The sequence below is a fragment of the Elgaria multicarinata genome, chromosome 11, assembly GCF_023053635.1.
Source record: "Elgaria multicarinata webbii isolate HBS135686 ecotype San Diego chromosome 11, rElgMul1.1.pri, whole genome shotgun sequence".
Classification (NCBI taxonomy): domain Eukaryota; kingdom Metazoa; phylum Chordata; class Lepidosauria; order Squamata; family Anguidae; genus Elgaria; species Elgaria multicarinata.
In genome coordinates this window covers 1401313-1655676 of record NC_086181.1, presented here as the reverse complement: position 1 = coordinate 1655676, position 254364 = coordinate 1401313, and the positions used below count along the sequence as shown (strand labels likewise).

The 254364-nt window shown below is 43.6% G+C and overlaps 2 protein-coding genes across 3 annotated transcripts; one reads left to right on the top strand and one right to left on the bottom strand.

Moving 5' to 3' along the window:
- Positions 1–4567: 4567 nt before the first annotated feature.
- Positions 4568–29945, bottom strand: PSMD11 (proteasome 26S subunit, non-ATPase 11). Its single transcript, XM_063138707.1, has 14 exons — positions 29799–29945; positions 26964–27065; positions 23833–23957; positions 23045–23116; positions 22144–22201; positions 15873–16067; positions 14511–14655; positions 10856–10916; positions 10242–10304; positions 8798–8923; positions 7887–7922; positions 7278–7329; positions 6780–6922; positions 4568–6675 (listed from the first exon to the last, which is right to left on the bottom strand). Exons 1-13 carry the CDS (start codon positions 29887–29889, stop codon positions 6780–6782), a joined length of 1269 nt encoding a protein of 422 aa, XP_062994777.1. The 5' UTR covers positions 29890–29945; the 3' UTR covers positions 4568–6675.
- A 24156-nt stretch (positions 29946–54101) lies between these two features.
- On the top strand, positions 54102–250942 carry NSF (N-ethylmaleimide sensitive factor, vesicle fusing ATPase). Of its 2 annotated transcripts, none has more exons than XM_063138459.1 (21): positions 54102–54160; positions 84945–85030; positions 101969–102068; positions 121512–121551; positions 133981–134147; positions 134579–134686; positions 135366–135441; positions 148161–148316; positions 168125–168324; positions 179356–179521; positions 186566–186640; positions 192878–193065; positions 200633–200728; positions 202091–202247; positions 211638–211771; positions 212853–212919; positions 213569–213648; positions 225417–225551; positions 235433–235546; positions 246693–246748; positions 248754–250942. In XM_063138459.1, the coding sequence occupies exons 1-21, from the start codon at positions 54149–54151 to the stop codon at positions 248764–248766; spliced, it is 2226 nt and encodes a 741-aa protein (XP_062994529.1). In that variant the 5' UTR covers positions 54102–54148; the 3' UTR covers positions 248767–250942. The 2 variants fall into 2 exon arrangements, with proteins under 2 accessions (XP_062994529.1, XP_062994528.1); XM_063138458.1 differs by having other exon boundaries at positions 248751–250942.
- The last annotated feature ends 3422 nt before the right edge of the window (positions 250943–254364 follow it).

Genomic DNA, 254364 nt, shown 5'->3' with positions numbered 1-254364 from the left:
GGGGGTGCTCTTGGATCCAGAACTGTCACTTGAGGCACAGGTGAACTCAGTGGCAAAGAGCACCTTTTATCAGCTCAGGCTGATATACCAGCTGTGCCCTTATCTGGACAGAGATAGCTTAGCTACAGTTATCCATGCTCTGATAACCTCTCGTTTGGATTACTGCAATGCGTTATACGTGGGGCTGCCTTTGAAAACGGTCCAGAAACTTCAACTGGTGCAAAACAGGGCAGCACGCTTACTAACAGGGACTGGCTGACGAGACCACATTACGCCAGTCCTTTTCCACCTTCATTGGCTGCCAGTCCAGGTCCGGGCCTGATTCAAAGTGCTGGTATTAACATTTAAAGCCCTAAATGGCTTAGGGCCAGGTTATCTGAAGGAAGCCTCCTCCCATATGTACCTGCCCGGACCCGAAGGTCATCCTCAGGGGTCCTTCTCCGTGAGCCCCTGCCAAAGGAAGTGAGGCAGGTGGCTACCAGGAGGAGGGCCTTCTCTGCTGTGGCACCCCGGCTGTGGAATGAGCTCCCTAAGGAGGTTCGCTTGGCACCTACATTATATGCTTTTAGACGCCTTTTTATTCTCCCAACATTTTAACAATCTATAAATTTTAAATAACATGGTTTTAAATTTGTAATTTTGCATTGCTGCTGTTTTTTTCTGGTTGAGCTTTTATATTGTATTTGAAATTATGGTTTTATACTGTTGTTTTATACTTTGAATGTTTTTAATTTTTGTGAACCGCCCAGAGAGCTCCGGCTATTGGGCGGTGTAGAAATGCAATAAATAAATAAATAAATAAATAAAAGACAATTATGAAGTGAATTGGTTAACCAGTAATATCTTCTGCACTCACATTCAAAGCAGTAAGATAGGGTGGAGAACCTTAGGCCTCCTGGAGGCTGAATCTGGCCTTCCTAGGGTTTCCAAAAAGGGGGCCCCCTCCTAGGGTTTCCCTTCTGCTGGCCCCACAACCTTTCTTCCAACCACCAAACACTTGGTGGTTCCCCAGCATTTGTGTAACCCCCCCCCCACCGTTCTAGAACTTTGAAATACCTCTCCTAAGGCTTAGTTACTGGCTAGAAGAGCTTTAAACTACAATATGCTGGTATCTTTATTTTTGCTCTCCATTGGAATGCAAAACTGAATTCAGCCCTTGGACTGAAATAGGTCCCCACCTTCTGCACTCTTTTAAAGTAGGAAACAAAGAAAAAATTAAGTTTTCAGAAAAGCGTTGAAAACCCACACAATGTTGTAGCTCGGCTGAGTGTTGTTATGTGTAGAATTCAGCTTCCAACAATCTGTGATTATTGATTTTTAAAGAGCATATGTCTAGCCATTATGATATACAGATATATTTGAAACTGCATGATGCAGTGCCTTTGGACATTTCAGAAGCCAGAGGGTTTACTGAACATGATGGCATCACCACCCTGCATAGCTCCCTATTCTGACTTGCTGCAGCTCGGCTGTTGTCTGGAGCTGCCCCTTTCCAGCATGGAACTCCTCTGCTGAGGGAACTGCACTGGCTGCCTATTCGCTACCAGGCCAGGTTGAAGGTTCTTGTACTTGTGTACAAAGCCCTAAACAACTTGGGACCAGGATACCTGAGAGAGCGCCTTCTCTCTTACCGACCTGCCCGGTCCCTGAGGTCATCCGAGGGCCTGCTCCTGGTGGTTCCACCTAGATCCATCCTCCGATTGGAATCCACCAGGGGAAAAGCCTTCAGCGTGGTGGCGCCCCTCCTGTGGAACTCCCTGCCTCTGGAGGTCAGGCAGGCGCCAACCTTGTACTCCTTTCGGCGCTTCCTGAAAACATCTTCATTCCAAGAAGCCTTTCTTTAACATGCAGCCTTGGATTACTGTAATTGCTTCTTTTTAAATTTTGTTTTAACTGTTTTATTCTGTTTTTATTTTCATATTACCTTTTAAACCGCTCCGAAATTTTTCAATGGAGAGCGGTATATAAATATTATAAATAAATAAATAAATAATACAAAAAAATAGATGTATTTGCTTAATTTAATACTAGTTGCAAAGTGAACTTTTCTCAACCCGGAAGTCAGATGTCCTTGGTGTAGGATTTCAATTCATTTTTAACACAGTCCTAATCTACTGGAATGGCAAAGTAAGGAATAGAGGTAGCATGAAAGCCTGATGAACTTTCAGTACAGCCATGTGAGGTCTATGTGGTTTTGAGTTCGGTTCAGGCTGATAGGGCAGGGGGAGTCCTTTGCTGGTTGTGTCTGATACTGAGCTAGCTCTGGTGCAGCACTAATCAATTGAAATTAATATTGTGATTCATTACTTTCTGGCTTGTAAAATTCCTTGCAGTTAACATTGTGTCAGATCAATCTTAGTGCACCCTCACAGCTGCAGAACGATACTATCTTGTTTTAAAATGTTTTACCGCTTGTAAATGTTACATATAATTACTCCAGCAGGTACAAGTCAATAAAATACTCATCCCGTGATGGCAATTATAAATTGAGCTGTGGCAATTATACACAGCGGACCACAAACATGAAAAAATGATTCCCCACATCTCACATGGAAACCATAGGTTACTATCCAAGAGAAAGCTGCACCCCATGTTTCTCAGGAATAACATCAAGCCAAGGGGGAGTTTAACCTGGCCCTATCCATCAGCCAGACAAGGAGCAGGTGCAAGGAGACGTCTTCCCCCTCCGTGCTAGGCAGAACGCACAGCGCCAACTGGCAGTTGCTCTGTGACTGCAGAAGGACTGGGAAAGAATGCTGTGGCCCCGCCCACTGGCCTAAGGAACAGAATAAATCTTATTCAAGCAACAACACCAGCAAGCTCAGCCAGGCCCGAAGTGCATGTAATTGCCCACTCTTAAGATCACCACCTTCTTGTTTTGAAAAAGTGACCTCCCTCCTCTTCCTTTTCCCTCCACACTTTCCCTTTTGTGTCTTGTCATTTTACTTTGCAAGCCAGATGGCAGGGCCTGTGCCTTTTTTTGTTGACATGAGCTACTTTAGGAGACAATTAGCTGAAAAGTAGGATTAAAACTGTATTTATTGTAACATTTATATCTCACCTTTTCCCTCTTACATGGAACTCGAGGCAGCTTACATGGTCCCCCTCCTCTCCATTTTATCCCAACAACACTGTGAGACAGGTTGAACTGAGTCAATGATTGGCTCAAAGCCACCCGGGGAGTTTTATAGCCAGTGTAGACTCAAACCCAAATCTCCTGAGTCGTAGTCCAACACTTTAACAACTTCATCAAAATGGCTCTGCAGTAAATAAATATTTACCTGTAACCAAGACAAAGTCCTGCAGCACCTTAGACTAAAAAACCAAAATATTGCATGTTAGGAAAAGGGGTAAAGGCCCTTCAGAAGTTGTTAGATCACCTTCCATCAGTCAAACCAGTATGGCTAATGGGCAGGGAAGATGGAAGCTGTAGTCCAACATCTGGAGGGTCACAGATTCCCCCCCCCCTGCCAGACTACTTTCAGCAGGTACATCCAAATTTATTCATACAAGATGGCAACACCAATGAGGCCAACTATAGATTATGAAAGATTATTTTTGATAGATTATTTATGATAGATTATTTTTATCGCAAAATAAAAAGGGTATTTAAGGTGTTACAAGATGTTGTTCCTGTGAAGCTTGCCTCTGAGATAGCTGTGTGGTAGGTAGACAAGATTTTCAGGTAAGGTTAGACAGCTAAGAGCCTCGAAATGGGAGCCCAACATCAGCCAGGTTTAGAAAGAATCCTTAGACTAAGAAAGGAGGAGTTTCCACTTCTTATATCCCTAGTTCAGTCCTGCCCCTTGACCATACACAAAGACTACCCTCTTGGTATCTTTTTATGATCAGCTGACTAGGCCATGCAAGGCTCCAGCACCATCTTTTTTGCTACTGTTCTGGAATAACGTTCAAGTGTTCCGAGTCCTTCTTCATATACACTCTCTCAATAATGCTAACAAGTCTTATAACGGTACCCACTCTATATTGCAGACAGGAGCGTATGGCTTGAAGGATAACAATTTTGTCTAAGGCCATCTAGTAATTTTAATGTAGTTTTGTTGTTGATTTTTGTTGTTACTGCTTTATTTGATTTGCTGTATACCACCTTAGTAGAAAGGCAGTAAGAACAGTATTATAGATTAATAATTATGGCATAGCTGGGATTAAAAGTAGACTCCTTTCACACTCTTAGCTACTATACTAGCAGTGTTACCTGTTACCATAGCTACTAGAGTGTTTCACATCCACTCAGCCCAGATGGAAAGAATCTTAAAATACCCAAAGACAATCAGGTTTTTGGCAGGTTCCCTGCAGAAGACTGCCCCACTGTTGCTGAGCTTCAACTAAACACTTCCACTTGTTATCTGAACACACAAAGTCGGATGGAGTTAGAGCTGCTTGATTGACCTTAGAGATCACCAACTGCAAGGAAGGAGATAGAACAGCAACTTAGCTTAGTGACACTGAGGAAATTAGCTTTCGGGGGTTAGCCAGCAAGTCACATCAAGCCACTGATAGCCCCAGAGGCATATGTTGTGCCTCTGCAGCGGAAAACAATACACAGTTTTTTTGAAAAAGATTTTTTTATTTGTATGCCATCTGAACATCAGATATACCTGGTGTGTGTTAGCGTGAACCATTTGTACATTTGAAATTCATGGTGCCAAAACCCCTCCCCCAAGATCAAAAAATTCACCTCCCTAGAACACCTGGACTGGCTGAATCAGAGAGGAAGTTAAAGAATGTTACAGTGCAGGGAGGATAAAATAAAGGGGAGAAAGCAGTATGAAAAAAATAGGAAGACTCGTCCAGTTAAGATAGTTCATGCAAATGCAAACATATGCTGTGGTATAGGAGAATCATTTGACAAAACAAGTGTGAAAAAGCATAGAAAGGAAATGGAAGATGAGTGCAATGACGCAGAAGGTTACACTACTCAGATGTCAGCAACACCTTAACTATAACTTCATCATTCAATGACATAATGCCAGGGTCAACAGTGCCCTGACTCTCACAGAACAACACCCTAATTTCCCCCCAGATTTGAACCAAGTAATCTTAAGAGGCAAACACTTTACACCTGTCACAGGGAAACCACTGAAAATGGTGTTGAAGTGGCAAGTTCTTCCCTCCCTGCTGAAATGTCTATGGTCAGTAACTAGCTTTAATGGAAGGTCATTTTGAGAAAGTAATGGAGGTGTGGACCAGGATCCCTCACCAATACCACCCCTGAAAGTGGACTGCCAGAAAATTTCACAGCCACTGCTACTCACAAACACACCTCTCTTCCCTCTGCGTTGACAACTTTGGAAGGCCAGATTTGGCATTGGTGGCACCAGCTGCTAATTTAGTGTAATTTATGTAATCTTCCCTGCCCCAATGCACACCACGGCCAGTTAGTGGGAAAACTCAGGGTTTTAACAATGGATCACATGGCAAATCCTCCTAGATGTCACCACAAGGATGGGGGAAGAATTCGCACAGGAATGCAGTTTTTGATGGCTTTCCCATGGCTGGTGTAATGCGCAACCTTGGCCTCACCGTAGAACGGCTCATCCACCTCATTTTGGATGTTCAAGTGGTGGCAAAGAAGTTTTTAAAAAAGCCTCTGGGTGGCACAAAAATAGCCAGCTGGAAATATCCATCTCCAGTCCTGTTTGGGGAACGGAAGCTCAATTGTTCTTCCAACAGCATATCTTGTGAAGTTAAAAAGCAGGTACATACTACCTTTTTTAAAAAAAAGAAGAAGAAGAAGAAGAAACAGCATGCAGTACAGAATCAGAAAGGTTTCACAATCACTGTTCAAAAATGAAAGCTTGTCCTTTTATTATAATGGAAAAATGTATTCAAGCTGGCTCCTATATTAAGGCTTCAGATTTCAACAGGGACTGTTTAAGGTTGAAGAAGGCCTATAATATTTTTAACTGACTCTTTAGTAGTATAAAGATTGCTGTGGGTTAGCAAACATCTCATTTTGGCATCCTGAAGTCTTAGAATTCTGAATACAAGGTTAATATCACTCATGAATTCTAATTGGCCACTTAACAGATGACAAAATTCCTACATGGAATGCAATATTATGGAGGGAATTCCTTTTTAGCTGTGTGTTTATGCTGAGAAGTTGCAGTCAGCCATTACTTCCCAGTGCCTGTACATCTGTGTACGAACAAGTTATGGTGTAATATACATGAGAAATGCCTTCCGTGTAGGAATTTTATTGATTTATGGAGCAGCCTTTGGTGGCTAGATTCCTAATAGTTACAAAAAAAACTAAGCTCACCCCTCTGCCACCCTCAAGAAAATGGGAAGCATGCTTGTTTTTAGATGTAGCGTAAGCCTCTCTCCTTTTATTTAGGCTACTGCCACTCCTTCTTTCCCCCCACCCCCACCCACCAAAGAAACTTTTTAAGCATTATTATTTCCCTATCCCAGTACAAAGTTCAGCAAGTAAAAGGTTACATGGAAACTGGAACACACAATCGTATAGACAAGATGGATCAGATATGGAGGTGTTAAAACTTTCCAAGTGAGAAGTAGAGCAAAAGGGGTGGGGGTGGGGAACAATCCCCCAACCAGTCTTCTAGCCTTTTGTCTTGCCTCCCACCCACCCCCAGACACACACAAAGGTTTCACGCACCAACTCTCCAAAGCAACAGCCAACAGTTCTCAACTCTGCAAGAAAAAACAAAGAGATGGAACCATGTCATTCAACTGAACATGGAGGGGCAAGAAAAAACCCTGTTGTAGTCCTCACTGTGGACTGTAAGACACCTCACCTATGTTAGCTTCTTGGCTTTGTTGTATAATGAATCCACTACTTTACTCATATTCTGAATGGTCTCCAGAGCGGCTTCATATGTTTTGTCTACAGGTGGTTCATCAAAAATAATCAAGACTCCTTCACCTTGGTCAAGGATCCCTAACAAAAGAGAAAAGTTCTAATTAAGCCTCCTGAGTAGCTAGTTCCTCTAACACAAACTGTTCCACCCCTAAAGCAGATGAGTGCTCCTTTCTGAGAATGCAGCACAAATAGACTGACATGGATGTGCCAAGGCTCACTCAGTACAGCTGCCAAACATGGTTTTAAGATGAGGATAAAGGAGAATCCCAAAGGTTGCGGGAGCGCATCAGGTCTAATACAAACCATTTTTGTTGTTTGCTCCCTGAACCTCAACCCTTTGTAATGTTTGCAAAACACACCATGAGAAACGGGCATAAGCCAACTCCTTCACTTTGGGGAATATGCCTAAGAAAGAAAAGGAAAGAGCGCTCACCATGGAATTTCTTGTCCAGGATCATCTGAGAGAGTTTCCTTTCCACATCCGCCTGAAATTAAACCAGGAGATGATCTATTTCCTAGAGCCAACCATGGGCCAGCTGATTTTGCTATTCTGAACCTTGACGTAACCTCTAAATCTTTACGGTTTAGGCACATATGTTCCAGTGAAAGCAAAAGGTATTGCCATTTTTTTCTTTAAAAAAAGCAATGCTCTAGCCATACTTTTTTCCTGGCTGAACTGGTTTCTATTACACTATACAGACTTTTATATTTCAACACAGGAATATTTCTGCACATAGCAGCATCACTGGCAATATGAAGGGATGCCACATTCTCAAACAAGCAATTGCTGAAGTTTAATAAAAACCATAATGCAGTTTAACTTTTGTTCTGATCCCTCCACTCTTAATGCTACAAAACCAGAATTATATACTTCTCTTTAAAAGAACATCAAGACCTCATATTCCTAAACTTGTTTGTTTTTGTAAACTTTTAACAGAGTGGGACCCTTCTTCATAACTTCTCTTATCTAAAGACTATGACAGATCTATAAAACTGTTGATGTAAACAGAGCTTACACAACCTGCTGCACCCAAGCTCTTACCTTTGACAGTTTGATAAGGCTAGATATGTGTTCAATCTGCAAAAGAAATTCAGACAGGGGTGCCAATAAGGCTGGAAATGAGAAAATACAAGTGTTAAACGTTCCACCCACCCACCCCACCTGCCAATATGTTAACTGGCTTATTGAACAGGAAGTCAGCATGCAGACCACTACATTTTTTTAGGTTCACGTCTGTCAGCAGCGAATTCTGCTTATTTTAACTTTAACGCACAAAGTAGGTCTCTCCCTTGTTTTTCTCCCATACACACTTTACTGAATTTTATGTTCTCCATAAGGCAGCACAGGACATCCTCAGTCCAGTACAAGCCAGGCAGATCATCACAGTAATACTTTTTAAAAAAAACAAATAAAAACGTAACAGTATATTCATACCAAAAAATACCAATCAAGATCCCCAACCCACCACACCTCCCTAAAATTACCCTTCCTGCCCCTTCAACAAAAAAACCTGTCTACAACAATAAACATCTATAACTTATAATTCAACCACAATTCAATTCTCAAGATTTAGAGATGTGAGGATTCGCCTCTCACCTCTAATCACAAATGACACTGCAGAATTCAGAAGCAATGTAAGAAATCCAAGGAGCCAGCAACTATCAACCAACAGCTCATGTAACATTCCAAACCACTGTTCTCCATTTATAACCTTCCTAACCACACTACCACTTAACCAATTGTATAAGAGAACATCTTCAGGGCAATGCGGAGAAGTACAAGTGGTAGATTCTCTCACAATATTTTTAACAGTTCACTGTCAATGTCCACAGTTTTGATGAGACAGGAGATTGCTTGCTTTAAAACATTTTTTGGGGGGGGGGGGAATCCAAGTAGATGACAATTAACGGAGGAAGAAAGATGGGATGGAAAGCTCTAGAAGAACGTCTTACCTGGACTCTGGAGAAAGGTTCAATTACCCTGATTAGGTTTTGTTCCAATAAGTTATCATAGAGTTTGCCCAGATGTGTGTTGATGATGGGGTCATCCCTGAGTTCCACCTTATAATCTTTCAGAGCCTGTGGAAAATTCGGTTAAGTCAGGAATGAATGCAGAGTATCAAGTTCTTGAGCCAAGAGAACAACTGTTCTCAGGCCAAAGGAGCAAAGATTGCCTGGGGTCAACCCCAAACCATTCCTATCAGTTATGCAGTGCTGTGTATATGCTGCATTTAATAAAATCAAAAATTCTGTTCAAAGGACAGCAGGATTGTGTTGGTTTGTATGTATTTAAATTATGTATTATATATATTCCATGTTCACTAATCTTAGGGAAACACAGAAAAAGTTATGCAGGGGCCTGAAACTCCTATCCTTGACCATTCACTCTCTCCACTCGCATTAAAAAAAAAATATTGGTTCCCATTTGTGTAGTGCAACTGTAGAATCTATTCAAACATAGTGTCTTCTAAGCCAGTAAGAGAAGCACATTTGTCTGATAACACATTCATAGGGTAAGAGGAAAGGAAACCTTCACAGAACCTATGCTGCAAAACAGGAAAGAATATTTTGTTGCATTGTGTCTAATGACTTTGGTGGAATCTGAACTTTCATTTAACAAAGGCCAGGGGTACAGGTCTCAGGATCAGAGACATCAATGTCCTGAAAATAAGCTATAAATTAACATCTTTCAAGTGAGTAAGAGCAAGAAAATCCGAAGAACAGTGTTCTCTCTCTAGCTGTTTTCCTTCTTCTTTTCCTAACGGTTCCTCCCATCCTCAAAGTGAAACTTAATTCTGTAGGTAAGCCCCAAATTAACTTAAATAATTAGGTATGCAAATTTAGATAACAGTTCATTCCAATAGAAGCATGTAATTTTTTCCATGGGTGGGTGGATTTCAGTATGGCACTTCCCTTCCCCACAGGAAAGGTTGTAGCCTCCCTCCTATCCTGATGTTCTACTGTGGATTTTCAGATTTGCACAGAGAGCCTGCAGATGTCTTTCAGATGGAGCATCTTCAATATTTGTTATAAATGTCACTACCCTGGATACCTCCAGTTTTTAAAAAAGAACCTTAGTAGAATCATAAGCAGAAAATGTTGCAATCCCAAGTACATTTCCTGGGAATGAGGACCCATTGAACTCACTGGGACTAACCACTGAGAAATTGTGATTGGAATGGCACTCTTTTGATTAGATCAAACCCATCTAGTCCGACGCTGTCACCAGCCAACCAGTTCTCCCCAGGAAGCTCACAAACATGGCATTATGTAGATATCCTTTCCCCCAGGTGTTCAGAGATATACTGCCCCTCAATGTGGAAGTTCCTTTTTTAGGCCTAAGAATGCATCTCTAGTCCAAAGAAAATCAGTCTGTTTCCCCATTATGTTTGCTCACCTTTTTGAAGTCATCCAGTGATCGATTCTTACTGGCCTGTGCCACACATTTTAATGCTTCAGTCTACAAAAGAGAAGAGAGCCAGTAGTGTCATTCTTCTGGTTGTGCTTCTGATTGTGCTTGTGGCATATACAATTGAGACAAATGCTTCAGTGCAAGAGTGGGCAGAAGGTAAACCTCCAGATGTTTTGGACTTCAACTCTCAGAAGCTTCTGCCAGCATGGCCAATGATCAGGAATGCTGGGAGTTGAAGTCCAACCCCTCCCCCCCTTAAGATCTACTTTCTGCCAGAAGAAAATTCAGGAAGGATTCTTGACAAGAATGCTAAGAGTCTGCTTTAATTCCACCTGCATTCACTTAAACAAAAAGAGCTGTTAGATCACAAAAGGAAACATTAAGCAGCTAAACAAAATAAGCCATTAAGACAAATATACTTCAACTTGGACAACAGAGAACTATCAAATTGCAATTATGAGGCATCTCAAGGTGTCCAAGCATTCCCTGCTGCAGAGACCCATCTCTGCAAGGCAGCCAGACTCACTGAGAAACCAATAGCGGTAGCTAGGATTTCAAGACCTTTCAAGGACAGAAAAGGTAGCTTGGCATTTCTGTACCTGTCTGCCTGCATACCGTAGTGCAAGCTTCCCGCTCACCAATGCCTGCACGTCCTCAGGCCTGGAAAGACAGAACACAAAACAAAGAGATTTGATTCATCATGACCCTAAACACAGGCCATCAGAAGAGCTCACTATATAGAGAGAGCTTCGGCTATTGGGCGGTATAAAAATGTAATAAATAAATAAATAAAATAAACCTTGCCTTCTGCAAAGCTCCACATTCCACTAGTGAAAAGTGTTTTTAAAAGCTTTATGGAAATATCAACTCAAATATGAGAGAAGCTGGGGACATCTAAGAAAGGGAAGCAACACAAGTCCTAACACCCCCCTACTTGTAGCTCACTTGGAGGCACACATACACAGTAACCTTGCAGAACCCAGTCATAAAGAGGGGGAGAAATCCACAAAGCAAAACTTCTTCTGCCACGCTCTAAGGCCAAGGACAGAATAATGATGCTTATAAATGCCATTGAATTGAAAATACTCAGACTACTTCCCTTTCCAATCACCTGTTGTTCCTGGAGTAAGGAAACAGTAAAAATCTTTTGCTCTCCCTCAGATGTCTGAGCCTAGAATTAAATAGCTTTGCAACAAAGTAGGCCAATCTCAAGTAGAGGTGTGCTCTGCTCCGATTAGAATTGGAGAATCAGAAGTGAATTGGCCTGCTCCACCTTGCCCATAGGTGGAGTAGAAGCGGACCGCGACCCTTAGAAGCACGGCGAAGAGAAGCGCCCATAGGCGGAGTGCTTCTCTTTTCGCGGAGCACTCCGATCACCATTTTGGAAAATTTCGCCCATAGGATTGCATTGCGGAAAAGAATAGGGGATAACTGTGTTGTTTTTTAATCTATCTTTCTGAAACTTCTTGGGCTTAGAGAGTCATGGCTGGGGGTCATTTTGAGCCTACTCTCAGCTCTCTGCGTGGTGCGGTTCGCTTGCTAGAATTTTTTGAAAAATCGGGTAAAAAAAGCGGGAGAGGTACCTTTTTGAAGTGCTGAGAGGCAGAGTCATGATCACATGATCCCAAAGTTGGAGGAGGGGATAGGCAAAACGGGATACTAGTAACTTGGGATACTGGGAAACTTCTCTTTCTTAGTCTGAACGGACTTTTCCCAGTGTTTTTTAAAACAGTAGCCCCACCTAATGTACAAACACAACCTGAAATCATATACTAAGCAAATAAATAACAGATAGGAAACACAGCACTGCTACCCACCCTAACCTTGGTGAACAACTGAATAGATGTGGTGCAAGGGGATGTGGTCCCCTAGGGCATGTGGACATGCCCAGTGCACACACACACTGTGTCCTGCCCTGGAGGGTCATCAGAGCCCTCCAAAGGTTAACCAGTGGAGCAAGCTAATGCCTATCATGAGTTGAAGGGTTAGTTTGCTTCTTAAAGAATGGTCCCTAGACAGGGCCAGTCAAATTGGCACAGTTCCCGCTCCCCCTGGGCACGTCCACTTCCCTCTTACTGGTAAAAGACAGATATAGCCTTTTTAAAAAAATTCTTCCTGTTGTTTATTCAGCAACACTGCTACCCCTCCTTTGTTTGTTTATTTATTTATTTATTCCATTTTGTATTTACACCCCATAGCCCAAGCTCCCCTGGCTTTTCCTCTTCAGTGAAGTCAGGCAGGCTTTCATTGTGGTTCAACTCCTTATTGTTGTTGTTGTTATTGTTGCTATTAATATTAATCAGTACTGCTATTAACATTATTATTTTGTTGTTTAGTAATGGCTGTGATCACAGTGCAGTCAATCAACTCTGAAGCAAGGATCACAAAGCTTTACTCTTATCCTCCTAGCCGCCTAGTTATGGGATGCAAAAGAAAAGGCATCTCTCTGTGCTGCTCCCACCTCACAGGGATGGTTTGGTTTGCATTACTGGCTTTGAAACTATCCTTGGCTCACTTCCTTATGCCCCCAGAAAGGTCTGCTGCCTGCCTGCCTTCCCTCCCTCCTCCCCTGCCCGCCTCGCAGGGATGGTTTGTGTGTGTCTTGCTTTGACTCAGGGGATAAGTCCTTCCTGCGCTCACTTAGACTTTTTGAAGTTCCAAATCAATTTTTCAAGTGTGGAAGAAGATTCATATAGGTTTATCTCTACTACCCAATTCATGGCATGTTGGGATTTCCTTTGAAATGGCCCCATTGAGCTGTCTGCAGCTTTAAATCCCTGAAATACTGGGGTGTCCGATTTTCATAAATTCCCCAAAAATCAGGGGACGATGGGATTGGCTTGAGTCTTGGCATGCATGTGTATCCATGGATAATCTATCATGGTGCCAAGTTTGAGGTTTCTAACGTGAAAATTAACAGAGATATCGAAAGGGGAGTGAATTGGGGTTATCGGTGGTGTGTTAGAGGTTAAAGCCCCACCAAAAATCAGGGGATGATGGGATTTGCTTGAAACTCGGCATGATTGTGGATCTAGATGGCATCTGTGAGGGTACCCACTTCAAAAAAATTTATCTGTCAAAATGTCGGGGAACAGTCCATGTCTGAAAATGGGGTGTCCGATTTTCATAAATTCCCCAAAAATCAGGGGACGCTTGGATTGGCTTGAGGCTTGGCAAGCATGTATGGATAAGCTATCATGGTGCTGAGTTTGAGTTTTTACTTTCTAACGTAAAAATTGATGTAGATATAGAAAAGGGGTGCTTGAATTGCAGTTAGGGGTGCTGCGTTGGAGGTTAAAGCCCCCCGCCCCCAATCACGGGATGATGGAATCTGCTTGAAACTTGCCATGAATGTGGATGTGCCTGCTTCCAAGTTTTTTTATCTGTCAAAATGTCGGGGAACAGTCCATGTCTAAAAATGGGGTGTCCGATTTTCATAAATTCCCCAAAAATCAGGGGATGATGGGATTGGCTTGTGGCTTGGCATGCATGTGTATATGTCCATGAGGTGTCATGGTGCTAAACTTGAGGTTTCTAATTTTAACAGAAAAAAAGTTGTAGACTTTTTTGGATTTCAATGCAAGCCTATGGCGGAGCGGAGTGGACTATAGGCGGAGCAGGGCGGAGCGAAGTGGCCCGATCCGCAAATTGCAGATCTGGAAGAGAAGCGGATCGGGGGGTCTGTGCACACCCCTAATCTCAAGGGGTCTATTCCTACCCGAACAGCTACAATTGCCTCCTTGAAGAGACCAAAATCCTACTTGGAGGAAGCTAGGAGGGTGAATAGACACCTCAATCAGTTAGAAAACAGGGAGCCCAGAATCCAGTGGCTTTTTCACACTCAAAAGGATTTGCTTCCTTTCAAATAAAAGGAATCATAGGCTAGCCTTCATGAAGTCACAGAAGAGTTCAAGAGGAACCCAGGATACTATTTCATTCTAATGATAACAAAATTTCCATATACAAGTGAGGTCTGAATGGTTCTTGCATCAATCTTAGGAAAAGGGAAGTATTCTGCCCATCTTTGCCCTCTCTCTGACCCCTAATCCTTCTTCCTTTCTTTGCATTGCCCCTAGGATCTGTGTCTCTTCAATAGCCACCAAAGTTTGCAACACAAACGAGTAACACAAGAATCATCACACTTCATCTCTTATTGAAGCATGTGTCCTGACCTGAGTGTGGATACAAAAAAGAGGAAGAAACAAGGGGCTATTGCAATGTAATTAGCATTTTGCGATATAATTAGCCACATACGAGTTCAACATGATCTTGCACAGCAGCATATACTTTAACGCCGTGATGGCTTTGGGGCTGTCAATGGAATCGTAACCCTCAAATGCCTCATAAAAATAAGAATATGCCGTCTTCCAGTCCTTTTCTTCTGCTGCATGAATGATGCCTATTAAAAGGGAAGGCAAACACAAAGAACAGTCTCAAGTTAGAGCACCACAGTTTTACCTGGAAGACAACAGGTGGGGAAACATGGCTACAAAGTCCTACTCATCAGTTCACACAGGGTGAGGCTCCTCTGCCCCTTTTGTGGCAAAGAACCCAATTCTATTAAGATCACTGAATCAGTTCAGCCAGTCCCACAAAACCCTCACTCTGCACTAAAGCAAGCTAATCGGCATCCATTTCCCTATGCATAATTTTACACTGATAATTGAGGTTTTCACTGAATTTTTTAGTTGTAGAATGAAGGAGAAAGAAGAGGTACAGCCTTGCCAACCACAAGAACTGGCTGAGGTAATGGGGAAGAGAGACCCCCCAAGTTTATACCTCAGGAGAAGCTCTAACAAAAAGCTTTGTCTAATAGTTCTGATCACTTTTGAATCTACAAGTTCATTACTTCAAAAAAGCCCATCACTTCTCCTTTAGCTAATTTTCCAAGTTCTGGTCATGTTTGCTTTCATCTTGCATGATGTGTATCAGAGAACAATTAGGCAAGAACTCAACAGCTTGTTTTGCAAAATTTCCACGTATTTATACTTTGGGTTTCATTAGTAAGAATCAGAGTTGCAAGAGATTCAGAAATTAGTTAGCTCGCCTGCCTCAAGACATACCCTGTGCCTGCAACATTCTTGATAAGCACCTATCCAAGCATCTTTCAAAAATCTACAAGGAACTAGATTCTCTTTAGGCAGCTATCCCTTACAGGCATTTGTTACGGTTTTTTCTTCTAAGGTTTGTAATTTGTTCTACAAGGGGGCATAAGTCTTGTTTCCCTCTATTGTGAGTTACCAATTGTTGGGCCACAACTCAAGGCATCCCTGACCATTATCATGGTGCTTGGGGATGATGGAAATTGCTGTCCAACAACATCTCGGGATCCAAAGGTGGGGAAGGCTGCTTCACGACCAAGCAAGCCCAGAAGTACTCTCGTGTTTTTCTGAGTACACACTACTAGTGTTTATTAGATTGTAAGCCTATGCGGCAGGGTCTTGCTATTTACTGTTTTACTCTGTACAGCACCATGTACATTGATGGTGCTATATAAATAAATAATAATAATAATAATAATAATACTGCAATGTTTGCCATAAAAGGAGCCATCTAAAAACAATGTTGTCAGTCACGGAATGCATGCATGGCACACCTACAATCAGCATGACTTACCTGACTGCATATCCAGAGCTGCCTGCAACTTCGGTGGGCAATAGATCGCATTGGCTGTAGTTCGGGCAGAGGTTAATGCTGCTCTTGCTTTTGGCAGGTTGCTCAAGGCATGGTAGGTCTTGCTCTCCAACAGCTGCACTTCCACTAACAGGGCCTTATCATCCATTTTCTTCAACTCCCGCAAAAGTTGTGAGCCTGACAAAAGCCATACAATAGGGGAAAAAACCTTATTACCCAATCAAAACCTTCCTCTAGCATTTCAAATATTAATTCTGATTTTGGCTCTTCAACAGAATGTGTGGAATCAAGGTGGGTAAAACCAGCATGGTATAATGCTTAGTTTTGATGGGGAAAACTAGATTCAAATCCCCAATGCAGCTATGAACTTCACTCAGCAAATCAATACCATGTGATACAATAAGAGACTAAAGCACTGGTCTAGGAGACGCAGAAGAAGAGTTGGTACATACCAAAGATGTGAAGGGCTGGGGAGGGGGAGGAATGGAAAAGTTGAACCCCACTGCCAAATTGAACAGTTATAGATTATGAAATATTTTCATGTAGAATTTAAGACAAAGTATTTATATATTGCTTTTTGTTGTGTTTCTCAGAAAACTCCTGCTTCGATGGGAGGCAAATGACAAGGCTTGCTAAGTAATCTACAAAGCTTTTATTAAGCAACAAATGTCTCTTCTATGTGAAGATAGCCTAACCTCTTGGAAACGTCCCCCTAGGGAAAACTATGCAAACTAAGCAAGACAATTGTCCGCTCAAGAAGAATAGGAAGCCACTTCCCAAACGCCCATAACTTCAGAGACCCTGGTGCAGAGGCAGATTCTGGCGTAATCAAACTGACTTTCTCACACCTTCCTTCCGCCCCGCACGTTCGAGCTTCCGGTGGACCCTAGCATTAGCTAGCTTGTCAAGACGCTCACCTCTGGAAGAAAGCTCACTTCCCACTGAGTGTGTAGGATTTGGCCTTGAGGAGTTAAGCTCTGGAGAGGGTGGACTCCCAGCTAGGGAATCACCCATGAGAGCTTCCTCCTCCACTGGTACAGGCTGGCTGGTGTCTGGTGCTGCGTCTTCTAGTTCTGAACTTATTCTGATTGATTACCTGAAACATCTTCTCCCAAAACAGGGGCAGTAGGGTTAGACATGACACTTTTACTCCCCCCAAAATGGTTTCTAAAAAATATGTAATAAGAACACTTCTATAGAATAAAGATGTAAAATGTCTGGAAATAATGAAGCCATGGGGATGGGGGGGAGGGGGATTTTTTAAAATCCTCTCTGCAAGATTGCCAGCATAGTTAGTTCTTCCATTCCTTATTAAAATTATTGATCTAAAATATCAAACAAAAACAAACAAGTTTTTGCCTGCTTCCAAAAGCACATCAAGGAGGGAGCAAGTCTAGCTTCCCCGGGAAGAGAGTTCCAGAGCACTGGAGCAACTACCGAGAAGGCCCTCTCCCATGTTCCCACCAAGCGCGCCTGTGAAGTTGGTGGGACTGAAAGAAAGGCTTCTCCAGAAGATCTCAAAGCACGGGCAGGCTCATAAGGGAGAATACGGTCTTTCAGATAACCTGGACCCAAGCAATAGGGCTTTATAGGTCATAACCAGCACTTTGAATTGTGCCCGGAAACAGACTGGAAGCCAGTGGAGCTGTTTTAACAGGGGAGTTGTGTGCTCCCTGTAACCAACCCCGGTCAACAATCTGGCTGCATCTCTTTGAACCACCTGGAATTTCCGAACTCTCTTTAAAGGCAGCCTCACGTAGAGCGTGTTACAGTAATCCAATCAGGATGTAACGAAGGCATGTGTCACCGTGCCCAGGTCTGACATCTCTAAGAACAGGCACAGCTAGCGCACTAGCTTTAACTGTGCAAATGCACTCGTGGCCACCGCTGAAACCTGGGCATTCAGGCTCAGGGCTGAATCCAGAAGTACACCCAAGCTGTGGACCTGTGTCATCAGGAGGAGTGTAACACCATCCAGCACAAGCTGAATCCCTATTCCCTGATCTGCCTTTTGACTGACCAGGAGCACCTCTGTCTTATCTGGATTAAGCTTCAATTTGTTAGCCTTCATTCAATCCATTACTGCCAACAGACACCGGTTTAGTGCAGAAACTGCTTCCTTGGAATTCGGTGAAAAGGAGTAGTAGAGTTGGGTGTCATCAGCATACTGGTGAAACCGCACCCCACAACCCCGGATAACCTTCCCAACTGTTTCATGTATACATTTCATTCATTCATTCGTTCGGTTATTGTGCTAGCTGAAGGCCATGACAAATACATCTATAGAAGAACATACAACTATAGAAGTACACAATAGTTTTGAATAACCAAGAGAACCATGCAGACAACCTTAAATTTGCTATGACTAAAGCTCTCATTTCGCTCAGCACTCTGAGTCTCCATGGCAGTTTATAGCAATTTTATCTAGTTCTCTCTTCCTAATCTTTTTCACTGCCAGTGCAAACAGGGCCACTTTATGAGTGATATAACTGTTGGTATCGCTAAGGAGGAAGAAAACTGTTTCTGCTTGGGCATTCCTGCCTCCATATGTCAGCAGCGGTTTCAAGAGTCTCTCTCTTGGGTCCCTATACAGAGGACCCAAGAGTGCTATATCTTCCACTTGTTGTTGACCACAGATGCATAATCTCGATTCGAATAGTACCTTGTGGTAGCTTCCGTCCAGCACTGCAGTTGGCATCACCTGAAACCTCAGTTCAATGAAAGCATTTCTCAAGGGCAGTGGCCTCAATTTGGACAGATAACATGGTCTATAGTGTTCCGTTTTTAGAAGAGGGAACCACTGAGAGCATATGTATTAAATAGCATGGGGGACAAAACAGAGCCCTGAGGGACTCCACAGGCCAACGGCCTGGGAGTCAAACAGGAGTCCCCCAGTACCACCTTCTGGGTCCGCCCATCCAGGAAGAAATGGAGTCACTGTAAAACAGTGCCTCCAAGTCCTATCCCAGCAAGGTGGCCCAGAAGGATACCATGGTCGATGGTATCGAATGCCGCTGAGATACCATCATCCACCAAGGCAACCAAAGCTGTTTCTGTCCCATAACCAGGCCTAAAGTCAGATTGAAATGGATCTAGATAATCCGTCTCATCCAGGAATCCCTGGAGTTGGGAGGCCACCACACACTTCAATACCTTGTCCAAAAATGGATTGTTGGAGACTGGACAGTAGTTATCTAATACAGTGGGGGCCAAGGAGGGCTTTTTCAATGTGGGCCTTACCACTGCCTGCTTCAAGCAGGCTGGCATCCTACCTTGGCAAAGGGAGGCATTGATAACTCCATTGATAACTAGAGGACTCCACTAGGCCAGTCCTCCTCTGGCTGCTTTTATAAGCCAGGAAGGGCAATGATCTAGTATACACGTGGTGGCTCTCACCAATCCAAGGATCCTGTCCACATCATCAGACTGTGAAAATTGAAAGGTTTCCAATAATACTGGACAAGCAGGTGCCAGAGTTACATCCACTGGGTCTGTATCAACTATAGCATCCAAGTCAGAGCAGATCTGAGTGATTTTGTCTGCAAAGTGCTGGGCAAATTGGTCACAGCGGGCTGTTGAAAGGTCTGAAATCTCTTCTTGGGGGCTAGTGGGTAAAAGGCCCTTGACCACCCAAAACAGCTCCGCTGGACAGCTCTTTGCAGATGCAATAGTGGCAGAGAGAAAAAGTTGTTTTTGCTGCCCATATTGCCATAGAATAGGCCTTCAAATAGGCTCTAGCCCGTGTTCGGTCAGATTCATTCCGAATTTTCCGCCAACGTCACTCTAGTCTCCCTCTCACTTGTTTCATCGCCGCCAGCAGGGGGCTGGTGTAGATCCACTCTGTGAGAGAGGACACTCAGGAGCAATTGTGTCCACCGCCCTGGCCATTTCTCCATTCCAGAGATCAACCAGGGCTTCGACAGAATCACCTGCAGAGGCAACAGGAAAATCCCCAAGAGCCATCAGGAAACAATTCGGATCCATCAGCCTCCTGGGGCGGACCATCTTAATCGGTCCTCCACCCCTGCAGAGGTTCTGAGTGCCAGCAAGTCTAAACCCCACCAGGTATTGATCTGTCCATGACAACGGAACTATAGAAAGTATAGCAGGCGTTTAATGTAGTTCTCATCTATTCAGACAATAATTACAAATTTACTGAGTTTACTTTTAAAAGTTTTAAAATATAATGATAATTTCATGAGCAAACTAAATTATACATAAACTTTAGGAACAGAAAGGCTGCTTTATGTTCCTAAAGTAGACCTCCCCAATCTGGTGTCCTCCAGATATTTTGGACTACAGTATCCAGCATTCCTGACCATTGGCCATGCTGGCTGAGACAGATGAGAGCTGAAATCCAAAATATCTAGAGGGCACCAGATTGGGAAGACTGTCTTAAAGCAACGAAGTGACTTTAGATCCGTAAAGAGCACTAAAGAAATAAGTATTGTTTATTTTCCAATTTTTCCAAAAAATATTTTTTTCTCCCAAGCCCTCTCATCCCCAGAACTCCCCCCTTTTTTCCCTCATGGCCTCAAAATTTCTAGAAATGTTTACATCTCCAGCACATAAAAGGTGAATACATTAAGTATAAACACAAACCCTCCTCCTTTCTTTCACAGACAAACACACAGGATCAGGCCATCGATGGCGAAGGGTCTGTCTGGTGAAGGAGCTCCTTCAGAAATTGTTTATTTTTAATTAGCTAATTATATTTCTATACCATGCAATAGCCAAAGCTCTCTGGGCAGTTCACAAAACAAAACTTAAAACAATAAAATGCAATAACCCACCCACCCACCTACCCTTAAGCTTAAAATAGAATAAACCAATGTAAAAAAAAAGTGAGCAGTGCAAAGATCTAAAAATGTAGTAATTCAATTTTTTAAATGCACTGCTGCAATTGTTTAATCCTGAAGGACTAAAAGTCTGGGAAAATAAAAAAGTTTTCACCTGGTGCCAAAAATACAACAACGTAAGTACCAGGTAAGCCTCTCTGGGTAGGGCATTCCTACCCAGAAGAAAAAATGGAATATGGAATGTTTTATTTTAGCATGATGAATAAGATGTTTAAGATAAGGTGTTCAGACATTTACTTCTCCAAATGATTTCTAAAAACTATGTACAGTATCAGATTATTACAATTTCTGTGCACCGAGAACAGGCAAGCCCTAGGTTGCAAACTGAGACTACAAACTCTCAAATGCAAGAGCAAGATGCATTTCTGCCTCTAGGGGGCAGCACTGCCATGGAAGCAGAGACTGAAATTTCATTCGTATTCATTGAAACTTGGTGTCCCCCCTCTTTTTTGCTCAGTTCTTTTAATGGGAATGTGTGCTTTATGTCTGCTTGACACTGTGGAGGACTAGCAGAGATATATAAAAAAATCTTTGTTACTAATGTTGATGGTTTCTTCTGTTGTTGTTTTTTAAATTGTTTTTTGCCTGCTCCTCATAAACTGGCAAAACCAAAGAGGTTTCTTACAGTTCAGGAGCTTCTCTTCTGCTGCTCCCAGACTGTGGAATGGCCTGGCGGAGGAGACTCGTCAACTTGACAGTCTATTAGCATTCAAGAAAGCCATCAAGACTGATCACTTCTGGCAGGCCTATCCAGTGGAATTTTAGGATGTTTTTAGAATGTTTTTAGGATGTTTTAACAATGTATATTATGTTTTAATTCAGTTTTATGTATTTTATATTCAATCAAAATGGAGAGGCAGGTAAGAAATAAATTTATTATTATTATAGCTCCATTTGTTACAAAGAAGGTAAATAAATTTAAAAAAGTAAATTCAATTTGTAATAATTGTTTTAATACACTGTACTTTTAATATACCAAATGTGAAAACTTTATGCCAAACCAACTTGTACATAATTACATTTTATGTTCCTAAAGTAACAAAGTGACTTTCAATCTGTAAAAACCGCTAATACTGCATTTTTTCCAATTTTTCTGAAAATTTCCATTTCCCCCCCAGTAAAAAAAAACCCTTTTCCATGGCTTCAAAATTTCTGGAAATTTTTCATCTCTAGAGGGACAGAGTCATATGCTTGTCACCTTACCTCAGGGGTCATAATTTTAGGGGGCATGCCTAGGGGTGTCAATGGGCATAAGTGAAGAGACACAATGTGTCCAACACTGACAGCTTTGTAAGTCTGCTTAAGGACTATTCCAACCTGTGTGAAGCCAGGTCAATTAGCTACTCATCAATACAGAAAACAAGTTGTTATGTAACAGCTAGTGGTTAACTTACCCAACTGCAATGCTTCTTGATACCTTTTAGTGTCAAAGTACAAAGAAACCAGCCTTGCCTAGAAGAGGAAAAGACAGGAAATGAATGTCAAGAAAAACTGAATTCTAGATTTTTACAAACGCACCAGAATGCAGGAGACACAGAAAAGACTAGGCCCATGGTGGGAAATAATCACACTTTCAGATAGGTAGGACAATGCAGATGAAAGACACTAGAGAAAGAATACATGGTGATGTAGGAGGTGCTCTGCATAAGTAATAGTAAATTTGAAGGAGAAACTGTTTCCAAATCAGGAAGTAGCAGTCAGAGAAGAAATATGAGTCAAAAGCGTAAAGGGAATGACTGCACATCATCTTGTAGGGAGCCAAGTCAGCAAAAAGTAGAAATCAACAAGACACACTTATGCCACACACACTTGACTGAAGTTTTCTACATTAATTCGCTTGGACTATCTCCCATCCCCTATAGTGAATGCAGGTAGAACCAAGACTTCACTAATAAACATATTTAAAGGGAGGGAAGGAACCAGTGTTTTTAGAAGTCTTATAGTGGAAAAATGCCTATCTTTTTCCACCCTTTTAATATATACTCATTAGTGGTTGGTATATAATTTATACCAACCACAATTGGATAAGGGTGTTAAGAGAAAGAGACTGGCGGAGATGCAATAAAATCTGAAGAGTCAGTATGAAAGCGTCTCATACAAAACCACCATTTGAGAAACTTGAGAAGATGTCAGCAATAACCCAGAGATGCAATGCAGGTGAACCTGAAGAGGTGTGTGTTTGGGTGTAGAGCACAGGCAGATAGGATGGCAGGTTTCCAGACCCATTTATCATGTGAGAGACTAGCGTACCCAACTTAAGTACACAAAAGCACACAGACACATGCCACACCCTACCTCCAGAGCTTGGCGCAGGAACGTCCTCTTCTCTGATTTGGCCCATTCGATACATTCAAGACACAGGTCAACCTAAAAGAAATATATATATATATATATATATATATATATGTATTCAGTCTTTCTTCTAGTACCTGCACTACCACTGCTGTCTGGAGATCATCTGTCTGGTGATCATCTTCTACACAAGCATCTGACTGCCTCCCTCTGGATATCTCCAGCTAGGAAAGGACACTTGAAACGCTCAGCAGACACTCTGGCCATGGCTAGACGAGGGGATAGGAGGGCGACGATCTCGCAATTTTATGATTGCGAGATCCTCGCCCTGGTCTGCATGCGACATCGCAGCCGCCATTTGGGGTTTTTTTAAAGGAAAACGAGTGCAGGAGCGCTTGAATGCAAGCTAAGGTTTTGTGGGTTTTTTAAAAAAACACTTGCCTTCTCCCCACCCCACCCCACCCCACCCTTGATGGGCACAGAGCTTGTGAGGAGCTTGCGAGCTTGCCTGGATCCCAGTTCCTCACATTTACTCACGAGGAGCTGAGACAACCCGGGACGCCTGGCCACACATTCCACAGTCTCGGGATCACCCTGAGACTGCGGAAAAAGTGGGCTAAAAGAGTAGGGTGAAATCCCGGGCCAAGGGAGGGATCATCCCTCCCTGCTCCCGGGATCCCTTGTGTGTCATGTGGACATACAGGGATGATCCCAGGACGATCCTGGGATATAGGCCTGGTCAATCCACGGCCTCTGTGTTTTGTATGTGGCAGGAATTTCAGTTGTCCCACCTCTTGTCCTGTTGCTGCCTCCATATCTAGGAACAGATCTAGAAGGGACCGAACCAGGCGGGCTGCCTTTGCCTTGCTGATGGAGTTCAAGAAAGGACGCACATACTTCAGAAGTCCTCCAAGCTCTGCATTAAAAACAAAACAGTCAAGTACCAGCATAGAATGCACTATGGAAGCATAAGGTCACATTCCAGAGATGGCAATGACCACACAATTCTAAAACTTAGTGGACCATTCCTTGGACACACAACATTCACACATACTGACTCCAGTTCTATCATAGTTTTCAGAATGGGTTTTGCATCGTCTGTAGCCAAGACAGTTTTCAATTTCCTCCAGACAGTTTTTTTTTTACTGCCCTACCACCAGCAATGTCCAAGATCATGTAAAACAATTTGGTACAAGAGGCTTATAAATAATCACTCCCCTAGTAGCCCACAGTGAGTAAGAATGTTTTCAGGCAGATTAGGTTTTATAAACTGGAAGAAAGCTGTTTTTGTGTGCTATTTTAATTCTTTCAGGCCACTAATGTGGCCAAAATTACTATCAGATATCTGTAGGGAGAGGGGAGAGACTTTTTGCAGAGCAATAAATTTCACTGATTAGGAAGCATGTAAAGAACCCATAAAAGGCAACCATCTCTAGTGATATAATGCTGCTACTTAGTGAACCTTCTTGGAGAGAACAAATTCTCCAGTGGTAATGTCGTACCAGAAAAAGTCATGCTCCAAACAGTTGTTGTTCTAGCCTTGTGTATGTGACATTTGGAAAAGTATTTCAACTGATCAAATCTCAACAAGAGGTGCTTATTTGGGAAGTGAATAATAATAATAATAATAATAATAATAATAATAATAATAATAATAATAATAATACATTTATTTATTTCCCGCCTCCCCCTCTGGATTGAGGCAGGGAACAACACTAAATAAAATGTAATACATAAGATTAGTTAAAAGGGCATATAAAACCAATGCAATATTAAAATAACAATCACAGTATCTTAAAATTCTTAGGCTTAAAATTCATCGGGGTAGGCCTGCTGGAAGAGACTAGTCTTTACAGCTGTCTTAAACTCAGAGAGAGCATTAAGCTGACGAATCTTCTCCGACAGGCCGTTCCACAGTCTGGGAGCGGCAGAAGAAAAGGTCCTCTGGGTAACAGCTGCCAGCCTAGTTGTGGCTGACTGGAGTAAACCCTTCCCAGAGGACCTGAGTGTGCGGGGTGCATTGTATGGGAGAAGGCGATGCCGCAGGTAACCTGGACCCAAACCATGTAGGGATTTAAAGGTAATAACCAACACTTTATACTTCGCCCAGAAACTTATTGGTAGCGAGTGAAGTGGTTTTAAAACTGGTGTAAGACGGTCACCCCTAGGTGTACCGGTGACCAACCTGGCTGCCATACTAGTTGAAGTTTCTGGACTAGGCACAAAGGTAGCCCTATGTAGAGAGCATTGCAGAAGTCTAGCCCTTAAGTTACCAGCGCGTGCACTACCGTCTTTAGGTCTTCCGACTCTAGGAAGGAGTGCAGCTGGTGTATCAGCCAAAACTGATAGTAGGCACTCCTGGCTAAGGATCCACCTGGCGCCTACACTGTACTCCTTTCGTCGCCAGCTGAAGACCTTTTTATTCTCTCAGTATTTTAACACTTAATTTTAACTTAAATTTAAATTTTACTGTTCTAACTCTGTATTTTAATCTTATATCAATTTTGCTGCGTGGTTTTATCCTGGTTGTGCTTTTTATACTGTATTTTGTATTTGTGCTTTTAACCTGTTGGTTGTTTTATTATGGTTTTAATTTTTGTGAACTGCCCAGAGAGCTTCGGCTATTGGGCGGTATAAAAATGAAATAAATAAATAAATAGATATGTTAATCACATGACTGGCCTTTACATGCTGCTTCCCCTCCTTTTTTTGTTTTGTTTTACTAAATAGCAGCTGGGTAGAGCAGGGAGAGGAGATCCAGATCAGTACCACACAAAGTGTTAAGCTCCCTCTCCCATGGCTGTTATTTAGTAAAGAAAACACAAGTATGCAAAGGCCAATGGTGTGATCTAGCTTGGCCCTAAAATCTGATGGGCCTTGGCAACTTAAAGGCTTTGAAAGCTGCAATCCCACAGAAAGCACATGGCAGTAATTGATCCGCAAGGTTATCAGAATATGGAAAGCAGGTGTATGGCCATACTGTCAACTGCATCTGCCAAGGGGAAAGTAATCCTCTTCATAATCCAGGGGTGGGCAACTTGTGGCCCTTCAGATGTTTTGTCCTACAGCTCTCATCAGCCTTAGCCAGCATAGTCAATGGCGAGGGATTATGGGAACTGTAAACCAAAACATCTGGAGGGTCACAAGTTAACCACCCCTGTCATAATGGGTAAAATCACCTTTCCTAGACCACTACTTTGTAAGGTCATCTACACCTGACAAAGCAATGTTGTGGCTCCTTGAGTCAGCATCCAAATTGCGACACTATGTTAGATTCTATTACAGCCTTCTTTTTCTGGCCGTAATCCCCACTTCAAAACTTCATGCATTTATCTTTTTTGACTTTGTTCACCATTTCTCTCCTTATAGACAATTGTACCTTTGATACAGTGCAATTCTGTACTCAACTGAGCCCCTAGAATAGGGAGGACTACGAAGCTAAAGAAAGCCCGTTTCTCACTCATGAACACAAGATCAACACAGCTGCCTTCCAACCAAGGCTTCAGGCTACTCATCAAACTTTATGGGAGTGCAGACAGAAACAGAAGTGTGGAAGGAATTAAATCCTTCCTTCCTAAAGTCAATCAATACAACCCAGACCACCATATAGGTCCAAGTCAGTCAACCAAGCTAGATGTTCTACTTCTTCTGCAATGCATGTGCTTGTGGTAGCTGATACGTGAGTGAGCGGTGGCTGGGTGGATGGATTGAGGGCATGGTTTGGGGGCAAGGTGGCAGGAGAGAGAAAAGGGTTTGAACTAGACTACTTTTTGGTCAAGACCAACTTGAAATTGGTGGTGGTGAGAATATTCTGCACTGAGAACGGACAGCACAGTAAAACATTACATTTTTGATCCTTTGTTTTAGAAAAAAAACTGCTGGAGATGCAGTCTTATTAAATTGCTTTAAACATGGGATTTACCTTCCGCCTGCCCTGTCTTGGCCAAGAGACTCCCCAGTTCCAGGATGCTCTGTTCTTTGACTTGCACTGCCTCTTCATCATTCTCCTGGACATCACGCTTCACTAGGAGGACAACGGTTTTGACCGGAGAAAAAAGCCTCTATCAAATCAAGGACTGTTTATATCGACTCCACTCCTCAATTCTAAAATTAATTTACTATTGACCCACAAGAAGCAACTGCCTGACAGATTATAATCCAAGGCTCTCTGACATGAAGCAAAAAATATCCAGTGCCATGAGGCACCTCAGGAAAGGAATATTACATTTATTAGATGTTTAATATCATTCAGCCTATTTGACATAATACTATCACATTAGCAGCATTGACGTAGTTGCAGCTGTGAAATGAAATCTCCTTTACTCTCTGACATGTCATCAGATACTGTAAATAAGACATTCAAAGCTTCCCAGTGCTAAAGAGAGTAGGTATGCCACTCACTTTAGTGTAGTTGCATGAAAGGACAAGCACAAGAACCACTGGAACTCAGTCATGCCATCAAGCCTGTTTATTAACTGCACTGTACAGAAGCCAATATTTAGGATGCTAAGAAAATAAAAACTACAAACTATCTTTCAAGCATGAAGGACTGGCTTCCACAGTACAGAGGGCTTGTTCCACACAATCATTATGCAGCAACTACCCACCTCCTCATTGCAACCTCTCATTTTATTTACATGCTCAAAAGTCACATAGGAACCACTGATTTTGCCAGTTTCATCTCTCTTCTTTCCTGGGACAAGTGATAATGGAAACCATAGCAGAACTGTCACCTGTGATGGATTGCACTTGAAATCATAGGGCTAGAGATAAATACAGTGATGTGTGAATGACCTGAAACAGTCTTACTAGCTCTAGAGATTGTTCTAGGCAAAACAGAGCAGTAGTAGCCACATCAACAACTTCCTCCTTCCCAAAATACCAGGCACCTCTCAGACGTTGCTAGTTTGGTTCATGGGGGGAAAGTAGCTGTCAAACACACACACAAGATGCACAGGAATTTCTTCCTGGAGTCAGCCGTTTGTGTGTGTGTGGGGTGGTGGGTGGGTTTAAAAGAAGCTCCTTGTTCCTTTTATAGTTAAGGCTTTGGAATATTCCAACCTCCTTGAATTTCAGCCATTCTTAGTTCTCTCCTAATGCTATTCCTAACTTTGCCCTTTGTGTAAAGTGTGCTGAAGGAAGATGGGCAAATCTCAGTTGCTAACAGAATGTGCAACTTACTGCAAACCTAAATGAGGAAAACTTCAAACTATTTGGCAGCAGCTGAGTTTTATCTGTTACTCCCTGATCTGGAAACATGCCTTCCTGATATGTGTTTAAACATGCTAAATCATACAACTTATTTACCCGAAGCAACTATCATAAAAGAATGATTTAAGAAAAGCCCTGCTGGATCAGGCTAATGCTCTATCTAGTCCACCACTCTGTTTCCTAAAATGTCCAAACAGATGCCTCCAGGAAGCTTTATAAGCAAGACATGACGGAACAGCATTATCATGATGTTACTCTAAGCAGCTGGCATTCAGTAACATATTGCTTCTGAACTCAGAGAGTGCATATATTTAGTAGGCATGGATTTGCTGAATTACTTTTGAAGGCCACCGAAGCTAGAGCCATCATCAACTTGGATACGTGTACCTCACTCCCACATTTCATATCCAGTTGCTGTGGGAAGGAGGAGGCACGTGCAAGTTCATCAATACCAGCGTTTGCCAACATTCCTAACAAACACCAAGCAGCAACCACCTCACAAGCTGAAAGATTAATGGCACATTCCACAGGCGGCTTGCCAACATCTTCACTGCAAAACTCATTCTGCTTCTCCATGTACCTCCATGTCCACTCTCTCTATCACCACCTCTTCTTCAGAGCCATCACTCCAGCTTCTCAAACCAGATTTCACTGAGACTTGCCCTTTCCTGCTTCCAACTCCTATTCCACAGCAAACCTCCACCATGTTACCTCAAAAATTACTCCTTCCCCACTTCCTTTTCACGAAGTGACAGCACCTGTCAGTGAAGCTGCTAATCGGCCAGACCTTTTGTTGTTACTAACAGAATCTTGATCTCCAACAACCAGGAAGTGAAACTTCACGGCACACAGATAAACTTCATTTGCTAGTATCTGCATATTTGGCTGCTAAAGCATAAGTGGAGGGCCAGTAACACCAGCGATAAGCTTATAAACAAATCAGCCCCTACCTGCACGCAGAAAATTGGACTAAATAGAAAAGGAAGCCCTCTTATTCCTGATTCACCCCACCAACAGCACACGCGGAGACAAACTGCTCAAAATCTCCTTACATATCAGTCCAGTTATCTTCCGTGACAGTCTCTCCTCTTCCCTCACTTGCTTCTAGTTTTCACCGACAACCCCTTTTACGCAAGTGGGTGGGATGAGAAGAGTAAGCTCCCATCCCTTCTACGTCTCCTACCACCACCCAAGACTCCCAAAGCACCCTTCCTGCTTGACAGGGCCTGCGGAGGCTCCGAGGCCGTCTCAGTGCAGTCCCCGACGTCTTCCTCGTCACCTCCCAAGCCAGTCCTGCCTTCTTCCCCACTGCGAAGACGCGACGACCAGGACAAGGCCTCCCTCTGGCCGTCCCACCCCCACCGCCACCGCCACCGCCACTCCCTTCCCCGCTGGCTCCCGCTTCCCTTCGGAGCGGCTCGCAGTGAGTCAGCAGCGGCTGCAGCCCGGCCCGGCCCTTCGCCAACCCGCTTCCCATCTCCCACGGCCGGGCTCGCTCTGCCCGCCTGGCGTCCGTCTACCTCCGGCGGACCGCCGCCCCCCTCACCTATGGAGTGCAAGATGCCGATGGAGGCCTCCCGGTCGGTGCTCAGCAAAGACTGGGCGCGCTGGAACTCCAAGCCCGCCGCAGCCGCCATCTTACACAAGCCAAACTCGCCCACTCACGCCGGCCGGATCCACACGGCCCCGCTTCCCCCGGAAGCCGCGCTGCCCGCTTCCGGCTCTTCGCCCGCTTCGCCGGCCTGCAGCGGCGCTCGCTCGCTCGCTCGCTCTCCCTGGCGCCCCGCGCTCCTCCCCTCCTCCCCTCCTCCTGCGAAATGTAGACTGTTGAACACACAACAGCAGTGATGCGGGTGGGATGCTGTTGCTAGGAGACCGGAGCAGGCGCGCGCCACTGACTCAACGCCATCGAACTACGGTGGCCGCCTAGACAAGGAAAGGAAATGCATCACACGCACCCCAAAAGACAAAAGAGGACACCAGTTTGTATATCATTTGCATATGCATTTTCATTGTTGTTGTCATACTTCTCATTTGAAACAAATCCCGAAGTGGTTTACAAAAGAATAAACAAAAACAAAACAAACAAAAAGACCACACACACACAATAGTAACATGAGGTGGATAGAAGGAATAGCTCATAGCCAGCCCAGGAAAAACCCAATGTAAACAGAATTTACATAAATCATAGAATAGCAGAGTTGGAAGGGGCCTACAAGGCCATCGAGTCCAACCCCCTGCTCAATGCAGGAATCCACCCTAAAGCATACTTGACAGATAGTTGTCCAGCTGCCTCTTGAAGGCCTCTACTGTGGGAGAGCCCACAACCTCCCTAGGTAACTGGTTCCATTGTCGTACTGCTCTAAGACTCAGGAAGCTTTTCCTGATGTCCAGCTGGAATCTGGCTACCTTTAACTTGAGCCCATTATTCCGTGTCCTGCACTCTGGGAGGATCAAGAAGAGATCCTGGCCCTCCTCTGTGTGACAACCTTTTAAGTCTTTGAAGAGTGCTCTCATGTCTCCCCTCCATCTTCTCTTCTCCAGGCTAAACATGCCCAGTTCTGTCAGTCTCTCTTCATAGGGCTTTGTTTCCAGACCCCTGATCATCCTGCTTGCCCTCCTCTGAACACACTCTAGCTTGTCTGCATCCTTCTTGAATTGTGGAGCCCAGAACTGGACGCAATACTCTAGATGAGGCCTAACCAGGGCCGAATAGAGAGGAACCAGTACCTCACGTGATTTGGAAGCTATACTTCTATTAATGCAGCCCAAAACAGCATTTGCCTTTCTTGCAGCCATATCGCACTGTTGGCTCATATTCAGCTTGTTGTCTACAATTCCAAGATCCTTCTCGTTTGTAGTATTGCTGAGCCAAGTATCCCCCATCTTGTAACGGTGCATTTGGTTTCTATTTCCTAGATGTAGAACTTGGCATTTATCCCTATTAAATTTCATTCTGTTGTTTTCAGCCCAGCACTCCAGCCTATCAAGATCACTTTGAAGTTTGTTTCTGTCTTCCAGGGTATTACCTATCCCACCCAATTTTGTGTCATCTGCAAATTTGATCAGCGTTCCCTCCACCTCCTCGTCCAAATCATTAAAAAAAATGTTGAAGAGCACTGGGCCCAGGGCTGAGCCCTGCGGTAACTCGTTGCCTCTCCCCAGTTTGAGAAGGTTCCATTGATAAGTACTCTTGAGTCTGATTCTTTAGCCAACTGTGGATCCACCTAATCATTACTCCATGTAGCCCACTTTTAGCTAGAATGTCATGTGGTACTTTGTCAAAAGCTTTGCTGAAGTCAAGATATATTATATCCACAGCATTCCCACAATTCACAAGGGAGGTTACCCAATCAAAATACGAAATCAGATTAATATGGCAGGATTTGTTCTTGACAAATCCATGCTGGCTTCTAGTATTCACTGCATTGTTTTCAAGGTGCTTACAGATCGACTTCTTTATAATATGCTCCAAAACTTTTCCACTGATTGATATCAGACTGACTGGTCTGCAGTTCCCAGGTTCCTCCTTTTTGCCCTTTTTGAAGATAGGGACAACGTTAGCCCTCCTTCAATCGTCCAACACTTCACCCGTTCTGCCAGCTCCCAGTAATACTCTGGGATGCAGTTCATCGGGCCCTGGAGTTTTGAAGTCATTCAAAGAAATTAGGTGTTCCTCAACCATTTGTTTATCAATCCCAAGCCAGGGTTGCGTCCTTTTTTGTTTTCAGGTCATCTTAAGCTTTTTGTGAAGCTGATGCCTGCTTACCTCCATATCATAGGAACGGTACTAAGGGCATCTAAGATACAAGTCAGAAATTTCCTGCTTATACATCTGTATATTAGTGGTCACTGCCTATGCATATTCCAAGTATCTATTATTTCTGATAGCATGCTGAAGGTAACGCACCACTGAAAATAAGAACGCAGCATTTGCAGCTACTCTTAGAATGCTGGTTTCCATAGTGATGTTTTCTTGCTTCCACTGTATTGTCTAATTTCACTCAGCATATTCTCTATATGCTATTGTAAAACTATCCCATTTCGTTAGTATTTTTCATGACCTACGATGCTGGGGAAAATACTAAAAAGGAAAAGTCTGTATTTTAAAATAGGTTGTTTAAATGCACACACACACACACTCTCTCTCTCTCTGTCTCACACACACACAGAGTGCACAAACTATATGTACTTCTGTGCAGCACAGCAAATTCCTTTCACATTTTCTAATACCAATAGACCAAATACTGCATTATGACCATTGCAGACTGCAGTAGGTTGAATCTTTGTTGTGAGGTATAACAGTGGAACACAGAGCTCCATCACACCTACTTTTTAAATCCAGTTTTCATCCTCGGTTCCCCCCCCCCCCCCCGCGTTTCCTTAGCCGTTCGATTGCTGGGCACTTTCACGTCTTTTTCCTAAAGCTTTTAAAACTTGATTTTTTTCTGACTTATACTGCCTGTTTGGTGCATTCTCTTCCCCTCCTTATTGCTTTATTATGATTTTATTAGAATGTAAGCCTATGCGGCAGGGTCTTGCTATTTATTGTTTTACTCTGTACAGCACCATGTACATTAATGGTGCTATATAAATAAATAATAATAATAATGTGCATTGTTGCGCTCTTTCAACTCATTGAATAATAGAATAGTAGAGTTGGAAGGGCCCTGGATAAGGCCATCGAGTCCAACCCCTTGCTCAATGCAGGAATCCACCTTAAAGCATCCCTGACAGATGGTTGTCCAGCTGCCTCTTGATTCTTCTTTAAGTGTGGTGCCCAGAACTGGACACAAAACTCTTGATGAGGCCTAACCAGGGCTGAATAAAGGAGAACCAGTACCTCGCGTGATTTCGAAGCTATACTTGTATTAATGCAACCCAAAATAGAATCTGCTTTTTTTGCAGCCACATGACACTGTTGGCTCATATTAAGTTTGTGATCTACAACAATTCCAAGATCCTTCTCGCTTGTAGTATTGCTGAGCCAAATATCCCTCATCTTGTAACTGTTCATTTGGGCCATAGCTAGACCTAAGGTTTATCCCTGGATCATCCAGGGGTAAACCTGTTCATCTAGGTGACACACAGGGGATCCAGTGCTCAGGCATGGGTGAACCCTGGATGATCCCAGGATAAACCTTAGGTCTAGCTGTGGCCTTGGTTTCTTTTTCCTAGGAGTAGAACTTGGCATTCATCTCTATTAAATTTCATTCTGTTGTTTTCAGCACACCACTCCAGCCTATCAAGATCACTTTGAAGTTTGTTTCTGTCTTCCGGGGTATTAGCTATCCCACCCAATTTTGTGTCATCTGCAGATTTGATAAGCGTTCCCTGCACCTCCTCTTCCAAATCATTAATAAAAATGTTGAAGAGCACTGGGCCCAGGACTGAGCCCTGCGGTACCCCACTCGTTGCCTCTCCCCAGTTTGAGAAGATACCGTTGATAGGCACTCTCCGATTCTGTAGCCAACTATGTATGCACCTAAAAGTTTTTCCATCTAGCCCAGTTTTCATGGGGCACTTTGTCAAAAGCTTTGCTGAAATCAAGATATATTATGTCTACAGCATTCCGACAGTCCACAAGGGAGGTTACCCAATCAAAAAATGAGGTTAGATTAGTCTGACAGGATTTGTTCTTGACAAACCCATGTTGGCTTCTAGTAATCACTGCATTGATTTCAAGGTGTTTACAGATTGACTTCTTTATAATCTGCTCCAGAATTTTCCTCCTTTTTGCCCTTTTTGAAGATAGGGTCAACATTAGCTCTCCTCCAGTTGTCCGGCACCTCACCTTTCATCCATGATTTCATAAAGATAATAGACAGTAGTTTCTCTTCTCATGTATCATTTTACTAGTGAAATCTCAAACCCCACCCCTTGGGAAAGGTTTACAGGGGAGGAGCAAATGTTTGTTTTGCTGATTTCAAAGGGTGGGCAAATGAACAATCATTTTAATTTCTTTTGTAAGGGTGGTCAGGTCCCCTCCTTTGCTCCAAGGTAACCAAAATACTTACATCTGCATTAGTTTTAAAGATAAAGAGATCCAAATGGGCACAGTGATAGCTCTTAAGGAGGGCTTTCAGCATGCCAAGTTTGAATCAGATTGGTTTATCCCTTGATTTTTTTAGGCATTTTTTACTTCCCCCCCAAACCCATTTTTGTGGTAGTCCACAAGTGCGAAGGATCGATTGATCTTCCATTCCTCTGATCATACGAAGCTGTGCATCTTCAAGTTCAACTAAAGATCTGCTGTTCCCTTACTCAAGAGTAAATCCCATTGAGTTCAACTGCATTTACAACCAAGTCATACTAAAATCAGATGCATGCTTACCTTTGAGTAAACCCCATTGAACAGATAGAAACTTCTGAGTAAACACATATAGAACTGACTTTTAATAGTGTGGTCACAGAAGCTTTTTTTTTTTTTTTAAGAAGTCTAAAACAGGAAACTGGGAAGAAGTGTTCTGCAACCCTATGCTTACTTCTGAGGTCTTACTTCTGTTTACTCAGAAGTAAGTCTCTCTCTGTTCATTGGGGTTTGCTGTCAAGATACGTCCCTGTAACCAAGGGCTCATCTACACCAAGCAAGATATTCCACTATGAAAGCGGTATATAAAAAGCAGGAGCTTTATATCAGTACTGCTATATAGCAGTATTTATAGCAGCACTGAAGTGCACTGTAGGATTTATACTACTTGTTTATAGTGGTGCTGAAGTGCACTGACAACTGTTGGGGCCCATGTCACATCTACACCAAGCAGGTCATAGCACTATGAAAGTGGTATGAAAGTGATTTATGGTATGTATCATGGGCTCCAACAGTTGTCAGTGTACTTCAGCACCACTATAAAGCAGTAGTGTGGCTCCTGCCTTTTATATCTCGCTTTCATAGTGCAATATCCTGCTTGGTGTAGATGAGCCCCATTTCTGTTTAGCAGCCTGGCAGCTGTATTTTGAACTAACTGAGTTTTGAGAAGTTTGAAAAGGCAGCCTCAACTGCAACATATTTTAATAATCCAATCTAGAGGTTATGAGAGCATCTATAACTTTGGCTACACTGTCTCTGCCCAGAAGGGTCACAACTAGCCTTATTTATTTATTTATTTATATATTTATTTATTTATTTATTACATTTCTATACCACCCAATAGCTGGAGCTCTCTGGGCGGTTCACAAACGTGTGGACCTTAGCAAACGAAACGCATCGTGTGTCCTGTCTTGGGGAAGGCAGAGCCCACAGATGGATAGGAAGGCAGGCTAACCAGTTAGCAGCCTGAAATACGGTAATCAGAATCCAAAAGGCAGACAATGCAATATGGAATGATCTATATCAGGATTGCTAGTGTGCGTGTGCATGCATTCCCTGACGCCCGAGCTGGTATCACATGTGGCCCTTCGGGCCAAAAATGTTGTGCAGTCTTGTTGTATATGAACTGATTTATTCCCTATTGGAATTTATATAAGTGTATATTACTGACAAAGTAATTCTCAACATATTAAATGCATACATTTTTCATACTTCTATATCCAATACAGCGACCCTCTTTTGAAATAGAACCTGTGTAATATTGGAACAGATCTGTCAGGACACACTACTGCCAAGGTTAAAAGATCCCTTATATGTGTGTTTCTCGGAATGTGTGCATGCATACAGATGTGTCTTGAGAGGACATTCATTAACAAACATCTGTCTTGTCTGAAGTGAGCATAAGTTTATTGGCTTCTATCTAGATCATTACTGATAATACGCTCAGCACTTCACCAATTCACTTGCATTTAATGAAAAGGAGAAACCACTGATTGGTATTGGTGTACTGATAGCATCTCACCCAGTTGTTTAATGAAAGCATTTAAATTTGAGATGCAAAATGGAGACCTGCAGAACCCATGTAAAAGCTGTGGAGTGGACAATAGTCTCCCAGCACCATCTTCTAAAACTGCCCATCCAAATTGGAGAACCACTGAAATATAGTGCTCTGAATCCAAAAGGATCCCATAGTCAATGGGACCGAAAGCTATCAATAGGGCATGAGAATTACAGAGTCACAATCACCGCAAGGCCTTCTGGCTAAGGTCATCCATCAAGGCAGTGCCAAAACCTAGCCTGAAATGGATCCAGATAATCAGTTTCATGCAAGAGTATATGGAATTTATCTTGCCTGATAATTACAAACAGCATATAGTTGCTGTAATACTTGGGTTTCAAAGCAGGTTTGTTTAGGAATAGTTCCACAACTATCTTCTTTGAGTCACTAGAGAGCACTCTCTCTTGTAGGAAGCCATTAACTACTTCCTGGATCCTGCCAGGTAACTCCTTCCTACTAGATGTTATAAACTGTGAAGGACAAGGTTGGGCAAAAAAGTAGTTGGCTGCGCTCCACCAAGCAGCTTGTTCACATCTTCGTATTGCAACAACTAAAAATTATTCCGCAAAATAAAACCATATGGTGCACTGGGACTGTACTGCAAAATTCAAATTCAAAGAACTCTAATTCAAAGTGTTGTTGTTTATTCGTTCAGTCGTTTCCGACTCTTCGTGACTTCATGGACCAGCCCACGCCAGAGCTTTCTGTCGGCTGTCGCCACCCCCAGCTCCCCCAAGGTCAAGTCTGTCACCTCCAGAATATCATCCATCCATCTTGCCCTTGGTCGGCCCCTCTTCCTTTTGCCTTCCACTTTCCCTAGCATCAGCCTCTTCTCCAGGGTATCCTGTCTTCTCATTATGTGGCCCAAGTACTTCAGTTTTGCCTTTAATACCATTCCCTCAAGTGAGCAGTCTGGCTTTATTTCCTGGAGTATGGACTGGTTTGATCTTCTTTCAGTCCAAGGCACTCTCAGAATTTTCCTCCAACACCACAGTTCAAAAGCATCTATCTTCCTTCGCTCAGCTTTCCTTATGGTCCAGCTCTCGCAGCCATAGGTTACTACGGGGAATACCATTGCTTTAACTATGCGGACCTTTGTTGTCAGTGTGGTGTCTCTGCTCTTAACTATTTTATGAAGATTTGTCATTGTTCTCCTCCCAAGAAGTAAACGTCTTCTGATTTCCTGGCTGCAGTCAGCATCTGCAGTAATCTTTGCGCCCAGAAATACAAAGTCTGTCACTGCCTCCACGTTTTCTCCCTGTATTTGCTAGTTATCAATCAAGCTGGTTGCCATAATCTTGGTTTTTTTGAGATTTAACTGCAACCCAGCTTTTGCACTTTCTTTTTTCACCTCTGTCTGTGGGGACACAGTTCACTGTTGTTCCGTCTCTGGCACACATTCAGTATTGGAAGGCCATACTGAATGTGCTGGAACAAAGACAACAGTGATAAGATAGCACCTTAGGCCTTGCTAAGGAACTTCTTGATACTGGCTAACCATGTCAAGTATGCGCTGATGCAAGAGCCACAGAGAACAATACAGTACAGAGGGCACTATAAACACACGTTTCCTTAAATCTTTATATGGTATATTCATGCTGTATACACACTAACAAACACCTTATGCGCACGAGGTAGCCAGCAACTAACATGATGTCACCAACAACCAATCATAGCTTGTGAACAAGGAATGTAACCAAGTAGCTCTTAATAAAACCAGGACGAGGTAACCTGAGAGGGATGCCTCCCCTTCATACAGTTTGGACTCCTTGCTCGTTATTTACCACATCTGGTGACCCCGACGTGATCGGATCCAAGAAGCCCCCTGCTCATCGGCTGGAATAGCCTTGGTGCACCTCAGCGTTACGACGCTCCCTTATCGTGAGTATGGGGGGGGGGGGAATTGTCAGCTCCGCAGAAGCTTCATGCACAAGAGTTACATAAAATTTTAAAACAGCAAGGTTGTACAACTGTATCCCTCAGTCATGTTGGAGACTTAGTGAATGAAATAGGGTTGCAATGCCCGTGGTATCCCGAGGCAGGGACACTCCAGCTCACAGATTAGATAAAAATAGGTACACACCTATATACCGAACCACAAGCTCCCATACAGCACTTGCTCCTATGGCAGCGATGTAAAGATGCGCTGGAGAAGGTAGTAACCGAGGCATCCTCCAGCTCTTTATCTTTTATCGCTCCCATTTCTCAAACATCACTCCCATATCCCCAGTTATTGCCTCCTGCTCCTTCACCTTCACAGCTGAGAGGAGGAGAAGCAAATAGTAAAGTGTTGCCAAAACTTAGTAAAGTCCGTGAGGCTTTTGAAGAAGAAAAGAGGAAGGGAACACTAACCTCTGATGAGTTATTTGAAGGTCTTGATAACTTCCCTTCTGCTTATCCTATAACCTCACATCAAAATGACCAAGGACAGGTAGTCGTCAATTGGACATCATTGCCCTATTCAGTGCTTAGAGAATTGAATAAAGCTATTAAAGAGACGGGCATACGCTCTACTTATGCTCAAGGCATGGTGGAAAGTATTGGCAATGGATACACTATGCTTCCTCAAGATTGGAAAGATTTATTTTGCATGATCCTGAATCCAGCCCAATATGTAGTTTGGGACAGTGAATATAGAAAAGAAGCACTCCATATAGCCCTTAGCTCCAATGGAGTAAAAACAGCAGAGCAGTTGTATGGCAGTGGGCAGTTTGCAGAAATAGAAGCGCAGGCGCAACTGCCTATGCCTACCTTTCAGGCCATTAACTGCTGCATCCTGAAAGCGTTTCAAAGGGTGCCAGTGTCTGGAAAACCCTCAAAATCCTTTACTATCACACGCCAAGGACCTAGTGAGCCTTACCATCAATTTATAGACAGGTTAAAGAAAGCCTTACAGAGGCAAATTGACAATGAGGAAGCAAAAGCAGAACTAATGAAGAAATTAGCCTATGAAAACGCCAATGCTGATTGCTGTAAAGTTTTGCAGTCCGTTATTACTCGGCAAACTTATGAGTTGGCCGACATGATCCAGGCTTGCACAGATGTTGGGACTCAGATACACCAAATGGCCATGTTGGCCGGGGCCCTCCAGCAAGGCAATAAGCCGCGTGGCAACTGCTTTAATTGTAAAAAGCCAGGTCATTTTAAGAACCAATGTCGCGCTCCTGGAGGAGGTGCTCATAAAAAGGGAGGGGGAGACAAAAAGAAGCCATCTAAACCCTGCCCTAAATGTGGAAAAGGGTATCACTGGGCAAACCAGTGTAGAAGTGCAGAGAACCAAGAAGCGGGAAACTAATTAACGGGCCTGCACCTAGCCCGGGAAATAAGGGTGCTTCATCATCCACGCCTGCAACTGCCTTTAAAACACCCACTGCTACCAGCAGAAATGCAGGCATAGATTTAAGTAACACTGAAGATAAAGAAATTACCTTACCTGGGGAAGTCATTCTTATGCCCTCTCAACTCCAGGGCCCCTTACCTAATCAAACTATTGGGCTCATTCTACCTCGGTCCTCTGCCAGTAAACAAGGTATCCAAATTGTGCCAGGGGTTATTGATTCAGACTATCAAGGCATAATCTATGTTCAAATATGGAGCCATCTCCCTATGAAGTTACGAATTGGAGATGCATGGGCACAACTCATCTTAATCCCTTATGTATTGCCAGCGGGAGGGGAAAATTGTCAACACACTGAAGGATTTGGATCTACTGTCCAAATCCACCCTCAAATAGCAGCAGTACTACAACACATTCAGACTGAAAAACCCAAGTGGTGGTACCAGTTAAATGGTAGATCATTTGAGGGAATCCTAGACTCAGGTGCCGATGTTTCTGTCATTTCAGAGCATCTTTGGCCTACAGAGTGGCCTACGGAACCAGCCCCTGCAGTCTGGGGCGTGGGCGGACCCCAAGTTTCCAGGCAAAGTACACACTGGATTAATGTGACTGCACCTGGAAGTCCTCGCACAGCTCAAATCAGACCGGTAATTTTAGAAGTACATGTCAATTTGTGGGGTCGTGACCTACTTTCACAATTCAACGCCACTTTGCAGATAAATGACTAACCATACTGCTCTACCCCTCGTCTGGAAGCAGGCAGAACCCGTATGGGTGGAACAATGGCCATTGCCCAAAGAAACATTGTTAGCTTTAAAAGAGCTAGTGAAGATTCAATTATGTGAACAGCATATTGAACCTTCTACCAGTCCGTATAATACCCGTGTTTGTAATTAAGAAAAAATCAGGCAAATGGAGGCTTTTGCACGACCTCAGGGCCATAAATAAAATAATTGAACCAATGGGTCCACTACAATGTAGAATGCCAAATCCCAATCTAATCCCATTTGATTATCAAATGATGGTGATTGATTTAAAAGATTGTTTCTTCACAATTCCTTTGCAACCTCAAGATAGAAAATATTTTGCCTTTACTGTTCCAGTAGAAAATAACTCTGAACCCACTGATCGATACCAGTGGAAAGTTCTTCCTCAAAGAATGCTCAATAGCCCGACCTTGTGTCAATATTATGTAGCACAGGCCTTAAAACCTTTCTGGGATAAACATCCCCAAGCTATTGTATACCATTACATGGATGATATTCTTTTAGCAAGAATAACGCTCCCAGAAGAATGGGAAAGAGATTTGATAATAGCTCTTAATCATTATGGCTTGCAGATAGCTCCTGAAAAGGTGCAAAAGCATGAGCCCTTTAACTATTTAGGACATAAAATGATGCAAACTTATTCCACGCCAGTAATTCCCAAGCTCCATTTACCAGAATCCCCTTCTTATATACAACTTCAGCAAATATTAGGAGCTATTAATTGGCTCAGACCTTACTGCAAGCTCACAACTGATGAACTTTCACCTTTGTTTGCCACTCTAAAACAAGGCAAACACCCGGCTGATAAAATTTCTTTAACCACCAATCAACTGCACGTTTTGTCCTTAGTAAATGAACGTTTAAAAGAAATTTGGGTAGATCGCCAGGTGTTAGATCAACCATGTCAAGTTCTTATACTTATAGGGTTAAGCCAACCATACGCAGTTATTACACAGACACGAATTGAAACCTGTGACATGTAGACTCAAGTCAGGATTAGACCTTGCAATATTAAGACCTGCAATCGTCACACACACATACTTGAATGGCTGTATCTCAGTCATAGCCCTGACAATCTCTACAAAACCAGTTATGTACGCCAATTTGATTATTAAAGCTCGAGAGCTCACAAGAGCGCTTTTAGCCCAAGATCCAGAAACTTTAATAGTTCCCATGCCTCTTCATATGTGGGAACGATCAGTGTCATTTTCTGAAGAATTGCAAGCTGCCTTAGCAGGCTTTGTAGGACAAGTTGCATATCATATTCCTGCTGATCCTCAACTGCAATGTTTAAGTCAATTGTCTGTTAAAATCAGGCCTTTACAGACTGACTTCCCTATTAAAGAAGCCCTTACTGTTTACACTGACGGAAGCCCAAAGAGAGTAGTAGTAGCATGGAAACAAGAAGATCAGTGGAGAACCATGTTCACACTGCCCCAAAAATCACCTCAACGAGCTGAACTAGCTGCAGTTATTTTGGCCTTTCGCACATTTCCTCAAGCTATTAACCTAATTACAGACAGCTTATATGTTAACAATGTAGTACGTGGTCTTCCAGGGAGTTATGTAACCCCGGTCATAGATAAGAACCTTTTAGGTCTCTTTTTAACCTTGCAGACTCTGTTGGCTCATCGCACCAATGAATATTTTATTGCTCACATCCGTAGTCACCAACCCTCCCCCGAGGAGATCTCCACTGGTAATCAAGTGGCTGATCAATCCCTTCGGGCTCTAGCTGTGCAAAAACTGACTCCATAGGAAAGTCATGCGTTTCATCATCAAAATGCTAAAGCTTTAGCAAAACAATTTCAATTGCCACTAGATCAAGCTCGTGCAATTGTTCAACAATGTCCACAATGTACAAAAGTGCACTCAGCCCCTGATATAGGTGTTAATCCTCGCGGCACAGTAGCCAATGAGCTATGGCAAATAGATGTTACTCATTTTAGTCCCTTCACTCCTTGGAAATACCTTCATGTGTCAGTTGACACTCACTCAGGATATATTTGGGCCACATGTCAAAAAGGAGAGAAAACAAAACATGTTATTAATCATTGCACTAGAAGTTTCTCAGTAATGGGAATTCCTACTGCCTTAAAAACAGATAATGGACCTGCTTATTGCAGCACTTCTTTTGCAGTTTTGTGAAACCTGGCAGATTACACATACTTTTGGCATTCCATATAATTCTATTAGTCAAGCTATTGTTGAACGCACCAACCGTACCTTGAAAGAGCATTTATATAAACAAAAACAGAAAGCAGGGATCACCATTGGTTTGGGCTCACACCAGGAATGGCTGGCGAAAGTATTGTTCACTATTAACCATTTGAATGTTCTCATATCAACAAATACTATTCGATTGCAACAACAACTCCAAGAGGATCCCCTGAAAGCACGTGGCAGGGCGCGAGTTCAAAAACATAAACCAACATGGGGAGAGATGAAGGCGTTATCTCTCCAAGCTCAACAGTTATTGGAGCAACAGAATGTCGATCCAATCCCAGAGAATTTTCTAGTTGCTGCATTTGCTTGCTTAAATGCTAATTCTTTGCTGACAATAATTATGCTATTTAGCTGTATAACTTGTCCAGTTATAAGCACTTCACTACATAACTTAACTTTCTTTATTGCGATCTATAGATCCATAAAAAGAAAAGAAACAAACAACAAACAACCAAACACAAGAATCAGACATGAAATCATACAGTTAGAGCTATTATCAACTTTAGTCTAATACACAAAGAGCTCTAATCTTGGCCGCCACTGTAAGAAATTTAGCAACAGCCAAAGTTACACTTGAGGACTTATCTTCCAACAGAAACTTAACATAAAATTTGCCTGAAGTTCTGGACAGTTTGCTCAACAATGGGGTAATCATAAGATGGCGGGCCTGATTATAAAAGCTACAGGACAGAAGGATATGCTCCATCGTCTCCACTTCCGTATTCCTACAGGGGCACCGTCGTTCTTGATAAGGGATACCAGCATATCTGCCCTGAAGTAATTCAATAGAATAAACATTGCATCTGGCCTTGGAGAAGGCAATACGATATTTAGCCACCGACAAGTTCTTTAGATAGTCAGCCAGCTGAAGAGGCCCAATGTAATGAACGTACAATGCACTGGGAGAGCAAGAAACATGAGAGCGAGCGCTTAAATCGCAGAAGGCTATATCCCACAGTCTTTGTTTGATAGCTTTAAAAGCAAAATTCAAGCCCAGATTAAGGAGGAGGGAAGAGGAGAGACCTATTGAAGCTGCCTTCCTGGCAAGAAGCTTGGACCAGCTGTTCACGTAGTTGTCCTGAGCCAGACAGGGAAGCAGACCTGAGCCCCTCCCAAAAAGACTAACTTCCATCCAAAATTTTAAGGCAGACCACCAAGCCCTAAGCGAAAGAGAGCTTTCCCTGGTTTCCAACAAAAGTACCGAATTAGGGACACACTTTGGGAGTTGAAGAAGGGTCCTCAAAAACCTTGTCTGCAGCCTATCTATCTCAGATGTTAACCCCCCTATCCAGATGTTGGAGGCATATAAAAGCTGGGCTGCAGACTTGGCATTAAACACTTTGATGGCAGACGGTATAAACATTCCCCCTTTAGTAAAGAAAAAGTGTGTTATTACAGCTGAACTGACTGAAGCTTTATTAAGGGTGGCCGATCTATGGGCACTCCAGGACAGGGTATGATGGAATAGCAGCCCCAGGTAAGAGAAAATTTTCACCTGTTCCAGGATATGCCCATCAAGGGACCACCGACGTTGAGAAAATCTATTTTCAAAGACCATGACTTTAGATTTCTCAAAATTAATTTTCAGATCGTTGGTCAAACAAAAGTTGGAGAATTTCATTAAAAGATGTTTCAAACCAGGTCTAGAGCGGGAGAGAATAACAGCATCGTCTGCGTAAAGTAAAATAGGAATTTTCCTTGCGCCAAGTTTGGGCAAGTGTCCTTCATGGTCAGACAGGGCCTCCTCAATATCATTTATGTATAAGTTAAATAGTGTAGGTGCGAGGATACAGCCCTGTCTTACTCCTCTAGACATAGGAATTTCATTTGAAAGCTGTCCCTATGTGCCACATCTAACTTGCATCCTGCTGTCGCTGTATAGAACCATTATAAGATTAAGAAGTCTTTTGTCCACCAGGATTTTATCTAATTTCTCCCATAGTTTAGTTCTAGGGATGGAGTCAAAAGCGGACTTCAGATCCATGAAGGCGACAAACAGTTTGCTACGTAGAAACTTAAGATGTTTCTCGGCTAAGTGAAAAAGAATCAGACCATGATCAGAAGTGGAGTGATTCTTTCTAAAGGCAGCTTGGGCTTCCGTGACAACATTATTGGCCTCGAGGATGTCAGTTAGTCTATTAGATAGAAATTGAGGATAGAGCTTGCCTATTATTGAGAGGAGGCTGATAGTTCTAAAATTCCCAGGATCCTTTGGATGTCCCTTTTTGTATATCGGAACCACAATTGCGTGTCTCCAACTGCCAGGGATTTTGCCAGATTGATTTATAACGGTAAAAAGAGCGGCTAACAAAGGGGCCCACCAATCCTGATTGATTTTAATAAATTCAGCAGGGATAAAATCTATGCCGGGTGCCTTACCCCCTTTAAGTTGTTGGATTAATTCAATCACTTCCTCCTTAGAGACTGAATTCCAGGGGGGGAGGGAAGAGAAAGTGACATCCTGCATATCAACCTGAGCTGATTGTATAGTGTCTGGGTCGGTAAAAATGGCTCTGAAATGATCCTCCCAGACCTGAGCTGGAATTGTACAACTGGGTGCTTGGCAGTTGGATCGTAAGGCGCCTGACACAATCTGCCAAAACATTTTTGAATCATTATTCAAGGAGGCATTTAACAGCAGGGACCAGGAGTTTCGTTCAGCTTGGCGTCTTTTTTGGGCTATGAGGGACTTATATTGCTTTTTTAGCTGAAAATAGGTCGAAGGGAGATAATTGTAGCCCAATTTTCTGTAGGTTATATAAGACTCCCTTAACTCATTTTTCTTCAGGTAACATTCTCTATCAAACCAAGTAGGGCCCTTATAGATCATAGGGGCAGTATTGTCTGGGGCTGACCTGCCTGCATGAGTTAAAGCATCTTGGAAGGAGTCGATTAAATCATCATATGCTTTTATAGAGGATGCAGCCGATTCCTTCCACAAAATTGCTGATCTTAATCGAATTATTGAATCGGAGTTTAATCTTTCCTCTAGAAGACTGCTTAATTTAGCAGACCATTTTACCCTTATTCTGTGTGGGCACTCAAACAGGACATCAGTTAAATGGGTATGGGGTAGTCTTAAATTAGGAGTTGGGGCACATAAAGTAAGGGTTAAAGGCTGGTGATCGCTACAGGTTCTTGTACCTATATAAAAATGATAAACTAACTGGAAGGCATTTCTAGACGCCAGCCCATAATCTATTGTGCTTGAACCAAATAAATTTGAGAAGGTAAATTCACCTGAGCCTTCCCAAAGGTCCACCCCATTTAAAATAATTAAATCTAGACTGAGCTGAAGTTGAGCCAGGCAAAAGCCAGCGTAATTCAGAAACTGATCTTTTGAGTTTCTGTGTGGAAAATTTCGATTTTTCCTAAGTTCACTCAAGATAGGGTATCTTGCTTCTAGATCGTTGTTATTGGAGCCAATCCTGGCATTAAAGTCACCCAGAATATATAAATATGCATCAGGGAACCTAATAATTTGAGTGGATAAATAGCTCTCTACTTTATGCCAGAGTTTCTTGATCTGCTCATTGGATTTAGCAGGAGGGATATAAACATTCACAAAAATAAAATGACTAGCATTAATTTCCAAGCAAATTCCAAACACCAGTTGTTCACCGTTTTCTAATTCAGTAACCTTAGCTATCAGTGAAGAGGACACCAGAATGGCAAAGCCACCCCTTGGACGGCCTTTCTTTTTTACCCGGTGAGCATTCAAAGAGTAGGAGGAAAATCCATTAACAACAACAGTGTCCATGGCCCAAGTTTCCTGAAGCAAGATCACATCAAAGCAAGAGATATATTGACAAAAGCAGCTATCCCAACGTTTGTTCGCCCAGCCTGCAATATTCCAGGATATGATCCTGAGGTAGGAATCACCCTGGGGCCATTGGCATCAATCCAGTGGGGTAATCCCGATCAGTGATCCATCCATGTCCCTCTGAATGCAGCCATTCCTTTTTGCTGTCATGTGGTTCGATGGAAGCTGTGGGTCGGAATCGATGATACTGGGCAATATTAACTCTGATGTCGGCCCTACTTGATTAGCATTAGGCAGCCCTCCAGACAGCTGTGGCAGTTGGCAGGATGGGATGGATGACGTCTTGCTCCCCACCGATGTATGCAGCACTCCTGGATAGAGGCACGACGTCGGACGAACATTGTCAACTTTCACAGGAGTGTCTTGACCAAAACTTATCAGATCTTGCAAGGTAGAGATGGTATGTTGCCCTTCGACCAAGGGCTGAGCACAAAAGAAATCGACCTCCACCCCCGAATGAAGTGAATCAGGAGACAGTTCCTGTTCCAAGATAAGGGAGTCGGAGGGCCTGCTCGGAGATTGCTGAATGCTTTGAGGCTGGTCTTCACACAGTAGGCAGGAGGATGGTATAAAGCTTTTGTGTGGTAAATCTACTTCTTCAGTCACCGCAGTTGAAAAAGCCATGGATTTGCTGCTACTCAGTTTGGGGGCATTACACTGCAGCTGGAGGATAGAATTAGAGCGGCTTTTGATGGATATTAATGGTTTAACCTGGAGATCTTTAAAAAGCCGTGATGGGTAGATCCCCACAGTGTGCAGAAAAAGTTTTTCCTTCATTAGTAAATTTGGGATGGTAGGTTTAGTAAACTTCAATAGGTACCTCTTATAAACAGGGGAAGAGAAAAGTAGTTCCACAGCCAACAAATATGATGGCTGAATATTTAGCAGCCATTTGAGGTTTAAGTTAGCACTTTGAACCAATGCCCAGAATGGGTGTTGGCCTCCATGGGGATGTACATCTATAACCATCGAGCAGGGCTGAAGAACTAGGCCACCATTTTTTCGCTCTATTATTCCAATATCTGGTCCACTATTGGGGGCTGTAGATAAACAGCCTCCATTATTGCAGTGAGGTTCGAAGACCAGATCTAAGCGGGGAGGGCGTGGTGGAGGTTGAGCCTGGATGCCTTGGCAGAGAAGCTTTTCTGGGAGCCACGTCAACAGTTTATTTAAAGAGCTAAGAACAGTTTCTAAGTTAGAACTAATCGATTGGAGTGTCCTCGCTGTTAGAAAACATTGCTCAGCCAGTAATTCAAAGGAAGAAGCTTCACTTTGGGAGTTTTCCATGGATTTGCCAGTTGGCTGGTTTGTTTGAGAAACGCCAGCGTCTCCTAAGATAGACTCACCAGTAACTTCGCCTCCCTCGGCCAGAGGAGCATATCTGTTAGACAAAGTGATTTCATCTCTCGGAGAAGCAGCAGAGACGGCATGAGGAGGCTGCCGAGCAATAAAACTGTCAAGCCTGCACTGTTTGGCGCGGGGCGCGTTACTTGCATTTTGTGGAGATGATAAAACTCGTTTCCTTCTCATGGTCAGCCAAATGACCAAGAGGTAAGCAAGCTAAAAAAGTCCACCCTACAAAAAGTTTAAAACCCCTTTCAGGAAGTGGCAACTAATACTCGAAAGCTGCCAAGTGTTAATTAAATTCTTGGTAAAAAGCAGTTTGCAGTTCAAAGAAGGAGGCAGCATGTCAAGAGCTGCAAGACTGCAAGCTGGAAATGCAGAGGCAGTAAGAGCAATTAAAAACAAGTGAAAGAGTAAAACAATAAAACAATAAAACTGCTTAAAATAGGTCACTAAAACAGTAAAACTTCTAAACTAAATTCTATTGAGTCGCGGAGACTCACACAGCACTGCAGCCTCCAACGCCATTTTCCCGGAAGTCACCTGGCACAAATGATCCACTTCACTACATGACAGATTGCAGTACAATGTATGGATAAAATTAGCCAAAATAGTAAACACCACTGATTTCTGTCTTTCTGATGCCCCAGATATGCATGGATTACTTAGTACATGTCTCATTCCCATATGCAAAGCTCCTGGTTCTCTAGGTAACGTTACTGGGTTGAGTAAATTTCTGAACTTTAGTGAAATTCATTATCATACCATGGCCAAATGGGGAATTGCTACATACCAATTGCCCCAAAATGCGGTACAGTTATACACCCCATATGTTGTAAACCACAAGAATAACACATGAGCTAGAATGGTAAATTGCTCCATTCACCGTCCACTAAAAGGCTGCTTGTCCCCATGGCCTTCCCTGTGGAATTGTTCAAAAATTGAAAATGTAACAAGTAACTATGGACACATTATATTGCCAATTAGATGGTTTTTCACATGTGAGTCCCGTACCTATAATTATGTACCAGCTAATATAACCTTAACACAATGTTGTCTTAGTCGCTTGACAGTGATTCTACCATCCTGGCCTACTAAGAGCACTCGACAGCAAAGAGAGACTGAGACTATGAATGCAGTTTGTGATGGCAATGTTACTGTCATGAGTCCAGCAGAGTACCTCTCCCTGGCTATGAGTCTTGTCGGAGTCCCTAGATTGGCTGTAGGAAATGCCAAACAAATTGGGCATCTGGCATGTTTACTAGCAAAGACAATTAACAGTACTTCCATTGCTATTGGACTTTTGATTCAAGAACAACAGGACTTAAGACATGCTATACTGGACAATCGAGCTGCAATAGACTTTCTGTTGTTACAAAGACATCTTGGCTGCGAAGCTGTGAAAGACATGTGCTGTTTCAATCTCACAGACAATAGTAACCGAATTCAACACCAACTGGACTTCCTTAAAACATATGCACATGCAATTAAACAAGATATTGCACCTGAGTGGTGGAAGTTTTTATGGTCCTGGTTTCCAACAGGATGGTTCAAAACTATATTTCAATATGCTGTATTGATTGTATTTTTATTAATCACCTTCTGCTGTTTCTTGCAATGTATCCCAGGATTAATGTCATGGTGTGTTCCCTTTTGCCGTCCTAGAGATCCAAAACCAAGCAAACGTCAAATTTATTATGCTTACAAAGCTTTGCAATTAAAAGAATAAAAAGGGGGAGATGTGGGGACACAGTTCACTGTTGCTCCGTCTCTGGCACACATTCAGTATTGGCAGGCCATACTGAATGTGCTGGAACAAAGACAACAGTGATAAGATAGCACCTTAGGCCTTGCTAAGGAACTTCTTGATAATGGCTAACCATGTCAAGTATGCGCTGACGCAAGAGCCACAGAGAACAATACAGTACAGAGGGCACCATAAACACGCGTTTCCTTAAATCCTTATATGGTATATTCATGCTGTATACACACTAACAAACACCTTATGCGCACGAGGTAGCCAGCAACTAACATGATGTCACCAACAACCAATCATAGCTTGTGAACAAGGAATGTAACCAAGTAGCTCTTAATAAAACCAGGACGAGGTAACCTGAGAGGGATGCCTCCTCTTCATACAGTTTAGACTCCTTGCTCGTTATTTACCACATTTGTCATAAGGCTCCTCAGCTCCTCCTCGCTTTCAGCCATCAAAGTGGTGTCATCTGCATATCTGAGATTGTTAATGTTTCTTCCTGCAATTTTAACTCCAGCCTTGGATTCGTCAAGCCCAGCACGTCGCATGATGTGTTCTGCTTACAAGTTGAATAAATACGGTGAGAGTATACAACCCTGCCGTACTCCTTTCCCAATCTTAAACCAGTCCGTTGTTCGTGGTCTGTTCTTATCGTTGCTACTTGTTCGTTATACAGATTCCTCAGGAGGCAGACAAGATGACTTGGTATCCCCATACCACCAAGAACTTGCCACAGTTTGTTATGATCCACACAGTCAAAGGCTTTAGAATAGTCAATAAAACAGAAATAGATGTTTTTCTGGAACTCCCTGGCTTTCTCCATTATCCAGCGGATATTGGCAATTTGGTCTCTAGTTCCTCTGCCTTTTCTAAACCCAGCTTGTACATCTGGCAATTCTCGCTCCATGAATTGCTGGAGTCTACCTTGCAGGATCTTGAGCATTACCTTGCTGGCATGTGAAATAAGTGCCACTGTCTGATAGTTTGAACATTCTTTAGTGTTTCCCTTTTTTGGTATGGGGATATAAGTTGATTTTTTCCAGTCTGATGGCCATTCTTGTGTTTTCCAAATTTGCTGGCATATGGCATGCATCACCTTGACAGCATCATCTCACAATATTTTAAACAGTTCAGCTGGGATACCGTCGTCTCCTGCTGCCTTGTTATTAGCAATGCTTCTTAAGGCCCATTCAACCTCACTCTTCAGGATGTCTGGCTCTAACTCATTGACCACACCGTCTGAGCTATCCCCGATATTATTATCCTTCCTATACAGATCTTCCGTATATTCTTGCCACCTTTTCTTGATCTCTTCTGTTTCTGTTAGGTCCTTGCCATCTTTGTTTTTGATCATACCCATTTTTGCCTGGAATTTACCTCCAACGTTTCTAATTTTCTGGAAGAGGTCTCTTGTCCTTCCTATTCTATTGTCTTCTTCCACTTCCGCACATTGCTTGTTTAAAAATAATTCCTTATCTCTTCTGGCTAACCTCTGGAATTTTGCATTTAATTGGGCATATCTCCCCTATCACTGTTGCCTTTTGCTTTTCTTCTTTCTTGGGCTACTTCCAGTGTCTCAGCAGACAGCCATCTTGCCTTCTTGGTTTTCTTTTTCTTTGGGATGTTTTTTGTTGCCACCTCTTGGACAATGTTGCGAACTTCTGTCCATAGTTCTTCTGGGACCCTATCTAATAAATCTAGTCCCTTAAATCTATTCTTCACTTCCACTGCATATTCATTAGGAATATTAGTGAGCTCATATCTAACTGATCTGTGGGTCTTCCCTATTCTCTTTAGTTTGATTCTAAATTGTGCAATAAGAAGTTCGTGATCTGAACTACAGTCAGCTCCAGGTCTTGTTTTTACTGTCTGTATAGATGTCTGCCACCTTTGGCTGCAAAGGATGTAATCAATCTGATTTCGGTGTCGGCCATCTGGTGAAGTCCATGTATAAAGCTGTCCTTTTGGTTGTTGGAAGAGAGTGTTTGTTATGCACAGTGAGTTGTCCTGGCAGAATTCTATCAGCCCATGTTCCGCTTCATTTTGTTCTCCTAGACCATGCTTACCTGTAATTCCAGATGTCATTTGACTGCCCACCTTAGCGTTCCAGTCTCCTGTAATGAAAATAACATCTTTTTGTGTATTATCCAGTAGGTGCTGCAGATCCTCATAGAACTGATCTACTTCTGCTTCTTCAGCATCTGTGGTTGGGGCATATATTTGGATCACTGTGATGTTAAATGGCTTACCCTGAATTTGAATTGAGATCATTCTATTGTTTTTTGAATTCAAAGTGGGCATGAGCAAATAAGTCACAATCAAAGGTTCCTTCAAATCACTCTGAGGACCGAGTTAGGACTCAAATCATGCAGAAAAGCTCTGCTAGGTAGCATTGCGAAAATACAATGGCTGCAGAGAAGTATTTTCTTTGTCACCATCACTGCAACAGCTTAAACTCAATAATGAGCTCTCAGCTGTGTTCACTCATTATACATCTTCTGAGCTCTATTCTTAACAAAAGTGCTCATGGGAGCAATCGTATCACCACCCTGAGTCATCTAGGTGAGCCATAGAGTGCCCAGGGCTGGGATAGGAACACCAGCTATGCCAGCAAGAAACTTGCTGAGGGCTCTCAGATCCATCAGCATCCAAGGTCATGGGAAATGGACACTGTAAGTCTAAACCTTACCAGAAAATGATCTGATCATGAGAAGGGAGTCAATAAGAAACCTCCCATTATTGGAGCACTATCTTCCTGCCCAGTCAAGAACGCCCGATTTGAAGTGCAACCTGCAACAAATATTGGGATGATTACATGTTGGGGCAGTGTCATATATCATGGCAGTCATGAAGTCCACCTTCAACAGCAGCTAGATGGTAAAATAGCTTTGGTGTGTGTGTGGGGGGCAGGGGGGAAGTGTTCAATCACAGCTACATTTAAATCTTGCATTTTACTGTTGATGCCTATGGGTAGTTCTCCCTTCCGCCCCAGAGGACATTTAAAACGGCTTCTTAAAACTAAACAAGGAAATAGCTTTCACAATGAAAGGCCTCTCTCTAACATGTTATCTCTGAATAAAAAGGCAACGATAGTTATGGTGGTACATGAGGGGGAAAGTCCAAAATCCACAGCTGGGCACTATCTTTATTAGGATGAATCAAAATTTCACAAAAATGTGTATGCTTTTGAATTCTCCAGAACTCCTCATCAGGCTTGAGGGTGACACTTAAGCTGAGAGACCCCTCCCTCCTGCTGTCCCCTGTAACTGCTGAACTTTCCAACTAAGATTGTAGTGCCTGAATTTGCTTTCCTTTTCCCCCTCCTCCTCCTCCCTCCCAATCCCCTTTCCTTTTGTGTCATGTCTTTTAGATTGTAAGCCTGTGGGCAGGGACTGTCAAGAAATACTTTTGTAAGCCGCCGTGAGAGCCTTTTTTGGCTGAATGGCGGCATAAAAATACTTAAATAAATAAATAAATAAAATTCAGATTGGCAGGGTTTCAATGGGCCTGGGGGAGGAGATGAAGTAAGAGACCTGGCAGCAAGAACAAGGAGTGATGAAGGGGTGGTGCCAATGGGGAGATAAGGCCTGATGTTTTGTGCAGACATAAAAATATTTTCAATTTTTGGTAGACTACATCTTCTAATTCCCCCCCCCCCCCCCGCGACTTGAGCAACAGGTGTCCCTGAAACTTGAGGGGTGTTACACACTGGGGATTTGGGCTAGAAAACCAAACTTTCCTCAGCCCTACCTGCGATATTAATAAGGACTACATTGCAGGGCGTCCATAAGCTACTTTCTTACAGCACAGCTCCCCACTTACAATAGTAGAATAACAACAGTTGTCTATAATGCAGGGTTGTTGCACGCTACTTTCTGCAGTCTAATGCTGCAGGGATGCTGTATGCTACTTCCTCAGCTCAGCCGGCAACAGGGATAGGCCACTGGACTACACGGCAGAATTGTTGCAAACCACGCTTAGTTTCACCCCGACCTCTAACTTGCAAAATTTAGGGTAAACCACACCGCAGGATTCTTCTAAGTCATAGTCTACCAGCCAAGCTCCCTCCAACTTGCAATATGGGGATAACGGACTCCATTTGTACTGGAAATTGCAATGGCGAGGATATTCTTAAAATGTTGAAAAACTCAAACAATATATTTTTAAACGAAGTACGGTCTAGGTTGACGTTAACACAACCGCCTCTCTCGCTGCTTTTGGTGCGTGGGGCTGTGCGTGCGCACGTGGGCGCCCGACCTTGGGCCCTTAGCAATCTTGGGATCGCTCCCTCGAGGCCTGTGAGCAGCTCCGGCTTCCCCCGCGGGAAAACGGCTTCTGCGACCGGAACCCGGAAATAACGTACAGCGATAACGAGGTTGACATTTTTGCTTTTCTGCCTGCGTGATCGAGCAATAGAGCGCGCGCGCAAGAGGCGGCCCAGGTGCGCGACGCGCCTTCCCGGCCTCAATGGGAACCAGGGAGCGGGAGCGGGAGCGGGACCCCACCCCTGCCCGCCCGCCCCCCGCGTGGGCTGTGCGTGGCCCATACACACTCGCGCCACGGGACCCCCGGTTCCCCCGACCCCCCTTCCTCTGCGAGGGCAGATAAACGAGGAGTCCAGGCGTAAGAAGAAGAAGCGGAAGTGGGCGGAGCAAAGACTGGCCCCGCCCCTTGCGCTCTGCGTGCGCCCTCTCCCTCCCCCCCCCCCGGCCGCCGCCTTCGCCTCCGCGGCTCTGCGGCTCTTGCAGTCGCTTCTGCGTTCGCGGCGGGTCAAGATGGCGGCCAGGGTGAGTGAGTGAGTGAGCGGATGAATGATTGCGGGGAAGCTGTCGGCGGCTTCTTCCCAACTCTTACTTCTTTTGTTATTATGGCTACATTTAGCTCAATAACCGCCCGCCCCCTTGATAAGGTCTCTGTATCCTCCTCCCGTAGGGGGTGGAAGAGCGTTGGATTTGGACTAGGGAGACCTGAGTTCGAATCCCCTGCTCCTCAGCCGCAAAAGCTTTCTTAGGTGTTTTGTGGGTGGTGGCAATCACTATCACCCAAGTTAAGTAACCTCACGAGGTTCTGGTGAAGAGCCTGAATGTTTGGAGGAGAGCACAGCACAGATAACTAACTATTCATTATCTTTCTATCGTTATTTATTATTTATTTATCTATCAGAAATACGTTTATACTGGCCTTTTCCTTCTGATTCTAGGGCAGTATACAATTTACTAGTGAATTTACCTGTTAAAAATATTTGAGCTATCCTTCTTGATAGAATACCAGCAACTACTGAATGAATTCCTATTTATTTATCTGCTACGTTTTTGTACCACTCAAAAGCCGAAGGATATTGCACGATTCGGAAAACAGAATCCTATTATAGTCACCAGCCTTTTGCGAGTACCTGGCCTCCGCCCCCATTTTCAACCTTCAGATTACTGCAAACCAGTGTACTTACAATAAGGACACCGGAGGAAAGGGATGACAGCTAATTTCCATGTTTCTGAAATAGATGGCATTTTCTCAGCGATTGCTTGGAAAAAAATATGTGGTCTGACTGTTTAATATTGAAATGTTTCTCTCAGTGTTAAATACTTGTGGTGACCTGTGGGTAATAATCTGTTGTCATTGTGTTGCTATCTCCATTTGGAGTTAAAAGTGGGTTAAAAAATGGGAGGGTCAAGATATGTATGCAGGGAGTGTCTTTGCTGCAATGTACTTGGTTGGCAAGCAGAGGAATCTATCTTCAGGTTGCTTCTTTGGTGATGCTCTTGGTTACAATGATGTCACATTACCACTGCAATGGCACTTGGTGTCTCCTAGAATGAAAGGTGCATCAGAGGTGGGTTAGTGGTGGAATAATTGGTAATGAAGTCTAAAGAAAAGTCTTAATGTATGAGAGGTTTGTTTACACCCTTAAGTATCTGGGTTTTTAAAGATATTGTTAAGACTTATAGACCTTTGCCACAAAGAGTATCCATTTGGTAAGGAGGGAGGGAGGTGTTGATTGAGGTTCCTAGTGGAATAACAATCTCACTCTATGGATTGTAGCAGGTTAGGGAAGCTTCAGGAGGGATGATAGGGGAGTAAACCTGTATGAAACACAAAATGTCAAACACAAAATTGCTGTGTATTTAATTGTATGTGGGGAAAGTAGTTTGAAATTTTGAAGCATAATGATAATTGTGTGCCAAAAGGCCATCTAGAAATTGTGCTGCAGTAGGTTTGATTATTCCACTGATTTGGGGTAATAGTTAAATGAAAAGCCTTTTTCCTGGGTTGTGAGAGTAGATGGGGGAGAACAACACAAATGCTGTTGATCACACCCACTGATTTTTGTCCACTAGGTCACCCCAACAGAAGTATTTCTCAACAAGAGTAAAGAGTGAGTGCAGAAATTTTGCCAAATCTCACAATGCTAGTAATCCTTGTGATAACTTTAGAAAACTATGTAGCTGAAAAGCAGCTTTATGAAATGTTTTCTTATGATACACTCCAATATCAATGCTGTATTTGTTTCTGGTCAGAAGAAACTGGAGTGATGCATTAAAAGATTGACCGGGCCATTTTCTGTGTATACTGGTACGCAGTCATACTGGAAAGGAGTTCCAAAGGATGCACAGCCCAATCTCCCAATTAGCTGGGCTAGTTTTGCTTAATCGTTTCTAGCAGAGATGTTGAATTAAACTTTCTCTTAAAAGCGTATGTTTCATTGGTCATTGAGCATGTATTTTTTATTTATTTATTTTTATTTATCATACTTATACCCCGCTCTTCAGCCAAAAAAGGCTCTCGGAGCGGCTTACACTTAGCAAAAAAGACAGTCCCTGCCCTCAGGCTTTCAATCTAATAAAGACATGACACACAAGGAAAAGGAGTCAAGGAGGGACGGAGGGAGGAGAGAGAAAGAGAGAGAGAGAGAGAGAGAGAGAGTCCAGCAGGAGCAGGCCCCGATGTTACTTCTGCCTGCTCCTGTCCCCTCGGTCCTTCTTCTTCCCCACAGGGCCAAGATGGCAGTTTGCCCTGTGGGGGGGGGGGGAAGAGTCCAGCAGGAGCAGGCCCCGATGTTACTTTTGCCTGCTCCTGTCCCCTCGGTCCTTCTTCTTCCCCACAGGGCCAAGATGGCAGTTTGCCCTGTGTGGGGGGGAAGAGTCCAGCAGGAGCAGGCCCCGATGCCACCTCTGCCTGCTCCTATCCCCTCGGTCCTTCTTCTTCCCCACAGGGCCAAGATGGCAGTTTGCCCTGTGGGGGTGGGGGAAGAGTCCAAGAGGAGCAGGCCCCGATGTTACTTTTGCCTGCTCCTGTCCCCTCGGTCCTTCTTCTTCCCCACAGGGCCAAGATGGCAGTTTGCCCTGTGTGGGGGGGAAGAGTCCAGCAGGAGCAGGCCCCGATGCCACCTCTGCCTGCTCCTATCCCCTCGGTCCTTCTTCTTCCCCACAGGGCCAAGATGGCAGTTTGCCCTGTGGGGGTGGGGGAAGAGTCCAAGAGGAGCAGGCCCCGATGTTACTTCTGCCTGCTCCTGTCCCCTCGGTCCTTCTTCTTCCCCACAGGGCCAAGATGGCAGTTTGCCCTGTGGGGCGGGGAAGAGTCCAGCAGGAGCAGGCCCCGATGCCACCTCTGCCTGCTCCTGTCCCCTCGGTCCTTCTTCTTCCCCACAGGGCCAAGATGGCAGTTTGCCCTGTGGGGGGGGGGAAGAGTCCAGCAGGAGCAGGCCCCGATGTTACTTCTGCCTGCTCCTGTCCCCTCGGTCCTTCTTCTTCCCCACAGGGCCAAGATGGCAGTTTGCCCTGTGGGGGGGGGAAGAGTCCAGCAGGAGCAGGCCCCGATGTTACTTCTGCCTGCTCCTGTCCCCTCGGTCCTTCTTCTTCCCCACAGGGCCAAGATGGCAGTTTGCCCTGTGGGGGGGGGGGAAGAGTCCAGCAGGAGCAGGCCCCGATGTTACTTCTGCCTGCTCCTGTCCCCTCGGTCCTTCTTCTTCCCCACAGGGCCAAGATGGCAGTTTGCCCTGTGGGGGGGGGGAAGAGTCCAGCAGGAGCAGGCCCCGATGTTACTTCTGCCTGCTCCTGTCCCCTCGGTCCTTCTTCTTCCCCACAGGGCCAAGATGGCAGTATGTGCTAGAGATGCAAGTCAGTGATCGTATGAGTGATCTTATTTTTTGCATGTCTGAAGATTTGTATGAAGGGAAAAGTAATGCAAGAAAGCACCCTAAAGTGTCTGCTGAAATGTGAAAATGGGTCAGATATGATTATGAAGGGTGGATGGGACAGAAATGGCTTACATATATCTAATGAGAATCCTGAATGTTCACATCTAACCAGCTTGCAAATCTTCCCATCCTCAGCATGGTGTTGCTCTCTGTTCTGAACGGTTATCTCAAATACTTGTCTCGTACCAGCTACATGTGCAGGTTTCTTTGCTTAGTCTGGTATGAAACAGAGCTGTGTTACAGAGGCTTCCTCTTTCAGGCTTAGAAGAGAACCACCAGAGCCAGCACTGCAGAGTGTTCATTTTTATCTCTGTGACAGTTCTTACATGTTTGTCTGGAAGCAGGCTTTAATTTCCATTCGTGATCAACTAAGCCTGAAGTTATGACTAGTCCCTGAGTGGTCTAGCTACAACATGCAAATATGAGTCCCTTTGTGTAATTTATCTTGAAGTCTCGTCAAAAACTTAGGGTAAATGAGCCCTAACAGATATCTGTTGCCCTTAGCAGATGTTTGGCCTTGCTGGTTGCAGAAATTCTACTGTCTCTTAGAGAGTGGTCTAGTTCATGTGTTGTTTAAATGGATACTGTTGTTTTATACTGTTGTTTTTATATTTTTGATGGTTTTAAATTTTGTATTAAATTTTTCATGTTCACTGTTTTTAACATTTGTAAACTGCCCAGAGAGCTTCGGCTATGGGGTGGTATATAAATTTAATGAATAATAAATAAATAAATGATCGTGGTGGCTGAAACAAGCTGTTGTGCATGCTGGCCAAATTCCCCTAATTACCCACACCGGCGCAGCTTGTCAGGTCATCAGAATCCAGGTAGCATGGCTTGTTTGTGATGGACAGTAACCCTCAAATAACCTATGGGCAGTTGTTGGGCTATTTGAGGGTTGCTGCCCACCCCAAACAAGCCATGCTGCCCAAGTTTGAATGACACAGCAAGCTGCTGTGGTGTGGATAATTAAGGAAATCCAGCTGGCACATACAGTAGCTGCAACAAGCCACAGCGACTTGTTTCACCCACTGTGATCCTGCGAACTGGGTCAATGTGTGTGTCTAACTGGTTAGCTCTCATCTTTATAGAATCATAGAATAGCAGAGTTGGAAGGGGCCTACAAGGCCATCGAGTCCAACCCCCTGCTCAATGCAGGAATCCACCCTAAAGCATCCCTGACAGATGCTTGTCCAGCTGCCTCTTGAAGGCCTCTAGTGTGGGAGAGCCCACATCCTCCCTAGGTAATACATTGAACTAGGTAATACATTGAACTAATACAACCTCCCTAGGTTATACATTGAACAACAATCTACACAGCAAGAAGTAGATTCTTCAGTTAAAATTTCTGGGGAATTTAAATTGGTAAATGCTCATATTCTGACATCAACATTTATTTATTTTGTTTAAAATTATTTTTAGGCTGCCTTTAAGGATGGCATCCTCTCAAGACAGGGTACAAGATAAAAGACGTATAAAACAGATAAAATAGAAGTTCAGTACATACGTATTCAATAAAAGTTCCATAAACACAGTGATTACCAGTTTTAAAAATCAATAAACAGATATTACCAATAAAAACTAGCAGCCCAAGTGATTATAGAAATGCCTACAAAAGCAGGTGAGTCTTAAGTGCTTTCCTTAAGACCTGTAAAAAGGGGCCTGATTGGAAGCTGATTTGAAAGGTGCAGGGCCACCACTGTAAAGGCATGCTCTATTACTCACCAGCCTAACTGCTGGGGAGGCCTCTCTTAATGACCTCAAATAGCATGGGGAATGAAATGGAACCCCGAAGTACACCACAGGCCAATGGCTACAGCGTGGAACAGGAAACACCCCTCCCCCAGCACCATTTTTTGAAATTGCCCCTCCAGGAAGGATCAGAGCCAACTTATAACAGTACCTACCAGTCTCATTTCATACAGATGCCTCAGAAGGATACCATGGACAATGGTATCTAAAGCCACCGAGAGGTCCAGCAGAACCAACACGAACACATTCCCCTGTCTATTTCCTGGTATATATTGTCTGCCAAGGTGACCAAATCAATCCTGGTCTCATAAAGCATCAGGGATGCTTTAGGGTGGATTCCTGCATTGAGCAGGGGGTTGGACTCGATGGCCTTGTAGGCCCCTTCCAACTCTGCTATTCTATGATTCTATGAAGTCAAATTGTAGCAAGGTTTTTTTAAACCGATCTTATCACCGCTGCTTTTCGGAAGATGGAATTGCACCTTGCTGTAAAGAGGCGTTCACCATTACCTTTATCCACTCAGCCAGTTCCCCCCACTGTGGAAAGGCAAAGCACACAAGTCATGATTTATAGGCCACACCTCTCCAAGGATCCTGTCCATATTCTTGCACTGTACAAATTGAAAAATATCCATTATATCTGGATAAATAGGGTTATATCCATTGAACCTTTGCCAAATATGGCCAAGTTCGTACGGCTACAAGCTGGCACAGATACTAATCTGTGTTCAATCAAACTCATTTTGAATTTTCCGGCAATACCACTGGAGTTGTTGCCTACAGCTCCCTGGAAAACCAGACAGCTTGCTCAGAGAGCATGCTCAGGAGCAATGCTCAGGAGCAATCATGTCAACAGTCTGGACCATTTCCCCATTCCAGAGATCAACCAGAATTTCAACAATCGCCTGCTGAGGTGACAGGAAAATCCCCATGAGTCTGGTCCCCATGAGATAGTCCCCATGGACTATCACAATTTGCCCACGCTCTTGCAGAGGCTTTGTGTTCCAGTACATCTAACCCCTGTCAGGTAGTGATCCATCCATGATAATGGAACTATAAAAGTGTGCTCTATCTTCTGATCACCATTACCCCCCTTAACAGAAAACCAAATCCAAAGTGTGCTCTGCCAAGTAATCAGATACTAATTCAGGAAGACCCAGGGAGGCCATGAAGCCACTTCTGACAAGGCAGCCTCTGCATGTATGTTGAAGTCCCCCAGCACAACAAGCCGAGGCGATTCCAGCGCCACCCCTGAGGTAACCCCAGCTAGCTCAGTCAGGGAGACTGTTGGACAGGGCAGTGGGCTATACACCAAGTGAATCCCTATTCTGTCCTAAACACCCACATACTAAAAAATGGAAGACTGCAAGATGGGACTTAGGGACAGGAGGATAAAATCACTGCGACTGCATCTCTCCAACCCCTAGATCTTGCCAGCTGTAACATGGATAACTCAGGTGGGAAAAGCTGGGAGAGATTTACTCTCCCAGTCTCATCCAACCAGGTCAATTTGGCACACTCATCCAGGGTTCAAGTTACTGTTTTCTGGGACCTGTTCTAAGAAGGCCCTTCATCACCTGAAAGAGCTCTGCTAGGTGACATTGAGCACATGCAATGGTGACAGAAAAGTACAATTTCTTTGCTGCTATCAATTTATTTATTATTTTTTAATTTATCATACTTATACCCCGCTCCTCAGCCAAAAAAGGCTCTCGGAGCGGCTTACACTAAGCAAAAAAGACAGTCCCTGCCCTCAGGCTTACAATCTAATAAAGACATGACACACAAGGAAAAGGAGTCAAGGAGGGAGGGAGGGAGGAGAGAGAAAGAGAGAGAGAGAGAGAGAGTCCAGCAGGAGCAGGCCCCGATGTTACTTCTGCCTGCTCCTGTCCCCTCGGTCCTTCTTCCCCACAGGGCCAAGATGGCAGTTTGCCCTGTGGGGGGGGGGGAAGAGTCCAGCAGGAGCAGGCCCCGATGTTACTTCTGCCTGCTCCTGTCCCCTCGGTCCTTCTTCTTCCCCACAGGGCCAAGATGGCAGTTTGCCCTGTGGGGGGGGGGAAGAGTCCAGCAGGAGCAGGCCCCGATGTTACTTCTGCCTGCTCCTGTCCCCTCGTTCCTTCTTCTTCCCCACAGGGCCAAGATGGCAGTTTGCCCTGTGGGGGGGGGGAAGAGTCCAGCAGGAGCAGGCCCCGATGTCAACACCACAGAATCATATTTAAGATATATTCTTAACTGTGTTTAGTCATACAAATCTTTTGGCATTGCCCTCTAGCTGTCGGTCTTGTTGCTTTATTGGCCTCAACTCCCCAGAATACCAAGGTGCTGTTGTAGTAACTACAGAAAGGGTCAACGATGGTTGGGAGTGATTGCCTATAGAGCATGGCTCATCTGCTCATTCCAGGTGGAGATCAGGGCCTTGGCAGAACTGCCAGCTAAACCTGCAGGCAAATCTCCAAGAGGTGTCCGAAAACCCTGCGGTGTCATCCGTCTCTTGCGGCAGATGTAGTCCATTACCCCTGTGCAGTTACTGGCAGCAATTCAAAGGCCAAAACTGATCCATGCTAACAGTCATTCCTGGCTCCTGCCCCCAGATCATTATCCCCTAGTCCTATACAGAAAACCAAATTTTACATATTTGCTGCTGTATGCATTTGATCAGATATTAACTGAGACGAGCCTATGGATGTTATGAAGACCATGAAATCCTGGGCTGCTCTTGTCAAGGCAGCCTCGGCATGAATATCAAAGTTCCCCCAAGGCCAACAACCCTGGGGTCCTCAGCACCACATACAAGACCTTTCTGTCAGCTCAGGCAGGAAGACTGTTAGACAGTGGAGTGTTTGATACACCAACAGAATCCCAATCCAATTTTGAGTTCCCAATGTTAGGTACAACCAAAGCGTGCTGATTGCTAGACATCCTAGTGATTAATGAAAAATATGCCACTGTAGTCGCTGCTTATAAGTTTTTCAGGGAATAATTTCTGGTTAGTTCATATTGGAATTCTCAAAGATTGAATTCTTCAAGCACTTCTACTCAGAATTGTGCTAAAACTATTCAAATATAACTTAATTCTTATTTAATATAATTGAGAACTCTGTTATTTTTTTTAGGAGACAATTGAAGCCCAAATTAGATGTAAATTTTTTGCCATTAGAATGAAATAACCATTGCTAAAAAAACAAAAAAAAAGTCCATTGTAAAATGCCACATAAATGAGGAATTGAGTGTTCTTATGCTTTCTTGGTATAGCAGGACAAAGTACTGTCTTTTAGCTTGGAGGCTAGGAACATTTGAAAATATGATAGCGCAGGAGCCATATGCCATTTATTCCAGACTAGCAAATAAGCCCACAAAAGTAAAAATGTACCTGTGATGCAGTTTTTCGTTTGCAGGCTTATTGAGGGAGATAACAATACATTTGTTTAAAAATAAATAATTTTTAAAGTATTTTTTTAAAAAAACACTACATGAGAAAACAAATTTGTCTCACTTAAAAGAACATAGTTACAATTAAATCTCACCAGAAACATACTAAACCTACGCTTACAATCTCATAAAAATGTAGTTGTCTTGTAATCAAGGATTTAAAGCCCTAAATGGTTTGGGGCCAGGTTATTTGAAGGAATGCCTCCTCCCATATGTACCTGCCCGGACCTTAAGATCATCTACAGGGGCCCTTCTCCGTGAGCCCCTGCCAAAGGAAGTGAGGCAGGTGGCTACTAGGAGGAGGGCTTTCTCTGCTGTGGCACCCCGGTTGTGGAATGAGCTCCCCAGAGAGGTCCGCCTGGCGCTTACACTGTACTCCTTTCGTCGCCAGCTGAAGACCTCCTTTTTATTCTCTCAGTATTTTAACACTTAATTTTAACTTAAATTTAAATTTTACTGTTTTAACTCTGTATTTTAATCTTATATCAATTTTGCTGCGTGGTTTTATCCTGGTTGTGCTTTTTATACTGTATTTTGTATTTGTGCTTTTAACTTGTTGGTTGTTTTATTATGGTTTTAATTTTTGTGAACTGCCCAGAGAGCTTCGGCTATTGGGCGGTATAAAAATGTAATAAATAAATAAATCAAACATGGGCATTCATTTTACTTGCTGCTTTAAATTATGATTTAAATAATCGATATAAATTGCCTTGATTTAATCAATCCACTCTGATTGCTTAATCCCAGTCAAGTCCTACTGTGTTCAGTGGGGTTTATTCTCAAATAAGTGTGCCTAGGATTGTAGCTTAGTTCTTTTTCGTGGTCTTTGTGCGTCAGACTATGGGCTCTGCGCTGGCGCTGAGCTTTGCCTCAGAAAAAACTTCTCTAGCTGAGAAACGTTAATTTTGGCGGGACATGTCTGTGCGTGTTCCCGCCTTCCCCTCAGTTCCTTTGCGACCGCCTTAGCTGGTGCCTCGTAGAGAATTCTTCTCCTCATTCTAAAAGATTGAGTAGCTGAGTTACCTTTTTTCGTTATTCCATCTTCTTCTTCTTCTCTTTTCTTCTTCCTTCCTATTCTAAATAAAAATTTTAAAAAATAATTTTTTTTATATATATATACACTCCTTTCTTCTCTGACTTGTATGGCCCTCAAGGCACCGTTCCGCAAGTGCGTCCACTGTGGCAACAAACTTCCTGCAGCGGACGGACACTCACTCTGCCTACTGTGCCTCGGTGAGTCACACGTAGTTGAAACGTGTCACCATTGCCAATCTTTTTCTAGGCAAATGAGACACAGGGCAGATCAGCTTAAGGCCGAACTTTGGAAGCAGACACTACAATGAGTCGATAGACCAAAAACCATGGCTACTACTTTGACCGCACCTCCACAATCTTTGATATCGATAGACCCCTCGGCATCGACATCACGCACCGAGCCTTCGACATCGACTCGTTCTTTGACGGTATCGACAGCAAAAAAATTAGCAAAAAAGGCCAAAAAGGTTAAGTCTCCTCCCGCCACTCAGGATAAGATGAAGAAAAAGAGACCAAAACCTGCAAAACCTGGCCTACTTCTGCCACGCCCAGCGGTCATAACAGTTCCAACCCAGCAGAATTCCCGGCTGTTGAACTACTCTCAACGATTTCGGAGGGTGAAATTCGAGAACCCCCGACTCCGACACAACTATCAGGCATATCCTTAACCCAAAGAGACACTGCCAATACCGATAATGTAGATCACGGTCGACCTACCCCTCCACCTCAACCTGCATCTAGAATAGGCTCAAGGGAGCGCAGCATGCCTCATTCAAGAGGCGAACACTACGAGCGGGAGAGACGTTTCTCTAGATCGCGATCTCGACACCGATTGCCTTCTGTCTATAGCGACCACTATGCTAACAGACATCATCGCTACTACCACAGCAGATCTAGGTCTCCGTACCATCAGCACGATCGATACTCTGAATATTCTTACCCACCACCAACAAGGTGCTATGAATACTACTATGATAGGAGACCATCTTACCGTGAAGAGCGAAATCCACAACGCTCCAGACAATTGCAACCTCAAATACAAATCCCTTCGACATTGACAAATACAGACACACGTTTAATACCTACTCAGGCAACCTGTCATGATGAACCACGTACCTCCAGCCCCCCAAGGTCTCCTATTCCTGTTGAAGACTATGAGTCTGACTCATCATCGACATCGGCAGCACCACCATCCTTGCCCTCCCTGGACGAGAACCTCGGCCCCAAGGAAAGAGGATCCCCTTCCGAGGAAATGGTTTATTTTGCGGAACAGATACTCCGTATGGCTCATGCCCTGGGCATTGATGCACAGCAACAACAAGAGCAAATCCAAGACCCCATTTTCGAGCCAATATTTACCGAAGCATCAGCTCCAGTAGAGATACCCTTCACACCTACATTACTTCATGCCGTGAAACAGACATGGACTTCCCCCTCTTTAATGACACCAACATCTCGTCGTCTGGAATCCATGTACAGAGTACAGAAAAAGGACGTAGAATTTTTGTTCTCTCACCCACGGCCCAGTTCCATAATAGTTGAGTCCTCTCACTCAAGATCCCAGAAACACCACTCCTCCCCAGTGGACAAGGAGGGTCGAAGATTAGATTTCCTGGGCCGAAGATCGTACTCCTCATCCGCCCTAGGTCTACGGGTCACAAACTATCAGGCCCTCATGTCCTGTTATCAATTATTTCTTTGGGACAAAATTGGCTCCCTATGTGATTATTTGCCTGAAGACCATAGGGAACTAGCTTGAGTATTTCAATCTGAAGCCTCACGTTCGTCAAAACTTCAAATCAACACTACTCGACATCAGACAGACTGTTATGCTAAACTAATGATGGGCGCAGTAGCTCTTAGACGCCATGCTTGGCTCAGATCAGCAGGAATGGCCCCAGAGGCACGCTCACAAATAGAAGAACTACCCTTTCATGGTGATGGACTATTCAATGCCTCCACAGACGAAAAAATGGACACTGTCCAGAAAGCTAGAAATAACGCTAAGAAAATGGGACTAGGCTAGAAAAACCAACAGTTTCAACCCCAGAAAAGCCGAAAGTGGTTTCGTCAATACCAGACATACCCTCAAAAGTCAGCAGATAAAACACCAAGATTCCAATCAACACAACCCTTTCAATGAAAGCCATATGCCCCAGGCAACTGCTTCCGTCCTCAGTAGAAACCAGACAACTCACATAAACGTCGTCTTTTTCTTCTATCACCAAAACAACCAATACCTTGCATTCAGCAATCGTCTATCCAATTTTTACCACGCCTGGGAAGCCATCACTACAGACTCTTGGGTCCTGGATATAATTCTTCGCGGCTACAAGATCGAGTTTGAGACCCTCCCTTCTCTTAGTACTATGAAGATCACAACACCCTCTACTGCGCTCACTCAGGAAACTACCCTCCTCCTTTCCAAAGGGGCTATCGAACGTGTTCCACCAAAATTCAACCACGAAGGGTTTTTCTCCAGATACTTCACGGTACCAAAGAAGGACGGGGGTCTCCGACCCATCCTAGACCTCAGAGACCTGAATGACTTTATCTGCCCCAAGAAGTTCAAAATGACGACGCTGCATATCATCCTACAACTTTTAAGAAAGAATGCTTGGTTTGCGGTTGTAGACCTAAAAGACGCTTATTTTCATATTTCCATCGCCGAGACACACCGCCATTTCCTTCGATTAGCCATCGGAGAAGAGGTTTATCAGTTCTGCGTACTGCCATTCAGACTCACCACAGCTCCTCGAGTCTTTACCAAGTGTATGGCTGTGGTCTGTGCCCATCTTCGCCTGTCAAACGTCGAGATATATCCATACCTCGACGATTGGCTACTGACATCAGATTCAAAAGACACCCTGTACCACAATATCTCCCTGACATTGGACCTCTTGGACAGACTCGGACTCTATTTAAACCAACTCAGTCCATAAAATTTATAGGAGCAAGACTGGATTCGACCACGGGAAAAGCATACTTACCTCGAGATCGGGCGTATCATCTTGTCCGCAAAACCAAAATTCTGATTGCAAGACCTCACACATTGGCCCACAAGATACAACGCCTCCTCGGATATATCGCTTCGACCGTTGCAGTTGTGCAATGGCCAGATTTCATATGCGCCCACTACAACTCTGGTTCCTCCAACATTACGACAAGGATCGCAATCCCAAATGCCATTTCCTCACCATCCCACCCGAAGTTACCAGCAGTCTTCGATGGTGGGCAAACACACATCACCTCTTAAAAGGAGTTCCCTTCCAGCAACCACCTCCATCCAGGATACTCACAACAGATGCGTCGACAGCAGGTTGGGGAGCCCACTGCGGAACACTACAGATCCAAGGCCAGTGGTCAACCCACGAGTCCATGAACCACATCAACTTCCTGGAACTAGAGGCCGTCAGGAAAGCCCTCAAATCATTCGAACCCTACCTCCGAAATCACCATGTACAGATACTTACCGACAACACTACGGTGTTATGGCACATCAACAAACAAGGGGCCACAAGGTCCCCAAAACTAGTCGACCTCACACTTCGGATCCTTAATTGGACTATCCCCAGAAGGATATACCTGACAGCTCTCCACATCGCGGAGAACGACAACGTCCTTGCGGACTCTCTCAGCCGCACTCTGATTCTCCATCATGAATGGCAACTCTCACGGAAGATACTCCACCAGATCTTCCACACCTGTGGTCAAGCAACAGTGGACCTATTCACCACATCGGAGAACAGAACGTGCATGATGTTCTGCTCCAGAGCAGGCATAGGACACGGATCCATGGGAGATGCATTCATCCACACTTGGACGAACGCCCTATTCTACATATTCACACCTTTTCCTCTACTAAACAAAGTAGTAACAAAAATCATACAGGACAAAACGGACTATATCTTAATTGCCCCATGGTGGCCCAGGCAGACATGGTTTTCACCACTAGCGCGCCTCGCCAAGGGCCACATTTATCGCCTACCTCTAACCTCATCTCTACTCTCGTGCAACCATGGACAAATCCTCCACCCTGATCTCCACAGACTGAAACTAACGGTGTGGAGGATTTACCACGACCACACTTAGATAACAATACATCTATAGAACCATCTTGTCTACCACCAGAAGTACAATACGTTTTATCAGCATCCATAAAAGACTCCACTAGGACATCTTATGCAACAAAATGGAAATGTTTTTGCACCTTTGCAACCGGATCGCTGTTCTACAACCAACGTCTTGACATTCCTGCACCACCTATATGAGAAGGGTCTTCAATATTCTTCTATTTGGGTGTACCTAGCGGCTATATCCGCACATCGTGGAGAAATCCAACACAGATCACTTTTCTCCACACCAATAATAAAGAAATTTTTGTGGGGCCTCAAGATTTTAGTACCACCAGTAAGACCTATTGCCCCCAGCTGGAGTCTCTCAGTTATTTTAAATGCACTAACTGCAAAACCATTTGAACCCCTTGCTACCACTCCCATACACCTCCTGTCATGGAAAGTGGCATTCCTAGTGGCAATAACATCTGGGAGAAGAGCAAGCGAATTGTCGGCACTACGCATCGACCCCCCCCCCCCCGTTCACTATCTTTCACAAGGATAAGGTTGTCTTGAGACCAGACATTACCTTTTTACCTAAAATAGTGTCAGACTTTCATATTAATCAGCATATCATACCGACGTTCTTCCCATCCCCGTCTACAGACCTCGAGAAAAGACTACAATGTCTAGACGTGAGGAGAGCCTTGGCTTTTTACAAAGACAGGACACAGACATTTCGTAAGTCTCAAAGCCTCTTTATTTGTTACGGTGGCAAACAGAAGGGACACACGCTCTCCACCCAAAGGCTTGCTGCATGGATAGTACACACTATCAAGCTAGCCTACCATCTAGCTAAGCTACACCTTCCTCAAGGAATACGGGCACATTCGACCAGGAGCCTAGCCACTTCCACGGCCTTTGCTAAAGGAATTTCTTTAGAGGAATCTGCAAAGCAGCAACATGGTCACGTCCTCTGACTTTCGTTAAACATTACAGCATTGACACTCGCTCCCGGAAAGACTCCTCCTTTTGGCAGAGCAGTGTTATCAGTTGTACTCCAATGACACCGACCCTCCCCCGGTGAGTGTTAGCTTGGTAATCGCCCATAGTGTGATGCACAGAGACCACGAAAAAGAAATGCAGGTTACTTACCTGTAACTGTGGTTCTTTGAGTGGTCATCTGTGCAGTCACACAACCCTCCCACCGTCCCCTCTTCGGTGTCACATACTGAAGGCGTATCCCCTCGGTACCGAGATCGTATAGTCGGTCACAAAGTAACTGAGGGGAAGGTGGGAACACGCACAGACATGTGCAGTAGACGGTGGGGGAGGGTTCCCGCCAAAATTGTTTCTGAGCTAGAGAAGTTTTTTCCGAGGCAAAGCTCAGCGCCAGCGCAGAGCCCATAGTGTGACTGCACAGATGACCACTCAAAGAACTACAGTTACAGGTAAGCAACCTGCATTTGTTTTTCCCCATTAAGAAGGCAGCAAATGAAAAAACCAACAAACTTTTAGAACACTTCCTTAGCTGATCTGCTGGAGGTAATTATTACTAGTCATAGGTGTGTGTTTTTTGCTTTGAATTTCACTGCATCTAGTTTGGAAGCACAAGCGCCCAATTAAAAACTAGAATTCTGAAGCCCCCAAATTGGCTGGTTGGTTCAAACCGATATGGAAAATTCATCATCATGCTCCCATTCCTTGGCATTTGCTGTCTGCTTAGACTTGCCAGGTCATAATGCTGCAGTGATGGTAGATGCTACTCCTGGCAGAATTTATTTCCTTTGAAGTTCTTAAAGGTACAGAAAGACTGTCAGGGTGTAAACCTCACAACTGTAAGCCACTTCAGCTCTCTTGCCTTCCAAAGTCTCCTCAACTTAGCAGGATACTTTCCAATCAATATTGTGCAAACCCTCTTCTTAACTAACATGATGTTTTGATCTAGATCAGTGGTTCCCAATCAGCTAAGTACTGCGGACCCCTTGTTTTTCAAATGCCAAGCCATGGACCCACTACTTTTGAAAATTTTGTTATCTCTATGGTAGTTTACCTGTGCGAAGCAATTTTTTGCAGAAAGTAAGGGATAGCCTTTAATAAGCAAAGGATTTTAGGGATAGTAAAACACAGGCCATAAAATTTGTGATATTACCATGCAAAAATGACAACAATTTAGTTAGGAATATAAAGACGAATTTAATTTTACTAATGTCTAGTTTACAGTTGAACAAATTATGACCTGTGTAGCAGCTACTAAAGCTAAATGTGATGTCTCTTTTTGTCTTGAACAATCCCTTCCACATCCGGTTCAATATTTCCTACTTTTAATCTCAAATCTGGATCAACATTGAGCCGATTTCTATGCTTGTTCTTTATATAACAAAATGTTGAAAATGTTTGTTCACAAAGATATGTGAAACAAAAGGGAACTAGATGTTTCAAAGCTTTTTCACCTAACTACTTATAATCAGGAAAAACCGTCACTTAGAATTGGTCCAGTCTATATTCTTTGAAAAATGATTTCAATGAACCATCACAAGTCACGTCAACAAGTGCATCTTGCTCTTCCGCAGAGAGAGTTGTTGTACATCACCACATTCAAAAGCATTCCTTATCCATGAGTTTTCAGGATTAGGTGCAGGGAAGTAATCTCTGAAGCTAGTTGCTAAATCACGCAGGTGCTCAGTGATGTTATATTTTACTTCTGGTAGGAATTCGTCATCAGTGGACTCCAGAAATGTCTCCAGTGTTCGGATGTTAGTGAGGCTACCTACCACCTTGTACTCGTCTTGCCCATAGCCGTAATTTTTTAATCACTGCCTCAATCTTACCTTCAACGTAAAAAAAATTCACATCACTACCTTGAAGGCTTGTGTTGAGAGTGTTCAAGTACGCGAAAACATCTGCTAAGTAGGCTACCATACACAACCATGCCAAGTTGTTCAACTGACCACATGGAAATTTTGAAACTGTCAGGAAAAGTTGTACTTCATTGCGTAACTCAAAGAATCGCTTTAATATTTTCCCCCTTGACAGCCAACACACTTCTGTTTGAAAAAGTAACTGCGTATGTTGGCTTCCCATTTCTTTACACAATTTTGAGAAGATCCTAGAATTCAAAGCTTGAGATTTGATAAAATTAATAATCTTGACAACTTCTTCAGGTACCTTTTTAAATGAGTCCGGCATCTTCTTTGTAGCCAAAGCTTCTTGATGAATGCAACAATGGGTCCATTTCATTAAAGGTGCTACAGTCTCCACCCGAGCAACAAATTCAGTGATTTCCCCTGACATAGCACTAGCATCATCTGTTGTCAGGCCCACACATTTCTTCCATGAAATGTGGTTCTCAGCAAAACATTTTTTTCAAGGATTTAAATATGCACTCTGCAGTAATGCGTACAAGTTCACATGAAAATAAAAAATCCTCCATAATTTCTTCTTCCCATACATAGTGTGCAAAGACTAGCATGATAGCTTTGTAATATCAGTGGTTTCATCTGCAATGAAAAGAAGTTGCAAGTCTGGACCCTTAAAATGAGAGTCTGTTTTATATCATCAGACATATCACATAATCTTTGTTTCAGTGTTGTTCGAAAGAGGTACTGTGTTGATTTCCCTAGCCGCTGACTCACCAAGTGCTCATTTGCACAAGCAAGGAGAATCATTTCCTCGCCTATAGTATGAGCCTTTCCTGCTTTGGCAATGATTTTTGCCACGTCATAAGAAGCTAAGCTTGCATTCTCCTGAGCACTCACACCTGAAGTTTTTTCTGTTTTTTCCCCCCTTCTTCAACTGCGCAAGTTTGATCTTGAAAAAATTTAATGATTTATTTTTGTAGTGCGTGTGTTTTGTCTCCAAATGGCGTCGAAGATTAGTAAGCTACAAAGATTCATTAGCCAGAATTTCATGACATAAAACACACATGGGCTTTGGCTCCAAATCAGATCCTTTAGCTTGAGTAAATCCATACTGAAGATAGTCATTGTACTTATGGGTGTGTGCCCCCCCCCCCGGGTGATTGAGATATACCCGTATTTCTTCGATTCTAAGACGCCATCGATTCTAAGACGCAGTCCATTTTTAGAGCTGTTTATTTAGGGAAAAAAGTGCGTCTTAGAATCGAAGAAATACGGTAACACTAGTAGACGCACTGACACTAGGCCTGGGAGAACTAGCTTCAGAATTAACAGTACCAGCGGATGACACCACCTGAGAGTCTTCTGTTTCCTGGTCTATATCACTTCTTGGTCTTTTCAGAGATCCCGTCTGTAACCACGCTTTTTTACTGGCATGCAACATGAAACATTAAGGTTATGAAACAAGTCTATCTCCAGTGTTTTGCTACAAAGTCACTGTGCAGGGTTGACGCCTACACAGGCTAGTTTTGTTTAAGCCTGAAGGCCTAAAAATCTCCTGAAGGGGAGGGGGTAGGCCTAAGTTTCATTTCCCTCCTTATAGTTAAGTCACCAGATTAGATGGTTCGGTTCTGTGGGAGTATAGATAAAGGGGTGGAGTTAATTGTAGAGATTGAGTGGAAAACTACAGGAGAAAGCTAGAGAGAGAGAGGAAAAGAGTGGGGAAAAGTTTACATAGAAAGAGCGGGAGACAGTTACTGAGAGATTAACTACTGTCGGCAGGCCTGGAGGCGTAGCAAAGCCATGTTTAGCTGAAGGGGGAGGGGGAGGGGGAGCTTGCCCAGGATGCGCAGTAGCTGCTCCATTTATTGTTTTCACGCATGACGTCACCGTCGATGCAAAAGGAGCGCGGGAGACGGCGTATTTTCTTTTATTAAAATGCGGACCTTGGAGAGCTAATATGTGAATGGTGCCAAAGACCCCCTTGGTGGGTTACGCAGACCCCCAATTGGGAAACACTGATCTAGATCTATTGTCGTCCTTTCTTCAATTCTATGTTTTTAATCTCCTATTCTTCCCCAGATACTTCCTTTTCATTATTTTAGCCTTTGTCCCATGTCAACTCTCTATAGAATGCTTGTCTTCTCATATAATACAGTCTCTCCACCTACCATTTTCTTAGGTTTCTTTTTCTCAGTTTAGTTTGCCCATTTCCTGAAGCTATCTTGTCTCCTGCTGTTTCCTTTCCTCCTGGGCGTTACTCCCTGTTTTCAACCTACCCCATAAAGCTACGCTTGTTCCTATGGATTGAGGCTGTAATTCCTGTTGAACAGGCAACTTTTTCAGTCTGCAAGCTCCCTGACAATTTTGTTCCTTGAGCAGATAGAGAATGTATGTGAACAACATTCCATGCCATTATGTTGCCCCTCAACCAGGGATTTAAAAGCCCGCTTCCCCGGCGCATTAGTAGCCAATCAAACACACGAGGCTGGAGAATACACGTAATCCATTTACTTCCGATAATGCAGTATGGGGGTGCTCCCCAGTTCCACAAAATGGAGGCACCAAGAACAAGGGAACCTCACAGTATATATAGGCTCTGACTACAAAAGGGTGTTAGTCTCTTTCTAACCTTTCCATTGGTCAGTTCTGGATTAGCAAGTTATGTTACATTCAATTTTCAAGTTAAGGTGCACAATCTCAATGAGTCATAGGTTACATTTGATGCTCTATTGGTTGAAAGTTTTTGGCAAATGGTCCGAGCATTTGATTGCCTGGTCCAGAGAGAGGCTACTGCTACAGAGGCAGAATAGTCACTTAATTCAATATATGCTCAGCCCTGTAAATGTAATCTTAGAAGTAAGAGCCATTAAAAACAATGGGGTTAATAGAATCATAGAATAGTAGAGCTGGAAGGGCCATCAAGTCCAATCTCCTGCTCAGTGCAGGAATTCACCTTAAGACAGATGGTTGTCCAACTGCATCTTGAATGCCTCTAGTGCGGGAGAGCCCATGACCTCCCTAGGTAATTGGTTCCATTGTTGTACTGCTCTTACAGTCAGGATTTTTTTCCTGATGTCCAGCTGGAATCTGGCTTCCTGTAACTCAAGAAGAGATCCTGGCCCTCCTCTGTATGACAACCTTTCAAGTACTTGAAGAGTGCTATCATGTCTCCCCTCAGTCTTCTCTTCTTCACGCTAAACATGCCCAGTTCTTTCCGTCTCTCCTCATAGGGCTTTGTTTCTAGACCCGTGATCATCCTTGTTGCCCTCCTCTGAACGTGCTCTAGCTTGTCTGCATCCTTGATGTGTGGTGCCCAGAACTGGACACGATACTCAAGATGAGGTCTAACCAGTGCCGAATACAGGGAAACCAGTACCTCACGTGATTTGGAAGCTATACTTCTGCATCCCAAAATAGCATTTGCTTTTTTTGCAGCCACATTTTTTTTACGAGCCACACTGTTAGCTCGTATTGAGCTTGTGATCTACAACAATTCCAAGATCCTTTTTGCTTGTAGTATTTTTGAGCCAAGTATCCCCCCTCTTGTAATTATGCATTTGGTTTCTTTTTCCTAGGTGTAGAACTTGGCAATTATCCCTATTAAATTTCATCCTGTTGTTTTCAGCTTTGAAGTTTGTTTCTGTCTTCCAGGGTGTTAGCTATCCCACACAATTTATTTCTGGGAAAATATCGACCGTATTGGGTGGTGAGCACAACTAACTCTTAATAGGACACTCTCTGTGTATGTCCCAAGTAAGCATTCTTGATTAAGAATGAAATAAGTGGTTGCAGGATCTGATCAAGATTCATGTAGTCTAGCAGTCTTTGCAAGAATCCCAGGAACTAAGCAGCTGCACTGGAACTGCACAGTAAACCATGATCTACTTTCTGGCCACCTCTATTCTAGAGGGAGGAGCCAACAACTGAAGTTTAGAAACAAATCTTATTTGACTAGATATTATTTGACAAATCCCTATTTGACCAGTTCTTTGGGATCTAGTCACTACACACCTGAATTTCATTTGTGAGATTTTAATCTTTGTAAACTGCCCAGAGAGCTTCAGCTATTGAGCGGTATATGATGTAATAAATAAAATAAATAAAATATGTAAATTGCAGTCAAGCTTGAGTCCTGAAATGAGATTTGCCTTGCCTAAATGCTATCTGCTGCATTTTATGAGTAATTGCTTGAGTATATGGATGTGCTATCAATCTGAAGATGAATTGGTACAAACAATCTATTTTAGGCTTGCAAATGAGGCTGATTCCTGATTTCTAGAGAGATGAGAATGAAATGAAAGGCTGAACATCGTCTTATATAGAGTTATTTTGTCTCCCCTTTCAGAAATTGCTAGTTCTCTATTATTTAGCTGATTCTGTTTGTTGTATGTGATGTTAGAGATGCCCTTCATGTGACATAGGAAAAGCTTAAGTCACTAATCTCTGCAGAGCAGGTTATAAAATAGTATTTAAATCTCCAGGAGATTTTGTGTCCCACTGTACATAATGTGGTTGGGTGTAAGGCAACAGAGTGGGTGACTTGAAGGCTTTACACAGTTTTAAATAATGGGATGCTGATGATTTCTTATTTGTTTTCTGTTCTTCATCAGGGTTATATTTGTCATATGTTTCACACAAACTGGCTTCAGAGCCTGCTGTGCTGATACCCCCTCCAATTACACACCTCCACACATTTCAGGGTAGCCTGCCCAAGTCCATTTCTTTCAGAGAAGCATTGCAGTCTGGCTTGAGGAAGTTTCTTTGCACTTTTACTAGTTGAGAAAAGAATGCATATGAAGCAGTTGCAGTGCAAATCCAAAACATAGCCTGAGTAGACCTCAACATCAAACTAGTACAGAGCTGTCCCACTCCGCATCCTGTGGTGCTTTTCTCTACCTCTGCTTTGAGCACTCAAGGCAGCCATTAAGAAACCTGAACCACTTCCAATTTTTTAGGGGATCTACAGATAATGTGTCTGATTTTCTAGAAGTTCTATGGCTCATTGTGGGAATTGATCAGAAAATCTTCAGGACGTGGTACAACAGGTACCTCACCAAGGATGGTGTCTTATGGCTGTGACAGTTCTGTGGACAATGGCATCTGGTTTTCTGCATGATAGCGAGTACATCTAACAGATTCCTCAGAATATCAGCTTTGTTTTCTCTCTCTCAGCAGATATTCTGGTTAAATGCTGAGAGATTACACGAGGCCAAGGAAAGCTACTTTACCTCTGGAAACGTCCTTGGTCCTCCCCATGTACTTAGGTCCTTGTAATATGATCTGTGTAACTTCAAAATAACCGAATTTTTACAGTGATTCATTGGAAATAATTATCTGTACTTTACTAAAAATTATTTAAATTCTTTATTTTTAATGCCTTTCTGTAAAACCACCAAGGAGATATACAATGAATAAAAAACAATAAAAACATTATTATAAGAACAAAACGATCATTAAAAACGTTACAAGTGTAGTAACCCTACATTTGTACACCCAACCGTTATCAATATAAGTCAATATGAGAGAGGCTCAATAACACCAGACGTTTGAGGTCACATAAGAAAGGAGTCCACGCTGCATTGCTCCAGTTCTCCAGAGGGGGTGATGCTGCCCTGGAAAAGATCAGGAGGGTGAAGAAAGTAGCTATCTAGAATAATGGCATATAAAGGTGTGTATGTAGTCTTTAGTAAACATGATGGGGTGTACATACACTTAAAAGGGGAGGTCTTGTACTCAAATTGTATGCAGTAAGAGTAAAATTTCTCAGAACAAGGCTTCCAAAGACACCAGCAGGCCCCACCTCCCCCAAAACACCTTATTAACACTTTATTAGGCCCAAACAGTGTTGCATTATAGTGAAGAAAGCAGATTTACGCCCTCCTTTTTGATTGTATTAGGAAATGCTTCGACATTGGGAGGGATGTGCCACTGAACTCTATTCTTTGAGTCCTTTGAAAACCATGATGAATCTAACATGAGCCATTTACATTGTTCTTATTTGTATTTCCTGCAGCACTTCTGAAGAAATTCAGGTCTTTTTCTTATTTTGAAATTAAACTTGAGACATTCCATGTCTTCAATTGCATAAAGGATTTTTATATTATTTTGGGATCATCCAATTTGCTCCCTGTCGGGCTGCAGCTGACTCATACATAATTTCTGCTTCTGGCAGATCAGTGCTCAAGTTAATCTTGTCTTCTCTGGGTTGCAGAAATGAACTCCATGATTTTGCATGAGTGATATCTATCAGGATGTGATGCTCTCCTGAGTTGCACTTCGAGGCCTTTTTTAGATTATACTCTGCTTAAAGAGCAGTGAATTGTCTATTTTTCTTATGCAGCTCCATTAGGCACCCATGAGGGACTTATCACATTGGATATCTCAGGAGCCTATTCTATTTCCCATGCTTTTTAATATGGATATTGAATAGTTGGGTGAAGTTGTTCAGGGTTTTAGAGTGAGGTGTCAGCAGTGTGCTAAGGACACTAGGCTCTTTCTCTTATTCTCATTAAAACTAGGTGGGGCTGTTAGGCCTTTGAATGATATCCGAAGTCTGTAATGGACTGGTTAAAAGTGAATAAACTGACACTTAGTCCAGATGAGCCAAAGTTGCTTACAGTGGTTGGTTTGGAGACCACAGAGGTAGTGGAGATGACTATTCTGAAATTGTGGAGAATACTCCCTCTGAACAAATAGGGTCAATGTTTGAGAATGCTCCTGGATCTGGGTTTGTTCCTGGATTCTCACATGTTGGCTTTGACCAGAAGTGCATTCTTACCAGCTATGGCTGATGTGCCTTACTGGATAATGAAGATCAAGCTACTGTTTTTATGCCATGATAACCTCTCAATGATTACTGTAATGCACTTTGCACAAGATTGCCCTTGAAGACAATTTGGAAACTTCAGCTAGTCCAGAATGCTGCAGCTTGGCTCTTGTGCAGGACTGCCCACATGGAGTGAGAATATTGTACTGCTTTGAAAGATATTCACTATGTACTAGTCTGTTTCGTAAATTCAAGCTGCTAGTGTTGACCTTTAAATCACTTTATGGCCTGAGTCTAGAGATGTAAATTTCCAGAAATTTTGAAGCCATGGGAAAATCCATTTTGCCTGTATTTTTAAAAAAAGAAATTTGGAGGGAAATGGAAAACTATGCAATACTCTTTCTTTTTTTAACCACTCTTTACAGATCTAAAGTTACTTGGTTACTTTAGGAACATAAAATTTGTTCTGTATAACTTGTTTGTTCATAAAAAATATTGTTAAAATTAAAAACATTTAAAAGTAAACTTGGTTAGTAAACTTGTAATGATTTCCTTAATAAATGACACTTTTAAATTTAATATACCAAACATGATAACTTTGTGAGCAAACTACGGTAAGTTATAAATATTACATTTCCGGTTCTTATTTTATGTCTGACCACAGAGAATTCAAGAAGTAGTTTCTGAAACATCTACGTCATTGTAGAAGCCAGATGAAGCAGGAAGACCTGGAGGCACAGAAAGTGTGGTGTATAGCATCTGTTCCTGTTTGTCAGGAATAGGTTGGGGTGGAATTTAGGGTAATTTGGTTTCGAGGAAAAGATATCAGATAGCTGGGGAAGACACTTTCCTATTAGGAATGAACCAAATATTTAAGTACTTTTAAGCAATGTCGTGCTATTATTTAAAGAGTGACATTTTTATTCTCTTATGCAAAAACAATCCCTTAATAAAACACTTCTTATAAATCTTCCCTAGAACAAAATGCAAATTGTGAAAAATGAACGTTTACTTATATTATGATAAGGGGACTCTAGTCACATGTTGGGAAATGGACATGGATTGGAGCATCCCTACATGCCAATCAGTAAAAGATAAGGAAATAAGGAATGGAGGAAAAACTGTGCTTACATTATAAAACAATTTTTGCCTGTGTCTTCAGAAATTCCAGAAATATTACATCTCTAGTCTTCATTATGTAGATTTTAGAAATCATGTTGTAGCAATAAAGGTGAGATAGCAATATATGAGCACTTTGCCTTAAGCATTTTATTCATTCATCATTTTAAAATAAAATATTTTATAATCCAAAATTGTTATTTCCCCCCCAATTTCTCAGAAAAAAACAAAAGAGGTCCTGGGCCGAGTGGAAGGAAAACTCTCTGGGTTTTTCCTTAATTTTCCTGGATTTTTTCCTCTGCCCTTTTTCATCACCACCTGGGTCCAGGAAATCTTTGCCCACAAGAGCAGAAAATAAGGCTGTTAAAGTACTGCCTCTTTCTGAAGTAAAGTCAATGGCTACTGGGATAAGGGCTGCTTTATTGGTGGAGCCTTGCCTATAGAACTCTCTCCCAAAGGAGAACCATACTATAGTCCCTTTTTTAGGTGGGCACAGATTTTTTTAAATTTCATCAGGCCTTCTAGTCTTGGGCCATTGGGTTTCAGATTTTGCCTCCTGTGTTCATGATTATTCTTGATGCTGTGGTCTTATTATTGTATTTTATATTTTGTTTTGCTGTTAGCTGCTTTTTGAGGGCTTTTTGTAGAAAGACAGGATACAAATTTAATAAAGAAAACACCCCATATCTGTTGAAAGCTAACACACAGGGAGACAGCTTCACTGTAGATTCCTCCTCCTTAGGTTCACAGTGTTGGAAGTGAGGGGGAATTCAGCTCCACTTCTTAAAAGGCAGGTAGGGGGAAGAGCAACACTAATCTTCCTACCCGTCTTTTAAGAAGAATTGAATTCTGGCAGAAGAAGAAGCTGAGCAGGGTAGCAATATAGTCTGGACTTACTGGGGAAGACCCTTCTCTGCTCTTACAATGAGAGCCTGATAAAGCACTATCCCTCGTGCAAAACGGCTGTCTACTTATATCCCGCAGTTCAACATATTTTCCCAGGCTGAGAAGAAAGCCTCTCTTAAAAAGAGCCCTAGGAAGCCCAAGGGTACATGGGAAGCTTGCCTTCATGATCCTGGCCTCAGACCCACAATGACACAACCCCCACCCCCCTGTGCCTGTTTCTGCAGGAGCCATATTCTTTTGGCTCGGGCCTAGTTCTCCCTCAGATGAGTTCTAGGCTATACCACTTCACACTGCTGCTATGGGAGCTCAGTACAAAAATTTCCTGGCCAATACAATATGGTCATGCCAGGAAGAAGATTAGGTTTGAAATTTCTCTTGATATGTTGGCTTTCTGCGTGTAGGGATTTATTTTGTATGAGGGTGGATAAAAATCAAAGACTTTTATAATTTTTTTTTTAAAAAACTGTTTTTTTAACTTTAAATCAATTTTTAAAATTAAAAATATATAAAATTATAAACTCTCTCATTGAAAGAATTCTATAGTTACAGCTACAATTAAGGGAGCAGTTACAACACTGTCTAGAGGGCTATAGGATTGTTCGGTTTCTGGGAATGGAGGTCTCAGAACGGAGGTCAGAACCAGGGCTCTGACCTCAGAGCCCAGAATTCGTTCTCCCCAGCCCCTCCCCTTCTTATTGCACCACGCTTAGAAATAGAGCATGGATTGGACAAAAGGGGGGTGATCCTGGAGAAGTGGAGGAGACCCTGGAAGCTGCATTACGCAGCTTCATGTGCTGTGTGCCCCCCTGCCTGTCTAGCCAAAAATGCAGCGTGTCCTAATGCAGTTGCTCTGCATTGGATAGTCGTACTTCTTTATGGCCATCCTCAATTTGAAAGGAATGACCAGCCACGAAAATTTTAAAAAAATTAAAAGAGGCAAAGATATTTAGATTATTACAAAAATGCACAACCTCTTCCACAAGTTTTGCGGAGAGACAAACAAAGGCATGCAGGTATAACCTGGCTTCTCGAGTATCAGATTATCATGTTGATAAGAAAACCAATAATATTACAACAGGGAATCAGAAATCTAACAGTTTGAAACAGTATTGATAAACATGGATGAAAAAGAAAAGGGTCTGATATTGAGACGATGGCCTTAGCTAGACTGGGCTTTATCATGGGGTGAACCCTGGGATCCTCCCGGGATCCCGGGATCATAGAATCATAGAATAGCAGAGTTGGAAGGGGCCTACAAGGCCATCGAGTCCAACCCCCTGCTCAATGCAGGAATCCACCCTAAAGCATCCCCGACAGATGGTTGTCCAGCTGCCTCTTGAAGGCCTCTAGTGTGGGAGAGCCCACAATCTCCCTAGGTAACTGATTCCATTGTCGCACTGCTCTAACAGTCAGGAAGTTTTTCCTGATGTCCAGCTGGAACATGGCTTCCTTTAACTTGAGTCCATTATTCCGTGTCCTGCACTTTGGGAGGATCGAGAAGAGATCCTGGCCCTCCTCTATGTGACAACCTTTTTTAGTATTGGAAGAGTGCTATCATGTCTCCCCTCAATCTTCTCTTCTGCAGGCTAAACATGCCCAGTTCTTTCAGTCTCTCTTCATAGGGCTTTGTTTCCAGACCCCTGATCATCCTGGTTGCCCTCCTCTGAACACGCTCCAGCTTGTCTGCGTCCTTCTTGAACTGTGGAGCCCAGAACTGGACGCAATACTCTAGATGAGGCCTAACCAGGGCCGAATAGAGAGGAACCAGTACCTCACGTGATTTGGAAGCTATACTTCTATTAATGCAGCCCAAAATAGCATTGACCTTTCTTGCAGCCCTATCGCACTGTTGGCTCATATTCAGCTTGTGATCTACAACAATTCCAAGATCCTTCTCGTTTGTAGTATTGCTGAGCCAAGTATCCCCCATCTTGTAATGTGCCTTTGGTTTCTATTTCCTAAATGTAGAACTTGGCATTTATCCCTATTAAATTTCATCCTGTTGTTTTCAGCCCAGCACTCCAGCCTATCAAGATCACTTTGAAGTTTGTTTCTGTCTTCCAGGGTATTAGCTCTCCCACCCAATCAGGGAGGGATGACCCCTCCCTTGCCCCAGGATAGAGCCCTCCCCTTTGGGCCTGCTTTTTCCGCGGTCCCGGACTGAGCCCGAGACCGTGGAATGTGTGGCCTGTTGCCACGGTTTGACCTAGCTCCGCGCACAGGGTGCAGCACTCCTCATGAGCGCTGTGCCCATCGGGGTTAGTGTGGGGGGAGCGGGAAAAGTAAAATAAAAAACCCTTACCTTTAGCGCACAAGCGTTCGTGCGCTCCTTCCTCTCTAAGAAAAAAATGGCTGGTGCGATGCCTCTCCTCCTGAGGTTGTCGCGCCTCACGTGTAAATGGAGGAGGGATCTCGCATTAAACACAACGAAAGATTTTCCCTTCTCTGTCCTGGATTAAAATGGAGGTCTAGCTAAGGCCGATATTCACTATTAAAGTCAAAAGATATGGGATCACACCAAAGAATGTAAGTTTTGGGAAACAGATTGGAATTTGCAAATAGAAGAAGCACAATGGTCTGCTATTTGGGGTAAATTTCCATATAAGGCCTCCTCAGCACACTGTAAAGTGACATCCATCAAATTAATACAAAAATGGTATCTAATTCTAGTATAGCTAGCCTGCATAAATAAGAGCTCATCACCACTCTGTTGGCAAAAGTTTGGATTGGTTGGTTCATTTCAACATCTGTTAGGAATGTGCAGGAGTTGCTAACTTCTAGAAACAGGTCTTGCATGAAATTTCTACTGTAATTGGAGCAGAAGTTAATGTGACCCCGGAATTAGACCTTTTGCACATATTCAAAGATATCAATGTACATTTGCTAAGAAAGACTTCAATAGGATTTTTGCTGATAGCAGCCAGATTTTTAAAAATCAGATGATGGAAAAATGCAACAGGATTGGCAATGCAAAAATGGTACAATAGAGTATAGGAGCTTTCATTATCAGAAAAAACTTAACTCAAAAAATAAGATTGTCGAGGAGAGAGAAAAAAAGAGAAACATTCACTTCTAATTGGTGGGACTTTATTACATACACAAATCAAGATGATGCAACAATACAGGTGCCAGATCCCTTTTTAAAACTTGTTTTTACAATGAATAAAGGGAAGAAAAGTATATTGGTAACAAATTGAAATTATCTGCATGAGCTAAAAAAATATTATTTTTTAATATATTTTTCTATCTTCCTTGCTGAAGTGGAAGAACATAACAAAATGTATTTTATTATGTATGGTTTGGTATACTTGCCCATGAAGTTGTGTTAAAATTGTTTGTAAAGTTGTTTTAATATTGAAAATCAATAATAAATGAATCATAGAATATAAGGCCGAGTCCAACCCCCTGCTGGATGCAGGGAATCCACCCTAAAGCATCCCCAACAGATGGTTGTCCAGCTGCCTCTTGAAGGCCTCTAGTGTGGGAGAGCCCACAACCTCCCTAGGTAACTGGTTCCATTGTCGTACTGCTCTAACAGTCAGGAAGTTTTTCCTGATGTCCAGCTGGAATCTGGCTTCCTTTAACTTGAGCCTGTTATTTCGTGTCCTGCACTCTGGGAGGATCGAGAAGAGATCCTGGCCCTCCTCTGTGTGACAACCTTTTAAGTATTTGAAGCATGCTATCATGTCTCCCCTCAATCTTCTCTTCTCCAAGCTAAACATGCCCAGTTCTTTCAATCTCTCTTCATAGGGCTTTGTTTTCAGACCCCTGATCCCTAGAGTTCTTCTGCCAGGTCCTTTATTACTCTAGGATGCAGTTCATCGGGCCCTGGAGATTTGGACTCATTCAAGGAAATTAGGTGTTCCTTGACCATCTGTTTATCAATCTCAAACTGCGATCCTTCCTCTTCAGCTTGTACTTCACTTTTTCCAGGGGGGTCATAGACCCACTTTTGGGAGAAGACTGAGCCGAAGTAGGAATTGAGCACTTCTGCAATTTTTTTGTCATCTGTTATAATTTTGCCATCCTCCTTGAGTAGTTGAACTACCATTTCTTTCCTCCATTTTTTACTGTGCACATACATGAAGAATGGTTTTTTTGGTTTCTTTTAGCGTCCCTCGCTAGCCTCAGCTCATTCTCAGCTTCAGCCTTCCTGACGCCATTCCAGCACTTCTGTGCTACCTGTTTGTACTTTTCCTGTTGTAGTCTGGCCTTCCCTCCACTTTGTCTATGTGTCCTTTTTTGTTTTCACGTCATCTCTAAGCTTTTTGTGAAGCGACATTGGCTTCTTCTGTTGTTGTTTTACCTTTTTTCCTTGTTGAAAAAGATTTTCACCTTGAACCACTAGAAATGATTCAACCCAAACTGGATGCTTCCCTATTCCTGTTGGCTTTCCTACACTTATTCTCATAAAAATAAATCAAAGGCTGTGCTGCACTCATACACAATGACTGTATTTGGACAATCAGCAGGATAGACAACGCAGCATGGGTTGTTTTCCCCAGCCCCGCACGTACGACTTGTGTGACTGGTACCTCCCTAATTACCTGCGCCACAGGTTGCTGTGTAATCCAAACCAGGTGTCATGGGGTGGCTTCTCACCCGTGCCACAACCTCTAATGTGACTCAGGTAATTAGGGAGATGCTGGTTGTGTGACCGGCGCATATGGGGGCACGGGAACCAACCTAGATTGCATTGTTTCCCCTACTAATAGTCTGAACTCAGTCACTGAATTGCTACTAATCCAACATTTTAATTTTTCATCTTGTGAAAATGGTTTTGTCTAGGAGAATGTTTTCAAGGCATTCCCTCTAAGTAAAAAAGAAAAGAAAAGCAAGCAAGCAAAACACATACAGTTTTTATATATGTTTAAAATATAACACACACATATTTTAAAATGTTTAAAATGCACATAAAATGTTTAAAGTGTTTGTAAGAATGAAACAGTGTAAACATTACTCTAGTTGTAATTGTTTAGTGGTCAGATTTGCACCAGTTTGGAACTACATTAACATGTTTCAGTGAGAAACTTGTTTTAAATCACCGGTTTTTGTTAACTACCTACAGAGTTTCGGCTACTGAAGTGGTATAGAAATGTAATAAATAATTTTTTTAAATTTACACCTACTTTTTTTCTTGTACAGCCCATACACTGCATTACTGCTTTTGTCTACGTTGTCCTCCATCCTCAACTCGACCAGGTTCCCACCTCTTATATATGAATGCTCAACCAGCTTGCTACTTAGAGATACGTCACAGGTGGTGTGAGGTATCTCTGAGTATTGGTATTCTCAAACACCTGAACCCTTATCAAATGGTAAACCGCACGTTCACCTTGCCCATTTTCTTGGCTAAATTCAAAGGTGGGCTTTCGAGAACAATGCAATCTTATATGTATGTCCTTTGGTTTGTCATTGCTGAACTTTTCTTTCTTCCTCTCTGATTCCATCACAGACTATGCAAGCTGCTAGATGTCCCACGGATGAACTCTCCTTAAGCAACTGTGCTGTGGTCAATGAAAAGGACTTTCAGTCTGGCTTGTAAGTCTTAGTTATCTTATCATTCTCTATTGAAGAGGATACTTTTTATAGAGGAGGCTGGAGAAGGGGAATTACTTGAATCAACCGTTTCTTGGTGTCTTATATAGTGTATTCAGAGTATTGGAGGACAGCATATGGGTAGGGTGGGCAGTGTGCTAGCCCCAAATTCTGGCACAGGAGGAACTGAACTCCCACCCCTTCTTCAAAGGGCTGTGTGTTTGTGAAAGAGGAAAGTGAGAGGTTCTGGGAAGGAGGCATAGCACGTGGAGTTTCTGTGTCCCAAACCTTGTCTGTATGAGGGGAAAGCCCTGGATTGGCTCCATCCCAGGGCTTTCCCCTGAAGCTCCAAATTAAAAAACACTCAGGGGCTTACCCTGATTGTTTTCTGTGGAGCAAGGCGATGTCAGTTCATCTGAGTCTGTCGCTTTGCTCCGAAGTTGCAGCGGAGGCGTGGCCGGGCCATGGCGACCCCTGATTGGTCTCCATGGGCCCAGACGGGGGGAGGGGAGGGCCAGAAAGCTGAACGGCCGCTGGAATGCCTCCTCGCTTCTCCGGCAGGGGCAGAAAGACACCCATGCCAGAGAAGTGCATAAAGGTAAAAAAGGTTTTTAAAAAAAGATTGTTAAAACACTGGCGAGGGCTTGCCTGTATGGAATATGCTGTGTTCATTGTTATGGGCTGTTGGCTTCGCTCTGGTCAGCAGAAACTGGGATTAAAAAAGGTTAAAAAAAAATAAAAAAACCCATGAGGGATGTGTGGCAGTGGAGGTGGCTCCTTCAGCTACAAACCCCACACTTGCTCCTTAGCATAGGGATAACCCACAGGAGCGCAAGCGCAGGGTTTTGGTGGCTCGCGGTGCTAATGTGCCATCGTCAAGACAGCCCCCCAGAGTCTTTGGTGTTGTTGCAGAGGACTCAGCACAATTTTCTGTCTGTGTAGGGGAGCCATCTGAGTTTGAAGTGGCATATATCACCGTTTAGTTTGGAATGCTCCTACTTTGCAAAGGGCACTGGCATAAGACAGGAAATAAACAGCTTGTGAGAGTCATGTACTACTTCTGACTCTGCTTGCCTGCCTGAGAGAAGTGAGAATGTGATCTGAAGGCAAGGAGGATGTTGGAATGCATTGCATCTTCATGTGTCTCGCCCACTCCCAGCTGCCTCGATTCCTACTGCCTATCAGGTGGTGGTGATAGCTGTGAGATGAGCAGTACAGCGAGAGAGCAGAGGGAAGGAGACCTGAAACTAGCCTTCTTTCTCCTCTCCTCCATGCCTAAAATAGCCTGTGGCTACAGTAACTTGTCAGTTGGGGCTTTATAATATTAATGATTTTCCTACAGTGGAGGAAGGTGTCCTTGCCTGGGTTGTGCCTCCCATTCACTCTGGTAGGCAGGGCCATATTTATCAGACTTGCAGGTATATGACCTCATCCTAGTCCCAGTCCTGCCTAGCTCTGGCGAGTAGAGCATCAGCGGAGCCTTTTATATCTGCTCCATCTTCACCCACCATTCCTACCATTGAAGCCTTTTTCTGCTTCCCTCTCTTCGAGCTCCATCACACCTACACGTTTGCCCTCAAATTATCCGCCCTCATTTCCATAGCATGTGAAAACCTGATCACTTACACCTTTGCACTTTTATGTTTCATTCATCTTCTCACCTCTCCTCTCCTGCGCACCAGCGTATCGCTGTTGTTCCATTGAGATGCACTCTCCTTTGTACCTCCCCCTACAGTTCATTGGTGGGTGGTAGCCGGACACTTCGCCCTGGAGAGGGTTGCCAGGTTGTGTAAATCCCATTGATTTCAACTGCATTTACATGCAATTCATACTAAAATCCCATGCATGCTTACCTTTGAGTAAACCCCATTGAACAGAGACAGACTTGGGGTTTACTCAAAGGTAAGCATGCATGGGATTTTAGTATGAATTAGATGTAAATGCAGTTGAAATCAGTGGGATTTACTTTTGAGTAAGGGAACCAGCAGATATGTAGTTTATGAACTTGAAGATGTGCAGTTTCAGAGAAATGGAAGATCAATCCTTCGCACTTGAGAACTACCAGGAAAATGGGTTAAAGGGGGGAAATGAAAAAATTCATTAAAAATCAAGGAATGAACCAATATGACTCAAACTTGGCATGCTGAAAGCTCTCCTTAAGGGCTATCACTGTACCAATTTTGATCTATTTATCTTTAAAACTTAAGGAAACGTAAGCATTTTTAAAAATTTCCATTTAAAAACTTCCTTAAAATCAAGGGATGACCCAATCTGATTCAAACTTGGGGTGACTAAAGCTCTCCTTAAGAGCTATCACTGTGCCAATTTTGATCACTTCATCTTTAAAAATGAGAGCTGCAGGTAAGGCGGGGGCATCCACATTTCTTTTAAGGTAAAAATGTACGCCTGGTCATGGCTACTCACCCCTCTCTTTTTGCAGGGAGGAGGGGAGATGAATCCCCCAGGAAATACTTTAACAGTTTTTTTTCCACAGGGAGAATTTCCCAGTCCTCCTGAACACAGCAACAAAGATCTTAAGTTACTCTCCTGAGGCAAGGAAGAGAAATACCAGCCTACCCCTACTGGTGTTTGCTAAAGCTACAGGATTAAAAGCAGTAGTTCCATTCCAAGATACTTTTAATTAAGTTTACTCACAGGACAGGAAATTGAGAGATATGGGTAGGCTGGAGGCAGGACTGGATGGGCGGGAGGGGTTGATGGAAGGGTCTGGAATGGTGGGATGACTCTCACGACTGGAATATAGCAATTGAAGGATATAACTTGTTCAAAAAGAACAGAAGAAATAGAAAGGGAAGTGGAGTTGCACTATATGTTAAAAATACCTATCCCTGCACAGAAATACAGGCAGATCAGAATGGAAGTCCCATTGAGAGCGTCTGGATTAAAATAAATGGGGCAAGGAATGAAAAGAACATGATAATCGGAGTCTACTACCGACCACCCAATCAAGGAGAAGACGAGGATGAAACTTTTGAGAAACAAATTGCCAGTGTTTCAAGGAAGTGTGATGTAGTAGTGATGGGGGACTTCAATTACCCTGATATCTGTTGGGAGGCAAATACTGCCAAAAGCGTCCCTTCCAAGAAATTCCTGACATGTGTGGGTGATAACTTTCTCCTACAGAAAGTGGAAGAAGAAACTAGAGGATCGGTAATCCTTGACTTGATATTGACCAACAGGGATGACTTAGTGGATAAAGTGGCAGTTACGGGAACTCTGGGATAAAGTGACTACGTCATACTTGAATTCTTGATTATGAAGGAGACAAAACTTGAGTGTATCCATACACGTACCCTGGATTTTAGGAAAGCTGATTTTAATAAACTCAGAACTATGGTAAGTAAGGTCCCATGGCAAGTGAGCCTAATGAGAAAAGGAGTGCAGGATGGGTGGGAGTATTTAAAAAAGGAAATTTTAAAGGCACAGTTACAAACAATTCCAACAAGGAGAAAAGATAGAAGACAACAGAGGAAAGCAATGTTGGTCCACAAAAAGCTTAGAGATGACCTGAAAACAAAAAAGGATACATATAGGAAGTGGAAGGAAGGCCAGGCTACAAAAGAAGAGTACAGACAAGTGACGCAGAAGTGCCGGAATGGCGTCAGGAAGGCTAAAGCTGTGAATGAGCGGAGATTAGCGAGGGATGCTAAAAGCAATAAAAAGGCTTTCTTCAGATACGTGAGTAGTAAAAGACAGAGGAAAGAAATGGTAGTTCAACTGCTTAATGAGGAAGGCAAATTGATAACAGATGACAAAGAAAAGGCTGAAGTGCTCAATTCCTACTTTGTCTCAGTCTTCTCCCAAAAGCGGGTCTATGACCCCCCTGGAAAAAGTGAAGCAGAAGTTGAGGGGGCAGGATTGCAATTTGAGATCGATAAAGAAATGGTCAAAGAACACCTAATTTCCTTGAATAAGTTCAAATCTCCAGGGCCTGATGAACTGCATCCTAGAGTAATGAAGGAGCTAGCAGAAGACCTTTGTCTATTATCTTTGCAAAATCACGGGTGAGGTGCCGGATGACTGGAGGAGGGCTAACGTTGTCCCTATCTTCAAAAAGGATAAAATGGAGGAACCTAGGAACTACAGACCAGTCAGTCTGACATCAATTGCTGTGAAAATTCTGGAGCAGATTATAAAGAAGTCAATCTGTAAACACCTTGAAATCATTGCAGTGATTATAAGAAGCCAACATGGATTTGTCAGGAACAAATCCTGTCAGACTAATTTAATCTCATTTTTTGATCGGGTAACCTCCCTTGTGGACTGTGGGAATGCTGTGGATGTCATATACCTTGACTTCAGTAAAGCTTTTGACAAAGTACCACATGACATTCTGATTAACTAATCAGCTAAAAGGCTAATCAGCTAATCTAGCTAAAAGTGGGCTAGATGGAACAACTATTAGGTGGATTCACAGTTGGGCTACAGAATTGGTCTCAAAGAGTACTTATCAATGGAACCTTCTCAAACTGGGGAGAGGCAACGAGTGGGGTACCGCAGGGCTCAATCCTGGGCCCAGTGCTCTTCAACATTTTTGTTAATGATTTGGATGAGGAGGTGCAAGGAATGCTTATCAAATCTGCAGATGACACAAAATTGGGTGGGATAGCTAATACCCTGGAAGACAGAAACAGAACTTCAAAGTGATCTTGATAGGCTGGAGTGCTGGGCTGAAAACAACAGAATGAAATTTAATAGGGATAAATGCCAAGTCATACATCTAGGAAATAGAAACCAAATGCACAGTTACAAGGAAAAAAAAGAGGGGGGAAAAACAAAGAAAAACATAAAGAGAAACCCCCCCACAAAACAACCACCACCAAAAAAAAAAAAAAAAAACCCAACCAAAAAAATCTTACTTTCCCTTAAGACATACTCATATAGTTTTGTACCTTCAGAGAGGACAGGACAAAGCAAAGGCAATTCCACTATAATCAGAAAGGAAAAAACAAAGAAGAAATAGACAATATGGATGGAAAGGAGTCCCTAGAGGTGGTGACCTGCAAAGGGTGTGCAATGTTCGTGTTTCTGCCTGAGCTCAACATGGCGTATACCTGCAACAAGTGCAAGCTGGTGGCACTTTTGGAAGAAAAAGTGAGAGGACTTGAGCGGCGAGTGTCCACCCTCCAAGGAATAAGAGAAGATGAGGAGTTCTTACACCGAACGGTGGAACTGCAACAGCAACAAGAAGTTCATGAGATTGAAGAGCAACAGCCAGCTGAAGCAGAAGTGGAGTATGCTGAGGGGAGGAAAGCCAGTGAAGAGGAAACTCTCTGGAAAAGAGTGACAGTTAGGAGCAGAAGAACTAGAAGGCATTCTGCACCGGTGGAACCATTAGAGTTAAGCTTTCAGCTTCTGGAGGATGAGACTGAAGGACAGTTTGCAGAGGAAGAAGTACAGGAGACACCATGCAACAGTGACCAAGAGGCAGTAGGTAGGTCAACCAAGAAGAAGAGAAGCGTTGTTGTTGTGGGAGACTCCCTGCTGCGTGGGATTGAAACCCAAGTATGTCGTGAAGACCCATGGACTCGCCAGGTGTGCTGTCTCCCTGGAGCACAGATTAGAGATGTGACTGAAGGGTTACCGAAGCTCATAAAGCCCACGGACACATACCCCTTTCTTCTCATCCATGTGGGAACAAATGATGTCGCCAAGCAGAGCTACGAAGAAATCATTTCAGACTATGAAGCTCTGGGAAGGAAACTGAAGAACTTTGGGGCCCAGGTAGTTTTCTCATCCATCCTCCCGGTTCTTGGAAGAGGATTAGAAATTGAAAGAAAAATACTCTGGATGAACGACTGGCTACGAAGGTGGTGCCGACGTGAGAGTTTTGGATTCTGGGACCACAGGCTACGCTACTTGGAAGATGGACTGCTGGCAAGGGATGGGTTGTACCTCACAAGGGCTGGAAAGAATGTGTTCGGCCACAGCATGAAGAACTTGGAGGGCTTTAAACTGAATCTTACAGGGGCGGGAGACGTAAACTTCGAGGCAACAATGGCTGATGGCCAATGCACCACAGTATAGAGAACAGCTCCAATAGTACCCCAAAATAGTGTCCGCAACAGTGTAGGAACAAAGCCAGACTATAAAACACATGGTCTTCGATGTCTATATACTAATGCCCAGAGCATGGGAAACAAACAGAATGAACTTGAACTCTTATTACATGAAGGCAAATATGACTTGATAGGTATAACTGAAACTTGGTGGGTTGACTCCCATGATTGGAATATAGCAATTGAAGGATATAACTTGTTCAAAAAGAACAGAAGAAATAGAAAGGGAGGTGGAGTTGTGCTATATGTTAAAAATACCTATCCCTGCACATAAATACAAGCGGATGAGACTGGGAGCCCCACCGAGAGCATCTGGATTAAAATAAATGGGGCAAGGAATGAAAAGAACATGATAATCGGAGTCTACTACCGACCACCCAATCAAGGAGAAGACGAGGACGAAACCTTTGAGAAACAAATTGTCAGTGTTTCAAGGAAGTGTGATGTAGTAGTGATGGGGGACTTCAATTACCCTGATATCTGTTGGGAGGCAAATACTGCCAAAAGCGTCCCTTCCAAGAAATTCCTGACACGTGTGGGTGATAACTTTCTCCTACAGAAAGTGGAGGAAGGAACTAGAGGATCGGCAATCCTTGCCTTGATATTGACCAACAGGGATGACTTAGTGGATAAAGTGGCAGTTACGGGAACTCTGGGATAAAGTGACTACGTCATACTTGAATTCTTGATTATGAAGGAGACAAAACTTGAGTGTAGCCATACATGTACTCTGGATTTTAGGAAAGGTGATTTTAATAAACTCAGAACTATAATAAGTAAGGTCCCGTAGCAAGTGAGCTTAATGAGAAAAGGAGTGCAGGATGGGTGGGCATATTTATAAAAGGAAATTTTAAAGGCACAGTTACAAACAATTCCAACAAGGAGAAAAGATAGAAGACAACAGAGGAAAGCAATGTGGCTCCACAAAAAGCTTAGAGATGACTTGAAAACAAAAAAGGATACATATAGGAAGTGGAAGGAAGGCCAGGCTACAAAAGAAGAGTGCAGACGGGTGGCGCAGAAGTGCCGAAATGGCGTCAGGAAGGCTAAAGCTCAGAATGAGCTGAGGTTAGTGAGGGATGTTAAAAGCAATAAAAAGGTTTTCGTCAGATACGTGAGTAGTAAAAGACAGAGGAAAGAAATGGTGGTTCAACTGCTTAATGAGGATGGCAAATTGATAACAGATGACAAAGAAAAGGCTGAAGTGCTCAATTCCTACTTTGCCTCAGTCTTCTCCGAAAAGCTTGTCTATGACCCCCCTGGAGAAAGTGAAGCAGAAGTTGAGGGGGCAGGATTGCAATTTGAGATCGATAAAGAAATGGTCAAAGAACACCTAATTTCCTTGAATAAGTTCAAATCTCCAGGGACCGATGAACTGCATCCTAGAGTAATGAAGGAGCTAGCGGAAGAACTCTCAGAACCTTTGTCTATTATCTTTGTAAAATCATGGAAGAAGGGTGAGGTGCCGGATGACTGGAGGAGGGCTAACGTTGTCCCTATTTATTTATTTATTTATTTATTACATTTTTATACTGCCCAATAGCCGAAGCTCTATGGGCGGTTCAAAAAGGGCAAAAACGAGGAACCTGGGAACTACAGACCAGTCAGTCTGACATCCATCCCTGGGAAAATTCTGGAGCAGATTATAAAGAAGTCAATCTGTAAACACATTGAAATCAATGCGGTGATCACTAGAAGCCAACATGGATTTGTCAGGAACAAATCCTGTCAGACTAAATTGATCTCATTTTTTGATTGGGTAATCTCCCTTGTGGACTGTGGGAATGCTGTGGATGTCATATATCTTGACTTCAGCAAAGCTTTTGACAAACCGCCCCATGATATTCTGATTAACTAGCTAAAAGTGGGCTAGATGGAACAACTATTAGGTGGATTCACAGTTGGCTACAGAATCAGACTCAAAGAGTACTTATCAATGGAACCTTCTCAAACTGGGGGGAGGCAAAGAGTGGGGTACCGCAGGGCTGAGTCCTGGGCCCAGTGCTCTTCAACATTTTTATTAATGATTTGAACGAGGAGGTGCAGGGAACGCTGATCAAATTTGCAGATGACACCAAATTGGGTGGGATAGCTAATACCCTGGAAGACAGAAACAAACTTCAAAGTGATCTTGATAGGCTTGAGTGCTGGGCTGAAAACAACAGAATGAAATTTAATAGGGATAAATGCCAAGTTCTACATTTAGGAAATAGAAACCAAAGGCACAGTTACAAGATGGGGGATACTTGGCTCAGCAATACTACAAACGAGAAGGATCTTGGAATTGTTGTAGATCGCAAGCTGAATATGAGCCAACAGTGCGATATGGCTGCAAGAAAGGCCAATGCTATTTTGGGCTGCATTAATTGAAGTATAACTTCAAAATTGTGTGAGGTACTGGTTTCTTTATACTTGGCCCTGGTTAGGCCTCATCTAGAGTATTGTGTCCAGTTCTGGGCATGTTCAGTTGGAGCGTGTTCAGAGGAGGGCAACGAGGATGATCAGAGGTCTGGAAACAATGCCTTATGAAGAGAGACTGAAAGAACTGGGCAAGTTTAGCCTGGAGAAGAGAAGACTGAGGGGAGACATGATAGCACTCTTCAAATACTTGAAAGATTGTCACATTGACAAGATCTCTTCGCCATCATCCCAGAGTGTAGGAGACAGAATAATTGGCTCAAGATACAGGAAGCCAGATTCTAGCTGGACATCAGGAAATCTTCCTGACTGTTAGAACAGTACAAAAATGGAACCAATTACCTAGGGAAGTTGTGAGCTCTCCCATACTATAGAACAGCAATCTGTCACATATGCCCCTTCCAACTCTACTATTTTATGATTCTGTGATTTTAAGTTCGAAGAAATCAGACAGACAGGCTTCAGGTTGAATTGTGGAAAAGAGCTTTGGAGTTAGTGGATTAGCCAAAACATAAACTGGCTTAAGTCCAGCCGTTTGGGGCATCTGCGCCCCCTACATCTCAGAGCTGCACACAACGGGACAACTGCCTCTCCAGCCTGTTCCAGTCAGGCTCCACACGCTGATCCACTAACGCTGGGTAGATCTCTAGGCCTATCAGCAGCAAAGAAGCTGATAAAAAAGGCAAAACCATGAAAACTTTCGTTGGATGCCCAGGCAAAGAAAAGAACCTGCCTGCATCTGACTTTGACACAGGCAAAGCAATGGCACACCTTAGGTGTAAGGCAGGTGATCAAGCACATAAAAGGGGTTTGCCAGACACACTATCTTCGTGTCTTTCCAGCCAAATACCATGGGGAGGAGAGTCTCAAAAAGGGCTCTATCCAGATGGGTAAAGCTTTACATCTCCACATTATAATACTTCAAAATAAAGCCAGACTGCTCACTTGAGGGAATGGTATTAAAGGCAAAACGGAAGTACTTGGGCCACATAATGAGAAGACAGGATACCCTGGAGAAGAGGCCGATGCTAGGGAAAGTGGAAGGCAAAAGGAAGAGGGGCCGACCAAGGGCAAGATGGATGGATGATATTCTGGAGGTGACAGACTTGACCTTGGGGGAGCTGGGGGTGGTGACAGCCGACAGAAAGCTCTGGCGTGGGCTGGTCCATGAAGTCACGAAGAGTCGGAAACGACTGAACGAATAAACAACAAACAACTGCTGTTCCTGGGGGGATAGTGGCTGCGTTTGGCACCAACACCCCCCCCCAGACGTCTGTAGGGCCGCCATAGGGTAATCATGATTGTCATTTGTATGTCACTACGAGTTGAACACCTTCACATTTGTCAACACAGCCTTCGGCAGAAGGATGCTTCCACAAGTAATGACCAAGTAAAGGAAGGCACAGCAAAAGACCCACCTTGGAATGAAAATCACTTCTGGACATCCCATGCAAGGGTACCTTCCTTCTCTTCAAGGAAGCAGAAACTTGGACTTAATGATATAAGTTCATTTTGTACTGCAGAAGGTATCCTTAACTCCCCCCACCCCCACCCCCGGTAAACAATTTTGCTACTTGGCAGGATCCCTTCACCTTTTTCTTTACTGTCCATACTCATTCCAAAAGAGAAAACAGACCAAAAAGAGAATTCAGAGAAGACTACACAGCTTTTACGCACATCAAAACTCAGAAGGGCTTCCTCTCTACAAGAAGTATACTTACCAATCCAATTAATGTGGCCCTGCCTACCAGAGTGAGTGGGAGGAGCAAATCACAAAAGGATACTTTCTATCCACTCTAGAAAATGAACTTATTATGGAAAGTCCAACAACATTTTCTAATATTACTATGTTTATTGTATTATTAAAACATCAACATTGGTAAATACATATTGGGCTGGAGGGCTGCTGCAGAGCCTGAGAGTGTTTGTTTGTCCCACCCACTCCAACAGGTACTAAAGGGACCAGGGTGCTGGAGGCGCGAGCCGAAGGCCTGAAGCTCTCAGCCGTGGGCAAGAAGCCACTGGAGGAGTTCTGCCACCTTGCTTGAAGAACGGAGGCTGAGGAGAGCTTCACCTGACAAAAACTGGCCCTCACTCAGCTACTCTGATACTCTGCTGGCAACTTTCCTAGATTAAAAAACGGAAGCTAGGAATTATAACTTTGGGAAGTACAGTACTTCACTGTTTTAATCTGCTCTTTCCTTTACTTTGTGATAACCGGTGGCAATCTTTAAATGGGAAACAAAAAACGTGCGAGAACAAGCCCAGGGACAGCTAAACACAACAAAGCACCTAAACAACTTAAAATTGACGAATTATTTGCCTTTGAGGAAATCGTGAGTATCCCAGACTCAAACTTAGTGTTTTCAATTCCTACTGCTAATAGTTTTTCAGCTTTGGAATGAGCTTTTACCTGAGTCTGCAGAAAACTCTGGCAATAATTTGTTTGTGTATTAGGAAGGAGTGTCCTTGGAATCAAATGGGGTTGATAAGTCGTCTTCCGAGAAATTGCTCATTACAGAGAAGATACAGCATACCCCCCTCCTCCTCCCTCCCAATCCCCTTTCCTTTTGTGTCATGTCTTTTAGATTGTAAGCCTGTGGGCAGGGACTGTCAAGAAATACTTTTGTAAGCCGCCGTGAGAGCCTTTTTTGGCTGAATGGCGGCATAAAAATCCTTAAATAAATAAAAATAAAAATAAAATAAACATACTGAACAGCAATTATATCCCTCAGACTTTGTGACAAAACAGTGCCTTTTAACAGCTCACACTGTTATTTCAATATAGGAACACCTAGAAAAAATTGCCAGACAACTTGAGGTTCTTAAACTCTCCTTTGATACTTTTACACAAAAGCAATGCAGTTCAACTTAACAGTACAGAATCTAGAAAGGAGGAAAAACCGGGAAGCAAAAAGACCACCTCCAATGATTCTAGTGCCAGTTTACTAGTAAGTTCAAAGGAGCTGGAAAAAGGAAATTGCAACAGGATTTTACAAGCAAATCAAGTTATGCTGCAAATTGCCAACAATAGAATAAACAATGGTAGATGGAGGTCGCATGGCACTATCAGGTTTTCTTTGAGCCAACTTCTACTTATACATGCACATAGTATTGATATGAGGGCTGTAGAGTGGCTTCCTAGTGTACCAGCATACAAGAGAGTTATGGTAACATTCAAACAGTCTACAATTCCTCTCATGCTGATGAAAATGAAGCATGTTTTGTCCAATTTCCAAATAACCCCAAAGAGAGTTTTTCAAAATCTCGTTATCACCCCCTTAATTACCCCTAAGTATTGCAGTGGGATGATTACAGAGGAAAGGAATACCTGCTCGTTAATCTCAAAAGAAACTCCTAGCACGACTATACTGCATCCTAACCCAGCCAAAACTTCAAGCACCGCAAGAGAGAAGCAGTCTTCGAGCCTGAGTGAACAAATTATTGATGAAGGAAAAAAAGACATTGCCACTAGACTGGAAGATGTAAAGAACATAATGCCAGCTATTAATGACTTGGCTGAACCACTGGTGAATCTAGAATCTATGGGGGATGTTCCTCATGCCGACAGGAATATGGATGGGGGCTCTATAGATGCCCTATTAACAACGAATGAGAATGGTTGTGAAACTACAATTCTAGTTCAACCGTTGGAGCCAAAGAGAGTTAATAATATATACCCTCTCCGCATGAGTTGTCTCCCAAACAAAAAACCACTGCTCAGACAGAATCGTTGGAGATATGTGACATTACAGACTTGACTACGCCAGTTTGACAAGTAAATTTAATATCTTGGAACATTATGGGGTGGGCAAATAAGTTTCATGATGCAAATTTTGCAATTTACTTACAAAAATTTAAAATTCTTTGTTTATAAGAGACACGGGCCCCTGAAACTAATTTACCATCTCTCCACAGATTTCAATCTTTTTCTCTCACAGCTATCAAGACACGTCTTAGAGGCCGTGGTAGCGGAGGCCTTACTATATTTATCTCAGTTGATTTGCATGTAGATATACAAATATTGACTACTTGTTGTCCACAATATATACAGGCCCTACTTATTAAGAGTAAGCATTTTGGCTCTCTTATTTGTATAAATGTTTATTTCCCACCTAGCTTGTCAAAAAATGTAGGCCCTAATAGTATTTGGAATAGTCTATCTGAAACTCTTACCATCTTGGAGTGTCAATATCCTTCCACAAGGCCCATCCTGTGTGGAGATTTTAACGCTAGAATTGGGGCTGGTTCGAAACAAGTAGAGGGCACTAATTTTGGACAAGATGTCCAAGTTTCACCTGTTGCTAGGGTCTCCCAAGATACTAGTATAAACAAGCCAGGGCTAAGATTTCTAGAGGTTCTCTCTTTGTATCAATTGCAATGTCTTAATGGAACCCACCAGGATATAACGCTGGGTACCTATACCTATGTCACCAACAGGGGAGCTAGCACAATAGATTATATAGCAGTTTCTGCCAATTTGCTCCCAGACATCCATAGATTTGAAGTTAACAACAGGGTTGAAAGCGATCATTTCCCTTTGTCGCTGCTGTTTAATTTTGAAATGCTCCACCTCCCATGTCCCTCTCAAAATTTAAATGGAATTCACGTGGGAGAACAGAGAATAAGGTGGTCAACCAATCTGGGCACTTCCATTTTTCAGATATTTGAGAGTCCAACTTTTAAATCCCTTTATCAAGAAATCTTACATTCTAATTCAGATATCTTAATTGTTTATCAAACCATTATTCAAAATCTTTGACCTAAATTAGTCTGTGACAAACAATTTAAACCCAATAGAGTAGTGGGCAACAGACGGTTTGATCTTGAATGTAGAGATGCCCGGAAAGCATTAATGCATTATTCACGACAGGTATTTAGAAATAATGGTACTACCTCTCCTGACATTCTAGCTTCTATGAGGTTATCTTATAAGGCACTCTTAAAACAAAAGAAAGACACATATGTTAGGACACAATGGAAACAATTAGCCCTAGCTGTGACGGAAAAGAATGAGAAGCAGTTCTGGGATATAATTTCTACTGGTATGCATACAGTTAGACCGGTAATCATAGGGCACATTTCTTCTCAGCAGTGGCATACTCATTTTAGCAGATTTTATGGAGCTACATCCCCAGGGAACCACCCTTCTAATGTTTCTGAAACTGCTTGTCTGCCTTATTGGCCCTCTGTGTCAGTGTCGGAGAGTTGATTGCAGCTCTTGCCCTGCGCAAGGCTTCAGGAGAAAATATGATGCCTCCAGAAATATTTAAATATTTTCCTGAGTGGTGGGCCCCAATAGTAGCCAACGTGTTTACTCATATTAATAATACAGGTATAATCCCAATGGGCTGGAAACAGAGTGTTGTTGTTCCTATTTACAAGAAGGGTGATAAGCAAGACCCAAACAATTATCGACCTGTTAGTCTTCTAGATATTGACTCCAAACTATACAGTAAACACCTACTAAAAAAACTGGAGGACTGGGAATTTACCAACCATATTATCCACCCTGAACTGGCTGGCTTTAGGAAAGGGCAGAGCACTATAGACCATTGTTTGACTCTTTATTTTTTAGCCCAACAAGGAATTGCTGGTCCTACCAAATATTTATTTGTCGCCTTTGTTGACTTAGCAGCAGCTTTTGATTCGATCGATATCAACTTGTTGTGGAATAAACTGGCCAACACTAATATAGACAAGCGCCTATTGTTTCTAATTAAGGAACTCTACTCCAATACAACTGCTAGAATTAGAGTTGGTATTTCTGGCTCATTAACTGATTCTATCTCCACAAACAAAGGAGTAAAACAAGGATGTCTACTGGCACCATTACTCTTTAATTTATATTTGAATGACATAATTCCAGCATTGTCTGGCCCAGAATTTTTTCCGCCTTCAGTTGGGTCAAAGAAGATTTCTATTCTTTTATATGCTGATGATATGGTTCTAATTTCACTTACCCGTATAGGTTTGAAAAGGCTGCTCTCTAAGCTCAGTGTATTTTGTACTAAAGAAAAACTGAGCATTAATTATGGTGATGGTGTTTGGGAAAAGACATTCTCATTTCCAATGGTCTATCAATGGTCATCAGATTGAACAATGCTGGGAATTGAAGTACCTTGGCATTCACTTTGCAGAGAACCTCTCCTGGAAGCCACATATAGAAGCTATTAGAGCAGTGGCTTTGAGATCTATTGGAGCAATCCTTAGATTTTATTACACTACAGGAGGACACTTGGTTGTTCCAGCTCTGAAAATATTTCAAAGTAAAGTCATTGCCCAGATCCTGTATGGTGCTGCTGTCTGGGGCTGGGATGACTCTCAAATGGTTAAACTGGAGGCACTTCAGAACACATTTCTTAAAAAACTGTTAAGACTTCCTCCAGGCACTCCTGCAACATTGGTCCAGACAGAAGTAGATCTCTCCTCTATTAGATCTTGCATTCATTTTATTTTATTTAACTATTGGAGAATTGTACAGGATTCCTCAGTTAGGATTTTCCCCAAGGTATGTTTTGAACAGCTATCAAACTGCAAAAGCTGGAGTTCAAGATATTACAAGTTGCTTGAATTGTTTCCTGCTCTTTTTGACAACTTTTCTGTCTTGAACTCAAAGGAGAAACTTTGGGAATATATTTTTAACTATGGTTCTCAGCTGGACAGACAAGCTATTAACAATTCCAAATTTTCAAAATGCTATAGGCTTTATAAATTTGACTATCAAAGGGCTGTTTACCTGGTAAAGCTTACATCCCCAAAGCTTAGGCAAGCATTTACAGCCCTCTGTTTTCAAACTATGCCTACAGCTGTGACAGATGGCAGATATCAGCGCACCCCTTTGGCCCTCCGTCTGTGTATTTGTGGGGGCCCAGAAATTGAGGATCTGCCTCATTACTTGCACTTCTGTTCTTTATACTCTGAACCAAATTTTTAGAATCTATTCTGTATCAACTACACTTCAATACCACTTCAGAAAAGATTTTCTATCTCCTGTCTGACACTGACTCTAGGGTGACGCACAAAGTATCTCTTTTTGCCCTGGCAGCAATGAAAATTCGGGCAAGATTTATTACTGAGATTGCAGTTGACTGTGCTGGAGATGGGTACTCATTTTACCGACCTTGGGAGGATGGAAGGCTGAGTCGACCCGAGCCGGCTGCCTGAAACCAGCTTCCGCTGGGATCAAACTCAGGCCTTGGGGAGAGTTTCAGCTGTAGAAACTGCTGCTTTACTGCTCTGCGCCACACAAGGCTCTCTTATTTAACTACAAATTTTATATTCAAATTATGCTTTTAATTGTACTGAATTTTATTCTTTTATTATGTATCTGTTTGTGATTATATGTAGTATTTTTATATTGTTGTTTCTTCGTAGTGTATCTATTCTGTATGTGAATGGCCTATGGCCTAAGCATTAATGAATTACTACATATTGTGCCCAATAGTATTATCTTTTGTAAGGACTTCTTGGATGGGTTTGTTTATCCTTGATGCCTAATTGTCATATTTAGGATTAGAAAAGTTCTTGTGAGGAGGGAGGAAGAAATGAGGATGTTCTAATGATAACCAATGTAATGGATGGACATTTCTGCTTTTTGGTGAGAGAATATGACTTTTTAGAACTTCTTACTTGTGTCTCAGTTGAAGTGCATGTTTAGGTATATACAAAATTGTGGTTCTCTTGGTATATTTCATGTTGCCACATTTTTATTTGCAGCAATGAAGAATAAAGTTAAAATTCTATTTATGGTGCAGACAAAGGCAGGGAAAATCCTTGAAACTGATATCTTATCTGCTAAAAGGTCTCTGTCTGGGCATATAAACTAAGGCCCAGACTATGGGTTAGATCAAAATTTAAGTTAGTCATACTTAGTTAAGTTAGTTATGACTAACTTTTCACATTGATCTCAATAAAATCTATGTGCACCTAACTTAATTTGGATCCCTAAAAGTTATATGGAGTTTCCTCATTCTTTCCTGTGTACAATTTTTTAATTTAATTAGTCTAAGGCAATGGGATTTGAGTGGAAGGAGAGCAGGCTGGAAAAGTCTGCCTTTCCTTCTGGTCCTTTTCCAGTTTAAAAGTGTCCTTTGTAAACCAGCCTTCTCACCTGCAGGCTTGAGGGACATGTAGGGTCCTGTATTTTCTCTATTTTTAACCCCTCATGGGTAAAGAAGCTTGTGGAGGGCAATTTTGGGTTGAAAAAAAATTGTAAAGGGAAAGGGTTAAGCAACCCATCTCTGCATGCCCTTCTGCTCAATTGTAGCCTTCTCATGAACTGTTTTGGGGTTTAAAACAAACAAACAGAGGTAACAACTTTGTGTGAATAGTGTAGTTTTGAGCTTTTGTCTTGATACATCTTTTCACAGAAATGGAAGCTGTTAAGGATGGTTCAGATTATGAAATATTCTCTTTTCTTCCCTTCCCTCCCCCCTCTCAGGCATGTAGTTGTGAAGACCTCACCAAATCACAAATACATTTTTACACTAAGAAGTCATTCCTCAGTTGTTCCGGGAAGCATCGCCTTCAGTTTACCACAGGTATGTTTCTTACTTTATTTCCTTGTTAGGCGAAAAGTGAGATGGACGTTGATTCAGCAAACGTGCAAAATCAGTGCACTTCTCTGGGGCATCTGGCCATTGGAGATTGAGCACTGGACTAAAAGCACTTGTTGGTCTTATCTGGCAAGGCAATTCTTATATATAATGTATGCAGAAAATGGAATTGCTTGGGACCAGAGAACTGTGAAGAATCTCTTCTCTCATTCCTCAGAAGGACAAATGTTGATATGTGATAAGTCCCATCAGCACCATGTACATTGATGGTGCTATATAAATAAATAATAATAATAATAAGGTAATTGTGCTACAACTGCACCAGTGATTGTGTTGGTCTGCTACTTGGATCCCCTGCCCTGGCTTCAGCCCAATCCATTACACGAAGCAGTTAACATGGGAACAGCATTCTTACCTGCTTTGTAAAGCTGTTACTGATTGTATTGTCCAATATTACTCAATGACCTCTTTATAAGGACTCATGTGAAAAATAATGTGTCTGAGTTTAGCTTCAGGAAGGATTTTGTTACACCTAGTGAATTTGTATGTTTGATAATGAAAATTATGTTCTTCATCGTGGTCTCTATGCATCACACATATGGGCTTTGCGCCTGCGCAGAGACCAGACCGGAATCTCCAATAGCTTAGGGAAACGTTTTTGGGCGGGAACCCCTCCCCCACGCTACCGCGCATGTCCACGGGGTTCCCGCCCTTCCCTCAGTTCTTCGTTGTCCGCCATTGTGCACAGACCTAGAAACCGTATTCTCCAGTTTCTCTTTTATTCTAATACTTACTGCTGACCTTTTTCTTCGTAATCTTCTCCCTTTTCTCTTCTTTGCCTATAAAAAAAAAAAAGTTATTCTTCTGCCTTTCCCTCTTTTCTGGCGATTGTTTGATCGCGCTGGCGCCTCAGGCGCATGGCCGTTAGGGCCCCATTTAGAAAGTGCGTCAAATGTGGCTCTAAATTGCCACCTAAAGACGGTCACTCGCTCTGTGTGCTTTGTCTGGGCGAGGGACATAAAGTTCAGCAGTGCCATCATTGTATGGCGTTCACCAAACAAACACGAAAGAACAGAGCGGATAGACTCCGGTCTATACTTTGGGAAAAAGCTCTACGAGCTACTGAACCTACGCCTCAAAAGCGTAAGGAAAAATCCTCCTCAAGGGCAATGGAGAAAACTCATAGCCCTGAAATTCAATCGATTGTCATCGATGAGGAGATGATGGCGGATAACAGGGCCATACCCCTGACGCCAGGCCGATCCCTAGCGGTTTCCGCGGCTAAAAAGATTTCAAAGAAGGCCCGGACCTCTAAATCGGTGGAGCACTTAAAAAAGAAGAAGAAAAAGAGAAAGGACGCTGAAAAATGCTCCACCTCGAGGGTCGATACCGTATCCACGGTACCCGCCAAGCCTACCCTGCCGGCGGCGACCTCGATACCGACGCAATCGTCGATGCCAACTCCGCTACCGACTGCAAGAAGTTTGATGTCGGAGGGCGAGATTCGTGATTCCACGTCGGCTATCTCACCACCGTATCCTACGGTACCGTGCACTGCTGCTCCACAGGAGCCAACCAGGCTCTCTGTTCCTACTTCACATCGACAAGGGCAGTCTCCTAGACCCAACTTCGACCGCGTCTCGCAGTACTCGGGATACCACAGAGAATACTCTTATGACTGGGAATACTATCGTCCCCAAGAGTTTTATCCAGCAGAACGGAGACATTATGACCACTATGCTCAGCCTCCTCCGAATGCAAGGGTCATCCAAGTCCCTCCGGCTCTTCAATCTCACACTCCTCGCAGCCAACACAGCAGAATCGATCGTACAGAGCAGTGTTCGATACCGACGGCGACAGTGGTGGTTTCTTCACCTTGCCAAAATCAGGCCTTGCAGCCAGTACGTCAAACACTGCAACCTAGCCAAGACTCTCCTGATGAAGATTATAGATCTGATTCAGACTCTGTGGTGTCGGTAGCTCCATCCATGCCGTCCCCCGACGACATTGTGAACACACAGGAGCCTGTTTCCACCTCGGAGGACATGGGAAATTTTACCGACCATGTACGACGGATAGCACAAACTTTGGGTCTCGATGTCGATCAACCTATGATGTTATGCGGACGGAAGCTAGCTCGACTATCGCTATTCCGTTCTCTCCTACCTTGCGGAGAACAGCACAAACTTCCTGGAAGACTCCTTGTGCAGCTCAACCAACATCTAAAAGACTGGAGTCGATGTATAAAGTTAAGGAATCCGATGCGGACTTCCTTTTTCAACACCCTAAGCCTAATTCGATCATTGTTGAATCTGCCCAGGGCAGATCTCAAAGAGTGCATTCAGCCCCTACTGATAGAGAGGGCAGGAAATTGGACTATCTTGGCAGAAGGGTGTATGCGTCTTTGTCTTTAGGAATAAGAACTGCGGTGTACGAGGCTACCATGGCCAGGTACCAGATATTCCTATTAGATAAGTTAAACTCCCTCTGCGATCATCTACCCGAGGAGAAAAAAGAATTGGCAAAAATCTTTCAGACCGAAGCTACGGCAGTAGCCCGTCTCCAACTGAATTCTGCAAAACACCAGACGGATTCCCATTCAAAATCAATGATGGGATCCATAGCCCTTCGCCGTCATGCTTGGTTAAGATCAGCCAACCTGACAAACGAAACAAAAACCAGAATTGAAAGTCTTCCATTTGACGGAGAGGGACTATTTAACAATAAGACTGACGAGTCCTTAGATTCAATATATAAGGCTCGCACGACTGCCAAGAAGATGGGTTTCTCACAACCCCAACCGCAATTTAAGCAAAGGTGCTGGACTAGACAACCGTACCAACAGATGCAACAGTGCCCTCAATATGATAAACAACCTCCAAAACAACAACAACAGTTACAAAGAAAGAGACCTTATCAGGGCCGATTCCAGCAGAGTAGACATCAGCCTGATTTCTCTAAAAGACAGCGTCTTTGACTTCTCTGTCCCAGGCCTACTACCATTTACCGACCGTCTAGCACCCAAATACCATCAATGGGAGTCCATAACATCCGACTCCTGGGTTCTCACTATCATCAAGACGGGTTACGCCATCGAATTCGATACCCTTCCTCCCTCTTCGGGAGTGAAAGTAACAGCGCCATCTCCTCCTCTGCTGCTTGAGGTACAAACCCTACTAGCGAAAGGAGCCATCTCGCCTGTACCCGCAGAGGAGACCAACCAGGGGTTCTTTTCGCGCTATTTCACGGTCCCGAAGAAGGATGGAGGGCTTCGACCGATTATGGACTTAAGACGATTATGGACTTAAGACATCTGAACAAGTACATCACCCCGAGGAAGTTTCGTATGACAACGATTACATCGATTCTCCAGCTGTTGCATACGGGGGTTTGGTTTGCGGTAGTAGACCTGAAGGATGCATACTTCCATATCTCCATCAGGAAGTCGCATCGAACTTACCTATGCTTCTCCATCGGCGCCAAGCAGTTCCAGTTCACCGTGCTCCCCTTTGGCCTCGCGACGGCACCGAGGGTCTTCACGAAAGTGATGGCTGTTGTATGCGCCCATCTACGACAGAAAGAAATCCACATTTACCCTTACATAGACGACTGGCTCCTGGTGGCGGAGGACAGTTACACGCTCCAGGAGAATATAATCACGACTCTTGAGCTCTTAGACTCCCTAGGCCTGTGGGTCAACCAGGAAAAATCTATACTGACTCCTCAGAGCACGATAGACTTCATAGGAGTGACTCTGTCGTCTCGGGATGGAAGAGCTTACCTCCCGATAGCAAGGGCAAAGACACTTCGAGACTTGATTCTCGACATCGAAACCCAAGCAAGACCCTCAGCATGGACAATCCAAAGGTTGCTGGGTTTGATGGCGGCGACTACTGCTGTCATCAGATTCGCCAGATTGCGAATGAGGATCCTTCAAGGGTGGTTTTTAAAGACCTTCGACCTTCGACGCAACGCTCGCAAAACCTACCTTTTGATACCGAGACAGGTTCGAGCGTCGCTGAAATGGTGGCTCTCGATGGGAAACCTCTTGGAGGGAATTCCGTTTCAGCAAAGAGCACCATCGGTTACCATCACAACAGATGCTTCCCTCAGTGGATGGGGAGCTCACTGCAACTCGCTCACCGCCCAAGGTCGATGGCCTCCTCGACAGAAAGAGGAACATATCAATCATCTAGAACTCCTGGCGGCGGAAAATGCCTTAAAAGCCTTTGCTCAGATTGCAACAGACAACACCACCGTTGTCTGTTACATAAACAGGCAAGGGGGAACGAGGTCATACCCCTTAACCCGCTCTGCACTCAGGATTTGGAACTGGTGCATAAAGAGACAGACTTACCTGACTGTGATCCACGTAGCGGGGAAGGAGAACATCGTAGCGGACTCCCTAAGCAGGTCCTTCCATGTCGACCACGAATGGGAGCTCGATACCGAAGTAAGAAACGACCTCTTTCGGTATTGGGGCCATCCTGCTGTCGATGTCTTTGCCACTGCAGAAAACGCAGTCTGTACCAACTTCTGCAGCAGAGCAGGAGGCGGAAGGAACTCGCTAGGAGACGCCTTCACAAGAACGTGGACAGGGGGGTTACTCTACATCTTTCCTCCGTTCCCACTCCTGACAAAAGTCGTGGCCAAGATAAGAACAGACAGCACGAACTGTATTCTGATCGCGCCGTGGTGGCCTCGGCAGCCGTGGTTCCCTCATGTTCTTCGACTATCGAGAGGAGATTACATCAAACTACCATCGATACCGAACCTTCTGTCTCGACACCAAGGCAGGGTTCGACACCCAGACCTCTTGACACTCAAGATGACAGCATGGAGGATGATACCACAACCTCTGGTATCGTACAATTGACAGTACAGAGCATTCTTACTGCATCACGAAAACCTTGGACAAGGAAGTCGTATGCGGCTAAGTGGCAAAGGTTTTCTAAATTTGCACTACAAATGGATCACACGGCTAAGACTTGCCCCATCTCGGTGATTCTAGAATACCTGCTCTCACTGTACCGGGGAGGATTAGGACTTTCGTCGATCAAAGTCCATTTGGCTGCCATCACTGCTTTTCATGAAGGTGTGGAAGGGTTCTCACCCTTCACCCACCCTACATCTAAAGATTTTTTAAAAGGTTTAAAAAACACTATACCAACAACTAGAAACATCGTACCGTCGTGGAGCTTGTCGGTTGTGCTCCATGCATTGATAAGAAAACCTTTTGAGCCCATGGCTACAACGGATTTAAGACTCTTGACTCTCAAGACTGTGTTCCTGGTTGCCATAACCTCGGCAAGGCGCGCAAGTGAGCTTAGAGCTCTAAGAATAGATGCGCCCTATACAGTTTTTCATAATGACAGGGTTGTCTTACGAACAGACCCGTTCTTTTTGCTTAAGGTGGTGACACCTTTTCACTTGGCTCAGGACATTATTTTGCCAGCCTTCTTTCCTAACCCTACAACGCCTGCGGACACTGCTCTCCACATGCTGGACGTTAGACGGGCTCTCTCCTTTTATAGAGCTAGAACCGAGGGATTTAGGAAATCCAAGCAACTGTTTTTATGTTATGGTGAGCCTTATAAGGGACTCCCAGTGTCATGCCAGCGATTGTCACGCTGGATAGTAGAGACAATTGAATTTGCCTACTCTATCTCTAAACTAGAGATACAGTGCCCTGTGACAGCTCATTCAACCAGGACAATGTCAACATCGGTGGCTTTCAACAGGGGTGTTCCACTTCAGGATGTTTGCAAGGCTGCGACCTGGTCCACCCCTTCCACATTTGTCAAGCGTTACAGCTTAGACACTCGATCCAGACATGACTGTTCATTTGGAAGGGCGGTGCTCTCGGAAGTGTTGAAATAATACACCAACCCACCTCCAAGGTTTGTGAGCTTGCTACTCGCCCATATGTGTGATGCATAGAGACCACGATGAAGAAATGCAGGTTGCTTACCTGTAACTGTAGTTCTTCGAGTAGTCATCTATGCATTCACACAACCCACCCACCATCCCTTCTTGGTGGTGTGATATTTAATAAGGACATAATTGACTATAGATTTATTTTATCTTCTTTATTGAATACACTCATGTTTATGGGGGCACAATGTCGGACTCCTGTAAACTGAGGGAAGGGCGGGAACCCCGTGGACATGCGCGGTAGCGTGGGGGAGGGGTTCCCGCCAAAAACGTTTCCCTAAGCTATTGGAGATTCCGGTCTGGTCTCTGCGCAGGCGCAAAGCCCATATGTGTGAATGCATAGATGACCACTCGAAGAACTACACTTACAGGTAAGCAACCTGCATTTACCTTGCATGTTTTCTTATTTGTGCTCACAGCCAAGAAATTTAAGAACTAAACTTGTTGCTCTGCTCTGAATGTTCCTTCTGTTTTGTTATGACTTGTAGTTAAACAATAGAATTATTTCTACTGCAATCAGACATATGCAGTGTGGAGGAGAAGAATGTAGCTGTCCTGGGAAAGCAGTATCGCTATTAAGTAGGCCCTTTTGTACAGTATCTAAGGCTCAAGTTGTTAATAAGAAGGAATGTAAATGAAGCATGGCATAGCTTGATGAGTGAATTGCTTGATGGGAATCATCCCCCCTCAACAACGTCTATAGCTGAGGGAAATTTGGCAGGAACCCTCCCCCACTGTCCCACTGCACATATTACAAGGGGTTCATGCCCATTCCCTCAGTTGTTCTTCGACCACCATTGTGGCTTCTTGCACGATGGGATTACGTTCACCTGAAGGTGTACATCCATGAAGGCCCCTTTCAAAAAGTGTGTGCGCTGTGGGATCTGCTTGAGTGAGGGGCATATCATGAAAACTTGTCACCATTGTATGTCCTTTTTCAAGCAAACCTGTCAACATCGCGCCGACAGTCTGTTTTTGTAGGGAAAAGTACTGTTCTAAGGGTCACTGCTTCATGTAAATGACAACCTGAAATCTACTGGGGTATTGCATTTGTCCCTGCTGACCACCATTGCTACACCCAACAAGGACAAAGCCCAACCATTGGGTTCGCCCCCTTTATCAGCCAGCTCTAGCCATGGGCCTCTCTGATCCTCCAACCCTGGTAGTTCTTTTGCAGTTACTTTGTCCAAGAGGATTTCTAAAGAGGTCAAATTGTTAAAGCCTACTGATTTGCAATGCAAGAAGATGAAAAGAAAGGACTCCAAGAACATTGAGGGATCTCCTGCAAAGGTTTTAGATGAATATGAATCCACTCACTCCTACCTTGGTACTGATAGCTTTGGTCTCAGAGGGAGGAATCAGAGATTCCACTCCAATGTGGGATCATGAGTTGATACGGACTTGGAGAAACGTGATAGGCAAGGACTTTCACCAAGATTGGAGTTGACCTGTTGATACCATCCTAAGGAGGCTGTGCCTGCCCCTTGCCCCAGGCAATTTAGAGCCACATCCAGATTTCCACACGCCGACTGGCACAATGTCATGCCTCCCTTGGATTCTTCCGAGGGCGAAGAAGAATGGCAGGTTGCAGACCCAGGTGAAGGGACTAGCACAGAAGCAGCTTGAGAGTCCTCACTATCTGATAAGGATTAATGCCCTGCTGCAGCCCCTTTGTTGGATTCAGAGGAAAAAGTTCCATTGACCCCAGCAGAGTGAAGGAGGCTGCATGTAAAAGATCAATGAATGTTTGTCCGATTGAGACGGAAAGCCTGCCTGAAGACAGAGGACGAATTGCCAGCAGCTGCTCCAGGACATCTTGAAAGCAGCCAGAATGCACAGGACAATCACTGAAGATACATCATATCTATTTGCTGGATCTCAGCAGCCTGGTCCAAGACCCTGAGCCTTGCCCTCATCTTTATTTAATTATTTATTACATTTATATACCACCCCATAGCCAAAGCTCTCTGGGCGGTTTACAAAAGTTAAAAACAGTACAAAAGTTCTGCCCCCATTTTATCATACAATCCTTTAGTTGTTCTTCCTCCATCTCGAACTTCAACAAAAACTTACATATTTTTGCAATCGTTTGTACATAATGCCCTTTCAAAGTCAGACTTTGTATTTTCAAAATCACAAGTTTTTTTTATCTAATTTAAACCTTTCCAAAATTTGTAGATATGAGGACCATTGACATCTATAACCTTCTTTTATCAACCCTTTTTCTTGATTTTAATTTGTATTCACCTTGCAACAATTCTAATGTATCACAGTATGTCAACCAATTATACATACTTGTCATTTCTCTTCTATGGTGAGCCTCCTGTGCTGATAACCACAAAAGTATTTTCTGACAAAGTCTGGGTTTGTATTTATTCTATATTCTCAAACTGGCACGTCGCACATAATGATTATTAAATTCTACATTAACTTTAGCTTTATCATACCACAAATAACCATGCCACCCATATCTCAATTCATATCCCTCTAATTCTAATAATCTTCTATTTTTTAACAACATCCATTCTTTCATCCGTACCAAACAACAGGCAGAAAAATATAATTTCAAGTCTGGTAAACCCAGACCTCCTCTTTCCTTTGCATCCTGTAGTATTTTATATTTAATTCCTGGGTCTTTTGCTTGCCATATAAATCTCAATATATCTTTCTGCCATTGCTTAATCGATAACTCAGATGTCACAGTAGTTATTGTATGAAACAAAAGCAAGATTCTTGGTAAAACATTCATCTTAATTGTAGCAATTCTCCCCAGAAGTGACAATTGAACCTTATCTGATCTTATTAAATCTTTTTTGATTTCGCTCCACACCTTAACATAGTTATTATGAAATAACATACAATTCATATTTGACAAGGTAATACCCAAATATTTTACTTTTTTTTCGATCTTAAAACCTGTTTTTTCTATCAGCTTTGTTGCTCTTGGGGTTTCATATTCTTTGTTAACATCTTTGTCTTCTATTCATTCACCCTAAAACCCACTACTTCACCAAATTCTTTCAGTTTATTCATCAAAATCTCAATTCCCTTTAAAGGATCTTCCAGAGTAAACACCAAATTATCTGCAAAAGCTCTCAACTTATATGACTCTTTTTTAATCTTTACTCCTCCAATTCTTTCATCTTACTTTATAACTCTATTCAATATTTCCAACACCAGGATAAACAAAAAAGGTGACAATGGACAACCTTGTCTTGTTCCTCTTAGTATTTCACATGGCTTTGACAAATATCCATTGATAATTATTTGTGCATTCTGTGAAGTATAAATTGATTTGACCCATTTTATAAAATTTCCCCTAAAACTCATTTCTTCCAAGATCTTTAATAAAAAATTCCAATTAAGGTTATCAAACGCCTTCTCTGCATCAAGGAAGATCCGTGTAGCTTGTTTTTCGGGATTTTTTCCCAAATACTCCAAGACATTTAAAACAGTTCTAACATTGTCTCTCATCTGTCTTTTAGGTAAAAAAAAAACCCGTTTCGATCCTCATGAATGAATTTTTGCAGGATTTTTTTTAAAGTCTTTCTGCCAATATCACTGTAAACAACTTATAGTCATTATTATATTGGTCTATAATTTTTTGTCAAAGTCAAATCTTGTCCCTCTTTCGGTATTAGAGTTATATATGCCAACTTCCATGTCTCAGGTATCTTCCCACTGTTCAAGATAGGATGCTTTTAGGATGCTTTTGGTATGTTTTAGTATGTTTTTAGGAAGTTTTAAATATTGTGTTTTGATTAATATTGTATGTATTTTATACTTGTTGTTGTTCCCCGCCTCGATCAGGATGGAGAGGCGGGTTAGAAATAAATTTATTATTATTATTGTAGAGGTTGTAAAAGTTTCTTTTCGAAACTCTAAAAATATGAACCTGGAAGTCCATCTGGTCCAGGTGTTTTCCCAGGTTTAATCTTCCTTATTGCCTCCATAATTTCTCTTATTGTTATAGATCCATTCAAAATCTGTTTCTGTTCCTCGATGATTTTGGGTAATTTTTGTTTTTTAATATATTCATCCATTTTTCCTAGTGTAACATCATGTCTTTTATATCAATTCATGTAGTATTGATGAAAACTTCTTGGTATAGCCATGTTGTCCTTTAGTTCTGCCTTATCTTCAAAGGATTTATTGCAGCCATCGCATTTCAGCTTCTGTCAGATCAGCAAAGCCTGACACAGGGAGTCTGAATGGTCTTTACCATTGCAACACTTCCATGATTGGGATGGATGGAGGTACAGAGAGAATATCAGTATGCTCCTTAGGATTACCAGGCGTCGCAAGAGTTACCATAGATCCCTGCTGTCAGCATCCTTATCTCAGTCGCTGCCAATGGAAGCTTATATGCCTCCACCTCCACCTCTGGTGAGGAGTGAATCGCCTCCCGCCTCAGCTGTCGTTACTGGCAGTCCTTGTCCGTCCCTCGTGGCAACTGCAGCAGGTACTTCATGATCCTCCTCATGCCCGATGACTGGAACCGCAACCAACATCACCTCTTGCCTCCCCGCAGTGAGACGAGATAGATTGCCAAAGGGGGTTGGTGGGTTTGGCTACTGATGATTATCAGTCAGATCTTGCGTCCATTTCTTCCATTGCACCCTCAACTCCCTCTCCAGATGGTGCAGTGGGTTCATTCGAGCCTCCTTCCCCCTCAGAGGATATGGGCCTTGTGATGCCCACCCTCCACTGAGTTTACTTCTGGATCACTTTACTTCTTTTGTGACTCCAAAGGACCCAGCTCAGGTGCACTCGTCAGGGCTAGAGATGCCAACTCTGTCCCTGTGGCGCGCCTACTTCTGCTGAGGCCCCCACAGCGGCACAGATCAGCACCCTTGACCCAATCTTCTCCCTTCCGCTGCCACCATATGATTACCTGTACCCTTCCCCAGGTACTCCAATGTCCACACCAGGTTTAAATGAATGTTATGTCTTCTTTATTGATACATTGTAAGCCGCTCCGAGAGCCTTTTGGCTGAGGTGCGGGATAAAAACACTCTAAATAAAATAAATAAATAATAAATAAATATGCAGGTTCAAAGCTTATTGGTTTCTCTCAGTGACAAGCGTATGGTTTCAGAACACAAAGCATAATGGTTTCATAGGTTACTTCACTTTAATGTTTCACAATATATAACTTCTCCTACCTTCTCTACCCCTTTCTAAACTACACTGTTCTTATTCCCACCCTCTAATCCAAAACAACAAACACGCAGACCCTTCCTATCTCTGATCCAAATCATTCCATACCTTCTCTCCTCAGAAGCAGCCTATATATTCTCCACAGTCCTCCGACTCCTCCCCTTCTCACAACCAATCCAAACGCTCTGCACAAACATCCAATCAGCACTTTCCTTCCATCCAGCACTCATTCTCCTCTCTATGGTTCATACTTACCAATCTGCAAAACCATATAGTGAGTACTTACTTAAAACTCTGCAAACCTTAATAAATTCTTATACTTTATACTTAATTACATAGGCACAAGCAGTAAAACATCACAGGCCACTTTTCAGAATAAGTCTCTCGGATGGCTCAATATCTCGGGTTAGAGACCCAACAGCTGGTAGAGAGTGTGAAAGACACGGGTTTTGATGCCATCCATATGGAGATGACCACTCCAGTTGCAATCCCATTTTTCCTAACCCTGCTTCAGGTGGTGCAGCAGTGTGGAAGGCACCGTTGTCCATGACACCATCATCAAAGTCCCTGGAGGATATGTATAGGGTACAAGAGAAGGACATGGAACTCCTGTTCTCTGCTGAATTCACTGATAGTTGAATCATTGCAGGGTAAATACCATAAGATCCGCTCTTCTCCTGTAGGTATGGTGGGTAGATCTCTTTGGTCGGCGGATCTACTCTTCTGCCTCCCTAGGATTAAAACTAATGAAATACAAAGTGGCAACTCTTTTAATGGGAGAAGATTGGATCGTTGTGCGATGGTCTTCCAGATGACCAGTGAGAACTCGCCAGGGTGTTTAAATTCAATTAAACTAGCCAGACAGCAGATAAACATGGCCTGCCATGGTGGGGGCTGAAGTTCTTTGGAGGAATTCATGGCTGCAGTCAGAGGGCATCTTGCAGGAGTTTTGATCACGCATAGAAGATCTACCCTTTGATGGGGAGGGATTGTTCAGTTCCAAAACCAATGAGGTTATGGACACAGTCCAGAAAACCAAAACCATGGCATGTAATACAGTATGGGCTTGACCCAGTCCCAACAACCCTTTGAACAGTGTCGTTGGTACTATCAACATCCAACAATCACCTTTCCAACAGTATCAGTCACAGATTGCCAGCTACATCAGCATTATGCATTGTGGTAAAAGTTCTCTTTGAGTCAAAATGCTCATTTCTAATCGTCTCGCCGGAGAACTGACCTGTCAAAGAAGCACGACTTTGACTCGCTCTTTTTGGTCACACAACCACTTTCTAGCTTCGGCACCTTTTGGTAACCGCCAGCATACCTTTCTTCTAGCACAGGAAGCAATAACAACAGCCTCCTGGTTGCTAGTTGTTGTACGCCAGGGATACAGAATACAATTCGATACACTCCCTCCCTTTTCAGGCATCCAGGTCACGGCATTGTCCCTAGTGCTGCTATCGGAGGTCAATATGCTCCTAGAGAAAGGAGTGATCCAGCTTATACATATCGAAGAGATACATGAGGGTTTTTACTCTTGATATTTCACATCCAAAAAGAGATGAAGGATTATGTCCAATCCCAGTGAATTTACCTATGCTGATACTGTCCATTTTCAATTCAGCTTGGAAACACTAGAGGCATTCTAGAGGCACCCTAAAGCATCTGTCAGGGATGCTTTAGGGTGGATTCCTGCATTGAGCAGGGGGTTGGACTCGATGGCCTTGTAGGCCCCTTCCAACTCTGCTATTCTATGATTCTATGAAACCGGCCACATGAAAGTCTTATGTAAGTAAGTGGGTGACTTTTGCAGTCTTTGCTACTAAGGACAGTTTTGACCTAGTTAATTGTACAATTTCATCTGTCCTTCAGTTCTCATTTGATTTCATGACAAGATGTATCAATCCTTCCAGCTCTGGCCATGAGCTTTCAGGTTCTTTCAGAGTCTCCAAGGAGACAAAGTAGTCAGACTCACAGGTTTGCTTACAAGGAGACTTGTAAGCAAACTTATTGCCATAATTTTCAGCATATTCAGGCATATCCCAATAAAAGTGTGCCAATCTGCGAAAGCTTCCTGCACAGAAGACCCCTCAAGCAGTCTTGACCCTCACCCGGGGCACAAGAACAATTATAGCATAACTGAATTTGGCATTGCTGCCAAGTTAAGCAAGTGATGGATTGAATAGGTATTAATAACAAAGCAGTTCCTCTTATCATAAGAATCCATAGCATAAGTCTACATTGTTGTTGATAAACAAGGCATTACTTGGCATTTCTTTGTCACACAAGTGTCTCTCCTTCACCCAGGTGCACTTACTAATTGGATGGATGGGCTGTTATGACATGGCCCCTCGATGGGGCAACACTGGATAAGACACCTGATGTTCTCATGAGATCACTATAATTGTGCTTTTGACCCATCTTTCCCATAACACAAAGGAATGTTGCTGACTGGTACAGAAGGAAATAACAGTTTGCTAGCTTAGAAGCAGCCATTCACCCAGAAGCCTTTGCGGGCAGCCATTGTTTGCCAGCTTCCAGGCCATATACAAGGGCTTACAATACTCCTCTATTAGGGTGCACTTAGCTGCCATTTCTAGTTTTCATGAACAAGTTAATTTATCATCAGGTTTTTTTCACCTTTTGGTGAAACGTTTTCTTCAAGGCTTGAGAAATTTAGCACTTTCAGGGAACCATCCTGGAGCCTATCTGTGGTCCTTCATGCTCTCATAAAGAAGCCATTTGAACTCCTTGCTACCATTGACTGCTTTCCTTTAAGGTTGCATTCCTTGTAGAAATCACCTCAGCAAGATGTACTGGAGAACTATGTGCTGTAAGGGTAGATTCTCCTTACTTAGTGTACCATATGACAAAGTGGTGCTTCATCCCGATACCACTTTTCTGCGTAAGGTGATCTCGGAGTTTCATCTGGGCCAAAACATAGGCTTGCTGCACTTTTCCCCATCTCCATCCACACCAAGAGAGACTTTGCTGCACACTCTCAACATTTGTGGGGCACTTTCCTTCTACAAAGCCAGAACAGAGACAACCTGCAATTCTTTTCAGTGATTTGTATGCTATGGGGGCCCAAGAAAGGCTCCCCTGTTTCTGCCAAAAGTCTCGATTTTTTGGGTGGTGCAAACAATCATGTTTGCCTATAAGTTAGCAGGACTGCAGTTGTTGGGATGGCTCCATTCTCAGTTGACTAGGGCAGTAGCTACTTTGGTAGCTTTCAGATGGGGACTACCATTACTGGACTTATGTGAGGCTGCAACATTGTCAAGTCCATCTACATTAATCAACCACTACTGCATTGATGTCAGTGCCACTAAAGACTGTTCCTTTGGACGTGCAGTTTTATCTACTGTTCTGCAGTGAGACATCAACCCACTCCCGGGTGAGTAAGGTTGTTAATCACCCATATGTGTCATGCACAGAGACCACAAAGATGAAAGTCAGGCAGCTTTACCTGTAACTGAAGTTCTTCCGGTGGTCATCTGTGCATTCATACAACCCCCCATCTCTCCCCATTTTGGTGTCAATGTCAACTGACATTTGGTGTTGATACCAAGAGTCTCTCGGTCAGTAGAGGGCCACAATGGCAGTTGACAAAGAACTGAGGGAATAGGCAGGAACTCCTTGGAATATGTTTAGTGGGACGGTGGGGAGGGTTCTCACAAAAAATCCTCAGCTATAGAAGTTTCTCAAAGGGAGTTCCGTGTGAGCAGAGAGTCCATATGTGTGATACATATGTGTGAATGCACAGATGGTCTCTTAAAGAATTTCAGTTACAGATAAGCAATCAGTATTTATTGCCTGCAGGGCTACGATATAAATTGCAAAATAGGAATTTCTCTCCTTTTTTGTGTGTATGCTTAAAAGAACAAGCTGGTGTATGCTTGGGAGACCTGTCTTGAAGTCTTGGACTCATTCAGAGATCTTGTGGAACTCTAACTCAAGAATAATACATATGGCATATGGCAACCATAAAGAATAAAAAGATTATGTTGCTTATCCTGAGCCCTGGATGAGTCAAGCTATAGGAATATAAATTTATTAATTTATTAAATTTATATACCGCCCCATAGCCGAAGCTCTATGGGGCAGTATATAATTAATTATTATTACAATTCTGATATAGCCAGACATTTTACAAAAAAGTTAAAATAAATGAGATCTTGCTAATAATCTAAAATCAAAACAATAAATGGAGAGGAAGATAAAACTTGAGGAAGAGACTAAAAGTGGAATGTTCTAACTGAAACAAATGAATTTTGATACACCTTCTTAAAGTGAGAGGGATTGAGCAGCCTAGATCATACAATTTCAGATGTAGTGAACTATCAGAGAAAATGTACAAAATTGAGGCAGATAAGTAGAAATTTGTGGTTTAGAAAGCAAGAAAAGGAATGCAGAGTTCGAGGGGAGAATAGGTTGAAAGATAAGGAGCAAAGAAACAAGTTGACTACAAATTGATAACAGTACTTGAAAAAAATACAGTATCAGTAGCCAATGTGATAAAGGAGTAATATGATCAAAGTTATAGTCATGAATATAAGGGCCAGGCTGCCAGGGGCAGCGCCTCTGCGTCGCGCAAAGTGTGACGCTAAGTGCACAGCAGCAGAGGAAAGAAGACACCAGTACTGCTACCTTCGGTTAACAACCAGATTAACAGCAGCAAGTTGTGGCGTTTTATCTCTTTTTATTTTATTTTACTATTTGTATTTTTAAATATGTGCCTGGGGAGTTCAGGGGGGCAAGGGGGTGCTCACGTAGCTGTGGTCATGGGTAAGGGGAGGTATGGCGATGGGGGAATAACAGGCCAGATGAGGAGAAGAGGGGCTAGATTTCTTACAGCTATCCCCTCTTCTGGTTTTTCCCCCAACCAAATGGTTCCTGGCAGCCTTACCAGCTTGCCCTCGGGTTTGGTTGTGCTTCTGCTGAACGCCAGGTCAGTCCAAAATAAAACCTCCCTCATCTATGATTTGATTTTGGATGAGGAGGCTGACCTGGCATGTATCACGGAGACCTGGGTGGGTGAACTGGGAGGGGTTACTCTCACCCAGCTTTGCCCTCCTGGGTATTTGGTGCAGCACCAGCACCGGCTTGAGGGCCGGGGAGGGGGGGTTGCCGTAGTCTATAGGAATACAATCTCCCTCTCTAGGCTTCCTGTTCAGTCGAGTGCTGGTCTGGAGTGTTTGTACTGTGTGTTGGGTACTTGAGACAGATTAGGGATTCTGCTGGTGTTCAGTCTCCCTGCTTGAGTTGACGGAGGTTGTCTCGGACCTGGTGTTGAGGACCCCCAGGATGGTGGTTCTGGGGGATCTCAACTTCCACGCCAAGGCTGCTGTATCCGGAGCGGCTCAGGACTTCATGGCTGCCATGGGGCTGTCTCAACATGTCATCGGCCCAACACATGCAAAGGGACACACGCTTGACTTGGTTTTCTCGACTGGGCAGGAGGATGGTGATCTGAAAGTGGGGGAATTAACATCTACCCCCTTGTCATGGTCAGATCACTTCCTACTGAGATTTAGACTCTCGGCGGCCTTTCCCCTCTGCAAGGGTGGGGGGCCTATTAAAATGGTCCGCCCCCGGAGGCTAATGGACTCCGATGGATTCCAGAGGGCTCTGGGGGATTTTCCTGCTGGTATGGCCGGTGCTCCTGTCGAAGCCCAGGTTGCTCTGTGGAATGCAGAGATGACTCGGGCGGTTGACACGATCGCGCCCAAGCGCCCTCTCCCTCTGAGCAGAGCCCGATCAGCTCCTTGGTATACACCTGAGCTGAGGGTGATGAAGCAAGAGGGGAGACGGCTAGAACGCAGGTGGAGGAAAACTCGTGCTGAGTCTGATCGAACATGGGCTAGAGCTCACTATCGAGCCTACTCTGTGGCGGTGAGGGTGGCAAAGAGGCAGTTCTTTTCCACCAGCATTGCATCTTCTCAGTGTCGTCCGGCGGAGCTTTTCCGTGTGGTTCGTGGCCTGTTACACTCTGGGCCAGGGCGAGAGATGGTGGAACCCTCGGTAGCACGCTTTGACGAGTTTGCACAGCACTTTGAAGATAAAGTCGCTCAGATTCGTCATGAATTGGACACCACACTTAACGCAGTTCCACTAGTAGAGGTGTTCGGAGCGCCGTCCGGCTCAGTTTTATTGGATGAGTTTCAGTTATTGAGGCCCGAGGATGTGGACAAGGTGCTTGGCCAAGTCCGGTCGACCACCTGTGTGCTTGCCCCTTGCCCCTCTTGGCTCATTACATCAAATAAGGAGAGGATCGCCGGCTGGGTCCAGGAGGTTGTAAATGCCTCCTTGAGAGAGGGAGTGGTGCCGGCCTCTTTAAAAGAGGCGGCAATTAGACCACTCCTGAAGAAGCCTAATCTGGACCCGGAGGATGTTAACAACTACAGGCCGGTGGCTAATATCCCTTTCCTGGGCAAGGTGCTTGAGCGGGTGGTTGCAGGACAACTCCAGGCACTCTTGAATGAAACGGATGATTTAGATCCATTTCAATCGGGTTTCAGGCCTGGTTTTGGAACAGAAACTGCCTTGGTCGCCCTGTGGGATGACCTCTGTCGGGAGAGAGACAGGGGGAGTGCGACCCTGTTGGTTCTCCTGGACCTCTCAGCGGCCTTCGATACCATCGACCATGGTATCCTTCTGGATAGGTTGTCTGAGCTGGGAGTTGGAGGTACTGCGTTGCAGTGGTTCCGCTCCTACTTGGATGGCCGATTCCAGAAGGTGGTGCTGGGGGATTATTGCTCTGTGCCGTGGCTCCTAAGCTATGGGGTTCCACAGGGCTCTATCTTATCCCCTATGCTGTTTAACATATACATGAAGCCGCTGGGGGAGGTTATCCGGAGATGTGGACTGAGGTGTCATCAATATGTGGATGATACCCAGCTCTACCTTTCCTTTTCATCAAACCCAGGTGAGGCAGTGACTGTTCTGAACCAGTGCCTGGGCACGGTAATGGACTGGATGAGGGCTAACAAACTGAGACTCAATCCAGACAAGACGGAGGTACTGTTAGCGGGTGGTTCATTTGTCCGGCGAGGTGATGTTTGCCCTGTCCTGGACGGGGTTGCACTCTCCCTAAAGGATCGGGTCGGTAGTTTGGGGGTGCTCTTGGATCCAGAACTGTCACTTGAGGCACAGGTGAACTCAGTGGCAAAGAGCACCTTTTATCAGCTCAGGCTGATATACCAGCTGCGCCCTTATCTGGACAGAGATAGCTTAGCTACAGTTATCCATGCTCTGATAACCTCTCGTTTGGATTACTGCAATGCGTTATACGTGGGGCTGCCTTTGAAAACAGTCCGGAAACTTCAACTGGTGCAAAACGCTTACTAACAGGGACTGGCCGACGAGACCACATCACACCACTCCTTTTCCAGCTTCATTGGCTGCCAGTCCAGGTCCGGGCCCGATTCAAAGTGCTGGTATTAACATTTAAAGCCCTAAACGGCTTGTGGCCAGGTTATCTGAAGGAACGCCTCCTCCCATATGTACCTGCCCGGACCCTAAGGTCATCCTCAGGGATCCTTCTCCGTGAGCCCCTGCCAAAGGAAGTGAGGCAGGTGGCTACCAGGAGGAGGGCCTTCTCTGCTGTGGCACCCTGGCTGTGGAATGAGCTCCCTAAGGAGGTTCGCTTGGCACCTACATTATATGCTTTCAGATGCCAGGTGAAGACCTTTTTATTCCCCCTACATTTTAACAATCTATAAATACACTTTAACATGGTGTTTTAAATTTGTAATTTTGCATTGCTGCTGTTTTTATCTGGTTAAGCTTTTATATTGTATTTTATATTATGGTTTTATACTGTTGTTGTTTATACTGTTGTTTATACTATGAATGGTTTTAATTTTTGTGAAACGCCCAGAGAGCTCCGGCTATTGGGCGGTATAGAAATGTAATAAATAAATAAATAAATGAATGAATGTGCAAGCCCAATTGAACAGGTGTGCCTACTTGCCTGCCTGCCCTGCTAGTGTTGCAGTGCTCCCCGTTATATTGCTGTTGTGATCCCCACAATGACCCTGTAAGGCAGTAAGGTGGTGGTATTTCCATGTAACACGTGAGGTGAGGCATTTTGGTGCTAAGAGATAGCACAGGCAAGTATCGAACCACTAATTTCTTGATAGTAGCTCAGTCACCCACTGCACAATGCCATTTTTTTATGGTGCATGCTGGAGTGACATGAACTCTTACTGTGGATATGACCTGAGGCATGGCTGCCAAAAAGGTGGCATGTTGGCCCCCATTAATGTAGATAGCCATTGGTGAACAAGTTTTTTCCTTAGGAAGTTTTTCTTATTTTTTTTCTTTCAGAGAAAATGGGCTGGACTTTCTATTGGACAAGACATAGATGGTAAGTTTTCACTGTAAATTTGTTCATTGTTTGGTTTATGGACTGGCTGACCTGAAAGAAACTCTCTTCTCACAAAGCCTTTTACATTAGAGAATGAGGCTGTGTTCAGACAACACAATAGTCCATGGTGGGTTAATATTAAACTGCATGGTTGATTATTGAGGGGTACAATATGATTATAATCAACAGTGGTGTGGATTAAGGCCAGCGTCAAGTTGATTATTAGTCAACGCTGTGTTTGATTGACACATGCCCCGCCCTCTCTCCCGCCCTCCGTCCTTCCGCTGGAACCCCATCTGCCATCGCGAGTTCTGCTGGCTGGACTAGAGCAGCAGCCGCCACTTGGTCTGCCCTTGCCACGGGACTCTACAGTTGCCAGAAGTTGCCAACTGTGTGTGATTAAATAGTCAACGGTGCCTGTCACATGACACAACAACCAGCAATTGTTCAAATAGTCAGCTCTGCACAGCATTGGTTACGTTTGTTATTTTGGCCGAATAACCAATCATGGTATGAAAAAGTCCTGACAGACGACACAATAATCAACTGTTGACTATTTAACCCACCATTGGTTATTGCGTCATCCGAACCCAGTTTGAATCTCCTTAGCCTGTGATTACTTAAATACCCTCCTCCTTCTCTCCCATCTCCTTTCCTTCCTTTTCTCCCATGTGTCTGATGCTAAATAAGATGGTGAATGGGTATGGATACTGATGGAAGCAAAAGCCAACCAGCACCTCACTGCTTTATAGGTTTAAAGTTTGGACCACTTCATGCCTCAGGCTTTGCTGCATTAATAAGTTAATAGTAGTGATAATATATTAATGAGAGATTGTAAATTAAAGAGTTTGAATATAATTGAATTAAACAGAAAAGAAGGGGGAAATAGAATAAGAGAGAAATAATATAATGAGAAAAATTCCAGCAGGAATAATACATCTTTTGGGATTTAAAAAAAGAGTGAAAGACAGCAGTCAAAATCCCAGGTAGTGGTACTTTTCAAGAGTAGAGAGCAGATAAGAAAAATTATATAATCAGGTTAAAGTAGAAGAAATCTGTGATTTAACACCCACCCACCCTGCGAGAAAAGGAAGGGAAATGAAATTAAGCAAGAAAAATCTAAGAGCCAATGAATTAAACACTATTAAACATTTAAATATTATTAATAAGGCTGCAATTGTATATTCATTTGCTTGGGAGTAAGACCCATTGAATGAAATGGACCTTATTTTTGAGTATAGATTCATAAGGATTATGCTGACAATGTTAAACTGAATTTTAAGTGTAGGGCAATTGGTAAAGAGAAATAGATAAAGGGTTGAAGAACTGAAATAAAAGATTGATGGTGATAAACCATCCTCCCCCAACATGGTGCCCTCCAGATATTTTGGATCACAACGGCCAGCATTCCTCACCATTGGCCATGCTTGCTGGGGCTGAAGGGAGTCCAAAACATCTGGAGGGCATCAGGTTGAGCAAAGAAACCTGTAAAGAATTTGTAATCCAGCAAGTAAAGAAGAACAATAACCCAGGTGGAGAGAATCTAGATATGAACTAAAAATGACAGAAATGAATAGAAAGAAAAGTGGTTTTTTTAGACTAAGCAGTTGAGAGCAACGGACATTAGCTATAGAGGATATATGAAAAGACAGAGAATTGGGAGGAAAAATTTAAGAAGCCGTTTAAGCTAAGTTTAAGTGGGCTAACAATCAAGAAGAGAGGCAGCACATGAGCAGAGAAATCAGAAAAGGGAAACAATTATCAGAATTGGAAAAATATAACTGAATATTGTTGTCAGCATAAAGATAATACTAAAGGAACAAATAAGAGGACCAATAAGACAAAAGGACCCCCATCATGTTAAAGGAGAAGAAATATGTGATTAATCACTGCCCCTCCAAGGGAGGGAAATTAAATGAAAGCAAGGAAGAAAAATAGAAGAACCAATTAATTACTACCTTTAAAATCCCTCTACAGAAATATTTTCCATGCAGTTCTGTAGCTGATGATTTAATAAGCATGACATTTTTACCCAGAGCATAAATGCACCTTATTCAATAAGCATACGCTTTGGTGTACTATTGTGAAGCCATGGCCTGGCCTATTGGGGGTCCCCTATGCATGTCTGTGCAGTGAAATATAGGTATGTTTATTTATTTATTTATTTATTTAAGGATTTTTATGCCGCCATTCAGCCAAAAAAGGCTCTCACGGCGGCTTACAAAAGTATTCCTTGACAGTCCCTGCCCACAGGCTTACAATCTAAAAGACATGACACAAAAGGAAAGGGGATTGGGAGGGAGGAGGAGGGGGGGGAAAGGAAAGGAAATTCAGGCACTACAATCAAAGTTCAGCAGTTACAGTTGACAGCCGGAGGGAGGGGGCTCTCAGCTGGAGCTGGACCCAGGCACGGTGGAGAGGTGTATGTTCTTTGTACATGATGATCTGTACATAGGTGTCATGCGTATTCCTACCACACTTAGAGTACTGTTTAAAGTTCTAGTCACCACACCTAAAAAAAGATATTATAGAGCTGGAAAAAGTGCAGAAAAAGGCAACTAAAATGATTAAGGGGCTGGAGCATCTCCCCTACGAGGGAAAGTTACATCAACTGGGAATGTTTAGCTTGGAAAAGAGGAGGCAAAGGGGAGTCATGATAGAGAATTAATCCCATTCCCATGGAGAATGTGGAAAGGAAGACATGTTTCTCCGTCTCTCAAAATACTAGAACCCGGGGTCATCCCATGAAACTGATTGGTGGGAGATTCAGGACAAATAAAAGGAAATACTTCTTCACACAGCACATAGTTAAATTATGGAACTCACTACCACAAGATGTAGTGATGGCCACCAATCTGGACGGCTTTAAAAGGAGGTTGGATAAATTCCTGGAGGCAAAAGCTATCAATGGCTCCTAGCCCTGATGGTTGTGAGCTATCTCCAGTATTCAAGGCAATAAGCCTGTGTGCACCAGTTGCTGGAGAACACGGGTGGGAGGGTGCTGTTGCATCATGTCCTGCTTGTTCATCCCTGGCCAATGGCTGTTTGGGCACTGTGCGGACAGAGTGCTGGACTAGATGGACCCTTGGTCTGATCCAGCATGACACTTCTTATGTTCTTATATTCTTATGAAATGTCTCTCCTGTTTTACTAAGGCAGTGTTTGTGCTTGAGACTTCATAGGCTGCGGTTCATATAATTCTGGGAGAAACTATAAACGTTGTGCAGAAGAAGCAGGGGATTGCCTTGCGCTCTGTTAAAAGTTGATTTGGATTTTGCTCAGCAATGTGAGACTGAGGAACTAGCAGGTCTCCAGTTGTTTTTAAATTCTGTACTGGTGATTTAGACAAAGCAGTTTCTGCAGCTGAAACTCTCCCCACGGCCTGAGTTCGATCCCAGCAGAAGCTGGTTCTCAGGCAGCCGGCTCAGGTCGACTCAGCCTTCCATCCTCCCGAGGTCGGTAAAATGAGTACCCAGGTAGCTGGGGGAAAGCTTGGGGAAAGCAACGGCAAACCACCCCGCTATAAGGCCTGCCAAGAAAACGTCAGCGAAAGCTGGCGTCCCTCCAAGAGTCAGCAATGACTCAGTGCTTGCACGAGAGGTTCCTTTCCTTTCCTGTTAGTAATGCTATAAAGCAGTGGTTCCCAATTGGGGGTCCGTGGACTCCAGGGGGTCCGCGTAACCCACCCAGGGGGTCTGTGGCACCATTGACATATTCACCATTCATTTCTGGAGTCCACTGGCAACAAATTCCTACCAGAAGTAAAATATAACATCACTGAGCACCTGCAACTAGCTTCAGAGATTACTTCCCTGCACCTAATCCTGAAAGTTCATGGAGAAGGAATCCTTTTGAATGTGGTGATGTACAACTAACAATCCTATCTGTGGAAAAGCAAGACGCACTTGTTGATGTGACTTGTGATGGTTCATTGAAATCATTTTTCAAAGAATATAGACTGGACCAATTCTGAGTGACGTTTTTTCCTGATTATAAGAAGTTAGGTGAAAAAGCTTTGAAACATCTAGTTCCCTTTTGTTCCACATATCTTGGTGAACAAACATTTTCGACGTTTTGTTTTATGAATAACAAGCATAGAAATCGGCTCAATGCTGATCCAGATTTGAGATTAAAAGTAGGAAATATTGAACCGGATGTGGAAGGGATTGTTCAAGACAAAAAGAGTCATGATTTCTCCCATCACATTTAGGTTTAGTAGCTGCTAGACAAGTCATAATTTGTTCAATTGTAAACTAGCCGTTAGTAAAATTAAATTAGTCTTTATATTCCTAACTAAATCATTGTCATTTTTGCGTGGTAATATCACAAATTTCACAAATTTTATGGTCTGTTTTTTAGTATACCTAAAATTCTTTGCTTATTAGGGGCTACCCCTTATTTTCTCCCAAAAATTGCTTTGCACAGGTAACTACCACAGAGAGAACAATTTTTTCAAAAGTAGGGGGTCCATGGCTTGGCATTTGAAAATCAAAGGGTCTGCAGTACTTAGCTAATTGGGAACCACTGCTATAAAGCATTAATTGCATAAAATGCATTTTGATGTGCTATTTAATTCTTAATCTCTTTCAAAACGAGAATTTTAAAAACCCAATTGGCACTGTGATGCATTTCTAATAATTGGAACTTGCCAAGGAAAGAAAACAGAGCTCTAATTTGTAATGTGAATTTCTGGCTAAGAGCAGGAGGCCTGCAGGGTAGGGGAGAGGAACACTATCCACACAGTCATAATGCCTGCATTGACTTTCCACTGTAAGGTGTTATTTCGGGGGGCGGGGGGTTGTCCGGAAGCATGGAAACCTTTCCCCTTACAAAACAGATGCTTACAAAACATACATGAAGGAGTCAAGGAGGTGGCATTATTCTCACATGTACTTAAGCTAGGAGGCTGTTTCTGAAGGTTAACATGCATACAAAGTAGATGCACACAGACATACATGTATGCATGTGAAATTCTGGTTCTTCTTCGTGGTTTCTATGCATCACACATATGGGCTTTGCGCCTGCGCAGAGACCGAACCAGAACCTACTATAGCTGAGTAGAACGTTTTTGGCGGGAACCCCTCCCCCACACTACCGCGCATGTCCACGGGGTTCTCGCCCTTACCTCAGTTCTTCGTCGTCCGCCATTGTGCTTAGACATAGAACCAAAACCTCTTAGCGTTTTTTCTCTAGAAATCCTTCTTTTGCTTCAAATCTTCAAATCTTCATCTTTTCCCTCATTCTTCACTCTTTCTCTTCTATTCTGCCTAAAAAATAATAATTTTTTTTAAATTGTTATAGCTAGATTCTCCTCAGCGACTTCGGTCGCGGTGCCTATCGCATGGCAGTAAAGGCCCCATTTCGCAAGTGTGTGAAATGCGGAGCTAAGCTCCCTCCAACTGACGGGCACTCTCTGTGTGTTTTGTGCCTAGGTGAAGGCCATAAAGTAGAGGCTTGCCATCATTGCACCAAACAAACAAACTAGGAAAAATAGAGCTGACCGTCTTCGCTCTATTCTTTGGGAAAAAGCCCTCAGGGCCACGGACAAGGCCTCTAACACCACAAGGATGGACAAAACGGCAACCAGTAAGTCCGTTGATGACCGTTGCACTGAGGTGCACGAGCAATCCGAGCGACTAATAGGGCTCAGATACCCCTAACTCCTGGACGGTCACTGGCGAGTTCCGCGGCAAAGAAAATCTCCAAAAAGGCCCGGACTCCCAAATCTTCTTCGGAAATGGAGAAGAAGAAGAAGAAGAAGAAGAAGAGAGATGCGGAGAAACCCTCTTTAGGGTATTCCGAAACGTCTGAGCCGCCTAGGAGTCAGTCTACTCCTCCCACGGTACCGAGCACTTCGATGCCGAGGCCTCCCTCGGTATCGAGATCTCAGTCGCTACCGACGGCTACGCTACCGACGCACCCTCCCAGCTTATCGGAGGGCGAGCTGCGTGATTCGGCTTCAGCAGCTTCTTTTCGAGAGCCTGCCAGGCCTCAAGAGCTCCAGGGATTAATCCCTTTACCACCCTCGCCAAGACGCACACCAAGGCGTGAATGGGACAGAGTATCTCAATACTCTGATCCCCAATCAAGATATGGATACTATGAGTGGGATCGCTACCGACCACAACAATATTTCCAGGGAGACCAAGGTCATTACCCGCATGAAGAGTACTATGCGCACCCTCCACCAACATCGAGGGTATGCCATTTACCATTGCCTCCTCCTTCCGCCCACCAAATCTCTACGGTGTCGACTCCTCGACACCGTACACAGCCTGCAGTGCCAGCCGCTACGACTACAATGGTACCGATGCAGGAAGAACACCATGACCTGCAAGTGGTTACCTTATCCTCACCGGAGGATAACTATCCCTCCAACTCCGAGTCTGGACAGTCGGTTACTCCGTCGGCACCATCACCGGACGATGCCGTCCATGACAAAGACCCTTCTTCACCTTCAGATGATATTGTTAGATTCTCTGACCATATGCTCAGGATGGCCCAGGCATTAGGACTGGACATCCAGCAGACAGATGAATCGGTTGTCGACCCAATTTATGAAGTTTTCCAGTCCACAACCAACCAACGACTGGCCATTCCTATTCCGCACGCTTTGAAACAAACGGCACAACGCAAGCGACATCGAAGAGGTTAGAGACCCTCTATCGGGTTAGAGAAGAGGATGCACAGTTCTTGGCACAGCACCCAAAGCCAAATTCCATAGTGGTAGAGTCAGCGCAAGGACAATCCCAGAAAACCCATTCTGCACCTGTGGACAGAGAGGGCAGGAAGTTAGACCATACGGGCAGGAGAATCTACTCATCAACTTCCCTCGGTATCAGGGCCTCAGCTTATCAGGCTACCATGGCCCGATACCAGCTTTTCCTCTGGGAGAAGATTGGATCACTATGTGAACATCTCCCAGAGGACAAGAAAGAGCTGGCTCGGGTCTTTCAAAATGAAGCCTCAGCCATAGCCAAGCAACAGTTATCCACAGCACGGCACCAGGTCGATTGCCACTCAAAGAGCATGATGGGGGCCATATCTTTGAGAAGACATGCTTGGCTAAGATCGGCCAATTTAGCTCATGACACCAAAGCCAGGATCGAAAACATGCCTTTCGATGGCGAGGGACTGTTTAATAGCAAGACGGACGAGTCCTTGGATTCCATCTACAAGGCTCGTACAACAGCCAAGAAAATGGGTTTCTCTGCTCCTCCTCTTCAGTACAAGCCAAGACGATGGACAAGACCGCCTGCTCAACAACAGCAGCAGCGACCTTACTACCAAGGCCAACAAAGACAGCAACAGCAACAACTCCAGAGGAAGCGGCCTTACCAAGGCCGATTCCAGCAGGACAAGCGTCAACCCGACTTCAGTAAAAAACAGCGGGTTTGTCTTTTCTGTCTCAGATCCACCCCCCTTTGCGAACCGCCTAGCACCATATTACCATCAATGGGAGTCAATAACATCAGACTCCTGGGTGCTCACTATCATCAACTTGGGGTATGCCATCGAGCTCGATGTCCTTCCTCCTTCTTCGGGGGTGAAAGTAACAGCGCCATCCCCTCCTCTGCTTCTCGAGGTACAGACCCTGCTATCGAAGGGAGCCATCTCTCCCGTACCTGCAGAGGAACTCAACCAGGGGTTTTTCTCGCGCTATTTCACGGTCCCGAAGAAAGATGGAGGTCTTCGACCGATCATGGACTTAAGGCAATTAAACAAATTCATCACCCCGAGGAAGTTCCGTATGACAATGGTTACTTCTATTCTGCAGCTCCTACACAGAGGAGTCTGGTTCGCTGTGGTGGATCTGAAGGATGCGTACTTCCACATCTCCATCAGGAAGTCGCATCAAGCTTACCTACGATTTTCAATTGGTGTGTCCCAGTTCCAATTCACCGTTCTTCCCTTCGGCTTGGCCACGGCACCGAGAGTCTTCACGAAGGTGATGGCGGTGGTGTGCGCCCATCTAAGACAGAAAGGGATTTACATATATCCATACCTGGACGATTGGCTTCTGGTAGCAGACAACACCGACACGCTCCAGAAGGACATTTCAACCACCCTTGACCTGTTGGACTCGTTGGGGCTATGGGTCAACGAGGAGAAATCCATCTTGACCCCACAGCAGAGACTGGACTTTATAGGGGTAACCCTATCGTCTTGAGAGGGCAGGGCATACCTGCCTTTGACCAGAGCGAGCACTCTTCAAGATCTAGCCATCGCTACCGAAAGCCTTCGAAAGGTCTCGGCGTGGACGATCCAAAGGTTATTAGGTTTGATGGCAGCAACTACGGCAGTCATCAGGTTCGCAAGACTCAGGATGAGGATCTTGCAGGCCTGGTTTCTAAGAACATTCGACCTTCGACACGATGCTCGACGAACTTACCTGTCAATCCCGAAGCAAGTAAGAGCATCCCTGAAATGGTGGTTTTCGATGGCGACGCTCCTGGAAGGAGTTCCCTTCCAGCAAGAAACTCCTTCGGTAACGATCACGACGGATGCTTCGTTGATCGGATGGGGAGCACACTGCGACTTCCTCACTGCTCAGGGCCACTGGCCTCCTTCTCAAAGGGAGTATCACATCAACCACTTAGAACTTTTAGCGGTGGAGAATGCGATAAAGACCTTCGGACAGATCATAGAAGGTCGAAACATCTTGATCGCGACGGACAATACCACTGTAGTGGCATACATCAACAGACAGGGTGGAACGAGGTCACACACCCTGAACCGATCGGCACTCAGAATTTGGAACTGGTGCATAAAAAGGAATACTTACCTGACGGCGATCCATGTAGCGGGCAAGGAGAACATCATCGCGGACGCCCTCAGCAGGTCTTTCCATGCCGACCACGAATGGGAGCTCGATACCAAAGTCAGGAACGATCTCTTTCGGTATTGGGGCCGCCCTGCTGTCGATGTCTTCGCTACCGAAGAAAAAGCAACTTGTTCCAGGTTCTGCAGCAGAGCAGGAAGAGGAAAGCACTCTCTAGGAGACGCTTTCACCAGAACATGGAAAGGAGATCTTCTTTACATCTTCCCACCTTTTCCACTGTTAACCAAGGTACTGGCCAAGATCCAGACGGACAGGTCGGATTGCATCCTCATCACACCGTGGTGGCCTCGACAGACGTGGTTCTCCCATGCCCTTCGACTGTCGAACGGGGATTACATCAGACTCCCGTCGATACCGACGCTACTGTCTCGACACCAGGGCAGGGTTCGACACGCAGATCTGTTGACCCTCAAGATGACAGCGTGGAGGATAACAACCACTCTTCCTCCCGAATCAACAATTTGACTGTACACGAGATATTGTTCGCCTCCCTAAAACCTTCAACAAGAAAGTCTTACATGACGAAGTGGCAAAGATTCCAGAAGTTTGCCTTAGACAGTAATCAACCATCGGAATCTTGCCCTTTATCATTGATTCTTCAATACTTATTGACTCTTTATCAGCAAGGACTCAAACTCACCTCAATTAGAGTTCACTTAGCTGCTATTACTGCTTATCATCGTGGCATGGATGGTTTTTCACCTTTCACACATCCAACAGTCAGAAAGTTTCTAAAGGGACTTAAGAATACAATACCGACAGTAAAGGATATCGTTCCACCATGGAGCCTGTCAGTTGTGTTAGAAGCACTGACAAGGAAGCCCTTCGAGCCCATGGCCTCATCTGACCTTAGGCTTCTGACATTCAAGACTGTCTTTTTAGTAGCCATCACTTCTGCTAGACGTGCAAGTGAGCTTAGAGCTCTCAGGATAGATGCTCCTTACACTATTTTTCACAAGGATAAGGTTGTGTTACGCACAGACCCTGCCTTCTTGCCTAAGGTAGTGTCAACTTTTCATCTGTCCCAACACATCACTCTACCAGCTTTCTTTCCGAATCCTACAACACCTGTTGAGTCTTCTTTACATACACTTGATGTTAGGAGAGCTCTTGCCTTTTACAAGGCTAGAACAGAGAATTTTAGAAAAACAAAGCAATTGTTTATTTGTTATGGTGAGTCTTCTAAGGGACTCCCTGTTTCATGCCAGCAACTGTCACACTGGATTGTAGAGACAATTGAACTTGCTTACTCTATCTCTAAACTAGAGCTTGTGAAACCTGTGACAGCTCATTCTACCAGAGCTGTCGCAACATCTGTTGCCTTCAGCAGAGGTGTTCCCTTGACAGAAGTCTGTAGAGCTGCAACGTGGTCCACTCCGTCCACGTTTGTCAAGCACTACAGTTTGGACACCCGTGCTAGGCACGACTGCTCGTTTGGAAGGACAGTGCTCTCGGAGATCTTCAGATGATGCACCAACCCACCTCCAAAGATATGTCAGCTTGCTACTCGCCCATATGTGTGATGCATAGAGACCACGAAGAAGAAATGCAGGTTGCTTACCTGTAACTGTAGTTCTTTGAGTGGTCATCTATGCATTCACACAACCCACCCACCATCCCCTCTTGGTGGTGTGAATCTTACATATGACACAGTTTTATGTGGAATGTTTCTTTATTTATTTTATACTCATGTTTATGGGGGCACAATGTCGGACTCCTGTAAACTGAGGTAAGGGCGGGAACCCCGTGGACATGCGCGGTAGCGTGGGGGAGGGGTTCCCGCCAAAAACGTTCCACTCAGCTATAGTAGGTTCCGGTTCGGTCTCTGCGCAGGCGCAAAGCCCATATGTGTGAATGCATAGACGACCACTCGAAGAACTACAGTTACAGGTAAGCAACCTGCATTTTCTGTCACACTTCGCTTTTCCAAGGATTCAAACCAAAGGTTGGGCTATGCAGATAGGTGCAATCTGAATTCTCAGAGGCTTCCATTGAGTTCTGTGCAATAAAGTAACATTGACTGAAATCTAGGGAGTCTGTTGAGGGGAGAAGCCTGCCTTTCATTCCAGACGATGAGGTCATTGGACCAAGTTTTCTTCCTCAGGAGTTGTGCCCACAAGTACACCTCTTTATCCCTTGAAATTGGATGGCTGTCAAGTCAAGTCAATCAACTGCAAGTGGGAACACTGTGGCATTTAGGACAAACCGTTTCTCCATCTCTGGCATGAATGACCTGGCTTCGTGACAAAGGATATTGTGTGTGCACTTGTGCATGCGCACATACTGCACACGAGGAAACATGCCCATCTAGGGGTCTGAAATATACATGCCCTCCCTTTACTTCCATTCTCCCTATGCTAGTATGGGCATTTGCTAGTATAAAATAAAACCCAGCAAGAGTTAGAAGCAGAAGTCACTTATAACATGATATAAGATGATATTATTGTTGCACTAACTAGCTTCGGCAAATCGTTTTTCTCATCACCATCTCCACATAATGCATAATGCTCCTTGGCTTAACATACTGGCTGTCTATAAAACAAAAGGCAGTTTTGCCAAAAACATATTGATTAGTTTTTTATTTAATTTCAAGGGTACACAAGACTTTTTACACTCCAAGAAATGAACCTCTTTATTCATCACTAGACCTTCTTTCCAATATGCACCCATTTGAACAGCAAGAGCAACCGAGGGACTAGCTGGACCAATTAGTTCAACAAACTCTGTAGTTTCTTAATAGTACTGTGGGTTGACAGTATGGCACAGTGAGCAGCCCCAAGCATGGCCTCTTGAGCTTTAAAAGCAAAGATTGGATGGTATTTAATCAAATGTCAAAGGCTTGATAAGTTCCCCAACTTACCTACCAGCTCTAAATAGGTAAAAATGTGATGTCGCATGGAAGAAAGAGTGGCCTAAGCAGCAAAGCTTCTGACTGACTGCAAATCATGGATTTGTATCTTCTGCCAGTAGGCTTCTTCTTGCTCACACTATTTTATATGAAGGCCTGATCAATATCATTGGGGAAGTCAAAAGAATGGTTTAGACACAAACCATAGCTTTGCCTCCAATATGGTGTTGTTGATTTTAATTTGTGAACATAGTTAAATGCGATTGGTGACATGGGAAAGCTATTTTTGAACAATAACCCTGGTGGAAATCCAGCTGTTTACATTATTTCAGCCAGGTAATGTTAGACCCTGGGTTTAATTGTCTTTGATCCCCTCTCTTTAGATGGTAATGTGTCTTGCTTCGCTCATTTCAAAATGTGGTAAATCAGCTTTGTTGCTTTGGGGGCTTTCCTTCCTCAATCTGCTGTATGGGGCCCTAAAGTCGTGTCCTGACAGCACCACTGGCTATTTAAATTTAATGGTCTGGTGGAGGCATGTTTGCCTGTTCTTTTGAACTGTGTTGACCTTGAAGATATGCATTGTCGAACATTGGTTGCCAATTTATTTGTTATAGAAAAAAATAATGTGAGTTTCCTAGGGTTATATTAGAAAATGGTACAGAAGTTTGGTAAGAGCATAGCTAGAAATGATTTAAAGATTCTACAGCACTCTACTGCAATGTGTTCTTTTCCCACACAGTTTCTGTATATAACTTTGATAAGACCAAACAGTGCATTGGCACTATGACTATTGAAATCGACTTCCTGCAGAAGAAGAGTGTTGACTCTAACCCTTATGACTCAGACAAGATGGCAGCGGAGTTCATCCAGCAGTTCAACAACCAGTCATTCACAGTTGGGCAGCAGGTTTGTGTTTGTGCATAGCAGTACAACCATTTATGTCGTGTGAAGATTGGTTTATTCCAGTCCTGCAAATAATCAACCTCCTGGATCACTGTTGGGAGTAAGATTTGCCACCAGGAATTAAATATTTGCAAAAGTTTGCATGTTCTTTCTTTTAGACAGCAAATGACAACAGTGTTGACAAGTTGGCCAATACAGCTCCTCTGTAGCTCTTGGGATCTAAACAAGTTGTGCCCAGTCCTGAATTGGAGGTTTGGTTTTCTGTCTTCCTGCCATTCTAACAGCAAAAATACTTTAAAGTATTTATTTTATTTATTTATTTATTTATTTATTTATTACATTTTTATACCGCCCAATAGCCGAAGCTCTAAAATTATTAGAGCTAAAATTATTAAAATTATTTTAATAATTATTTTTTCACTTTGTTTCCATAGCTTGTATTTAGCTTTAATGACAAGCTTTTTGGCCTCTTGGTCAAGGACATTGAAGCTATGGATCCCAGCATCCTTAAAGGAGAGCCTGCCACAGGCAAAAAACAGAAGGTAAGGGCTATATTTGTGTATCTATCCTCCATGCATTTACAGCACTTGATGACTGGCAGTTGAATATGTGAAAACTACTGATTTTGAGGCAAGGCTCTGTTTGTGGACTTCATGGAGGTATCTGGTTGGGCTGGAGAAATGTATGTAAATGTCTGACTTAGCTAGGATCATCTTCAGTAAGGTGATACAGAAGTGCTGATCTCATTCCCACATTCATGTAATTGCTAGATGTTTGAGTTTATAAGAGAGGAACAAGTATGTTCTTTTATTAATTGTTGAATGAACATTTTCTTATGATGCAAAATATATCTGACTTTGAGTTGGACTAAACTTACACTGGATCAATTGTACTGATGGAAGTGGAATTCTCTGTGCCCTCCTTCCCATGGCAGCCCCTCCAATTCCCTTAAAATACTACATAGAGTCAGGAGACCCTGCTGAATGGGGTGATGTGTGAGGGAGGAATCCTCAAAAATTGGGTGGAGGGACTTCCCTCTTGTGAAAAGCAGATCCTGCATCCAACCCAAAATACTCTACTGCCTGCTGATTTCTGCTGTCATGGAGCTTGTTATGATATAAAATTATTCTATTCTTGCTTTCTGAGGCTCTTTGGGAAATACTAAGAATGTCAGTATTCTGCAAGGTTTTAATTGTGGGTTTTATTTGCTTTCATACTCAGATCGAGGTTGGTCTTGTTGTTGGGAACAGTCAAGTTGCTTTTGAAAAGGCTGAAAGCTCTTCCCTCACTCTCATAGGTAAGTGTAGTAGCCAAGCAGTGCATTGCATGCAATGTTGTATCAGCCTTCACAATAAATCCACAGAAGTTACTAGCTTATAGTGTTTTTGCTAGTGTGGTGCCCGTGCATACCAACGTTAATTGTGATCTGAGGAAAAAAGGAATGTGTTTTTGTAAATCTTCCCTGCTTATTGCCTGGAGGCAATTCTTATTTCCTAGAGGCCATCATGCAACTGAGTGTTTATATGCCTGATGTGGATATGTATACTTCTCTACCTTACGTGATCTGGAATTCATGTTCATTCCCCCTAATTTCTATCAGTTTTCCAGAGGAGTAGCCATGTTAGTTTATTGCAGCAAAACCAATTAAGAGTCTAGTGGCACCTTAAAAGTCCAACCGCCTGCTCAATGCAGGAATCCACCGTAAGCATCCCTGACAGATGTCTAGCTGCCTCTTGAATGTCTCTAGTGTGGGAGAGCCCATGACCTCCCTACGTCATTGGTTCCATTGTGGTACTACTCTAACAGTCAGGAGGTTTTTCCTGATGTCCAGCCAGAATCTGGCTTCCTGTAACTTGAGCCTATTATTCCATGCCCTGCACTCTGGGATGATTGAAAAGAGATCCTGGCCCTCCTTGGTGTGACAACCTTTCAGATATTTGAAGAGTGCTATCATGTCTCCCCTCAGTCTTGTCTTCTCAAGGCTAAACTTGCCCAGTTCTTTCAGTCTCTCCTCATAGGACTTTGTTTCCAGATCATCCTCGTTGCCCTCCTCTGAACCCCCTCCAGCTTGTCTGTGATACCCAGAACTGGACACAATAAAGATGAGGCCTAAACAGTGCTGAATAGAGAGGGACCTCATGCAATTTGCAAGCTATATTTATATTAATGCATCCCAAAATAGTATTTGCTTTTTTTGCAGCCACGCATCACTCTGTTGGCTCATATTCAACCTGTGATCTACAACGATTCCAAGATCCTTCTCATTTGAAGTATTGCTGAGCCAAGTATCCCCCATTTTGTAACTGCAAGATCAAGAGGAGCACAATTTAAAACCTCCTTCTTAAATTAAGGTTGAATGAACATGGAGGGTTTTCTTCTCTTATTTCTTTTTGTTTGCTTTGAATTGGAAATGTTTACCAAAAGGATTCTTTCTACTTTTTTTTAAACAGTTTCGAATGTTTTACACCATGACACCCCCTTTATTATTCTCTTTCCTGGCTTCCATTATTAGATATTTATTTATATTGTATAAAGTTCTTCTCATCTGTAAATCTCTAGATGAACTTATGCCACCTTATCTCTGTGCTAGAACTGAAATTCAGAATTCCTTTTTTTAAAAACCTTTTTGCCTAGCTTTGACATCACATCTTTCTATTCCCTTTTCTCTCTATCCCTTTTGTCTTCCTCTTATTATGTTAAAACTAGGAACAGCTGGGAATTTTAAGTATTATAAACCACTTAGTACATTATAGAAATAACAAGCCATCTGGAAATAATAAGGGCCTTTGCATTTTACATCCACATTAATTTCATCCAATCAAAGAGTACCAATAGTGTCTGCATGAAAATGTTAGTGGGAATTATGTTTACCTATACAAATTTGTATCTGCTACATATATCTCATATTACATGGAAGCATACTTTGCTGTGTGTAAAAATCTTACTGCCTAGCTGAACATGAGGACAGATGGTACCTCCTACCTTGGAGCAAAATTGGTGGTACAAGTCTCACTTTTTTCATTTAGATTTGTAAAAGGCACAGCCTAGTATTTCCCACTGGGAATCAGAGGGCTGAATGAGACAGCAGGCAGGCAGTGTTGGGAGGTGAGGCAAGGTGTTGTGCCCGCTTTGAGTGGCTGGCTATACCTTTCTTGGACACGTGTGTGAGGGAGAGGAATGCGGGAGGGGGCAGAGGGGCTGGGGCCTGTTTCTGGAGGCCCTGGAAACAAGCCTTCTGCTTACAACCCTGCTGGCCCACTGACTGACTTTCCCAGCGGGCCAGTGTGTGCTGACTCTTTAAGGCCTGGACTTTCCTTAGTGGGCCAGCAGGGATGGGAGCTGGAGGCGCTATCACTGTGCCTGCTTTACTTCTGTTACCACCGTCACCAATGAGAACAGTGGGGGGGGGAGGGGGAGTGGAGCCCCGCCAATATTCGGGTGTGCCTGGGCACATCAGCCACACACCATCCTTACGCCTATGGCTTCTTCACAAAAGCACTCTGAGTTGCTATTACTACTTGAGCCTCCAGTGACAGAGATGGGTGCAGGAGCATCTTGGAATACCATGGAGCAGAATGTGTTCTATAGTGCTGGAGAGGGCAATCGGGCACAATCAAGTTGATGGTCCACCACATCTCACCATTCCACAACCAGACTAGGGCCTCAGCCGGATCATGAGCTTGATTACACGTGCACACCAGTCTTCTAGCCTGTTTTGGTGCTGTACTGAGTACTAGGTGGGCCAAGCTGAGTCAAATCAACTCTGCCCAGCTCATCCACTCAAGTCTCAGTGATACACACCAGATCAACTCTTTCATCCACAATTAAATCATGAATGAGTCTGGACTGATGTCCATGATAAGCAGTAGCACAAGACAGGCACACTCAGTGGAAGAGCTACCAGGTACAGGAGAGCCAGGGTAGGGGGATCAAAAGTAAACCTGTTCTACTATGATGACCCAACCCCATCCTCCTTCTATATGCCCTTCTGTCTCAGATCACTGGAATAGAGGCGCCAACTGCATAGGTCCCCAGGTTAGAATTATCCAACCCTTACCATGCCATATCTTCACAACATTTATTCCCAAAATTTCACGCATTTTCCGTTCACCCAGCCAAGCACTTACTCTGTGGGTGTTACCAGCCACTGGTCAAATATGTGACATTAGATTTTCCAACCTGCAAACAACATAGAGAACAACTAAAGAACATAGCCATTCAACCGCCCAGAGAGCTCCGGCTATTGGGCGGTATAGAAATGTAATAAATAAATAAATAAACAAACCCACTTCCACTAACCCCTCCTCACTCCATCTTTCACCTGGATTACTAAAAGCACTTTCTTTACCCCACCCGCACCCACTCTCACGCAAAGGGAATCCCAGGCTGTGTCTTGATGGTATTGGTGCCGTGTTCCCTTGATCCCCTGCATTTGCGTTCCTTCTGGCTATCTGCACGGGGTTTCCTGAAAGGAGCCACTGTTGTGCCTGTGCGCCACTGCGCGAGCGCATCTGCATGTCCCCCCTCCTCCTCCTCCTATTATTATTATTATTATTATTATTATTTTAATGTTTTTATGGAGAGGCGCAGAGGCGTCGTTCAATAGGTGAGATTGATTTAGGGTACAATTTGCTGGCTGTAAGAAGGCAGCAGCAGCAGCAAAAGGAGAGACTGCTAAGGAGGAGAACAGTTTCACATTCATTCCAGCAACGAAATAAGTTTCACATTTATTCCAGCCATGAAATAAGCTGCCCAACCTTCCGTTCTGCATGACGCATCGATTATAAACATGGTTTCAGTCCTGGCTGTTGTGCCAGGTAGGTGTCATTTTTTTCTTTAAATCCACAGCGCCGCGGAGGCAGCCCAGTCCCCCTCTCCCCCAGTTCTTTAATTTTTTTAAATTATTATTTTTTACTTTAATTTTTTTTTTTAAGTAATGGTTCACGGAGGCAGTCTGGTGGCCATTCAGCTTGCTGGCCTGCCCCTCCCCTTTCCTGGCTGGGTGACCAATCAGGGTGAGACATTTTATTGATTGATTTATTGCATTTCTATACCGCCCAATAGCCGAAGCTCTCTGGGCGGTTCACAAAATTAAGACAATTCAAAACAAAACAACAGTATAAAACCATAATATAAAATACAATATAAAAGCACAACCAAGATAAAAACAGCAGCAATACAAATTTAAAATACAAATTTAAAACAGCAAGGTTAAAATTAATTTATAGACTGCTAAAATACTGGGAGAATAAAAAGGTCTTCACCTGGTGTCTAACAGAATATAATGTAAGTGCCAAGTGAATCTCCTTAGGGAGCTCATTCCACAGCCGGGGTGCCACAGCAGAGAAGGCCCTGCTCCTCCTGGTAGCCACCTGCCTCACTTCCTTTGGCAGGGGGTCGCGGAGAAGGACCCCTGAGGATGACCAGGTACATACGACCAGGACATTGACCAGGACATGCCTCCGGCACAATGCTGAGGGATGGCGACAAACGGCAAATGTGCATCTGCGCCTTGCTGACAGGAAAAAGTCATGGCAAGTACCCAATTTTTTTAAAGTGGAGCTTTGGGGGTTTGCTTCAGGATGTCTGCGATGGTGGCTGCACCATATAGATGACCTGCTACTGCTGTGGATCCACCCTGGGGCAAACCCCTCATCAAGCCAGATTCCCAGTTCTACTCACGAACAGGCTGAAGCCTGAAGCATACATAGTCTTTAATATCTCATCTCTCAGAGGTGCTCCCCCCAATAACAGCAGACTCCCCAGCATTCACCCGGGGTCACTGAACATCCCAGTCCGTCACCCAGAGATGTACTCTGCCCTGAATTCTCTTTATTTTCTCTGCTTGCAGAAGGCGGGTGGGTCCCCAACCCCTCATAGCTCCCTAAACTGGCTTCCTGAAGGCTGGCTTTTATCCCAGCCCTGTAAAGCTGAAAAACACAGGCAGGGTGTGCCCAACCTCAGCTGCTGTCACTCCAGTTGATTACAGTTGCCAAGGTCCACTGTGATGTTTCATTAGCCTTGTAGATATGAATGGGCTTTGCATTCCTCAGCATTCTTTCTGATGGACAAATTTCTCTATAGTTTTTTTTAAAAAAAATTGAAATCAATCTGTTCCTCCCCTAGGTTAATCATAGAAACATGACCTTGGAGGGGAGTACATTTATATGTTTGTGTTGCTTCACATAGCCTCAAATATGGAGTTGGTTTATTGTGCACTCTGCTGTTGCTTAAAGCCTTTCATTATGAATGTAGTCCAATACATAATACCCATGTTGTGGGCTGTGTGAGGCAATAATGCAAAGACCGTGTAGAATAATGCTGTCCCAGAACCTGAATGCAGAGAACTTCACATATTTATACTTTAAAAACATTCATTCTTTTTTTATATAAAAATCAAGAAAGAATTAACATTAAACAGTTCAAATCCCTACGCAGACATGTAGCTAAATCAGTTGAGAACTTTAGGACAGTCACTACCTCATAGCTTAACAACAGGGATTTTGTGATGATAAAAAAGAGTTGAGAGAATGACATTGGAGCTCTTTGATGGGCAGAACAGAAATTTGAACATAAGTCTTTGGAGGAAGGGGATGTGGGAGTTCAAATTTGAACATAAAATCCTACTAAGCTAGGCTGCCTTTTACACCAACTGGGCCTGTTAGAGGAACCAGGCCTCTTGCAAACAAAGGCAAATCTGCTCTTTAGAAGTGCACCTTTTCTTCCTAATGTGGCAATTAGGTTCCTCCATGGTCCTGTCATAGTAGTGAAAAGCCAGCCAATTGGAGGGAAATGTTATCAAGCAGTATCCAAGGGACTAGCCCCACCCAAGGCTCACTAGATTTATACAATAGGCTAAAATTGCCTTTCAGCTGCTAGCAACGTCAGCAGCAATTGGCTAAAAGTTTTGCCTGTTCCCTGAGAAGAGGGCCCCCAAAGTCAAACTAGTAATTGGGCCCTCCCAGATGAGAAGCCTGAGTCTCTTGTCGGCACGGCCTCCCCCCTTGTCCTGACAACATCAGAGAAGCCTGAATGGGGGCCGGGGGGGCCGGGGACACAGCTTGAGACTAGAGACCCAAGACATGAGAGAATCTATTGAGACTAGACAACTAAAAGAAAACCAGGATTAATTACTCAATGACACTAATTACTCAGAAATCTTGAATTGATTGATTTAATGCAAATAAATGTTTAATTGCATTTTTCTTTACTTTTTTCTTTCTGGGGGTGGGTAGTCCCATTTGGGGCTATGAAGGAGTCTCCAATGTTTTGGAATCAAAAGATGTCTTCCTGAGTGAAGGAGAGCGTCATCACATGGGGGGAAATTGCGTTTGCTTACCGTTGCTTCTCTGCACGCACATTTGTCCCTCATTACTTCCTCTTTTGAAACAGGAAGTAAACAACGTGGATGTGGCCCAGTTAGTGGGCCATTTTGATCCCACTGCTTCTCCTGTACACAGCACAAGACAGCAGCAACTTCCATTTTTAAAAATAAGTTGGACTTACTGGGGTGTGTTTTTGCGGCACGAAGAAGGCTAGAATGGGCGGGAGGTATGAGGGAGGCAGACGGTGTCGTGAGAGGGACCCTCAAAAATCCGTGAGTGCCCAGTAATGAGTGTGCAATAAAATGCTTGTCTGATGGAGCTCGAAATGGCCAGTCTTTTTGTTGTCAAAATATACAATACCAGCCATGGCCAGCATGTGGCAGTAGAGAATAAGAAAAGTGAAATTGAAAGGGCAAAACCATGTGAACAGTGGCTAATTTTGCCTTGTTCTCCGAAGAGATTATACCCCCTCTTTAAGGAAATGAAGTACAAGAAACTCTAGAAAACTGAAGGCTCATGTGGCCTCACTGTGCTTTTTTGCCTTTGTCGCCTCATTTCTATTGACAAAGCTGCAACAACAGTAGAAGCCGATGCAGATAGAATTCCCTTGTCAAAATCTACTCCAAGCATTGCATTCCTAATCCCCATTGGTTCTAGAGCGCATGGTCCCCAGCCCTCTCAGCCTTCCTTTCCTGCCTGATGCATTTCTGCAAATTTACGCGTCCCCTCGTGTCTCTCAGCCATGTGTGTAATTTTGCTCCACTCCTATCCCCCCCCATGGCTTTTCTCTGTTACTTCCATGTTTCCACCATGCATTATTTGCTCATCTCTTTGCTGTTCAGCCATCGCCTGCTTTGCCCCACTTCCTGTAGACACCCTGCCTGTCTCCCAGGCTGTGTCTATACGAGGTTGCATTGGCACCTCGTGGTCTGACATCCCTCACTTGCGCTCCTCCAGGGTAATTCAGAAAGGAGCACAAATGTGGGGTTTGGAACCTCACGGGGCCGCAGCTGCCACCACTAGCGCCCTGTTCCTCCAAGAAAGGAATCTTGGAGGGGGAGGGGACACAAACAAGCAACCCTACGAAGGAGTCGTGGAGGGGGGAGTCGGCTCCTCGCTCCAGTTTGTTTGTTTCAATACACAGCCCTGCGGAGGCAACCCAGCGGCCATTCAGCCTGCTAGGCCTTCCCTCCCTCCTGTCCTGGTGTGCCAGCGCCCCTTTCCGCCACGTTCACACCCGTTTGTTTCCGTCCTCCTCCCCATACTGAAAAGAAAGGCGTCACGGGTTTGGTTTTTTTTATGGTTTGGTTTTAACGCGCAGCGGCGGCCCGGCGGCCTCCTCCCTGTGCTGAGACGCCTCCTCCTCCCTGTCCTGGCGCGCTGTGCTTGGCTCTAGTTTGTGGGTTCGCCAGTGGCCGGGGACATGCCTCTGGCACAAAGTTGGAGGATGGGGATACTTGGGAGATGGTGCACCTGCTCTTTGCCGGCATGGAAAAGTAAGTGCCCAAGTGGAGCTTGGGGGGGGGGATGCCTCCGGGCAGCTCCGCGGTGGCATCTTCATCATCATCATCATCATCATCATCTACGTAAATGACCTGCCGCCACTACGGATCCACCTTGGGGCAAACACCTTGTCAAGACAGGCTCCTGACCAGCCACTCTCGCATCCCTTCCTCTCCTGAACCCCATAGTGTACAGGTCAAAGCTGCAAAAACGTTGTTGGAGTCCCCTTTCTGATTAATCTTTTCTCCTCTGAATTCCGTTTCTTTTCTGTGCTTTCCTTTGAGCCTTATTTTTCACTTTCCATTCCTACCCTCATTTTCATAGTCTCTGGCCTACTCTGTATTCTTCCTTAGCCTTCCTACCTCTGGACTTCTTGTTCCTTAGCTTTTGTACCTTCTAAGACAGTGGTTCGCAAACTTTTTCAGGTAACCGCCCCCTTGGTTCCACAAACTCATGCCCAGGGCCCCCTACCCTACACTATAAAAATAATTATTCAGAATAGCGGTTTTCAACGACCCACTAAGGAAGACAATAACAATAAAATTCAAAACAGTAACAATTAATTGAATATTTATTCGATATCCGAAGCACCTGCCGCAGGCTTGCCGAGGGAGGGAGGGAAAAGAGAGCGAATGCCTCTTTTTTGCAGCCAGCGTGGCAAGGCACACCAAGCAGGGCATGTCTCTTCATTAGCATTTTGGTGCTTTTGAAACATTTCAATTCACCGTTAAAAGGACTCTTCTTAAACGGTATTAATACATGTGTGGATTGTTCCCCTATATGGCTTGGGACCAAACTGCCTTCTCCCATAAAAATGTCCCTGGGTTTTAAGACCTTCTGGAGAGTCACTTCTTGGAAAAGACCACCTCGAGCGCCCCCTGCTGCCCATTTGCCTCTTAGCGCCCCCCTGCCGCCCCTTGCCTCCTAATGCCCCCCTATGCAATCTCACCACCCCCAAGGGGGAGGTACCGCCCACTTTGGGAATCACTGTTCTAAGACCTCTTCCTAGTCCTCATCCTGTCCATGTGAGGCTTTAATCACAACCAAATGGGCAACTTTCTCTCCCTTCACAGAAGCTAAACTGTTAACTGTTTTTAGTTGCCTGAGCAACAGACAATTCTCTGCCACTGTGCCAACTTAGCTAATCAGTGTCACTTCACTTTTACAAGCGCAAAACAAGATAGACAAGGGTGGGCTGATGGTAGATTTGGATCTTCTGTTAGATCTCTGGGTTATTTGTGGTAGATCAGCAAGTATTTCTGATGCCCAACTGTTTTAACAACAGCAGCAACAAAATGACTACTACAGGCTATCTTAAGTTATACTGCTGAAATTTAAAAAGCTTTGAGTATCTAGGTAGATTTATGTGTGGAAGGACACATAATTCGCACTCAAAACAAATTCCTGGGCTTCAAGTTCTTTAATTCTAAGTATATCTTTTGTGCAAGGTTGCTGGATCTCAGGTTTTTAATAATAATTAAAAACCAAAGTAGATTCTGGAAGCCTGGGGTCTGCCCATTTCCAAGACACAATACAGAACAGGAGATTTGTTATACTGTTGCTGGGGCTGTCCCATTCTGAAAGTATAATGAAAAACAATTGCACAGATAATGAAGAAATTAGATTCAGTTGTGTTTTTTTTTACTGACCTATCTAAACAAAGCCATTTCACCCAGTTGGTCTTTGGTGTCATTCCAAACTGATATTGCTCTGTCCTGCTCAGTACAATTTTACGCAATGTGGAATGGCACCATAGACAGCTCTGAGATGGACAACTTCCAGATAAGGCTGCTGTTGGCCATTCTAAAGAAAAAATGTATTAATTTAATAGAGTGTTAGTAACCCCTGTAATATTACCTTGCTATTGGAAACTAAGATTCAGTCATTGTGAGAATGATCTTTAGTGAATCTTGGAACAAACCGTTAAGGTAACTAGCTAAAGATAACTTCCAGAGTCTGTTGCAATAAAAAGTATTGTGCCAAAAAAAGCTTCTGCCACAATAAATCTATTTGTCCTTAAGGTGCCATGTGTATATTATTAAATATAGTAACTGCTCCCCCCTCCTTCAAGATTATACCTGGGAGAAATTAATAAATGGGAAGCAGTAAACTTTAGTAACGTGCAAGATTTTGTGGTAAGGAATTCTGTGATTACTTTTGATCAACCAAGGTAAGGACTAATGGATTGCTAATTCTGTCCATCATTAGACATGTCACATTTCCACTTTTATGCAAATTCCCTTAGGGAATTGTCTGCTATCGAGGAGTGTGATTTAACTTCTGCTAGTAAGGATCAGTTATGTAACATCTATCTGTTGCTAAAGGACCTAAAGAAGGTATTTACACCTAATTTTTTTTAAGTATGAAAAAGATCTACAAGTGATTCAATTGATTGAGGTCTGGCAATGGATAGGTGCCAATGTAGGGAAGAATTTGATTACGGTGAATCTAAAGCAATTTCTTTAAGCATTTACATTCATGGTACCTTATGCCATATAAAATCAAGAAGATATAGTTTGACTCATGGTAAATGTCAGAGGTGTGGTGAGCTAATCAGTCCCTTTTATCTTTTAGGCTGCAATACTATACTCACCTAGGAGTGTGTCCCATTGAACTCGCTGGGGTTTACTTCTGAGTAGACATATGTAGGATTGGACTGTTACTTACTAGCCCCCTTACAAACAAAACCCTCTTTCCCTTTTGATATCAGGAAAATCATGATATAATTTTTTAGTTGAAATGCTTTTTCAGTGATTAATTTATTGAAATCAATCAAAGGGTCTAGACCAGCAATGGATATTACGTGGCCTCCATGGAAAAACATCTCCAGCCCCCTGAGTTGCTAGAGATTGCTTTATATATGGAATTGCTTTATTATTTTGCATGACCAAATGTATTGTCCTCTTGATGGTTGGTTGCTAAATGTACTTTTTCTTTCTTTCATGAATGAGTGAAGAAAGTTGCTCTCTACCCCCTTATATAGTTTCCTTCTCTGACCTTAGCCTCAATTCTGGATGATGATATTGATTTACAGTCTTTTTCCAGGTTCCTGAGCTCTCTTGGCTCTCCACTATTTCCCCTTTTTAAAAAAATGTTTGAATTCAGAACAAGTCAGTGATGAATGAATTCTCTTGCATTTACAACAAGTCTTGTCTGTGGTGCAATATGGCCTAGCTGCTGCTGTGCCATAAACTTAAAGTAAGGGAGTTCTGCTCCATTTGCATGTTTACTCAGAAGCAAGGGACATGGACAGCACCTCTGTTATAGAACCATAGAGTTGGCAGGCGCGGTGTAGGCCATTGAGTTCAACTCCCTGCTCAATGCAGGAATCTAGTTTAAATCCTCCCTGACAGATGGGAGGGATCTCTTCTCAATCATCCCAGAGTGCAGGACACGGAATAACGGGCTCAAGTTAAAGGAAGCCAGATTCCGGCTGGACCTCAGGAGAAACTTCCTGACTGTTAGAGCAGTACGACAATGGAATCAGTTGCCTAGAGGCCTTCAAGAGGCAGCTGGACAACCATCTGTCAGGGATGCTTTAGGGTGGATTCCTGCTTCGAACAGGGGTTTGGACTCGATGGCCTTGTAGGCCCCCTCCAACTCTGCTGTTCTATGATTCTATGATTCTTTGGTGGTTTAGTCACTGCTCGAATGCCTCCAGTGACAGACAGTACACCATCTCTCTAGGCAGTTGGTTCTATTGTCTGACTGCTCTGACGGTTAGGAAGTTCTCCTGATGATCAACTTAAATCTGCCTTCCTGTATCTTAAGCCCATTATTTTGTGTCCTACATTCTTGGATGGTAGGGAACAGGTTGCAGCCTTCTTCTGTGTGAGGTACCTTTAAGTACTTGAAAAATGCTATCTTACCCCCTCTCATATTCCCCTCAATCTTGTCTTCCCAAGGGTCAATGTACCCATTTCCTTGGATCTTTCCTCATAGGACTTAGGACTAATCTACACTGAACAGGATATTACACCATGAAAGCGGTATATAAAAGGCAGGAGCCACACTCTTACTTTATAGTGGTACTGAAGTGCACTGACAACTGTTGGGGCCCATTGACACATACCTTATACCGCTTTCATACCTCTTTCATAGTGCTTGGTCCTGCTTGGTGTGGCTCCTGCCTTTTATATACCACTTTCATAGTGAAATATCCTGCTTGGTATAGATTAGGCCTTAGTTTTTAGTCCACTGATCATCTTTGTTGCCCCTCTCTGAACTTGTTCCAGTTGATCTGAACTCTTCTTAAAATATGATGTCCAAACTTTGGCACTATTATTACAGATGAGGTCTGACCAGCACAGAAAGGAACTAAGGGCCTTGCTAGACGAGGCTTTAGCCCGGTGCGAGCCCCAGGCTCACCCCTGTGCGTCCAGATGACGCACAGGGTATCCCGGGCTCAGGCAGGGGTGAACCCTCCCTGGGCCCAGGGTAACCGGCACCGCTTCTGGCCCAGTTTTTCCTGCTAGGTCCGTGTAGCTAGCATTTATTCCCGAGTAGCTGAGAAAAGTGGCCGACGGGCCGCAGCACTCCACAGCGCTGTGGCCATCAGGGCTACGGTGGGACCTGGGGGGGGGGGCGGAAATCGCGGCCTACGGGACATGGGCGGGAAACGGAGGCCATGGGGAGATTGGGGGAGCGGGAAACGGAGGCCAAGGGAGATTGGGGGAATCATGGCCCAGGGGCAATTGGGGGCATCGGACATGGCGGGCGGGGGGATCGGACATGGCGGGTGGGTGGGATCAAACATTGCAGGGGGAATCGGGGGCAGGGCGGAGCGGGGAACCCTTTTTTTTTAAAAAAACAACCTACCTTTCTCGTTGGTGTGCTCCTGCACACATGGCCCCTTTAATCAAACAAAAAAATGGCCGCCGCGACGGGGCTTTCCTTTACCCCATCGCGTGTTATGTGTAGACAGGAGCGACAGGCCCGGATTCCCAGGTAGGTCTAGCAAAACCCTAAGACTTCCCATGATTTTGGAACTATGCTTCTCTTGATGCAAGCGTTGACAAGCACTCTTTGACAATGATTCTTCAGCCAGCTCAGGATCCTCATAGTAGTAGTCACATATACTGGGTTGAAACTTTGCTTTCACATCTTGCACCCAGAAAAAGGAATTCTGCAATATTTTATGTGCTGATGAGTTTGTCATTTTAATTTTGTTCTCTCTCTCTCTTTACAGGCAAATCCAAAACTAGGGAAAATCGTCAGTCTATCATCAACCCTGACTGGAATTTTGAGAAGATGGGCATTGGAGGCCTTGATAAGGAATTCTCTGACATCTTCCGACGGGCATTTGCTTCCCGTGTGTTCCCACCTGAGATTGTAGAACAGATGGGTGAGTACCAAACAGAAGAGATGAATGAGGTCCTGCATTAGTGTGCTAAGGAAGCATGCTTCAGAGATGCACACGGGGTTAGAAACTGAAAAAGGGATGATAGGGCATAAGTTAAGGGAGAGATCAGGGATCAAAATAGGAGCTGGCTAGGAGGGGATAAAGAAGGGGCTTGGTGTCAGAAAATGCAAAAAAGAAGAAGCCAGACTTAAGAAGACTAACATACCATAGTTTCCCCCTCTTTCTTAAGCAGTGGGAAGTCAATAAGACAGGAACTTTTTTAGGGTTGGGTTCCATTGGAAGAGGGACCAGTGGAAGTTAAGTATAAAGAGGCAGTGCAAATTTGAGCAGTGCTAGCTTTGAAACAGGTTTAAGCATGCGCCACTGCCTAATGGCTTCGGAGCAGGCTGCTACTGCTAGGAGGTTGAAGCCAGCACCACCAGTTGAATACTGACATTGCTTCCGGTTCCTTGTGTGTAACTTGCCGGCAAGCACAGAGAATTTCAACTGGCTGAAGTTCAAAATAGAGCATAAAGCTCCTCCTCTCAGGGTGGGCAACTTTAGTTGCTCCTGCTAAAAGCAGTGGGGCTCCCTTCTGAATGATTCAGCCTGCAAGGTGGAGAGCTGTAACCCACACTATTCCTTGCTGCTTCTAGGCGGCCCTTTCCAGTAGCTCTGTATTCGCCAAATTTCTCATGGCCAAGGGCACACGTCACTCTTTCACCTCAACAAGTTCAATGTTAGTGTGGAAGGGAGCAAGAAAGAAGGGCTGTATGGACATAAGTCTGGACCAGTGGCTCATGGTAGAGATGCAGCAGGCAGCCCTTTCTCTCTCCAGATAGTTACACATGGAATTGTGTCCTCCGAACCTGTATTGGCCTCTCTAACTTCAGCTGACCATGAACCCTCAGATATCTTGAGCCTGCTTATCTTTCCCAGCCCAGCTAACCTGAGACTCCCTGCCTGGAGATGAGGGGAACTGAAAATTTGCTCTCACAACAAGTTGTTGTCTTAGTAGAATTCTTGCTTATTAGGAAGCAGAGCTTAAAGGTTCCCATTCCAGCTCTCTTTTCTCTTTGACAGGCCCCCCTTAGGCTAAAAAAGCTTATCTGAAATTTGAAGGAAAGTGCTGCTTCCTGACATTCATCCTCTTTCTCTGCATTAGTTATAACTTGCACTTCCAACTATATTTCAGGGCTCAAATGCCAGGTTGACATCTGTTCAGGGTTGCTGTAATGATTCATGAGAGGGAAAGGAGAAGAAAGCAGTTTTTCCTTTTCTGATTTCTCTCCCTTGCCTGTCCGTGTTCTTCTGCTTCACAAATGAGTAGCAATACATACGCCAACTCCAGCCTGGCTGGCTGGAACTTCTCCATTGTAGTTTGCTTCAGATTTCTATGCACCCTAACTTTTTCTTTGTGTAGCTTCAATCCATCCTGATGCACCCCATTTCTAATTACCATGACTCTCCCAGTTTCCCCTCTATTCTCAGTGCTCCATCCCTCCTGTCCTTTTATGATCTTAATATTTTTGTTTTCCAGCTAGGACACAATGTCATTCATGTCTGATTAGGCACTTATGAAACTTTATCTCCAAACTTGTAAAATTTCTAACCTAACTATGTAGCCGTTGCTTGATCGGTAGCATCTATGTCATCGTCGTCATCGTCATCGTCATCATCATCATCATCATCCATTTCTGTACCACCCAAAAGATCTCTGGTTGGTTCACAAAAATTAAAACCCTAAAGTACAACATTGTAAAACATAATATAAAATCTTTAAAAGTTTTAAACAGAATAAAATCAGAGTAAAAGCCAGCAGCAGGGAAAGATCTAAAAGCATAAAAACACTTTAAATTTTTTTTTGAAGAACTCAAAAGCTGAAATCTCTTCATTGGCTTCCAATTCACTTCAGAATCCAATATAAACTTCTCCTGTTGACCTACAAAGCTTTTCACTGTCTAGCTCCTTCCTATCTTTCCTCTCTCATCTCACACTATTCCCCCCACTCGTGCTCTTCGCTCCTCTGATGCCATGTTTCTCACCTGCCCAAGGGTCTCTACTTCCCTTGCTCGGCTTCGTCCATTTTCTTCTGCTGCCCCTTATGCCTGGAACGCTCTTCCAGAACATTTGCGAACTACAAGTTCAATCATAGCTTTTAAAGCTCAGCTAAAAACTTTTCTTTTTCCTAAAGCTTTTAAAACTTTATTTTGTTCTGACTTTATACTGTTAGTTTTACTCTACCCTGTGCCTGTTTGGTGCATTCTCTTTCCCTCCTTATTGTTTTATTATGATTTTATTAGAATGTAAGCCTATGCGGCAGGGTCTTGCTATTTACCGTTTTACTCTGTACAGCACCATGTACATTGATGGTGCTATATAAATAAATAAATAATAATAATAATAATAATAGTAATAATAATAATAATAATTAAAAAACACACAGAGGGGAGGTACCAGGCAAGCCTCTCTGGAGAAGGTATTCCACAATTGGGGTATTACCACAAAAGGCCCTATCCTTACAGCCACCCACTTCACCTCATTTGGTAGGGGCAAAGACTATCTTTGGGTCCAGACTGGTATATATGAAAGGAGACAGTTCTTCAGGTAACCTGGCCTCAAGTCATTTAGGATTTTAAAATTTAATACCAACACTTTCAATTGGGCCCTGGTATAATTTGATCATATCAACCCATCTCTGTAAACAGTCTTGCTGCCCTATTTTGGACAAGCTGAAGATTCCAGACTCTTTTCAAAGGCAGTCACGTGTAACTATAGGTTACCAGAGTTTGGATAACTGTAGTTAGGCTACATCTGTCCAGATAGGGTCGTAGTTGGTATAGCAGCTTACACTGATAGAAGATGCTCTGCACCACTGAGGCCACGTGTGCCTCTAGTGACAATGCTGGATCCAAGAGCACCTCCAAACTCTGAGCCTGATCCTTTAATGTGGAGTGTACCCTCCTGCAGAATAGGTTGAATACCACTTAGCCGGTAAGACACACACTAACAGCTCCTCCATCTTGTCTGCATTGAGTTTCAGTTTATTAGCCCTCATGCAGTCCATTCCATGCACAGATTCAACACATAGTACCTCACCTGAATTTGATGCAAAGGAGAGGTAGAGCTGCTTGTCATCCACATATTAGTGGATGTCTCAGTTCATGTCTCTGGATAACCTCCCTAAGTGATTTCAGGTAGATGTTGAACAGCTCCATGACATGACATGGCATAAGCACTGCCTTCTGGAATCGGCTATTCAAGTAGGAGCTGAACCAGGCCAGTGCAGTACCCAGCCCAGACAGCCTATCGAGAAGGATACCAATGTCGATGGTATTGAAAGCTGCTGAGTAGTCCAAAAGAATTAACAGGGTCGTACTCCTCCTGTCCCTCTCTTGGCAAAAGTCATCCACAGGGTGACCAAGGCAGTTTCCATTCCAAAACCAGTCCTGAAGCCTGATTGAAATGGATCCAGATAATTAGTTTCATTCAAGAGTGTCTGTTCACCTGCAACCACCCACTTGAGCACTTTGCCGAGGAAGTAGAAGTCAGCAACCGGCCTATAACTATTAACTTTTTCCGAATCCAGGTTAGGTTTCTTGAGGAGTTGCCTATTTACCACCTCCTTTAGAGTGGCCAGCACTGCTCCCTCTCTCCAAACACCCAGGAGTGCACAGCTTGGAGAGACTAACCCCTCCCAGTTCCCCCACCCAGGTTTTGGCAATTCACAGTGGGTCTGCCCTCTCAGCCACAATTACATCATGGATGAGGGAGATTTTATTTTGGATTGTCTTTTTATTGTGCAGACGTGGAACTTAAAGAATTCGGAGTCGCCTGAATTAAAGTCCGTAGCTACTAGTGCATCCTGGCCTGTTCCAAAGCCAGACAGACAAGGCTCTTCACTCCCGCAGAAGAAAACACCCTAGGGCAGTGTTTATTCATCTGCTGGGTTTCCATCTGCTCAGTTGAAGTCTGGCTGCTAAACTTCTTAAGAGGAGCTTCTTTTGCTAGTTCGTTTAAAAAATCAGTTAAGAAAACAAGTTATGCATCAGCGGAAGCAGACTAGAGCAGATGTTAGACTGCCTGATAATTTAACCCTGGTTATAATATAATAACCCTGGTTATTACAATTTAACCATGGGATCAGGATGGTCCCATGGGTTGCCTGCTTCTTCTTTCTTGCTAAGACAAGAACCCTTTTCCATTTTGAAGCTGGATTACTTAACTATAGGTGATTGGTCAGAGTTATCTCTGCACTGAGCTAGTGGTGTCAATACCATCATTTCAGAAGAGCAGATGAAGGGAAAGGCTATGTTTATATTTGACAATAACTATCTACATTGAATTGTTAAGAGCTACAGAAAGTTGTCAGTAATGAGGAACAGCCATAACATCTAAAATACTGTCCACAATTGATAGCTGAAATTAAGCCCTCGCGAGCCGCAACCCATCCGTGCTGGTGGCCTTCCCTATAACTTCCAAGAAGGCATTTGGCCTGCCTTCTCACTTTCAAGTTCTTAGTGGATGAGGCTGCTGGCGTGACTCTTCTGTGGCTTTTCATTTTGCTAAAAGCCTAAAATTACTGCAAATTAAACATATTTAAACAATTTTTTAAAAGCAGGCTTTGAATCCCACTTTTGGGCTCAAGGTTGTTGTTTTTTAAAATGTGTGCAACTTTTTCTTTGCAGCCCCGGGGCTTTTCTATATGTGCATTAGGAATTCCTGCTTTAATCTGATTTTCTTTTCACTTGCAATCCATCAGAAAGAGATAATTGTTCTCTAGTTTACATAAGGCCTAGGTCATCTATTGGTTCAAATTCATCTTCCTTTATTGTAGCTTTTCTTACTGAGGGTTTTGGTTTTATCCTAACACTGGAGGCCATAGAATCATAGAATAGTAGAGTTTGAAGGAGCCTATAATGCCATCGAGTCCCACCCCCTGCTCAATGCAGGAATATACCTTAAAGCATCCCTGTTTTACTCTGTACAGCACCATGTACATTGATGGTGCTATATAAATAAATAAATAAATAAATAAATAAATAATAATAATAATAATGGTCAAGGAACACCTAATTTCTTTGAAAGAGTTCAAATCTCCAGGGCCTGATGAACTGCATCCTAGAGTAATGAAGGAGCTAGCGGAAGAACTCTCAGAACCACTGTGTGACAACCTTTTAAGTATTTGAATAGTGCTATCATGTCTCCCCTCAATCTTCTCTTCTCCAGGCTAAATATGCCCAGTTCTTTCATTCTCTCTTCATAGGGCTTTGTTTCCAGACCCCTGATCATCCTGGTTGCCCTCCTCTGAACATGCTCCAGCTTGTCTGCGTCCTTCTTGAATTGTGGAGCCCAGAACTGGACACAATACTCTAGATGAGGCCTACCCAAATCCACGTGATTTGGAAGCTATACTTTTATTAATGCAGCCCAAAATAGCATTGGCCTTTCTTGCAGCCATATCGCACTGTTGGCTCATATTCAGCTTGTGATCTACAACAATTCCAAGATCCTTCTCGTATGTAGTATTGCTGAGCCAAGTATCCCCCATCTTGTAACTGTGCATTTGGTTTCTATTTCCTAGATGTAGAACTAAGTCACCCAGTGGGTTTCCAAGGCCGAGTGGGGACTAGAACCCAGATCTCCTGACTCCCAGTCCAACACTTTAACCACTACTCCACACTGGCTAGATGGAACAACTGTTAGATGGATCCACAGTGGGCTAAAGAATCGGACTCAAAGAATGCTTATCAATGGTACCTTCTCAAACTGGGGACAGGTAACAAGTAGGGTACTGCAGGGCTCAGTCCTGGGCCCAGTGCTTTTCAACATTTTTATTAATGACTTGGATGAGGAGGTGCAGGGAACGCTGATCAGATTTGCAGATGACACAAAATTGGGTGGGATAGATAATACCTTGAAAGACAGAAACAAACTTCAAAGTGATCTTAATAGGCTGGAGTGCTGGGCTGGAAACAACGGAATGACATTTATTAGGGATAAATGCCAAGTTCTATACGTAGGAAAAAGAAACCAAATGCATAGTTACAAGATGGAGGATACTTGGCTTAGCAATAGTACAAGCAAGAAAGATCTTGGAATTGTTGTATATCACAAGCTGAATACGAGCCAACAATGTGATGATGTTGGGAAAAAAGCAAATGCTATTTATGGATGCATTAACAGAACTATAGATTCCAAATCGCACTGGTTAGGCCTCATCTTGAGTATTGCGTCCAGTTCTGGGCACCATACTTCAAGAAGCATGCAGACAAGCCTGTGAGTGTTCAGAGGAGGGCAACGAGGGTGATCAGGATTCTGGAAACAAAGCCCTATGAGGAGAGACTGAAACAACTGGGCATGTTTAGCCTTGAGAAGGGAAGACTGAGGAGAGACACGATAGCAGTCTTCAAATACTTGAAAGGTTCTCACACAGAGGAGGGCCAGGATCTCTTCTTGATCCTCCAAGATTGCAGGGCACGGGCTAATGGACTCAAGTTACAGGAAGCCAGATTCCGGCTGGACATCAGAAAAAACTTCCTGACTGTAAGAGCTTTACGACAATGGCACCAATTACCTAGGGAGTTAGTGGGCTCTCCCACACTAGAAGCCTTCAAGATGCAGCTAGACAGCCATCTGTCAGGTATGCTTTAGGGTATGCTTTATGCAGTGGTAGGACTCGATGGCCTTATAGGCCTCTTCTAACTCCACTATTCTATGATTCTTGATGTGTTGTGCCCAGAACTGGACGCAGTACTCCAGATGGGGCCTAACCAGTGCGGAATAGAGGAGAACCAGTACCACACGCTTAGCCAGTCTATATTATTATGCTAAGTGTGTGGTAGACACCACAAAGACCTGCCAAAAATGTAGTTATTATTTTCCCTGTCAAAGAGTGAAACTTACCTTGTGTTATGATATCATGGTGTTCCACTTCCCTGACCCCTACCATTGGACATCAATGATGTGGCATAGGGAAATTAGAACATCGTACGTATCATGGCTGCAAGAAGCCTGAATGGGACTGGGCCTTAAATAATATCTTATACTACTTTGTCATCTTCATTGGCTTCCTGTCTGCTTTCAGGCAGAATTCAGAATGCTGTTTTTGACCTTTAAACTCTTTACAGTTTGGGACCCCTCAGTATCTGAAGGATTGCCTCTTCCCACGTGTATCTACCTGCATTTTGAGATACTTCTTCAAGTGCCCTCACCCCTGACCCCAGCAAATGAGTTGTGACAGGTGGCTTTGAGTGAACGGGCCTTTTCAACAGCGGTTCCCTGTTTGTGGAATGCCCTTCCTGCCGAGAGGCATACCTTTTGCTTACTTTAATGTATTTTTCGTACCAAGCAAATAACTTTTTCTGTTTCCAGAACTTCTAAATGATGCCATGGTTCTTAATATTGTTTTAGTATTGTGGGGGTTTTATTCAACTGCTCCATGCTTTTAATCTGTTTTGAACTGAATTGGTGTTCCAATTTGCTGGATTTTATTGTATTGCAATTTAATTTTTGTAAAAATCAGTTTAATGTGTGAGTTGCCCAGGCATCTCTGTTATGCACAAAGGAATAGCGTCATTTCAAAGTCAAATTCACCTTTGGCTTAACCCTTAATTTAGTCCCCAACTGTAACCCACCTCAAATACAGGAAACCACGTTTGCTCTCGGCCAGTTTTTGCTGTTGTTGCCTCTCCTTATTCTCTGTCTGTAATCTTCTGCACTATTAAAGTGTTAGATTATAAACTGAGAAGACAGGAGGCGCCAGCCTGTCTCCTTTTGCTTATGGAATGCTGTAAGGTCCCTTGTACGTTAACAACGCTTTCTAAACATTTCTCAGCCCCCAACCACAGACCCCAATGTTAGCATCAGTGCCTTGTGTGGATAGACTTGCTGCTTGATGGTAGTATCTAGGAAAGTTCTTTCGTTCCCACTGAGGTTTGTTCACCGTATAGAAATGTCACTCATGCATGCACCTGAGCGGTACAAAAACACTGGAATATGAGGGGGGCGGGATTTTGGGAGTTATAACAGAACAGGTAATCCCATAAAGGGAATCTCAGATTGACCTTTGCAAACTAGCTTAATGAGACATAGTCAGAGGATCATTGTCTTGGTCTAATTGGTGCCAAATGTCAACCCGCTGAAAATCCTTCCAGTTTTGGACAGTGCTGTAGTGATGACAACGTTGCCTTTGGATCTTGGTTTACTGCTGATATTTGGGAGAGCTGTTGTGCAGCTTATTTGGCTTCACTGTGTCTGATGCTCCTGGGTAAGGGAGAAATTAAAAACTGCTTGATAGCCCTGGTGTCCTGTTATGCGAGTGACCTTCGATTGGGGAATAGTTCAGACGCTAGACAGAGGCATTTAGACATGCTCATCTGGAAGAACAGGCTGGGTTTTATAAGCCCTTTGTTAACAGTATTGACATTTGGACACACTGCCTGCCTTTCTCTGGGAGTAGAGATAAGCTGCGAAAGCAGGTATCCCCCAGTGCAGGAGGAGCTACATTGCCATCTCGAGTCGTGACATTTTGAGGTTTGTCATCACCTGCTTATTTGAAAGAAGACCTGACTTCATGTTTTCAGTGCCTTCCATGTTGGCCAGGTGGGTGCAATTTGTAGAGAGATGCTCTCCAGGTTGAGAGGAGGTGAGACTGCGGGTGGGGGGAGGGCTCGGTGGTAGAGTGCATTCTTTGTATGCAGAAGGCCCCAGGGTTAATGTATGGCGTCTCCAACTAAACAAACTGATGCCAATCAATTTCACTGGGTGATTTTGAGTCCTAATTATTTTGCCCTCCATTAGAACTTGGGATGACCCAATGAAATTGATTGGTAGTAGATTTAGGATAGTTAATTCAGTTGTGAATTAACTTATGGAATTCACTGCCACTGGCTTTAAAAGAGATTGCCAAATGAATTGGCGGACTCACTATATGGCAAAAAGAGAAAACTTAAGATAAGAATATGTTTGATATAGTACACCAAAGAAAACTTGCTGTAGCAAGAAGAAGCACAAGGTCTCAAACAGACATTGGACCAATTGTGTCTGAAAAGTACAAATAGGTGTGGTAACAATACACTAAATTGCAAAAAAACCCACCTCTGTGTAGCAAGTAATTGCAAAAACATTATATAAGGAAGTGAGGCAGGTGGCTATCAGAAGGAGGGCCTTCTCTGCTGTGGCACCCTGGCTGTGGAATGAGCTCCCTAGATAGGTTCGCCTGGCTACTACAATCAATCAATCAAACAAACATATTCTTTATCTTGGGTTTTCTCTGCTTTTTGCAACATTGTAGGTCCATTGTCTTGTTTTAAAGGGGGATTGGACACACTTAATGGAGAATAGTTCTGTCAGTGCTAGCTATTATGCCTAAAATAGAACTTCCCACATTATACTTCTGAATACTATGCTAGGGACAAATGAGTTAAGTGGGCTGTTGCCTTCATGCTTGCAGGCTTCCCAGAGACAACTGGCTGGCCACTGTTGGAAACAGGAAACAGTTAGATAGACTCATGGTACTTCTGATCCAGTAGAGCTCTTTGTGTTGTTTGTAAAACCTTGGCTTTAGCGCTGGGAAAGAGCTCTTCCTGCCTGAGAGCTTGGAGAGAGCACTGCCCGACCGACCGGTTAGTGTACACAGTACTGAGCTAGGTTGACTAATGGGCATAAGACAGCTTTGTAGGTTTTTTCAAAGGTTCTGCAGACCACTCCCCCAACACCTTATGAGATGGAAATATGATAGTACATTCTTAACGTGGCCTCATGTGGCTTGAAACACTTTCCTGAAGCTCTGGGCACTTGTGGCTTTGTCCATATTGCCCAGTGCTGGAAGACTACAGTGATATGTGACATTGTTTTGTTGACATCAATAGCTACAGAAGAACTATGAAGTTCAGAGGCAGGATGTTTCTAATTATCAGATGCTGGGGAGAAACAACAGAAGGGTAGCTATTTCTCTGACAGATCCCTGCTCCTGTTATAGGTTGTCTGGTTGATTCCTGCTGGAGAGTGGCCTGGACGGGGCCGGTGTGGGGCTTGATGGATGTTTGGGGAACATTTGTAGTTGGTCTGCTTAGAAGACGACCAAATAAAAAAATTCCCCAAATTGTGAGAATGTTATTGCTTGTCCGCAGTGAATATGCTCTGGGTCAATGTTTTTCTAGAAGTGTATTACTTTTTACATTTTATTTAAACATACAAACAATTTTCATTGTTGACTACTGGCAGAAGGCAGTACATTTTGCATATTTTATCCATTTCTTTACTGGTGTAGTTAGGAGTAGAATCTGTAAATAATAGGAGATTGTTTATTTATTTATTTATTACATTTCTATACCGCCCAATAACCGGAGCTCTCTGGGCGGTTCACAAAAATTAAAACCATTCAAAGTATAAAACAACAGTATAAAACCATAGTATAAAATACAATATAAAGGCTAAACCAGATAAAAACAGCAGTTAAAATGTATTTATAGATTGTTAAAATGCTGGGAGAATAAAAAGGTCTTCACCTGGCGTCTAAAAGCATATAATGTAGGTGCCAAGCGAACCTCCTTAGGGAGCTTATTCCACAGCCGGGGTGCCACAGCAGAGAAGGCCCTCCTCCTGGTAGCCACCTGCCTCACTTCCTTTGGCAGGGGCTCACGGAGAAGAACCCCTGAGGATGACCTTAGGGTCCGGGCAGGTACATATGGGAGGAAGCATTCCTTCAGATAACCTGGCCCCAAGCCGTTTAGGGCTTTAAATGTTAATACCAGCATTTTGAATTGGGCCCAGACCTGGACTGGCAGCCAATGAAGCTGGAAAAGGACTGGCGTAATGTGATCTCGTCGGCCAGTCCCTGTTAGTAAGCGTGCTGCCCTGTTTTGTACCAGTTGAAGTTTCCGGACCGTTTTCAAAGGCAGCCCCACGTATAACGCATTGCAGTAATCCAAACGAGAGGCTATCAGAGCATAGATAACTGTAGCTAGGCTATCTCTGCCCAGATAAGGGCGCAGCTGGTATATCAGCCTGAGCTGATAAAAGGTGCTCTTTGCCACTGAGTTCACCTGTGCCTCAAGTGACAGTTCTGGATCCAAGAGCACCCCCAAACTACGGACCCGATCCTTTAGGGGGAGTGCAACCCCGTCCAGGACAGGGCAAACATCACCTTGCCGGACAGAAGAACCACCCGCTAACAGTACCTCCGTCTTGTCTGGATTGAGTCTCAGTTTGTTAGCCCTCATCCAGTCCATTACCGTGCCCAGGCACTGGTTCAGAACAGCCACTGCCTCACCTGGGTTTGATGAAAAGGAAAGGTAGAGCTGGGTATCATCCGCATATTGATGACACCTCAGTCCACATCTCCGGATAACCTCCCCCAGCGGCTTCATGTATATGTTAAACAGCATAGGGGATAAAATAGAGCCCTGTGGAACCCCATGGCTTAGGAGCCAGGGCACAGAGCAATAATCCCCCAGCACCACCTTCTGGAATCGGCCATCCAAGTAGGAGCGGAACCACTGCAACGCAGTACCTCCAACTCCCAGCTCAGACAACCTATCCAGAAGGATACCATGGTCGATGGTATCGAAGGCCGCTGAGAGGTCCAGGAGAACCAACAGGGTCGCACTCCCCCTGTCTCTCTCCCGGCAGAGGTCATCCCACAGGGCGACCAAGGCAGTTTCCGTTCCAAAACCAGGCCTGAAACCCGATTGAAATGGATCTAGATAATCCGTTTCATTCTAGAGTGCCTGGAGTTGTCCTGCAACCACCCGCTCAAGCACCTTGCCTAGGAAAGGGATATTAGCCACCGGCCTGTAGTTGTTAACATCCTCCGGGTCCAGATTAGGCTTCTTCAGGAGTGGTCTAATTGCCGCCTCTTTTAAAGAGGCCGGCACCACTCCCTCTCTCAAGGAGGCATTTACAACCTCCTGGACCCAGCCGGCGATCCCCTCCTTATTTGATGTAATGAGCCAAGAGGGGCAAGGGTCAAGCACACAGGTGGTCGACCGGACTTGGCCAAGCACCTTGTCCACATCCTTGGGCCTCACTAACTGAAACTCATCCAATAAAACTGAGCCAGACGGCACTCCGAACACCTCTACTAGTGGAGCTGCGTTAAGTGTGGTGTCCAATTCATGACGAATCTGAGCGACTTTATCTTCAAAGTGCCGTGCAAACTCGTCAAAGCGTGTTACCTAGGGTTCCACCATCTCTCGCCCTGGCCCAGAGTGTAACAGGCCACGAACCACACGGAAAAGCTCTGGTGGACGACACTGAGAAGATGCAATGCTGGTGGAAAAGAACTGTCTCTTTGCCACCCTCACCGCCACAGAATAGGCTCGATAGTGAGCTCTAGCCCGTGTTCGATCAGACCCAGCACGAGTTTTCCTCCACCTGCGTTCTAGCCGTCTCCCCTCTTGCTTCATTGCCCTCAGCTCAGATGTATACCAAGGAGATGGCCGGGCTCTGCTCAGAGGGAGAGGGCGCTATGTAATTCTTCATAGCTGTAATTAGTCTCTCTTCCATAGTTTAAAAAAAGGCTGTGGCAAGTTCTGCTGCATATGTCCTTGACTTGTAAATAATATAAAGTCGTGCCATATACTGTAGAAATCAGGAGTCTTAGCTTTACCCTTAGCTAATTTGAGTTGATGTCTCAGCTTTTCTGCCATAGCTATTTCCCACAGTTCCATATACCAAAATTCTAAAGTTAACAATTTCTCGGTTTTCCAGTTTCTGGCAATTACCCTTCGAACAGCCATCAACATGAATACTATTAATTCTTTAGATTTAACATTTACATTTTGTTCCTTCCAAATTGTTAGTAATGCTAATGCTGGTTTAGCATTTATAATTTGATGTGTGATCTTTTCCATTTCTATGAATATCATATTCCAAAACTATAACACTATAGGACAGAACCACCAGATATGAAAACATGAACCTTGCTGATTACATTTTCTCCAGCATTTTGTATTACTTGTATTCACTATTCTTGCTAGTGGTATTGGTGTCATATACCATTGATGTACCAACTTTAAGGAGTTCTCCCTGAGTATTGTCGATACAGTTTTCTTTGACTTAGTTGTCCAAATTTTATTCCATACATTTTATTCTATTGATAGCACAACATCATAGAATCATAGAATAGCAGAGTTGGAAGGGTCCTACAAGGCCATCTAGTCCAACCCCCTGCTCAATGCAGGAATCCACCCTAAAGCATCCTTGACAGATGGTTGTCCAGCTGCCTCTTGAAGGCCTCTAGTGTAATGCCTCCCATATTATTTTCAATCCATTTAACGTATTTGCATCTATTTCAATAAGATATGAATAGATTTTAGAAACTAATTCCTTTGACCATACGTTCTGACAATATCCATTCAAGTTTCGTCATGTTTCTATTTGATGAAAAAAGATCCAATTCACCTGTATCCTCTGAAGCATTTCTTTTAGTTTTACTTCTGTGAGAGGAATGTTATTTTCGTAAAAAATTCTCATTCTATAAAGTCCTTTTTGTTTCCATTCTACATAATAATCTTTTTTATTCTCATAGTGGAACTTTGGGTGTAGCAGGAATGGAAGCAATGGGGGATATTTCCGGAATTAATTTATTTTTCCATTTCCTGCAAATTTTTAATGTACTGTGCCCAAAGGGGTTGTCAACCTATTTCAAATCACCTATTTGCCCCCTCCAAATACTACTTGTTCGATTAGCTATAGATGTTTCCTCGTTGCCTCCATACCTACCCACGGCCTCTCTGAAGTTCCCTCCAGATATAATACTATGGATCTGCTTCATAATATTTATGAACACTTGGCTCTCCCCAACCACCTTGATCCAATCATTTTTGCCTCAGAGTCTTAGCCTTGGTCTTTTCTCATGATAAACAAAGTTTGTAAATATTTTTTGCCACTGTGCCAAAAATATTTTTTGCCACTGTGCCAAGGAAACAAAGCCCTATGAAGAGAGACTGAAAGAACTAGGCATGTTTAGCCTGGAGAAGAGAAGATTGAGGGGAGACATGATAGCACTCTTCAAATACTTAAAAGGTTGTCACACAGAGGAGGGCCAGGATCTCTTCTCGATCCTCCCAGAGTGCAGGACACGGAATAATGGGCTCAAGTTAAAGGAAGCCAGATTCCAGCTGGACATCAGGAAAAACTTCCTGACTGTTAGAGCAGTGCGACAATGGAATCAGTTACCTAGGGCGGTTGTGGGCTCTCCCACACTAGAGGCCTTCAAGAGGCAGCTGGACAAGCATCTGTCGGGGATGCTTTAGGGTGGATTCCTGCATTGAGCAAGGGGTTGGACTCGATGGCCTTGTAGGCTCCTTCCAACTCTGCTACTCTATGATTCTATGATCTTTTGGGTCAATTATTATGGGGAGTGTTTGAAAAAAATAAAATAATTTTCGTAATGCTACCATTTTGATAGCACTAATTCTACCCATTATTGTTAAATGTAATTGTGACCATCTTTTAATATCTTTCTTTACTTGGGTAACCGCTGGATGTAAGTTCAATTGCTGAAGTTTCTTTAAATTTCTTGAAATAATTACTCCTAAATATTTAAAGGACTTATAGAATATTGGAATGCCAGTGTGACTCCGAGTTTCGAGCTGCTCTTTAGGGTTTATATTTATGTATAATGAATTAAAATTGGTAGCAAACTTTACTCTAAATCTTTTCAGCTGTAATGTGAATGATGTGTAAGGGTAAGAGCAGTGCTATTCTTGTATTTCTGCATAAGTCACTGATCTTGCTGCACCTTCTGATTTCCCAGGAGGAAAGACACAACCAGCATGTCTGCATCCAAAATGATAAAAAATAAATAAATCCAGTTCTACCCATTGCACAAAGATAGTAGAACTCCCCACCTCCAAAAGAGGATGATTGGATGGAGGCAAGGCTAGAACAGTAAATCATACAGATATGCAGCAGGCAGCCTCCTTTGTGGGTTGGTGCTTTGGCCTCACAGAAACCTTTAATAATTTCATTTATTTCTTATTGTAAATAATTACTGTTCATGGCAGTTAGCCTTGAGGTAGAGCAGTCAAGAGGTAGAATTGAATATGTGGGGCCTAGTCCTTAAAGTAGGCTGTCCTAACAATCAAGTAGCATTCTCACTAGCTGAATAATCTGTGCTTTCAATCAGCTTACTCTGTTTACTAGTTCATTCTAATTTATTTGAACTATACCATTAGCATTAAAGGATTTCAGTTTTGTATTGTATGCACTGCCAACTCAGTTTACTTCTTATTGAGTTGACCACATGGACAGTACAGAAGTGTATTTTATTGCTGAAGTTACTGGCAAAATGAACTATTGCTGCCAGAGAGCTTTTTGTGAACTGCCCAGAGAGCTTCGGCTATTGGGCAGTATAAAAATGTAATAAATAAATAAATAAAGAGAGCATTGGAGCATACAAGCCCCCTGTTTGATGTTCAGAGGATAGACCTGCAATGACTAAGCGGGTAAACATAAGAGTTATCTTTTGGTACAGCAATCAAGTTAGGGGGTATGTATGCATGTGTACAAATTCTCAAATATTCTTGTGTGCAGTGATTTGGTAATGGCATATCCCAAATAGGTGAAATCTGGTGCTTGCCCTTACCTTGTGGCCTCCTGTTTCAAGGAGGAACATGCAGCAGCAAGGGATTACATACATCTGGCTTGCCTGACAGCAGAAATTCCCAAAACCCGTTTGTACAAAATCTGTCTCAACTTGATTGTAGCCTCTCTCATCTCAGCAGTCTGGGATTTCCCCTCACTGGCATCACTCATCATTTAAATCCCACCTCACTTTTTTGGGCTACATAAGAGATCATGTTCCCCATGTGCTGAATTAACAGGCTCTTCCTTGACACTAATTTGACAAGGATCACTTTTAATTTATCACCACCTTGCTGGTTCATGTTCATGTAGTCTTTCACCTCCAGTAATATTTTTCTTGCCTCCCCCATTTACATTGTATGTGTTTACTTTTCTGCTTGTCTCTCTCAAATGCCTGAGAATTGACTAATACATTTTTAACTATCCAACTCCCCATCAAAGCAATGGCAAAGACGATTCATTTTTTAAAAAATTCATATATGTCAACATTATTACTACATGTACTGCTGTGACTCAGCTGATCTTAGAGCTATACTTCCCTTCCAAACCAAGGAGTAAGCCCACCTTAGTTCTGCTCTTGTTCTGCAATGTTATGAGGTACGAGTCGGGTAACACTGCAAGGTTGGGTAAATAGCATTTCCAGGCATTTAAAAAAGGATATGCATCTGCTGTACCGCCATGCTTGCTTCAGGGTAGATCCCATGATTAAGTGGAGGATAACGTTACCAATGGCTACAAATTATGAGAACCTCCAATATCAGAGGCAGGATACCCCTCTATACCAATGCTGGGGAACACGAGTGGGAGAGTGCTAATGTATTCATGTCCTGCTTGGGGGTTCCGCATGGGCACCTGGTTTACCATTATGTGAACAAAATGCTGGATTAGATAGGCCTTTATTCTGCTCCAGCATGGCATTTCTTACATTCTTAGTAGCGCTGTGCTGAATTCTCCTTTCTGTATATTTTCAACCATTTGTTGGGGCAGGGGGGACGAAAAGAAGTTGCACCCCAAAATTTGTGGTAAGGGCTGAGGATTTTGGAGAAGTTTCTCAAGGTGCAGGGCTTCAATATTTACCTTCCTGTAACGAGGTAGCCGAGGGGTGTTTGCGTTCTTTCTTTTACCATTTCCCACGTCCTCTCCTTGCAGCCTTTCTGGCTGCTTCAGCTTCTCAAGTCCTTCCCTGGAGGACTTAGAGCATCATCAGACATGAGAAAAACCATGGCTCCCTTGCGTCGCTTCTCCACCCCCATTTCATCCCATAATACTTCCTCTTTCTTCCTGAGAAGAAAGAGGAAATAAACAATGACCACGTGGCCCATTCAGAGGCTGTTTTTATCATGCCACTTTTACTGCACACAGTGTTTCCCCCCCAAAAAAAGTTGGATTAAAAGGGGTCCATCTTGTGATGGAAAAAAGGCAAGAAAGAGTGGGAGGCATGCGGAAGGTTGATGGCATCCTGTAAAGGATGTGCGGAAAACTGTGAGTGGGCAGTGGCGGGTGGGCGGGCGATAAAACACGCATCTGATTCACCCCTTAGCCTGGATTTCCTCCCTTGGGACTTCCCTGTGCTACTGCCTGCAGACGGCTTAAAAGTTGAGAGAGGCAGTTTTGCTTTTGCTTTGTTGTTAAAGTAATAAGAAAAATAACAATAACTCCTTAAGATTTAAAGCACATACATACTGCTCTAGAATGGTCCTGCTTACTTCCAGGTCCTTTGGAATGTCGAAGACATAGAGACAAGACAATCCCATCTCATTGTCTGGAGAGCCACTTCATGTTCACATTTAAAGCTGCTTTTTTGTCCCCTGTGCCCTTGAAGTGAGCGCTGGTACATAGAAAACAATTGAGAAACCTATTATTTTAGTGTAGAATCATAGAATAGCAGAGTTGGAAGGGGCCTACAAGGCCATCGAGTCCAACCCCCTGCTCAATGCAGGAATCCACCCTAAAGCATCCCTGACAGATGGTTGTCCAGCTGCCTCTTGAAGGCCTCTAGTGTGGGAGAGCCCACAACCTCCCTAGGTAACTGATTCCACCGTCGCACTGCTCTAACAGTCAGGAAGTTTTTCCTGATGTCCAGCCGGAATCTGGCTTCCTTTAACTTGAGCCCGTTATTCCGTGTCCTGCACTCTGGGAGGATCGAGAAGAGATCCTGGCCCTCCTCTGTGTGACAACCTTTTAAGTATTTGAAGAGTGCTATCATGTCTCCCCTCCATCTTCTCTTCTCCAGGCTAAACATGCCCAGTTCTTTCAGTCTCTCTTCATAGGGCTTTGTTTCTAGACCCCTGATCATCCTGGTTGCCCTCCTCTGAACACGCTCCAGCTTGTCTGCATCCTTCTTGAATTGTGGAGCCCAGAACTGGACACAATACTCTAGATGAGGCCTAACCAGGGCCGAATAGAGAGGAACCAGTACCTCACGTGATTTGGAAGCTATACTTCTATTAATGCAGCCCAAAATAGCATTTGCCTTTCTTGCAGCCATATTGCACTGTTGGCTCATACTCAACTTGCGATCTACAACAATTCCAAGATCTTTCTCGTTTGTAGTATTGCTGAGCCAAGTGTCCCCCATCTTGTAACTGTGCATTTGGTTTCTATTTCCTAAATGTAGAACTTGGCATGTATCCCTATTACATTTCATTCTGTTGTTTTCAGCCCAGCACTCCAGCCTATCAAGATCACTTTGAAGTTTGTTTCTGTCTTCCAGGGTATTAGCTATCCCACCCAATTTTGTGTCATCTGCAAATTTGATAAGCGTTCCCTGCACCTCCTCGTCCAAATCATTAATAAAAATGTTGAAGAGCACTGGGCCCAGGACTGAGCCCTGCGGCACCCCACTCGTTGCCTCTCCCCAGTTTGAGAAGGTTCCATTGATAAGTACTCTTTGAGTCCGATTCTGTAATTAGGCACCAATGGGTCTCCCCCAAACAAAAGGTAGCAGGTCTTTCTACTTCAGGTTTTATTGTGTGTGAAATCATAGTCCGCTGCTTCATTATTGCATATGAGAAGTGGAGCTAAAAAGTGGTTGGGGGTCTAAAGGGAAAGTAAATTGGCAGATTCTGGGATTCTAGTCTATGATTGAGGGCAGTTGAGCCACGTAATTTTTAAGGTGCTCATTAAAAAGGGGCAAATGGAGGTGGGGTGGGAGAGGGAGTTGGCTCGAGCTGTATCCTGTGGGTAAACATTAGAATGGGCTGGGGGGGGGGGCTGGGATTTGTACCATGGGGTGAAAATCCCCCCCCCCATTAGATTATCTAGCTATATAGCAATAAAGTCTTCAGGTCTGGGGCTGGCAGCCTTTCCCAAACCCGAGCCATTTAGCTCCACTCTAGCATACTGGAGGAAGGTTTCAGGAAAATCAGGAAGGAAATCCGTGTCCTCCGTCAGACGTACATGTCACCACAGGCTGTCCCAGAAGGCTCAAGCCCTGAAGAGCAACATGTTTAGTGGCAAGTTCCCATTTGTTTTCTCATATACCAAACCTGGCTGATCCCTCGCCCAGCACTAAAGTGATGTTTTTTGCATTCTGTCAGGTCTCCCCAGGTATGCAGAAGTTTATTAGTATATAAATTAGAAGAAAACAATGAGGGGTGGAGGAGAGGAAATAAAGGAGAAAGGGAATGGCCTGCTTGAGATAGCTTCAAATATCCAGGAGGGGGTTATCGGAGTCCGGGGATGTGTGCCATGAGATTAACAGACTCCTCCGCCTCATAGTATATGTGGAGCATTTCCCTCTATGGGAATGAGTTTCCGGAAGCCCTGGGATTGTGGCCTTCTCTTTCATCTGCCAGAGGAGCAGATTCAAAGCATCCACTGTGATCTGTTTTAACTATGGTTAGTGAGACCAAACCATAGCTTAGTGCTACATCTGGACCAGACCTTTGATTCTTACCTACCTCACCTTAGAAGGCAGAGGCATTCTGAGCAGGGCCTCTAAGGGAGATAGCTGTACTGGGTATACTGATCCCAAGGTGTTTATAATTTTAAAGCTAATAACCAGCACTTTGAATTGTGTCCATGAACAAACTGGTAGCCCAAGTGTAGTTCTTCAAACCCTGGTAAGATATAATATGAGTACCAGTTAGCAGCTCATCTGCTATTTTTTGCACCAGTTGCAGTTTCCAGTGCAACTCCATTGTTGTCCTGTATTTCTGGCCAGGAAAAAACTTTTAGTTTGACTTCTTGACGAATTTCCTTTTCTTTCCTTCCAGGCTGCAAGCATGTGAAAGGCATCCTCTTATATGGTCCCCCTGGCTGTGGTAAGACCCTTATGGCCAGGCAGATTGGCAAGATGTTAAATGCCAGAGAACCAAAAATAGTGAACGGGCCTGAAATTCTCAACAAATACGTTGGCGAGTCGGAGGCAAACATTCGCAAGCTCTTTGCAGATGCAGAAGAAGAGCAGAGGAGGGTAATTTGACAAACGAAATAATAAGGCAGCATTTCTTTTAGATGAGGATTTGGGCTGGAACCGGACACGATGGAGCATGCATTGCTGCCTCTCAAAGCAGCTGCCCTGTGTGGTTTCTTTTTCCTTTTCCTGTATATCTAGGATTGCAAAATGTGTGATATGACATCATTCTGTTGCAAATTTTCCTGCCTGCGGTAGGCAGTGACATAGAATGGGGTGGAGAAAACTCACAAAATGGTTATGTCTTGCATTTTGATAGACAATGTTATGGGGGGAAGAGATGACAGAGATGCTGTAGTGGTTTATAGGATTACAGCAATGTCAAATTCCCTTTGGATGCTCTAGGACCAACTTCCCTACACCCCCATGGTACCCTAAAGTATCCCATGTCAAACCTCAAAGCATTGACGGATGGGCAGTCCGCAACTTCCCAAGGTAGCTTGTTTTGGTGCTGAACTGTTCTTACAGAAAGGATGTTATATAGCACTGTTTGTTTTGACCAGGTACAATAGGAATGCTAAAAATCAGCCCCCAAGCCTTGATGCGTATAAAGGCCAGTGCATGCTGGAGAGCTTCATGTCCATTCAAGGTGCTGACATATAGAACACGTCTCTCATGGAACACTTCTGTGTTCCACCATAACCTTCAAGCTTATTTGGAAATGGCCAGTTTTGCTTGCCAACTAATGGACTGAGCCAAGACCACAAGGATATGCAGCACACATGCATTCTCAGTGGCTGCCTGTCAGTTCTGGAATTCCTTTCTCCTGGAGACTCAGCCAAGCAGTAGGCCTCTGTACATGTGCAGCAGGTTGTCAATATCCTAATCTGACAGTACCCCCCTCCCCCAGAAGTTCCATCCCCCGTTTAGGGTCTAGGCTTGTCTGGGTGTCTCTGGTAGAATGCCTGGAGTTTAGCGAGTGTGTGAATGTGGTCCGCCGGTTCCCAGGACTGTTCCTCTGGACTGTAACCCTCCCAGTCCACAAGGTAGTACAGTTGGCCGCGACGCAGTTTGGAGTCCATGATCCGGGCTACCTGGAACTCCTCGTGGTCATTGATCTGGACGGGCGGTGGCGGTGGGTTGGTGCTCCCAGGGAACGGATTTGCAGGGTAGGGCTTTAACTGGGATACGTGGAACACTGGATGGATCCTGAGAGTGCGGGGGGAGATCTAATTTGTACGTGACCGGATTTACTTGTTGCAGGATCGTGAAGGCCCCCTGATACTTGAAGTGCAGTTTGGCGGAGGGGCGGCCGGACCGACGGTGCTCCATGGAATGCCAGATTTTATCTCTGGGCTGAAGCGGAGGCCCTGCCTGGTGCCGTTGATCTGCCTGCTCCTTGTAGGCTGCCTTGGCTTTCTCTAGGTGCTGCATGAGTTCAGCTTGTGTCTCCTGGATCTGGGAGACCCAGTCATTGGCGTACAGAACAAGAGAGGCTGCAGACGGGCAGGGGTGATCCCATGGGTGGTATCCGAAGTTGGCATAAAAGGGACTCTGTCCTGTGGAGGCATGGCAAGCGTTGTTATACGCGATCTCAGCTAGTGACAAAAGTTCAACCCAGTCGTCCTGGTGATAGCTTAAAAAGCAGCAGAGATATTGCTCCAGGACCTGGTTTACCCACTCGGTTTGTCCGTCCGTCTGTGGATGGTAGGCTGAGGACAGTCTTCGCTCGACATTGAGGAGTTCAAGGAAGGCTGCCCAGAACCGTGAGGTAAACTGTCTTCCATGATCGGAGACTACTACTTCAGGGAGACCATGGAACACATGTTCGAGTACCAGGTGTGCAGTCTGGCAGGCTCTGGGGAATCAACAGGTCGGAGAAAAATTAGTTATTTTCGTGAGGGAATCAACTACTACCAGGATGGCTGTGTGACCCTTGGAGGAGGGGAGGTCGACAATAAAGTCGAGTGAAATGGTAGACCATGGCTTGGTGGGGGTTGGTAGAGGCTGCAGGAGTCCCTGGGGTCTCTGCCGGGGCACCTTGGTTCTGGCGCAAGCCTTGCAGGAGTGGAGGTACCTTTTGAGGTCTGCTCGGTTCTTAGACCGAACGGTGGAACTGCAACAGCAACAAGAAGCACACGAGATTGAAGAGCAACAGCCAGCTGAAGCAGAAGTGGAGGATGCTGAGGGGAGGAAAGCCAGTGAAGAGGAAACTCTCTGGAAAAGAGTGACAGTTAGGAACAGAAGAACTAGAAGGCATTCTGCACTGGTGGAAGCAGTAGAGTTAAGCAACCGCTTTCAGCTACTGGAGGATGAGACTGAAGGACAGTCTGCAGAGGAAGAAGTACAGGAGACACCGTGCAACAATGAACAAGAGGCAGAAGGTAGGTCAAACAAAAAAAAGAGAAGAGTAGTCGTGTGAGACTCCCTGCTGCGTGGGATTGAAACCCAAGTATGTCGTGAAGACCCATGGACTCGCCAGGTGTGCTGTCTCCCTGGAGCACAGATTAGAGATGTGACTGAAGGGTTACCAAAGCTCATAAAGCCCACGGACACATACCCCTTTCTTCTCATCCATGTGGGAACAAATGATGTCGCCAAGCAGAGCTACGAAGAAATCATATCAGACTTTGAAGTTCTGGGAAGGAAACTGAAGAACTTTGGGGCCCAGGTAGTTTTCTCATCCATCCTCCCGGTTCTTGGAAGAGGATTAGAAAGGGAAAGAAAAATACTCCGGATGAACGACTGGCTTCGAAGGTGGTGCCGTCGTGAGAGTTTTGGATTCTGGGACCACGGGCTACGCTACTTGGAACATGGACTGCTGGCAAGGGATGGGTTGCATCTCACAAGGGCTGGAAAGAATGAGTTCGGCCACAGCATGAAGAACTTGATCAGGAGGGCTTTAAACTGAATCTTACGGGGGTGGGAGACGTAAATTTTGAGGCAACAATGGATGAAGGCCAGTGCACCACAGTACAGAGAACAGCTCCCATAGTGTCCCAAAATAGTGTCCGCAACAATGTAGGAACAAAGCCAGACTATAAAACACATGGGGCAAGGAATAAAAAGAACATGATAATCGGAGTCTACTACCGACCACCCAATCGGAAGACGAGGATGAAACTTTTGAGAAACAAATTGCCAGTGTTTCATGGAAGTGATAGGGGACTTCAATTACCCTGATATCTGTTGGGAGACCAATACTGCCAAAAGCGGCCCTTCCAAGAAATTCCTGACATGTGTGGGTGATAACTTTCTCCTACAGAAAGTGGAGGAAGGAACTAGAGGATCGGCAATCTTTGCCTTGATATTGACCAATAGGGATGACTTAGTGGATAAAATGGCAGTTACGGGAACTCTGGGGGAAAGTGACCACGTCATACTTGAATTCTTGATTATGAAGGAGACAAAAGTCGAGTGTAACCATACACGTACTCTGGATTTTAGGAAAGCTGATTTTAATAAACTCAGAACTATGATAAGTAAGGTCCCGTGGCAAGTGAGCCTAATGAGAAAAGGAGTGCAGGATAGGTTTTTGTTGTTTATTCGTTCAGTCGCTTCCGACTCTTCATTTCAGTGACCAGCCATGAGTCAAGCGTTCCTCTAAATGGTTTTATTGCTTTAGGGTTTTATGGTCAATTACTCGGCCGTAAATCTCTGGCCAAGAATGCAGGAGGGAGCTGCTGCTGTTTTAAGAACAGCCCAGTCTTTTAAACGGAGTCCAAGAGTTCTTAGCCAGAGGCACGTTCTGCAGCGTAAGCCTACCGGTCCGGGTCGAAGCACCAAAACAGAGGGTGTGGGCGTCAAGGAGGCAGGAGTAAGCGAAGGTCCAGTCCAGTCCTAAATCAATAGCCGAGTCAGTCGTCCAGAGTCCCAGGGATACACGTTCAAGCAGAGTCAATCAAGCCGGTCCAGGTCAGCAATCCAGAGTCACAGTCACAAGGCAAGGCGTCGGGGCACAGTAGCAACCGGAAGAACGAAAGGTGTTTGCTACACCAGACCAGCGGTCAGATTCTCCCTTTTCAAACCCTGCCAGCATGACCCCACCCAGATCCCAGCTGTGCCTCATTCCTCCACCTTTTGACCCAACCCCCTCCTACAGTTCAGTGTCTTTTCCCTGCCTGTTCTGCAGGCGCATACTTCGCCTCACCACCTGCATTTGTTCTGCCCTTCTCCTTCGTCTCCTTTCGCGGGGGCTGGGTGGTCGAACCACCTCCGTCCCTGACTCAGCCTCAGGAGCGACAGGCAGAGGAAGCAACTGACTGGCCCGTGGCTCCTCCACGGGACCTGCATTCTCCTCCATGGAATGACTCCCTACCAACTGCGCACTGGTCTCTGGTCCGGCTGTGGGGGAGGAAACACCCTCTACTTCTTGTAAGTTTGCCTCCTCCTCATCTTCATGACTTCATGACTTCATGGAGCAGCCCACGCCAGAGCTTTCTGTTGGCTGTTGCCACCCCTAGCTCCCCCAAGGCCAAGTCTGTCACCTCCAGAATATCATCCATCCATCTTGCCCTTGGTCGGCCCCTCTTCCTTTTGCCTTCCACTTTCCCTAGCATCAGCCTCTTCCCCAGGGTATCCTGTCTTCTCATTATGTGGCCAAAGTACTTCAGTTTTGCCTTTAATACCATTCCCTCAAGTGGGCAGTCTGGCTTTATTTCCTGGAGTATGGACTGGTTTGATCTTCTTGCAGTCCAAGGCACTCTCAGAATTTTCCTCCAACACCACAGTTCAAAAGCATCTATCTTCCTTCGCTCAGCCTTCCTTATGGTCCAGCTCTCGCAGCCATAGGTTACTACGGGGAATACCGTTGCTTTAACTATGCGGACCTTTGTTGTCAGTGTGGTGTCTCTGCTCTTAACTATTTTATCAAGATTTGTCATTGCTCTCCTCCCAAGAAGTAAACGTCTTCTGATTTCCTGGCTGCAGTCAGCATCTGCAGTAATTTTTGCGCCCAGAAATACAAAGTCTGTCACAGCCTCCACGTTTTCTCCCTGTATTTGCCAGTTATCAATCAAGCTGGTTGCCATAATCTTGGTTTTTTTGAGGTTTAACTGCAACCCAGCTTTTGCACTTTCTTCTTTCACCTTTGTCATAAGGCTCCTCAGCTCCTCCTCGCTTTCAGCCATCAAAGTGGTGTCATCTGCATATCTGAGATTGTTAATGTTTCTTCCTGCGATTTTAACTCCAGCCTTGGATTCGTCAAGCCCAGCACGTCGCATGATGTTTTCTGCATACAAGTTGAATAGATAAGGTGAGAGTATACAACCCTGCCGTACTCCTTTCCCAATCTTAAACCAGTCCGTTGTTCCGTGGTCTGTTCTTACCGTTGCTACTTGTTCGTTATACAGATTCCTCAGGAGGCAGACAAGATGACTTGGTATCCCCATACCACCAAGAACTTGCCACAGTTTGTTATGATCCACACAGTCAAAGGCTTTAGAATAGTCAATAAAACAGAAATAGATGTTTTTCTGGAACTCCCTGGCTTTCTCCATTATCCAGCGGATATTGGCAATTTGGTCTCTAGTTCCTCTGCCTTTTCTAAACCCAGCTTGTACATCTGGCAATTCTCGCTCCATGAATTGCTGGAGTCTACCTTGGAGGATCTTGAGCATTACCTTGCTGGCATGTGAAATAAGTGCCACTGTCCGATAATTTGAACATTCTTTAGTGTTTCCCTTTTTTGGTATGGGGATATAAGTTGATTTTTTCCAGTCTGATGGCCATTCTTGTGTTTTCCAAATTTGCTGGCATATGGCATGCGTCATCTTGACAACATCATCTTGCAATATTTTAAACAGTTCAGCTGGGATACCGTCGTCTCCTGCTGCCTTGTTATTAGCAATGCTTCTTAAGACCCATTCAACCTCACTCTTCAGGATGTCTGTCTCTAACTCATTGACCACACCGTCTGAGCTATCCCCGATATTATTATCCTTCCTATACAGATCTTCCATATATTCTTGCCACCTTTTCTTGATCTCTTCTGTTTCTGTTAGGTCCTTGCCATCTTTGTTTTTGATCATACCCATTTTTGCCTGGAATTTACCTCTGATGTTTCTAATTTTCTGGAAGAGGTCTCTTGTCCTTCCTATTCTATTGTCTTCTTCCACTTCCGCACATTGCTTGTTTAAAAATAATTCCTTATCTCTTCTGGCTAACCTCTGGAATTTTGCATTTAATTGGGCATATCTCCCCTTATCACTGTTGCCTTTTGCTTTCCTTCTTTCTTGAGCTACTTCCAGTGTCTCAGCAGACAGCCATCTTGCCTTCTTGGTTTTCTTTTTCTTTGGGACGTTTTTTGTTGCCACCTCTTGGACAATGTTGCGAACTTCTGTCCATAGTTCTTCTGGGACCCTATCTACTAAATCTAGTCCCTTAAATCTATTCTTCACTTCCACTGCATATTCATTAGGAATATTAGTGAGCTCATATCTATCTGATCTGTGGGTCTTCCCTATTCTCTTTAGTTTGATTCTAAATTGTGCAATAAGAAGTTCGTGATCTGAACTACAGTCAGCTCCAGGTCTTGTTTTTACTGTCTGTATAGATGTCTGCCACCTTTGGCTGCAAAGGATGTAGTCAATCTGATTTCGGTGTCGGCCATCTGGTGAAGTCCATGTATAAAGCCGTCTTTTTGGTTGTTGGAAGAGAGTGTTTGTTATTCACAGTGAGTTGTCCCGGCAGAATTCTATCAACCTATGTCCCGCTTTATTTTGTTCTCCTAGACCATGCTTACCTGTAATTCCAGATGTCATTTGACTGCCCACCTTAGCGTTCCAGTCTCCTGTGACGAAAATAACATCTCTTTTTGGTGTATTATCCAGTAGGTGCTGCAGATCCTCATAGAACTGATCTACTGATCTACTTCTTCAGCATCTGTGGTTGGATCACTGTGATGTTAAATGGCTTACCCTGAATTCGAATTGAGATCATTCTATCGTTTTTTGGATTGTATCCAAGCACTGCTTTAGCCACTTTATTATTAATTATGAAGGCTACTCCATTTCTTCTGTGATCCTCTTGTCCACAGAAGTAGATCTGGTGGTGATCTGATGTGAAGTGGCCCATTCCAGTCCATTTCAGTTCACTGACACTCAATATATCTATATTTAATCTTGACATCTCACCAATAACCACATCCAATTTGCCCTGGCTCATAGATCTTACATTCCAGTTTCCTATGGTGTGTTGATCTGTAGAACATCGGATTCGTCGTTCACCACCAGCACTGTCGGCCGCTAGCTGTCCTTTCGGCTTTGAGCTAGCTGCGTCATCACATCTGGGGCTAGTTGAACTTATCCTCTGTTCCTCCCCAGTAGCATTTTGACCATCTTCCGACCTGGGGGTCCCATCTTCCGATGGTATACCGACATATCTCTGGTTGTACTGATCCATTTAGTTTTCATGGCAAGAATACTGGGGTGGGTTGCCATTACCTTCCCCAGGGATCGTATTTAGTCTGACCTCTCTACCATGACCTTCCCGTCTTGGGTGTCCCTTCACGGTTTAGCTCATGGCATCCTTGAGGTGCTCAAGCTCCAGCACCATGACAAGGTGGGCGTATTTAAAAAAGGAAATTTTAAAGGCCCATTTACAAACAATTCCAACAAGGAGAAAAAATAGAAGACAACAGAGGAAACCAATGTTGCGCCACAAAAAGCTTAGAGATGACCTGAAAACAAAAAAGGATACATATAAGAAGTGGAAGGAAGGCCAGACTACAAAAGAAGAGTACAGACAGGTGGCACAGAAGTGCTGAAATGGCATCGGAAAGGTAAAGCTGTGAATCAGCTGAGATTAGCGAGGGATGCTAAAACAATAAAAAGGCTTTCTTCAGATACGTGAGTAGTAAAAGACAGAGGAAAGAAATGGTGGTTCAACTGCTTAATGAGGATAGTAGATTGATAACAGATGACGAAGAGACACTGAAGTGCTCAATTCCTACTTTGGCTCATTCTTCTCCCAAAAGCGGATCTATGACCACCCTGGAAAAAAATGAAGCAGAAGTTGAGGGGGCAGGATTGCAGTTTGAGATTGGTAAACAAATGGTCAAAGAACACCTAATTTCCTTGAATGAGTTTAAAACTCCAGGGCTCGATGAACTGCATCCTAGAGTAATGAAGGAGCTAGCAGAAGCTCTCTCAGAACCTTTGTCTATTATCTTTGCAAAATCATGGAAGACGGGTGAGGTGCCGGACGACTGGAGGAGGGCTAACGTTGTCCCTATCTTCAAAAAGGGCAAAAAGGAGGAACCTGGGAACTACAGACATGTCAGTCTGACATCCATCCCTAGAAAAATTCTGGAGCAGATTATAAAGAAGTCAATCTGTAAACACCTTGAAATCCATGCGGTGATCACTAGAAGCCAACATGGATTTGTCAGGAACAAATCCTTTCAGACTAATTTGATCTCATTTTTTGATCGGGTAACCTCCCTTGTGGACTTTGGGAATGCTGTGGACGTCATATATCTTGACTTCAGCAAAGCTTTCGACAAAGTGCCCCATGATATTCTGATTAACAAACTAGCTAAAAGTGGGCTAGATGGAACAACTATTAGGTGGATTCACAGTTGGCTACAGAATCAGACTAAAAGAGTACTTACCAATGGAACCTTCTCAAACTGGAGAGAAGCAATGATTGGGGTACCACAGGCTCAGTCCTGGGCCCAGTGCTCTTCAACATTTTTATTAATGATTTGGACGAGGAGGTGCAGGGAACGCTGATCAAATTTGCAGATGACACAAAATTGGGTGGGATAGCTAATACCCTGGAAGACAGAAACAAACTTCAAAGTGATCTTGATAGGCTAGAGTGCTGGGCTGAAAAGAACAGAATGAAATTTAATAGGGATAAATGCCAAGTTCTACATTTAGGGAATAGAAACCAAATGCACAGTTACAAGATGGGGGATACTTGGCTCAGCAATACTACAAGCGAGAAGGATCTTGGAATTGTTGTAGATCGCAAGCTGAATAGGAGCCAACAGTGCGATTTGGCTACAAGAAAGACAAATGCTATTTTGGGCTGCATTAATAGAAGTATAGCTTCCAAATCACGTGAGGTACTGGTTCCTCTCTATTCGGCCCTGGTTAGGCCTCATCTAGAGTACTGCATCCAGTTCTGGGCTGCATAATTCAAGAAGGGCACAGACAAGCTGGAGCGTGTTCAGAGGAGGGCAACCAGGATGATCAGGGGTCTGGAAACAAAGCCCTATGAAGAGAGACTGAAAGAACTGGGCATGTTTAGCCTGGAGAAGAGAAGATTGAGGGGAGACATCATAGCACTCTTCAAATACTTGAAAGGTTGTCACACAGAGGAGGGCCAGGATCTCTTCTCGATCCTCCCAGAGTGCAGGACACGGAATAACGGGCTCAAGTTAAAGGAAGCCAGATTCCAGCTGGACATCATGAAAAACTTCCTGACTGTTAGAGCAGTACGACAATGGAACCAGTGACCTAGGGAGGTTGTGGGCTCTCCCACACTAGAGGCCTTCAAGAGGCAGCTGGACAACCATCTGTCAGGGATGCTTTAGGGTGGATTCCTGCATTGAGCAGGGGGTTGGACTCGATGACCTTGTAGGCCCCTTCCAACTCTGCTATTCTATGATTCTATGAACACCCGGGAGAGTAGTTTTAGGGTCTTCGCGTGTTCCCAACACCCTGCAGTGCGTGTGTTGTGGCATTGGTGCAAACCTGGAGCCGCAAGTGCTCTTCTGGAATGGGAGGTCTGGACCAGATCGAAAGTGATCACTTCTTGGTGCCTGGGTGCGGTAAGCATGGCCAAGGGGCAAGTCTCGTGAGTCACTGATCCAGAGGTGAGTGGAGTCCCATCGAGGCCCTCTACCGGAACCAGGACTGGCTTGGAGCAGCAGGGTACCTGGTATTTCTTGGCGAAGCCCAAGTCCATAAAATTGGATGAGGCCCCTGAATCGGATCGTGAACCTTGCACAGTGTTTGCAAGGCCAGCTCAGCGGAATGGGCGCGATTCTGGTCCTCGAACATGCCCTCCAGGGCTTGGATAAATCCGTCGAAATTCCCCAGTAACGGGTCGTTGTCGTCGAGGTATGGAGAGAGCCAAGTGAGGGCGGGGCCAGAAAGCAGACTGATTACAAGACACACGTGGCTCTGCTGAGTGGGGTAGGCTTCCGGACAGGTTTCAGAGAGCAGCGGCACTGGTTCACAAACCCTCGAAGAGCCTTCCGCTCCCTGCTCAGATAGTGGAGCAGCTGGTGCTGGGCGAGGGGGCGGAGGTGCCGCTCGGGCAGCTCATAGGGCTTGCAGCTCAGCATGGAGTGTGCTCACCTGGGTTTGCAGGCGTGCAGTACCCCAGCCCATCTGGGAGTGCCTGCCCGGTCACTGAGGTCATCCGAGGGCCTGCTCCTGGTGGTTCCACCTAGATCCATCCTCTGATTGGAATCCACCAGGGGAAGAGCCTTCAGCGTGGTGGCGCCCCTCCTGTGGAATTCCCTGCCTCTGGAGGTCAGGCAGGCTCCAACCTTGTACTCTTTTCGGCGCCTCCTGAAAACATCTTTATTCCAAGTAGCCTTTCTTTAACATGCAGCCTTGGATTTCTGTGTGTGTGTGTGTGTGTGTGTGTTTTTTGCTTCTTTTTAAATTTTGTTTTAACTGTTTTATTCTGTTTTTATTTTCATTTTACCTTGTACACCGCTCCGAAATTTTTTCAATGAGGAGCGGTATATAAATATTCTAAATAAATAAATAATAAATAAATATGAGCCTGGATCCTGCAACTACTCTGCGGCCAGCAAGGTGCACTGCGTCCGCCAGGTGGCGCTGCAGGACAGACCCTGACAGGGAGAGCTGTAGTACAGTGTCTTAAATTAAGATGCTAGCTTAGTGACCCCACTGGGAGGTGGAGGAGGGTGTCTTCCAACTTTAAAATGTTGTGAAAACTTGTAGCCCATAGTGCTTAATCTGCATAAACTTATGCAGTCTTTGACATTGGTCTATTATGTGGAAGTTGGGGGTTTTCATTTCCAAAGCCCAACCTGTAAATAAATAGAAAAGAGAAGGTTCAGACCTCCTCAGTGTTTTATGGCATGCTTCTGTTTTTCTTTATTAGCTTGGCGCCAATAGTGGCGTCCACATCATCATCTTTGATGAGATTGATGCTATCTGCAAACAACGAGGGAGTATGGCGGGCAGCACAGGCGTGCATGACACTGTTGTGAACCAGCTCCTGTCAAAAATTGATGGGGTTGAGCAGCTGAACAACATCTTGGTTATTGGTATGAAAACACCTTGTTCTTTTGGAGTGGGGACTATGCTGTAATTTCCTGTAGGAAGATGTGGCTGCAGAATTTGTGTTGGGAGCCAGTTACTAATCGAAGGTCTCACTTCTCCGATGCTTGTGTACATATAATAGGTAAATAGCATGGTGGCTAACAGGTCTTGAGCAGGTGGACGATGGCTGAACTTCACTTTGTGGGATAGGAAATTGGCTGACATTTACATTAAATCTTAAGAATTACTCATTCCTAAATTGACCTTTCCAGTCTCCAGGCTTTTACAGTTTTTTGGTAGAAGGGGAGAATGTTAGTCAGTTATTTACCTAGCCTTTTGACACTGAAGGAGCACTCAAGGCATCTTTTAAAATTATATATAAACTATATATATATATTATAAAAACCAGATACGCAGTAAAATCAACAGATAACACTAGTCCAAGTCATTAAAGAATCACAGCATGATTGAAGATTTTAGCTGAAAGCTTTTGCAAGAAGCAGTCCTGTAGGTGGGAGGGTGAATCCATGACAGAGGAACTGCCACTCCCTTCTCCAGCTAGGGCAAAAGATGCATGTGGTGGGGGGGCGGGGGGGGGGGCTTTTTCTCCCCTCAACCCCATTTTTGGTACCGGTATGTATTTTCTTTTCCAAGAACTGGTTTGCATGTTACCTTGGACTGGGGTGTGTGTGCATTCATGTAAGCAGAGTAACATGAGCCATCAGCTCAGAGGTTTCTACTATTGCAACGTCTATGAACTCTGAAAACACATTTTGGAATCATAGATATTGCTGGATGTACTGTAGTTCAGGCCTGTGACTTGCCAGCTCACATTTTCTCTCCTATACATGAACAAAAAAAAACTTCATAGTGTGAAAATAACGCTTGAATGTTCTCAGAGGAAAGAGTTCTAGAGGGGCGTATGGAAAAACCGCATCCTCATTTGTGCTTGGTGCATAGAAGGCTTTATAAAGATAGTTCTTCTTCGTGGTCTCTGTGCATCACACTGATGGGCTCTGCGCCTGCGCGGAGACCAACCGGGAAACTTCCATAGCCTAGAGTTTTGGCGGGAACCCCTCCCCCTCCTATATATATACGTGGGGTTCCCGCCCTAATCCCTCAGTTCTTCGTTGACCGCCATTGTGGTAGACCAACTTAGGGCTTTCTCTGCTTCAGCAGCGCTTAGAGTTTAAATAATAGTTCTATTCCACCTTTCTATCTTCTCATATTTCTTTCTTTCAATTTGCATTTATTTGTTTCCTCGGACATTTATTTTGTGATCTCTGATCGTGGGGCCTTGGCGCATGGCCGTCAAGGCTCCTTTCCGCAAGTGTGTCCGCTGTGGGAGCAAACTCCCCCCCTCCGACGGACACTCTCTCTGCGTTTTGTGTCTTGGTGAAGGCCATGTTGTAATACGTGCCACCATTTTATGGCCTTTACTAGACAAACCAGAAAGCATCGTGCAGATTGCTTACACTCGCTCCTTTGGGATAAGGCCCTCCGAGCTGTGGACGTCCACCCCAAAAAGACAAAAACAATTCCAAAAATGAAGCCTACTTCGGCCTCAACTGCAACTAGATCAGATGATCTCTCAGCTGCACAACACAGCTTGAGAATCATACAAGTTTCTCCATCTAAATCGACTTCTGGTCCAACTCTCACGCAAGAACCAACTACTCCTAAGGGAACACTGTCCTTAAAACATCTCTCCAAAAAGTCCAAAAAAACTAAACATTTGGACCCACAAAGGAAGAAGCGCAGTGAGCAACGGGATCCATCCCCCCCACAAGCGCGCCCATCAACGCCAATTCCGTCGCCACCGATACCTTCGACACCGATAGCCGTACCACCTCAGTTCATACCCTCGGTACCGAACGTTGTACCTACCGCCTCGATCTCTGAGGGAGAACTCGTCAAATCCGCGCCAACAAGCCTCCCTATACAGGCTACGGCAATCACCTCACCCGAGAGGCAACAACCCCTAGCCTCCGATATGCCGGAGAGAGGGATGGAATGAGGAACTGAACTTTCTCGATACCGTACCGATAGATCTAGATCCCCTCACATGGAGTGGGACAGATCGTCCGAGTATTCTGCATACAACTACAGAAGGGAATACCCCCCTTGGGAATATTATCGTCCTCCTCGTTATGAATACGAGTCCAGCAGATACCCTCCTTGACACACGCCTCCATACCGACCTGACGCCAGATCACCATCCAGGCATAGGCAGGACGACCATTTTATGCCTCCTCCTCAACCTCCATCCAGATTGGACCCCTTACCACCACCAAGGCACAGACCACATGACGATCATGTGACTGTACCACGGTCAAGGTCAAGACAACCCAACTTACCTGCGATTGCAAACAGCGCCCTCCAGCGTCAACAGCCTTACATAGACTCCCCTGGGTCTCCTTCCGATGATTACGAATCCGACTCCCCGTCGGAGCTATCGGTCGCTCCATCGACACCATCCCCAGATGCAGCTGTAGGTTCACAGGAACCCGTTTCACCTCCGCAAGACGTCGTCAACTTCTCCGACCACATTCTTCGAATGGCCCAAACACTGGGACTAGAAAGACCTAAGAAAAACAAATAGAAAGACCTAAGGACCCTGTTTTTGATGCAATCACAGCAGAAAGCGCAACATCAGTAACAATACCATACCTCCCTACTTTATTGCAAACTGCACAACAATCGTGGAAAAACCCTTCTTCTCTAACTCCAGCCTCCAAGAAGCTAGAGAATATGTACAAAGTGCAAGAAGCAGATGCGGCTTTTCTTTTGAAACACCCGCCACCTAACTCAGTAATAGTGGAGTTGGCCCAAGGAAAATCTCACAGAATCCACGCCTCCCTGGTCGATAAGGAGGGTAGACGGTTGGACTTCATGGGACGCCGTATTTATACATCAGCGTCACTAAGTATGAGAGTGGCCAATTACCAGGCAACCATGGCCCGATATCAACTCTTCTTATGGGAGAAGATAGGGGCACTTTGTGACGACCTCCCTGAAGATCGAAGGGACCTAGCCAGAGTCTTTCAGAGCGAAGCATCCAAACTCGCCAAATTACAGATCCATTCCGCCATGCATCAGACAGACTGCGGCACCAGGACTATGATGGCTGCTATTGCATTACGCAGGCACGCCTGGCTGCGATCCACTTCTTTAACTCAAGAGGCACGAACGAGAATAGAAGACCTTCCGTTCGATGGACTGGGACTATTCCATGCTACTACAGACGACACCATGGATTCCGTGCAAAAGGCCCGCACTACTGCTAGGAAAATGGGTCTGACACAAGCACTACAACCATTTAAGCAACGCCCCTGGTACCGACAACAATACCAACCGGCTACCCGATTCCGTACGGACCCCACCTTTCGCCAACAACAGCAGCCACAGCAAGGAAAAAGACAATACAGCACAGGGAAATACCAGTCCTACTGCAAATGACAGGAACCCCCAAAGAAACAGCGCCTTTGACTCTCACCTCCAGTGGCTAACCAGACACTCCTTTTTCTTTGATGGCCATCTCTCAAACTATCTACACGCGTGGGAAACCATCACCACCGACAAGTGGGTTCTCACCATCGTAGAATCAGGCTACATGATCGAATTCAACGATCCCCCTCCTTTTTCGGGAATAAAGGTGACCAAACCATCGCCAACACTCACGCAAGAAGTACAAACCCTACTAAAAAAGGGCGCCATTCGCCCTCTATACCAGCACGAAATAGACACAGGGTTCTATTCAAGGTACTTCACGGTCCCGAAAAAGGACGGGGGCCTCAGGCCGATCTTAGACCTCAGAATGTCAACAGATTCATCACGACTCAGAAGTTCAGGATGGTCACTCTCGCACAGATAACCCCATTGCTAGCCAAAGGAGACTGGTTCGCCACTATAGACCTCAGAGACGCTTATTTCCATATTTCCATAAGACAGGACAGCCAACAATACCTACGGTTTGCTATAGGGAACCAGTTTTTCCAGTTCCTAGTTCTCCCGTCCGGATTGGCAACGGCTCCACGTGGTATGCGCGCATCTAAGAGTACGAGGCATACAAGTCTACCCATATATAGACGACGGGCTCCTGGTAGCAAAAACATACCACCAACTCCAGCAACATCTCAACACCACTCTCCAACTCCTGGAGGACCTTGGATTGTGCGTGAATATAGAAAAGTCTGTCCTTCAGCCCACTCCTACCATTCGCTTTATCGGTATAGATATCGACGCCATCACTGGCCGAGTCTACCTTCCGAAACACAGGGCTCGAAGCCTCGCAGCCCTAGCAAAGAAACTCCGCTGTCGACAAACAACTACCGCTCATACGGTTCAAAAACTATTAGGATACATGGCAGCAACGACCGCTGTGGTGCAATTTGCAAGGCTCCACATGAGACAATTGCAAAACTGGTTCCTACGGGCATACGACAACCAACGCGACGACCAGCGCCTCATCCTTCGGATACCTACAGAAGTAAAACGGTCCCTAAACTGGTGGGAGAACCTGGACAACCTCATCCAGGGACTACAATTCCAAGTACCAGCACCTACCAAAACTGTGGTAACAGATGCCTCCCTGTCAGGTTGGGGAGCACATTGCGGCCCCCTAAACGTCCAATCACGGTGGTCGAGAGCCGAAGCACTCAACCATATCAACTACTTGGAACTACTAGCGGTACAAAGAGCGCTGAAAGCCTTTGTTACCGTACTTCAAAACCAGCACATCACGGTCGCATCAGACAACACAACGGTAGTCTTCTACCTAAACAAACAGGGAGGAACGCACTCTACCCGTCTTCTGCACCTCACAATAAAGATCTGGCAATGGTGCATCGTCAACCACATATACCTCACATCAGTATATATAGCGGGCCGGGACAATGTTCTTGCCGACCAGTTGAGCCGCTCCCCCTCCACAACACACGAATGGACACTTCACCCCGACGTTCTTACGAACATATTCACGAAATGGGAAATGCCAACAGTAGACCTATTCGCAACACACCACAACGCTGCATGTCAAAATTTTTGCAGCCGAGCAGGGACCAGTCCAGGGTCCCTCGGAGATGCTTTCAACATGAAGTGGGAAGGAACATTATTTTACCTCTTTCCTCCCTTTCCCCTCATCGTCAGAGTCTTATCGAAGATAGAACACGACAACACGAACTGCATCCTCATTGCACCCTAGTGGCCACGCCAGCCGTGGTTCACCAGGCTACTTCTCCTCTCAAAGAACAGTTATCATCAACTTCCCCAACGGCTGGATTTACTAACAATCCAACAAGGCAGAGTCAGGCATCCCAACCTGAACACCCTGGGACTCACGGCATGGAGAATCAGACGGTAGCCCCAGACACGCTTCCCGCTCCCATTCAAAATATATTAGAGTCTAGGAAACCCAATACTCAACGATCGTACCTAGCAAAGTGGAAACGTTTCTCCAGCTTTGCCTGCAAATCTAGCTTCAACCCGCTACGCCCTTCGGTCACAGACATTTTGCAATTTCTATATACCTTACACGAAGACGGTCTCAAACCAAACTCTTTAAAGGTGTATCTAGCAGCGATTGCAGCTTACACTAGCCGTCACAACAATCCACCTTTAACTACACATCCACTAGTGAAAAGTTTTCTAAAGGGATTAAAGAATACTACGGGCCCATCGCAATCAATAGTTCCCACATGGAGTCTCTCTGTGGTTCTCCACTCCCTTACAAAACCTCCATTCGAACCTCTAGCAACAACCAATTTGAAGCTGCTCTCCTTTAAAGTGGCATTCTTAATTTCAATAACATCGGCACAAAGAGCAGGAGAGTTAGCTGCTCTACGAATAGATCCACCTTATTTAGCGTTCCATAAAGACAAAGCTACCTTATGCCCAGATGTGACTTTCCTACCAAAGGTGGTATCAGACTTTCACTTGGGGCAGGATATTATTCTACCCTCCTTCTTTCAATCGCCGACAACACCGCTAGAGTGTACCATGCACACCCTAGACGTACGTTGAGCCTTAGCTTTCTACAAAGCCAGAACGGAACCATTTCGAAAGTCACCTAGACTATTCATATCCTACGTTGGAAAATCTAAGGGATTACCCATCTCATCACAAAGAATAGCTGCTTGGGTTGTCCAAACCATCAAGCTTGCTTACGAGATTGCTCACCTACCCGTACCGGTACAGGTTAAAGCCCACTCTACGAGAGCAGTGGCAACCTCGGTCGCCTTTGGAAAAGGGGTTTCATTACTTTTTCTGTAGAGCAGCTACCTGGGCTAAACCCTCCACGTTCATAAGACACTATCGTCTCGATGTTCATGCCAGAGAGGACTGCGCCTTTGGCCGAGCCGTTTTGTCTGAAATTCTTCACTAACGACACCGACCCTCCTCCAAGGTAGGTCAGCTTGCTAATCGCCCATCAGTGTGAGGCACAGAGACCACGAAGAAGAAAGTCAGGTTGCTTACCTGTAACTGTAGTTCTTCGAGTGGTCATCTGTGCATTCACACAACCCACCCTCCAACCCCTCTCATGTCGTTTATATACATATGTACATCCTTCTATTCAATTAAGGGTATAAATTACACCGTCGATACCGACGTTTCCCGTACCCTCTCCTCCTCTCGATACCATGTTATTCCAATTCTGTCGAGGCCAGGTCATTCCCATTTCCACCTTTACTATTCTATCTTGTTGATTTTGGGTTATCATGTCAACATCATACATCTCTCGGTCAGGCAGGCCACAATGTCGGTCTCCTAGAAACTGAGGGATTAGGGCGGGAACCCCACGTATATATATAGGAGTGGGAGGGGTTCCCGCCAAAACTCTAGGCTATGGAAGTTTCCCGGTTGGTCTCCACGCAGGCGCAGAGCCCATCAGTGTGAATGCACAGATGACCACTCAAAGAACTACAGTTACAGGTAAGCAACCTGACTTTCTCCTAGCTAACCAAAGAGATTATAGTAGTCTCTGGGCTCAAGCTTTTCAAGCTGCATTTGATGCCTTTACTAACAGTTTCTGTTTGGTACATACTACATAGGTATGACCAATAGGCCGGACCTCATAGATGAGGCTCTCCTGCGACCTGGACGACTGGAGGTGAAAATGGAGATTGGTAAGTAAGCAATGAGAATGTCCATGCTGACAGATGCAATCAGAGCCACAGACCTATGGCAGAATGGCATGGACCAGGACGAATGGGCGTCAAGCTGCTGCCAAGGATTTGAGAAGCCTTGTAAATGAGCACCATAGCAGTTATTAGCCCATACAATTTTTTACGAGTCTTTCTACCAGTACAGATTTTGTTGTAGTTATTAGACTAAAAGAAAAACCATCCCAGCTTTTATTAATTATTTTTTAAAAAAACTTCCCTGACTGTTTCCCTAGTGGTGCTTCTTACTCTCCGAAGGTTAGAAAGTGCTATTTACAAAAATGACTTGCTGTTTGGCATGTTAACCACTGAATCTTCAATCTTTGGTTTACAACCCATCCCTGGAAATCAATGATTCACACTAGAATCATAGAATCATAGGATAGCAGAGTTGGAAGGGGCCTACACTTATATACCATCCCCATAGCCAGGGCTGTCTGGGCAGTTTACAAAATTCTAAAAAATTAAGATTCTAAAATTAAAATTCTAAAAAAACACGAGTATACAAAATTTAAAATTCTAAAACACAAAACATACACACATAAAAAGACTAGTTCATAGAATCATAGGATAGCAGATTTGGAAAGGGCCCACAAGGCCATTGAGTCCAACCCCCTGCTCAGTGCAGGAATCCACCCTAAAGCATCCCTGACAGGTGCCTCTAGAATGCCTCCAGTGTGGGAGAGACCACAACCTCCCTAGGTAACTGATTCCATTGTCGTACTGCTCTAACAGTCAGGAAGTTTTTCCTGTTGTCCAGCTGGAATCTGGCTTCCTGTAACGTGAGCCTGTTATTCCGTGTCCTGCACTTTGGGAGGATCGAGAAGAGATCCTGGCTCTCCTCTGTGTGACAACCTTTTAAGTGTTTGAAGAGTGCTATCAGTTATATCCTTCAATTGCTATATTCCAGTCATGGGAGTCATCCCACCAAGTTTCTGTTATACCTATCAAGTCGTATTTGCCTTCATGTAATAAGAGTTCAAGTTCGTTCTGTTTGTTTCCCATACTGTGGGAAACGTTTGCTGCAGATACAAAAAGAACGCAAGGAAGTCTTTGACTGCTTCTTTTGAACTTTTTGGTAGTTCATGTTATTCTGTTATATCAGCTCCTGTAGAAGGATCGGCAGATCTGAAACGTCAAGATTTATTCAAAAAGTCTTGTAACAACAATACATTTTTAAACGTTGAGACATCTGTACAAAGAGATTAAAAGTTTTCTACTTTTTAACACTAGAGACTATCTCTTCATTTCTTTTGGTTTTCTTTTCGGTCTTCTCCCAAAAGCGGGTCTATGACCCCCCTGGAAAAAGTGAAGCAGAAGTTGAGGGGGCAGGATTGCAGTTTGAGATTGATAAACAAATGGTCAAAGAACACCTAATTTCCTTGAATGAGTTCAAATCTCCAGGGCCCGATGAACTGCATCCAAGAGTAATGAAGGAGCTAGCGGAAGAACTCTCAGAACCTTTGTCTATTATCTTTGCAAAATCATGGAAGACGGGTGAGGTGCCGGACGACTGGAGGAGGGCTAATGTTGTCCCTATCTTCAAAAAGGGCAAAAAGGAGGAACCTGGGAACTACAGACCAGTCAGTCTGACATCCATCCCTGGGAAAATTCTGGAGCAGATTATAAAGAAGTCAATTTGTAAACACCTTGAAATCAATGCAGTGATTACTAGAAGCCAACATGGATTTGTCAGGAACAAATCCTGTCAGACTAATTTAATCTCATTTTTTGATAGGATAACCTCCCTTGTGGACTGTGGGAATGCTGTGGATGTCATATATCTTGACTTCAGCAAAGCTTTTGACAAAGTACCACATGACATTCTGATTAACAAACTAACTAAAAGTGGGTTAGATGGAACAACTATTAGGTGGATCCACAGATGGCTACAGAATCGGACTCAAAGAGTACTTATCAATGGAACCTTCTCAAACTGGGAAGAGGCAGCAAGTGGGGTGCCGCAGGGCTCAGTCCTGGGCCCAGTGCTCTTCAACATTTTTATTAATGATTTGGACGAGGAGGTGCAGGGAACGCTGATCAAATTTGCAGAAGACACAAAATTGGGTGGGATAGCTAATACCCTGGAAGACAGAAACAAACTTCAAAGTGATCTTGATAGGCTGGAGTGCTGGGCTGAAAACAACAGAATGAAATTTAATAGGGATAAATGCCAAGTTCTACATTTAGGGAATAGAAACCAAATGCACAGTTACAAGATGGGGGACACTTGGCTCAGCAATACTACAAACGAGAAAGATCTTGGAATTGTTGTAGATCACAAGCTGAATATGAGCCAATAGTGCTATATGGCTGCAAGAAAGGCCAATGCTATTTTGGGCTGCATTAATAGAAGTATAGCTTCCAAATCACGTGAGGTACTGGTTCCTCTCTATTCGGCCCTGGTTAGGCCTCATCTAGAGTATTGCGTACAGTTCTGGGCTCCACAATTCAAGAAGGACGCAGACAAGCTGGAGCGTGTTCAGAAGAGGTCAACCAGGATGATCAGAGTTCTAGAAACAAAGCCCTATGAAGAGAGACTGAAAGAACTGGGCATGTTTAGCCTGGAGAAGAGAAGATTGAGGGGAGACATGATAGCACTCTTCAAATACTTAAAAGGTTGTCACACAGAGGAGGGCTAGGATCTCTTCTCGATCCTCCCAGAGTGCAGGACACGGAATAACCGGCTCAAGTTAAAGGAAGCCAGATTCCGGCTGGACATCAGGAAAAACTTCTTGACTGTTAGAGCAGTGTGACGGTAGAATCAGCTACCTAGGGAGGTTGTGAGCTCTCCCACACTAGAGGCATTCAAGAGGCAGCTGGACAACCATCTGTCAGGGATGCTTTAGGGTGGATTCCTGCATTGAGCAGGGGGTTGGACTCGATGGCCTTGTAGGCCCCTTCCAACTCTGCTATTCTATGATTCTATGATTCTATGATTGGTTTAACGTCGTGTTTTTCCCTCATCATTTTGGCATGGGCCTTCATCCATTGCTGCCTTGAAGTTTACGTCTCCCACCCCCGTAAGATTCAGTTTAAAGCCCTCCTGATCAAGTTCTTCATGCTGTGGCCGAACACATTCTTTCCAGCCCTTGTGAGGTGCAACCCATCCCTTGCCAGCAGTCCATCTTCCAAGTAGCGTAGCCCGTGATCCCAGAATCCAAAACTCTCTTGTCGGCACCACCTTTGTAGGCAGTCATTCATGAGTATTTTTCTTTCCCTTTCTAATCCTCTTCCAAGAACCGGGAGGATGGATGAGAAAACTACCTGGTCCCCAAAGTTCTTCAGTTTCCTTCCCAGAGCTTCAAAGTCTGATATGATTTCTTTGTAGCTCCGCTTGGCGACATCATTTGTTCCCACATGGATGAGAAGAAAGGGATATGTGTCCGTGGGCTTTATGAGCTTTGGTAACCCTTCAGTCACATCTCTAATCTGTGCTCCAGGGAGACAGCACACCTGGCGAGTCCATGGGTCTTCACGACATACTTGGGTTTCAATCCCACGCAGCAGGGAGTCTCCCACAATGACTACTCTTCTCTTCTCCTTGGTCGACCGACCTTTTGCCTCTTGTTCACTTTTGCATGGTGTCTCCTGTACTTCCTCCTCTGCAAACTGTCCTTCAGTCTCATTCTCCAGAAGCTGAAAGTGGTTGCTTAACTCCAATGGCCCCACCGGTGCAGAACGCCCTCTAATTCCTCCTCTCCTAACTGTCACTCTTTTCCAGGGAGTTTCCTCTTCATTGCCTTTCCTCACCTCAGTATTCTCCTTTTCTACTTCAGCTGGCTGTTGCTCTTCATTCTCTTGTGCTTCTTGTTGCTATTGCAGTTCCATAGTTCTGTCTAAGAACTCCTCGTCTTCTCTTATTCCTTGGATGGGGGACACTCGCCACTCAAGTCCTCTCACTTTTTCTTCCAAAAGTTCCACCGGCTTGCACTTGTTGCAGGTATACGCCATGTTGAGCTCAGGCAGAAACACGAACATTGCACACCCTTTGCAGGTCACCACCTCTAGGGGCTCCTTTCCATCCATATTGTCTATTTCTGTTTTGTTTTTTTCCTTTCTGATTATAGTGGAATTGCCTGTGCTTGGTCCTGTCCTCTCTGAAAGTGCAGAACTATATGAATATGTCTTAAGAGAAGAAAAATAATTTTGGGGGTTTTTGTTTTGTTTTTCGTTCCCCCCTTTTTTTTCCTTAGAGGCCTTCTCCTTGACCTCCCCTGCCAAACTCGCCCTGTCAAACTCCTGTTTGCTCCCCTTGTTCGCTCTCTCTCTGGGAGCTGGCTTCCTTTTCTAGCTTCTAGTTTAGCAGGGCCAGCTGCTCTTCTCTGCTTCTGCTCAGCTCTGAGTCAGGAAGCAGAATTAGGTCACTGGGAGGCCAACAGCAATCAAGCTACACACCGTTCAGGCCCCTCAGGCACAGTCAGCAATCAGGCCACTGATTGCTGAGAACAATCAGCAATCAGGTCCCTTCCCCTTCAGGCCCTGCAGCAACTCTCACCCCCCCCCCTCACTTTTTCACTCAGCACTCAGGAGCACATGGCAAGCACACAACCTCTTTGAATTGGCAGCCTCTTGGATTTCCTTGAGGCCTTTCTTCTCCCCCTTGCCTTGGTCTCCTCTTCCCCTACACTCCCCCTGTCAAACTCCTAATCACTCTCTCTCTCTGGGAGCTGGCTTCCTTTTCTAGCTTCTAGTTCAGCTGGGCCAGCTGCTCTTCTCTGCTTCTGCTCAGCTCTGAGTCATAAATAGCCGAATCATAAATAGCCAATTATCAGTTCTTCGTTAAATGGAAAGTCTGTCTTGACATTTTTTCCTTCTTGATTTCCTGTTGCTGAATTTATTTGTTAAAAATATATATTGTTCCGTACCACCTTTCATTACTGATACCAGAGTGGTGCACAACATATTAAAACAAATAAATTCTAGGAAGCAATGTTAATAAATGGGACAGCATGATACAGTAGTAATAACAACAGGAAGCAGACTTCACCAAAGTACTTAAAATGCTGAAGAGCTGGGCAAATAAAAACAGGTTTGCCTGCCACCTAAATGATAACAAGGTATGAACCAGGTGAACTTCCCTAGGGAGGCAGTTCCATTGATAGGGTGCCACAGATGAAAAATTCCTCTCCCTGATCACTACCTTCCTCACCTTTGCTGGTGGGGGCACTTGAAGAAAAAACATCAGTAAATGAGTGCAGGCTGATATGGGAGAAGGAGTTTCAATTAGGTACCCTAAAGAGGGGATTAATCACTCTGCCTAAACCTCACCAGGAAGTGGTTTAACCATGAGAACACCAGATTCAGAGTGTGACCTGCCATGTGTGTCGAGTTGATAACATGCTAGGACAGCCTCATGGTGGCCATGAAGTGCTATGCTACCCCCAGCAAATGCAGCATTAGCATGGGTGCAGGGTAATTATTCTGGGAGACCTCAACACCACATCTGAGACCACCTAAGTTACTTCAGGCAGGCAGAATGATAGGCACTGTGATGGTTGGTATAACAGAATCACTAATCAATCCCTACAGCTCAACACTAGGTACAAACACTTATAGCCAGGATGTGATTGGACAGGTATCCTGGAGAGGGAGAGGAAATCCGTATAGATCACAGGACAGCGCCACCCCCACAGCCCTCAAGCCTATGTTGGTGCTGCTCAGAGAATGCCAGTGGACGCATCTGAGAGAGATCCACTCAGCTCAGCAACGCATTCCTAAGAGCGAATCTGCGTTTCTGGTCACAGCCCCTTCCTCCCCTGCCTTTTTTTAATTGGTTAGCAAAGTAACTACTCCCTTCACCGGTTTATCTTTTCTTTCCTGTTAAATTTCTTCATGTCACTCTGTCACAATACAGCAGTCAGGGACATTGTGTTCCTTTTGAATTCCAATAATAATAATAATAATAATAATAATAATAATAATAAATAATATAGATGGAGAAGAAAACTATTAATGCCTACCACACAGCTCTCTGGGCAGTTTACAAAAGAGGAGGAATGGAGCAGACAAATCTGAGGTTTACTGAGGTTTGTGCACATATATTTGAAACCAGCCAGCTTGACTTCCTATTAATGTAGTATAAACCCCCGTTACAGGATGCAGCATCCATTCCTCTCTATTATCAGGTTTAGTGAAGGAAGAGTTAGAGGGAGTGATACTGTCTAAGCCAAAGAATTCACAGGGATTCTCCCTTTTTAGGTTTGCCAGATGAAAAGGGCCGAACGCAAATACTCAACATCCACACTTCGAGAATGCGGACACACCAGCTACTGGCTCCAGATGTTGATGTTTTAGAGCTGGCAGTGGAGACGAAGAATTTCAGTGGTGCTGAGCTTGAGGGTCTGGTTCGCGCAGCACAGTCCACTGCTATGAACAGACACATTAAGGTTTGGTTCTCCCCACTCCATCCCATTTCTTCAGGTGGCACTAGCTGTGAAAGCTAAGTTGACCCTTTGTTGCCTCTTTTCCATTTTTCCCTACTGTTTTCTGTCTTATAATGCTGAGTGTCTCCCCTCTTAGTTTGTGGAGAAAATTGTAAGAAAATAAAACTTTCCAGAGGTGATTCAGCAGGCTATGTGTTCATTCCATTCTTGCCCTCCATTGTTCCAGCCCTAATATTGGGCTGGAACATACTGCGGTACCTCATAGCTCAAATGCCAAGGGGCCGAGGAGTGGTCACCCAATGCTACTCTCTGAAAATGACCCTGTAGGTAGGACTGGTACCACTGTAGTACAGTGCCTCCGATGCCCATCCCACAGAGTCGATCCAGGAGGGTTACCGTGGTTGATTCAGTCCAGTAACCAGATCGAAACCCAGACTGGAAGGGGTCTAGATAATCAGTATCCTCCAAAAGTGCCTGCAATTGCTCTGCCACAACCTTCTCAAGTACCTGCCCTAAAAAGGGGGTGTTTGCAACTGGACGGTAGTTGTCTACCACCATTGGGTCCAGGGTGGGCTTCTTCAGGAGTGGTCACACTACTGCCTCCTTAAGGACAGCAGGGACCACCCTTTCCCGGAGGGAGGCGTTTATCACGTCCTGGACCCACCCAGTCAAACCCTCTCAGCTTGCTTTTATTAGCCAGGAGGGAAAGGGATCGAAAGGCCAAGTGGCTGGTCGCATTGCTCCAAGCACCTTGTCCACATCATCAGGCCGCAATAACTGGAACTGATCCCACAAAATTGGGCAGATGGTGGCATTAGACACCTCAACTGGAGCTGCACTAACAACAGCGTCAAGCTCGCTGTGGAGAGAAGCAATTTGGTCCTCAAAGTGTGATACATAAAGGTCACAGTGGGTCCTCGATGGGGCCCCATTTGCTAGGGACGGTGCTAGCTGCCCCTGGACCACCCAGAAGAGCTCCGCTGGACAGCTACTCAAGGACACAATGGAAGCAGCAAAATAAACCTTCTTTGCTGCCCGCACCTCCATGCAATAGGCACCATTATGCGCTCTAGAGCGTGCTCGGTCATCTTCGCTTTGAGTCTTATGCCATTTTCACTCTAGCCGACGTCCAGCCTGTTTCATCGTCTGCAGTTCCCTAGTATATCAAGGAGCAGGTGCAATCAAGTCAATGGCCCTCCGCATCTCACTGTTCCACAGTGAGACTAGGACCTCGGTTGGATCACCAGCTCTCTCCACTGGAAAATCCCCAAGAACATTCAAGAATCAGTTGGATTCCATTACTCTCCTGGGGCAGACCATCCAAATGGGTCCCACACCCTTGCAGGAGGAGAGTAACACCATGAGTTCAAATCTCACCAGGAAATGGTCTGACCATGACAATGAGGTTACTTGGACACCTAAGTAACGTCCACGATCAGCAGGCTGCTGTGGATGGTAGAGCAGCCCTCTCCCCGCCTGGCTTACTTCTACACTATCAGAACCAGGCTGGGGGTGATGGGAGTGCCTGAAGCAGCAGAGCAGAAAGAATTAATGTGGGAGGAGGGTTCAGCTCCCCTCACTGTTTTTCCCTTTTGTATTAAAACAAGCCACACCATAATAGTCAGGCACATAAATGAGTGTGGTTGCTATAATGGTATGTTAACAGAAAGAGTGCATTAATTGCTGTTTCTGTTTGAAAGCTCAAAGTGAGCTTGGATTTGGGAGACCCAGAAGAAAGTTCTGGCTCAACCTAGACTTTCTGGGTGGCTTTGGGTTCCTTTTTTCCTGACGTGCTGCCTGTAAAATAGGTTCAGTCTGCCCATTGATTTTATTTGAAAGAAGGGTTTTATAAAAGGTTATGTGTTCACATTCATGGCATCACTCAGATTTTCAAACTTAGAAGAGAAAGGTGTAGATGTACACTGGCAAGGGGCATGAAGATTGGAATTTGGGTGCTAAGATTGATGAGGGATAAGTAGGTAGTGTGTGGGGAAGTGATCTGCACCTACCCCTTTCTGCACTCACTGCATCCTGAAAGCTTTGCTCATCTCACTGTTGGTTTCTGAACTTCCATCCGACATATTGTCTTTCATGTCTTCTCTGCCTTTCTGAAGACTAGAAACTTGTTTTAAGAATACTAAATAAGATACTGCTAGGTTTTGAAATGGAAGATACCCAACATTAAATACTCTCAGAAAGAAACTAGTTAAAGTTGATCCAGTAGATACAGAGACTGAAACCACTACACTGTGTGTTTTATTAAGAGGCCAATGCTAAGCAAACAGCAGAGAAATATTTAATTAAATATTTAAATATTTAATAAAATGGATGCATTGCAACAGGAGGTTTCAGGCCTGAAAGCCATTATTGGAAAACTGTTATTTACATGGATGTAGAGGTTCTTTAGGTTGTTCTTTGTGGTCTCTGTGCATCACACATATGGGCTCTGCACCATATGCACCAAAATTCAGGCAACTTCTAAAGCTGAGGATTGTTTTGGCAGGCACTCTCCCCACCATCCTACCAGACATGTCCACCATGGGTTTCCTCCTATTCCCTCAGTTCTCTTTCGATCACCACACCAGTTGCATCATAGGGAACTTCCTGTTCTTTGATTATTTTCTCAGCAGAGATTTTTTCTCTGATCCTTAATTATTCATTGTTCATCGTCAGTCCGTCCCAATAATTCCTTGAAGGTTTTGTTTTGTGTGTGTTTTTTGTGGTCCCTGATCGCTATGGGGGGTAGCGTGTGGCACTAAAGGCACAGTAGTCGATCACTACAGCAAAAAAGATTTCTAAGAGAGCTGGGGAGCATGTCTGCATCTGACCCACAGAAGAAAAAGAAAAAGGCCTACAAGACCTACATAACAGGCAACATTGACACCCTTACTGGATACACCATTACGGTTTTTAACTCACATCGATACCAAGGCTGGAGCTGCTACAGGCAACTTTGATGTTAGAGGGAGAGGGAAGAGATATCTCCCCTCGACAGATCACAGTGTCTCAAGACCTGTAACTCCAACATCAAAACTGTTTGAACTTGTAGTTACCATTGCTCTCAGGCTCCTATCCCTAAAAGTAGCCTTTTTGGTTGCCATCGCATTGGCCAGGAGAGCATCTGAACTTTGTGCACTACATGTAGTTCTACCATACCTAGTATTTCATAAGGACAAGGCTGTGCTTCATCCAGATATAGCATTTTTACCTAAGGTAGTCTCTGATTTCCATATATTAATCAAGAGATCACAATTCCGACATCTTTTAAAAGTCCATCTTGTCCCCTGGAGTCGACCTTACACACATATTGGATGACAGGTGGGCTCTAGCCTTCTACAGATCACAAAGGACTTTCATCCGTTCCAGCACCTTTTTCTCTGCTATGGCTGCCTGTGTCTCCACTGCCAGTGTTTCCTCCTGGATTGTGGATACCGTTAAATTGGTATACCAGACTGTAGAGCTTGAGCTCCCGAACTCAATCAGAGCATATTTGACAAGAGGACTCCGCCCCCTGAGAAGATGTCGCTCCTGCATGGAGTAAACAAAAACAGCTTTAAACGCCACTGTGAGGGAACTCCAGTGGTGGAAAATTCCCCAGAAGATAAGGGGAATTCGTCTAGAGAAGTCTGATACCGTATTTCTTCGATTGTAAGACGCCATCGATTGTAAGACTCACACTAATTTCAGTACCACCAACAAAAAACCTAAGACACACCCGCGATTCTAAGACGCACCCCATTTTTAGAGATTTTATATGGGGGGAAAAGTGCATCTTAGAATCAAAGAAATAGGGTAGCTGTTTTTGGAGCCGGTATGCCAGGCACTAAGAGTGGATAATTCTCATTGCTAAATGAGGTTGGTTTATAGCTTGCAACTGTCTTTCGGCTTTCTTTCTATCAGAAGTGTGAATACCAAGAAAGGCACTGGGAGCAGAAGATTTTCTATTGATTCAGGAGACAAAAACGCCCAATAGAACATAAGAAAGATACAGGAAATATCCCCCCCCCTGACCAATCACAGAAAATCATTGATCTCCTGAGTAAGAAGATGGATGAGATAGGAGCCAAGATAGAACAGCAACTCAAAGAAACTAAAGAGGAGATCAGGGGAACAAAAGAGGAATTGATGCAAGAAATTAAGATGGATAATGTTTTGAAACAAGTGATAGGGGAGATCCAGGCAGTTGCAGATAGAGTGGTTATATTGGAGAACAAAGCAGAAGTTTTGAACGCAGAATTGGAGAAAGAACAAGACCTCCTGGCACGTAGGGAATTAAAGGACAAAGAAAATTGTTTACGCTTAAGATCTGTCCCTGATCTAACCCAAACCTGAAAGTAATCTTGGAAATGAAGTGATTAAAAGCTTGTCAACATTTATGGATACTGAGGAGGATAATATGGAAGCGGAAGTAGACCGTGTTTACAGAATAAACTCATACGCACAAACGAGGGGTTCCAAGGGACATTATTGTTTGCTTTGTAAGAAAAATAAGAAGTAATTATTATTACTGGAGTAAAATGAAGATGGAAGGCAAAGAAATAATTGTACTGAAGGTGATATCAGTGAGAAATTTACGCAGGAGGAAAGACTATGCATTTCTGACAACTATATTGAAACAGAAAAAGATTAACTTCTGTTGGGAACTCCCAGAAGGGGTTGTCTTTACCTTTAAGGATTGCAGATACAAGCTGAATTCTGTACAGAAGGCAAGACACTTTGTGGAGACCCACAAAAAAGAATGGGATTAGACACAATCAAAATTGGAAGAAGCCTGAAGCACTAGGGGTGCTACAAGTAGAGAATGAGACTGTCTCCCTTTCCCTTTTGTTTTTTTTAATACAGAGGAAAAGATGGATTACAAGTTCTTAACTTGGAATATCAATGGAACAAACGCTCCGCAAAAGTTTCTCCGCTGTAGAAACTGCTGCTTTCCCGCTCTGCGCCACACGAGGCTCTAAGAGAAAAGAAAACAATAATAAAAATAAAAGAGAGCGGAATAGAATTAACAGATGATAAAGCAATGCAAAGAGTTCTTCACCAATATTATTCGAACCTGTATAAAGGACAGGAAATATCAGCAGATCTAATGGATAAATATATTGAAAAACAAAAATTCCCAAAAATTACAAAGGAACAAAAACAAATGATGAATGGACCTATAACTATAACAACAGCTGAGGTGGTGATGACGATAAGAAAGATTAAGTTGGGGAAATCTCCAGGACCGGATGAACTGTCAGGTTTATATTATAAGATACTTGAGGATGAACTTTTACTACCATTACACACCACAATGTTTTTCCTTAATTCAAAAAATATTAAAGACTAATATACAAATGAAACCAGAAGCCTTTCTACTGGGACTAATGGACAATCAACTGAAAGAGAAGGGGGGAACTTTGTTTTTATATATGACAATGGCAGTGAGACTAATGTACGCACAGAAGTGGAAAAATGAAGCAACGCCCACAGTGGACGAATGCCTATTGAAGACATTGGAGTTGGCAGAGATGGCAAAACTTACAGTGATAATGAGAGATAAATCAACAGCTACATTCATATCTGAATGGAAACCTGATAGAATTTTTGCAAGAAACAGAAAAATTATGTATTTGTCTGTGGATTCAGTTTATAAGATATGGTTAACTTAGAAGAAAGAAAAGAATTTGATTATTGTCTTAAATGTAATTAAACAAGGAGAGAATATAATTCACATTTGGGATGTGTAGAGAGCCAAAAATACACCTTAACCTTTGTGTGTGTTTTCTCTTCTTCTTTTTTCTTTTTTTCTTTTTCGCTGGATGTAATGTTTCTATGTCATGCTTTTATGTCATGTATGTTTGCGAAACAATAAAATTAATAATATAAAAAAAAAATTCAAAGCCACATCGAAGGCTTTCAGGAGTGGTGTCTCATTGCCAGAGCTATGTCGAGTTGCGACATGGGCAAAATCTTTTATTATTTATTTATTTATTTATTTATTTATTTATTTATTTATTTATATAGCACCATCAGTGTACATGGTGCTGTACAGAGTAAAACAATAAAATAGCAAAACCCTGCCGCATAGGCTTACATTCTAATAAAATCATAATTAAGCAATAAGAAGGGGAAGACCAAACACCAAACAGGCACATGGCAGAGTAAAACTAACAGTATAAAAGTCAGATCAAAATCAAGTTTTAAAAGCTTTAGAAAAAAGAAAAGTTTTTAGCTGAGCTTTAAAAACTGTGATTGAACTTGTAGTTCGCAAATGTTCTGGAAGAGCGTTCCAGGCGTAAGGGGCAGCGGAAGAAAATGGACGAAGCCGAGCAAGGGAAGGAGAGACCCTTGGGCAGGTAAGAAACATGGCATCAGAGGAGCGAAGAGCACGAGCGGGGCAATAGTGTGAGATGAGAGAGGAAAGATAGGAAGGAGCTAGACTGTGAAAAGCTTTGTAGGTCAACAGGAGAAGTTTATATTGGATTCTGGAGTGAATTGGAAGCCAATGAAGAGATTTCAGCAGTGGAGTAACATGGTCAGAGCGGCGAGCCAAGAAGATGATCTTAGCAGCAGAGTGGTGAACAGAAACCAACGAACTGATGTGAGAAGAAGGAAGGCCAGTGAGAAGAAGGTCGCAATAGTCCAACCGAGAAATAACCAATGCATGAACAAGAGTCTTGGCAGAAGAGACAGACAAAAATGACCGAATCCTGGCAATGTTATACAGGAAAAAACGAAAGGATTTAGCTACTGCCTCAATATGAGGAATAAAGGAGAGCGAGGAGTCAAATATAAAGCCAAGACTACAAGCTTCCTTGACTGGAGTAAGTGTAACATCATTGACAGTAAGAGAGAATGAGAGATGAGGAGAAGGTTTAGGAGGAAAAACAAGAAATTCAGTCTTTGCCATATTAAGTTTCAAATGACGATGAAGCAACCAAGCTGAGATATCTGAAAGACATGCCAAGATACGATCATGAACATCAGGAGAAAGTTCCAGAGATGAAATTTTAGACTGGATGTATGGTGTGGACAGGACTGTCAGTTTGGTCGGGCTGTATGTTAGCAAAACTGCAATAAACGGGCTGGACTCCTACCCTCCTCTGGTAAGGGAGCTAGCTAAGAGCCCCATAAATGTGATGCACAGAGACCACGAAGAAGAAAGACAGGTTGCTTACCTGTAACTGTAGTTCTTCGAATGGTCATCTGTGCAGCCACACAATCCCCCTCCCACCGTCCCCACTTCAGTGTCTATCTCGATAACGAAATTGATGTCGAGGTGTGAATGTTTTCTCTCTGATCCAAGGCCACATTAGGCAACCTCAAGGAACTGAGGGAATAGGTGGGAACCCATGGTGGACATGTAAGGACAGTGGGGAAGGGTTCCTGCAAAAACGGTCCTCCGCTTTAGAAGCTTCCCGAATTGTGGCTCCTCGTGGGCACAGATGGCCACTCGAAGAACAGGTAAACAAGTTGTCTTTCTTGCAGGGGTTCCTAGCATTCCCACTAGTTGACTATAGCAACTCTGTTTATGGACACATGCTTATAGCTGACTGTCTTAGAATGTGCTATCTCCTATTGTGATCAGGCCAGCACCAAAGTGGAAGTTGATATGGAGAAGGCAGAATCCCTGCAGGTGACGAGGAGAGACTTCTTTGCTTCTCTGGAGAATGACATCAAGCCGGTGAGTGGGCCCCTTTCCATTCCTGCTGCTGGACATCGGCACAGCCAGTCCGTGTGCTTCCCACCCTAGCTAACGGAGGCAGGCTGGAATGGATCGGCAACTACTACTTACCTTAACTGTTGTTGTTGTTGCATTTCTATAGCTCCCCATAGCTGAAGCTCTCTGGGAGGTTTACAACAATTCGTAAAACTAGAAAATACAACATTATTAAAGCAGTCTAAAAATTTTAACATAGAAAAGTTAAAACAATGTAAACAGCTAAAAACAATTTAAATAAAAATGTTTTTAGATCTGTTCTAAAACAGCAGACATAGATGCTTCATCTTATACCATGAAATGCCTGGGAGCAGACGTGGTCTTTACCTAGCACCAGTTTGGGCCTCAGTGGACAGCCCTTTTCACAGTTGGGGGGGCACTACCAAGAAGGCACTCCCCTCCTGTCACCACCCTCTGAGCCTCCCTTAGAGGTGGCACTCAGTGGAAGGGGCAGATGTCGATCAAAGTGTCCGGGTATGTTCAGGTTGGGAGAAGCGCCCATCAGGTATTACAGTCCCAAGACATATAAGGCTCCACAGGGCAAAAACAGCCCCTCAAATTGGGCTCAGAAATATACAGGGGCAGAATTGGTCTTATATGTTCAGACCTTCTGATCCCATTTAGTAATCTGGCAGCTTCATTTTGTACACGCTGCAGTTTCTGAATAGTCTTCAAGGTCAGCCCCACGTAGAGTACATTGCAGTAATCTATCTTGGAGATTAGCATAACGTAGATAAATAAAATCAGGTTATCCCTGTCCAGATAGGGTGTAGCTGGGCCACCAGCCAAAGCTGATAGAAGGCACTCCGTGCACTGAGGCCATCTGATCCTCAAGTGACAGGGATGAATCCAGGATGGCCCCCCAAGCTACAAACTTTGTCCTTCAAGGGGAGTACAATTCCATCCAAAACAGGTTGAAACCTCTCCTTCCAGTCAGAAGAAGCACCCACTGTTGTCTGGACCAGAGAAAGAGGCAGGTGACAGGTGAGGAGGAGGAGGAACTCCAGGAGACTCTTGTCAGTAGGTCCCTGCTGGCATGTGGGCTCTTGGCAGGGGCCAACCATGCCTACTTGACACCAGCCCTTCATCTGTGCACAGAGCTAACAGTGTCACAATAGGAAAGCTGACATTTTGGAGTCAGAGTGTTTCAAAAAGAAGATAATTAGCACTGAGCAATATCTATTTAATAGGATATGTAGAAGGTGACATAATTTATTATCCAACCTGGATTATATGTAAAGGTTCTCGTCTCGGGGCAGGTGGAGTTGATGGCTGCTTGTTCCTTTTGCTATTGTTGTTTAGTATCCACTTCTCTTCAACCTGTAGGCATTTGGAACCAATCAGGAGGACTATGCAAGCTACGTCATGAATGGCATTATTAAATGGGGTGACCCTGTCACCCGGGTGCTGGATGATGGGGAACTTCTGGTTCAGCAGGCCAAAAACAGTGACCGTACCCCCTTGGTCAGTGTCCTTTTGGAAGGTAAGCTTTCCTTTCTGCATCATCTGTTCTACAAGGGATGGACAAGATGACAAATTCCCTTAGAAAAACTGCTAGGCCTAAGAACTAGCATTGGGTAGTCCTGTTACTTGGATGAGAAAATCTCGAGTGTGTCTTAGGCACCCTGATAGGAAGAAAGGACTCATGGAAAGCACTCCATTCAGATATAACATCAAATCATGGCTAAAGAAGCTTTACTGTGGTTTGAAGTGGTTTTCAAAACATGGTTTGTGCTAACTGTGGTTTGGTGTGATGCGTGGATTGACATACTGGGGGTGGCTGTTAGAGGAATGCATGCTGAGTACAGAAAATGAAAGCAGGGAAGCATCTCTGAACTGCAGTATGCCTGTTTTGCTGTTAGAAGCCTAAAGCGTGGCTTGGTTTCTTAACTGTGATCAGTGTGAACCATGGGTGGGGAACCTCAGGCCCAGGGTTCTAATCCTGCCACCCCCCTGCTCCCCAGAAGGCCAAATCCTTTCTCTCTTCCCACCCCTTTTCCCCCAACCACCAATTTGTTTGATGGCTTCTCTTCTTTTGTGAAATATTTCCCCCATTTTAAAATGTTGAAATGCCTCTCCCAAAGGCTTAGTTAATGGCAGTAAGAGCTATAAGCTACAATATGCTGGTATTTCTGTTTTGTATTTGTGGCCTCACCCCTTGTGTCTTCGGCCCTGCCTGCCAGAACCTCTCCGAAACTGAATTTGGCCCTCAGACTGGAAAAGGTCCCGTCTGCCGGTGTAAACCATGATTTGAAGTCTGAATTGAGCCACAGATTTTAAAAAGTCAGTCCCTGCCTCCAAGACTGCAATATAAGAAAGGATTTATGACACATGGGAACTGGCTAGGAATGAGGCGATCAAGAAGGATACCATTGTCTTGAAAGTTGCTGAGAAGTCCAGCAGAACCAACAGGGACATACTTCCCTGTTGTCATCCTCAATGGCAGTCAAAGTTGACTCCTTCCCATAACCAGGCCTGTACATGGAGAGACAAGGAACTGGAAAATGGACCGTCCGTCCGTCCCCCGCACATGCTGGTTGTGTGCTGGGAGGGGTATTTGCATAATTACCCTTGGTAGCACAGCTTATCATGCTAGGAGAAGCCAGGTGGGCTTGTTGCTATGGGTAACAAAAACCTAGAAAAAGGAGAGAAGTCCCACTCAATACTATAAAAAGAGAGGGGTCACTAATCAAAACAAAAGAATCAAAAGGTACCAATTATACATGAAAAAACTATTGTGGTAAGTGACAACTATTTATAACATGCTGAACATATAGATGCGGTAATGAATACCAAAAAGTCCAACTCATTCGTGTGAGATGTTTTTATTTCTTTTAATGTAATAAATATTTTTGTATACATATTTGTCAACATAGCAATCGAGTTGTAACTGCTGGTGCCATTTATATTGTTTTCCTTAAGTCTGTTGCAGTCACTCTCAACAGTGTAAGATAACAGTTACTCCAGATATTTATAGCTGTTTCGTTTCTTCAACTGATCACTCTTAACTCTTTAATTGCATACAGCTGATCTTGAACATCCACTAGGTGATAACCTTCCTTGAAATGGGAAGAACTCAGTAATGTAGTATCAACGTGTTAAACGAATTGTTTTATGTCTTTTATAGAACTAAAATTTATAAATATCTTCGGTTAGGGGCAACCACATATTGTACAAACGCTGATTTGTGTATTCCCTCTAATGAGCATCTGTAAAAATACAACAATTTTTAATTTTTAATTCCTGTTTATTATTTACTTCTAGGTTACCTCCCTAGGTAACTGGTTCCATTGTCGTACTGCTCTAACAGTCAGGAAGTTTATCCTGATGTCCAGCTGGAATCTGGCTTCCTTTAACTTGAGCCCGTTATTCCATGTCCTGCAGTCTGGGAGGATCGAGAAGAGATCCTGGCCCTCCTCTGTGTGACAACCTTTGAAGTATTTGAAGAGTGCTATCATGTCTCCCCTCAATCTTCTCTTCTCCAGGCTAAACATGCCCAGTTCTTTCAGTCTCTCTTCATAGGGCTTTGTTTCCAGACCCCTGATCATCCTGGTTGCCCTCCTCTGAACACGCTCCAGCTTGTCTGCGTCCTTCTTGAATCGTGGAGCCCAGAACTGGACGCAATACTCTAGATGAGGCCTAACCAGGGCCGAATAGAGAGGAACCAGTACTTCACATGATTTGGAAGCTATACTTCTGTTAATACAGCCCAAAATAGCACTGGCCTTTCTTGCAGCCATATCGCACTGTAGGCTCATATTCAGCTTGCAGTCTACAACAATTCCAAGATCCTTCTCGTTTGTAGTATTGCTGAGCCAAGTATTCCCCATCTTGTAACTGTGCATATGGTTTCTATTTCCCAGATGTAGAACTTGGCATTTATCCCTATTAAATTTCATCCTGTTGTTTTCAGCCCAGCACTCCGGCCTATCAAGATCACTTTGAAGTTTGTTTCTGTCTTCCAGGGTATTAGCTATCCCACCCAATTTGGTGTCATCTGCAAATTTGATAAGCGTTCCCTGCACCTCCTCATCCAAATCATTAATAAAAATGTTGAAGAGCACTGGGCTCAGGACTGAGCCCTGTGGTACCCCACTCATTGCCTCTCCCCAGTTTGAGAAGGTTCCATTGATATGTACTCTTTGAGTCCGATTCTGTAGCCAACTGTGAATCCACCTAATAGTTGTTCCATCTAGCCCACTTTTAGCTAGTTTGTTAATCAGAATATCATGTAGCACTTTGTCAAAAGCTTTGCTGAAGTCAAGATATATGAAGTCCACAGCATTCCCAAGGTCCACAAGGGAGGTTACCTTATCAAAAAATGAAATCAAATTTGTCTGACAGGACTTGTTCTTGACAAATCCATGTTAGCTTCTAGTGATCACCGCATTGATTTCAAGGTGTTTACAGATTGACTTCTTTATAATCTGCTCCAGAATTTTCCCAGGGATGGATGTCAGACTGACTGGTATGTAGTTCCCAGGTTCCTCCTTTTTGCCCTTTTTGAAGATAGGGACGTTAGCCCTCCTCCAGTCGTCCGGCACCTCACCCGTCTTCCATGATTTTGCAAAGATAATAGACAAAGGTTCTGAGAGTTCTTCCACTAGCTCCTTCATTACTCTAGGATGCAGTTCATCGGGCCCTGGAGATTTAAACTCATTCAAGGAAATTAGGTGTTCTTTGACCATTTGTTTATCAATCTCAAACTGCAATCCTGCCTCTTCAACTTCTGCTTCACTTTTTCCAGGGGGGTCATAGACCCACTTTTGGGAGAAGACTGAGGCAAAGTAGGAATTGAGCACTTCAACCTTTTCTTTGTCATCTGTTATCAATTTGCTATCCTCATTAAGCAGTTGAACCACCATTTCTTTCCTCTGTCTTTTACTACTCATATATCTGAAGAAAGCCTTTTTATTGCTTTTAGCATCCCTCGCTAATCTCAGCTCATTCTGAGCTTTAGCCTTCCTGACGCCATTTTGGCACTTCTGCGCCACTTGTCTGTACTCTTCTAGCCTGGCCTTCCTTCCACTTCCTATATGTATCCCTTTTTGTTTTCAGGTCATCTCTAAGCTTTTTGTGGAGCCACATTGGTTTCCTCTGTTGTCTTCTATCTTTTCTCCTTGTTGGAATTGTTTGTAACTGTGCCTTTAAAATTTCCTTTTTTAAATACTCCCACCCATCCTGCACTCCTTTTCTCTTTAGGCTCATTTGCCAAGGGACCTTACTTATTATAGTTCTGAGTTTATTAAAATCAGCTTTCCTAAAATCCAGAGTACGTGTATGCCTACACTCAACTTTTGTCTCCTTCGTAATCAAGAACTCAAGTATGACGTGTCACTTTCCCCCTGTGTTCCCGTAACTGCCACTTTATCCACTAAGTCATCCCTATTGGTCAATATCAAGTCAAGGGCTGCCGATCTTTGCAGACATCTTCCTACTGTAAGATATGATATATTTTCTTTTGATAAGAAATGTTTTGTATGAATATCGTATACAGAGCACTTTGTCCTCCAACAGTCCCAACTGCTTCCGTAGCTGGTGTCCTGCTTCTGATATATTTAAAGAATATCGCTGGCCTTGATATTATTAGCGATGTAATAGTGACCTCTTGGACTTAGTGCTACCTTTTCTAACCTGTGGAATGCATTTTAGTTGAGCTTCTATAATTGTGCTTTTGAGTAAGCTCCACGCATTTTGCAAGGATGTAACCCTCTTGATTCCCCCTTTCAGCTCTCTTTTCACCAGTTCCCTCATTTCCTCTTTTGAAGTCAAATGTGACTGTGTTGGACTTCCTGGGCAGTTTCCCACTTAAATATATATATATATATATATATATATATATAATCTAAAAGCACTGATTGGTTCAACAATATTTACTTCTCATATTAGGTCCTGGGCAACACCACTTAGAATTAAGTCCAGGGTCACCTCCCCTTTGGTCAGTTTCATGACCAGCTGTTGTAGGACACAGTCATTTAGGATATCAAGAAATTTAACCTCTTTGCCATGACTGGAATATGCATTTATCTGGTCAATGTGAGGATAATTGAAGTCACCCATTATTACAACACTTCCTCATTTGGAGGCCTCCCTGATTTTGTTTTCCATCTCAAGGTCACCCTGAGCATTTTGGTCTGGGGAACAATAGCATGTTCCTAGCACTACATTAGTTTTGGGGCCCTGTATTGTTACCTACAGCACTTCTGTGGAAGAGTCTTCCCCGTTTAGGTGCTCTAGTCTACTTGACACAATGCCCTCTTTGATGTACAGAGCAACACCGCACCCAGTAAGTCCTTCCCTGTCCTTCCTGTAAAGCTTGTATCCAGGGATGACCATATCCCACTGGTTCTCTCCATTCCACCAGGTTTCTGTAATGCCCAGGTTCTCCTTTGAAACCAAACACTCCAATTCTCCCATTTGAGCTCAGTGGCTTCTAGCATTTGCATAGAAACAGCTATACACGGTGTCCTTCCCCAGATGTCTCTGGCGTGTCTCTTTTTCACTGTTGCACTTTAGGCCTTAGCTAGACCTAAGGTTTATCCCGGGATCTTCCCGGGGTCATCCCTGCCTGCTCCTGGGATATCCTGTGTGTCATTTACATGAACAGGGATGACCCCGGGACAATCCCAGGATAAACCTTAGGTCTAGCTAAGGCCTTAGCCTCTTTGATTAACTATCATGTTCTATCCTGTACTCATGGCCTATTTGTTCCCCTTCTACATTGGGACATCGAAAACATTTTTATATTCATCTCCTTCAGATGATTTAACCTGAACTGGATGCTTCCCAGCTCCTGTCAGCTTTCCCCCAGGGTTTAGTTTAAAAGCTGCTCTGCCACCTTTTTTATGTTCAGCGCCAGCAGTCTGGTTCCATTTTGGTTTAAGTGTAGCCCGTCCCTCTTGTACAGGCCCAGCTTGTCCCACTTGGACTGTTTGGCGTTCATTATTGTATCTATATGTTCACGGCAATTGTTCAGCAAGTCATAAATAGTTGTCACTTACCACAATAGTTTTTTCATGTATCATTGGTCATGGGTAATAAGCCACTCAGAACCCTACAACAGCCCTTGGGTTCTGGCTGGCTTGTTACCCACAGCAACAAGCCATCCTGGCCAGGTTATCATGAGTTGCGCTGCCAAGAATAATTGTGCTAATCCCTCCAACACACATGACGAAATAAACCATGATCATGTGAACCCTGTCAGTCTGTTTCATCTAGGAAAACCTGGAAATGCAATGTTACCACACTTTTGAGCATCTTGTTCAATCATGGAATATTAAAGACTGCCTGGAATTTATTTGACACAGTGAGGTTCATGAAGGTTTTTTTTAAAAAAGAGAACAACCCAAAAATAGAACAAGACTAATCTCCAAGGTTTCCACTCTCCTTACCCACTTGACTAATCCACCTTTGGCTACCTTTATCAGTCATGAAAGACAAGGGTTGAATATGCATGTGGTCAATCTCACTCACCTTTCCCAGAATCGTTTCCACATCGTCAGTCTGTACAAATGGAAAAGTATCTATTAAACAGGACAAGCAGCTGCTTGAAGGTACGTTCACTGGATCTGTACTAACAATGGCATCCAAGTCATTGTCTGCAACATCTCTTGCAAAGTGGTCACAGTGGGCTATATAATGGTTCACATCCCTAACTCATGGATCAATATGTAATCATTAAACAAAAAACCCCTATGATTTACAAAACAATGTTTAGGCTCTAGAGTTTTCAACCAAACACAAAAATGCAGGGGAATTGGGAGTTAAGGGTCACAAGCCTTAACACCGCATCCTCCTTAAGGAGTCAGAAAGTGCAAGTGAAATTCTCATTCTCCCAAAGCAGATAAATCCTGAGGACAGGATGGAGAATAATCATGGTGACTGTGGGGTTGTGGAAAACTGATGACAAACAACATAGGGCCACCTATTTCTCTCTTTTAGAGCATCTTCTCATGTTGAGAGTTGCAACCCATCATATCTGACAGGCAGTAGGTTGGGGAAGGCTGTTCTAGAGCAAGGGCAGGCAGTATGTAGATCTCCAGATGTTTGGAAGTTCAACTCGTAAAAGCACCTACCAGCATGGGCAGTGATCAGGAACGCTGGGAGTTGATGTAAAAAATAAATAAATCAGGATAGATCTATTTTCTTTTCACATCTGTTCTAAAGTATGATGTTTTCCAGCATTCAGATATGCAATCCATCAAGGAACTCCAAAAGAGCTGCATCACTTTAAATAGACTGTTGTAAACCAAATGAAGTGACAATGACTGAATCTTGAATACCTAATCCAGACATTTCTTCATGCATTAAAATTAGTTTTCAACACATGGCATAGGTTTTCTATTTATTGAATATCAGATATATGGTGTTGGGGGACTAACACAGTGGAATTTTCTTACATGTTCAACAGTGTGAGATCAAAGGAAGAGCTAGCACCTAGTACTTTCATGCATAAAGATTATTTTAAAATTAATAATGAAAATGATTTTTGTCTTCCCCATAACATATGACATGGGAGTTGCAGTGCAACACATCTGGAGAGCACCAGGCTAGGGAAGTTTGGTTTACACTTGAATCCTGTACATGTCTTCTCAGAAGTCAGTGCCACTGAGTTCACTAGGGTTTACTAAAAGTGGTATACGATTGCAAACTTATCTCATCAGAAAGGTGTTCAAGACAGCCAACTAAAGCTTTTCTACTCTGTCACTTTGATGAGATGACGTATTGTGGAGGGATTGTCGGGAGTGAACAATATATTTTGTATAAACACATTTTAAGAAAGATTTTTTTTGGCTCTTTGAAGGGCCGGATATTGACCAAAAATTGATTGGTTCTTGATCTTTAATGAATACTGTCCTTTTGTCATCAGTTGTGCTGCTATATGGGAGATGTGTGTGAGAGAAAAGTATTGGGCAGTCCCTGTATTTGGTAAGAATATAGAACAGTGTTCCACAACCTGCTTCTCTCAAGATGTTTGAGATTACAAGTCCCAGCATTCCTGACCATGGGACATACTGACTTGCAATGATGGGAGTTGTAATTCAGCACCTTTGGAGGGCACCAGGTTGGGGAAGGGCTGCAGAGAGCGGTTGCTGAGAACATGGATCTGCCAGGAGTGGTGAGGCTGGGTTTCTGGCAGACGCAGCTGGGCAACTTTATGGCCTGTTAGTCCCTCTGTTTGGTAGCTTGAAGGAGCACCTGTCTCATAAAGCAAATGGGCACATGAGAACTATAATTATGGTCTGCCACCACCCCCTTTTTTGTCTTTAGTAGTCTGTAGTCCAGACCTCTTTAGAAGGGGGAATAGTGCTATGTGGTTGGGGTCAGTTTAAATTTTCTCCAAGGGTACTTTACTCAGTGCCCCAGTTCGCAAAAAGATTGAGGATTTCTCCCAACTCCAATTCTTGAAGTTACTAGACCTGTTGAAAATAGATTTTAAAACTTAAGCAGGAAAACAGTGAATACCCCTTTTAACTTGTTAAACTTGTTAAAACAATGACATTCCACGCAAGAAGTCTTAAGATATGAATGGTTTATAAAGAAAAGTAAAAAGTACATCAGATACGGAAGTGAAATGTCAAACATGCAATGATTAGAAAGAAAATACATGTTCATAGTATGCAAAATACACTAAGTTTAACTGTTTCTAAGACCTATTAGAAAAAAAGTGTGACTAGGCTGAAAACAATGTTGTCGGCCCAGAAGCACTTAAAACTTACACCATCCCAAACTGGTGAAGCTCAATGCTTTCCCCCCCTGTCGAGCCTTAACGAAGGACACATGGCTGTGTGTCCTTAAATATGTATTTTTATTATCAGAATGTATATACCCTGCTTATCCAGGAGGCTTACATTAAAAATACAACATTTAAAAAAAAATCATTAAAAGCTAAAACAGGAAATCTATAAAATAATATATCAGTAGTAACATTAGGTTCAAGTTATTGTTATTGGCATTTAAAGCTTTAAGCAACTTAGTATCAGGTTACCTGCAAGATTTTCTTCCTCTGTATAGAGCTGTTACTTCACGGAGGTCTTGCTGTTCATGCCACATCCTGCAGCAACACAGTAACGAGCCTTTTCTGTGGTGGCACCTCTCTCTCTCCGGAATATTCACAATAAAAAAAGGGAGAGTTAAGGGTTGGGATATGCCAGGGCAAACAAGTTTCTATTAATCATCAAAAGCACATGATGGCCAGTGCCTGATGTACTGCAGAGAGGAGGTCATTCCAGAGGGAGGGTGCCACCACAGAAAAGGCCCGTTACGGTGTTGCTTCAGGATGTGGCATGAACAGCAAGACCTCCCATGAAGATCACAGTGGTGTAACAGGTCTATAATCTTTCAGGTAACTTGTCTAAGCATTGTTCTGCTTTTGTAATTATGTATTGTTTTATAATTTCTTATAAACCACTGAGATTTTTTAAAAAGGGAAGTGATATTTAATTGTTATAAAATAAATAAATAAATAAATATAAAAACAGCACAAGGATAAAATAAAATGAACCAATTAAAACAGTTCAGCCTAAGTTAAAAGTCTGGGAAGACCCGTAGCCACCCAAAATAACTCCTCCAGATGACGCGATGCACCAAGAGAATCGCTATTTTACTCTGAGCATCCCACTTCAGGAACACTCCCTTGAAACTACTAGATTGTGCACCTGGTCAGGCAGGTAGGAGTGATTTGCATTACAGTGGAGTCTATGCATTCAAGATCCATCACTATTTTAAGAACTAGGAAATGAATGTACATTTCAGCCAAGTGTCTTTTCATTCCAGGTGGCCAAAGGGCTATAGTCAAGGCCTTTTTGTTTCTTCAAACCTGGGTGAATTTGCAGTTCTGTCTTGTCTTGAGATGCATGTTTTTCCCATACAGGCCCCCCACACAGTGGGAAGACAGCCCTGGCTGCGAAGATTGCAGAGGAATCGAACTTCCCATTTATCAAGATCTGCTCTCCTGATAAGATGATTGGCTTTTCAGAAACTGCCAAGTGCCAGGCAATTAAGAAGGTAGAGACTGCAGATGTCTTCTCAGTGCCAGTTTTTGTCTGGTGGCACTGGGCGCTGCGTCATTTTTGTCACCGCTCTGTCTGTGCTTGGTGGTTTGTTGCAATATTACGAGCTAACCATGCTGTTCTGGATTCAAATCAAGCACAATGACTGGTGTCTGTTGTAGCTGATATGGGGGCACATATTCTAGATTGTGTGGAGAGCCTCCATGGATAGGGGAGGCTCTCCTTTTCAAAATATTGCCTCCATGTGTAGAGGATGATGGAAGAGTGTGAGGAATATGCTCCCTCTCCTGTACATATTTTGCCTACGTAGAAAAGGAGCACCTGAATTGGATTCAAATTGAAATCAAGTACCATACTTTACCTTGCTTAAGTAGAGAAGCTCCACTCACCTAGCATGACAGAGGCGTATAGGAACTTCCACACAGAGAGTGTAAGGTGAGGGAGATGTCTTCTATTTGGATGAATAGAGTGGTGGGGGAGGGGAAAGAGTCACTTTAAAATCAAAAGCATTTGCCCCCTCCTCTTTAGAATGCAGACATTTCCCCGAGACTTCTGAGCTGCAATTAATACTATGCTCTTCCAAATTTAAGGAAAATGTGTCATAAGAATGTTTAGGGAGGGGAGTAGATTGATATTACTTAATGCAAATTGGCAAGAAGATGCTTGTTTTTTCCAAAAATTGGGAGCATTTTCTCTCAAGAATTCCAAATTTCTAATAACCTCTCCAAAGGAAGGAATTGCTGGCAATACATTCATTAATCTCTGTGTTTTTAGCAAAGACTTTGAAACACCTGTTCTTAAGGCTTGACTGGGCCTGTTCAGGACAGCAACCATTGCCAAGCTGTTACTGCTGGAATTTGTCTCATGTTCTAAGATTTTTTTTACCATCTTAGAATATATTGAGTCTTGTTTACAAGTGTAAAAACATGAAATAAAAATAATACTATGCCTTTTTAACTAAAGATTCAGTTTATGCCAACTTTATGTTTTTGGTTTTTTTAAAATAAAAGTGCAGTCATTGTGGGTATCACACAAAAGACAGAAATTGATGGGAGTTTTTTCTTTTTGAAAAATAGATCTTTGATGATGCTTACAAGTCTCAGCTGAGCTGTGTGGTGGTGGATGACATTGAAAGGCTCCTAGGTGAGAAAAGTGGAAGATGGGATATATGTGGCGAATAATACAGTCAAATGGCATCTATATGGGGCTTTGTTTGGGCCAGGGCCTCTTTCCACAGCGTTCATTTCCATTCTAGGGCTCTCCTTCCCAAAGCAGCTGAGCTTGGATATGAATGCCATCATGAAAGGATTGCACCTTTAAAGGCTGTCTAAAAATAATTTTAAATAAATACGTAAATAAAAAGGCAGTGTTACTCAAGTTGTGTGAGAGAGTCAGTGGAGTGTCAGATCCAGCTCTCATGCAGTTGAATGCAGGTGACGCAGAGGCCAGGGAGGAAGGTGAGGCACTCTATAGGTACCTAAGAGCCAGTCTCCTATTTCCTTAGAGCAGTGAGCAAGCCTGACACAGAAGACTTTATAGGGTATATAAAGAGTATCACTTGACCTGCTTTGGCCTATCAACATAAAGAGGCCCAGTAGGTGATCTTCCTGCTATTCTGACCTCCCTCAGGAAACCAGTTCCAGGTATGCTGTGGGCTTCAGCCCCAGAAGGGGCAGTTAACACATGACAGCACTGACCCAGACCTCCAGAATTTGAAACCGAATAATAATAGAATTTTTGTTGTCAATTTATGTAAACTTCAGTGAATTGTCTTGTTGTTTTCACCTTTCAGATTATGTTCCAATTGGGCCACGATTCTCAAATCTGGTATTACAGGCTCTTCTGGTGTTGCTAAAGAAAGCACCACCTCATGTAAGTCTTCTATTCCTGAGGCAGGATAAAATATTTGTAAGCTGGATTGTAAACTCATTTAGGGTAAAAAGGAGAAAAGAGCAGTACTCAGCCACACACACACACACAAACACACACAAAAACCCACTTCTGTTTCTGTGTTTTTAGTTGAGGTAGCCTGTGCATTTTCAAAAGCATAATGGTTAGAATCTCTGTGTGTGTTAACATGTGTTACCAAAACACCCACAATCTTGGGCATAAAGATTTTGCATGGGTTGCGGGAGGGAGGCAATCAATTCATTTGCTATTCACAGTTTCAATTTGTTACCCAAGGATCTCAGTTAGGGAAAGGTTTTATCTCAATAATAGAACATCAACTTTCCACGTAGAAGATCACAGGTTCCATTCCTAACGGTGCCAAATAAAACAGTTCTTCTCGGGTAGCCGGGCTGGGAAAGACCTGGAAACCTCCAAGTGAGAAATTGCCATTCGACATAATGGGAATCTAGAGGGAGTCTCAAGGAAGCTTGACTATGGTTTGGTGTGTTATCTAAATTATCAGCAGCCATCTGTTGACAATTCACTTCCTGAGTTGGCTGTACCACGGAGGTGGGAATGGATTTATGAACTTGAGGGCTGAGCAGATGAGCATCTCTGAACCATGGTTTGGGATCTAACCTATGTTTAATGTAAATCATGGTTTGGCATAATGTCTGAAATAAACAAATCCAACTTGGTGTAAGGCATTTTCAATATCTTTTTTCAGGTATTTGCAATATTTTTTTCCAATCAGGACAGAGTAGTCTCATCTCCTTGAATAAACCCTTCATCATTCCCTTTTGAATCTTTAATGGTATCTGTGCATTGGGCATCCCAATTGATTATTTTGATTATGGTTTTCTAGCCGGTCGGTGCTCGCTACAAGGTTTTCAATTTTGACAGGTTTTAAAAAAACACTTCCTCTTATTTTCCACAATGTATTCTGCTTTTATTAGTCGTGGGGGTGGGGGGCAGGCAAGCACATGGAATCCTCTAAGCCAGGGTTGGGCAACTTGTGGCCCTTCAGCTGGTTTGGCCTACAGCTCCTAGAAACTCTTACCATAGGCTACGCTGGCTAGGGCTGATGGGAGATATAGTCTGGAGCACCACAAGTTGCGCACCCTGGTCTAAACCAACCAATTAAATCGTATTCAGACATTTCTCTGGTTTCCACATACTTTCAAGCATGGTTTTTTGGGGCTTTTTTTTTCTTAGAGAAAGCTGCAATTCTCAGGAAACTAGATTCTGCACATACTACCACATTCTGCATTTCTTCTGTGCTTCTGTGAAATTGTAGAATACATAGTCCTGTTTATAGGGCAATAATCCACCCAAATGTTCCAGTGCAAATTTTGGTCAGTTTATTCTTCTTCTGCCAGTTATAGGGCTGATTCCTGAAGGATGTTTCATTCTATTTTTTTAAAAGAACCTTCCAAAATCGCCATTCATTTTCATGTGGTGAGGTGTTTATACGAGAGCTTCCCTACTCCCAAACAGAAAAGCTTCAGGCATGTTTACATTAGCTGGGTGGCTTTGGCAGTTCATTTTTTCTTTCAGCCTTACCTGCCTCTCTGGTTTTTCTATTGAGGAAAAAGAGGATAGCCCCATGTAGACATGTCTGAATTCCCTGGAGAGGGTGAGTTACTAATGTGAGAAATAATTAAATGTCTATTATTCCACACGGTGGCACAATTGTACCAGCACCTCCCCACATGACAATGTCAAGATAAAGCTGCTGAGTGAGGGTTTTCACGCAGTGTTTTGTTTGATAAAGTAACGGACCCTAAGCAATGAAATTTTGCCTTTTTAGTTTGCAGACAGCCTTTGTTGCTTTGGTATATATATGGGACACCACAAAGCAAATGAAACCAGTTGAATCAAACAGCTGCATTTGTGGCATGTGTGCCTCCTTCATCTTTCTGAATACAGTGGCCAGTTTGTATGATTCTCATTGTTCTTTCCTGTCATTCATGCAGTTTGTCTGCATCCAGTGCCCTGTAAATTCAGCTCACAAACAAGTTATGCATTCCTTTTCCATTGCAGCATCATGTTCTGAGGTGAACGCCATGGTTTTTATGCAGGCTTATGCCAGCTATCTCCTAGGATTTCCTGTTCCTTTTTGTGTGGTTGCCCTTCTTTCACAGGAGTAAAAATGTTTTTTTTTTTTAAAAGCAACTCTGTTGGTCTCACAGCATTAATTAGGATTATTGAGATTCACACTGCCCAGATGTTTTGGGATTCTTCTGCTTTGTAAAAACCAAATGTGAAGAAAAAAAATCAGAATTCTCTCCCTCTTCACTAGATGCAAGATGATGATAGAAAAACACACTTTGTCTGTTTGTCATTTTCTTTTAGATAGTATCTCTCACCCATTCAGAGAAAATTCAGAACATAGTTTAAATGTTCTTTTTTCTAAAGTAAAGGGAAGCAACCCCCCCTTCCCCTGCTCTTTTACTTCAGTCAAGTTTCCTGGGTTTTGCAAGTAGAAGAGATTGTTGGGGGAGGAGAGGGAGAGACTGAAAAGCGCTGTCTCAGCAGGGAGCCAAGCCAGAGAAAAAAGGGTTTCTCTGAGAATGGAGCACTAACAGCTCGCCAAACCTGCGAGGCTGGCTTCATCTACATGCAGAGTCACACAAGGCATTGGATACTTGGGAACCCCATGGAGGCTTCACATGTGGTTCCCTGCTGGTTCCTCTGAAAAAGCTAACAATTGGATTCAGTGGGTGAAAGCCCATTGTGGTAGTTCTCCCCCTCTTTTTTCTTTTCTTAATCTGGACATACAATTTGATCAGTGTTATGAGAAATGCAGTGGACTCTTTGGGATGTTCCCTATATAGGCCTGCTTAAGAACAACACTTCCCAATATTTGCCCTACATATTTTCCCAAGGAGGGGCAGGGAAGAAACGAGAATAGGCTTACTTGGGATATTCCAAAGTGTTGATACAATGATGGTCCATCTGTGGGACTCAGAGATTCTGCAGTGTGTGGAGAGCGGGTCACTTAAGGCTGTATTTTCATGTAACTTTGTGCGGGGGGGGGGGGGGACCGTGATAGGTTTCGATTGTAGTTCTTGCCTTCAGTACATTCCCCATACAAAAGAATATGTTAAGGTTCTCCTGTACTCCTTCAGAGAGGGTATGAGTCTCTTGAAGGCCACGTATTTGAGAATGACACACTGACTTGGTTGGCACATAACGCCAATTCATGGATTGTTTAGCCCATGAATCGCCAGGTTTACATCAGAGTAAGTGACCCAGCTGCCACCCCACGCACTTGCAGCATTCACTTTTCATAAACATAAATGGGGTGTTCTTGGTTTTTTTTGATGCAACATGCAAACCCAGCTCTCTGGGTTGTTGAGGGACAAGCAACCCAGAGTTTTAACCCATTGTTTGTTGCTAGATTAAAACAACATTTTTAATTCCAAAACAAACAATGGGTTAAAACTCCGAGTTGCTTGTCCCTCAACAACCCAGAGAGCTGGGTTTGGATATTACATCAAACAACTCAAGTTCATAAAACTTAAAATGGCAGGTATAACTTTATTTTGGAAGGTTTTCTCATGCATGAGGGAAAAGGAGCCTTTGATCTCAGATGCCCAAATGCAAACATTTCAAAAACATTTAAAGACATAGAATCATAGAATCAAAGAATAGCAGAGTTGGAAGGGGCCTACAAGGCCATCGAGTCCAACCCCCTGCTCAATGCAGGAATCCACCCTAAAGCATCCCTGACAGATGGTTGTCCAGCTGCCTCTTGAAGGCCTCTAGTGTGGGAGAGCCCACAACCTTCCTATATAACTGATTCCACAGTCAGGAAGTTTTTCCTGATGTCCAGCCGGAATCTGGCTTCCTTTAACTTGAGCCCGTTATTCCGTGTCCTGCACTCTGGGAGGATCGAGAAGAGATCCTGGCCCTCCTCTGTGTGACAACCTTTTAGGTATTTGACCGTTGAGGGCTGATTTTAAAGTGTCTGGGGGCAAACACAGGGTTGGCAACTGGATGGTGTTTCTCTACTATGAAGTGATACATGTAATTCACAAGAGAGAAGAGGCAGGCACGGGAGTTGCTTAATCTTCTCCTTGCTGCTTTTCCCATGAAATCCACTCACCATATATTTCACATGATAGGAAAATCCAGAAGGAGGCAGAGCTGTGGTCCATTCCACTTTTCTGCTACATCTTACTCACAAATCACCCACCACTTGGCAACCAAGGAGAGTTCACTGGAGTTCCCAGTTTTTCATATCCCTTCATAGAGTTAGATTGGCTTTTGTGAGTTGTGTTTATAAATTTGAGGGAAATTTGGGGCTTATAATTATGTGTCCACCTGAGTTGGACAATAATGTAATTCTAATAATATAATAGCTTAATGAGTGTCTTCCCAGTTCAGATGAAGAGTGTGCCTGATAGTACTCTAACATATTTTTCAGCATGTGTTTGGTAATCCATCTCTCCAGCGACCATGGCTAAACTCCGTGACCATGGCTAAACTCCATGGCAACATTGCATTACTGCCTTGGTGGACTCCAACTTTCATCACAATAATCTCTATGCTTAAGAAATTTAGGCCTTTCTTCTTTCAGCAGCTGGAAAAGCTGTTCTCCTTCAGACATGCCACCATTATCCTGGTATAATCAGGCTCACCTTGCCAAAGAGGTTAGCTCAGGTGCTGGGGCTACTCATTTGAAACAGGAGGAAAATCAGTTTGTGGAGAAAAGCAACAGAATTAAATTGCTTGGTGATGCCTTTGGAGATCATTCAAGCAGAGACCTGAACTGCACTTGGGTTCCTGTAATCTTCAGCTTAGACCTCAAAATGTCTGATTGAGGAGAAATTTAAATTTTCAATTTGTTTGATGCTAGTGCTTAGCAAATCTTGACCTCGTAAAGATTCTCCAAATTCTTCTTTGTGGTCTCTGTGCATGACACATAAGGGCTCTGTGCCTGCGCAGAGCCTTGATTCAGGAAACTTCCATAGCTGAGGAACCTTTTAGCGGACACTCTCCCCTACTGCCGTACTGCACTCGTCCTGGGCATGTTCCCATCCAGTTCCTCCATTCTTTTTCAACCACCTTGCTGGTTGCCTGGATGGGAACTTTTTCATTCAAATTGCATTAAAATTACAGTGTTTGCTGAGGGTTTTCCCTCTATTTCTATCTTTTTTTATTCTGCTGTCGTTCCTCTTAACTATGTTTTTGGATGTTTTGTTGGATTTTTCTTTACGATCGTTGATTGCAGTTCATTAAGTTATAGCCTCAAAGACACCCGTCAGAAAATGGGTTCATTGTGATAGCAAATTGCTACCTACTGATGGGGATTCCCTCTGCCTCTTTTGCTTGGGTGAGGTTCATGGCATCGAAACCTCTTCACACTCAAGTTTTTATAAAAGAGGGCCATAGGAATCAACCAGATAGATTGAACGTAGTCTTTTGGGAAAAGGCTCTAAAGGCGACAACAAACACGGAGTGGCTCCGCAGCTATGGGAGTCTCCAACAGAGCCCCCTAGCATGGTATCGCCTAGCACCTCATGGCACTCATTAGCTCTGGACACAAGGAGAATGAATCCCCGACTCCAGGGTGCTCTTTGACTCTCGCTGTTGCTAAAAAATTATCCAAGATTGCTAGATTAACAACTGTTATCCAGAGGACCTTCCAGACTGTGGAATGGCCTGCTGGGAGAGATCCGCCAACTCAATAGTCTTTCTGAATATAAAAAAGCAATAAAGACTGATCTCTTCTGACAGGCCTACCCAGTCGAATTTTAAGATGTCTCACTGGCTGTTATTTTCATAATGTATTAGTTTTTATATGTTTTAATCACTTTTATGTATTTTATAATATTTTGTATTCTATGTTGTCCCCCGCCTCGATCCAGAGGGAGAGGCAGGTAATAAATATTTTTTTAGTTCATCATCATTATTATTATTATTATTATTATTATTATTGAAGGAGAGAGTTCTTAAGACTGCACTGGAGGTGCAAAAGAAAAAGGATATTAGGAAGATGTCAGAATCAGTGCCCAAACTGCCTCTGCTATCCCCTACCATTATTGGATTCCCCCAATACCATCTGTGCCATTGGCATGTGTATTGAGGTCGGAATCAACCTTTACAGTAGCACTATTGGCACCGACACTGATGCTGAGGTCATAATCAACCTGTACGGAGTCTACTTCTGCAGGTAAAATTGAGGACTCTTCTTCTATATGAGACTAGCATAGCTCTTACCCTCATCACACCTACAAACTGAATTTAGTCATTGGGAGGATTCCCCGGAATCAGTTCGCTCATACCATCCAGGTGAAAGAAGGGACATTCATTACTGTAAGAGGTCCTGTTCTTCATTCTCAGAATGGGACAGGGGTTCCGACTGGCCCTCTCCATCTTGTAGGGCACATCATTACAACAAATGGCAATATCAAAGAGATCAGAAGGTGTATTATGATCGTATGAGGTATCTAGGAGCAATGTCTTCTCATTACCAATCTACTCCTGCCACGGTATCGAAGCTGTTCACCAAAAATGTTTTCCTTCCTCCTCCACTGGCACCACACTCTACTGTGCTTCTTGTGCAAGGTCCTATGACTTGAGAGTTGGATCTTCAGCCACATAGCATTCAACCAGTTTCTTCAGACCTTCTACTACTGGCATCCTACTCCACGAACTGGAGGGCAAGAGAATACACCTGTCTCCGCTGGATAAGGAAGTTTGATGATTAGATCTTCTGGGGTAAAGAATACACGCTCCACCTGCTCTTAGACCCAGGTTCATGAATTTCCAGACCACCATAGCACGGGCCCAGCTCTTCGTATGGGAGAAAATGAGTTCCCTCTGTGGTTATTTACTGGAAGATCAGAGGGAACTTGTGAGGTTTTTCCAAGCAGAAGTGCTTAAACTCTCCAAACAGCAAATAAAGACAGCGAGGCACCAGGCAAAAGCCACAGTCGGAACTGCTCAGTGTGTAGGCATGCCTGGTTGCAGGTTTGGCACTGGAGGCTCACTCCCATACCAAGGATCTTCCCTTTGATGGAGAGGGCTTTTTAATGCTAAGCCAAACAAAGGAATTGACACTTCCCAAATAGCCAAAACCACCGCTTGAAAAATGGGTCTTGGACAACAGCCTACTCCATACAGACCTCATTGATGCTTCTGTCAGCAGCCTCCTTACCACTATGACACCATCAGGATTGCACCTCTAGATACAAAGCACCTCAACAGCAAAGGTGTCAGTATTTTGCAATGTGATCTCACCAGACCTGAGGAAAACTGGACGACACCTTAAAGCATTGCCTTTGACTTAACAACTTTTTATCTTCATCCCCTTGCCTGTCTCCCTGTCTTTGGAACTCCTCTCTCTCCTTTCGCCCCCGGAATGGACTTCAGGAACATCAGACACCATCCTAGCCATCGTCCTCAGGGGCTACAGGATCGAGTTCGATGTCCTCCCTCCCATGGGTCCTGCCCATGTGACTCCTCCATCAGACTTGGTGAAGTTGGAGACAGAATATCTTTTGTGGAAGGGAGCCATCCAGAAAGTACTTCCTTACTGTCACACCAAAGGGTTTTTCTCCTGCTACTTTACAATACCCAAACAGGATGGAGGACTTTGACCAATCCTGGACCTCTAGGACCTGAACTGGGTGACAACATTGACTACAATCCTCCCACCCCTATGGCAGGGAGTGTAGTTCACATCAGTAGATCTCAAGGACACATACTTCCACATTGCGATCAAAGGTTTGCATAAAAAATATCTTCACTTCCCTATTGGTTGCAGTGTGTTCCAGTTTCATGTTTTGCCCATCGGATTGGCCACTACTTGGGAGTATTCACAAAATGATCTGTGCACATTACTGTATCCTGGGCATAGATATCTACCCATAGTTTGGTGATTATTTAATTGTAGCATTACCCCAGAAAGATCTCTGTCATTCAACACTCATTGTCCTCAACCTCTTCAATTCATTGGGTCTTATCCCACAAGAAGTCGAAGCTGACCCCAGCTCAGGAAATCACATTTATTGGGGCCATACTAGACTTGGTAACCCAGTGGGCTTATCTCCCAAGAGATTGTGCTTGGGCCCTTGTCTAGCAAAGGATTTAGTCAGTCACCAGATCGTTACAGTGTTTTCTATCCAGCTTCTGTTGCGACTGATGGCAGCCATGGTCTTAGTGGTACAGTGGGAGTGGGCTAGTCTTCAAATGAGGCCACTATAGAATTGGTTTCTTTGGGTCTTCAACAATAGTGAAGATGCCCATCAGACTCGATTGCTAATCCCAAGCAATGTTTTATTCACACTCAAGTGGTGGACAAGAATAGATAACCAGCTTCAGGGGATTCCTTTCATCCAGCCATCACCATCTCAGATACTTATCGCAGATGCTTCCCTCTTCAGCTGGGGAACTCACCGCAGGCCCCTTCAAATACAAGGCAGATGGTCTGGAACTGAGATGAAGCATCGTATCAGTTTTCTAGAGCTCCTTGCAGTGCAAAAGGCACTATGTGCCCACGAGGTGGATCTTCAGAACCGATGAGTCCAGGTCCTCACTGACAACACTGCAGTGGTATGGTGCATCAGCAAACAAGGAAGAATTCAATTGTCAAAATTGATTCGGTTGACATTCAACATCTTTCACATATGTAAGGCAGTTAGGAGGAATCATCCTTGACTGCCTTACATATTGCAGGAATAGACAATGTACTTGCAGACTCTCTAAGATGAGCCCACGATTCATCACACAAGTGATGTTGGACTTGTTTGTGACACCAGAATGCAGTATGCAAGAGGTTCTGTACAAGAGGAGGAGTGGGACATTGCCCGATGGGAAATGTGTTTCTCTTGTCATGAACTGGGGAGTTTTTTGACACATTCCCTCCATTTCCGTTACAAAAGTGCTCGCAAAGATTGGAAGAGATGGAACAGACTGCAACTTGATTGTGCAGTGGTGGCTGGGCCCTCTGTAAAAAACGACCAAGGGGTACCTTGTGCATTAGCCGTTGCTCCCGAACCTCCTCTCTTGATCCTGAGGATGAATTTGTCATTGAGATCTATCCATGCTCAAGTTGGCAGTGTGGAGAATCAATCCATAAATGGATCTGCATCAATGATTGTCACCTGATAATCTGAAGACTTTGAAGGTGGCTAGGAAACCATCGACAAGACATTCGTATGCCAGTAAGTGGCAACATTTAACGCTTCCGCTGTGACCAACACAGCTTTGTTGATTGCATTCTTTAGTTCCTGTACTCTTCACTGCAAAAGGACTCAGATATTCCTCCATAAGGGTATACTTGGCAGCCGTTTCTGCTACACACCTGCTGATCCAAGATTTTTCTGTGTTTACTCACCCTATTGTTCGTCAGTTCTTGAAGCGACTGAAAAACCTCTTGCCAGTACTGACCTGTGATTGCTTTCATGGAAATAGCTTTCCTGACGGCCATTATGTATGCCAGGAGGTCGAGTGAACCCTCCATATTTAATATTTCACAGGGATAAGGTGGTGCTGCAACCAGACATTTCTTTTCTTCTGTCAGGGTTATTGTATTTTCATGTTAGTTAGGATATAATTCTACCAAACTTCCTTCCATCCCCTGCATCGCCATTAGAAGTGGCATTGCATGCTGTGGACGTTTGTCAAGTGTTAGCCTTCTACCAATCCAGGTCAGAGGGGGCCAAGGAAAGGACTACAGTGTCTTCCTAGAAGTTTGCTTCTTGTGTTGTTCAGACTATACGCCCAGCATATGAGATTGTTGGGCTAGAACTCTCGAGTCCAGTTAGAGCCCATTTGACAGAGGACATGGCTACATTGATGGCTTTTGGATGAGGAGTGCTGTTGCCAGACTTGTGTAAAGCCACAACTTGGGGCAAGCCGTTGATCTTTATTAAGCATTTCAGGATCGATGTTCAAGCTTGAGCAGATTGCTCAATCAGGATGCAGTCTTGTCTCCGATCCTGCAATAGGACACTGACTCACCTTCAGTAAGTCAGTTTGTGAATTGCCTATATGTGTCGTGCACAGAGACCATGAAGAAGAAAGGCAGGTTGCTTACCTGTAACTGTTGTTCTTCAAGTGGTCGTCTGTGCATTCATACAACCCAACCACTGACCCCGCTTCAGTGTCAATATCGATGTTGGTACCATGGTATGTTTTTTGTGCCCTCAGTTTCGAGACTGTATCAGATGGTCTCAAGGAACTGAGGGACTGAGCAGAAACCTGATAAGGACATGCACAGGAGGGCAGTGGAGGAGATATCCCACCAAAATGCTTCTCAGCTTTGGAAGTTTCCTGAATCAAGGCTCTGCGCAGATGCAGAGCCCGTATGTATGAATGTGCAGATGACCACTCGAAGAACCAGTTACAGGTAAGCAACCTGCCTTTCCATTTCCAAGCTTGTTCTGACTTGTGGGCTTTGGTTCCCCCCTTTTTTTGCGTGAAGATTTGTGCATATTTTCACAAATGTATACATCAGTTATTTGTGTTTTTTAGATGTAGGCATTTTTCTCCCACTGATTAAAGTGTGTTTGTGCACGTTTTTCAAATGTACGCATTTGAAAATGTACAGACTTTGTGTTTGGTTCTGGGAGATGCAAACTGGGTAAATTCTGGTAAAAAAAACACCTGGAATGAATTTTGTATGCATCTCTACATGATACTGATCTCTTGTTTTTCTCAATTAGTCAAAAACTTCACTTATCTGAAACTGTTGGGTAAGCTTACGGAAAGCAGAGGGTAGCTGCTTTTTTAACGTTTTAAAGGCTAATATAGCTATGCTACAAACCTATCTTTGTTTTATACCAATATTACTGCAGTGGCTCCCCTCGCCCCCCAAAGAATTCTGAAAAGTGTTCTGGAAAGTGTTGGTGAAGGTGCCAATAATTCTATTAGATACTCTAGCACTGCCATCAGCCACCCCAAGCTGTAGTCCCCAGGCTCCTTGGAGAGAGATTTCAGATTACTTTTTTAAAGGGTTAAACAAATTCATGGAGGACAGTATTATTCTTAGCAATGATAGCTAAATGGAACCTCTTTGTTTAGAGTTAGTAATACCTCTAAATACAAGCAAAACCACATGCCCTTCTTTGAGTTTTCTGGAGGCATCTGACTAGCAGGTGCTGGAAAATGGATGCTTGGCAATCCACCCAGCTGGATGGACCTTGGTCTGATCCAGCTGGGTAGATTTGTACTATCAGAAGGAAAGGCTTTTAAACCAGATTAAGAGTGCAATCCTATGGATTGCGCCCTCGATGCTCTTAAGCCTCCGAATTCAGAGGCTTATGAGTATCCAGTGCAGAGCAGGAGATGTGGTGGAGGCGATCCACTGCACTTCCCGCTCTGCATTTCAACTCGAGCTTTTTCACCTTCTTCTCCAGGGAAGGAGGCTGGAGAAGCCTCAGGATTCCTCATAAGTGAGCCTCTTGAGTCCCCTCCCCACCCTCACCCACTGGAATGCCCCCTTGACCTCATCTCTGAAGTCACTTTTGCGACCTCAGAGAGGGAGCAGGTAGTGCAGATTCCTGGGTCCAAAGATTGCTCCCCATCCCTTAAGATGCTAACTGTTTAAAAGGAGCGATGGAAACCAGAGTTTAAAATGAATCGTTTTCTTTATATGTTGGTTATTTGTTATCATCTATTAGACTATAGGTCATAACAAAGTAATATTTCCCAAAAGAATGTTGGAAATGCATTAACTTTCCTTTTGTCGAATCTTCTTCTCTCTCCTCATGCTTTTTCTTTTAAACAATATACAGGGTCGCAAGCTCTTGCTCATTGGGACCACCAGTCGCAAGGATGTCCTGCAGGAGATGGAGATGCTGGATGCCTTCAGCACTACTGTCCATATTCCCAACATTGCCACAGGAGATCACCTCATGGAGGCCCTGGAGGTTAGGAGGAAGGGAGTTTGAAAGAAAAGCCCCATTTCTTTTGAATTGTGGGCATGGGGAGAACTGGGGCAAGCGGAGTGCATGCCTGCGGCCTGTGTGTGGAAGGCTTGAAATCCTGGTGTGGAGTTACGTCATGGCAAATCTAGCTCTCATCATGGGATGGGCAGGGAAGTGTGAAGGTGGCAGTACATTTCTTCCCCATCAGGAATGTGGGGGAAACAAGCACCTCCAGAAACCTTAGGAATAGTTACTATGTAAATTTAGAATCCAGAGAGGACATTTCAGTAGGTAAGACGTCTTGTTGTCAATGGCTGATCTCCCAGCCCATAGCCTTTCATTCCCGTTTTTCCTTAATGACCTTCTAGGTGCATGAGACCCCAGCACACCATTTTCAAAGGTGCAAACATGTTGAAGCTTGTTTTGCAAAATATGGGATACTGCTTCTATATATACCCCATTAGCTATAAGCCCAAGGTTGTAGAATTGAGGGGATTGGGAGAAAGGGAATCCATAGATGTACTTAATGTCTGCTGCTTTGCAAAGAATAGCAATCTATTTTATGAATATGGGAGGCATTGAATCACCCTCAGAACTTGCAGGGGGAGCTTAGGTGCTGCCTTTTTATTATCTGAACTATAACTAATAAGAAGTATAGCTGTTAAGAACAAAATCCATTAATATGAGGATGGCAAAATTTAATGGGTTGATTAAGCAACTAACCCTAATCTGACAACACTTTATATGTTCAATGATCAATACAACCTGCTAGTTTAGGCGCAGAGTTAAGTCTATCTCATGTTGGCTCAAGTTCCACAAAGCCAGAAAATTGGAAGCTAAGGCTGATGCCTTAACAGACATATGCCCCATGATCAGTGATGACGTTGTGGAGTGTCACAACTTACCCTCTCTGCACCTGTACTGTTGCCTGCTTTTTCAGGCCCAAATCCAAATGGGGAAGATGGAACGCCTGGGACCAACAAAGATGCCCCACATTATGTTGGTTTTGTACTGTCTTATGAAGCATGTGGCCCTTAATGCGTTGCCAGAGGAATCCTCCTATGAGTTGATCCATGCATGCTTGTGGCTTGTAAGCAAGCACAATTTGTGACATTGCACAACATCATCACTGATCACGGGGCACGTATGTTAAGACATTAAGCTTAGCTTCCAATTTCCTGGCTTTGTGGAGCTTGAACCAACAAGTTCCACAAAGCCTGGACTTAAAGCAGTAGGTTTTTAAGAAGAAAATTTATTATTACAGTGTTCTGGAAAAAACCCCACAAACTAAAAAACAACAACGCAAACAAGTAATTAACTGGGCAGATGTCCACAAATGCTGAGTAGAAATGTCCCTGTAAGTTCAGAAAGGCTTGCTTCTGAGTCACTCTGCACAGGGGTCCAGAGAGCATTTTCTTTTTCCTCCCTCTCTTTTTCGGTGAGATCTCTGTCAGGTAGAATGTTCTGTCAGTCAATGATCTGTCTGTCAGCCCTCAAAATGACCTCACCTCAGTTGGCAGTTTCCTGTTACCTCTCTCCCACTGTCTCAGAATGCTGACAGGAGAACTGCACTGGGTGTGCTTGACGTATGTCTAAAAGTGTGGGGAGAGAGTCCATGGAACGATTCTCTAAGAATCAATCTGAGTATTGTGTCAAGTTCTGGGCGCCACACTTAAAGAAGGATGAGACAAGCTGGAGGAGGTTCAGCGGAAGGCAATGGGGATGATCAGGGATCTGGAAACAAAGCCCTTTGAGGAGAGACTGAAAGAACTGGGCATGTTTTGCCTTTAGAAGAGAGGACTGAGGGAAGTGTGATAGTACTCATAGAATCATAGAACAGCAGAGTTGGAAGGGGCCTACAAGGCCATCGAGTCCAACCCCCTGCTCAATGCAGGAATCCACCCTAAAGCATCCCTGACAGATGGTCGTCCAGCTGCCTCTTGAAGGCCTCTAGTGTGGGAGAGCCCACAACCTCATGAGGCAACTGATTCCATTGTCGTGCTGCTCTAACAGTCAGGAAGTTTTTCCTGATGTCCAGCTGGAATTTGGCTTCCTTTAACTTGAGCCCGTTATTCCGTGTCCTGCACTCTGGGAGGATCGAGAAGAGATCCTGGCCCTCCTCTGTGTGACAACCTTTTAAGTATTTGAAGAGTGCTATCATGTCTCCCCTAAATCTTCTCTTCTCCAGGCTAAACATGCCCAGTTCTTTCAGTCTCTCTTCATAGGGCTTTGTTTCCAGACCCCTGATCATCCTGGTTGCCCTCCTCTGAACACGCTCCAGCTTGTCTGCGTTCTTCTTGAATTGTGGAGCCCAGAACTGGATGCAATACTCTAGATGAGGCCTAACCAACTCTTCAAATGCTTGAAAGGTTGTCACATAGAGGAGGGCAACCAGGAGGCAGGAGCAAATTTGATGGAGAAAAGACAGGATGTTTTTGAAAAAGCTCCCAATGTGTAATTTCAGGATCACAAATTAAGGCTGATTGCTTTAGAAGATCAAAATCGTCGTTCATCACTTCATATAAAGCATTTAATTCAAGTACAAGGAGAAAATTTGCGAGATATAATTCTGCAGTGGTTCAAAGAGATGATGCCTGATTGGGAAATAGCGGATTCTGATTTGGACCGTGTCCACAGGGGGGGGGGCAAAATTATAGAGGAGCTGCTAGAGACATTTTGGTAAAATTTGGCAATTATTATAAGAAAGAGCAAGTTATGAAGAAATTGAGATCCATGGCCCTGCTACAGTATAAAGGCAAATCAGTGCAAATTTACAATGATCTTTGTCAGCACACACTGAATTGGAGACGCAGTGTCAAGCCAATAACAGAAATATTAGTGAAAAAAAGCATAAAATATGCTTGGGGTTATCCTGTATTTTTAAGATTTACATATGGTGTGGGGGGAGCACAGAGTAACCTCTTTGGATCAGGGTAAGGAGTTGCTGAAGAGTTTGGGTCTGTATGAGGAAGCAAGTGTGACTGAAACAGGTGAGGGGGGAGATGAGGCTGGGGCATCTGGGATGTAATAGAATTGTTAACTGTAAGATGAGATAATTGTAGATAGAAATGTTAAGCATAGAGACCTTGCCGGCCAGGTGCAGCACTGCCTCCCCCCTCCCCCTAAAGTAGATGGCTGGAGTGATAGACTTACAGGGATTTGGGGGGGGAAGAGGTGGGGGGTGGGGTGGGGGGGAAGGGGGGATGGAGTGGGTTAGGGTAAGGGATTTGAGGGGTTTGTTATGGTGTTTGTGTTTTTATGTATGTGAACTTGAGTTCACATACAAGGGATGTGAACTCAAGGGATCGGAAGAGACATCAAAAGGGTGAATATGGATAAAAAGATAAAAGTATCAACACTTAATGTTAAAGGTTTGGGGGCAGTCGTGAAAAGGAGGCGAATAGAACAAATGTTTAATAAGGAAGGATCTGACATTATTATGATGCAAGAAACACATCAAGGGTTCGAAAACGTAAATATAATAAGGACAAAGTGGTTAGTTTATTATGAAAAGTCATTGGGGACTTCAAAAAAAAATGGAGTGGCCACTTTGATTTTTAAAAAAAGTGGATTTATATTAGAAACTATAAAGAAGGATGACAGCGGTAGATACCTTATGATAAAAGGTAAAATTGAAGGAAAGGTATATACATTAATTAATGTTTATGCCCCTAATGAGAGACATAGAGAGTTTTTTATAAAATTATTTAAAGAAATAGAAGAATTCAAGGAGGGGTATGTTATCTTAGCTGGGGACTTTAATATGGTTATGGATAATAGATGGGACAGGTCAAACCCCACTAATGTTGAAAAGAGGAATAATATTACTATATTGAATAAATTAGTAAAAGAAAATGATTATGTGGATTCTTGGCGTTTACTTAATGGGGCTAAGCCTGGGTTTTCATATTATTCCCCAGTTCATCATACATACTCCAGGATAGATTATATATTTGTCTCAAAAGATTTTGCAACTAAGATTTCTAAAATGGAAATGGGGGTAATAAAGGTAACAGACCACACATTGTTAAGTTTAGAATTTGCAGTTAAGAAGAATTACAAAGAAGCGTATAGGTGAAAAATGAACACAAAAATATTGAAATATAATAAAGTGGTAGAAAAAATTCAGAGGGAATTGTCAGAGTCCTGGGAAATTAATGAAAAGGGAGGAACAGCTGGGTCAGTCGTTTGGGACACCATGAAGGCTGTAGTAAGAGGAATCTGTATTAGAGAAATGTGTAATTTAAAAAGACAACAGTATGTAGAGCAGGAGAAGTTAGAGATAGAGATTAGGAGTTTGGAGGAAGAATATTGGCAGGGTAAAAATAAATATAAATTAATAGAAATACAAGCTAAGAAGAAACAATTAGAAAATTTAAATTTAGAGGAAGTTCAAAAAAATTTAATGTATATGAAAAGGGAGTATTTTGAAAACAGTAATAGAAATTCTAGATTGCTTGCCAGACTCACACAAAAGGAAAAAGCGAAGAATGGGATAGGAGCATTGAAGGATAATCAAGAGAATTATTGTCATACAATGAAGGATAAAATAAAAAAAATTCAGAAATTTTATCAGGAATTATATAAGGGTAAAGATATTAAAAAAAAGAAGCTGGAGGACTATATAGAAAGGTATATAAAGAAGGGAATAAAAATAGAACATAAAGAGCAAATGGAGAAGGTAATAACTCAAAGAGAAGTTGAAGATGTAATCGATAATTTGAAAGTGGGTAAATCACCGGGAGCAGATGGCTTAGGATCAGAATATTATAAGTTTTTAAGGAGTTTTTAGTTCCGAAATTATTGAAACTTTACAACGCTATATTAAAAGGAGAGAAGATACCAGAATCATGGGAACACTCATTGATAATATTAATTCCAAAACCAAATAAAGATTTGACTATCCCTGACTCATATAGACCTATTTAATTAATAAATCAAGATGCAAAAATTTTTTCATCTATTTTGGCGAAACAGTTAAATAAATTTATATCAGAATATATAGGAGAAGACCAATGTGGATTTGTGGTGGGGAGACAGTTGCATAGTTTAGTGGGAAGAGTTTTAAATGCAATACACGCGATAAAAAAATCAAAGATTAAGGCAGGAATTTTGGCATTGGATATTTTTAAGGCTTTTGATTGTGTGAGCTGGCAGGCATTAAAGATTATTTTAGATAAAATGGGATTTGGAAATAAATTTAAAACTATAATAGAACAGTTATATTCCCAAAATACAGCTGTAGTGGTGGTAAACGATGGACTCACTGATAAGATTCGACTAGCCAGAGGCACAAGACAAGGATGTCCGCTCTCGCCGGTCCTGTTTGTAATGGTTATGGAAGTATTGGCGAATGCAATAAGAGATGATGGAGAGATAGAAGGAATTGGAGATGTAAGGAAAATAAAATTGAATATGTTTGCGGATGACACCCTATTGACTATTAAGAATCCAATAAGAAAAATAGATAGAATTAAACAACAATTGAGAGAATTTGAAGAAGCTACTGGATTAAGAATAAATTGGTCCAAATCAGAGATGATTTTGTTTAATTATACTAAGAAGGAAGAAAAGGAATGGGAACGAAAGGGAATAGAAATGAGAGTTAAGGAACAGATTAGATATTTGGGAATTAAAATTATAAAAAAATTAGATAATTTAGAAAAGGAGAATTTAACAAGGTTAAAAAAAGAGGTATTAGAAAAATTGGAAAAATATAAAAGATTAAATTTATCCTGGTTTGGAAGAATAGCATTAATAAAAATGAAGATTTTAGCAAAGATTAATTTTGTGTTTAGGATGTTACCAATAAAAATTTCAGAAGTTGAGATAAAAAGTTGACAAAATATTATTAACAAATATTGTAACGGAGATAAGAAAGCGAGGGTAAATAAGAATAAATGGTATTTAAGCCAAAAAAAGGGAGGACTGGGTCTCCCAAATATAAAATTATACTATGTAGCAAACAGGTTAAGGCACATTGTAGAAGCAATTATAGGAGTAGGAGATTTAGATTGGATGGAGGATAAAACTATATGCAATGTAGAGATGAGTTTGGAAAATGTTTTTTTTAAGGAAGGAGGGAGAAAATGGGTTGAAAGTATAGATAATCCGCTCCTGAGGTCTCAATGGGAAATTTGGAGCAAATTTAAAGGGGAGCTGCTTCCGAGCAACTCTCCTTTGTCACCGATAATAATGTTAAAGAATTTCCCAGAGGAACTGAAGGGTAGATTAAGTAAAATATTAAAAGAGAAAAATAAAATGAAATTAAAGGATTGGTTAAGAGATATAAATACAAGAGAAGATATGGAAGAGCTTTTAAAGGAGAAAAAATTATCTTGGTTAGAGTATAGGCAATTAGAACAGTGGAATAAAAAGTGGATTAAAGAAAACAGAGTTTGTAGAGAAATGACGAAGTTTGAGGAGTTAATAATTAAAAAGGAAAAATGTAAAGGAGGAAGTTTAGTATTAAAAGTCTTAATGAGCGAAATATATAAAATATTGTTAGAAAAAGGGCTAATGGATAGTTCAGGAAAAATGGTATGGGAGACAGATTTGAAGGTACAAACAGGGCGACAGAGCTGGGAGGGACTGTGGAAACAAAGAGTGTTGAGAAGTATGTCAGTGAGAATAAAAGAGAATTACTTTAAAATTTTGTGGAGGTGGTACCTAACCCCGATTAGATTGAATAAGATAAATAATCAGCACTCAGCAAATTGTTGGAGAGGTTGTGGGGAAAAAGGAACGTATTTACATATGTGGTGGGAATGCAAATATGTACAAAGATTATGGAAGATGGTGTTTCTTGAAATTGAAGAAATAGTGGGAATGAAAATAGAACAAACACCAAAAATGGCATTACTGTCACTATTTGAAGATATAAAATGTGGAAAAGAAATTAAAGAGTTGATATCGAGTTTGCTGACTGCAGCACGATTGATGGTAGCTAGGAACTGGAAGATTCAGGGGGAATATTCTATTGAAGAATGGTATAAAGAAGTTTGGGATATAGCTATTAATGATAAATTGACTTGTAATATAAGGTGGAGGAAAGGTATAACGAAAATAAATGAGTTTGAAGGAATTTGGAAACAGTTCCCAATATTTGTGTTTTCTAAGGGAAGTGGGAAACCGCCAGCGGAAGAAAGTATGAGATTTTGGAAGCAGGAATAGATCCCGAGGTGGGGGGTGCACTTACATGTTAAGATTGACTATATTTGTTATGATAGGATAGGTTATAGCTAATATTTACGCAATATATATGTATTCAACATTTATTTAAAATGTATGTAGTATGTTGTGTTGTTGTTTATTTTTTGTATGATGTTTTAATTTCTGGTAAATAATTTTTTTTTTAAAAAAAAAAGTTATAGCTAGGTGTTGTGTTTAACTCAAAAGTAAGTGCATGAGACATAGGGCTTCTTTAACAAGCGATTTATCGCACGCTCATGACTGGCCACTTGTGGAAGTTTGCAGGTCATTTTGATGACATTGTGAGCCTCCTGCATATCTCCTGCTCCTTCCCTCCATTATTCTGCTTAAAAATAAACCTTGGAAAACCTGATTCTACTGAAATGTATCGGGATTTCCTGCCATGTGCAGTCGAAGTTGTGCTACAAAATGCTCACTAGGAGGCGCTGCCCCTTGAACTTTATTTATTTATTACATTTATACCCTGCCTTTTTTCCTCCAAGGAACCCAAGGTGGCATACATTATCCTCCTCGTTTTAGCCTCACAACAACAACACTGTGAGGTAGGCTGGGCTGAGAGTCTGTAACTGACCCAAAGTCACCCATATATGAGCTTGGAAGTTTTAAATTATGCACCAGGTGGTCACAGCTCTCCTCCGGTATAATTCAGCTTGTTTTAAATGCGGAAGAGAAGCATGAATCAAAGCGACAGTAAGCAAATGCGATTTTCCTTTAATCTAAAGGGCTTTCTAATATGGATCAGGACCCTAGAGTCCTACACCTTTTCTCTACACCAATAATTTATATTACAACTGGATGCCTTTCTGGCAATGTAAATTGGAGGCATGGGGTGTGTGATTCGGATTGGGACCACAGCTGGAGGGCAAAGAGTTAAAATCTCTGTTTCACACCCCCCCACACCACCACCATGCTAGGGCATCAATCTGTAGTAACATGAGGACTGACCTTGTGAGGTCACATTCCATGAGCCATAGTACATAGAAAGCAGTAGATTTCAACACAGAACTCCCCTGAAAACATTGGAGTACTGGCAGCATTCTAGTTTCAGAATGAAACTGAGCATACACAACGTAACTTTGGTAGCAGTTGCTGCCATAGGCTATGATACGGCCGAAAAACCTGAATTACTGTTATGAACTGCTGCTCAGAGCTTTACCAAACAATGAAAGGCATAATTCCTTGACAAGTCTGCATAAAATATTATCAGTATTTTTTCACCAAAATGTAATATGTAATATATATGATGTGCCACAAATTGGAATAAAAAAGGTAGTGTCAATTTTCAGCACTTCTTAAATTGCTGTAGCTGTAGATATTTTGACATTTTTCAAAATTGTAGATCTCATCAGGTAGATCATGGATGCAAATTTGAAGTTATTAGCTTAATAGGTGTCATTTTCATAAGCAATAGAATTTAGAGACAGTGGTGTATTATTATTATTTTACGATTCACCTTATCTAAAGATGTGTGTGTGTGTATGTGTGTGTGTGTGTGTGTGTGTGTCTACACACACACACACACACATGAGAGAGAGAGAGAGAGAGAGAGAGAGAGAGAGAGGGATGTAGAAATAACAATAAATAAAATTTTGATTTAAAATGTAGGTTGGATCCAGACAAAGTTACACTTAGGTTCCATTGAAATCAAAGTGAAAATTTAGCTGTGATTTAAGTCCTGTTGATTTTAATGGGAATTAAACGCAACTAAGCCTGGATCCAATCTATAATTTTTAATACAAGTACCTTAAAAAAAACTGCAGATGGCGAACACCATCTTGGAAGAATCATTCCTCCTTTCCTCTCTGTAGGAAGAAATCTGTCTTTTAAATGATGCCTGCTACAGTATGTGTGTGCACCACCTAAATAAGGCTTCAGAACAATTGTGCTCAGTTTTGCAATTTTATGCAACTTTAGTTACTTCCTTGTATAAAGGCTCAGTATCAGCCCACCAAACTTCTCCAATTCAGATATACCAGGATTAGCATGTTCCAGAGACTTGGGGCCAAGGTAGACAGTGGAGTTAGTAGAGAGAAGATATTGTAAAGGAGAGAAGAAGACAGGATATCAAGAAGGAGGTCAAAATCTGAGGGCCAATTATATGTGACAGGGGCATTCACATTTATTCATTATGTGCTTCCTCCCATCCCATCTAAAATGTGGGATGAGGTGGAGTAGCCTTAATTTTGACATCAAAAGTGGTGAGGAGGAGCTGGACCCTGTCCAATTCCAACCTTATTTTGTTACATGCCTGTTACTTCAGCAATGTTCTCATCCTGGCTCGCATCCGTTATACCAGTGCTGGCCTGGGAGAAAAGTGCCTGAAGTGATGGAGTGTGATGGAATAAGGCAAGGGGCAGGGTCCAGCTCCCCTTTTCTACACAACTCGTTAGATGTCAAATTTAGACACACCCCCATCTTTGTTTTTGACACAAAGTGAGCAGTCATGTGAGTAAACAAACATGGCTTAGCTTCATTTGCTCCTGTGATCTGCTTTTGTATGAAGGGAAGTTGTAAACTGGAGTGAACATGAAATTTCATCTGTAAGAGGTGAGCTAGTTTAACATCAGTGTGGATTGCACAGAGACACTTTTGCTTTAGAGCAAGAAAGGGGCTGTGTGTGTTTTGCTTTGTTTTTCAGACACTCCTGACTTTCTCCTTCCATCCTCTTCTAGCTCCTGAGCAGCTTTAAAGATGAGGAACGCAGCACCATTGCCCGGAATGTCAAAGGGAGGAAGGTCTGGATTGGCATCAAGAAGCTTCTGATGTTGATAGAGATGTCATTGCAGGTAAATGTGTTGTCTACCCTCTGGTCAAGCCAGAATATTGAAAAATGGGAAATAGGAGTCTTAATTTTTAACATCTGTCTTGAGGCTAATTTCTTTTATACCAGTAAGTACCAAGCTTGGACCTGTATATTAATAAGATTTCCATCTGTTTTATCCCTCTCGGTTCTAAGGGCTCGAAGCAGTAGACAGCTTAAACACCCACACAATAAAATGTCAGTGATGATGAAGCTAAATGAAGCATAAATGAAGCATATTTCATTTCTAGCAATAGTTGAAACCACTGACACTCTATCAGAATGTCATCATGTTCATAAACTGGCTGTGAACATGGATTCTTCACAAAGTGGGTGGCAAACTGATAACAACAGTGCAGAGGATGATAACCTACACTTCATCACTCCCTAGTGTTTTATAGCAATATCTGAGAAGGATCGTTTCTTGGCAGGCACTACTGCCTTGTAGTCCAAGGATGAGGGGCCTCAGACCCGCAGGCCAGTGCATTTGGCCCTCAAGCAAGGCCCTTCCCTGAAGCCCCACCCCCTAAAAGCCAGGGGAAGGGAATGGCAACCGTTATCTTTGATCACTCATGGAAGAATAGCAGTGGGGATTCCTCTCCCTGCTAGCTTCCCCTGCCCCATGTCCCCCACAGTGCAGGAAGGTACAGTGCAGGCGAAGCCATTCTGACCGAGGCACTGGTTAGAAGAGTGGCCCTCTAGCCAGTGCTCCGGTTGGAGATCTGGTTTCATTGCACCCAGATGGAGAAAGCCTGTGCGTGGCGAAGCCAATGACCCTACAGGACTACGCCCCCTGATGTCATTTGATCTGCAGAGGGCTGTGGTGGAGGGTCATCTGACTCCCCCAGTTCCCCATTCCTACTGAAGTCTTGATGCTGTTGATGCAGTGATTGGCTGTCTTCTGCCATGCAAAGGAAAAACTTGCATGTAAATAATTTTCACTCCTGTTCATTAGGTGCAAAACTCCAAGTGGCCAATTGCCACTGGCATTTAAAAAAACTAGTCTAATCACCTTGGTGCTGAAGTTTGACACACTCTCCGCTGCATTACACTGGATCAAAAATTGCGTGTCTGAATAGGTATAACCTTTTTTGTTACAAAGAATGTGCCCTGAATTTCATACCACCAAAGACCACTAGTGGCATCCTAATTGCCCAGCCAAGTCAGATAGTGACTTACCGTGCAAGGTCACCTGCCTGCCATTTGTTCACAAGCAGCTGTTTGGTGTGCCTGTTCAAGAAAGATGGCTCCATGAAACCAGTTATGCAGTTGTTAGGATCCTAGTCTGAGAATCATTGCGCAGGCCCAAGGCATAATGGGAGATGGGTATATATTAACAGAGGGTTGGTATATATAGATGTAGTAGTATATCTCTAAATACAAGATTCTGGAGCCAAAAGTTAGTCATCATTAAAGATGGAAATGATAGCTGAGTGAAATCACCCATTACAAAAGTAGTATTCCTCTGAATGATGCAGAAAAACAGGTAATTTCTATCTATTATTCTCATTCTGATTCTTTTATCTGTTTAAGAGCATTCTGGCTAGCCACTGTTGGAGCCAGTATTCTGAATGTTGGGCTGATCCATCAACACAATTCTTATGAAGGGGTGGGGGGTCTATAGTGCAGTGTTAGAGCACGTGCTTTTAATACAGTAGATCCCAGCTTCAGATCCTGGCTTGTGCTGCAAAAGAATCTCCAGTAGTAGGAAAAGATCTCTGTTTGAGAACTTGGAGAACTTGGAGAACTATTGGCTTGTACTAGAAAGATGCAAAAAACCTTCATTTAGCTACACCAGTCACAGCTGATATGCAGGCCCCAGCCTGCTTGATCGTTAAGGGCATCACCCACCTACAAAGGGTAATCTGTGAACGCCATCAAAGTTAATGAAAGAGGTGTAATCCTTCCCCCGTTCCCAAACTCTTGTTAATTTCAATGAGGCTCCTACAAGAGATGGGGCGATGGATTGTGAGAATAAAACATGTGATGCTAAAGCTGTACTTTATGGATCTAGAACACTAGGACCGGCTTCATAAGCCGAGAGGCATGCAGTTTGTCAGTGTGTGAAACTCTCCCCCACTCCCTCCTGTGCGACTTGTTCTTTGTGATTCTGTTGAAACTCGTATAGGGCTGGGAATCTGCTTTGACTGGACGTCACCTGAGGGTACACAGCCATTTATCTAGATTACTTTTCCCCACTCTTCCTCTTGACTCAATAATAATAATAATAATAATAATAATAATAATAATAATATTTCTTACCCGCCTCTCCACCTTGATTGAGGCGGGGAACAACAATAAGTGATAAAATATAGAATACTCAATTAAAACGTAATATACATTGTTAAAAACATCCTTAAAAAACCCTAAAACAATCTAAAAACATCTTAAAATTCCACTGGATAGGCCTGCCGGAAGAGATCAGTCTTTATAGCTCTCTTGGATTCTAGTGGACTGTTAAGTTGACGAGTCTCCTCCGGCAGGCCATTCCACAGTCTGGGAGCAGCAGAAGAGAAGGTCCTCTTGGTAACAGTTGTTAATCTAGTTTTTGCTTAGCTGAAATAGATTTTTCCCAGAGGACCTGAGTGTGTGGGGCGGATTGTATGGGAGAAGGTGATCCCACAGGTAGCCTGGACCCAAACCATATAGGGCTTTAAAGGTTATAACCAACACTTTATACTTCACTCAGAAACTAATTGGCAACCAGTGAAGAGATTTTAAAACTGGTGTAACATGGTCACCCCTAGGTGTACTGGTGACCAGCCTGGCTGCCATAGTTTGAACTAGTTGAAGTTTCTGGACTAGGTGCAAAGGTAGCCCTATGTAGAGTGCATTGCAGAAGTCGAGCCTCGAAGTTACCAGCACGTGCACTACCGTCTTTAGGTCTTCTAACTCTAGGAAGGGACGCAGCTGGCGTATCAGCCGAAGCTGATAGTAGGCACTCCTGGCTGTTGCATCTATCTGAGCTGTCATTTGGAGCGACAGATCCAGAAGCACCCCCAAGCTGCGAACACAGTCCTTCAGGGGGAGTGTAACCCCATCCAGAATCAGTTGACACACCTCCAAACCCAGGTTGTGGCCTTCGACAGCAAGCACCTCCGTCTTGTCTGGATTCAGCTTCAGTTTGTTTTCCCTCATCCAGCCCATTACCGCCTCCAAGCATTCATTCAGAGGAGACACACTAGCCTTAGCTGATGCTGTTATTGAAGGCATAGAGACATATATTTGGGTGTCATCAGTATACTGATAGTACCCCGCCCCATGCCTCCGGATGATCTCTCCCAGCAGTTTCATGTAGATGTTGAACAGCATTGGGGATAGGATAGCACCTTGTGGTACGCCACACAGCATCTCCTTTTTTGAGGAGCAGCTATCCCCAAGCATCACCATTTGGAACCTGCCTGAGAGGTAGGACCAGAACCACTGAAGCACAGTGCCCCCGATTCCCAATCCCCTCAGGCGATCCAGAAGGATACCATGGTTGATGGTATTGAAAGCCGCTGAGAGGTCCAAAAGTACCAGCAGGGACACACTCCCCCCTGTCAATACTCAAGCGTAGATCATCTGCTAAGGCGACCATAGCTGGCTCAACTCCGTATCCTGCTCTGAAGCCAGTTTGAAATGGGTCTAGATAATCTGTGTCATCCAAAACTGCTTGGAGTTGGTTTGCAACTGCTCTCTCGATCACCTTACCCCAAAATGGTAGATTTGATATAGGTCTATAGTTATTAAAATCCAGGGGGTCCAGGGAGGGCTTTTTTAGAAGCGGCCGTACCACTGCTTCTTTTAAGCATGATGGAAAACTCCCCTCCCTGAGAGATGCATTGATAATATGTTGTAATTGCAGTCTAACTGCATCTCCTTCCTGGGCGACCAGCCAAGAAGGGCAGGGATCGAGAGGGCAAGTCATTTTTCTCACTCGTCCAAGCAGCTTGTCCACATCCTCAGTACTCACCAACTGAAACTCATCCAGTATAATCCTGCTCGCGGAGTCGCTGGACACTCCATTGTCAACTTCTGCTATAATGAGTGCATCTAAGTCAGCTCTTATCCAAGAGATTTTATCTGTGAAATTATCATTAAAGGCATCACAGCGAACTACTGAAGGCTCTAAAGTTGGGTTCAGGGGGGAAGGTGTCTGCGTTAGACCCCTCACCATCCTGAACAGTTCTGCTGGACACAAATTCACAGACGCAATGTGTGCAGCGAAGAAAGCTTTCTTTGTTGCACGTATTGCCACCCCATAGGAACGAAGATATTCTCTATGTTGTGTCTTGTCGGATATAAGTCGAGTTTTCCACCATCGGCGCTCTAGTCGTTGCCCTTCCCGCTTCAACTCCCAGAGTTCTTCTGTATACCAGGGTGCCCGGTTAGAAACAGGCTGGAGAGGACATTTGGGGGCGATTATGACGATAGCCCTAGTTAGTTCTTGATTCCATCTGTTAACCAGGGCTTCAACAGGATCGTCGACGATACCAGCCAAAGAACCCTCTAAGCCTTTCTGGAATCCAAGAGGATCCATCAGCCTTCGAGGGCGGACCATCTTAATAGGTCCGCCACCCCTGCAGGGACGGATAGTAACCGCGATACTAACCCTGACCAGAAAATGGTCTGTCCATGACAACGCAGAGGTATTTATCACCTCCGATTACAGATATGTCTGTTCGGAACTGAAAACAGCATCGAGGGTGTGACCTGCTGAATGTGTGGGTCCCCACCAAAGACTCCTGAATACACTTAGTAGACATGGAACAAGAGGAGAGGTCCTTTTATGGATTAGTAACTGGTTAAAGAACATAAGCAGTCAGGAAGTTTTTCCTGATGTCCAACTGGAATCTGGCTTCCTTTAACTTGAGCCCATTATTCCGTGTCCTGCACTCTGGGAGGATCGAGAAGAGATCCTGGCCCTCCTCTGTGTGACAACCTTTTAAGTATTTGAAGAGTGCTATCATGTCTCCCCTCAATCTTCTCTTCTCCAGGGTAAACATGCCCAATTCTTTCAGTCTCTCTTCATAGGGCTTTGTTTCCACACCCCTGATCATCCTGGTTGCCCTCTTCTGAAAACGCTCCAGCTTGTCTGCGTCCTTCTTGAATTGTGGAGCCCAGAACTGGACGCAATACTCTAGATGAGGCCTAACCAGGGCCAAATAGAGAGGAACCAGTACCTCACGTGATTTGGAAGCTATACTTCTATTAATGCAGCCCAAAATAGCATTTGCCTTTCTTGCAGCCATATTGCACTGTTGGCTCATATTCAGCTTGCAATCTACAACAATTCCAAGATCCTTCTCGTTTGTAGTATTGCTGAGCCAAGTATCCCCCATCTTGTAACTGTGCATTTGGTTTCTATTTTCTATATGTAGAACTTGGCATGTATCCCTATTAAATTTCATTCTGTTGTTTTCAGCCCAGCACTCTAGCCTATCAAGATCACTTTGAAGTTTGTTTCTGTCTTCCAGGGTATTACCTATCCCACCCAATTTTGTGTCATCTGCAAATTTGATCAGCGTTCCCTGCACCTCCTCATCCAAATCATTCATAAAAATGTTGAGGAGCACTGGGCCCAGGACTGAGCCCTGCGGTACCCCACTCATTGCCTCTCCCCAGTTTGAGAAGGTTCCATTGATAAGTACTCTTTGAGTTCGATTCTGTAGGCAAAGGTGAATTCATGTAATAGTTGTTCCATCTAGACCACTTTGAGTTAGTTTGTTAGTCAGAATGTCATGTGGTACTTTGTCAAAAGCTTTGCTGAAGTCAAGATATATGACAGTCCACAAGGGAGGTTACCCGATCAAAAAATGAGATCAAATTAGTCTGACAGGACTTGTTCTTGACAAATCCATGTTGGCTTCTAGTGATCACTGCATGGATTGCAAGGTGTTTACAGATTGACTTCTTTATAATGTGCTCCAGAATTTTCCCAGGGATGGATGTCAGACTGACTGGTCTGTAGTTCCCAGGTTCCTCCTTTTTGCCCTTTTTGAAAATAGGGACAACGTTAGCCCTCCTCCAGTCGTCCCGCACCTCACCCGTCTTCCATGATTTTGCAAAGATAATAGACAAAGGTTCTGAGCGTTCTTTGTCTCAGAAAGAAAGGCAAATGCTATTTTGGGCTGCATTATTATTATTATTATTATTATTATTATTATTTATTTATTTATATAGCACCATCAATGTACATGGTGCTGTACAGAGTAAAACAGTAAATAGCAAGACCCTACCGCATAGGCTTACAATCTAATAGTAGAACAATAAGGAGGGGAAGAGAATGCAAACAGGCACTGGGTAGGGTAAACAGGCACAGGGTAGGGTAAAACTAATAGTATAAAGTCCGAACAACATCAAGTTTTAAAAGCTTTAGGAAAAAGAAAAGTTTTTAGCTGAGCTTTAAAAGCTGCGATTGAACTTGTAGTTCTCAAATGTTCTGGAAGAGCGTTCCAGGCGTAAGGGGCAGCAGAAGAAAATGGACGAAGCCGAGCAAGCGAAGTAGAGACCCTTGGGCAGGCGAGAAACATGGCATTAGATGAGCGAAGAGCACGAGCGGGGCAATAGTGTGAGATGAGATGAGAGAGAAGAGACAGGAAGGAGCTAGACCGTGAAAAGCTTTGAAGGTCAACAGGAGAAGTTTATATTGGATTCTGAAGTGAATTGGAAGCCAATGAAGAGATTTCAGAAGTGGAGTAACATGGTCAGAGCGGCGAGCCAAGAAGATGATCTTCGCGGCGGAGTGGTGAACAGAAACCAACGGACTGATGTGAGAAGAAGGAAGGCCAGTGAGAAGAAGGTTGCAGTAGTCCAACCGTGAAATAACCAGTGCATGAACAAGCGTCTTGGCAGAAGAGACAGACAAAAATGATTGAATCCTGGCAATATTATACAAGAAAAAATGACAGGATTTAGCTACTGCCTCAATATAAGGAATAAAGGAGAGCGAGGAATCAAATATAAAGCCAAGACTACGAGCTTTCTTGACCGGAGTAAGTGTGACATCATTGACAGTAAGAGAGAATGAGAGATGAGGAGAAGGTTTAGGAGGAAAGTATAGCTTAATAGAAGTATAGCTTCCAAATCACGTGAGGTACTGGTTCAAGTGCCTTTACAAATTGCATGGCAGTAGTGGCTGCTTTCTTACTGACTCAGGGAGGTGAAGTCTATCCATACATAGACAATTGGCCGTTGGTAGGCTAGAGCAGACATCAGCTACTCCAATCAGTCCATTTGATGTGCCATCTCCTCCACTCTTTAGCGTTCTACATCAGTGTAGAGAAGTCCTGCTTGGTTCCAACACAGAGGCTTTAGTTTATTGGCACTCTGCTTGATTCCACTACAGGCCAAGTCTTTCTTCCACTGCTCTGTTGGGCAAACTCTTCATCAAATGCACTACTGTGGCATGGCATGTTCACTAAGGTCCTTCCAAAGATCAGAGTGGACAACACAGATTGTATCCTCATCACCCCTTGGTGGCTGAGACAGCAGTGGTTGTATATACCTCACCACGGGCAATTATGTCTGATTTTTCCTACTTCCATCTCTTCTTACTCAAGATCGAGGGAGGATTTGGCACCTGGACCTTCAGACACTTCACATGACATTGTGGTGGATCCAGCACTAGGTACTGCAAGAGCTATCCCTGCTCCAATCCAACGGATCTTTGATCCTGCCCAGAAACCTCCCATGAGATTGTTCTATGCCTGCAAATCAGCCATATTTTCTCCTTTTACTTCTCTTGGCCATTTGACCTCATTAAATGCCCATTGTACCACGTTCTGCAGTTCCTTCTGTCTTTTTTTGACAAAGACCTGAAGCTGTCTTTTCTTTGCATATACCTTGTGGTGATTTCTGCATGTCACCCCCCTATCAAATGTTTCTCTCTATTTTCTGACATTGAAGCAATTTCTGAATGGAGTTTGTAATCTTGCTTCACCAATCCATCCATCGTCCTTCAGGTTCTGCTATGAAACCCTTTTGAACTACTGGCAAAGTGGATCTCCATCTTCTTAATTTGAAAACCATTTTCCTGGTTGCAATTACATTGGCTAGGCACTCTAGTGAACTGTGTGTGCACTCTGTGCTGATCTTCTCCCAAAAGCGGGTCTATGACCCCCCCTGGAAAAAGTGAAGCAGAAGTTGAGGGGGCAGGATTGCAGTTTGAGATTGATAAACAAATGGTCAAAGAACACCTAATTTCCTTGAATGAGTTCAAATCCCCAGGGCCCGATGAACTGCATCCAAGAGTAATGAAGGAGCTAGCGGAAGAACTCTCAGAACCTTTGTCTATTATCTTTGCAAAATCATGGAAGACGGGTGAGGTGCCGGACGACTGGAGGAGGGCTAACGTTGTCCCTATCTTCAAAAAGGGCAAAAAGGAGGAACCTGGGAACTACAGACCAGTCAGTCTGACATCCATCCCTGGGAAAATTCTGGAGCAGATTATAAAGAAGTCAATCTGTAAACACCTTGAAATCAATGCAGTGATTACTAGAAGCCAACATGGATTTGTCAGGAACAAATCCTGTCAGACTAATTTGATCTCATTTTTTGATAGGATAACCTCCCTTGTGGACTGTGGGAATGCTGTGGATGTCATATATCTTGACTTCAGCAAGGCTTTTGACAAAGTACCACATGACATTCTGATTAACAAACTAGCTAAAAGTGGGCTAGATGGAACAACTATTAGGTGGATCCACAGTTGGCTACAGAATCGGACTCAAAGAGTACTTATCAATGGAACCTTCTCAAACTGGGGAGAGGCAACGAGTGGGGTGCCGCAGGGCTCAGTCCTGGGCCCAGTGCTCTTCAACATTTTTATTAATGATTTGGACGAGGAGGTGCAGGGAACGCTGATCAAATTTGCAGATGACACAAAATTGGGTGGGATAGCTAATACCCTAGAAGACAGAAACAAACTTCAAAGTGATCTTGATAGGCTAGAGTGCTGGGCTGAAAAGAACAGAATGACATTTAGTAGGGATAAATGCCAAGTTCTACATTTAGGGAATAGAAACCAAATGCACAGTTACAAGATGGGGGACACTTGGCTCAGCAATACTACAAAAGAGAAAGATCTTGGAATTGTTGTAGATCACAAGCTGAACATGAGCCAACAGTGTGATATGGCTGCAAGAAAGGCAAATGCTATTTTGGGCTGTATTAATAGAAGTATAGCTTCCAAATCACGTGAGGTACTGGTTCCTCTCTATTCGGCCCTGGTTAGGCCTCATCTAGAGTATTGCGTCCAGTTCTGGGCTCCACAATTCAAGAAGGACGCAGACAAGCTGGAGCGTGTTCAGAAGAGGGCAACCAGGATGATCAGAGGTCTAGAAACAAAGCCCTATGAAGAGAGACTGAAAGAACTGGGCATGTTTAGCCTGGAGAAGAGAAGATGGAGGGGAGACATGATAGCACTCTTCAAATCCTTCAAAGGTTGTCACCCAGAGGAGGGCCAGGATCTCTTCTCGATCCTCCCAGACTGCAGGACCTGGAATAACGGGCTCAAGTTAAAGGAAGCCAGATTCCGGCTGGACATCAGGAAAAACGTCCTGACTGTTAGAGCAGTGCGACGGTGGAATCAGCTACCTAGGGAGGTTGTGGGCTGTCCCACACTAGAGGCATTCAAGGGGCAGCTAGACAACCATCTGTCAGGGATGCTTTAGGGTGGATTCCTGCATTGAGCAGGGGGTTGGACTCGATGGCCTTGTAGGCCCCTTCCAACTCTGCTATTCTATGATTCTATGATTCATACCTTGTTTTCATCCTCCAAGGCAATTCTATGTCTGGATGTTTGTTTCTTACCCAAGGTGGTGTTGGGCTTCCACCTTAACTAGGACTTAATCGTCCCTGCTTTCTTTTATTCTGCTTCTTTGCCTTTGAAAAACACTTCTTTGATGTAAGGAGGGCACTGGATCTTTCATCAGTCTCCCCGTCTGTTCACCTATTACTGATGCAAGCACAAGGGGTTACCTGTGTCCCACCAGAGGTTTGGTTCATACAGTCATTGTACAAGATGACTGGCCTGGAACCATCTGCCCCAGCTTGAGGTCACTCTACTTGTGCAGTAGCTACATTTGTCACATTTGACAAGGGATGGCGACTTAGGCTAAGCCCTCAACATTCATTCATCATTACAGACTAGATTTGTGGGGTAGAACTGACTGCTTATTGGACATGCTGACCTAGCTTGCTACTCAGCCGTATGTGGATTTAGCTTGCTATTCGGCTGTATGTGGATGCACACAGACCATGAAAAAGTTACTTACCTCTTTCTGCAGCTCTTTGAGTGGTCATCTGGACATTCACACAACTGACCTGTTTGGTGTCATACTCAATTTCGGCATGGGTTCCAAAGACTACTCTTGGTTCCAAGACTACAGTGAACGGTCTCAAGAAACCGGAGGAATAAGCAGGAACCAACTAGGGGCTGTGCACTGGGATAGTCGGGGAAGAGTTCCAGCCAAAAAAATCCTCAGGTATAGAAGTTTCCTGAAATGGGTCTTTGCACAGTTGCAGAGCCCATATGTGTGAATGCACAGATGACCACTTGAAGAACTACATTTATAAGTAAGCAACCTGCCTATTCTTTGATGTAAGCTGCCTTCGGTGGGCTTTTACCCTAAAAGATAGCATGGAACCATGATTTTTTAAAAATATACTCTGTAACTGTCATAAATATGCCAAATAATTCAATATGCCAAATAATACAATAATATAATGATGCATTTTATGTTGTTTACCTTTAATCAGAAATTAAATTTGGCAAATATTTCAGTTTTCCTGACCAAAAACTAAAAAACCCTGTGTTTTCCCCCCATGGCTTCAGAGTTTCCAGAAATGTTACATCTTTATACCTGCTTAGATCTTATTTTCCTTTGGCAGCTGTTTTTTATAATACAAACTGAGTTACAAGAGAACCAGTGGTATGTAATGGTTGGAGTGCTGGACTAGGACTGAGGAGACTTCGTTTCATGTTCCCACTCAGCCATGGAGTTCACTCTAGCAAATCACTTTCCTTGACCTTCTTGGAGGAAAAGTGAAAAGTGAGATGCTGCCTATTGCTCCTTGCCCTTCTGTAAATGTGCTGTGGTTAACTTGAGAATTTGTGTCTTTGTGTGTTTGTTTTTTAATACTTGAAGATGGATCCTGAGTACCGTGTGAGAAAATTCCTAGCACTTCTGCGAGAAGAAGGAGCGTAAGTAATACACGTCTGACAAGGGGTGTGTTCATTATGCTCCTGAATCTGCATGCATGCTTAATATCTGGCATTTTCCATTGGCCCCCAAAGGAATTTAGCAAGAGTAGGTTGTTTTGGTTCTTGGTAGCTGTTAATTATTCCGTCCCACAAATCAGGCTGCCTTGGTGGTTAGGTTGTTTTTTGTTGCAGTGGCCTGGTTCACACATAAGGCTGCTGTATCTTTATTTAACCCATGATTTGTTACCCTTCCCAGGTTTATCTGGCATAGAATAGAACAAACCATGGTTTGTTTTCTCAATCCCTGGGTTGTTTGTTTCCCTCCTCCTGATTCCCAAATGCCTTTGTTATGCTTTAGTACTGGCATGCAAAGTGGCTGGGTGTTTTTGTTTTCGTTTTACTGTTCTTGCCCACTCCATCTGTAGCATTGCGAAATAACCTATGGCCAGCCCATAGTTCTGAGTTTGCACATAACAGTCCATGGTTTAAACAACTCAGAGTTAACAACCCAATAAGAAACCAAGCATTCTCTTTCTGGGTTGTTTGTGATGAACAAACCATGATTTGTTAGCACAGCCATGTTCACATATCATGACAACCTAGAATCCAAGAACCCACCATGGACTAGTGTTATGTGTGAACCAGGACAATGTCTCACTTATTCATCACTGATATTGCTGTGTGTCTTATATGTGTCTGTGAGTTTTCATAGCTTAAGCTTGCACAGGCAACATGCTTTCTGACCCCTAAAGCCTTATACTCATATGTCCCAGGGTACAGAAGTATTATAAATAAATACATAAATAAATAATCCCAGCTACTGCATTGTGTTATATTCTAATTTCTGGCCACTAATCTGGATTCAGTCCACCAGCAAGTTCAAATTCAAATGGAATGCTTCAGGCTGAACTGTCTATTAAGGAATATGGCTGGGACCTTTTCAGATTGCAAGTGTGTGGAAATTACTGTGTCCAGGCTCCCTGAACATACAGAACAAGCTAGGCCAGACCCTTCTCCATGACATGCTATCTTTCAAGGGAGCCTATTTTTCAATAGAGGAGAATTTACGATCATTTGCCTCCACCCACCCTACCCCACCCCACACATATGGTACCATGTGATATTTCTGAACATTAGGGACTCTTGAGACCATTTTTCTTTTAGTTGTGTCTACACAAATACATGTTGTAGGATTGCCTATGCCCGGGTTAGTGAATCTGTAGATTTAATTCTTGCGTATCTTCAGAGTGGGAATAGTAACATCTTGAAAAGCTACCTGCAGGAGCTAGGAGAGGACCATATGCAAATACATAAAAATGCTAATTCATGTATTCACAGGATTGGTGCCAGGTGACCCTTGGTTCATATTTGGACCCAATTCTGTACCTTTTATGAGCCTTGTGTGGCGCAGAGCGGTAAAGCAGCAGTTTCTGCAGCTGAAACTCTCCCCACGGCCTGAGTTCGATCCCAGTGGAAGCTGGTTTCAGGCAGCCGGCTTGGGTCGACTCAGCCTTCCATCCTCCCGAGGTCGGTAAAATGAGTACCCAGTTAGCTGGGGGAAAGGTAATAACGGCTGGGGAAGGCAACGGCAAACCACCCCGCTATAAGGCCTGCCAAGAAAACGTCAGCGAAAGCTGGCGTCCCTCCAAGAGTCAGTAATGACTCAGTGCTTGCACGAGAGGTTCCTTTCCTTTCCTTATGTACCTTTTAATGCTGGGATAAAGCAAGTTGAATTCTGATTACGCTACCATGTAAGAAGATGCTAGGATATCTGATTTTGGCTTTGCCATTTTCCCTCAGCCTGTCTTAGTGCAGAGTAAGAGCTCAATCTTTTTCTTTTACAGCTGTTGTGAATAATGCTTGTGCACAACTGTCTTGTGAATTTGCATGCACTTTTCCTCTCTGGATGCCTGTCTGTGTGTGCTGCCAGCATCTGTACCCACGACCCCCCCCCCCAAGATACACATGCGCCTTGTGGCAGCTGCACTTTCTCTCTTTGCAGTAGTCCACTGGATTAAGTGTGAAGCTGGAATCTTGTTCAGAAGCTGGTGTCCAGGAAAGCAGCTAAGCAGGAGACTACCCCATGAGAAGAATCTTCTCTTCAGACCTGTAGATGTGTGGTACATCCAAACAAGAGCAGAACATTCAGCTCCCTTCAGAGACTCCCCTCATTCCTCCTTTTTGCATGTTGAATGCAACAAAATGATCCACCATTTGTTATCTATTGTCTTTAATATCTTGATGTCTTGTGGCAAAACAAACTCTTCTGGAGTATCTGCTTTCATATTGTGCTGCCTGCTGCACTCGCCCAACTGGTATTGGTGCACAAGGGGAGGAGAAGAAATGCGCCATGTACCAGCCTGTAGATGTTCATGCTGAAGCTGACAGTGGCTCCTTCTCATCTCTGAAGCTAAAGCCCAAAATATGGGAAAGTTTAAATATTAAGAAATTTTTCTTCTTAACCCACACCAAAAATAACCAATAACAAAGCCAGCTGAGGTTTGTAGAGTTGTACACTCAGGTTTATAGCGTCTGAGTCCCCCAATACGCCCCCCCCCCCGGGCTCTTGTTGAGTAGTTCCTTACTCCTTGCTCCCAAGTCAAGAAGTTTCAGACTCAAGACAAACAGTAACCAAAGTGTTAAATGCCACCACTAGTTTGAGGTGAGCTAGGATCCAGAGAACGTTTTTTTGCCTGGATTTTAGGCAAGACAAATTAAATTTGCATTTGGTATAGCAGCAGTCACTATCTCCAGTGGTAGTTTACCCACCAGGTACAGGTACAGCAGCAGAAGCAGCAGTGGGGTTCTGATACATTTATGGTTTTGCTATAGAACAAATAGAAAATTCTTATCCATGTAATAGTCCTGTAAAAATCTGAAAACACTTTTTCTGCTTTCTTTTGCAATGGACCTTCCCTGCTTTTCAACTTCTTGTAAAAGAAGATTTATTTTAGGGGATCACATATGGCATACAAGTGCAGGATGCATGAACTCACGTTGGGCTCTCCCCATCCCCAATCAAGTGGTAACTGTTGTTCTCAAGTGCTGTGGTATCTGCTGATGAGCTCTTGCTTTTTGGCAAGGTGGAAGTTAAGGAGAAATCCAACTTCCCTTTTTTGGGGGGGATACTTCCTGTGATTGCTGCTGTGTACAGCAATACCGAATCAGTGAGGACAGCAGTCTACTGTCTGAACATGCTCAATCACGTGTTCCTCACTAGTCCTTTTGTTGTTGTTGGGAAGCCCACTGAGTAGCTTGCCTGAGCAACGAAGTGCAAGTTTATGTTAGAGCCAGTCTAGCTTTTAGACCTCTCCTGTGCTGATTTCTTTACCACACCCAGCGGTATTTTGTAACAGAACTCCGCACCTGAATCCTGCCCATCGCATTGAGTTTGCCTGCCTGCAGCTCATATCAGTAGCAGTTTGCCAGCAGGATTTGGACTGGGGAAACGACACGATAGGTAGGATTCACACGATGTCCTGTTCTGCTAAGCCATATGGCCACAGGGTTAAGAAACGAAATCTGGGGATGCCCCACCCCACCCCTACAAGGGTAATGTCTAAGTTAGTTCTTAACTTCTCTTTATGAAGAGCAATGTATTGCAAAGCCTAAATAATTCCCCCACAACACAACCCAAGTGGCTGGACCAATCTGCCATCTTGCTGAAATTGTCTATATTATTGGCATGGCTCTTTCCCCCCAACTTTTCAAGCTGCTAAAGTTAGAAAGTTGGAAACAGCACTTGATGTCCTCCAACCCTGTGCAGCAAAAGGTAAACTGTTGTTTTAGCAGCTGCAGTGATGCATTTATTTTAATGTGGAATAGCATCTTTTTTTGTTTAATTCCCATTTTCTGGTTTGAGTAGTGTTGAGGAATATGTGAATCCCTGGTGGACTTATAAGATCCCTTCTTTTTTTAGGCTGTGCAACTGGGCTGCTTTTAGATGCACCCTTCTATCCACCACCACCACCCCAAGCCCCCACAACCTGCCCCCATTACCTGCCCCCTCCATCACTCATCTTTCAGTGGAAGCAAAACACATACGTTGTATTTAATGTAATGTCTTGGATCAAATGATGTAAACATTTTATTGTGTTTTTTTGTCCAAAGCTATGTTGAGAGAGAAAAATACATAAATAGATTGTGTGGTTAAATGTAGAAAAATAAATGCAATAAAAAGGCACAGATACTTAACATGTGTTGATGGCTTGTGAACTGAGGTGACAGATAAGGGAGTTCTGCAGCTCTTGTTGGCGACGTTTTCGACGTTTTAACTGGCTTATAACAGTGTGGGGTTTCATAGTAGCAAGTACATGGATGGAGAAATGTGTGTTTTGAAATGTAATTGGAGGGTGAACCAAATGAACAAGATTATGAGAATTTCGCAAGGTGGCCGTGTGTTTCTGTATCCCACTTTTGCCCTGGACAGTATTTCAGGTCAAGGACACTGAAGTCTGTTACCGGAGCCAGAAGTGCAGAAGGTCCTGCTCAATCAACTAGGTAAGGGTAGAGAAGCTGCTATCTACAATTTATATCAGGCCGGACCAATTCAAAAGATTGATACTGGCTGCCAATTGCAGGAGCCGGTGGCGTGTGCCCCCATTTCTTTCCATGCATGAAGAGGACTCTATTACTTTGAGTGCACACAAGTTATTAGGCTAGGTAGGTCTTAGCCTCAGTTCAAGCCCTATAGTCTCAGATTACTTGTATTTGAGATTTGGGGGGGGGGGAATTGCCACCCATCCTGTTTTTGCTCCATTAACATTTAATGTAACTTCATTTTTTTTAAAGTGTTAGAATCTCTCTTATATGTCTTTATATGACCTAATTCCTAGTGTTTAAAAGAATGGGAAGATAAACACTCCTGAATTGCTTACATCTTTGAGTGTGATTTGCCTAAACTTTGCCTTCTGAGTTCCAACAATAGCTTTTTAGGTCTGTTTTCTGCAATGGACAAATGATGATTTTAATTTCAGTTAATCATAGGTAGCCAATTCCTTCTTTGATGACTACTACACCACCTTCCACATTAACACCAAGTAAACATTCAAAACGACACAATTAATTTAAGTGCCTTTACCTTTATTGATTTAAGATGACCAAAGAGAGGTGAAATATATTTTTCTTAAAATATATATTTATATAATATAGAATCTTAGTTAACTCAATGGTATATACATTGTATAATAAATAATTATAAAAAGAGAATTTTCAGAATATAATTTAAAAAAAAAAAAGGCTGAAAACCCTCCGTGGCAAAGCCCCTTTCCCCAATCTGGTGCCCTCCGTTCTTCCCCCACACAGTACAACTCCTATCATGCCCAACCAGCATTGGGCAATGGTGGCTGGGGATGATGAGAGTTGAAGTTAAACACATCTGGAGGACACCAGGTTGGGGAAGGCTGCTCTACAGTTTTGTAAATAACTTTGGATACAGTCGGTTGAGGGGAGAAGGAAGCAGGTGGACTGTAGAGTTCCTCTCCCACACCTGCACCCTCATTCAGATCTGGAATTTCTGGCTCCAGCAAGGAAATAATGAAGGAAAAATTGCTATAAGCTATTAAGAAATACGTGCCTGGTAAACTATTTTCTTTTTATGAAGTCAGTTTTGTGGTGTGAAGGTAGACGCACATTTTAAATGTGGTGGGAACGGTTTGGATTGCAAACCCTTTGCCCTGAAAAATGTTCCATTGGAATGCATCAAATGTTTGTTGAGAACCGCTTCCCCCACACATTACAATATCTGTCTGATTTCATCCTTGATGTTCCTTAAAAGATGTCGGAATATATAATTTATCAGCATATAATAATGTCTGCACCAACCCTTTCTAGTCATGTGGGCATTTCTTAACTTTGCCTTAAAGTTCAGCTGTCATTATTTCTTCAGGTGGTGATCTGCCAAAATGGGGCCACTCAGAAATAAGCATATATTTACATGTTTGGGGAACCTCAAGGTTTTCAGAAACACAAAACATCTTTTTAAAAAATTAAGAATCAAAGAAAACCCAAAACAGTCCTATGGGGACGGAACACGCTCAGCAGTCACAGAATTAATAGTGATAGTTGAAAAGAGAAATGGAGGGGGAGGGGGATGGCCTGCTTGCCGGGAGCGACATTTTGTCACCGGTCCCATTTGTCCCCTCTGAGAGCAAACTCATACGGTCAGGGGTGCCGTAGGGTGGATTCCTGCACTGGGCCGGGGGTTGGACTCGATGGCCTTGTAGGCCCCTTCCAACTCGGCTGTTCCATGATTCTATGAGTGCCTTTCCACTTGCAAGCGAAATGGGGCCACACCAAATAAGGCAGTGACTTTACATATTTGTCCACCACAAGTTGCCCTCCAGGCTGTCTGTGAGAATTGACCAATCAAGGGTGCTTCCTGACAGGTGGTTTGTAGCTCTGTCAATCAAGATATAGTGCACCTGTTTTTTGTGGTATGAAAAAAATGGAAGGAATGAGAATTCACCTGCTCAAGCCCCATAGAAAGTATCCTTTCCCATCTCCAGAATTATGTTACCCAAGCCCCTGCCCCACACTATATACAGCTATAAAATATTACAATTTGAGACTGACAGCTCCATAGCTCTTTATAGCACAGCAGTGGAGGTGTGGGAGAAGGGGGGGGGGGGAGAAGAAAAGATGTATTTTATTCCTGAATGGCAAACACCCTGATGCCTAAACATCCCTGCACGTTTCTTCTTCCAGGCTGTCTGGAGCAACGAACAGAAGCAGTTTTTTTCTAAAACACATTCCACCGTGTGAGATTGCTCTCTGGAAGTGAAGCACAGCCACCCCGGAACACGTTAATGGGTTTCTACCTAATCAGGGGACTCCCTAGATATACAGATTTAGTATAAAAGTAATGGAGGGGGGATCAAGCAACCCAGTGCTTGTGCCCGTCGGTTTCCAGGAGCCATGCAATTTTGAGTGTCAGTTCGGGTGGGGATGGAAAATGGGGTGGGGGAGGGAATTGGCCTCCTTGAGCCCCTGAGTGCCTCGTATCTTGGAGGAAGGCATGGCTGACGGGCTGGAACCCTGTACAGAGCATTCCAGATAGAGAGTGAGGATAAACTCCAGCATTTTGTTGTGAACCCACTTGTCCTCCTGTTCACTCAACCTGCTGGAAAATGCTGTATGGTTCAGACAAGGGGTTACATTTTGAAGCAGGGGCTGGTGGTTGCAGCCCCACCCCTTCCCTTGCCAATCCAAGTTCTTTTGGGAAGTGTCTGGGCTATAGGAACGAAAAATGATATACACATTAAATAGGAATGTGTTTAAATATATATAATCTTACTGAGTCACTACTGACCAACAAGGGTAGACAAAGGCAGTCATCTGTTTTACGAGTTCAAGAAAACACTGTGGATTTGAAAAGGATAAGATTCTCTCATTCTCTCCTTACCTCCTACTCCAAAAGCAATGCAGCTTGCACAGTGGAGAACTAAAAAAAATCAGATTGGTTACATAGGTCTGTATTGGGGGTGGAGGAAAGATAAGTGAAGGTTCCCAAATTAAGTTTTTCATAACACAACTGCACTTGACAACTTCAGTGTGAGAAACTACCGGCTATCATCAGGGCTGTTTTGTTTCCTTTAACTTTTTCTTGAACTATGGTT

Bases quoted from the DNA above. Each gene is read 5' to 3' on its own strand.
- PSMD11 (XM_063138707.1), bottom strand. From the start codon at position 29,889: ATGGCGGCTGCGGCGGGCTTGGAGTTCCAGCGCGCCCAGTCTTTGCTG. The intron at 27,066-29,798 runs GTGAGGGGGGCG...TTGTCCTCCTAG, and splicing joins CGGCATCTTGCACTCCATAG to TGAAGCGTGATGTCCAGGAG. The intron at 23,117-23,832 runs GTGGGACAACTG...TATTTCTTTTAG, and splicing joins AGGCAGCAACAGGACAAGAG to GTTGACCTGTGTCTTGAATG.
- NSF (XM_063138458.1), top strand. The intron at 212,920-213,568 runs GTGAGAAAAGTG...TTCACCTTTCAG, and splicing joins TGACATTGAAAGGCTCCTAG to ATTATGTTCCAATTGGGCCA. The intron at 213,649-225,416 runs GTAAGTCTTCTA...AACAATATACAG, and splicing joins TAAAGAAAGCACCACCTCAT to GGTCGCAAGCTCTTGCTCAT.